The following is a 288,358-nucleotide window of genomic DNA, read 5'->3' as shown; positions in this document are numbered from 1 at the left end:
TAAACCTGAGCTGAAAATTACTTCAGCACAAACCCTTGTGTATGAGTACCATTTAAAAGAGTATCCATCTTGGCTTAAAAAATTCAGACAGTGTCTGTGTGCAAAACAGAGTTGAGTGGATTCCCAGCTACTACTGGCAGTAGAGAAACCCAGCTTCTGAATCACGGTCTGGTGTCATAGTAATCACTTGCAGGACCTGAGGGAGCATCCTGCCCTGACTCTGAGATGTATAAATGAAACACCTTGCCCAGTTCTCTTCTAGAAATGTCTGGCAAGGTCTGCACTGACCCAGGTAAATACATCTTTGGAGGGGTGGTTCAGTGCTAATCACCCTGACTGTCAGAAATTATTTTTATCTGTTAAATCCATGATGAGCTTCCCACCCCTAAATCTTGTTCTGCCCTCTTCTGCTTCATTAAAGAATCATCTGCTATCAGCAGACTTTTCCCCTTTGATTTCCTTTCAGATAAAACAGATTGATTGAGTATATTGAGTTTCCCACCACCAGGCATGTTTTGTGGATCATTCATTCATTGAGTCATGTAGCTCTTTTTAACTATTCTCCATTTTTCAACATCAGTTTTAAGTGGGAACACTGAATTTGGATATGCTACTGCATTTGTTCATGTCAAGTTACAATAGTTTGAGTGGTTTAACAATAAAATATCTGAATTTTCCCTATGTTCTTATTCAATCTAATCAAATAATGACCCAGCTGAAAGAATAAGAAGTTATTGCTATTTAATTTACTTATTTTTACTTATCAAAGAACCAACCTTCAGACACCCATATAATACGACTTATGAAGCAGATAACAAATCTGGCTTGATTTGTTCTGACTCAAAAAAAGTTCAAAATCTGTTGAGAAAAATATACATATGTAAATTAGTGTTTTAGTTTGCTTTGCAAGCCAGGAAAACTTGACTGGGGAGTTGAGAAGAACATAACAATAGCAAAAAACACACTACCTCTTTCTGTTGTTTTGTTTGTTTGTTTTGGCTGTACATCAAGTAAGTTTCTCTCTGTTTTCCATTTTCTGGAAGAAATAAGTGGTAGAACAATTCAGAATAGAGGGTGAGTTTAGTTTACCTGTGTGTGTTACCTATTACAAAGACTACAGACCGCAACTTTGATCTGTGTCTCTGTTAACTAGGTACACACTGTAGAAGGCAGCTGCAGAATGGAAAAATGACTTCTGCCTCTTTGAAGGACTGTACACCTGCTTCTGTTCAGTGCATTCGTTACATTTCTCCTCCTGTCTGTCTTTCCTAGAACATACCCCTCCTCGTAGCTGGTTCTCTTCCTCTGAGAGGTTAAAAGTAGCGCAAATCTATATGATCACCTAGTCCATCAGCTTGTCAGCTTAAATTGCTGCCTCCGGCAAATTTTCTCATGTTTTGTCTGTCTGGGGTCTCTCTTGTAGCTGAAGTATAGAGATGAACGCAAGACCCCAGAGAGCAACTTTTTCCCCTTTCGCTGACTTCAGAAAATTAATGTGTTCTGAACCAGAAAATGGATGTGTGGGTATGTATATATACATACATATGCATATCTATCTATCCATATATGACATTAAGGTTTCTTACATTTCTAGAAAAAAGAGAAGAGCCAAAGGCAGAGCAATTTTTAGAGATTTAATTAATAAAATGTATGCCTGACAGAAGTTCACAAAAACATCTGTTCTTTCACTTTGAGAAATGCCAAGTCTGCAGTATGAATGGCATCCTGGCCTGCTTCCAGCCTGGATAATTACATTCTTCTTACCTGTGACTGTTCCCTCCATGTCAGCTGGATGCAGCATTTCTTCCAACCTCCTCTACCAAATTATTCTGTGCTACTGTTGTGCATTCTTAAAAGCTGTCGTGTTCTGATCCAGAGATGGCTTTCAATCTACTCACAAGCAGTCCCTGTAGCTCTGGCAACTCGAAGGAGGATCCATCCTGATGCAGTGCCTCAGGTATAAAGGATGTAATAGTCAAATCTTTGCAGATGTTGAAAAAATGTGGAGGATGTGATGATATGACCACGTATAGTCAGCCATTCATTTGAGTTGGAAACTTAATTTTCACAGTTATTTGGGAGCAGTGGCTGTGCAAACACACAGTAAGGAGCATAAATGAAAGGACAGCACAAGGCTCACCCAAGAAGCATTGCCTCCAAATGGATCTCAGTGGCATGGCATATTGGCAGAAGCACTCTGCAGATTGGCGCTGGTTGTGGGTACACTTGTCACCTGCTAGGTTTTCCATCAAGCCTCCTCCAGTAGGAGAGGGGCAAGGCTGGGGTGGCAAGCAGAAGTCAAGAAGGGTTTTTCCAGGGCAGAAAGTCAACATCTGAGCATAAAAGGGTTTTTTTTTGTTGCAGTTGCTGAGAAGATTGAGGCTTGAAAAGGAAATGAACAAATAAAGGCACAAAAGACCTCAAATCTTCCTCATACCATTCTGTGTGTTCAGGGTCCTTTCTCCAGCAGGCTGGCTCAGCTCCTCATGGCGCTTAGTTTCCTGCACAACGCATGGACGTTACTGCCTCCAGAGCAGCATCAACAGCCCTTCCCAGTGGTGGTTTTGAGACACAGAGCATTGGAAATGAAGAAAAACCTTTCAAAAAGTACTGGATAGATAGTCCCTGGTCTTAGCTTTCAGCAGGTATTCTCATTTGTATACAGTAATTAGCATCAAAAATGTTTTTGGCAGCATTTCACCAATCTTTGGAAAATCACTTTATTCGCTTTGAGGAAAATACTCAGTGTCAGCTTAAAATGTATACGTGGAAAGGAACATTTCCAAAAGGATTTACCTTCAGAATCACCTGAAGCTCACTTTCCAAAATGAAACTCAACTTGAAATTACCAGGGGTCAAAGCCCCCAGCACAGCCAAGATTTCCAGCGACCCAAAGATTCCTGCTGGCTCCAAAAATGGTCTGTGGAAGCTTTGGGAGTGTTACTGGCTCCTGCTTTTAATGGCTTCTTTAGCAAGGTTATTTCAGAGCTGCAGGTTCTGGAAACCCTGCAATGCCCTCTGCCTGCTGCACAGACGCTCAGGCTTACTCCCACATCCAAGGCTTTGTTCCCATGACAGATGACAGCACAGAGCTTGAAGCTGGACAGGAAAGCTGCTTCTCATAGCCAACATTTTTCCATCTAGTTGGGTACTGCTGTGTTTTACATGCTGTGCAGCACACATCCTGTATGCACAAATGCCTTATGAAGAAGAACATGAAATCCATCACAGACTTGCTGAAAATTTGACATAGCTGCATTTTCTTAGACGACAACAAAAACAACAACAAAACCTACTTTGACAAAAAAAAAAATTGAACAAGTTTTCTTTGACTTTCTCTTTTCACAGGTCTGAGTCACAGCAGGCACTGAAAGAAAGGTGAGTCAGCTCATGTTAAAGCCTGGGCACCTGCAGCAAAGTCTGTAGGCTTGCCTGCTTTCTTCCACCAGAAATAGTAGAATATCACTAGGCTGTTTCAAAGTCTTTTCAGTTCTTTAAGCAGAAGCGGACAACTACATTTCTATGGCTTATAAAAATTTAAGAAGTGGATATATCAGTTCTTAAAGTAAGAATGCTAATCATGAAATTTATTTTTCCTGTGAGGTGGGGATATTAAAAAATTAATTATTCCAAAATTTTGTAACCAAGCATCAGGAGGAAAAAGCAATTAAACTTGGTACTTCTCTCACCGTAACATATTTCCATTACATTGTTGTTTGTTTTTTTCTATTACATACAATTAAAAAAGAAATGGAAATCTAGTGTTACTTCCTTCATAAATTTGCTTTCACAATGAATCAAGATGTAAAATAGATCACCTGTGTGGCTTCCCTTAGGTTCCAGCCTTCATATCCATAAACAAGAGTGAGGACAAAGTGGCTCCTAATCAGTCACTAAGCAAGGATTATTAATAGACAAACTGTGGGAAAGGTAAACTTTAGAACTTTAAACTTTAGTTTCATGCCTGAGGAAGGAGGGCACCTAGCAAACAGAAAGAAATCCAATTTCACAATGAAATGACAAGCTAATCACTTAATTTGATTTTTCCTGTCTACTGAAATTATGCATTCTTTTTCTGATGTATGTAAGTAGGACATGAAAGAGTAATTGGTTTTCTTTTTCTCTCTCTTTTTTTTTTTTAAGGGATTGTTTTCTATCTGAGAAATATGAAGAAAACAGTTCAAAGTTTTCAACCTGAGTTATCCAGTGAATGACCCAAATATTTAACTGATGTTGTCTCAATGAGAGTATGCTTAAAATATTGGTTATTTTCTGTGTATTCATATAAATTTGTGTGTTCTGCTTCCCACAGATGAATGAAACAGTACACAAGGTAGATGTGTAGAGACGCAGTGTCTTCTGCCTCTGTTCTGTGTGGTCTGCAAAGATTCCCATATCTGCATGTGTTATGTCAGCAGAGCTTCATCACAGCTGCTACCCAGATAGACTGCTGCTACCTATTTTGATGTTTCTGTTCAGAACTACAGTGGACATTGGAAATAGGTCCTGGACATCCCAAGATATCAAAAATGAGACTTAGATTCATCACCAAGATTCTCATCAAGTCTACAGATGTCACCAAGATAAATGGTACAGCTGACATTGTAGAAGGAAGGGATGCCATCCAGAGGGACCTGTCAAGTTTGAGAAATGGGCCCACCTAATGTGCTTCAATAAGACAAAATGCAAAGTGCTGCACCCAGGTCTAGAGAATCCCAGATGCACGTATAGAAGGAGAATCCCAGATAAATGAAGAACTCCTTGAGAGCAGCCCTGCAGAGAAGGACTTAGAGATCCTGGTAGATGAAAAACTGAACACAAGCCAGTAGTGTACGCTTGCAGCCCAGAAGGCCAGCAGTATCCCAGGCTGTATCAGAAGAGGGGTAGCCATCAGACAGAGGGAGATGAATGTCCCCCTCTGCTCTGCTCTTGTTAGGCCCCATCTGGAGAATTATGTTCAGGTCTAGGGCACCCAGTGCAGGAAAGATGTGGAGCTGTTGGAGCAGATCCAGAAGAGGGCCCCAAAGATGATCAGAGGGGTGGAACACCTGTCCTGTGAAGAAAGGCTGAGGCAGACAGGGTTGCTCAATCTGGAGAAGAAGAGGCTCCAGGGAGACCAGATAGTGACCTTCCAGTACGATTTTATCAGTAGGAGGGAAATTGACTTTTTACTTGGGTAGACAGTTCATAGGATAAGGGGGAACAGTTTTGAGCTATAAGAAGGGAGATTTAGATTAGGTGTTGAAGGAATTTTTTCACTGGGAAGGTGGTGAGGCACTGGCACAGCTGCCCAGAGAAGCTGTGGTGCTCCATCCCTGGAGGCACTCAAAGCCAGGTTGGATGGGGCCCTGGGCAACTTGAGCTGGTGGGGGGCAGCCTTGTCCATGGCAGGGGTTGGGGCTGGGTGGGCTTGGAGGTCCCTTCAAACCAAAGCCATTCTATGCTTCTGTGATAAACACAGTTCACTCTTTTAAAATCTCTCTGAGTCTTTTCTTTAGTAGTACTCTTTGTAGTAGGCCCTTAGTCACATTCCATCTCTATAGTGTTTGCTATATGTGTTTTTAATGGGAAAATCTTGCAGACAAACTCCTTTCTGGCTCTCTTCATTCACCACATACAAGAAAGATAAGAAAAATTCCCATATCCCCCACACACCTGTGTTCCAGGCAACCTTGGGATGCAGAGGAAGGGCAGAAGTAATGAGACAGAATTTTTTTTTTTCACTTTTGATATTCTGCTTTCCAACACACACTTCCTCCTCAAAATCTTTTGTAATTTGAATAAGGAAGAAGGAGAGTCAATGTGAATACACTTGAAATAAAAGCTTCTCGTGAAACACCTGAAGTAAGTGCGAAGGTACACAAAGTTTGTTTAGCTTGCAGCAGAGAAAGAACATTTGGAAATAGCCCTTCAAGACAGCAAACATTGCTTGGTTTACATTCTGCTTCCCTCCCTGTGTGCAAATGTATCCATTATAATGGCTTTTTTATTTGATACAAGGCTGCTCTAAAAGTTATATTGTTCCTCCTGTTCTATTATTCGTTATATATATGCTCCTCCTGTTATATTATTTTGGCCCACGATGTCAAAGGCAAATGTTGGTTGTATGGAAGTAGATGTCAAACCTTCCCACCAACGTACCGCATTGTTGCTGTGTGACAGATGGCAGCAGAGGGGCACTCTGACAGAGGGGCATCAGACATGGAAGTGCATATGAAGCTAAAGAAGAGTGTCATTTAATTCCTCCACGTGGAAAAAATTGCACCTACTGACATTCATCAATGCTTCCTGAATGTTTGTGGAGACCAAGAAATGGATGTTAGCACAATGAGGTGATGGGTGGTGCGTTTCAGTAGTGATATCAGTATGAAAGACAAACCACATTACAGATGGGCATGTACAGCTGTCACAGGTGAAATGAAGAGTGTTTCTAACAGCTCATCCACACAGATCAGCTAATGGTGGTGACTGCTGAAAAACAGTATTTTGTACTTGAGAACATCTCTGCCGAAGAGTATTATTGTATTGTTTGTATCTATTGCAGGTTCCATGGAAATAAATAAGAAGCATTACAATCAGAGCAACCTATGTACCTTCTCATCTACCCACCACTGGAGCCCAGAAATCTCTGTGAATGATTTGTGGAGGCCCTATGAAGTGGAAATAGAATCTCTCACGTGAAAGAAGTTAAGGTGAATTGGAATGGCTTGAATCTAGGTATTGCAAACACAACAGAGAGCATGTTCCAGTAATCCTGCACATAACTTTAAATAGCTCCCCCCCTTCCCCAAGCACATAAAACTTATAAAGGGAATATTTGTAGAGAAGTATTAATTCTGTGAATAACTGGATCATATTTCCTCACTGTTTGATGAACAAGGAGAAGCAACTGTTTTCTTCTAACAAACTAAGCAGGTCCTGCACAAAGCAGTGAGGATAGATGGGTACACCTGGATTGCAGGAAGTACTAAGACTGCTCAGGTATCAGAGATTACTTCTGCCGTAGTTAAAATATTTCATTTTGAAACATGTATTTGGGTCTCAAATCTTTATAGAGTTCTTTCCATATCTCTGTTCTTTCCTTTCTTCTCTTGCAAATGCCCTGTGTTTCTCCATTGAAGAACCTGCTCTTTTTGCATCTCAGCCTGACAAACAGTAGTGGCTTTTCCTAGGAGGCCAGCAAAAACCAAGGCCATAGAATCATAGAATGGTTTGAGTTGGAAGGGACATTTAAAAGCCAGCTAGTCCAACTCCCATCATGTACAGCTGAATCAGGTTGCTCAGAGCCCTTTCCAACCTAATTGTCTCCAGGACAGGGCATCCACCACCTCTCTGGGCAACCCCTTCCATCATCACAGTATTGCTATGACATATGGGTTTTATATCAAAATCACATTCAAGACAGACTCTCCAGTTACAGGGATGGGGAAGCTCAGAAATCTAAAAGGCAGTGAAGGCAGTGCCAAGTATTGGCACAGCCCAGTTGCGCTCCTCACTGCAGGGCTTGGTGACATCTGGGGCAGGGTGGAGGACAGGGTGGCCAGCACACAGGTTTTTGCCCACACATTTGTGTAGAATCCAAGCATGTGAGTCACAGCATCAAAGATCCTCTGTTCCTTTCCTGTTTAGATTATGTAATAACTTTGATGTTTTGCTGACAATATGAAATTACTACCCTTGCAGTTTCTAATCAAGCACACCATAGATCATACTATGAATGTTGAGACTAAGATACAATTTTCTCTTCGATCATTCATATTTCCCAGAATTTAAAGTTAATGCACATCATTTTCATCAACAGATTTTCCCCATTATTGCCGGTCTGTCAACAAACCATTTTGTAGAGATAGTAGACATTCGAAGAGCATGGAGCTGTGCCACCCTCTTTGAGTGAGGCTTTAATGCAAGATGCGTGCAAGATAAAAAGCATGTTTTTGTGGCAAAAATGATTATTAGATAATAATCATTACTCAAAACTCACCAAAGAGTGACTACTTGGGGGTGTCACTGTTTGTGGTTTTTGGTGTTACATCATGGCTGGGTCAGTGACCTTTTCAACTTCGCTGGGAATCCACTGAGAAACAGCTGTGGTGGTTTTTCTCTTGAAATGCAAAAAGGAAATTCCTTGCCTTAATGTCTAGCGTTGTTAGCATCACTGTAGTAAACTTCTTGGGGATTTTGTAGAATGCTTGGTGTTGTTTTTTAACTGTGAAATGCTGATTTGTTTGTCATTTATAGAGGTTACATCAGGGTGAGCCAACACAGTTTAGTCTTGAGTTACTTTGGTACTTGAGCTTATAAAAATGTTGCAGACCTTTAAAACCACAATGGGAAACAGATTACACAGAGACATATTTTAGTCCCAGATGCTAAAGAGGTTTGGGCAGAGGCAACCAGGCTCTGGATGCAGTGATTTTTTTGTTCTCATGCTAACTCTGATAAAACATTTGCTAAAGTCAATAACTGATATACAGGGGAAATACTTACTGTTTTCTGAGTAGTGAAGTTACAGTATATGCCAGAGACTGAGAAGTCAAAATGTATAATGGAAGAAATGTGAAATAGCAGCAAACTCTCCAGGGTGGGACTGGAGACATCCAGACAGGAATGATATGAGTGAACTTCTCGCAATAACATGCAATGTGCACATTTTCGTAATGTTCAGTTTCAGAGAGATTTGCTCTGGTGTAGTCTAAAGGCTTTTCACAATTTACTCCAATGACAGAAATATTTTACAGTTTGAAAAAGTTAGAATTTTTCAAATTAATTTCAAATTTCAAATAACCAAGACTTCTCTGAAATCAGTAATTTTTCTGGAGACGTGGATGGCAATATATAATTCGTCACAGGAAATAAAAAAGTCAAATCTGTTTTTTTCATCATTATCACACATGTACAAAATACTGCTTTCTCCCTGTTGCCTCCTGTCTGTACTAACTCTGAGGAGACAGAGGCAAAGGCTGGTGAGAATGGTCAGAGAATGGGGCAGCAGAGCGACGCTGGGAGCTGGAGTTGCTTTGGCATTGCCTCTTTCCTCACCTCCCAGACTAATTGAGAGAGCTGTAGAATGGGATGATTGCACTGTGCGGAGGGCAGAGCACTTCTCGTTTTGGCAAATCAGAATAAAAGGAGTCAGAGAAACCGTAGTCACCCTCCTCAGAAGGGAAGAAGCCCAGATGTACTTGTAAGACACCGATGATGGTCAGCCTCTCTTCCTCTCTCATCACCCTGCCTCTTGCATAGCACTATGTATGACTTCATCTTTTGTTTCTGCGTCTCCATCATTCTGTCCCTAAGTTTCTGCAGGGTCAGAACTGTTCTTTATACTATAAAACATGAAGTCCTTTAAATTTAATAAATATTTTCATATTCACAATAGTCTTTTCCAAAAGTTCTATGTGATGTTATTTCCAGAACCTAGAATTTCTCCCTGCTGAGGAACAGAGACTTCCTTCCTCTTCCCCATTTTGAGTTGGTGGGAAAATTCACCCTCATGATAAAACCAGTGCCAGTGCCTAAAACTCCACGGGCTGAAGCAGGATAAGTTCTGCCAATGTACTACAACTGCTTAACTTGTGCTTACTGTTGTTTCTCTTTCACTCTATCTTCAGGAAAAGAGGATTTCACGCAAAGTGAAATGTCTGTGGCACCAGCATGGGATCTTCTGTTAATTTGTACCATTTCAAAGAGAGTCTGCAATAGGCATAAAAATTCTGGTTTTCAAGAAACAAAAAGATCTTGCTATTAATAATCTTATTAAAAAGTGACTGAGTAATGGAGTAACATTTGGAAATTACATGGGCATAGACAAGATAGTCCAAGTGAAATATGTCTGTGAGGAACCTCTACTGGAGTAGAGAAAGATAGGTGGCTAAACTCAATGAGGCAAAGGCAAATTAAAGCATGCTGGAAGGAAAAATCAGAATGACATATTTTTTGGCTCCAAATTAATCAGAAGAAAAAAAAAAGTGTCACAGCAGACATCTTAGCCAAACCATCTGCTCTGTTTGCAGTAAAAGTGTTGGCAAACTATTAGAATGTATCAGGAAAAAGATATAAAACAATATGAAAATAATATAATTGTAAAACCAGTGGCATGTCCTCTCTGTTAATCCTTGGTCACTCAACTCAAAAATAATATCACAAAGATGTTAAGAGTCCAGAGAAACATACATGAAAAATGGTGTGAGGAATAGATATGATATAGATATGATATATGATATAGATATGATATATAAAAGACAAGATATAGTCTCTTATGTTAGGAAAGAATGAAAAATTTAGTGATGCTTAGATTAGAGAAGAAAAATAAATAAGAGCATGACAGAAGTATACAAAATAATTAAAGGTGTAATGAAGATGTCTGTTCCAACAAAATGAAAGCATGGAGACATGAAACTGAATTACAAGTTATTTAAAACCAATAAAACAATATGTTTATATAATGCATAATAGATTAGTTAGACATCTGCCGAAGCAATGGGAGCAGCTAGGAAAAGAAAAGAAATAGAAGAGAGTTTACATCTATGTTGTTTGAAACATAAACCAAATGACAGTGTTAAGGAGCAATTTTCTTCTACAGATGCACAATGCTCTTGATATCCTTTACAAACATTTTTTTCTGAGAGGAATTTTGGCACACTTTGAAGCAGGGTACCCTAATGAATAGAGCACATAACTTCCCCAAATGAAGGCAGGTGTGTCCACACCACATGCCATAGTGGGGAGTACTAAGATCTGTACCGTAGGTAAAGCAGCAAAAGCACTGGATGCAGCTGAGGCATCAAGGTACCTCCTGCTTAGCTCAATTACTAATAGGCTGTCCACACAGCAGACAGTGTATTCAGCCTCTCCGAGATGTTCAGCTCTGTAATGGCCTGCCACCCAACCAGACATCTAAAAACCTGGAGAAAATTGTCATTTCTGAATGGAAAAAGCAGTCAGGTCTGGAACAGCTGGATATATGGTAGCCTTATCTAGACTTGGCTGCATAGAGAGTTGTGTGGGCTGAGGAACTCTACTGAGAATAGACATCTGTGCAGGTGCATCCTCAGAGGTTTCAAAATGCGTAAGGACAAAAATTTCTTGCAGATGTAATGAAGCAAGAAATTGTTCAAGATCACTTTACCGTGTCCTTGTGTAAACTGCACACACTTGTTTATATTAAAAATGTAGAGTCATGTCTTGATGACGTGATGACAGAACAAGTTTTTTCAATAACTGGAAATGGTGTCTATCTTGCCTAACTCCAGACAGGAAGTTATACAGTGGCTTGTCATTCTTATCATCTCCTTTTCTGAGGTGTTGACCAGGACTGTTTGGAACTTTTTTTCCTGACAAAACGGTGTATTAGAAAGTGTTTCCATAAAACTTCTGTCTGGAAAGCTTATAAAGCACCAAATGAAATGCCTTCTATCTGCGTTCTCTAGGTTATAGTTATAGCCTGCAGGAGACTGAACTCAAGTCATTGTCTGAGATTTGGCATTTCACTCAAACTCCAGTCTGAATCAATGTCCCGTGCCCTGCACCTCCTGTGCTCCCAGTCACTTCTCATGCCACAGCTGAGACAGCTGAAATTTTCATTTCCATTTCAGTACGAAAATCGTATTTCAAAAATCACTAATTCTGGGGAAAAAAAATGAAAAAAATAAAAAAGGCAACAATAGTTCTCTGGGCACTTTATTATTATTGTGTTTCTCCCTTTGCATTTTACTTAATTTACCACTACCAAAAGTCAGCCTTTTACAAGAGAAATTTATCAGCCATTTCTTTAGGATCGTGGACAAGAAAACTGAGATGTGCCTGCATGTGGTAGTGGTGGTGCAGATATAGAATTTGCAAGGAACGCCAGGAGGTTTGAGGTTAGAGGAGACCTTTGGAGCTTACCTCCCTTTGGAGCATGACATCCCTGCTTGAGTAGGGCCACCTGGAACAGATTATCCAGAGTTGCATCTTATCAGGTTTTGATATCTCAAAAAAAAAAAATAAATGGAGACTCAATAACCTTTTTGGGAAACCTGTTCCAGTGTTTGACCATCTGTAATTTTTTTCTCTTGCATTGAAATGGAATTTCCTACCTCTTGTTCTGTCCTTGGGAAACTTTGAGAAGAGTCCTTTCCATCTTTTTTACTCTCTCCACCACATATTTGTTCAGCGTGATAAGATGCACACTGAGCCTTCTCTTCTCCCGAAAGAATAGTCTCAGCTCTCTTAGCCTCCTTTATCTCAGCCTAAGATCTCTGTCAGATCTTAGCGGTCTTTTGCTGTTCTTGCTTCCATACGTCCCTGTCATCCCGGTTCTGGGAAGCCCAGCATTGATGCACTGATTTCAGTTTTCTAGGTATGTCTTACTGATGCTGAAAAAGAGGGGAAAAATCATCTCCCTCAACCCAATGGCAAAATTTCTCCTAATGTGGCCCAGGATACTGTTGGTCTTCTTTCTTGCAATGGTGCATCAATGGCTGGTAGGCAACTTGTTCTCCACCAGGGCCTTTTCTACCAAGTTGTTTTCCAAATGTTCATCCCCCAGTATGTAAAGGTGAATGGGGTTGTTCTTCCCAAGCTGCAGGACTTTGAAATTCTAGTTGAACTTCACTAGGTTTCTGTCAGCACATTTTTTCAGTCTCTTGAGATCCCCCAATAAGGCACCATGACCCTCTGGTGCATCTGACCTCCTCTCAGTTTTGCTGTAACTGTACTAGTATCTGTGCTGCTTCTCAAAGACAGGGGATAGAGTTGAGAAGCTTTTGGTAGATTGATTAGGCAGGACAAGACAAGCCATACTACCCCACCAAACTAAGCCTTATCCCTCTGAATCTAAGGTTGAAATCCTGCTGATACTGAGATTAAAGATGATTTTACCACTAATTCCTTTTAAGCCAGGCTTTTACGTTTTCCTTTCAAAATGATACATGATTTTTGCATTCATCATGTGTATCTTAAACTCTTTTCTGTCTGGCTTTTGGAGAGGGGACTTTAATTCTTGAGAAAAATATGCTGGGTCAATTCTTTGTCAATGGGCAACCTCAACTGTAATATTGTTGAACTCAGTGGCTTTCTTCCAGGGTTTCACTTACCCATCTTTTTTCTTTCCATGGAAGATGTGAAGAATCGCTGTCATTCCTACTTAGGCTACCCATATATTTCCAGGATGCAGGTGAACTGTTTAATTGGAAACATCTTCTGCCTCCTAACAGCAAAAAATTTCCTGGCCTGAAAAAAGAGGTTTCTTCATCAATAACAAAGAAGAGAGTTATTTAATAAATGCCTGCTTTCATTTATTCCTTAATGAATTTGTTTAGATTGTTGTTCATAAATAATTTCCTACAAAGCTAAAAGAACACTGAATAAAAACTTTTCTCTGTGAAATTATTCTTAAAAATGCCTTGTTCTCTGCAGACTCCTTTAGCTATCAGATAATCAGGACAAAAGCTTTGTCTGAAATCAAAACGAAGGAGCTGGAGTTCTTACCTCTGTCACTCTCTCCCTCTCTCTGTCTACACACACAAAGAACAAAGTTTAATAGATAACATATGCTGTTAGCTGAGCCTTTGTTCCTGCCCCAGCAGAGTCAATGCACTGCCAAGTCTCACTGAGTTTCAGTGTGTCTCCCCACTTTTGGCTTGAGTTTCCTGCAATCTGAAGCAGTCTCACATAAAACTCAGAAGATTCACAGTATATCCAAATGGAAAATTTGAACCATCACTCAGAGAGCGCATTTTTCAAATCCTACTCCTTTCAGTGACCAAAACTTGGCACATTTGCCTGCAGTCTGATAAGAATGGATGAGAAATGATTGAGTCTACTCCATGTCTCCATACACAAACCTAAGCAATGATCTGCAGAAAGTGACATGTCTCACAAAAATAATAAGTAAGCTGTAAAATCCCTTTTTTTCTTTTTCATTACTGTTGTGTATTTAATTTTGCTTTGCTTTGTTTATTTGTTTGTTTTTAACAGTATTTCAGCACTGAAAACGTTAGACTTACTGTCAAGTCTAAGATATTAAAAAGGTGTCTAGTCTGTGGTCTTAGAAAGATCTTAGGTATGTGGAAAGATATAGTAGCTTTCCCTCAGTGGCTGAGTAATCTTTTAACCTGAATCCTCCAGTGGAATTTCCCAGGTGAAAAATTGTCTGTTTTTTTTTATACTTGGCCTGTTACCATTTGTTATTGTGTCTCTTTATTTCTCTCTCTCTCTCTCTCTCTCTCTTTTTTTTTTAATATCCTTTCATTCTTTGTGATTAATTGTAGAAGAACTATGCAGACTTTATACCTCTCAAAGAGGTTCAAATTGATTTTATCAGCTTACTGATAAAACTTCATGAAATACTGTGAAAATGTGTAGGTTGGAGATTACATCCTGGGATATTTTGGTCCTTAAAATCCTGAGAATTTACTTTTTATCTCTTCAGTCTGGAGGATAAGCATTTGTAACAGCATGGTGTGCTGATGAGCATTTTTTATATCTGATGTTTCCTACCTGGTGGAAAACAATGTTGTATGGTATGTATTGTTTGGCAACAGTATTTAATTCGTGCTGAGAAAGACTTTGCCTTGCATTTGATTAATGGAATATATTTGAAAAGCCTCCAATAAACCTTTATCTTTGTGAATTGTAGCTGGCACATCAACTGGGTGTGAACTTACACACAGACATGTCTAATGGCTTGGGAAATGCCTTGCTAGACTAGCAGAGTTCTGCAGTCTAATGAATTAAATACCCAAATGATCTTGAAATAATGCTAAGGAAACATAGTTGACAGAAGCTGAGAAAAGAAGAAAGGTTCAGGGTTGAGGTTGGCATTCCATCCCTAAGACATCATATTATTCTATGAAGAATAACAAAACTACAGATTCAATTAAAGAAAGTCATTTGTATTTATTTATTTTTGTATATCCTGGACTACTGCTCTCACAAGCTACGCTTTTACAAGACCAAAGTTATGAGTTACTTGAGTAGAAGGTAGAAAACAAATTAGCTGCTGAAGTCTGTATTCTGAGACCTTCAGCAGTGGACCTACTCATGGAGCGTTCACATGTGTCATGGGTGGTATATGCCAAGAAATTTTCAGGAGACACAAATAGAATACCCATGGGAGATAGGTGAGCTTGATTCTATGTATTAATTAGCATGGTTCATAATGTCCTGACCTGAGGTTCTCCCTCATCTCTTAGAAAAAGGTCTTAGGGAGCACAAGCAATTTCTGACATATTCATTTTATATGTCCCTGGTTAACATTCTCCTGTCCTCTTCTTTCATCCTTATGGACTGGATTACACCATGTGTCTTGGTTTCCCATCAGTCATATGTCTGTGTACATCACCAGAAAAGTAGAAGCAGCTGATATAATTAACAAGCTTTGAGCATGGATCACTGAGCAGACTTGCCTAAGTCCTAGTTAGATCCCTATCCAAACATCTCCCAAAATCAGAGCAGAGGCAGCAAGGTGGTAGCCTCAGTAAGTCAAGTTCGTTGTCTACGTGATCCAGAATGCTACCTGTATAAGATCCCTTCAGGTTGGCCTTCTCTGAACACCGGGTTTTGGGAGCAGTTTTATGTTGTGAGCTTTTCCTGTGGAGCAAGAATCAAAGCTTTAGTCTCTGATGGATAAAGTAAAGACCAGCTTTGTTACTGTGGCATAAGAATGATTCATTGCCTTTATGTCACAGCAAACACGTGTGGGGAAACATAATATATATCCCTATTCAGCCAGGATAATGGAGAGAATTAAATTGGTTGGCACTTGGATTAAAGCTCATTAGACTTGCATCTAACACTTGGCAACCAGAGATAACATCAGAAATGGGGTTTTCTTATACTGCTTTCTGCCTGTGTTGCTGTGATTGTTCATGTGTAATGAGATCACATCTTAGCAAAGAATGAGAAATAGCATTTTTGCCGGTTGTCAAGACCAATCTGAACAGAAAGTTTATTTAAACACATTTTTTTGCTATGAGCTCATATTAAATCTCAGCAAGTTTATCCATCTCTAATTTAGTTATATGGTCATTACATGGAAAATCCACTTCAGATAAAGCAAAACATTTTCATCCTCTAGTTGCACAAGTATCAGATCACAGCAATTAAATACAAATGTCAGATACCTACCATGCCACTGCAGGGTTAAATTATACATTTTCTGCACAAACAATGAGAAGTTCATTCAGTACAGCAAAGTAGTGCAAGTGACACTGCATCAACAGGATGAAGGAAGTGGACAAACCTACTGAATTAGCTGAGATTTGACTGCAGCTTTGACAGAGTGCCCCAAGTCTGGTAAATTTCTCTGATGATCCCTTTCTCTGGGTGGCCTTCACAGACTGCAAAAATAATAGCACAACACGGTAACTAATGTAAACTTCCTACATAGTGTTTGACTGTCCTAAGTCCATTGACCTTCAGCCCCTTCCGGTGGAGCCCCCGCCCATCTCCTATGAGAAGATGAAGTCAATGAGCCACACCTGCGACAGCATTTTAGACATCTAGCCTTTGCTTTCCACCCCTGAAACCAAAACATTCTCATTCACATAATTACTTCCCTCCTCTCCTGTGACAATCTTCCTGAAATTTGCTGATGACACCAAGCTGTGAGGTGCAGTTGACAGGATGCTTTCCAGAGAGACCTAGACAGGCTTGAGCAGTGGGTCCAGGTGAACCTCTTGAGGTTCAACAAAACCAAGTGCACCTTGGTTGAGGCAACCCATACTACCAATATAAGCTGGGGAATGAAAGGATTGAGTGCTGCCCTGCTGAAAAAGACCTGAGGGCACTGATAGATGGGAAACTAGATATGAGCCAGCAAGGTGCCCTTGCAGCCCAGGAGGCCTGGGCTGTGTCAAAAGACATATGGGCAGAAGGTTAGGAGAGGTGATCCTGACTCTGTACTCTGTGCTGGTGAGATCTCACCTGGAGCACTGCATCCAGGTGTGGAATCCTCAGTACAGAAGAGGGCCTCTTGGAATGTGTTCAGAGAAAGGCCACAAAAATGATCCAAGGGATGGAATCCCCCTCTAACGAGGACAGGCTGAGAGAGCTGGGACTGTTCAAACTGGACAAGAGAAGGCTCTTGAGAGACTTGATAGCAGCCTTTCAGAATGTAAAGGGGGGCTATAAGAAGGAGGGGAACAGACTTTAACAGGGTCTGTTGGAAAAGAATAAGGGGAAATGGTTTCAAAATAAAAGAGAGGAGATTTAGATTGGACATACAGAATAAGCTTTTTACAGTAAGGATGGTGAATCAGGGAAAACAGGTTGCCCAGAGGAGTAGTGGATGCCCTCTCCTTGGAGATTTTCAATGTGAGGCTGAATCAGGATCTGGGCAACCTGATCTATCTGCAGATGTCCATGATCATTACTGGAGAGTTAGACTGCATGACCCTTAAACGTCCCTTCCAGCTGTAAGGATTGTATAATTTCTCACAGTACTGCTTTCTCTTTTCACTGTGCTGCCAAAGACATATCTTTTATGCTGGCATCCATGGGACAGTTTCCTCACTGCTCTCTAGAAAGGTCTAATGTCCTAGCCGTGAAGAACTTCTAATGTGCAGCTCATCTTACCAGGTCTAACCCGGATTCTCTAGCCTGTTATTTCCACTCAGTCATATTGGCTACCTCCCTCCTTCCACAAAAGCCTCCACCCCCTCTTTCCTTGTCCCCACCAAAGCTGCTCCTGCAGCTTCCTCTTTCTGGCAGACTTAGCCTTTCTAAGGGACTGCAGAAAAACATTTTCCTGTGGCATACTCTTACAGGGCACCAAACATTCTTGCTCTTGTCACCTTTGTGTTTTCACTTCCCCATCTGGTCAGCTCAACTGTGACCTTCACTTGCTGTATCTAAGTTAGAAATACTCACCTGAGGAGACAGGCAACATTCTTCAAAGGAAATGCTAAGACAGACAAATTTAAAGCAAATCAAACTTTGTACTAACAGTGGATCAGAAAAGATCCACTCTTTTTAAATTACAAAATTAATATTGAATATTTTTTTCTGAAGAAAGTAAAAAAAAAACAACAAATGATATGTGACAGATATGGTCAGATAAGTGCTGCTATCTGGGTTCACCATGTGGATGTTTTGAACTCTAGTAAAGATGGGTCCTTGACAGTGCAGATACCAACCTACCATTAGTGAAATTAATATGAAACCAATTCTATTGCTACTTGTCTCTGTGAACCTGTTCAGGGGAAAACATAAACTGTTCCTTCAGACAGAAAGAATCATGAGCTGCAGTCTGTAGTTACAGTGGAAGCTGGTGTTCTCCATACACTTACTATAATCAAGGCCATCAGTCACTTTTCTAATGTATTCTTCCTGGCTCCAGCCATATCCACATCTACTACATCAATCAAAATCTGCCTTTTGTTTCCCTTTCACCCTCAGAGGCTTCAAGAAAACAAAACAAAAAAAAGCAGCCAAACCTAATAATTTGTAAGATGTATTGTTCATTCTGTATGATAAGATCATTCTAAGAGAGCAGCTCCAGTCTCCAGGCTGAAGACTTTAGAAAAGAGGTGTGCTGTAGCTGAGATCTTTCAAGATTCAGTCTATACGCTTTTTCCTTTAAACAGTTTCTGGTTCATTAATTTTATGTGAATGCATTTATCTGTGTGTGTACGTGCCACAGTAAAATCTCACATAGCAAAAGCAAGACACAGTCTATCCATGACATCACAGGGGCAGGGAAATCAGCTTAATCCTGTTTGTAGAAATGTAGGAATTTCTGCATTAAGTGCATGATCTCTCACCATCATCATAGTCGCTGTGCCTAAACTGCAGTTGTCGCTAACTTGACACAGAAAAACAGTATGGAAACCACGACAACCCCTTAGCAAGGAGCACATGAAGTCCTATGTTGTCATTGTGGCACCCCTGCCATGAAGACTGACTGTCTCATAGTGACTAGAATTCAGTGGATGAGGCATTAAAAGGGGTGTCATGAGCTGGAAGGTGGGCAGTCTTCCCACTGTAAGCAGACAAACAGAACCATGCAGCAAGGGGGAAAGCACACAGCCAATATGCTCTTTCCAGGCTCCTTCTTCTAACATCGGGCTTACCTGAATTGATCAACCCTCCAACATCCTACCTTACATAGAGGGCCACAAAGACCATGTCTGTTGTCTGCAGAATCACTGTCAGCACATCAACAGGCTCAGGCTTCTTAGAATCATTAGCAGTGTCTCACCCTTATCTCTGAAAGTTCCACACACTGTCAAGAATCTCTGCCTTTAACACTTGTGCCCTTAAATATTTGTGGCAACATAAAAATTGTAGTTCTATAATGCTACTCATTTTTAAAAAGCACATTTAAATAGTTTTGAGCCTTTCATTACATATATGAAAACTAGTTTTCCATTTCAGACCCTCATGCTTCTCAAAGCAGCCCTGCTACCATATGGAGTCTCTTCCTACCAGCCATTTTTGGGGTCTGACTATCTTCTGGGTGGCCATGGAAGAAATCATTTCTTCTTTGTACGAATTTTCTCTTCCATTAAGTCTGACTGATCCTAATAACCTGCTTCACTGTGGTTCCTCTTCATAGAGCACTGCAGAGATATAAAGAGCTATGGAAAAATTAAATACCACTGCCTTTCCACAAGCTGTATTTTTCAATTTCCATCAACAGGCCTGGTTTTCAAGGAGTTCTTAGAATGGAACTTAAAACTTTTAAAACGTCTTCAGATTATTTCTGTTTTTCTGCAGCACATACATTTTTTGCCATTAGCAGTAAGTTCTAAAACAGAGCTATCCACTTGTTGGTGGTTGGCAGGAGCTCAGCATTCCAATGTAAAGTGATCTTTTTTTGTCTGCCAATAATGCAATATTAACAAATTTGTCTTGATATTTATCTGTTGTTATGTCTGTTGTTAGACTGTACGAAGAAAACAAAACTTGGAACACTGTGGCAACCATTATTTTAAGATATCTGATATGGCACAGTAGACTTTCCTTCTGGAATTACCAGTTTTGAGGCAATACAAAACTGTACCATGTGAGAAGTTCCTTTGCGTATTTTCCATCACTGGCAATTTGTAGATGAACCTTCTTTCACAGTCTCAAGAGCTCAGGTTTTTTTCTGCTGTTTGGAAGCTTAGGTTTGTCATGTTACTTCTGCTAGGTTCAACACATAATGCAGAACTGGCTGAAGTAACTAGAAAGAAGTCCATATCACATCCAATATTTTAATATCTACGGTAGTCGTATTTGTTTTTGTCATTCTGGTACTTGCAATATCAAACCTCCATGTATCAGAGCTGGACAAAAACTGCTAAAAAATCAGTAGTTTATCAGACTTTATACTTAGCACTGAGAAATATCCCAGATAGAGATGTGAAAGGTCAGTAAAGACATAGTTTAGGATAAAATGAAACTCAGCCTTATATTTGCACAGAGCATGAACAACTCACTTGAGCTAAAGCTTCTGCTTTATTTTTTCAATTTTAAGTTAGATGACAAACTGTGTGTGTTTTAAAAATGCAAACTAGATATTATCACCCTGTAAAAATTAAGAAGCAAGACCTTATTCAAGAATTTCACTGTGAGGTATTTGTTTGGGTCATTTCACTACGGGTTATTTGCTTGGGTCAAGATGCACAGCCTCTCAGGACAACCAGAATGCAAAGAAAAGCACACGAAAAGAAAGGTAGACTGAACATCAATTTATTAGTTACGTCTTCATCAGATCAGTGGGCTGAAACTGAAAAGAAACAGTGATTTTCATCCAGATTAATGACTATTTTTATTGTAATACTGATGATCGACAGGAACTTGGTAATAGCTGTAACAGATGTGGCCTCTCTAATACTGCACATTGGAGTCCTCTTGCCTGAGAGGGAATAGTAATTATCCACTGTTTTTCAAAACCTCCAGTCTGCAATTGAGTTGTCACAGACTCCCAGACAGCGCTCCAGGCTCTGCAGATGGTACCAGCTGACACACTAGGGGCACATCATTGTGAGCATGTGTAAACCACATGATTTTGCCTGCTTTCCTTAGACCCTAATGTATGACAGTGTCTGAAAGATAGATGCCTTTCAGGAGGAAATACGGGCTTGATGAAGCTGCATATGATCAAGGAGAATGTTGAAGTGAGGACACATCTGAAAGAAATTGCTAGCGTGAGTTGCAGCAGGGAATGCTAGGCTTCTGCAACAAAATGCTTGTTTGCAGTCTGAAGAATCCGAATTGATTTTTATACAAGGTCCAAATCAATGCTATTGAAGGCCTTCTCTGTTTATTTTGAATGTTTCATCTACTGGATTTGCTGAAGAACATTTCTTAAGCTGAGGGTGAACGCATTAATAAATACATTTAGCAGCCCATTACAAATGATTTGTGTGCCAGAGGTATAATAGTTTTGTGCAGCTAATAAAAGGAAAACAATTGCAAATGTTCACTTAGAATTTGCAACATTTTGTTTTTAGATAATTCAGCTTAAGGCAATTGGTTTCCTAAGTCTGCCAGTAACATAAATCACAGCAAGAAGCAAGTAAAATTAAGTCAGCATAGTGATAAACAGGAGATACAATAAGTGTCATAGCATACAATCCTTCTAGAAAAAACATATTCAAATAAATTTATGATGGTTAGAAATTAACATTCACTTCTGAATCTCCGATAGCAGCTGTGCAGGGCTATATGAGGTGGAGATGAATCCAGAAATGATTTCTTAAAAGTGTGTTTCATCTTCCTTTCAATACGTGAACTGTTTGAAAGCCATATCAAATTCAGCCATTTTTAATAAATTATTCATGCTCTTCTCAGCAATCTTTTCTTCCTACACAAATATTGTAATAGCAGTTCACTAGAAAACAAAAACGATTATTTAGAGTGTGGAAATAAAACAAACCAAAACAAAACAAAAAAAGAAATATATATATATATATATTTAATAATCTCATTTTCTTATGTTGTCATCAAAGATACTCAGAGTTCAGACTCAGCCAGGGCATGGCATGGCAAATTACTTCATGAGGATGTGCAGGGAGGGAGCATCTACAAAGGAAGGCCATTCCACTGGCTGAGTGGGAGACTCAGAGCTCTCTAGGCTCTACCTGCCTATTTCTAGGATTTCTGTACAAATTACAACCTTGTACTGCGCATAAGCTGCATTAATACAGAGTTCTTGCAAGGGTCATGAGGTCCCACTGGGAAGTGTTATCCAGGCAAAAGGTTGTGTGTGACATAGGCCAGGTCCCATGTTTGGTCAAAAACTTATTTACAGAAATTTGGCTGTTGAATAAGTTCTAATTAGCATGTCAGTGTTGTTATGGTGCCTATATTATCAGCCCTACCAGGGTAGTGTACCTATTCACAGTTTGTGGGATGTTGAGACTGCTTTGGGGCTCCAGATGTCCTGCTTATCTGGGAGAAACCACCTTCCCTGGACAGAATGCTGGTTTGCTGAAGAGTCTGAACTAACTGCTGAAGGCTCTGAATTTAATGTCAGACATCATTTAAGGTTCCTTTCAATATAAACCATTCTATGATTCTTTGATTCTAGGGAAACCGTTGCTCAGATGACCACAGTGATTTAAATATATGACTGGCAGCTTCAGATTACTGGTTGTTTTGAGCTTTATTATTTGTATATGTTAATGTCCATTTCCTCTGCAGATACAGGCTGTTTGCCAAAGGTACTGATTACAAGCTATTAGGAGCAGACATGCCAACAGCTCATGAGCTCTCCATAAAGGAGATGGGCATCTGGAAAGAGCTGTGGAAATATCACATCTTTCACTTTTGACTGAAGAGTCAAATGCTTTGTAATCCCTGTCTTTTTTAGATTCAGCTGACTGACCACCTTGGGATGTAGTTGTTGTTTTGGTAATTTGGATTTTCTATTTGAGTCCAGACAGTGAATTGTGGGAGGCATCCATTCTGCAGTAGAGCACTCTTTGACTAAGGTCAATACATTGGGATGAATTTCAAAAAAGATTTGTTTTCCGTTTTTTACTCCCAATCTCAATCTCAATCTCAATTTGACTGAAGTTTCCCAAAGATCACTGAAATTTTTTTCATTTTTATGTACCTTAGTACTTAATGGTCATGACTAGTATGAAATTAGCTGATATTATTTCTCTATTGAAATAAGGATCAAGGTTTTTATAAGATTTGTAGCAGCACATCTAAGTCATTAGAGAAGTTTCCTGAATTTCAGATAGCTTTTCCTTTACCTTATTGCTCTCTGATCTTCCTAGTTTTAGTCACATCATTTACAGGTTTATTGAGCAAATAGTCCTTGTTATTCTTTTACATTTTCCAATTGTAGGTTGACCCAAGCTATGATAAGTTGAGTTAAAAAGGGTTGAACTGTTACCGGTTCCAAGGTGGTGAAGGCACTTTTTAAAACAAACAAAGAAACAACACAGTGATTGGCTCACTATAGTACAAAGCTAAAGCTGTGTGACTGTATCACTCTGAAATTTGATCACTGTCTATAGAGAACTCCAGATCTGAAATTTCTCTGCTTTATTGCTTGGTTTTACAAAACAAACAAAACCACCACCAATACCAACAGCAAGCATCAAAATCACAACTTTTCAAGTAGAATAAATATATATGTATATCTTCATGGATAGTACAAGGAGAATTCAAAGTGAAGGATGTCTGAGACCTTGATTTGAAGCTGCGCTGGGAATTTTCAGTAGTCAAAAGTGAATTACTCAAACTGATAGCAGGGTTTTGTCTCAGCCATGCTCTACATATGATAGATCACTGTGAGACTCTTAATGATCACAGATTCTCAAATCTCAGCTTTGGTCCTCATTGCAAGATCATCTCTTTCAAAAAAAAAAAAAAGAACAATTAACAATATTTTCCGTATGGAAAAAATGTAGCACTCTACTCCATATGTGTGCCCAGTTTATATCCTACTAAGAACATCATTTTTAAATGACTTTGCTTCTAGGCAAATCATTTATCCTTGTCTGTATGTCTGGATAATCCTGTCTTTCTACAAGTACCAAGATATGGCCTTGTTCTCATGGGGGCTTTGTCTTACCTGACATTTGCTGGAAATACAATACAGCAGAGACAAAGTGATTTAGGAGATTCCTGGAGTGTGTGGAAGTTAACTTCCTAACATAGCTGATAAGAGTCTATCAAGGGAGGAGCCCCACCAGACCTGCTCTTCACAAACAGAGAAGGAATGGTAGCAGGCGTAGTGGTTAGAAGCTGTCTTGAGCACCGTGACCATGAAATTATTGAGTTCTTAATTCTTGGTGAAGTCAGCAAAACTGCTACCTTGGACTTCTGGCAGGCAATCTTTGAAATATTTAGTACACTGGTTGGGAGAATCCCTTGAGAGTCAATCCTGAAGGGCAAAGGGATCCAGGAAGACAAAGCTTTCATCCAGAGGAAAATCTTAGAGGCACAGGCGCTGTAAGATGAACCAACAGGGAAGAAGCCTTGCATAGCTGAAGGAGAAACTTTTGCTGAGAGTGAAGGGGAAAAAAAATGTCTTTGGAAGAAGGAGAAGACACTCAAGAAGGATGCAATGATGTTGCTATAGATATGCAGAGAGAAAATTAGAAAGGTGAAAGCCCGGCATTGTTAAAGACAATTAAACAATGGCCGGCATTGTTAAAACAATTAAAAAATGCTTTTATAAATATATTAACAGCAACAGGAGGGCCAATAGGGATCTCCATCCTTTTTTGGATATGGCAGGAAACATTACCAAGGAGGATGAGAAAAAAGCTGAGGTTCTCAATGCCTTCTTTAATATTATCTTTATACTAGATCAGTTATCTACAGGCTATTCTGCCCCCAAACTGGAAGAGCAGGATGAAGTCCCCACACTTCAGAAAGAAGCCTGGTCTTCCACCTGTACTGTCACAAGCCTGTGGGATCAGATGGAATCCACAAAAGGGTGCTAAAAGGGCTGGCAGAGGTGATTGCCAAGCCACTTCCCACCACTTGTCAACGAGGTAAAGTCTCAGATGACTGGAGACTTGCTAATGTTGATACCCTCGTACAAGAAGGATCAGGAGGTGGATGCAGGAAACTACAGGCCTGTCAGCCTGACCTCAGTATCAGGGAAGATCATGGAGCAGATCCTCAGATCCTCTTGAGTGCCATCATATAATGTGCAGAACAACCAAGGGATCAGACCTAGCCAGCATGATTTCATGGAAGTCTGAGTCAACATCTGGTTGAACATGAGCTAGCAGTATGGCTGAGATGGCCAATGGCATCCTGGCGGTATCAGGAATAGTTTAGTTAGCGGAACTAGAAAGATGACTATCCCCCTGTACTGGGCACTCACTCAAGGTTAGTCTGCATCTCGAGTATTGTTCAGTTTTGAGCCCCTCGCTACAAGGAAGACATCATAGCTCTGAAGCATATCCAGAGAATAGCAACAAAACTTCTCAGGGTCTGGAGCACAAGTCTTATGAGGAGGAGCTGAGGAAACTGAGATGGTTTAGTTTGAAGGAGGCTAAGAGGAGACCTTATTAGTTTCTACAACTACTTGGAAGGATATGGTGGTGAGGTGGAGGTCAGCTTTTGCTCCCAGGTAATAGCAACAGGATGAGAGGTAATGGTCTCAAATTGCACCAGGGGAGGCTTAGGTTGGGTATTTGGAAAAATTTCATCTCAGAAAGAGTGGTGACACATTGGAACAGGGTGCCCAGGGATGTGGTGAAGTTGCCATCCTGAATGAAAAGGACTGATGTGGCATTGAGGGACATGGTTAGTGGGCATAGTGGTTATGGACTGATGGCTGGACTAGATAATCTTGGTCTTTTCCTGCCTTAATGATTGCAATTCTATCATTCTATAGAACTGTGACAACACACATACGTTACACTTTCCTGCAAAATATACCTGTTCCTTCACACTCAGACAACATGTTGAAATGCAGAAATATATGTAACAGCATAGTTATGTATTAAACTTGACTTTTCAGTTCCATTATTTATTCTCAGAGGTAGTCACAAAATAAATACATTGTAGCAAAGGATCCAAAGACTATGGTCCCAAATTTCAAGGTTTTGTTTGTTTGTTTGTTTGTTTTTTGCATTAGGAATAAATAGTGTAAGGCTGAACTCACTTGGCAGTACAGGTGTCAATTTAGTGCTTGTTTTTTTATTATTCTTTTTTTTCTTATTCCAGGTTCCACAATTGTAGGAACTGTTGAAATGAGCCTGAGATCATCACTCAAAATAGAATATGTTTCCCCAAAAACGCCTTGCTAGCAATGTAACATTTTCAAATAAGAAGCTTTTGCTCAGAAGGAAAAAGGATACTGAAAGAGTCAGTTCAGATATTGTATCTACCTCAGCGTAACTGAACAATGAAGAGGTCAGGATGTGAAGACATTTCAGCTAGCGTGATGCTTCAGAGAGATTTATGCACTTACTGCAGCATTTCAGTTCAGGACAACAACGGGCAATTCAACCCTCATGCAGTCCAGAGCTGCCAGACCCCGATTTCTTATACAGTCAGTGAGAAAAATAAGTCCTCATTAGGAAAATAGATTCTGCCACTCTGAAAAACAGAATGACTACATTTGGGGAACTTTATATCAATTTTCTTTAGGATTTCAGTGTTAAGCATGCAAGTAACCAAACTAATCCTGAAATGAATTTTCAGGAGGGACTTGTGCAAAATTCAAGTAAAGATCTCATGATTTGACTCACAATGCATAGAGAATGTGGTTTTTAAGCAAGAGTTATTATTTCTTCTAGTAAATTTCTTTTTCACTCTAATCCATGTTTTTGTTTTAAATGAGTAAATTTTCTGTCTCATGACAGAATGTCATTTTTTGGACTTCTGTAAGGCCTTTGACATGGTCCTCCTTAACATCCTTCTCTCCAAATTGGAAAGATATGGATTTGATGGGTGAAGTGTTTGATGGATGAGGAACTGGTTGTGAGATAGTACCCAGAAAGTGGTGGACAACCACTCAATGTCTAAATGGAAATCAGTGACAAGAGGTGCTCCTCCAAGGTCTGTACTGGAACCAGTGATCTTTTACATCTTTATCAACAGTGGTGTCAAGTGCAACCTCAGCAAGTTTGCAGATGAAGCCAGGTTGTGGGGTGCTATTCACATGTCCTGGGGATGGGATGTCATCCAGAGAGACCTAAACAGGCTTGAGCAGTGGGCCCAGGTGAGCTTCATGAGGTTCAACAAAGCCAAGTGTAATGCCCTGCACTTGGATCACAATAACTCCTGCCCCCAGTATAAGCTGGGGGATGTAAGGACAGAGAACAGCTCTGATGAAAAGGAAGTACTAATGGATGGGAAGTTGGATATGAGCCAGCAAAGTGCCTTCACGGCCCAGAAAGCCAAGTGTATCCTGGGCTGCATCAAAAGACACATGGCCAGCAGGCTGAGGGATGTGATCCTGCCTCTCTGCACTGGTGAGGCCTCACCTGGAGTATGGCATAAAGATGTGGAGTCCTCGGTAACAGAGAGACACAGATCTCTTGGAGCATGTCCAAGGAAAGGACACATAAACAATCCAAGAGATGGAACATCTCTCCTGTGAGGACAGGCTGAGAGAAGAGAAATCTCCAGGGAGACTTGATATCAGCCTTTCAGTGTCTAAAAGGGGGCTATTAGAAAGAAGGGGACAGACTCTCTATCAGGGTCTGTAGTGATAGTACATGGGGAAATGATTTCAAACTAAAAGAGGGGAGATTTAGGCCAAATATAAGAAAGAAGTGCTTTATAGTAAGAGTGGTGAGGCACTGGAACAGGTAGCCCAGAGAGATGGTTAATGTCCAGTCCCTGGAGACAGTCAGGGTCAGGCTGGATGGAGCTCTAAGCAATCTGATCCAGGTATAGATGTCCCTGTTGAACATGAGGGGAGTTGGACTAGATGACCATTAAAGGTTCTTTCCAATTCAAACAACTGTATGATTCTCTGACCTGCTGAGTGTTTTTAAGACATATGACACATGTTGAAGAGGAAGCCTAAGTACGTGCAAAATTTCTGGTTAGAAGTCCCTCACAATCAACCTTAGGATTTTACAAAAGTTTCATGTGGTGATGTAATGAGCCCACCTTGTATCTCATATTTGATAGCTTGCTACAAAAATATTAATGAGACTAGATAATTAGAAGAAATTTTTTTCTTGTTGTGTTTACATCATTTTTATTTAACCTAAGCTATACTTATGTCCAAATGAAAAAATAAAACCCTTCTTTAGGGTTGTTTTTACCCTCAGAGAAGTGTTTTAGCTAGTGTTCAATAAAGGAGGAAGGATCTTTCTTTTTTCAGTACACAGTATTCTCTCACAGGGAAATGCTTGCTCTTAAAGCTTACTTTGGCAGCCAGAGGAAAAGGAAGATTGGTGAGAGAGCAGCTGGGAAGCACAGAACAGGGACATAGTCATAGCTTCTCTTGTCTTAGGAGCAGAGAGAGTTCTTTTTTCTCATCTTACTTCACCAGCCAGCACTGCTGAAAGACAGCTAGCTTATGAAGCCTGAGAGGTTCTGCAGAAAACACAGATCCCACTTGAGCCCTTCATGCTGGCCATGAAAACCTTTGGGCTATTGAGATAGAAGGTTTATCTGCTTCCTCAAGCTTCTGTCCTCTGGGGAGATGACATGAATTTGCCTGGTAGGGGGAGGAAAATGGCCAGTGCATCGTGATTCCAGGTGCCTGTCCTAGGAGTATTCCCAGGATTACCTTGCCTTATTAAAACCCATTTAAAGGAATAGTTAATTTAGAATAGCCTGTTGGGCAGAACATACTAGAAATTGCAACTTTACATGAGTCTGGAGTACCTTGAAAGCTCACACAAGGACATGGGTGTAAGAAGAGACTGCATGAAGAAAGCACTAGCACTCCCAATTCTGACTGCTGGTGTGTGGGCTTTCATTCTGTAGTGGAAGGCAGATAATTGTAGATTGCTATTTTCAGTGGAAGAGAAGCCTTTTTCCCTCACATTTGAGAAGTGAGAGCCAGTACACCAGTAATTACAGTGGGTCATGAAGTAAATTTACATTCTAATTTGCCCTGCATTTATGAGCCTCCACTGTATTTTCACATCAGCTTTCTATAGCTCCGCTGTTTCAATTCCTGATAGTGTTTAAGTCTGTTTCCTATGGTAAATCCCTGCTGTTGTAGAGCTCCACTACTGTAGCCCTCAGCAGTCTCAGCTGGGACCCAGCTCCAGTGAAGCCAACAGAAGCCTTTCTGAGATCTTGGTGGGAACGGCCAACATCTGGAGTTGGTGATTTCCCATTTTCTGATCTTTCACTTTTTATAAGAAATTTCCTTTTCATCTTCTACAACTTTCTGGTATCGATTCCTTCCTGCTTTGCCCAGAAAAGAAAATCAAGAAACTCTGCTTTTCATGACAGAAAACCTTGGAGAAGCCATCTGCTGAACTTTGCAGATCAGAAAAGACTTTTTCACACCAACATGAGTGTTGAAACTAAAGCTCTGATTAGATAGCATCTAATCGTTTAGATGGTATCCAAGATCCAACTGCTGTTAGAAATATGACACTGTTCATCAGATTAATATAACATCAAAATACAAACAAGTAACTCTTTGAATAATTCTCGAGCACTGCCAGCTGAAATAGGGACCATATCACATTTTTATAATCTGCTACCAAACCTAACTTCCTGCTGTTGTTGAAGGTATTTTTTCAGGTAGCAAATAATATTTTACTTTCTAAAAGGCATTAAATAAGCAAAAAGTAATGGAAAAGGAAAGTCACAGGTGATCTGACCATTCCACATGGATCCAATTGCATCTAATCAGTTCTTTGGGGTTGAAATTGCTGAGTTATGGGCATTTGGTATGAGATGACTAACGTCCTCTAGGTAGACTCAACTTATGACCCTGGGGACAGAAATCTGTTAAAGTAAAATCTGACATTTTGCCCTAAAAGTGTAAAGGAGTTTTTGATAGTACGAATGCTTTTACTTGAAATGTTCTCAGCTTTCTCAGAACAGATGGGTCTCACTAAGAACAGAGGCCAAGTCAAGCTGCTGGTGTAACTCATCTTTTTGAGTGCACAGCCAGGTAACTTGTCTTCTTTTTTTCACTTGCTAAGTTTTCTGCTGGCCAGCATGTTTTTACAGTTGCTTGGTATGGCTGTGGAAGTTGGAGTGTCAAAGAATAACTCAGCCTCACAAGGCACTGTGTTTCATTAGTGTCTTCTTTAATTTACAGTCAATATCCTTTCAAACACATGAGATCCATCAGAAGTCAGACAGAAACCCAAGAAAGGCTTGGAGTCAAGTCATTGCTGAATTCAAAATTTCCCTCTCAGACTGTGTCCTCCCCTCCTGCATCTCCAGGAAGCTTGGAGAGGAGCATGTCCTCAGGGCCTTTTCTACCATGATCACAGCACAAGACAAGAAGTGATAAAAACTATGCTCCACTGAGTACATACCTCTCATAAACCTTCTTCCCACAGCACTGAATGCAACAGCATATAGTGCTGAGTGAAACTTAAAAGGTTTTCTTATACAACTTGAATGCATTTCTGATGTACAGCCAAATTTTAAGTATCCCCTGAGCAACGGAATAAGTTGGAAACTGTGTGTGTACAGTCTTACTTCTATAAGACTTGTACCTTCTGTTCCAAATGGAAACATCACGGTAGTATCTCTGTGATGCTGTGTCTGGGTTTACAATTTCAGCCACAGATGGTTTGAAGAAAAAGATAACTAAGATCTGTTAATTTTTTAACCCTTCTTCCTCCTGCTCCCTGCTTCAGAAGTCTTTTCTTGGACATTTGTGAAAGTCATCATTGTTTTTATCTTTATTCCAGCTATTTTATCCCTAGAGAACAGAATGATGTGCATAGGCTAGGCCTTCTTCTTGCCAGAGACTGTGCTCCACCTGCCATGACCACCACTGATCGTATCTCTGTGCTGCATGCCAGACATTCATACAAGACAAGCTATCTTCTACCTGCCTTTCAAATGCTTTCAGATGGCTTTGCTACACCTCATCTTTCTGACAGAACATTTTAGCAGATTTTCTTACGGTATTCCATTGCAGGGCTATAAATTTCTTGGGGCTGTTCATCCTGTGTATATTTGCACATCCTTGATTTACAAATGGCCTGAGCCCAGCTCCTGTTTCTGCAGCCCCCCATGGCAGCTGATCCTTCATGCACATCAGCCATTGCTCAGCATCACAGCCCACATTGGTAGGATTATCACGTGTCTGTTGCTTGCGCTGTGCCAACCAGTGAGCCCGGAGGCAGGGCTGATGCTTGACACCTGGCCAGCTTCTTCAAGGAGGAGAAAAGGAGGGAAGACATAGGTGATCACTCCACAAGCGCAGCTCCCAGCTCGCCCTGTGCAACCCAGGGAGAGTTGCTCAGATTCACCCTGGCTCCTCACCAAACATTTAGCATGTGTGGACTTGCGTAGAAGAGAGGTGGGCTTAAGTAACAAACACGTTACATTAGCCCTTCTCCAGTTTCTTTTTTAATAATATTCTTTCACATGGAAACTAAAAAGGAGCACAGACTGCAGGAAAACAGCAGCAAAGCGTAATCAATGCCAACCCTTTCTTCAGTATTCTCAGATTTCTTTATTTCACATCCTCCCCATAACTATTAAGTGCCCAGCCTCACCACTACCACTTTTCATATCGTACAGAGCAATTATGAACTTTTACAAGTACAGCTACAGTGTACATAAGACAGCTCAGAAGTACAGTTGGAAAAGAAATTTCCTTTATGCTGTGGAAGTATTAAATATTAATACCTTGGAAATATTCATAATGCACCTGTCGTCAAAGCAGTTCTGGGTTGACATCTCGTGAAAGCACTGAGCTGACTGTGATATTTCAACTTCCTTTGTCACTGAGTGCATGCAGAGTTGGCGATGCAGTCCAAAGTGTTCCCTTTGGTAACTGTTTGAGTACACAAGCTGTATCATTTGCATATACAAATTAGATGTTGGTCACAGCTCTGCACAACTAGACTCTGCTAACCCAAGTGCAGGGTTAATGTGGGCAAGAAGCACATACAGAAGTATGTATATGCATGGAGTCTGAGGGATGCTAGAAGCCTATCCTTACAGAGCACCTTCAGACTCGTGTTCACCCCTCCTATGGAGTTTGCTGATTGTTTTCAAAACAGGCTTACTCTTCTTCACCTGTTTTGTCTCTCAAATCTTAAACACTGGGGGAAGCTGATAGAAAGATGAACAATAAGATATCCTTAACAGTACAGATGAGAGTGAAAATGCCTAGCTGGTGAAGCTTTATGCCCTGTGATTGCTGTATGGTTAAGTCACACAGCAATTACTTGAATTAAAATAAACTTATATTGTCCCAGTGGGGGATTAGAGCAAATTGGGTTTTTACTCATTTATATCCTGATGATCTGGGCCACTTATTCCATACTGTATTTTTATTGTATTTACAGTACTATTGCTCTGAAATGTGCAGTTAATAACACAACTTCCTGTTTTAAATTCCATAGTAATTATTCTCCTGCCAGAAGTGAATTGCTTTTAATAGGATTGTGTCCCTTCTTGGCAATATGAGGTTATGGAGAATTCATTCCCATCCTTATTATTCATGTTTCGTATCAAGAGAGTACAAGCTCACAGGATGAAATTCAGGCTGATAAAGTCAGTGGCAGGCCTCCCAGGCATTCAGCAAAGCTGCGTTCCCATCAGGAGTTTTACATTCCCACCACACCCTTTTGCTTGTCAAGCTAATGAAGTATCTCCACTAATTGAACTGTAGAGGAAAGCTTAGTCTGTCTGAAGCCCTAAAACTAAGTCACATCATTTTTCCTCTAAGCAAATAGGTCTGGCTATATCCTTTGAATCTCACAGTCTCTCCTGCACTTTTAACCTCTGGCTGTGGATATGCAGCATCCATCAGGAGATGCTGCCCTCCAGGACAGCTCTGAAATGACCAACAACCCCCATCATCCACTGTCTAAACACACAGCAGGTGAACAGACCACCTCCTGAGCAACATGTGATGACACAGATCCAACAGCACAGACCTCACCATCACATTTTTTTCTCCTTTTTCCACTCTGCTCTTTTTCTGGGTTGTTCCTTTTTGACATGAGAGGAGAGCTTGTGGGTGTGATGTGGCAGCCATAATCATTTTTTTTCCCCAAGTTAAAATTCTTTATTTTCCTCACTGCTTTATTTTATTTTACTCTGCTTTTGTGTAAATATAGTCACTACCATGCATAATATAATACAAAATGCAAATGTTTTTCATTATAAAATGGAATAAACATAGAAAGACAAGTGCATACATGCCTGCATATATGAATGTGTGTGTATATATTTACAGATTTGTGTTTTTATATAATATAAGAGAGAATTTTATTTTCGTAGAAACCTACTATGGTAAGACTGTCATTTTTTGGCACAGCTGATGTACCTGTACAGCTGTGTTCTAATACATCTTGTGTTCACGTTCTAGACTGTGCTCTGGAAAGTATTTTGTGAAGTCAGTACCAGGGTACAACTTTTCCTACGGAATTTTTTCATACCCAGACCTTTAAAGCTTGACAATACCAAATCTGCAAGTAGATGATATCTTTCCTGTGACTATTTCTTTCCAGGAGGAAAAAGAAAAAAAAAAAAAAAGAAAAAAGAAAAAAGAAAAAAAAAGGGTATTTCTTGTGTATTTTTGATTGAGATATTTTGTGTTTAGAATTCATATGACATGCCGAGATGTGTTTTTCTACAGAGCCTACATAGCTCCTCCTTTATAGCTGATATTGTTGATCTAACAGCAAGGTATCTTCTGTTTGCCGCAGCTAATAATGGAGCAAACAAAACCCACTAATGGATAAACACTCTGTAGAATCTTAATAGATGAGGAGAAAATAACAGTAAGGTCAGGAAGGAAATGTTCAGTAGAAGTCAATATTGTGATTAGAGAGAGAGTTTAGAATTGTTACAGAAGAACAAAAATGTGATGCCAGTGTATAATGTGAGCCAGCCCATCCTAAAACACGATTGTTTCAGGAATGACCTCACCTGAAGTGAAAAGACAATGTTGGCCTTGAGGACCACTCACCACCTACACCATACAACATAGAAACTGCCACCCCAAGGCAACCAAGCATAAAGCTGCCACAAGCTGTGGCTCACCCGGTGTACTGTGAACTGGAAAATGAAGCCTCAAAACTCCAGTTCCCTCTGGAGATCCATAATTGTCTTGCCTTGGCCATGGGGAAATATGTGGAAACATTAGCAAATTGCCTGTCAAACCCACTGTCCTTCCTACCCTGAGCACAACAGAGCTAGTGGTGGCCCTGAAGAGCAGAAAAGACCACCACCGCTTCGTGAAGTTGTGTGGGGAAGGATGTGGTAAGGGCCCAGGCAAGGCTTAACTTGTTTACACTGAAGCCTTCAACATGCCACTTATTCCTGGACAACTGGATCAAAGCAAAGGACATTTTTATATATTTGTGTAGCCCCAACAGCATGTTAGGCACTTAATTTGTTCATCTTAGTCTGGTTCTTCGCTGTGATATTTCAGACAGGGATTCTCATTTATCACATTGATCCCACTCAGGGGCTGGAGCACAAGGTCAGCTATCATTGGCTCTGTCATGCTCAAAGGCTGCAGAGTGCTGGTAATAAAGACTGTTAGATGGGAGGGCCTCCTTTCCTGCTATTTGATGTAGAATAAGTGCAGATGAAAGATTTACAGTTTTAATTCAAATACAGGACTTGCCTTTGACAACTTAATTGTGTTTGCAGAGAAGTTCTGGACCCTTTCTCTTGCCAAGTCAGTGCAGGAAGGCCTCACATCTTGGATCTACCAGGAAGCCGTTCAGATTAAAGAAATAGCTAAAGGGACTCTGCATTAGTGCTGATAGAAGCAATAAACATTTGTGCTTGTAGTAAATATGTGCACATTGCTTAAGATAGTACATTTTCATACTTCAAGGGCAGAGAAGGTATGTGTTTTCCTCACTTTTTTCTGTGTCTATATTAGTCTCTATAAATAGAATTTTCCTCCTTTTTTTTTTTTTTTAATAGTACTCATTAAAATCAATTAATTGGCAGGTGAAATGAAAGCCTAGACTGAGTAAGATACTAAAACGAGGTACTCATTGCTTTAATAAAAATGTGATTATAAGTAACAAAGTATAGCTTAAGTGCTGTATTTTCTGCAAGAAGGATTGTTTAACATTTGTGTTGGAGCACTTCACAGTTATCAGAAAATGTTCCTTTGTACCTACTTAGTAGGAGCTAAACGTTAGAACAGCAAAGGGAATTGTCTACAAGTTGTGAATGACTGAAGACATCCGACAACCAGATTTCTCATGGATAGGTGTAGTTCTCAGGCTGATTGATCTCCTTGATCTTCAGCCCTGGCCTCTGCCAGGAGCTGCTGGCAGGGGCAGGCTGCAACACTGCAAAGACACAGGGAGAAAGATGATCCAGTTTTTGTTGGCAGATTACGGAGTAATTCAGGCTACCGGTACAGAAGCACCTAGCCTCTGTTCCTGCCTCTGGAAGAGGTGATTTATAGTCAGATGAGCACTGACAACACACCTTGCACTGCTCATCTTTTTGGAAATGGGTTCTGAAGAAGTGCCGCAGAGCCTCAGCTCCGTGATCTGCGCCTTCTGCTCTGATTGAAACATCCACCCCTTCATACAAATTGGTCCTTTTACAGCAAGGATAGTCAGTATGTCCAAAGTGATAATAAAAAATGCTTCCTCCTTTGTTACACTTGTTATGGAACAAAGATAGACTGCTTCCACTTATGTGGCACTCATTACGGAGCATCTGAGGGTTTTACAATCATTTCTGCAACTGTCCTAATAAAAGGAAATGAAGCATACAGGTGGCTGATGGTTTCCTGCTGAGATTATCCAGAAATCCCTAGCCAGGCATTTTTGTCAGTAGAGATCTGTATCTTCAAGCTCATAAAAGCCTTTAGATTATAGCTTTAGGCCTGAACACATGAGAAGCAGAATGAGGAATTTAACCCCAATCTCCCAGATTCATCATGTTTGCCACATGCACAGCGCAGGGTATGTAGTTTCCTTTCTCCAGAAAGAGGCAGAGGTGTTGAGAAGCTGAAGGCTGCCCGGAGTGGGATGCCTCCTCCTCCTGTCCCAGAAGTTCAAATGAAATTAAAGCCCTTGTAAGAGAGAACCTCTCTGGTCTTTTTTTTTTTCCTTTTTGTTGCCTGTTGAAATCTTATAGGAAGGGGAGGGAGCACATGGGATGAGGGTAATGACCTCCCAAGGCTCCCAGGTAAGCTGAAGAGCACCACAAGTGGTGGTGGATGTTCTGGGCCTGTAGGGCCAGCAGCAGTGGGTACCTTCCTGAGTTTAGCCAAAGTGACAAGAGAAGGCAAGCACTTTGCAGTGATGTAGATTAGGCTCTCCAAGAAGCATGTCAAACTTGTGCTCTCTGTTTTCATAAATTCTCCACATAACTCCCCCTATTCATACTATTTGTTACAAATAAATCTCATTATTTTAAACACATAGCGGAACCAACTTCTTGTTCTGTGTTAACACCCAGATTCAGACAGGACAAGAGGCCTTTCAACTGAGAAGTTTAGTCTTCACAGGCCATGGGTTAAGGCAATGCATTGTCTACCTTGTGCATGAAAAAGCAGCTCTTTATTTACAGATCTCCTTGCTCACTGTGATGTGGAGCCAAGGCCACCAGGCACTGTTTACATCAGGCAGAAACACTGGATCAGTGTTTGCATGTTTTTTAACAGAATGTTTGTATCATTTATACGTCCGTGGATCTTATTCACTTCCCAACAGAATCCAACCTTCCTGTGCTTTTCCTTAGTGCTGAGGAGTTTCTCACTGCTAGTGAGCTGACAGCACACACTAATGATACACATATGGTTATGGGATGTAGATTTATAAACAAGTGAGTTTAACAGCTCTCAATATCTCTGGATCTCACAGTGCAATTTAATGGTAGAGGGTGTTATATCACCAAGTGATGATGCTCCTGCACTGAAGAGCACCGCAGAAGCTAGGAGAACCTGCCCAAGAAGACTAGCTAGGTATTTAAAAATGATTCAAGTTGCTTCAGTGATAATATGTTGACAAAAGAGGTTTAATATCAACATAAAGCAGAGAATCATCTGTAGGAAAGAGGATTTCAGTGGTTTAGATAGTTTTCTGATTAGGCCAAATTATGCTTGGTTCCGTAAAAAAGGAGCGCTGGAATGGCAACTGTTCACCACCTTCAAAAATCTGAACAATTTTTCTCTTTATACTTGAAAGTAGATTTAGGAGCTTAGCATCAGACACCAAGCTTTGTAAATGTTGGCCCATAGTAATGACAGATTTTCCCAGCTGTATCTTAAATCCATTGCTTCTTGTTATAACCTCATTAAGTGAGAAGCATGATAGATATTCCTGTAGCACATCCCTTTATGTTTCTGCAGTCAGTTGTCATCTATCTGTTTTTCTCCACATCATTTACTGTATGTGTAACTCTCTCCTGAGCTATAGAGGAGGCCCCAGACAATTCCAGCACTGCAGATGTGTGATTTGGGCAGGACCAGTCCATTGCTGTTCCTCAGAAATAACCTTGCCTCAATGCTGGGGTGAAATGCTGCAGCAGGCCCTTCCTAATTAGCTGCGAGTACTGAAGGAATAAGTCTTTCCCAAGTGTTGTTCTTATACTGACAGACCCTTCTCCGTGGAAGATGGTGGGAAAGCCTCCACTGACCAGAATGGTATTGAACCAAATAATTCAAAGAGCTCTTTGGAGGGTAAATACAATTCCAGTTGATTGTTATGCATCCTGATTGCTTTTTAACAGGGTAAATTAGTCTGCACAGAGCTCTCAGCTGTCATGACAAGACCATTATCAGCTTCAAGCCAGTTAGCTCAGACTTTTTGCTCTCTCTTCCTTAAAGGCAATCTAGTTATCTTTTGAAAGGACACGCTCTCATACTCTTCTTGCCTGGTTTTTGCTCAAATACGTGCCTGAAAAATGCTTCAGCGTATTAACAAACACTCAAATCTGCTTAGCTGTTCCTTAATAACCAGAATATCTGGAACTGTGGTGTGGTTGCAAGCAGCAAGTAACAGTGGATGAAATGTTTCCATGTGGCCATTTTGGATATTTGATGGCACATATGAAGTGACCTGATAGCCCAGCTGAAGTGCCTCTACACCAAAGAACAAAGCATAGAAAATAAGCAAGAGGAGATGAAAATTATAATGGTTAGAAAATCATGACATAACTGCTATCACAGAAACAAAGTGGGACAAATCACACAACTGGAATACTGTGACTGAGGGCTACATACTTTTTAGAAGCGGGAGGCAAGGTAGGAGGCACAGGGGATTTGCACTCAATGTTAGAAGATAGAGTACAAAGAGCTGCCTCTGAGCAACTGTCAGGAACAGGTGGAAAGCCTGTAAGTTAAGATCATGGATAGAGCCAATAAATGACTTCTGGTGGTCCGTTGCACTACAGTCTGCCTGATCAAGGGAAGCCTGTTGATGAGGCCTTCTTGCTACAAGAAGCATCATGCTCAGAGTCTCTCATCCTGATAGGGGATTTCAAGCACCCAGATATCTACTGAAAAACAACATGGCAAGCTGCAAGTGATCCAGGAGAGTCCTGGAATGTGTTGCGGATAACTTCCTGGTTCAGGTATTCAACAGGCCTGGGTCAGACATTAGTGGACCTGGTGTTCACCAATACAGAGGACCTCATTAAAGCATTTAAGATTGGAAGCAGCCTGGGCTGCAGCAGCCATGCTGTGGTCAAGTTCGTGATCTTGAGGAATGTGGATCTGGCAGAGTGGAGTCAGGCAAACTGTTTAAGAAATTGTTGGATGAGATCCCCTGAGAAATTGTCCTTAGAAATTGTACTTCTTATGAGGAGAATGGAATGGAGTTAGCAGTTTTGTGAGGGCACGTTTTTGAGAGCACAAGAGCTCTCCATCCCCCAGCATAAGAAATCAAGCAGATGAGGCAAGAAACCAGCATGGCTGAGCAAGGGCATGCTGCTGGCTGAAGAGGGATAAGAAGAAAAATGACAATGGGAGCAGGATTGGGTGGACTGGGGAGAATATAGCGATACTATCCAGATGGGCAGGGATTGTATCAGGAAAGCCAAAGTGCAGACAGAACTGAACTTGACAATTGATGTGAAAAATAATAAGGATTTCTTTGGATACACTGGTCAGAAGAGACAGGCAAAGGAGAATGTTCCCCCCTGATACATGAGAAGGAACTACTGGCTTCAACAGACGTGGAGAAGATTGAGATAACTCAGTGAGTTCTTTGCCTCAGTCTTCACTAGCAATCAGGTTCCCCACACCTCCCATGTTCCTGAGACTTTGAGCAGGGATAAGAAGAGCAAAATCCTTCCACTGGAAGAGCAGGGGAAGTCCAAGGTCACCTCATGAGGCTGAATATGTACCAATCTATGAGGCCAGATGGCATGCATCTGAGGGTCCTGAAGGCTCTGGCCTTCAGTTGCCAAGCCGCTCACCAACATATTTGAAAAATCAGATAAGTCCCTGATGACTGGAAAAAGAGAAATATCACACACATTTTTAAGAAAGGGAGAAAGGAAAATCTGGGGGACTACGGGCTGGAGAGTCTCATGTCTGTGCCTGAGAAGATCATGGAGCAAATAGCTCTGGAAGATATGTTAAAACATATGTGAGATGAGGAGGCGATCCAAGACAGCCATTATGATTTCACCAAGAGCAGATTGTGCCTGACTAGTCTGGTGTCCTTCTGTGATTGAGTGACAACACTGGTAGGCAAAGGAAGGGCAGCTAATGTCGTCTATTTGCTTTTGTGCAAGGTGTTTAACAGGGTCTGATGCCATATCCCGACTTTTAAATTGGACAGACACGGATTTGAAGGCTGGACTGTTTGGTGGGTAAAGAGTTGATTGGATGGTCACAACCAGAAGGTTGATCAATGAAGGTGATCAATGGTTGCATGTTCAGATGGAGGCTGGTCATGAGTGGGGTCCCAAGGAATCTATCTTGGGACCAATACTCTTCAATATCTTCAATATCTGTCTTGGAGATGCGGAGGTTCCAGGGAGACCTCATTGTGGCTTTCCAGTACTCAATGGGAACTTATATACAGGAGGGGGACCAACTTTTTACGTGTCTGGTAGTAACAGAACAAGGGGGTATGGCTTTAAACTTCAAGAGTGGAAATTTAGGCTAGATTTTTGCAAGAAATTATTTACTCAGAAGGTGGTAATACACTGGAACAAATTGCCTGGAACTACTGTGGATGCCAATCCCTAGAGACATTCAAGGCTAGGTTGGATGGCACCCTGATCTGATGGATGGCAACCCTGCCCTTAACAGGGAGCTGGAACTGGATCTTTTAGGTCCTTCCTCATCCAAGACATTCTGTGATTAATGTGTGCAGGGTGTCACAGCACATCCAGCCTTGCATATCTTCCTGGACTTTCCACATCCTTTAAATCAGGATAGTCATTTGCAGTTTGTAAGTATAGAAAAAGATGCATCAGGTTACAGAATGAAAAGATGCAGCTATGTTGAATATAAGTCTACTGGATGATTTCTGAAACAAATCTGACTTTTATTTGTATGGTCAGCCTGCTTCTTTATTGGAGCTGTAGCAATTCTCACATCACTGAATACTATCATTTAAAATACAATTTTAATTCATATCACTCAAAAAGTTAAACAGTGAGTTGATTCAGTTCCTTCCAAAGAGGAAGTTCAAATCCACTGGGAAATCACAGGCAACATGTGCAAGCTCTTTTGTGTATGGAAAATGATGAGACATCCCAGAGCATCATTATTACTCACTACTTCCTGAAATCAGTTCCTCAAATCCCCTAGGCTCACAACCCAGTGGATTTATAATTTATCGAGAGATCCATGGGTTCTCAGACTATTCACCCAGCTTTGTGAGGAAGTGAGGGATTACTGGGAACAACACAAGAAGGTCAGCCAAGGTTCACATCTTGACTTAACTGTAAGTTGATGGTGACGTTTTCCAGATATTTACGGGGATTTCATCTTGGGAGATGATAATTTTATAGACACAGGGTGGAATTTCCTGAATCAGGTATTTCCAATGCCATGCACATCCTTTTAGGGTAGTGAACACCTTTTTCTAGGACATTTGAAACATGAGGAAATGGCACCGTGCAGTGTAGGTGAGAGAGGAGAGGTTTGAGACATGCCCTGTATCCCCAGCCACTCTGCATCTCCAGACATGACTCACATGTGCTGCTCAACCAGGAAGCTGTGGGGCTCCTTGAAAGAAAGAGTGACCAATGATTATGCAGAGTCAGTCCTGGGGTAAGAAAGCTCTGAACCTCAGCACGTTTTTTAAAAGAAGTGTGTGTCTCTGAGGCAGGCTGACACAAGGCCACTTGAAGCTCTGGAAAGCATCAGTAAGTGCCTTCTGTTGTGAGACGATGTCACTGTCAGCATTAAGGTTGATAGAAGCAGCAGTTCAGGCAGGAGGATGTCTAAAAAACAAATGGTGCACTTCTAACTCTAAATCTCCTATTGCTCTTTAAAATGCCAGATGGTCAGCTCATCCAGCAGTTATTGACAAAAGGATAGAGGTGTGGATATTTCTTCACAGATAAATACAAAAGAGCAGGTCTGGACTGTGGATGGTTTCCAGTCTGGATCAGTCACTGAACAACATGGGAACAATCCAGTTTTGCATGAGGGACGAAGGTGAGGACCAAAAGAGTGAGAGACCACTCAAGACCTTAAGTATGCTAGTAGTCTCCATTTTGAGGATGCAGTTTGACTGGGGTTTGGGGCAGATCAGTGGCCACAGTAGCTGCAGATGCTTAATTTCAGTGACATTGGAAACAATATTTGTTGAAAGATAGAAACAGTTCTCCTTTGAAAAATGCATCATTGCTGATTCCTACAGCTGCTCTCAAGTGTTTCCAAAAATGATAACCACTCTTGCCAGCCCTCATCTTTCTGTCATTATCTCTTACAGTTAATAGAAAAAAAATGTGGAGGCAGTTTTTCAGATTATTTTTGCTCTATCTTCCCCCAGGTCTGCACCTAAATATGATTTGTCTCTTTTATCTGTTGGTGAAGAGTAAATTCTCTGAGGAAATCCTACACATTTTTGGTACATGTGGCAGAATTCTGGAGCTCAGTCTCCATTAGCACTGTAAGATATACACTGCTTATGTATGCAGTGGCCTTTCAGATTATTGTGCTATCTATTGCAACATGTATTCATAGAGAAATCTCTGAAAACTAAATGTAAAATCTACTGAGTGACCAGTGGAAAGGAACATGCTTTTGTAGAAGATTTTTGTGGAAAAATGAAAGTTTTATACCAGACACAAACACTTTTGAGTCTTGCCTATAATATCGTGCAGCTAGCAATAGTCAAAGCACAGAGATTATCATTCATCACAGCGAGTGCCACTGTATATAAGATGAAATGCTGCTGTATGACACTAATGTGTGAGCTACCTTAAGCTGGACGTGCCTGCAGCAGGACTGCATTCTTTCTCTTTTTATGACATCTTTTTTTAATCTTCTCTTTTTTTCTTATTTTCACATGTATTTGGCAATCTAGTACCCAGCCAACTTCATAGATTCAATAAAAGGATCCAACAGTTTTTCTTTTTATTATAAACCTCTTGACACAAAGGGTTTGAATTATTCTGCCTGCTGTTGCTTTATTGTCATTTTGAGTGATCATGAAACTCAGTCGTTTTATCTCAACAAAGCTTGAACGTACTTTGCCAGGAATTGTCCTCTATGTGGAAGAGAGCACAAAGCCCACTGCCTGTAAACAAGATTTGTGCATCTGCAACTCAAAGACAGACTTGGAAAATATGTTCTCATAGGACTCTGCCCAGGGAGGTGAGCTCTGTTGCGAGTTTTGAAATTGATTTAAAGGCAGAAGTATAAATTTTAAAATGTGGATGAGGTATGTAAACAGTGAATAGGAGCAACCATGTTTCAGAAAAGAATAATAAGGGTAACAGGAGTTTGTATAGAAATGCCACTGGCTTAAGTTACAGTATCTTATTAACTAAATTTGTTCTGCTGAAACCTTTTAAAATCTGGAAATCACTATCGTAAATGCATTACCACAGTCAGGATGTAATTGTATAACTGCTAAAAGGTTTTGGACTTCTTTTCCTAACACTCTTTTCCTTTGGGGTAAAAATAAAAGTAGAAATGGCGTCTCTGCATCATTCCCTGATGAGTTATCTCTGCTAAGAAGGAGAGGTGCCTCCCTCCAGCCTTTCCACCCACATATATTGGCTGCCTGGATATTGGCTTTCTGTTTTCAGTGATATAAATGTCAGATGAAAGTATCGCTCTGAAAGGAACTGGCTGGATTATAGTGCTCATGCACAGATCTGTGACTCACTCCAATGCCCAATGCCTGCAAAGGCTGTGATAAGAAAGTGTGAATGATGTGCCTGTGTTACACACTCCATGATGCATTACTTCCTTTGCAGTATCTTCATCCCATCTTTTCTCTTGAATTAACTCAGTATTGTGTTATGCTATGAACAATCCTTAGATGGTTTGCAGAAGCAAAGTGCTATCATTTCAGTGTACAGTGCTTCTATGAAAGCAGAACTACTCCATTCTGCAGCATTTCTGCTTGTGAGCCTTTATATCCTGAGACATAGGCTCTATCAATGAGGATAAGGTAGGAATTTCTAAGGGAATTTATCAGCCTGGTGCTGAAACAGTATAAAGAATGGACATGTCTAGTTGGCAACCCTACCACAGCAGGTGGATTGAAACTAGATGATCTTTAAGGTCTTTTTCAACTGAAGCCATTCTATGTTCAAGGACTCTGTTTGTCAGATGGATTACACCCAGTAACACAAGAGCCTTTCACTGCAGGGCTCTGTAGAAGTGGAGGAGGATGGGAATCACCTAGACGCAATTAATTTATACCCATTTCTCCAGACGCAGACATCTACACCTGAGCTAGGACATATTAGGACATCTAACTGAGGTAATCTTATCTTCAGAGTCGGTGAAAATCTGGTGAATGAAACCAACGGAATCTCAATGCTTGGCACCTTGTCCCAAACTAGGTGCCTAAACTGAAGAGGGGTTTTATCAACTTCTCTAACTGCAGGAATATGATTAGCTAGGAGAATAGAGAGAGTTTAATAACAAATGAACCTGGTCATTTCCAGCCTTAATAATGGCAAAGAAGCAACACAAATATTAATGAAATAATGGCAATTCTGTGTGTGCCATCAGTCCTCGGGGACCAAAAATAGTGTTGCTGAGGCTTAAGCAACTTCACAGTTGAAGTCTGACAGAGTTGAGACTTGATTTAAATATATTTCCATACAAGCTTTACTGGTGCTTACAAGGGGTGTTCGTCAATTAGATGATTGGGTACGTACTTCTTTGCTTACCTTGTTGTGGAGGAACTTTGCACATAAACGCTTCCCTTGCTAGTTAGGGTTTTGCAAGCATTAACTAATGTCAATAATTTTTTTCCAAACTACTTTTGGCGTGGTTGCCACTATGTTTCATCATGAAAACAAGGCACTAGAGGAGATTCAATTGGTGATCAATTTTTAAAAAGGGGTTTATTTAATGTACTTTGCAGTTTGATCATGGCAAGAAATTCTTCCTTATTCATGAGTGTCTGTCTATGTGGGCTTTAGCTCTCTGCACTTAGCACAGCAAATATCTTTTATTTTTTTTAACTGACAGAGATCCTCCCATCTGGCAGTCAGGAAGACAGAATAAAAGGGTGTTTCCAACAAACACCAGTTTCAGCAAAAACCTTTTTTCTAAGTTTTCAACCAATTTTGGGTCTGCATCATAAAACAAAAGGACTGGGACAAGAAGTGAAGAGCTGTGCTGTGCAAACAGATTGCTGTTGATGTGTGTTCCACAGCTGGACTTACGGCTACATAAGCTTGTTCTGTTGCGATAAAATTTTAACATCTAGACTTCATGTGCCAGCTGATAAATGATGGGGACAAATTAAAAACAGTTTTGTTAGCACAAAAAAATACTCTGCAGCAGGAGTCTGTCAATTAGGTGCTAGCACAGAATGTTGTCATTATACAAGTGCCTTTTTGGCCATAAACGACTGTCCATCACCTCTACTAGAAGCCTGGGTCTTGAGGATTGCTAGTAGGAGGCTGATTTCAAAGTTCATTAGGATAAAACTTGGCAGACTTGGTTCTCAAGCCAGATGTGCATTTTTTATTTTCCCCCAAAATTGTATAAATCAGTTAAAGCACCTTTGATCTACAGCTCAGCAAACGACACACAGTTCTCCAAGTTTCATATGGAGGCTTTTATTCCAACCTTTGGGTTAACAATGATTTCCTTGAAGAAAAAAAAAAAGGCCTTGTAAGCAGCTAGCCCTTCAAGGTAGCTGTTTTGACTTCCCTTATTTCCCCCTTCCTCCTCCACAATATTGCTTGCAAATGGCAGATAACAAAAATACATGAACATGCCTGGTAGTCTTGTTGCCATACTTCAGTGCCAAATTGAAACCACGCCACTCCATAACAAACCTTGACCTGCAATGTAATTGCTCCATTTTTCATGGTTTCTCACCCTGTCTTGGTCATTTCAAATTGCAGTGACCTCCCACCCACTATCCCAGACAAGTTACCATCCAGGAGGCCAGCTTTTAAATGAAACAGGGTTTTAACTCCAAAATGGCATCGGGAATTTAACTGCTTCAAGATGTAGTGTGTATTGCTAACTAAAGCCTGGAGTGCTACCTAATATATGACATCCCAGTGGAAATGTCAGCAAATGCTACTGCAGTGCAGAAATAGCAAAAGCTGCCTACAGTAAAGGGAACGAGAGGGAAGATTATAGCTCTACTGGTGAGATTTGTTGCCAGAAGTTTTCACAATAAACATGTAATTAAAGCTGGATTTTCTTTAGTGAATAGTGTCTCAGATTTCTAGAGAATTTTGTAGATTGAACAACACAGACAGCAATACAATGAGAAAGAAAAGGCACTGGAGCGTTAAAATGCCTCTTTAGTGAAGAACTTCTTTTAAAACAGTAGTGCGCAAGCCTCAGTAGAGACAGTTTCATACTGATGTCTAAAAACACATATTTCCTACAGTCCCCCTGAAACTTTTGGAGGTCCCTCTTTGTGCTTAGACCTGGATTACAGCAAAGGTGCTCTAAGTGCTCTTCATAGCACCCTAATTCCTTCAGGTGCACAAGAGCATAATGTTTGCTTTCATGAGGGCTTAAGATATAATATCCATTTCTAGCTGACGCTGGTGCAAAATACACCTTGAAAATATAATTCTCCACCTTGGCTCTGCAGGCAGCCTGAAACAAGGGGTTGTGCCCTATAAGCCATCTGGGAGTCTTAATTGCAGGGGTATTTAACTCCATCAGCAAACCCATAACAGAAGGCATCTGTGGCTGAGGAAAAAGCTGGCTGGCCCAAAACACCATCTAAAGCAGACACCACATGTGCTCCACCAGGCTTAGCACATGCGAGATGTAAGGTCTGGCCTTCGTACACTGTGCACTGGCTGTTCCAAGAGGGGATCCATTCTCCTCAGAGCTGGTGGTGATTTCAGCTAACATTGCTAGCACCAGGGTGGCATCAGAGGGGACACCACTCCTGTGAGTGCTACCCTAAGGCAGAAGGGCATCATTCATGGGGAGAAGCACCTGTTATCCTAGCGGGGGGCTTTTGCTTTGCACATTGCCCCTTGATGAACGGCATTAATAAGGCAGGTGTTTTACCCAGCCCAGCCAGTGTTTTGTCCCACGAGAGGGGTAATCTGGGGATGCAGAAGAAGGATGCTCATGCAGTAAATCCTTTATTATGTAAGTAGGAAACATTTTTTTATGGGGGATAGGAGCAACACTTAAAAGCTGCAGAGCTAGACACTCCAGGGATCAGCTGTAAATGAAGGTTAAGCCTTGCGAAGGCCTCTACCTTGGCTTTTTTATTGGGACTGCTATTGTGACTGAGGCCTTGATGTTTTATTACCCTGGCCATATGGTTATGTGGTTTTGGAGAAGAGAGTTTGGCGAGGGGCAGGGAAAAGAGTGGAAGGAAGGGAGGTTGTTGTTATTACTGCGGCGGAACGACTACGTTCAACTTTCCCAGTCTGGTGTATTCTAACTAACAGCGTATGGACTCCAGTCCCACTGTTCTTTTTTACAGGGAAATCACATGGGAATTTTAAATCATTTAATCTAAACTTTGAAAGGGAAAAATAATAAAGTGATTAAGGACAATCTGAAGCTACTTGATAATGTGATGCTGAGGGGATGGAATGACCTTTCATTACTGTACTAGGATGAAAACTAGATGCTGAGTGCAGGGAAGAGGCAGATTTTTCTGATTTTTTTTTTTTTTTTTTTTGTACAGCAGCTGCTTATGTTCTTTCCATTATAAGAGCAACAGTCACACGGAGCAAGAGCTTCAATGCTTTCTGCAGAGATCCCCATTAGTTCTGAGCTGAAATCGAACCATGCTAATTTTAAAGTGCTGCAATATAGCCATTTTATTTCCTCCAGCTGTGAGTCTTGACTTTCAGTTTGAAAGAGGGGGCAGAAAGACAGGGCAAAAGAAGGGCTGGAAAAAATAAAACCACAGGAAGCCTGTCAATACCTGCTTTTGATATAGGAGACCCTGAGCAAGACTGAAATCACAAGAAGTGATTGAATTATTGTGCTGTCTCCCTCTGAAAATAAGTACAATCCTTCTTCTTTAAATATTTGAGATGCACAAATCAAGAATAATTTTCCACCTGTAATTCAAAGGATATTGAAAACATTGGGAGTGCCTGGAATATCCTAGCAGAGTGCATGCAACCCCGCCTACCATCCCACTTCTCATCAGCAATACCAGTGGGAAATCTTTTCAAAGGGGCAAAGGGGAATTGGGCACCTACCTCCTACTTAGGGCTTACATCCCCTCTGTGCCACTGGAAATCTCCCCTTAGATAAATAATCAATGAACTCTGAAGAATCCATTTCCATATGTGGAACTGGATTTATGATACTAGAAATTCTCTACAGCGGAAAAGTGCTGAATTTATGGCTCTTGTTTGGATTCTGTCATAACATCTTGCTTACTAAAATTCTGTTGGAGATTTCCCTAATAACTGATATAAAAGTTGAGATGAGGCAAATCATCATGGATCAACCAGCAGATGCCCACTGGTTTGCAGGCATTTGCTTTGGTGACATTTATGAAATGTTAGAGTAGTTGTGTATTGCCAAAGTGTCAGCCCACACTTTGCAAGATGTCTATGTGATTTCATCCTACAGAGACAAAAATCGTCTCTTTCTTTACATCTTTCATGAGATGTGGCACAAGCTGCAGCAAGGATTTAAAAGCCAAGAATTGCTTTATCTCTCTGTTCTTTGACCATCAAGAGTAAATTGAAGCATTTTAAAGTATTGTGATAAAATGTTATTGTTACCCACCCCGCTGTTTTTTGAAGAAGTGTATCTGAGTCGTGGCACATGTGCAGCTTAGGTAGCACATGAGATGCTTCACAGTTCAGAAGTGGCTGAGCATCAGCAGTAAAGTTGCCAAATTGTAGGGTGAGAGTTCTGGCATTGCCAGAGCTAGTACCTCCCAGCTGCTCTCTGCAGAGTAGCAAGAAATTGCAAACCTTTCTGGATGAGATAGCTCCTGGCAGTGACAGGAGGATCGTCTCACTGAAAGGAGAGAGAAGGGAAAATTGCCTCACTTTCTTGGGGCCAGAGCTATGGCATTTCTCCAAGACCTGAGCTTTTTTTTTTTTTTGGGAGGGGGGGGGTAGGGCTGTCAATGATTTAGCAGTGCCAAACTGCTAGCAACTAAATTCCTACAACCAACATTCCTACAACCGAAGCCTAGCTCTGGCAACTCAGTGCTTTAGTAGACAATATTAAGGTATATTAATATTAAGGTATTATCCTAGGTAAAAGCCTTTGTAGCAAGTGTGTGACTGACCCACTTCTGGTCTTCTGAAGTTGTTAAAACATGAAGAAGGCAAAAGGTGGGTTAGAACTGCCAACCAGCAAAGCACATACATGTGTTTGTGCTTTCGAACAGGAGAAACATCACTGCTTTCAAAGAGCAAGCACATCTCCATCAGCTAAGATACCCACTTGACTTACAATTTATTTTTATCATGAGCATTGTAGAAATGCTTGACGATCAGTCATAAAATTTGCTGTCTTGGTGAGACACTGAGCTTCATCACTTTTGCCATGTGAAGGCCCAGAAGGGGTCACAATACACATGCCTGCATTCCCTCCCTCTGAACACAGAGCTGGAGAGGGCCACAGTCAGAGCACAGCCCTGGGACATGCTGGGATATGGCCATTAAGGAGCCCACCAGTTTAGTGTAGCCTACAGGCAGGGGAGGAGATAAAAAGGTTTATGTGCTCTGGCCATTCCTCATATCAGAGCTACCACATGGCTGCTATGGAGGGTGGTGGCTCTAGACCAACACTACACAACTGAAAGTCCTATTCAGAGAGACACCAAACAAAGGTGTCACTACTTCCTCCAGAGACTGAAAACAGCCAAGCTTGCACTTGTATGAAGGGGGAAGTGTGCAACTGTAGCCTACAGCATGCCACTAGCAAGATGTAGCATCTACCCATTGCAATTAGGCTACCCTCTGGAGCTACGCTTTTTTTTTTTCTTTTTTTTTTAATTAAGAAAAAGACACAATGAGTATAGTTGGAGTCCTTATCTATTCCTTTCTCTGTAGTACATTGCACAGAAAAAGTTTTTTTTATATTTTGTCCTGGCTCCTAGGTGTTACAGAGATTCAGTGACTTCCAAATGCTTTAGATCAGATCTCTCTTGTAACCTTTTGGGGATATACCCCCTACTTGGGAAATTTGGCCAAGTGCAAAACTGACCATGTTGATGGTAATGCAGGCAGGACCAAAGCATGCGTGGGAAGCAGTTTGACACTGGCATAAGTCCAAAGCCAACTAGAAGGTAGAGGTCTTGGCTGCTAGTAGAGAAATGCTGGATACAAGAACTCAGTGTTCTACACATGCCTGTGTTAGCCAAGTTCTAAATTTCTGCCATACCAAATGCTTCGGGCCTTCAAGCCACCAGTGGAATATTTATGCCTGCATATTTAGTTGCTTCATGTTGCACCAAAAGACATGTCCTCCAAGGATGGCCCCTTCAATGCACCTGGGGACCATCAAGTTCCACAGCAGTCACCAGACCAAGGCTGTGTGACCCATCCTTAATTGGAAGTGTGAGACAGTTCTGGAGTACCTGAATTAGTGAAACTCAATTGTCATAGCAACCACTAATTATTCTAAAATAAGCCAAACTCATCCAATCAATAATTGATACTTCTTATCAACTTCAGAAGTGTTTTCTTTCAAATCTTCATTCCTCATGAGGCTGGAACAGTTCCTCATATCTCAAGGAAACAGATGGGGAAAACGTAAACCAAGATCTTTGAGACACATGGGGGAAGGTCAGGCTCAGACCCATGCATCTATTTTTTAATCCCTGTCATTGGCTGTGTTACAAAAAGAATTTTGAAGCAGAAATTTCCCTTTACTTTGATTAGTATTTCCACTTTAAAACCAATGACATAATGTATCCCTTGGGAAGGTAGCAATTTCTATGAATAAATGAAGACTTGGTTTCTGGATCTTGGAAACAGCATTAAGACGTGCTGAAATGCAAACCAGCTGTTTAAGAAGCTCCTTAGAGGCTTCTAAAAGACAGAAAAGGTTTGACAATTGATCTTCAAACAAAAGTGTTTAAGTTAAAAATTAAGTAACATTAACAAGACTTTGATGTCTTATTGTCTAAAATTAGACACTTTCTTAGCCCACTGATTTCTTCTGTTTTTCATTTTGTACCAGCTGGAAGCATTATTAACTTGCAGGAATCATCCCCAGTGTGTTAGCTAAACACCAGAGGGACAATAAGGCAGGGACTAATGCACAGGCATCACAAACAATGCAGTTCCTGATGAAGTCTTGTAAAAGGCAAGAAGCAGCTTTTGTTCTTCTGGTCTGCATGTATCTATGCAAGAGATCTTCGGGTTATGCCATCAGCCTGAAGCTGCCCTTCCAGATCAGTGAGCTTCTGGGGTTTAATCACTTCAAGTAAATGAGCTATTCTAGTTACCAACAAGGAAACAGTTGCCAATCATAGCAGAGAAGAAAGCAGACCTACTGCAGGGCATAAAATTAAATTTTCCAGGTAGTAGCACGTAATTGATACCACAATGTGACCTCTGCATAAAGCAGCCAATTTAGAGCCCTACAGAACAGCAGTTGGGGTAAGCTGGAGTCTGCGACCACCGACAAGTCTGCTCAGGGACAAAGCAGCTGTCTGCTTCACTGGCAGGTAGCTCTGTGGCTCTGCCCTGCATTGAGGGAGGCTCTCACCTGGTGCCGAGAGCATCCTAAGAATATTCTTATACAGACCCATTTTTAGTAGTTTAGCTGGGCTTGTTGGTGTATTTGTTAGATTGCTGTCTGGCAAAATCAGGCTACAGCAAATGTACACATAGAAATGACAAGGAACTGACAACTTTCCTGAACAGTGCCATACTGTTTGTGGAAAACAGAAAACAGAATTTTTTTTTTCCCCTCCAGGCTGCAAGCTAAAAAATTACTGAAAAACTTTTCTGAATAATCCCCTGAAGAAATAAGGCACAGCTCCTTCCAGGGGAACTCTGTACATCCCTTCTAAATCACCAAACTTTCAATGACAAAACACCACATGAAAATGATGATTTCCCTGTGGTGCAGACTCATCCTAGTGCTGTAACCAAAGGCTGACAAGCTTGACCACAGCACAGAGCTGTCCCAGCTATCCTGGGCAAGAGTGACAAACATTGATGGAGAGGGTTTGTCTCAGCTGCAGTTCAGTTGGCCTACAGCCCATCTCACCATCTCTACCACTCAAAGAGAGAGTCAAGAGTCACTAAGCCACCCAAATTGGCACGTTGGTTTAATGACCAAGGAGGTATTATCTTATTCTATGCACTGATGCTAACAGAAGGTTTTTCAAAGAACTTCAGATGAAAACCTAAAATCTCATCCACCGTCAATTAAATCAAGAGGGACTTTATCACCAGCACTATCCCACCCAGAATCAGGCTATAAAACCAAAATCAAACATAGGGGAAACTTTATAAAGTGACTGTCTTTCACACCTTACAAATTCCAACAGCTGCTGAAAAACACGTTCTCATGCCTAGGCTCCTGCAGGCCTTCCTATGGATTTTCTCCAGTACATTCTTCTTCATGATCTTAGTAGGACTACTTGTGTGCATAAAACCACACAGGAGACTATACAGTTCTTTGAATCCGTGCCTGGAACAAGACCAGCATCAATGGGGATCCTCACAAAGTATGCTTCTAGTACTGAATATCAAACTCTTTGCTGACATTTTTATTGCTGTACTGCAAGAGCAGTAATGCTGTCTCTCAGGCCACTGAAGTTTGAAGCTGTGCACTGAATGCAAACCTAATAGAGCCAAGAAATGCTGCAAATGCTATCAGCAGGAAGAAATTAGATCATATCATTTAGAAATGCTCCTTCAAAACCAGTTGTTTCCCAGATTATTTCTTCTTGTAAGTATGCATCTGTAATCAGACATGAAATTCTATCTATTTGATTAGAAATGCCTCCTGAGTTTGGACTTATTAGAATACAAAACCAAGTGCAGAAGCAGGAAGAGATTTAAAAAAAAAAAAAAAAAAAAAAAAAAAAAAAAAAAAAAAGCCAACCATACAATTAGATTTAGCTCTCTCAGCCATGTAATTTTATGATTGCAGAAAACTGGAAAATCACAGCTCTCCTATTCAATTTAGATTGCAATCAGATTCTAATTCAGATTTCAATTAATATTCTAATTTTAGAAAGAAAAATAAAGCCACAGTAGCAAGGGGAAAAATGAAATGCAGCAACTCTCTCATTTAAAGTGAGTCAAGTTTGTCAGGCTGTCTGGAGATCCCATGCTGTTCCTTACCACCTCTACATAAAAAGAAAGTGCAACCACATCAGACTTGCCTCTTTCTTTTTTTTTTTGCTTGGGTCACTACCTAATTTTTCCTAACTCTCTCTCATTTCACCTGCCCACAAACAAGACCAATAGCTGTCATAGACCTCTTTGACATGTGCGAGTAGCACCAATAAAGGAAAGATGACATTTGATTGTCTCATAGTCAAAGCTAGACCTCGTTCTCAACCAGCTGTCACTGAGTTGTATTGTACCATCAATATCAGGGATCTCTTGAGGGCCCCTGAGCCACTGGAAAAAAAAAAATTGTTGCTCCAGTTTAAGAATGAAATTACCTCCTGGCACAGGATGTGTGTGACATAGACCTTTGCTTCCACCCGGATGAACACAGTCCTTGTTTCCAATTCTGGATCCAAGCAAATCCTCTTCTTCTATTCACCTTCTCCTTCTGCAACAGCTCCCTGTGCTCTCCTTGCATCCTCTCACTCAGGGCCTTCTGCACCCACTATTCTGGCCCAAACCACATTGCAAGGTGCCCTACCCAAGTCCCTCAGCCCATGGAAAATGGCTACCAACAGCCATAAATATGGGTGCCTGGAAATGCTATGCAGCAGTGGGCATCACCAGCATCCAGATCAGAATGGCACACTGGAAATGCTGACCATCCACTGACCATCCTCCAGCCAGTGTGTCACTGCTCAAACACTTACCTTTGTCCTGCAGTCTGCATGATCAAGCAGGTATCTGCTTCTTGATTTCCAGACTGGCTGTGGTCTTCTGCTCCTTCAGAAAAGTTCAGTAGGCTATGAAAATCAACACATGCTGACAACGAATAATCAGGGTACAAAGAAGCAAGCATTTTCCCTCCTCTTAACTGTTTGAGGATCATAAGGAACATTTTGTGAAGCAATCTGATTGTGGAATGTTCTGTGGCAAGCTCGAGTGGGAATGATACTTGAAGAAACTTCTTGAAATTATAATCTGAAGAGCACCCAGGCCCGATAAGAATCTGAGATAAAAAGCATAGGACAGCTTTCAGATTATAGTTCAATCTTGTCAACACTGGGTCCTGAAGCGCTCCCAGGACTTGGCCTAGCTATTTGTAGTTGACCATTTGCAGAGACATTCATCATGGAGCAGGTAACTGCCCCCGAGACACCAGCAGCACAGAGAGGCAGAGCCAGGTGGTGCACCAGCAGTGGAGATGCCAGATCTGCTCAGATGGCAGCTCAGGTGAGGAGACAGCAATGGTCAAACCAGTAGAACCTGCCAAAAGCTAGAGCTTGTAATGTGATGAGTTCCAGGGCCACCACACTAGGGACATGGTGGGTAGTGAGTTGATGGTTGGACTAGATGGGCTTAGTGGAGTTTTCCAACCCTAATGATTTTGTGATTCTGCGATTCTGTGATTCTTTGAGTGAGCACCAGCCCATGCAGCTGGGCCTGCAGCACATTGTGCTGTGTGATGCTGCCTGGTGCTTGTCCTACCCTGTCCTGCTTCCCAAGCCTTGCCATCCGACATTTCACAGCATAGCTGTTCCCAATACCTGACACGTAGAAAACTTCTGCTGGCTTTTCTTTTCATCTCAGAGCCTCTCGCTGCTGAAGAAAAAAGAAGCTGCAAGCACTTTGCATCTTGAAGAAACAAATTAGGTTACAGGGCTGAGTGGGGGAGAACACAGCTTCACAGCTTCCTGCCCCTCCGTCCTCTCACCAGCACTTCTCTCTCTCGTTCCAGCTATTTCTTTTTTTCATGTGTCAGGCCACAATATTTCAGTGTTAATCCCTTTGTGGGGTAAGAACAGACAGCCTGTCTCCTGAACTTACTCATCATCAGCTAGATAACAACCTCATGAAGAGAAATTCAGCATACTTACTATTTTTGTCCTAATGAAGTCCTCTTTCAGTGATGCTAAGGCCAGCATGTCCTCAGCAGCCTTTGGTGGTCCTGACCTTCTCAAAGTGCTTTGTCTCAGAGATTGGCTGCTAGCCAGATGGCAGATGAGCTCCTGATGTAGCCATGCTGAGTCCTCATCACAGCAGCACAATAAGGAGTTCAAGAGCCAATCAATAAGACAGCTACCAAAATTAATGTTATGGGCGTCTCGTAGGGAACTTAATTAATTTTATGATAACATCTATGAACTGATAGTTGAGTGTCATTAGAAGACGACTTTGCCCTCAGAGCTTTTGGCAAAAGCAATTATCTAGCTGTGTGGAAATTGTTGTTCTGCCTACATCAAAAGTTGTGGCAAATAAAGAGTGAAGATATCGGCTTTTTGTAAGCAACAATATAGTCTGTGTGTGTTGCAACTCTACAATTATGCATGTGTAGCCACCCAAAGTTGACTGTTAATTTTTCGAGACCTTCCTCTGTTGTCTCTTCTCCATTGCTCTCAGCAACACTGGGCTGGTGGTATACATCCTAATGTGAGCTAAGAATTACATATTTTTAGCATTTCTGTATAAGGAAGGTTTTATTTAAGCAGTGCAAGAAATAAGTTTATGCTGCAATTACATCTGAAGTTAATATTCTATATGATGATTCTATGAGATGCTATTAACATTCATATATATTTTATTGTTTTTCCTTTATATGAGCAGTATGCATAAGTGCATGCTCCTCTATACCAACATAGTATTCTGTATTATCATGGGCTATCCTTAATGAAAAGAACCAAATCTTTGATCATCAAGGAGATTCATACTATTTTCCTACACACAATAAGCCTGGACTGAAATCAGAAATTCATGAATTTATAGCTTTAATCTTTTTGTATATCTCTCATTTAGATACAGATCAAGATGGGAGAATGTGTGAGACTTGCTGCTTCTCAAGAAGGCATCATTCTTGCAGATTCAGCAGTTTCCCTGGTGTTTTTGTTTTGGAATAAAATCTGACAGAGTAGATTTTGAAATTCCAACAGAATGAAGCCCAAGTCTAGTTCAGCCTCAGATCTTAGCTCTAAGCTACATCAGCCTCATGCATCCAAACACTGCCTTATGATGAAGAGAGACTAAAATGGTTTCCTTTCCTATGTTAGGAACAGACTTCTGTTGTGTTGTGACACAAATTTGTCTCTCCAATAACCTATTTCAGACATTTAGGGAGGTGATTGTGCCCCTCTGCTCTCGTGAGATCCCACCTGGTGTACTGCATCCAGTTCTGGGCCCCCAGTACAAGAAGGACACTGAGCTGTTGGAGCAGGTCCAGAGGAGGGCCACAAAGATGGTCAGAGGGCTGGAGCACCTCTCCTATGAGGACAAGCTAAGAGAGTTGGGGCTGTTCAGCCTGGAGAAGAGAAGGCTCTGGTGGGACACTATAGCAGCCATCCAGTACCTGAAGGGGTCCTATGGGAAAGCTGGGGAGGAACTTTTTGCAAGAGCTTGTAGTTACAGGACAAGGGAAAATAGCTTTAAACTGGAAGATGGTAGAATTACAGTAGATACTAGGAAGAAATTTCTTGCTGTGAGGGTGGTGTGACTGGAACAGGTTGTCCAGTAAGGCTGTGGATGCACAGTCAGTGTAAGCATTCAAGTCCAGACTGGATGGGGTTTTGAATAACCTGATGTAGACGGAGGTGTCCCTGCCTACAGCACGGAGGTTGGAACTAGGTGATTTTAGAAGTCCCTTCCAACTCAAACCATGGTATGATTCTATGATTCTGTGATTTTAGAATAGCATCTGAACCCATCTTTTTTGGACAAAATGTAGCAAATCATGATATTTGAACTGGGATCTTCCAATCAGAAAAGATTCAGTTGTCATCTGTGACACAAAAATAAATGGTTACTTTAGAAGAAAAAATGTAATGTTGTTCAAAAAAAAAAAAAAAAAAAAAAAAAAAAAACCAAATAAGACTATATCTATATTTATTAGAAATATAATTTGTTATTTGTCCATAAATTTTCACAGGGACATTTGGAAATAGAAAGGGGACAGATATAAATAGAACATAAGCTCGAATTCCTGGAATATTTTAATGAACACTGAAAGAACAGAAATCAGCAGGGCACCGTATGTAAAATTTCTGTTGTTCATCTGCTGAGAGTCTTGAAAGCAGCCTTTTTACAAAGAACCACTGTGCTATCTTAATTATCAATGTAGAAAAAGAGTAAAAGAAAGTTTCTGGCTACACCCACACTGATAGGAAATTCAAACGTTTTCAAACATATGAGCCACTGAGACTGGATTCATTGGGCTGAGGACTTTGTTTTGATGTGTGTGAGATGTGCCTGAGGCTGGAGGTAACTGTGTCAGGCAGATTGAAAAAGAAGGAGCAGGAGGAGGAGGGAGAGGATGAATAGAACACCAAAACATGCTTTTTCTGTGAATGCTTGGTGGGTGTTTCCATGCCCAGCACAGCACAGCTTGCTGCCTGCTGCATCGCTGCACAAGCTGCTTGCCCTTGGGCTTCAAGCAGAGTAGCTGGGACTTGCCCAGCAGGAAATTAGCATTTCCTGATGCCCTTTGGGCAGACCATGCTCACGGGGCTGGCATGAATTTTCCTCCTTCATAGTATTTGCCAGCTCCTTTCAGAGACTGACAGTGTAATTTTATTCTCTTTCCACATTTCCTCTGCTTGACACATGGTGTACCATCTCAAGTTGTTAATCATCACTGTAAATTCGCTCCGGCTTCCTCTGAGGCGTTTTCAGAAAGACTCCATATTTTTTTATCTAGCTGTATATTTATTCTTCTCAATCTCATTTACATTCAAGCACATACACACAGACACATCAATTTTACAATCACTGTTACCATCAGCTGAAGGTGAACTCTGGCAGCCAGACAAAGCACAGCCTATTTTGATCTGCCAGGCTTAAATGAGCAGAATCTAATGAACTAAAGGCAGTTACAACAAGATAACTTAAAAGATTGGGGAAAAAAAAAATAATCTTTTATGCATTGGGTAAGCTAAGATTATTAGGGACCAACACATTTGGAAAATGAAAATGTACAGAAATCCAATTTGCTCCTTGGAGTGAGGGGAGGGACTTGGGGGGGGGGGAGGGGGAAGGGAAGGCTGATTTCCCCATCAGTGAGCTACTCAGTCCACCTACTTACATTGAATACTTTGACTCGAGTATACAGTATTTCATCTTCTATAGCTGTTGTGTTTTTGATTGCAGATTTTCATGCTCTGCACTCTACTCTGGCTGGGTTGTACTTCACAGCCCAAGCAAATAGCAGTGAGCTTTTGTTTCTGAAACAAGACGTCTTTTCACTCAAAAGAGATTTCTGTCTTGGCTACTGCTGAACATTTTCTTTCGTTACTAACACTGCAACAACATATTCTTTTCTTCCTGAAATCTAATGACATCTGAAGAACGATTTCAGGTAATTTAGTGAGCCTAGGCTCACCATGACTCACTGCAAAGCCAGCAGGGATTAGCAGGAGGCTGCCTGTATGCTATGCAGGAGTGGTATCCTCAGGCAGCTGAGCCACTAAAGAGCCTCTGGATGAGGTGCAATCAGGACAACCCACACACCACTCTTGACACTAAATAACCAGTAGAGCTGACAGGGGACAAGAGCACTGTGCCCCTGAATGTGTCTCACCTGCACCTGTGCCTCGTTATTCACAGGAAATTTGGCAGAATGCTGAGCGGTGGGTGTGTGCTCTGGGCATGGTAGCTGTGGGGCCTAAAGAGGCTGCTCACTGCAGGAGGCAGCTGAGCTCCTCGCAGCAAAGGGGGCTTGCTGAACTGTGAAATAGGACTGACAAAACCACACAAAACAAAGCACCACTAGCACCTGCATGCTCCTTGTATGCACACCGCTGCAACGCTGCCGCATCATGTTTGCATCCAGAAAAGCATTGCTGCAAAGCACTGCACAACCAGAGCCTAACAGATCTGCTCCTTACTCTTTTGGTTCTCTGAATGTACGGATCAGTTCCTTCTACTATGTGGAGCTAATAAGCTCTTGACAGAGCTGTAACCAGGGAGCTTGTGTTTCTGTAACTAAGAAAGTAATACAACCCATATTGGCTCCAGGAAATTTTCTTCCACTGCACCCTTCTGATCACCCCTTTAGTCTTAGTGGGTCCTTTAGTCCCTTAGTGGGTCCTTTAGTCTTGAGAGAGTGGGGAAGGCCCCACAGGAACAATGATAAACCTAAAATTCAGGTAGAAACAGGCTCCTTTACCTCAGTTGCCCTTTTCCACCCTCAGCTGCCTCCGCCCTGCCCCAGCCTTACCCTGCAGTGCTGCGGACAGGCAGCCCTCGTTGCTCCCCAGCCTTCATACCTCCTTACCCACCTGGTGGCCGTCTTTCCCAAGCTCTTCAAAAGCAGAATCATACATGCCTTGCAATTTGGTTTGTATATGTCTTTAATCAAATCTTCCCGTTCTGCTGAACAAATCTCACACTTTCTGTGCTCTAGGGATTAGTTTGCTGTTCATTCCCACAGCTCTCTGAAGAGACAGGCTCTTTTTCAGGTCTGTGATATTGCTTTCATGGCTAATTTGCTTTCCTTTGTTAGAACAGGAATTTGACAAATACACCAACATTGCAAATCCTCTTCACCACATTCTTAAGGATTTCTGAGCTTCCAAAAAAATTAAACTGCTTCTCTCTCTTGCTCAATTTAACAAAGATTACAGATTGCCATATTATATTTTACATTGTGCTTCTGTAGGAATAGCTGCAGTAATATTACGTATAGGACACCCATAACTCTACAGTGCTGTAGTACTAGCCAAGGAATGAGTCTGGGGAAAATGAAAATGGGAGTATGCTTACCTACTTCTTGGTTTACCCTTCACAGTTTATAAAACACTTGGTGTCCAGACTACAGCTTCAACGGAAGTCGAGGGGCAGCTCTGCAGCCAACAAAAGCAGATGGAACTCAAACAGTTCCAGTCCTTTTAGTTGTCTGCTGTAGCTGAGGCCCACTAATAAGCTGGAAAGCACGGGCTTCCTTTGAAAGAGCAGAAAATCCTCTTGTCAAAGTGTTGCTCTGCACAGTGTTTTCCAGAACAAGGAAAAAAGGAAGATGTCTGAAAAGTCTGGCCAAACTGCTGACCTGGTAGATCTTGGTACCGTGGTTGTACTGCCTCTAAGGAAAGGTGACCAACTGTTGTTTGGGGGTTGGAATGAGTAGCCAGACATAGGAAAAAGTGGGGATCTCTTGAAGCAGCTTCAGAGTAATAGGGAGCTACACTCTCAGGCAAAACAGAAGAGGCATTTATACAGAGCAAACCTTCTGCTACAAGAAGAACTGGTGACTCTAGCTCCAGTAAGTGCGGAGTTCAGCAGTTGTTTCAGCTCCATGGCAAGAGGCAGAGATATAGCACACATTATGCCATCCCTCCCAAAACTTGTAACAAAAATCCCTTTTGTTTCATATTTTGCACAAATGTTTAGGAATCAGCAGTGTCCCTGAAAGCAGAGCTCTTTGGCCAAATCAGTTTTTCAGATAAGGGACCAAGAAACTGTCACAATATGGACATTTTTCTAGTACATACGCAATCTTTTAAGAATTCTTTATTCTCAAAAAAGGTTGCAAGTTTGTTCATTGTCATGGTGAGAGCTGGTGGTTGACAGAGCTAAGGAAAGGCCGACAAGGAAAGAAATGCAATAACAGACAAGAGATGCAGTAAGGATATAGAGTGTTCATATGGGATCCTAAACTACCCTGATACAAGCAAATGTCCACATATTTTTCAAACAACCTTCTCATCATGGCTCATACCCTCAAGTTTACGGGGGAAAGGACTCATCACCATCCCTGGGCTTTCATAGAGGACCCAAGCTTCCACAAGTTCCTGAGACATCAACTTGAGACATCATTCATTTTCTTTCCTGCTGTAAGAACATAGCCCTCAAGGTACTACTTCCATAGAAAAGCTAAAAGTCTACTGCTGAAGAAACAGCTTCCAACAGCTCGTGTATATAGGATCCATCTCTATTCCTAGCATCAAGCAACCCCACAGACACTTGGCAGCTCTTATTCATGGGCTGAAGTGCTGCTGAAACTGTGAACTTTCCAGGATTGTGTGGTGATGGGGTGGCCACCTGGAGTGGTGATGGGGTGGCAGCTTTTGCAGCCCTGTTCTGGCCATTTTCTTCCTGCCAAGGTGCAGATGCCAGCTGAGGTCTGGCACCTTGCTTTATTGTGTAAAGGCTGGAAAGACATTTCTCGATTAGCTCTAAATTAACTGCCTCTTGTCATTATGTGTTCCCTGAGGATGGGAGCAAGAGTGTGCTCAAAAAAGGTCGTTAGGCAGCCTGCATTGCATCCTCTCTGGGCACCTACCAGACTGTCCCTGCTGCTTCACATCCCCAGGTTTCAGGCCTTAATTAGGAACCCTCTGTGTGTCCAGTCTTCACAAGCACCATCTGGCACACCACAGAAAATATGCTCCATTTTCATCGCAAATCTTATGAAAGGTGTTGGTGTGCATGTGTGCGCGCGTGTTTAAAGTCAGGCACTGGTGGGGCAGAGGACCTCCAGAACTTTTCAAGAGCAGAAAAAATCTAAGGAGAAGATGAAACCTGTATCTAAGCTTGGTTTTGTTTTTAGAATATTTCAGTTTTATGCAAGCTTTTCATTGCCAGAACTTCTGCATGTGGACTGTGCTGCAGCATGCTGGAGCATGACTATGTTTATTACTTTCAAGATAAACTTGAGAAATATCAGACTCCTCTTTATATGTGTCCTTCCTTTTCAGTGCACATCACCAAGAAGTAGAATTTGGTTACCTCAAAGTTTACAGCCATGCAGAGGATTTTGATACACACTAGAGAGTGCCTCATTAAATGCAAATCCTTGCTGGAATTCTGCAATATCATTAAATCAGAAATGTCTGTAGTTTTTTTATAGTAATACACATGTCTTCCCGTCTTATCTACTATCTTAGTAGATTAAGCTGATGATAATTCTAAACACCCATCTGTAGCTGCTGAAACACAGTGCGAACAAACCTGTGAACAAAGAACCATACTGCCTGAAATCACAAAAGCTGATCAGAAGGTGGCTGGCTCTGGTCTTTGTGTCGTATCTTCCGTCTAAGTGAGAACAATGACGTTTTCTATGGCACATCTTGGACACACTACAGATGGGAAATGACAAAAAAAAATGCTTAGTATTTGTAATGTTTCCTTCTCTAATAGTCCACTACTGGGATGAGCTGTGATTGTTCCAACTCTGTATGCTGCACGCATCAGCAAGACAAGAACATACTGCATCTAGGGCTGCTGGGAGGCCATGCTTGACAGTGGTAAGCTGAGAGAAAGCAAGCACCATGATGGAAGAAAACACTCAGCAGACCTTTTTTCAGTGATGCAAATTACATGAGAAGAAAGTTTGGAGTTTAAACAACCGAATTTTTCAACAAGGGAAGCGTACGTTCAGCTATCAATGTAAAGAAAATATAAACATGAAAAATGAAGGTTAATGTGTCCGTGTCAACTGTGATTTTACTGGATGGATGCGGTTATAAAGGTTTATCAGAGTAAGTAGTACGTATGAGGAACAGTGGTAAAATGCAGACCTGGTTGGATTAGGTTTCTTAGTGCAGGAAGTAGTTTAAGAGGTGTCTCTTCTTGAAGTTTATATTGGGCCATTATCTCTGCATGGGGCTAAGATAGCTTTTGGACATGTCAGATTTCACAAAAAGTCGTAGGGGAGTCTTTCTGCCAGACCTTTTGTTTGGGACCTGCAGTGGGAGTGGAAGGCTTCAGGCTGAATGGTAAATGAACACCAGTTCCTCTCTCCCTCCCTTCTGCCTTTGCGTTCGAGCCCAATTTTTCCTAAAAACTGCAATAGCAGTGCTGTAATGGTGTATTTTATGCTGGAATTGCATGCTGAAATGTATTGTGCACAGTGGAGGATTTCATGATCATTAGCCTAATATATGCTAAAATATTTCAGATGTTCAATTCGGTTAGAATTTCGGATGCAAATTCAGCACTTATTCCATGGGAACCGTTAGCCTTACCCCTCGGGGGCTCACATCCCCAGATGATAAGAAATGCTGCATAACCTTCAGCACTGGAGAAATCGAAACACGCTGGGCCATTATTCCTTGCGGCTGCAAACAGGCAGGAAGGAGCTCTTCTTTTCCCATCCCTAATTTGCTTTCCCCGCATCCCCATGGGAGCGGCGGGGGGGTACAGCATCCGACCTTGAGAACGAACGGCAGCCCTTGACGTTATCTCCCGGTGGCGGCCGTCGGGGTGGCCATGGGGATGAAGGACTCGGGAGTGGATAGGAGGGTGGGTGGATGGGTGGATGAGTGGATGCCCGCCCACCCTCCTGCAAACCTAATTGCAGGCGCTGAACGCACCGGGAAATCCGTTTCCCGCTCCACTCGTGGAAACTCTCACGCTTTTGAACTCTCTGGACACAATTAAGGGTTCTGACATTACGGTTTCAATGGCCTTTTTCCTGGGGGTATTAGCATGTCGTCCTCTCAAGTTGAGCTGAGAGGACCTTTGTTAGCTGGTAACTGTTGCTTTGTTAATCTAATGAATGGTTCTTAAGGAAACAACAGAGAAAACGCTTATTAATGATGAAAGCTTCATCCATTATAAAGGTCCGTGCCTCCGAGGATATCAGGAAACGACGGAATGTAGAAGGAAAACTTCAGTCACCCGTCCCCATCAGTCTTAATCATTTGCGGTATCTCAAGTTTTGTCCGAGATTCGGGAGAAAGAAAAGGCCCACTTCTCACATGCCCACAGTAAAAAGCACGAACAGCATCGTGGTTATGGGAATTAAGATTTTTATCACTGAAATAACATTCACTGCTGTGTTTGGTGAGATTACTGCACCGTGAAAATAAATGCTGCAAGTGAAAAGTTGGCATAGAACTGGATTTTATGCCACCGATGCTCTGAGACAATGTATTAATTACTTTTTCTAAAGACCCAAAATGTGCTGATGTCATCTGATAAAAAAAAAGTTCCTTGTTTTATATTATATTTTATGTTTTATATTTTATATTTTATTTATTTTATTTTGAATCTAACCATTTTCTTAACAGTAGCAGCACTCATAGTGGTATTGCCCAGCCTAATAAAACAACCAAAATTAAACCTGTTCCTTCACCCTTTATCCTGGTATATAATTTTGCACAGGAATATCTGACTTATCACCTCCTAACATAATGAATCAGCTGCTTCTTTTTCATAGTCTGCTCTGCTCACTCTCAAGAGAAATGGGAAGCAAAGTGCTTGCTGTGCAGGGACCTCTTTCGGCTACAGCCGCAGAACAATTAACATTACCTCATTAGCTTTTGTCATTCCTTGAAAGCAGAAAAATCCAGATTTTCTTCTCTCCATCTGCTGTCATTATTCAGCACAGACTGCTGAGTGAGAAGCAGGTTGCCTTAATTTGAACAAAATCTTCATGGCAAAAAGGCAGAAATCCATGATTGCTAAAAAGAATGTCCAGACTAAACTGCTGCCCCCGACTAACTTGGAAGGCAGAATTCATTCATACACCACTAGTAAGACAAACGACTATTCAATTCTCTCCCTTCTTTCCATTTTTTTTTTTTTCTTTTTATTCTTTTTCTTTTTTTATGGTGCCATAAATGAAACTCTGGTGTAAAGCTGCATAAGAGACAAGGCACAGCTTGTGCCACAGATGGCTGGCAGGATGCACTGTGCTCCTCCTATTCCTGAATCCTGAGCAACAGAGCTTGTATGGGGAGAAGCAGAGGCAGACAGAGCTCGTAGCAATCCCAGATGAAAAACACAGATTATGACCCTGTCCATACTTGGGTCACATATTACACTGTACCAAGAACAGCCGAGTTTTCTGAACAGCATTGTCTGTCACAGCCAGGGTTGTGAGGGGAGATGCAGCCTGCCTATATGTTGGGCTAAGAAATGATTTGGTATCAGCCAGTGCCTACTGACAACGGCTGGAGATATAGTTTATGCCTGCACTGCACTGCGGGCTGGGAATATAGCACTTGGGTCCCTGCAGTGTGGGTGCTGATGCATCCAGGCAGCAGGAATGATATTTAACAGACACTGACTCAAACCTTTCAAGATACCCTTCTGTATGGGACTTTGGCTTTCACAGTCCTTCAGCACATTCAGCATCAGTGAGGTCACTGTGAATGAAACAATGGAGCATTACAGTATATTTTGCCCTCTGTCTCCACATTTCTTGAATTACACTGAATTCACTCCAAGTAAGGTATCACAGCACCGTGAGTTAGGAAAACACTCAGCATACGCATTCCTAGGTGAATTTATTATCAACACTTCCAATGGTCTCAGTGAAAGCTTCTACATCCTTAGCTAGACTTTTCCTGCAGAACATAATGGAAAATGGTAACCCTGCTCCTGAAATAAGGCGTTTCATTACCAGTGAAGTTAGTACCTTTCAGGAATTTGTGTGCAACTGGTCACAGATGGTTAAAGTAACCTGTGAGTGCACTGAAGTGCTCTTCACAGCAGGTGAGCACAGCAGCATCAGGAATGCCCCCAGACAGTAATGACAAATACATTGCTCTGGTTGTATGCTGTATGTATACATTATGCTCTTATGCCAGCTTCTCCTGAGTGGTGTCCTCTTTGGGATGCACAACTGTCCTCCAGCTTATGGCACATTGTTCCTAAAAAGTTTGCCCAAGAACTTCAGACCTGCATTTTTCTCCAGCAGATCTTTGAGCATGATCAATGTTAATTAAGACCTGGTTCAGTAAAACATAGAAATAATTGCTTAATTCAAAGAAAACATTTACTGCTGTTGTTTCTAAAGAGATGGGGCAAATGAACATCAGCCAAACTTGCATAGTGCAAGTGTGTGTTTGAACAGATAACAGAACCATTCTTTCAGAAAATATTTGGTTGTAATACAAACTCACTGAACGTGCAAATACAAAAGCATAAAATTATGATGGAAGGGAAGGGAAGGGAAGGGAAGGGAAGGGAAGGGAAGGGAAGGGAAGGGAAGGGAAGGGAAGGGAAGGGAAGGGAAGGGAAGGGAAGGGAAGGGAAGGGAAGGGAAGGGAAGGGAAGGGAAGGGAAGGGAAGGGAAGGGAAGGGAAGGGAAGGGAAGGGAAGGGAAGGGAAGGGAAGGGAAGGGAAGGGAAGGGAAGGAAGGGAAGGGAAGGGAAGGGAAGGGAAGGGAAGGGAAGGGAAGGGAAGGGAAGGGAAGGGAAGGGAAGGGAAGGGAAGGGGAGGGAAGGGGAGGGAAGGGAAGGGAAGGGAAGGGAAGGGGAGGGAAGGGGAGGGAAGGGAAGGGAAGGGGAGGGAAGGGGAGGGAAGGGGAGGGAAGGGGAGGGAAGGGGAGGGAAGGGAAGGGAAGAGGGAAGGGAAGGGAAGGGAAGGGAAGGGAAGGGAAGGGAAGGGAAGGGAAGGGAAGGGAAGGGAAGGGAAGGGAAGGGAAGGGAAGGGAAGGGAAGGGAAGGGAAGGGAAGGGAAGGGAAGGGAAGGGAAGGGAAGGGAAGGGAAGGGAAGGGAAGGGAAGGGAAGGGAAGGGAAGGGAAGGGAAGGAAGGGAAGGGAAGGGAAGGGAAGGGAAGGGAAGGGAAGGGAGGGGAGGGGAGGGGAGGGAAGGGAAGGGAAGGGAAGGGAAGGGAAGGGAAGGGAAGGGAAGGAAGGGAAGGGAAGGGAAGGGAAGGGAAGGGAAGGGAAGGGAAGGGAAGGGAAGGGAAGGGAAGGGAAGGGAAGGGAAGGGAAGGGAAGGGAAGGGAAGGGAAGGGAAGGGAAGGGAAGGGAAGGGAAGGGAAGGGAAGGGAAGGGAAGGGAAGGGAAGGGAAGGGAAGGGAAGGGAAGGGAAGGGAAGGGAAGGGAAGGGAAGGGAAGGGAAGGGAAGGGAAGGGAAGGGAAGGGAAGGGAAGGGAAGGGAAGGGAAGGGAAGGGAAGGGAAGGGAAGGGAAGGGAAGGGAAGGGAAGGGAAGGGAAGGGAAGGGAATCAAAGCTTTCACTCTTCCTCACCCTTTTCACCCCTACAGACTATTGAGAACTCCTCTATGACATTCTGGGTGTTTCCAATCCACAGTTTTCTGGATGTGGGCAGCACATTACACCAGTCTGTCAAGTCTTGAAGATTCCAGATTGTATGAGGAGATGAGGGTCAGTTTCACCAAACTAGCACAGCTCATTTATTTCTTTTACCCAGTGAAAAGAGAGCAAGGGTTCATCAGAAGCAGCAGCATCATTGTGCTGCATACAACAGAAGTAACACAATTAGTATGTCTGTCTGGAAGCTAGCTGGCTATTAGCAATTGCTACCAAAACCAGAATTCACATGGAGGTCATTGCAATTCAAGCAGCTATATAAGCCGACTTTTAAAAGGACAAGAATAAAGTAGCCTGAGTGTATTCCCTGGGGAACCTGGTGTTCAGCTGGGAGAGGTTTCAGCTTTGTTAACTGTCTCAGCACTGGCAAGTGTTTAAACTGGAATAATAAGGTTTAAATTCCCAGGGTCAACAGGCCAATGTGGAGCGTGTATTCTTAAAAGAAAAGCATGCGTTATAAAGCAATTAATAAAACTCAGACCCTAAGGTGGCATCTGTTCCATTTATTTCAAGAAAGGCAATGTAGCAGATCAGCAAATTGCCTTATTTCTTTGTTTGGGTCCATTTAAAAACATATCCAATTGTAAAAGAGTCCCCAGAGGACAACCATCAGGTACAGCAGTCATCTGTAATTCTCCAGGGTCCAACATTGTATAACAGACCATTTTAGCAAAACTGGAAAAGAAACTTGCTGTCTGAAGGTGGCAACTATATGTTGTCACTTTCAGGCACATTGCAAGATTTCATGCAGTGCAAATGTCTAAAAGAATCAAGAAATTACATGTTTGGGTTTGGTCTGATCTCCTATTGCTTTCCTTTTTCTTTCACTTTTAGTTAGAATAATCAGCTAGGTAAGCAGAGATGAAGATACTCATTGAAGATACCCATGGGACACCTCAGTCTGGCAAAAGCTGTAATTGTACGGGCATTAAGTTTATGTATCTTCTCTTACTGCATTTGAAAGATTAAACTCTGACTTGTTTTACTATGAGTTACACCCTAGCTTTCCCTACAACAACCTTTGGTCTGTTCATATAGATCGGTTGTAAGTCAGCAGTAGTTTTAAGTTACCACAGAACAAGTTTTGTCTTCTTACAAGTGCTGTAAATGCCACATAGCTTATATAAATCAAGCAAACTACTGGTCGTTGTCAGCATTTGGGCTTGGGCTGCTGCTCTCAGTATTCCAGGCTTTCACTATGTATTTCAGTCTCAAGGACTCAGCCAGCAGTTAAAATAAACAGCATTAACAAATGATTACAAATTTGTAATGGAAAGTAAAAAGAAAAATAAATATACATTTCTTATTTTAGAGAACTTTTGTTTAGGTTTCCCAGCACAGTCTAATACAGTGTGATCATTCGCATCACTCATTTCAGGCTCTTATGCAGATTTATCTATACTTCAGACTGTGCAAGTAAATTAACTACACACATTTGTAATCTAACCTCCCCACCAGAGCTTATGGAAGACATTAATAAGTGAGAAGACTGTATGTGGGATCTGGGAGTTTGTGCAAAGTGAAGACTGGTGGATATTTTCAAAAGTACCTATATGCTGCCTGTTGGAGTTGTTTTTAATGCAGATAAACTTAGGTTGCTCTGAAAGTAATACTTCCAATTTAGTTCCATAGAAACTGTATCAGATACAAGAATACAAGAACACTATTTGATAGGGCACACTCTCAGCTACAAAACACTGTTTTTCAGCATAATCACCACCTTTAGCTACGTGTTTTCACTAGCAGTGAACATGAACTTGCATGATACACACATAAAAATATACATGGCCATCAAGGTCATGGCTTGTCTTTGACATTGCTGTCACTGCTCAAACGTACCATCCTCTGCCTCACTGTACTCACATCCACTATTGATTTCCATAAACATTCAGCAATCCTTGCTGAATGTCAGTGGGTACAATTTTTTCGACAGGGAGGAATTCAGTGACACACCTTTGCTCCGCATGCACTTCCATTTTGTCATTGTGCCCCTCTGCTGCCATCTGTCACACAGCAATAACAAGTAACCAGATTTTGGTGGGAAGGTTCAACCTTTACTGCCGTATCACCAACACCCATCTCTGAAGCCATGGGCCTACACTGTAAGATAGGAAGTATAAGTTTCAGAGCAACCCTCATAGGTAGTTCTCTCCTGTTAACCTCACAGTAACAAAGTACCAGAATACTCCTCAAGTTTTGCAGCACTTCTTATGCTGACAAACACAGTGGAAGAGCTAAGTGTAAGAAACTCCACTTGAACTGCTATTGATGTAGATGTTGACCCTCGCTTCACAAGAACTGCATGAGATCCTTAATGAGGCACATAACTAAGTGGAAAATGCTAACCAAAAATTCTGTACAATAATTGATCTAATAACACTGCAGCAAAAGTGCATTGTGTTAGGGAACAAATACGCCTGAAAATACAAATCTATCACCTCCATTTTGAGTTATTCTCTAAAATATAACTAGAATCTAAACAATATAGGACTGTTCTTCAAAGCAGTCTTGAGTAGTAAAATACTCTTCCAGCAAAAGCGCTGTTCGGTGCCTTTAGACAGCACTTTTCCATGTTTATGCTTTGAAGATAATTTCTTCTACTCTTTGAAACTGGTCCACTTTGGGGATTACAATAATTCAGATGTGTGTGAGCCTGCTTGGAAGCTGCAGTATTTAACTACCAGTCATAACAGTCTTGCAGAAGGCTGAAATCAAATACCTAAACAGGAGAAAGAATTTTGATCACATTTTTGGGGGGTGAGATGAACTAAATCCAAAGTAAACAAGGAACATGCGTTTTCCATGGTTAACTGACTTCATGTCAGTAGTTAATTCCTTTGTTGAAGGCTAATCCTGCCAGGGATGTTAATAACTCATTGTCACTAGTTATTTCTTCTGAAAATTGCATACAGAAGGGTTAGCTTTGTTCAGCTGTTTTTAAAAAATTGCCTATCAGTTAAGCTCTGTGTGCATGAGAAACCTAAGAGTAGCCTCCTGTCATAAGGCATAAAATTATATTTCTTTTCTTTTGGGCAACCAATAATAGCTTATTGCTTTTCAGCAACCTTAAGCTAGAGTAGGAAGCCTGGAGCTGCCTCTGTGTTGTTCCATCACTAAATGTGCAGCACCTTCCTTGTCTACCAGGGCAGGAGGCTGGGATGCTGTTCAGATACAGCTGGGAGAGTAAAAGGTTTCTACCTTTCCTTTTTGCCATCTCAAGTAGAGTCACAAGGAGGTAAAGCGGAGGGTGTTGGCTTGACACAAAGAGCTATGGTTTTCATTGCTGTCTTCAAAGGAGGCAACACCTCGTCACCTGCTGTCTGTTTCACCTGCCAATTAGAGCTAAGACACCTTTGCTTTGATGTTCAAGGTTGGCCAGCAGCACAGCTTCTTCCTTGCGTTGCTAAATGGTATGAGGAAGCACTTAATTCAAAGCCAGCCAGTGTTTATTAATAGAACAAAGAAAAAACACACCCATGTCTCACTTCTTCACATACTTAAAGCTCACATGGCATTGCTGACCTGTAAGCTGGCTTTTTAGCAGTATCAGTCACCTGACTTTGGGGATAGGAAAATACCACTGCAGCTTGGAAACTGCTGCTTCTCGTGATCCTACCTCCTGACCTCAGGCAGCAACAGTGTCATTTCCAACACCATGAGGAAGAGGACCTCTCTTCACGAAGTGAAGAAGCCTCTGGTAGTTTGTCTTTGTGCATTTTCCAGCTGGAACTGCAGCTTCAGGGTTGCAATTTATTTAGCAGCACGAATCAGATCACATTATTCACCTCTTGTGAGCTGCTGGTTGCTCAGTGTTATCGTAGACTGGGCCAGTTAGGCACTCATTTGAGTATTCCAGTTGGCAATTAAAAGCAAAAATTTCCAGGTACATTACTAATACCACTTAATGGTTGGAATGTTATTTATACTGGCTTCAACAGAATAACTGTATTCAAACACAGAATTTTATGAAAAGCTGATGTCTTCCCGAATAGTATGTTCCTACATAAAAATAGGAGTTTGCACAATAATACTCCCACAGGATAGAACAACCACAGAATTACAGAATCAAAGGGGTTGAAGAGACTTCTAGATATCATCAAGTCCAACTCCCCTGCTAAAGCAGCTACCCTACAGCAGGTCACAGAGGTAGGCATCCAGCCAGGTCTTGAATATCTCCATAGACTCTACAACCTCTCTGGGCAACCTGTTCCAGTGCTCTGTCACTCTTACTGTAAAGAATTCCTCCATGTGTTAGTATGGAACACCCTACGTTCAAATTTTAGGCCATTCCTCCTTGTCCTACTGCCACACACCACTGAGAAGAACCTGACCCCATCCTTTTGCCTCCAACCACCCTTTAGATATTTATAACTATATATGTTTATGAGATCCCAGTGACATTACTCAGAATTAGATGAGGTTCTGAACTCTCTTTTACAAGTGCCCTTTCCACTACCTTCATCCAACAACCAAGGTAAAAAGTCTGGGAATGGTGTGGGTTTTTTATATTTAGAGACCAGCAGTGGTCAGGCTTTGGGGATTTTGGGGATACCAAAGCTTCAGCTATGTAAATCACCATGGATATACGTGCAAGAACAAAAATATTTCTATGTTCACCTTCTACTGAATATATGCACAAAAGTTAATCAATCCTGACTATAAATGATTAGCTGATGGCTGGGAAGACAAAGCATAAGGTAAATCTTTAGGTTCCATTCTCACTGTGACTACAACCTGATGATAGCAATTATCTAAGTTGCATCTGGGAGACAGAAGTGCCTTCTTTTGCTTTCTGGAATGAACCTTCCCCCGTGTGTTTTAACCTCTCCAGAAAAGTTCATGCTGGAATATTTACAACTTCAGCGTCACTAGCTTGCTCTAGTGTTAACGCGAGTGTTTCCAAAAACATGGACTTGAGGAAACTTATCTTATGTGGTCTACAATTGCTGTGAAAAAACCACAACTTGTGCAGTTTAAGTAACTAATACTGTTACTTGATGCTCTGAAACTTGTGCTGTCCTGTATCAATAGGAGCTTAGAGATACGACAGCCAACTGCTGTTGCCAGGATCATAAAGCAATAGGGAGAATAGGTTTCTTCTCTCTGCTCTGCTATTGGTCTGTGACAACATCTCCTAGGACGTGTTTAGTACAGGAAGCAAGTCTCATGCTAAGAATTTAGTGTGCTTTACATCTTAAAGCAGATACAGAAGGCTGGATACTTCTCAAAGTGAAAATTGCAACAGTGTCATTAGGAACAGGTGTTTATTGTTATCTCTACAGGTAACCATTGCAGATATCATTAAAATCCCATCTCTACGTGATGTGTGTAGAACATCCTCTGCTTAACACCTTCTCTTTTATCTCAAGCAGAAAAGTTGCTTGGATGGAGGATTTGACTTTTTAAAGTAATCCTGTTTATGAAAGTGCCAGTGTTGCCATCATTATTGCTTTCACTAACCAGAAGAACCCTTGATAGCAGAAAAACATATAGCTCTGAGATGCTCTGGGGACTTTGCAAGGAAACTGACAGAGAAGTAGGATGTGCTGTGACTTCCCTCTTGATGTGCAGACTGCATGTCAGAGGGTGAAAACATGGGGCAGGAGTGTTCTGACAGAGACCCTTCAGTGTCAACAAAATAAGCCCTTCAGCTGAAGGCAAAACCTTTCTCACTGGGCTCATGGCAAAGCAACTTTCTTGGCTTATACAAGTACAAAAATACCAAATAATGAAAGTTGAGATCTGCATTTGAATGTAACCATTCATTTAAGAACCATAGCTGGACTGTGGTATTTGTTTGCCTGTAAGGAAGGAGATGGGTACAGAGAGGCTGCCTGCCCCCTGTTGCTAAGGTCTTTCTTTTCTTCCATCTTGTTTGCTCTTTAAAAAAATCACATTTTGATCTTCTTCTGATGGATCATAAATTGCAGTGAGAGCTCTCCCAGTGGTCTAATATTTCAGGATGGAAACAGCAGGAGTAAATCAATACCTTCTCCTGCAACCATTTGCACAGTGCCATGCTTCAAGAAAATGAAACAAAATGACAACTAGCCCCTGTCATCTCTCCTCGTTACAAGCCCTGGAAGCCAGTGCCAAATCCAATACAACCCATCATTTTAATTCAGTGTCTCTCTGGACAAGAACTGTTGTGTCCTTATTCAGCTTTTTATAAACAAAGTCCCTGTCCAGCAAATAAGGAGAGATGTCAGCCCCACATCACAGCTCTGTCCCCATTGAAAGTCAGTGTTGTGCTGCACAAATGACTTGTGCTCAGCTCGCTCATGCACTGCAGTGCTTGCTCATTTAATACTCTCGCTTTTCACACGGTAGCCCCTCCAGCACTTCCACTGGCTGCTCGTAAGGCACTGGTGTAACAGCTGCAAGTGGCAGTAGTAGCAGGCATCAAGTGCAAAGAACAGTGGGGATAGCAGTTCTGTTTAGCAGTGAGAAAACAGAAGGTATGATTCAGAAAAAAAAAAAAAAGAAAGAAAAAAGAAAAAAGAAAAAAAAAAGATAAACAGCTTTTACTGTAATCACCTCAATCCTGCAGTGCACTTCTGAAACACCATAACAAGTCCCAGTGCAAAGAGATGCTTCAGCTGGAAGGACAGCAAAGCTGGGGGACAGAAAGGACATTTAGGAAGCTCCTTATGGTCAAGTAACTCTGGAAATGTGCTTTTTTGGCCTGAGCCCCATAGAGTCCTAGGATGATCTAAAGGATGATCTAATCTGAAGTGAGGTTGAGAGGAGCAGTGCTCCTAACAATTTTACCAGCATCTTGCAGGCAGAGTGCTCATCCCCTGCAGCATGTCAGTAGCAGTCATGGTTCTGCCCAGACTGAGGTGCAGCTGAGGAAGCCATTACCAGTGTTTGAGTTGGCCCTGCTTGCCTGAAGAGGCAGAGAGTCTCAGCGTTTTCTTGAGTTTCAGGAGAGAAGAAATGAGAAAAAATACGGCAGGCAGAGCAAAGCTCTCCCTTGAGTGTCCTGGATGTCAGATTTGACATGATGGCTAAGGAGAGGGACGAGCAGTCAGGAAGTGGGAATTCCCAGAGCAGAGTTACACAACGTCTGTAAAATATGCAACCTTGGTCTGAAGTGTTCTTGCCTCCCACACTGCATGTAGACAAGGGAAAATTGCCAGGAGCTGTCTGTGCTGGAGTAATCTGGCAGAGGATGCAAGACTGGATGCTGGAAAATGGGTACAGAGGCTTCTGACCATCCCACTAGTGCTGGTTTTCAAACAAGAAGTGCTGTTCCAACCTTCCCATGTCTAGCCCCCACTTTGCCCTTGTGGATTTGGTTCTCACTCACGTGAGAGTGTGCAATGCGTTTTTCTCCCTTCTGTCCCAATCCATGCATTAAGAAAATTTGAAAAGATTATCCTTGTTTTCACATGGCATTTCTTTGCTTGATACAGGTACTTTGGAACATATCCAGCATTTGGTCTGAAAGAAGGAAAGAAATGTATAGTAATGATGCTTTGCATTTCCATAAGCCCCTGTATTGATCACTTTCAAGGTGCCTCTGAGTGAGATTGAGAGATTTGCTGCTGCACATTCACTGTTCTGCCAAGCAGCATTATCCTGCTATCAGTGCTCTGCAGGCACACACCCTTGGCTCTTGTATGTCTGTTTCTGCTGAGCACCACCACTTCCTTCCCTCTGTATGGCTGGAGTCAAGCGTAATTATGCAAAGCAAAAATGTCAGCTCATGCAACACCAATCTCTGAAAAATGAAATCCCAATACTTGCCTCTTAGCAGTAAGAAGATCACAACTCCCTGGTGCTTGATTCTGATCTCACACTTGTTTTCCGCTAATGGGATTTCTTTGACTTCAAAGGAGAAGTGATATACAAGGGAGAGAGATCCTTGTATGGCCTCATGCATATAAACTGATCTCAGACAGTCACATACACACTCTAAAGATCCAACGGAGAAATAATCTCTCCAGGATTGTGCTCTTTCTCCTACTCCATGGCCGATATCTCACCAAATGCTTGTTAACAGCAATAAGTAAATATGAATCCTTCATTTCCCAGGGTCTGACATCGCATCAGCATCAATGGGATTAACCAGCTGGACCCAATCATGGCAACAAGCACCATGATGTCAGGTTTTTATCTTGCCCTCAAATGCTGTGAGCTCAGAGGGATGAAAATATGACAACAGAATTGTGTATAATGATGCTGCCACACACAAGGGAAAAATAATTGAACATATTTGTTATGTTTGAAAAGCAGCAGGGAAAATGACTAACAGTTTGTGTGGGGCAGTGTAGTACAGTCTAACATGTCTCCAGCTAGCATTTCTGAACAGGATTAAGACAAGTGGCATAAAAGCATCAGATTAAACAGTATGTGTACAATAAACTGCATGTAAATACTACGTACATCAAATACATGTAGATTGTATGGCATAGCAGGAAAGGAGTGAGAAATGGATGAAAGTGTAGAACAGCTATGCGGCTTTTAATTTCCCCTTTTCACTTTTTACACAATAGCAGCCCTCTAAGTATCTCATGTAGCCAAGATCATAAATCCAAAACATTAGTTACATTTTGTCAGACTTCCCCACTAGTCCAAATTATAGATAAACCCAAATTATATCACTTTCCCCGTTTTCCCACAGTGTTTCCTGGTGAGGGAAAGGAGAAAAAAAAAGCCCAACAACTTTCAACTACAATAGACTTTTCACTTTTTAAATGAGGTTTATGCTGGGAGATGTTACCTGCATGGAACTCAGCTTTCTAATGCTGCTGCAAATACAGCCTCCAGAACCACAGTGCACTGCAGACTCAACTCTCTGTGGAGTAATAATCACAGAATCATAGAATCATTAAGGTTGGAAAAGACCTTTAAGATCATCCAGTTCATCAACCCACCATCACCATGGTCACTAACCATGTCCCTCACTGCTGCATCCATACAGTTCTTGAAAACCTCCAGAGCCTCCAGCACCACCCTGGGCAGCTTCTGCCACCACTCTTTCTGTGAAGAATTTTTCCTGATATCCAATCAGGCACAGTAGGTTTTTACCCTAACAGACCTAGAAACCACAGAGAGCCTGTCAGACACTTCTGCAGAGTCTGCAGAAAGCATCTGTGGAATGCAAGTCCATGACAGCAGGCTAATAATTGTTGTACAGGTGTGGGCACCTTCACTGAAAAAAAAAAAAAAAAAGAAAAAAGAAAAAAAGAAAAAGAAAACAACTGGAATAACAGATATAAGCTGTGGTGTTTTTTTTTCATTTTGTGTGCATGCGTCTGGGAGTTGGGTTTTTCCTCCTAAGATAAAACAGTGTTCTGCACATTAGACAGAAAAAGAGGGTGAGGTTTTTTGTTTGTTTGCTCTTTCTTTCTGATAATAATATATGATGCATGTCAGAAATGAGTGCAGGTAGAGGATTACGAAGTGTTTGACTTTTGGTACACTCCTACCTGTTTTGATTATTATCAGTGTTTGGAAAGGTATATGAGACCTACCTGTCAGAGAGAGCATGAGCTATGATGGGAGTTCTGAGATTTTAGCTTTGCACTGGAGTGGCCCAAGTGATCAGAATTCTACCAGTCTAATGTTGAGATGTATTCAATGCTCTAAGAAGGAGAGATCCAGAGAGAATCATAGAATCTTGGAATGGCCTGGGCTGAAAAGAACCATAATGATCATCTAGTTTCAACCTCCCTGCTATATGCAGGGTCGTCAACCACCAGACCAGGCTACCCAGAGCCACATCCAGTCTGGCCTTGAACACCTCCAGGCATCCATAACTTCCTTGGGCAATCCTTTCCAGTATGTCACCACTCTCTGTTGAAAAAGTTCCTCCTATTATCTAATCTAAACCTGCCCTGTCCTAGTTTAAAACCACCCCCCCTTTTCCTATGACTATCCACCCTCGTAAACAGTTGTTCCCCCTCCTGTTTATATGTTCTCTTCAAATTTTGGAAGGCCACAATGAGGTTTCTCTGCAGCCTTCTCCAGGCTAAACAAGCCCAGTTCCCCCAACCTTTCTTCACAGGAGAGGTGCTCCAGCCCTCTGACCATCTTAGTGGCCCTCCTCTGGACCCGCTCCAAGAGCTCCATGTCCTTCTTGTGCTGGGGGCCCCAGGCGGGACACAGTACTGCAGATGGGCCCTCACAGGAGCCGAGGAGAGGGGGACAATCGCCTCCCTCTCCCTGCTGACCACCCCGGGGTAGATTTATTTACTGTTTTGTTTTGTTTTGTTTTCTTCCCCTCCATGCTCTATAATGTCAGTCAAAGTGAAGCAGCTTGTTCTCACGGCAGTATTTGCCAACCAATGCTCCTGTACCAGGCAGGTAATTGCTGAGACCTGTGTTTGTTCTCTGGTTTGCCTCTTACAATGATCCACTCAGCCTGCAGTAAGGTTGTTTTGTATTTTAGGGCTGGCAAAAGTGACAAGATGCAGGAAGGAAAGGATGAGGCGAATGCTGGAATTCATGCCTCCATTTGTTTAAATCCTGGCACACAGCAGTTATCCACGCAAATACTTAAAAGCAAATTAAGTATGAGCAGCTACACAGCACCAGGTAATACTGTATTACCACTAACTGTGTAATAGCACACTATCAGACCATATTAATCCTGGCTGGTGGGTGTCAGAAAGCCATTATGGTCTTTGTTATTATTAGTTTGTGTTTTATGACTTCACTCTTTACCATACAAAAATATACCTTAATGCACCTTAAAATACAAAATGCCCTCAGAGGCAACTGGTGTGTTTTGCTCATGCATCTACAGTCCCTGTGGCTCCCCAGTGCTCCTCTCCCATTCTCTGGTGTGTCTCAGATGTTCCTGCTGATGAGAATGAGATAGAGCTTAATGGTGGGGAAGGAGCGATAAGGATCTAACACTCTCAAAGTGTGTAATCTTGCTGTCCAATTCAGTGTGCTACAACTAAGCCAAACTTTGATATGATAATTAGCCTATGGCCCCTTTGTAGCCAGCTCTGCTTAACAAACTGGAGATTCTGAAGATTGCTGCAGTTCTCCCTCTCATTACAGCTGCCGCCTCTGAACACTAACATCTCCACAAGTAGGAGGACAGGGAGAGTCTGGGCATGCAGAGTTAAATCAATCCAAAGATTATTTGTATCACATTAAACTTTTCCTGTCATTTGCTTCATACAACAGAAGAGGCTCCCAGATGAGGTAATGTGCATGGAAGGCACTGATAATATATTATGACAGGTAAAGTAAATTAATTTGGAGGCTTCTCTAAACAGTGTGAGAACATTGGTTTTATTGCAGTTTCATCTGTGGAAAGATGGCAAAAATATATCTTTTCTTAGTAATTTAAGAGATTGTATTTTCTTCCAAAATGTGTTGATGAAAACTTCAGCTTCTTAGACAAGAGAGACTCCACTTGGCTGGACAGAATCCAGAGGAGCTTTAGCAAATTAAACCAGCTGAAACGATGGCCTGTAATACTGTGTTTACACCCTCAGCCCTGGAGAACATTTAAACAGGACAGATCCAAGTTTCTGCAGCCAGTGGAAAGACTAACATTAATTTCAGAGCTCAACTGAGCCACTAGCCAAACCAAGCTGATTCGTTTTAGACAAAACAGAGGTATATATGAAAACAAGTAAGTCTGATTTTTGGTTTTGAAGTGCAAGTTTCAGGAGGTGAGAGAACTTGTTAGTGAGACCACTCAGGCAAAAGTTACATGTAAAATGCTTCAGGTAAGGAAGACTTGGAATTTCTTTTAACTAAAAGTTTCAAGAAAATCTCTGCAATTCGAATTACAGGAGGAGGAAAAACCTGCAGGAAAGGGCTGCAGACCAAAATGGATGGAGAACAACATTATAAGTCTGACAAAGTATCTCTTTGGAAGGGAGGAAGGAGCTAATCAGCAAAGAAAACTTCATTTGGAGGCCAGGAAGCATAAGGTTGGAGTAAACATTGCCAAAAGTCAAACTGAGTTAGAAGTTTGGGGAGGAAATTAAATAGGAAACAATAAAGTTATTTAGCTATTGAAACACAAAGATTTTAAAGCAGAAAAGATTTTTTATATACAGGGAGGATTAGACCTAGCGTAGGTGTGTTAATACAGTGAAACTGTTTTGGTTTTCTGTAAGAATATTACAACCTAGAGAAAAGTGGGACAGATATGGGACGAGTGTCAGAAAACCGAAAATAACTCCTCTAAGGGAGTGGCAAGACTGAGATGTGGATGTGCTCAGCCAATGAGGAGCCGATCCCTCAGAGCAAGACTCCTCAAGACTTGGCAGAAACTCCAAGTAATTTTGTCAAATGGTGGGAAGGGATCCACATGACTTGGGAACAGTAAATGTAGTAACAACAATTAAGTGAGTGAACTTACATTGAAAGTCATGCTAGCCTGATGGACAAGGAAATTTTAAAGGAAAAGAATAAATAATGAGATGATAATCAACCAAAGCCTGGGGAAGGAACAGGCTTGTCCTGCCAGATAGAGGTTACCAGGTCAGCTGTACACCTTTCTTCTGTAAAAGAGCTGATTGCTTTATTGTGCAAAGCAGTCTGGACAATCAGCAAAGCGCTTGTGATATGGGCAATCATTAGTTCAAGTGGAAGAGAAAAAAGGGAAAAGCACACAAACGACTGCCAGAAACTAAGAAGTGCCCTTAATGGGAGATGACAGTGCGTTGTGCTGAAGAAGAACCCTGGGAACTGGGAAAAGGAGCCTGCTATAGCTGTTTCCATTAAGGTCTGTGACTGAAAAAGAAGCACGCACCAGTGGAATTTGCTAGCAGATCTAGGCAGAAGACTCCTTGGCACAGAAAGACATGGTACCATTAGAAAAAGATAACCTGCAAGCTTGGAGTAACATTAAGAGTGTGAAACAACACCAGTTTTCAAGTCCAGTTTTCATGTCCTCTGCAACAGGAGGACTCTGAGGATTCATCAGTCAGAAATGACAGAGAAAAAGCCAGAACTAGGAGTTTTATCTGCTTTCACGAGTTACAGTGAATGACCAGGGTGACACAGATGTACAAAATGCAGATGTGATCCTTGAATTTGTTTGGGAAAAGTACTACCAGTAGAAATAGGAAAGCGTTCACAGTTTTGTTCAACACACTAATCAGGGGTTTCAAATATTGAGAATTGGACCAGTAACTCACATTTGAGATAGAAACTGCCATATGAGAAAAGGTTAAGATGAAAATTCTCTTCCGTGTCAGGAGACCTGGAAAATCTAACTTAGCAAATGAAGAATGCTTGAAGTACTGACTTCTTGGCTGAGTAGACTGCATAACATAGTATAGTAGCATAGCATAGCATTTCACATAGTAGAATGCACTTTTGAGATTCAAAATCCCGAATATGTCCTCTAGGGATCAGTCCTCATTTTCTAATCCTAGTTTCATTAGATAGTTCTGGGAAGGCATGTAACTGAAAGTACCTATCTCCACCTTTGGTAAAGTATTCTTCTCTACCAGGTTTGGCCTTCCTTACCTGACAAACCCAAAGAAATATGAAGACATAAATTTAAGATTAATGTATGCAGTAAAAATGTATGCAGTAAATTAGAGAGATTGCCTTGAAATTTGCCATCATGCCTGGACTTAGGTACCTTAAATATCCCTCTGGATACATGTAACCAGAGGCCTGACTTAAGAAGGCTGAAAGTAGGATACATCATTCCTACTTCAAGGCCTGGATCCAAGAGTATGCATTCTCATTTTCAGAAATGGTGTTAGAGAGACTTCTGGGGTGCTTTTGATACAACAGTTTGACATTTAAAGGACTTGCCCAGACAATGAGTGAGGTGAGATCAACCTCTAAAGTTCAAATCTATATTTTCATTTGTCTCAAACAAGAGAGTGACCAAACCTCTAAGCTGTAGGTGTGCTTGAGATATGGGAACAGTGCACCTCTCTTGCTCAAGCCATGTGACTGAGCATCTGAGAACGGAGTACTTGTGAGACTACAGATGGATGAAAAGAAAGGAATGTTGCTTATTAACAGAGCTTGGCTGAGAGAAAGATAGGCAGGCAGAGCAGATAATATGAGTGTTGTTCCCTTAAGAAATTTGAATAAATATTCATAAAAGTGAAGTGTGCCCAGTCCTGACAACAGGAATGCTGACTGCTGTGTAACCTTTGTTAGAAACAGATTGTATTGCCTTAAAAACCTGGAAGAGAAATATGTGCATGCTTGTGCATAAGATCACAGGATGAAATGAGAATGGGTGCTGAATTCAAAGACACAGTTAAAAGGCACCTATGTATTGGGGAAGTGTAAGTGCCTGCAGCACCTCTGATATCAAGCACTTGGGTGGGCTTACTTGATTCAAGCCCTCAAAAATATTACCTAAATTGCATTAATGGCAAGTAAGGATTCAGTGTGGAATTCGTGTCACCTGATCAACGTGGGACACCTGGTGGAAGCCAGTTCTGCAACTACTCTCACAGTAAATGAAGGGATGATTCACCACTCCTATCTGGTAAATGCCTTTAGGTGTCTCTCTTCTGGTTACAGGAAGAGCTGGACAACTTGCTTACATGACACACCTTAATGAGAGCTAATACTGTGTGGGACAAATCCCTCCATGTAGAGGGAAGTGGAATAAAGATTCAAGTCACAGACATTTAGGCTCCTTTAGACTTCAGATACTTTTGAAGATTGTACCTGGCAGAAAGAAGGAAGGAGAATGAAGACCGGCTTGCCTGTGAGAGACTTCAGGCCAAACAGCTGTGGATCAAAGTGTTTAATAGCTCAGTTGGCAAAGATGATAGATTTTTGTACATTCAGCAAACCTAATCTCGGTATTTAACTTAGAGAATTTACAAGTTCTCCTGGTGCAGTTGGTGGGACTCATAACCTTTGTGATCAGAATAAGCCAACAGAACATACATGTGCCAATTAATTCAGATGTTGCTTTCCCTCCTTGCTCCTTTAAAATGACATGAAAGTAAAAGTAAACAATAGCTTTCAAGAATAAAAAATAGAGCTTTCCAATGACAGGAAATCTCCCAAATCAGAAATCCTACAGTAAGAAGTAATTCAGTCACTCTTATCTTCCTGCTTTCTCTGGAAAGTGTTTATCATCAACATGCAACAAGAACACAGGAATTATCATTGCCATTCTGTCTGCAGTCTTCATAGTGTCACAGAATAGAATAGGTTAGAAGTGGCTCTTAAAGATCATCTTGCCTCTTCTTGATTTCTCAATCTGATTTTTTTCATTAATGTTAATACTTCACTTTTCATTATCCTCCTATTGGGGAATGACTTGACACAACAGTTAGGAATGCCAGCTTGATGCAGGAGTTTGTTTACCACAAATGTACTCATTTTGCTGTTTGTGTTCCAGAACTCTGCATACATGGATAAACAAAGAAGATCCTGTATGTTTGGGAATAAATCAAATGCAAAGAAAGAAACAGGTAACCCAAGCTAACTCCTTGCTGCCAAATAGTTCTGAGTCCACTGAATACATCAGTAGGATAGGAACTGAAGCATGTTACCAAGAGAAATGCTTAGGTGGAGCACTTTGAGGAGATCATACCTAATCTGAGCACAGAGAACTGCTTTGACTGCTCCAGATCTGACAAAGGCAGTGTTCACAAAGGAAGGTACAGTAAAAATCAGTTGTCAGTGCATGTGGCATCTCTGCACTCAAATATCCCCATCAAGTAAGTCTATTGCTTATGCACACCACTCGTACAAGCTACTCATGGACATCCTCTACAACCTGCTTTGAGGTGGGTGAGATTGGGCAGCAAGCATGATTGATTTGGAGACCCTTTTTAAGGCAGTAGGTTGCTTTTCAGCTTGATTGAGAATGGTCCACCTCAAAATACTTCCTCGAGAATAGCAAATAAAGTTCAGCAACTCTTAAAGTAGAAACTCTGGCACCAGCTTCAAAGGCATTTGTGGGGAGAGTCTGAGTCAAAGCGCAAAGTGGGAAGAGGTTGGTCACAACCCTTCTTGTGTGGGCAGATGTATCTAGCATTGCACAGGTGCCATCAGAGAAGGAAGCAACTTCTTTCACCTCTTCTCCTTCAACTTTTCATCCCACCATACTTGCAGGGTTGCTTTAACCAGTGCTGTCTTGTGTTTCTGATTCTTGCGCAGGGGTGTAGCTCGTGCTCCAATGAACAATACTCTGAAACATCTTAGGTTAAGCTTAAAATACATTCCTTATCCAAAAAGGTCCCAGGATCCCAGGGCCATTGCAGTTTCACAAACACCTGACTATCCCAAGAAGGTTAATAAGTATTGGCTGCAGGGAGTCAAGATCTGTGAACGTTGTCTGGAAGTGCAAGTGTGACTCTCAGACCAAGAAGGTCATCGTGAGGAGGCAGCCACAGTTTTAGTGCTTCTCTGTCAACAACTGTGAATTAACTAGTGAAGCAGGGTTTTTGAATCTGGATCTAGATCTGCATCCACATTTTCACAAAATCCAGCACCATTGGAACTCGAGCTTTGCTTTCAGCTTACCTCTGGAAACCTTTGTCTTCATGTCTAAACTCAGTTTTGAAGCTATTCCACCATTTGTTCTTACTCATTTATGCAAACATATGCATACGCACATACAGATTTCCTTTCCACCTTTTTAAAAGAGCTTCCATCTTTTTATAACTAAAATTCTTGCTGAATGCTTACATCTCACATCCAAAAAGCAGGCAAACTGGTTATTTTTATGCCTATTTAGCACAGTTTCCTAAGGAAACAAGAAACCTTGAAGATTATTTTCTCTGGTGAAGGCAAAGTGCTCAGGGCTCCCATTCCAGCCCATAGCTGGTGTGTCTCACCTGGACAGCAGCACCCAGCTACTTGCAGGTAAGGACACAAGAATCATAAAATCATAAAATCATAGAATAGCCTGGGTTGAAAAGGACCATAAAGATCATCTAGTTTCAACCTCCCTGCTAGATGCAGGGTTGCCAACCACCAGAACAGGCTACTCAGAGCCACATCCAGCCTGGCCTTGAATGCCCTCAGGGATGGGGAATCCACAGCCTCCTTGTACAGCCTGTTCCAGTGCATCAGCACCCTCTGTGTGAAAAATGTCCTCCTTATATCTAACCTACCTCCCCCTCTTCTCAATTTAAGACAAACAGGCTTCTCTTCTCCAAGCTAAACAAGCCCAGTTCCCCCAACCTTTCTTCATAGGAGAGGTGCTCCAGCCCTCTGATCATCTTAGTGGCCCTCCTGTGGACCCACTCCAAGACTTCTATGTCTTTATTGTGCTGGAGACCCCAGGCCTGGATGCAGTACTGCAGATGGGGCTCACAGGAGCTGAGGAGAGGGGGACAATCACTTCCCTCTCCCTGCTGGCCACCCCTTTTTTAATGCAGCCCAGAACACAGTTGGCCTTCCGGGCTGCAAGCACACACTGCTGGCTCATGTCCTCTGGATGGCTTCCCTTCCCTCCAATGTATCAACTGTATCAGCTGTGCCACTCAGCTTGGTGTCATTCACAAACTTGCTGAGACTGCACTCAATGCCATTGTTTATGTTGCAGATGAAGATGTTGAAGAGCACCAGCCCCAAGACTGACCCCTGAGGGACACGCTTGTGACCGGCCTCCACCCTGACACAAAACCATTGATCACAACCCTTTGGCTGCAACCAGCCAGCCAATTCCTAATCCATCAAACAGTCTATCTTTCAAATCCATGCCTTTCCAATTTAGTGAGAAGAATGTGGTGAGGGACCATGTCAAAGGCCTAGCAAAAGTCCAGGTAGATTATATATATCACCCTTTTCCCATCCACCAAAGCCATCACTCCATCATAAAAGGCCACCAAATTGCCCACACAAGATCTATTCTTGGTGAAGTTATGCTGGCTGTCTCAAATCACCTCTTTATCTTGTGTGTGCCTTAACATAGCTTCTAGGAGGATCTGCTCCATGATCTTTCCAGGCACAAAAGTGAGACCCACCGGCCCATAGTCCTCCAGGTCTTCCTTTCTCCCTTTCTTAAAAATAGGAGTAATGTTTCCATTTTTTCAGTCACCAGGGACTTCATCAAACAGCCAGAAGGAAGAAGGAAGGTGGAAGGGAAGATGTGGGAGGCAGGGGAAGATGCAGGCACTTTTCTGGGGGCCTTAAGTGTGGGGCACTGGGCTGATGCTAATCTCACATACTGAAACTACACTTGAAAGTATGCCACATACTGAATTCAATAAGAAACATGCAACAACCCAGCTACACTGAATACAAATTAAATGGTATCTCACTCTCTTCAAAGAGTGTTGATGCACTTAAGCAGTTCCCAGACACTCATTGGTTTTAGCAAGGCAAACTCCCATTAATGTCAGCACTACTGGGAGTGGACCAAGAATGTACCACTTGGAAGTGATTTTTATTTTTCTGAATGAGGGACAATTTTGCTTTTTCTGCCTCTTCCTCATTGGTTGGATTCACATAAAAGTACCTGATTCCTGCGGCTAAGCATGTGATTAACTTGTATGCAAGCCATAAATCCCTCTCTTTTTGATATTTTTCTGCAGCTGAAGAATAGAAATATTTCTCACTAGTCCCTTGAATTCAGCTATTTATAAATGAAGGTAATGCAGGGATGTTTTTTGCCATTCTTTTGGAGTAGACAACAAGAGGGCATTGCTGACCAGTAAATCAGTTTCAGGTCAAGCCTTCTGCAAATTGTACAATGTTAGTAAGATAATGCAGTGTTAGTAAGGTAAATCTTTGTTTGCTTGTTCGTTTGTTTTGTGAGTGCATTCACACTTTCTCTTTGACAGATTCAAACTTCCACTGCTGCTGCCAGCAGTAAGCTCAGATACACACTTAAGCATCAGCTTTAATACAGATGCTCTGCATGCTCCAGCACCAAGTTATTCTATTTCCCATTTCCTGAATCCTGTATACATTTGCTCTTAGTGACCTGGAGTCAAGCTTCGGTCTGCTTTTTCTCTAGCAACATTCTTCTGTTGGACACACACAGCCCTTTCAGAGATCAGTGGAGGAGACCTCTCGTGGCCAGCTGCAGCATTTTCAGCAGGGAAGTGATAAATGCCAATGATGGGTGATGCTGCTAGGTGCTGAGCTGGCCCTCTTTGAAGAACGTGAGAAGGGAAGATGAAGTGATTTGATCATGATCACAAAGTCTATACAGTACAGTCCTCTATCTTCTTTCTCTCCACTCCACTAAAATTTCATTATTACTTTTGAAGTTCCATCATGTTGATTTTGTTGTCCATCTGGTCTGAACCAGTGGCAGTTATGTAACCTATATGACAACTTCTTTTATTCTTATACATAGTAGCAACTAAAATTCACTACCGTTTTTCCTATCTGTGTCCTCACATCAGGTCCCAGGCAGACCTCTTCCTGCAGCCTCTCAGGACAGCCAGAGCATACACATCTGTGGTCATTCCCATACATGTCACATCATGCCCATCAGAAGCAATCAGCATCAGAAATTAGATCTCAGCACAGCAACAGCCTCCTAAAAACAAACAGTAATTTGGGTATTTTTGGTAAATTTACTCTTTAGGAACTTAGGAATTGCTACGGGTCATTCTTATGGAAGTGTAAGAAGGTCAAATTGCCCAGCTCCTGATTCATGTTCTCCATGAGTCAGGTTCAGCCTCTCTGGGAGCCCAGTGTTGTCATTATAGCCTGGTCTGGACCCAGGTTGAAGGCAATGGGAAAAGTGCTGAAGGCACATGCTGCATTTTTGTTCTAACCTGCTAGACATATGAAGGCAAGTGAGATGATGTGGTTAATCTTTACCAGGGAATACTAGTGAGAGGATCCTGAGCTATCTAGCTGCCAGCTAACTGTATAATGGGCAATGGCCTGTACTTGAAGGGCTTCAAGAAAAGATGTAATCAGGCATTCGCTATCTTTCTTCTTTCCATTAAGTTCAAAGTACTACATAATCACTTCCATTTTCTTTCAGCAGTGATAAGGCTCAAGAATAAACCACAAAGCCTGAACTCTCAGTCAGCCTCCGTGTTTTATCCAGGATTTATCTCCAGCCATCATCAGGTGCTGTGTTTCTGCCTGACCCCATATGGAAACTGGCCTCCAAGGAGGGTCAGGCATTCACTTTCATGCTCCTCTGTGCTGAAATGCTTTTCTTGGCAAGATTAGATAAAGCAATTCCCTTTCATTTGGGGCCATCCCAAGTAGACTCTTCAGAAAAAAATAAAAATAAAAAGTCTACTTTAGACTAATTCTTTTTCTTATTTGCTGTAGGCTCATGGCTTGAGGCTATGGCCAGGCTATTTTTGCATTCACTGTGCCAGGAATAAAGCTAGTAATTTTCTCTGCCTGTGGGAAAAAAAACAGATTTTTATCTTAAAAGAGGTATTTAGAGGATACTGTCAAAGACTCTTCTCCTGACCACTACCTGGTCAGAATCTGCAGCACGGCTCTGTGCCAGACCTAGCACAGCGTGGTTTCTTCGCCCTGAAGCCTCAGGGGAGAGAATGAGAGGGCTGCCATTTTCTGCATCACCTGGAGCATGGACATAGGCTGTGACACTCCCATCAGACATCAGAGATGAGGGTTTGTGCCTCTGAAGGGGAAGTATGAAGCATTTTCCTTTCTGTGCTAACATCCTCAACACTTGGCTGTCACTGAGTCTGACATTTAAGAATGGGAATTACCCTTTTAGAAAGCTTCTACTGACATATGTGAAGTCTGGAGTACTACTGATATGCAGGGACTCATTTACACAGCGTTGCTTCCCCCTGCTCAGATGGTCCCTGGTTTCTCAGGGCCAGAGCTGCTGTGCCCCACAGCTCCTGCCCTGTACCTGCATAGGGCGTTTGCTCCTACCCATGACCCAAACAGGAGCTGGGGCTGAGCAGATGGGCACTGCAGCTTGTCTTATGTCCGGCCACTGGCCAAACAAGCACATGCTGGTGTACACAGTTCACTTCAGCTTAGCAGTAACGCTGCACTCCTAAGTGATGCTGCTCTCCTTTCCCTGCGCTGCAGTGGAGCTGCAGGGCCAAGCTCTGTTGTGAAACTTGTTGAACAGCAGGGCACAGCCATGGCTCCAGTGTGAAATCAATCATGCAGCAAACACCTCCAACATCTGTGCACACACACATGTACTTGCCTACACACGCAGGCACACACTTTTCCCTCAGTGCACATGCAGGTCCAATCCAGCAGACAGAGTACACCCCAGAAATGAAATCTCTCAGAGTATCCACAGATCAGCACCAACTGGGAGCTCTCTGGTGTATATCTGTGTGACAAGCTATGCAGCAAGGACACAGAGCTCATGTAATCTGCTTCAGACAGGTGAAATAAAACATAACCAGGAGGGCTGGTATCTTCACCCATTCTTAAGGTTATCAGACACCTCTCATTTTAAGACCGTGTTTGCAGTTCTTTATACGCCAAATGTTGACCATTTGTATTTGTTTTTATGCGTGCTAGATGTTTGCATCAAGTTTCTGTACTGCTGGTTTCTACAGATGGAGAAAAGAAAGAGCTCAGGCACTTTTGAACAGCAAGGTAGGAAAGACGTGTTGCTTTGATTTTCTTTGAAAAGCATTCCAGTGGCCTTTTCTATGAGCATCTCAGGGTGCCCTGGTACTTTGAGAAAGATTTGTCAAGCTGAATAAAACTGCTTCACTACCTGCACCTGCCTTCTGCCATCACGTGAAAACATTCCCAAATTTGTCCAGACCATTGGCTTAAAAATGATCTCTAGTAAGTGATTTTGTCAGCTGAAGATTTGGGAACTATTCAGACAGGACTTGTCCCCCCACATGCTACAACATGCGCATACCTGCAGAGCTCCTGCGTCATCTGTACCAGTCCATCACCTGAGCTGAGTGACCATGCCTAATGGAGGAGCAAAGAGAGTTCTTCCTTTTTCTGCCATGACCAAGGAGTGTAGATCAGAAAGCCCCCGACACTAGACAGAAGCCAAAAAACCTCCCTTCCATCTGTGCTATCTCCCATCATCCCATCTGGAACAAGAGGGACTAGGTGAGACCAAGGAACATGCTTCGGCTGATGCAGGAAGGAGGGTCTAGTGTCTACAGGGGAAAAAGAGAGCCCTATACATTAGGAGCCACAACATACATGATTGTGTTTCCAAGATCTCACCCAACTGCATTTTGAAAGTACCTTTTTTTTCCCATTGCACGGGTAGAAGTCTGCTGCATATTTCTCTGATGCTGAAGTTCTTCCTTTAAATTATGATCTGTAAGTTTTTGTGGGAAGTTTGTAACCGTTTGTTTTCATGCCGATCTATCCTTTAACTCAAAAAGTGGCTTTCTTACTTAAGTATTTTTTCTTGTCCATGTTTGTAGGCTGCTCCAGTCTTTGTAGGCTGGGCAAAGACAGAACTATGGGGAGGAACTCTAACCCTAACTCCAAGGCAGAGATGGGATAGGTGGTTCAGGGTGTAAGCCTTGCACTGCAAGCACTCACTGTTCCTCCTCTAACAGCTACTCAATAATCTCATATTTTTCTTAAGGGAGGAACATAACCTCAAATCAATGGACTTCATGTAACACCCTTAGCCAGAGCTTGCCAGCTAGGCAGCAATCATAATGTAGAGCAAACTTCAGGTACACAGTCACAATCTTTTTTTTTTTCAATATTATCCAGTGTGCAGAATAGGCCAAACTCAAGGATGAAACAAATGTTTTCCCTCAGAACAAAAGATCTGGGACACAAAAAACTCAGGCTATAAATACTCTACTATCCTGCATACTCAAAACTAAGTATCTAAACTTAGGGAAGACTTTTGATCCTGGTCAGTTTATGTTTCAGCTTGCCAGCTCTGAGACAGAAATAACTCTCACCATCATCCTGCAGAGCTAGGGGGAGGATATACTCATTATTTCTGTGAAACATTCAGGCTTCATAACAGTAAGTACCACAGAAAAGCCCATATAGCAGTTAATATCTTCATCCTCACAGCAGGATTTACAGGGATGAGTAATAAGTAAGATATAAAGCCTCATATTAAATAGCAAGGACAGAATAAAACAGTGAATAATTGCTCACTAAGGAAACTCTTCACTGTGTACTTACTGAGGTTTGGTTCCGTGGGTAAATTAATATCTGAGTTTCTTAAAATTAAATCATGCTGCATAAAACATAAACTCAACAGTAATGCACAGGAAATCTGCACTCTGGCATTTCCTATGTTTTGATTAATTGATACCATAAATTTGATAATGTGCTTTGACACAGCTTATTGTCTGTGCATGTGTTGTGATACAAATGGAGGAGAAAAGATAGCTGTGCTTTCATTGTGCCATTCACATTGCCTTACCCTCACTACTCTTTTATTATTCTAGAAAGCATTTCACATGGTTGATATGTAGCTCAGATTTCCAATACAATATCCTGGTTTTAGGCACTTGTCCCACAGAAAAAAATGTGACAGTGTCACAGGCTGCTTAGCAAAGCAGAGAGGAGAGCTGCAAAGCTGGAGGCTTTGCTGGAGTTATTAAGACTCTTTCTCATGAAAGTCACATCTGTTCAAAAGATATTTTTCAAATGCCTCAGAGGAGGATGGACTGTCAGAATTTGCATTCTGTCACTACTTGCTGGGCCAGCAACTTTCCCCACACTAACCCCCATCTCTGTCTGAGATGGGTTACTGGCAGTGGCACTGACATGTGTGCAACTCAGTTGTGAAATCACTCATTTGCCCCTTGCCTGATTACAGAACTGACTTCAGAAACTGCTTCTTAGAAAGCAGTGAGCACTGAAGGTAGCTGAGCTCTGTTCGCAGCCGACTCAGGTGTGGTGGCACCCAGCGGCCTTTGTGCCACCTCTGTGCAGTGTGGCTGCCCTTCTGGGCAGTGCTAGCGCAGGCAGGAGAAGGATCGGGGCATGGTCTGACCTGATGGCTGCTGGGATCTGCACTACCTGGGGGATGCCCAGTAGCTCTGTGGTGTCTCCTGAGAAGGTATTGCTCATCTGAAGAGAGCTGCTGCACTTCAAACAAAAATTAAAATGAACTGTGCAATTTGTTTTTCAATTAATCGAAACAAATTGCATCAGGCATCACGAAAGCCAGGAGTATAACACTTCATGCATATACGCACACACATATATATGTATATATTTGCTTAAATATGTCTGAGTGTGTATTTTATGTGCAGGAACATAAAAGCACTTGCGAGGGAGACAGCAAGCTGCCCACAGTCACACAGCCCCCTGAGGATGGTTCAACCCTGTCCTCAGGACTATCCTATTCAGTATCATGGGAAACCAGCTTGTTAACAGGACTGGCAACCCGCAGCTCCAGCCTCCCATGATAATTACATCGTGACTGTCTACTGCCTTGCAAAAGACTAGGAACTTGGGCAGCACACAAAGAGGAAAAGGCTCAGACTCTCAAGAGCACAGAAACTCAGGAGCAATGATGTGGACACAGTTGTCCGAGTACACAGCCCCAGCTCAGGTTTCCGAGACAATATCCGGCTTTTAATGTGCTGATGTCTCGAAATAAAGGTCCCAGGCAGTCTCCAAGTGTGATGGTATAGATTCAGTGTTATGTTTAAGGTCATTTTTAATATATGTTCTTTACAGTTGTTCTTTCCTTTTTTATTTTTTCTTCTGTGCTGGAATACATATTTCATGTGGTTCCTTTGTTGTAGTTCCAAATTTTATAGTTGTGGCTCTTTTTTAAAAAAAATTCTTTTTTTTTTTCTTCTTTTTTTTTTTCTTTCTTTTTTTTTTTTTTTTTTTTTTAATATTGGTGAACTTCCTGCTCTGTTGCTGCTTATTAAATTATTCTTTTCTATTTTTTTACAGGGTGACTTGCATGGTTTCCGCTATCTCTCTCTGGAGATCAGGGTTTCAATAAATATATTTCAAGCAGCTCTTACATTGTTTCTCCTTTCTTATTTCCTACCCAAGGGATTAAGAGAAACAGGCCTGGAAATCAAAGAACATTTCCAAAGAGATAAGTAAATGTGGGAAAGAGCTCATTTCCTCTGAATCAACAGCATCAGTTACTTACAACTCCCGCAAAGACCTCCAGGACCAAGACAGGAGATAAGGCAGTTATAGCTAACGTCACTCTTCCTTCTTTCTTTAGAACTTGTTGGCTGTGGGCACTTACTCAGGTTTTTCTGAGCTAGTTCTTTCAGGTCTCTCAATAATTTATGCTTCAACAGTGAAAACTGCCCCAATAGATTTACTAATGACACTTCAGCTTTGAAAGCGGAGATCGCAAACCCCTTCCAGTGATTTAATGCCATACTCCCAGCAGCTTTCAGAGACTTACATGGGCAATTATAACTGTCCAGCCTGGCTGACAGATCCCTGGGCAGGAAACAGAGCTCCCTTTTAGAGTTCAAAACTCCACCTGAGGGCTGCCAGTAATACACAGTAGGTTGCAGAGGCTTCTCCCAAGCCCTGCGTTATTACCGCCATCATGGTAAGAAGTGCTGTCTGCAGTCACCACTGAATGTATGCCATCTTCTTTTCATTCAGCCCCAGAAGCAGGTGAAGCCAATCCTGGCAGCTGCTGGTTCAGGTGACAGTGAGTGCCGTCACTGCAATGGAAAAGTTGTGAAGGAATAATTCTCTGCCCTCAGGTGTGTGTAAGAGGTATGAAGATATCTCATATGAAATAGGCCTCGTATGAGACCTCTGTGCTGCAGATTGCATGCAGTGTCCAATAAAATATGAAACATTTAATTAGAGTGAGTGTTTACTCTCATTTGCTCAGGACTCCAAGAGCTGTAGTAATTTGATGAAGGAAGATATGAAAAATGAAGTGTGAGAACTGTAATGCCTTCATGCAACACCTACAGGGGGGATAAAAGGGGGAAAAAAAACAACACTGCTACCTAAACAAGGGCACTGCAATTTTTTTTTTTTTTTAAACTGCAAGTCTTCACCCAAAATAAAGGCATCTCCTTTAAAAAGAGCATGACCAAGATACAACAAACAGCCCTGGTTACAGCTGTAGGCTTCTCTATGGATTTATTATTTTTTCAAGATTAGAATGAACTGACTGATAAAATCCAGTGGGATGTGATCTTTCTATTAATCAAAGTTATTTTTCACTTGAAAGTTTCCTATGGGACAACCTGATTGTGCATCTCTCTGTCAGCCCTGGACATGCCTTTACAGAATCAGAGTTAAAACAAATGCGTGAGAGTTACTTTCTTATCACAAAGACATTTTAAAACAGGCTTAAAGGAGAAAGAGCTGAACAAACCAAAATCACAGGTGCTATAGGGCTGTGGTTCATCTGTTTGGCTGTTGTGTGGAAGGGCTGACTCCCTAATCAGGGCTCTGAGAAGGGTATGTAAGTGGCACAGCAGAGGAGGCACTCACATTGCCACAGGAGGAGGGCCATGAAAGGAACTCTCAGAGGATGCTAGCACCACACTCACCCCTCTCCTTCAATGAGTTTTGCTTTGTGGTCTCCCCTCTATCTCAAGATAGCACTACTTGATGGCAGCCACTGAACAGCAGCAGTCTGCTTCTTCACACACAGCCCCTTGACTTGCTTATGGTAATCTACTGCTGGACAGGCAGTAGTATGGCAGGCCAGGAACACAAGCAGCTGCTTTGCTTATTTAGAAGTAGGATAGTGGTTCATGCTCCTTCAGGAAGCAGTTTTATAAGTAAGACTGGTAATGAGTCATCTATGCAAGGAACGATGCAGCTGTGGCAGGATGTACCAAGATGTCTTTAATGCCCAGCATCCAAATCCTAGGAGATTCAGCTGCTGTGTACCAAAGGGATGTGGATATCTGGATACCAATCTTTTAACGTGGGGACTCTGGTGTATGGCCAAAATTAGATATCTGTCCAGCAGTCCCCTACATTTTCTCTGTTCCTCAACTCCATTTCTGGCTCCTGATGCTCTCTTCTGAGTGTAAGCACATTCCCTCCAAAAAGGCTGTTCCTTCTGTCTTGCAAAACATGCTTGTGAGGTCTGTGATAAAGAGGAGCAAGCACAGATAAAGCAAGCCTTTGCAGAAACTGTAGACTCTGCGACATTCACTTAAAAAATAAAGCACAAGAGATCAGATGTCATTGGCAAAACAGCCCTAAGTCTACCCAGCCAGCTACTGTCTCCTCAGAGGTCCTTGGACCATCAGTCAGACATCTCCAATCCTGCATGACAGCCCAAGTCAGTTTTATTAGACTGAAAACAAGTAAGAAATGATCTGCTCATTCATATCAGGTATCTTTTTGATCTGTAGATAGAAATATGGCCTTTTTGAGCTCTGAAAAAGGCAAAGGGAAGGAATTCATCTTTATTCTTGATGTGAGGTGAGATATTTTTGCCCATAAGCCTGTGCCCAAATAATATTCCCTGTAGAAACCAGCCATTTTCAGGAATAATTTTGAGTCAAAAGTACATTGTCTCTTATGCAAATATAGATCAACAAATCTTCTTGCAGAGACTTTAATGCTGGATTTAGATACACACATTTCAAGTGCATTTATTTGTGCTATTGTAGCATTTGTAAGCTGCTTGATACTTGCTAGTCATGGGCTTTGCAGACCTAAATTTCCTCACCACAAGGAATGTACGTATCCAGACTATTTCCCCCCACTGCTCATCACACACCTAGGCAGACTTCCAGTGCTGGGAGACGCCGAGTTAGTCATGTGACACTGCTTGTGGCAATTAGGAAACAACTCATGCATCTGTTTTCTTGGCATCAGACAAAAAAATGGGCTCACACATCTGAAACCTGTCTCTTAGGAACATTAAAGGTGTGCTTATTGTTTAAACCTAACCACTGCTGTTGAGGCAGCTTTTGATGCTTCGCTCTCTTGGACTTCATGTACAGCTGTGTTATTCCTCTAGTGGAAGGAAGCCTCTCTCCCAGCACCAGTGCCTGCTCCTATTGAAGTCAGAGGAGAGCACGCCATTACCTTGGGCGAGTCTGAAAGGGTGTAAATCAGCATAACGTCTTTCTCCACTATGCTGGAGATGTGCCAGTTCAGGCTGGTTGCAGATCTGCCCTTACAGGTTCATACTTCATCTGCTCTGTGGTTTGCTGATTTCTCAGACTGGAAGTGTGAAGCTCGGAGGACACTCACAGAGGTGATGAGCACAGTCCTAGTGCTGCACAGCATGGCTACATTTACTTTGCAATGCTACACAAGCTGCAAGTTGCCGGACAGAAACTGATGTGATCTGGAAAAAAAAATAATCTGTAGGAACATGCCAGCCTTCTACTCTATCAGAAATAAGGACTTGTACTTCCCTTTCAAGCTCATCTACTCATGACATGCCAATGTTGGTAGACTTCAAAGTCTTCCCTTTTTTCTGCAAGGATCAGTAGTTTCTTAGCTCAGGGTGGGATGAGTAATCAAAGCTTTGCAAGCATGCCATAGAATTTACAAGGGGCATAATTCATATGGAAATAATATATATATTCACAGTTTTGCTCTGAGCTTCTTGTAGTGCAAGAGCAGTGAAAGAAGAGAATCAACATAAACCTCACCAATCTGATCTGTCATGTTTTACAGAGAGAAGCTGCTTGTCCCCAAAGTGTAAGTAACTCCATACATGATACAACCAGGTGAGGGAAATCAGATATGAGTACACTGCAATCATAACTGCTGGCCTAAGTGCTAAGAATGAAGGTCCAGTGGATGAATCAGGCTCTGCACCTGGCTCTGGACAACTTCCTGCTTGCTGCAGTAGCATTTGCGATGTATTTTAAAATACCTTGCAATAATCCATCAGAAGCTGGACACACAGTGTGCTGGCCACATTGTTCCCTCAACACAATGTTTGCTTTTTCTTCCCTTTCTCACTCCACTTCATTTCCCAGCCTTCCCTCAGAACTATCCCTGCTGTGAATACTGGCAGGAGAAGAAATGCTGCCCTTTCAGTAGCAATTTTTTCAACACATTTCCCCTATTCATGCCAGCCAAGATGATTCATTTTAGGAACCACCTTGTGCTGCTTATTCAGTAATCAATTGTGAGTAACAGAGAAACTTTTCAAACTTACTGGTTTGTTTTGTTTTGTTTTGTTTCTCTTAACAGAGGTATGTGTAGTGGCAACAATTGAATTACTTCTAACCAGCCTTAGTAAAACTAAATATGAGTATGGTACATGTAAAATTTCATGTCCCGTTCCCATACGTTGACATGTTGAAAAACATAACGTTCATCTTCTAAACTAACAATCAAACACGAACATTAAGCTTTTTGCCATGATGCCACATGAGGGATAAAACTAGGAACTAGATTTGAAGAATGCTTACCTACAAGGAGAGAAAATTCAGAAGAATGGAACAAGCAGGCATGCTGCAGAGAGATGTGTCAGAAAAGAAGATGGGGCCTGGCCAACACGTCCCAGCACATTTGACTCAGATTCTGGCATGCAGAGAACTGTCATTATGGATTTACCAGAGTGGTTCCTGGAGGAAGAGGCCTCTGAATTATCAAGGAACCTTCCCGAGGCTCTCACAGGATATCCCCCACTCAGGAATATCAAGAAAAAATATGCATCAAAAAAAAGCAGAAGAAATGCCCTGAAGGCCTGTGATGATTAGATTGCAGTTAAAATTGTCCAGGATTTCTGAGCCTTACAAGTTACATTGGTGAGGAAGGCAAACTGGTGCCAGGCTTTTTTACTAGGTTGCACTACTTGTGAGGCTTTGCCAGCCCTTGCTACAGTTACCAGAGATGATTCCAGCCTCAAGCAAAACACAGCCTAGTGTCCCAGTAATCAGGGGACCATGAACTAGTGAGATCATCCGTTTACACACAAACATGCATAGCCCCTGATCAGAGCCTCCCCTTCCGCCCTCAGTTGAGCTGGAATTGCCAAAAAGGACTTGTCTCCTCTGTGAGCTACTTCCCAATTCCTTGCAGCTAGGCTGCTGCAAAACACTCTGTGCACCCTCTTTCGAACATGAAGAATGCAGCTACAGCCATGAGGTTGCAAGGCAAAGAAACATTCAGGTGGCAAATCTGCAAAAGAGGGTTGTGAGATGGGACCAAATAGAAAAATTGTCCTTTTGCAGTCGTGGCTTAGGTTCTGGAGTGGGGCAATTGAGGCTTTCTTTTGTATCAGGTAACAATCTCATTGCTGAGAGAACATAGTCTGTTGTCCCAGACTGATTGTGTAGATGTTATATGGAGGCATGCTGCAGCTCTTTACTCCAGCAATTAATCATGTTCCCTAAATACTGTCGACAGAGGCTTGTTTCTCATTAAACCACCTGAAAGCAGACCTCCTGACTGTCCCAAGAGGAAAATAAAGAAGAAAGGTATTTGTTTCCAGACACAGTTCAAAGGCAACAAAGCTGAGAACTGCTGAAACAGAAACAATTACCATTAAATTTTTTTCTGCAGCCTGAATGAATTCCCCAAGCAAGATCCTACTGAGTGAGAGTTGCACAGCTGTCTGCTAAGATACTTGACTGCTCTTGCATGCTTTCCCCATGGAGTGACAGGAGGTAGCTTGAGGAATGGCAAATTAGTGAGACAAAAAGTTACTTTCAGCTCCAGAAATGTAGATGGGCATTCACAGCCAGAGCGTTGTGCCCATTCTTGGCTCCTCGGTACAAGAGAGGCATGAATATAACTGCAGAGAGCACAATGGAGGGCCACAAAGAAAATGAAGCATCTTTTCTATGGTGAGAGGCTGATAGAACTGGAACTGTTCAGCCTGGATGAGAGCAGTCTCTGAGCAATCTCATCAATGTCCATCAGCACTTGAGAGGAGGGTGCAGAGGATAGAGGCAGACTTATTTCAGTGGTGGTCAGTGTTAGGACAAGAGGCAATGGGCACAGACTGGAACAGAGGAGGTTCTTCTGGGATAACAGGAAACACATACCATAAGGATGCACTGACACAGGTTGACCGAGGACACTGTGGAGTCTCCTCCTTGGAGATGTTGAAGAGCCACCTGGACATGGCCCTGGGCACCCTGGTCTGGGTGTCTGCCTGAGTAGAGGCTGGGCAGATAGACTCAGAGGTCCCTGTCATCCTCAGCCATTCTGGGATTCTGGATAAATTCCTTGAGGTCAAAGATACAGTTGTAAGCATGATGCAAGTTACACCAGCAGATAAAGGTCCTACAGCAGCTCAGTGTACATTCTCACAAGAAGATACACAGGTGGTTAAACTTTGATTAAGACATAGATAAAAAGACAGACAGACAGACAGTGATGCACTTGAATCTTCCTGCCCCCTCACTGCCAGTACGACTGGTGGACCCAAAGCAATACAATTTGAATCAGCAAAATGGTGAACATCACAGCCAGAAGTGTCAGCCCTTGCAAGTAACAGGTTGAAACTCTTGCAGCTGGTGTACATACAGGAGGCTTGACATTTGCTGCAAGCCCGTTTTTTTTTTCTTTCTTTTTTCTTTTTTTTAAAATTATATTTATACATATTCCCTCCACACAGGTTAAAATGCACCTGATTTTGTGAAATGACAAAACTGCACTTCCTCGGTCTGAACTTTGAGTTCATTGTTTCCCAGAGTGTGTCTTATCTTGGTGCTTTCCTGAAAAATAACTGTAGTCTTCATGTCAAAGAGCTCAGTTGTATCCAGGCAGAAAGGAGGATCCTGAGATATGCATGCAGCAAGCATGTCCCGGAAGAATTTCTGGCTGTTAGCTATTTGTTGGCCTTGGCAACTCCATTACAGCTATCCTGGACCCTCAGTTTTCTGGTACATGGCATTTTTGGGTGGTCTTGTGTGGAGGCAGGAGTTGGACTTGATCACAGAATCACAGAGTGGCCTAGCTTGGAAGGGACATCAAGGATCATGAATCCTGCCCTCTATGCCCAGGAATATCATAGGTAGTATGATTTTCCAATTTTCCAATTTGTTCTCAGTCTGTCATATTGCTCATGATCTCTTCTTTGCTAGTATTTACAAATCAGCTATGTCTGCCCTTAAAGTCTGTCCTTACACCATCAGCCATGAATAAAGCAAAACCCAAACACCGGAGTTTTTGTCAGTATGTCCTTAACCCTTAGCAGCATTCCCCAAAGCTGAAGGTGCAGGCTGTGGCAGAAGGAATCTAAATTTTTCAGACAGAATATTAGTACTCAGCATGCAGGACTGGCATTCACTCTGAATGGATCCAGCTCTAGATCCAGCTCTCAGATTCTGCCTTTCTGCACCATAGCCAGAAGTGATGGCAAATACTCAGCACTCTTAAAGAAACATCCCATACACTGCCTGGATGCTCATCAAATAATGTGATATCAACCCCTCTTGCTAGCTCTGACTGGGAGACAATCTCACCAAGGCCAGTGAGGGAAACAGATGACCATAGAATGGTTTGAACTGGAAGGGACCTTCAAGATCATCTAGTGCCAACCCCCTGCTACAGGCAGGGAATCCTCCCACTAGACCAGGTTGTTCAAAGCCTTATCAGCCTGGCCTTGAATGCTTCCGGGGAGGAGGCATCCACATCACTCGGCAATTTTTCCAGTGCCTCACCACCCTCACAGTAAAGAATTTCGTCCTGATATCCAGTCTAAATCTACCCTCTTCCAGTTTCTAGTCATTTCGCCTCATCCTGTCACTGCATGCCCATACAAAATGTCCCTCCCCTGCTTTCCTGAAGGCCCTTTCAGGTACTGGAAGGCCATTATATGGTCTCTTGGACCCTTCTTCTCCACACTCTCATGGTCACCCTTGCAGACTACACACCATGTGGTGAGACAGTGGCTTTTCCTCCACTGGTGCTTCTGTCCCTGGTAAGTAAAGGAACAGCTGTGTGTGCCTGGTTGGTATCTTTCCCAAATGCTCCCAACAGTATTTGTTTTGAGTCCACTGAAGCCAATGCAGTTCTTCCCTTTTCTTTAACTGGCCTTAAAAAGCTTAAAAAAATTTTTTAAAGTAACCTTAAACTTGCACTTGAATCAGTGCAAGTGGAAGAATTTGAAATTAAATCCTTCACATTTAAAAAAATAATTATCAGGATTCAAATTATAAAAAAGAGATACAAATTACTTTGAGACTGTATCATACGTTTGTGTGCAAAAATACTTATTAAGATCACAGGTTTTCAGCAACAAATTGCATACAGCATTTTATTCTGTAGCTTTGATAAACTGACACAATGCAGACTGATGTTTATCATGCTTCAGATCCTCTATTGCCTCAGGTATTATTTCTAGACATCGTGTGAAGCCACGGCTTATGTTCTTCAGTCCAAGAAGAATATTTTAAACGAAAGTATTCCAACCCATCTTCTGAGCCCATTGCCTGCAGAAGATCAGCTACAATGAAGATGAAACAAAAATAACCCAGAGAAGCAAAATACTTTTTCAGTGTTGTGCCCAAAGTAACACAGTTTCATATCATCCTTTGCAGAGAACAATAACTGTGTAATAAAATCCAGGTAAAGAACAGTCACCACTAGAAATACTATCAGTGAAAAACAACTCTGAGTAATGTTGTAATATGGAATTTGAAAAAAGACTAGAAACTTTCTGTTCACAGTAATAAATTCTGTTATATGCCTTCCAAGTCAGAGCCTGAATGAAAGAGGTGGTAAAAAACAAATGATATGCCAAGACACCAGGAGAACAATACAGACAATAAAGCTTTTATAGTCTGGCAGACAGGATGGGCAGAATAGATGTGGTAGTAATTCCTATAAAATCAGTGGGTGAAATCTCTCTTTTGAAAGAGATCTCTAGAAGTGTTTGCTTCCCTCAAAGCAGGATTTTGTTCACATTAAATTAGCCTACTAGGGTTCTTGAATAGTTTGCCACTTAATCTCTGCACGTGTCCTGGCACACATCCTCCTTCCCATCTCATCATGTTGAAAAGCTTTTTCTTTAAACATAGTAGAAATTCCTCTTGCTGTTGTTTACATGTACTGCTCGCTTTCACTGTGGATGTCTAAGAGAAGTCTGGCTCCATCTTCTCTGCATCCCCTATCAGCCAGGTGAGGGCAGCAGAAAGATTCCAGTGCATCACTCTTTCTAGTGGACCAAACCATCCTGGTTGCTCTGTATTCTCCATGTATGACATCCTCTCCATGCTTCTGTGGGCTCCAAACTCCAGTTTCCTGATAACTTCTTGTACTGGTACTCCAAGATAGATCCACTATTCTTGATGTAGCCTCACAAGTACTCAGTGCAGGAAAATAATTGCTTCCTTTGACCTGCTAGCTGTGCTTCTGATAACTGAATTTGAAGCTCAACCTTCTGCACTGTAAGAGACTGCTGACACAGCTTCATCTGGTCCACTAGGGCCAGTGGCTATTTTCTAAGGTAAGCTAGATGCAAGACTTTACGTTTGTATTTGCTGTTGAACACTTGACCAATGTAGTTTAAAGAACTGCAAGAGAGACCACATTGAACACTTTGCTAAAGAAGTTATGTATGGAATCATAGAGTCATAGAATTGTTGGAAACAACCGGCAAAATCATCAAGTCCAACTGTGCTGCCATTCCACTGCCACCACAAGCACTAACCCATATCATGCAGCTCTTCATCCAGACACCTCTTGAACACTGCCAGGGATGGTGACTCCACCACCTCCCTGGGCAGCCATTCCAGTGCCTGACCACTCTCTGGGAAAAAAAGTTCTTCCTTATGCCTAACCTAAACCTCCTCTGGTACAACTTGTGGCCATTTTGTTTGTTGCCTGGGAGAAGAGGCCAAGCCTGTCCTCATCAAAACTTCCCTTGAGGAAGTTGTAGAGTGCAATGAGGTCTCCCCTGAGCCTCCTCTTCTCCAGACTGAACAATCCCAGCTCCTTCAGCTACTCCTCATAGGATTTGTGCTCCAGACCCCTCACCAGTTTCGTTGCCCTCCTCTGCACACACTCCAGGGCCTCAATGTCTTTCCTGTAGTGAGGAGCCCAAAACTGAACACAATACTCGAGCTGTGGTCTCACCAGTGCTGAGTAGAGGGGGACAATCACCTCCCTGCTCCTGCTGGCCACACTATTTCTAATGCAGGCCAGGATGCCATTGGCCCTCTTGGCCACCTGGGCACTCTGTCGACTCATGTTCAGCTGAGCATCAACCAACACCCCCAGGTTCCTTTCCTTTTCACAGTCATGTAGTTAAGTCCAGTTCTAAGTTGCTAGGAAAACAAATTCAGGCATTGATGCAGAACATGAGTTTCTGTTCTTGTCTTGTTTGACAAAGTTTTAGCAATAAACAGTCCCTGAGAGACTTTCGGCTTTTTTGACCTAGAAGATGCAAAACTCCTTAACAGTACCCAAGCTCTATTTCTTTAAGTTGGCTTGGATACCACAAACATCTTAGAAACATCTGTATGGCAATCACTACAGGTCATTTTCCCTGCCAAAGAGTTTAGCACATGCAGAGCTTGAGGTTTCCACAGCTGCATTTTGTGTAGCGTCCAAGCCAGTTGATTTATATCTAGGAGAAGGCTTTTAATGGTGTTGCTTTGTGCAGCCATAGTACAACATCTTCAGATATAAAAGGCGATTTCAAGACTAGTTTCAAATTTCAGTAAGGAAGACAGACAGCTAAGGGCATGTGGGAAGATAATTTAATGAAAAATCGTAGGAGAACTTTTGTGTGAATAATGTAAAAGCATAGTAACATTTTACTATGTGATTACTATTGGAAAGGAGAAATATCCCTGATGGAAAAGATGGCAAACAGCTGTAAGATTAGCCAACAACTTATAGATGCTTAGAATTAAGGAGTAGGGATGAGGCAGGAAGGTAGTTAGGCCTACCTAAAACTAAGAAAGTATCTAACTGAAATCTAGTAGATGTTAACCTAATACACATGCTCAGAAACTATACGTATAAGAAAAGTCTGATGTAGGATATTATGAAAGTATGCTCTGGGTGAAGCTATTTTACTTGTTTATAAAGAGAGTGTAAAGACAAGTCTACATGTACTTGAAGAAATGGTACAAGTTTCTTCTTTAATGCTATTGGACTGCGGTGGAGATTTGCAACCTGAATTTTCTCACAAAATCATGGACACTCCTGCTCAATGGTTCATTGAATGTATAACTGGCACGGTAGCTGAATCAATATCTGCACTCTATTTCAGACCTTTCTATTAAAAAGGTTTTCTGTGCTCAATTTAATTTTATCCATTTTATCAAATTCATTCATTCAATCGCGTTAATTTTTCATCTTTCTCTTAAAGATTTATTTCTTCATATTATGGATTAGATGGTGCTTTTCTTTCTGCAAAAAAGTTTTCTAAATCAAAGTGAGAACAAGCAAGCATCTCATTAGCAACAAGAATAACACAAATAAATCTAGACTCATTCAAAAAGCAAGCTGTAGTCTTTTCTAATTATTTCCATAACCCTAAGGAACCCACATTTCCCAGGAGAGTATCTGAGATAATCCTTGAATATTAAGAAATAAGGAGAAAGTGCAGCAGATTTAGCAGGCAAATTGGAAAGAGAAAGAGGATTGAGCACCTGGGAAAGAGACGTGCTTCAGCATTCATCAGACTGGCTGTTATTTCTCGCAGTTGGGAAAAAACATCCATCATTTTTCATTCCTCGGTCATACAGATGATTCAGAAAGTTTTACACTACAAATAATGCTGTTTAAAAAAATAAATTTTTCAAGTACCTGATTGTCATATGAGCAGCAGACTGGGGTATGAAATTTCGCCAAGAGTGCTTAGAAAATCATTTTTAAAATAGGATCCAGGAAATGAATTGTGCCATGGAAATATTTTATTTAATAGCTCTCAGCAAGTTAATGTATTTGCGCTTGCACTCTACTTTTGATGAAAATGCTTAATTTTGTCTAAATACTAGAATATGTAGTTTTGGTTGTTTGTTTTTTTTTTTAATTAAGAAAAGCTGGATACTTGTCCCTTATAACATGGAGCTCTGAGGCTTTCACAAAATTTCAACTGGAAACATTGCAAAGATTTTCCTTTCACTCTAGGCAGTGTGTGCAGTTCTGAGGAGGTGCCTGCTCTTTTTCAATGAGATGCACTTGGGAAACACTGTGAGCAATTTTTGCATTTCTTTTTCAATCAGCTGTGGTCCCAATCCAAGAAGGTATTCACCAGTCAGCCACAGCTACCCCAGAGCACAATACTGCCACTTCTAAAAGCTCGAACGATCATGCTCAGGTAACATTTTTTCTATTGCACAGCTTACTTTATTTTCTCCTCCATGCTTTTGAGTGAGGCTTCGAAAATTCCAGACAGTCCATCTCCCCACGCAGTGGCAGCAGGAGAACAGGAGTGGTGGTGGAAGAAACGATGACTACTGCTAGACCTAATCTCTGGATGAAGCCTCTTCTATGAGTGGCTTCTTCTTACTCCCGAGCAACAGACCCCGTGAAGCTCAGTGCATGTCCTGGAGCACCAGATGACTGGGCACTGTTCCCTCCCTGTTAGGCAAAGAGGAAAGAATTCAGTGTTGTCTTAGCGATCTCAGGTTCTATTATAGGCGTACAGCAAACCTCACTGAGTAAAGGGGGAGGGAGAAGGTTTGGGAGTGATTTTTTGGTACTTCTTTTGAGCTCAGCAGTACCCCATCGGCAGCAAGGAGCCCTAAACTTTACATTCATGTGCACTTGCATAAGCTTCCCTTCTCTCTTTGCATGCTTAAATTTATGTATACATATAAATGCCCCCAAAAGCTATGATACATCTGAGGTTTTTCAGCCAGCATTAAATGCTACTCTTTAATCTTGATCTATTTCACAGGTGAACAAGCTCTTCAGAATTCCTGGATTTTGTAGGAAGAGGAAGGGAAGCTTGTGTGTTTGATTTTGGCATTTTTATGTGAAATACGATGACCCAGATACATGCTGATTTTAACAGTCTCTTTTTTTTTTCATTATTTGTATTTTCAGCATGTAGAGGGCATCACTCTTTGTATATCAATAATTCATTTTACCCATAACATAAATTAAGGTGGTTTGCTTTCTTTTCCTTTGTTTTTCATTCATACACATGCAGGCACAGGCACACATGCATATTAATTACAAGTGGAAAGTGCAAATGACACTACATACTACACAGCATCTGCTCAATCCTTAATTAACCAACCTTCATGTGGTTCCCATGGCAACAATGCTTAACAGACTCCCCTGACTTAGAATATTCAATAGAAAATCTTACACTACATATTTTATTCAAATTGTGGCCATCAGATTACGTTTGTGTTAGCATTGTAGTGGCTGTGTTGATGGGAACAGAATGAGTCCTTGCTCTACTTGACCTCTCCACATATATTACCTCATTAAAATGTATAATAATGCTCAAGCTAAGTCACGTTAAGGCAGACTCGGTCTTTTTCAAAGGCTAGGCAGAAGCCCATTACCCCTTTTTTTGTTTGTCAATTTTCTCAAGCTTCAGAAAATGAGCAGGAATATTTTTCAACCCTGCTCTTGCAACAACCATCCTAAGGGCAATTATGAAATTCTCAACAGCAAAAAGGCATTTCCTTGGTGTATTTCCTATCTCTCTATTTCTCATTTCTTATCAGCAGTCTCCAAGCATATGTTTTAGCAAGGTATGTTCCCCATTATCCCAAGGGAATGTGGATTAACACTTGCTGTTATAGCTAATGAAAAAGCAATATATTTTGGTAACTCATTTAGCAAGGGAAGCCCTATTCTCATTTTTGGCCACATCCTCTGTGGCTTTCTTCTAGATGCACGTGTCTCTCTACACTGAATGATGCACTATGATGGTGTTGGACTGCTCCACTAGCTAGACTTCAAGACCTTTTTCTTGTCAAGAATGAAAAGCTACACCCCACAGGAGAAAAGTCCTGATTGCCACGGGCCAATTGTGACCCATTGACAACATGGCCCTTCCTGTACCCAGCACAGCACCCTGCAGCAGGCCATTTGGATGAAAACTCTTAGAAGAGAATCACAGAGGGAGGCAGGAGCCATCCCTGCTGTTTTCTACCCTGCTTATGCCCAGAAAGCTCTCTCCCCAGAGACAGGGATAGGACAGAGCCCTCTGAAGGCCAAGAAGCTCTGCTCCTTCGGGGACAGGCTCCACTGGTAGGCTGGGGCAGGGAGCTATATGGGGCCATAATCACATCCAACATTTTTTGTCCTGTAAGAACAGTCATGAATAGTATTGCCCCCATGTGGGAAAAACCAACCAACCAACCAATAATGGGATAACAGGGCAAGTGATTTGAGAAGGGTCCTGGGTAAAATGAGAAGAAGGAGGCAGGAGCAGGTGACTTCAGGCCATGACTGTACACTAGTGACAACTGGAAGGTAGGGCATGTTGGCTTGCAAAACCTCTCTGTCTTTGCATTTCATAAACTGCTGTATCTTTCCTCTGGGTATTAAATTACAAGTTTAAACACTGGCTGCATACGGACAGAGTTGAAAAGAATGATTTTGCTATTGTACGCAGAAAACTGTATTGCTCTCAAAGTATGTACAAATTAAACGTTACTCTGAGTTCAGGGATAATCTAATTATTGCTTCCTTTTGAAGTAAGAGAACAATATTTACTCAGTAAATTATGGACCTTTAAAGGTAATACTTTCTTTGAAGATTAAACAACACACATGTTGTCAGTTATTATAACCATATTTGACCCCTTTTGCTCTGTAAAAATAGAAATGAATTTTGAGCTTTCACACAGATGTTACATTTCAGAAGGCATTTCACTGCTTCATATCCCTATCAAATGCCTTTAATGAGTGACTGAGAGGGCAAAGTATCAGAAAATCTGCTTGTGTGATGTGTGCAGTGCACAGCTACTCTGCAGTTCACAAGAACTTCTCATTTTAGCATGGAGGGGACATCAGTGGCATGGAGAAACCATCCTCAACATTGGGGTTGGCAGCAGGTTGGGCTCATAAGTCAGCAAGTCTGCTCTTAGTGACAGGAGTCTAGGGTACATATGTCTTCTGGAAAGGATGCAGAGCATCCTAGTTTTGTGCTAGGGGCTGGTCACAGCATAAGGAAGGACCTAAGTGCAAAACCTGGCATCTCCAGGAGAGTTCAGCAGGTCCAGCAGGACCAGGCAGTGCAATATCATGCTTCACAGCTGTGGATCCTCAATGCATCCAGCCAATGCAAAGGCTGCCATAGACAGAGATGATCCTTCCTGCAGTGAATTCCTGAAGTGATTACATCAAGCTTAATTTTCAGCTCTGAATAGTGTAATTTCATGGAATTCCCATGTGGACTTTTTTCTTTACTAAATTCCTAAATAGTGTATAGAAGCTTGAAAAACATAGCATTGAAGTGGAACAGTTTGAGTCTTTCAAGTTCAGAATAAGTTCCAAATATCTGAAGGCCCTTGGATCTCTTTTATGTTCAGGCCCATCTTTGTAATTACCCAAGAATTGCTGACAGAAGTTATAGAAATAATAGGTTGGAAACTTCTGAGCAATGTTTAGGGAAATGTTTCTGCTTATCAGAAAGCAATCAGGAAATTAAGCGGTGAACACTAATCGAGTTACATTTAATTGAAATTATAGATGGAAGGACTGCATTCCGGGGAATTTCAGATGTTCTACGCTCCAAATTTCTCAGAACGAGGAAAATTTTGAGTGCTCAGGTTGCATGTTCAGAATATTTGAGAAGCATTTTGAAGCCTTGTCATCTCACAGGGCATTCGGTTGTAGGACTATGACGCAGTCCTGCCTGCAGGACAAGCAGGAGTGACTAAGCCTTTGCAAAGATGTTAAAATGTTTCTCCTCCTTTTGGTGGTTTCTCACAATGCTGTTATGTTGTCTTTGAAAGTTTTTCTCCTGATCTTTCTGAAGAATTATGCTATAAATAGAATGAAAACAGCTCGAGTCAGAATTAGAAATTGAGCCAGTGTGCAAACTGAGACTTCTAGTGAAACAGCTGAGGAGTCTTACCCTTCACTACTAATTACTTTCAACTGTGAAGTACCCTTCAGCAGCCAGCATTCAGCCTTGGGTACTGTGAGCGGTCTCCCAGTGCTGTTCCACCTTCTGCAACCTGCACACAACCAACTCAGCTCTAGGTAGGCACCACAGGGATGACAGCTAAATAGGTGGCTGGCCTGTGTGACTTAGAGGTTCCTCTGAGGTCCTGCTGCTCTCCTGTGTGTTAAAGCAGGGTTGAGTGTGGCACCGGTGATCCAAGCCTCAATGGCATCAAATAGCTTGTTCCTCTCTCAGCTAGGTTTTTGGATGCCAGCCTGCACTGTGTTGCTGCCAGACATGTGATAGCCATTAGGAAACAGATGAGAATGCCCCACAGATCACCTACAACCCATGCATGGATTGCCCATATGCAAAGTTAGCTTTCTGTACCACTTCACCTTATGGTAAAAAAACAATGCAATTCCAGAAGTAGAAAAGCACCTATCTTGTTCTCTGTCCTCAAGCTTTACATATATACTGAGGACTTAAAGAAACTGATCTTATCAGTTCAACTTCCAACAGAAACCTTGGGCAGCAGCTTGAAGTCAGTCAGATTTGTTTAAGATACAAGCCACAGCATTCAACAGGAGCAATGGCATTTCCAACTCATGACTTACCGATGAGAAATTTTATACATCTCTTGTCTAGATACAACGTGGAGGCTAGCTGACCCAGGACATCACCTCCATGGTGGGAAAGAGTCTCCAAACCATCTTGAAGAAGGAATAAACTATGTGCAAGACTTTTCTGTCTATAGAAAATCCAGAAGCACTCCCAGATCTCAAAGTAAATGACTGATTTGATGTATACTTCAAAGGAGGCCACACCTTAGCTTTGGAGCCTCTGAGTCCTTCCTTTGCCTGCGGCATTGCCACTGTCCAGCCTTCATTGAGATACAAGCTGTTTCAATATTACTTCAGAACGAAGCACTTGGAGATAATTTAATGAAGCCTGGGCAACCTTGTCAATCCACCAAGTGGCTGCACGCTGGTTTTAAATCAGACCACAGCTGGCACCTGCAACTCTGCAAGGAAAGCAACATCAGCAGAGCAGCAGTTTGACTCCCTCTGATGTTATCCATTTCACTGACAGCCAGAGCACCTCGCCTCGAAACCCCGCTCCTTGCACAAGTGAGACAACAATAACACATTGTCAATAGCATCAAAAGTGGCAGAGAGTCCCTAGAAGATGATAATGGATACCCTCCACTGCCTTTGTATCTAGATTGGGCTTGGATGAGGATATTTCATAGAATTTACTTTAGTTTATTCGCTTTGATTATTTTTTTCTAACTGGCCTATAATTAACTCTCAGCATTGCTAGGCCAACTGTGTGCAAGTAGAAAAGTTTCACTGCAGGTTGGATATTACATACTTCAGCCAGAAGTGACACTAATTTCACGTGTTTTTTGCATCTTTACCTGAATGTCCACCCAGGGCTGCTGATCCCAGGGTACTGTCAATCCACTCACCTAGGAGGGCTAGGGACAATCTGTCTTCAGCTCATGAGATACCTCATCCATGCAGAGCATACTGGTGAAAAATGGTAAGCATGGGTGACTGAAAGGTTCACACCTTTGCACAGCTCCTTTAGGCGTGATTTGGCAATGCTATAGAAAGCTGCTAAGAAGGTTTCCTTGAGTGTGATAAACATCCTCCAGAGGAGAAATTCTTTGTTTCAACTTGCACTGTTCACCGTCACTTTTGTAGATATCTGATTCTCACTCTGTCTGGCACTGGTTTTCAAAATATCTAATTCAACCATTCTCAGATTATCAAGCTCACAAACAATAAGCAGTTCAATAATTACTGATTGTTTTTCCCCAAGTGGAAAAGCTTGTTACATTATGGAGTTCATAAAACATCCCAGAGATAGGATATAGTCTTCCTGCATCCTCTGTTTCCAGAGTGTTTTTTTCATCTTCCTTTTCTTTCCTTTGTGATCTTTTGAGTCCCAACCTCAGAACTCAGTAGGAGCTGCAGATCTCTGTGAGGCTGAGTCCCTCTGTGTGAGGGATGGGGATGTCTTTAGTGGGGCCTGAGAGTGAGTTATCTGAAGAAGAGGTGGGAGCATCTATCTAGCTGAATGATAAGAAACGTTCCTGGGGAATTCTGGAGACAGCTACTGACTTGGCTTGAGCTGCCATCAACACTGCTGTAAATGTCTGTGAAAAATTTTGACATTCCCAATGACAGTATGGAGAATTTCACTGCTGTGGCCTACAGAATATGTTCAAGTTCCTCCGTGATCCTCTTAGTTTCTGGTAATCTCCTGATACAAAAAGCCAAGCTGCCTATTTTATGATGCATTTTTGCAGAACAATGGACAGTATTAATGATAATTACTTAGGTAACTGCTAGCAAGGATATGTTGTGAGGTTTTTCATTTAAATTGAAGAAATGAAATGGTCTAGTTTCATACCAGCCTACTAAAGGAAGCCTTTATGCAATCATTCAAGACACTGAATTTAAGCCATCCTTGTAGTTGCAACTCAGAACAGGGCAGAAAGTGAAACATGAAAACCTTGCTGAAGGCTAACATCTAGTTGTCATGACTAAGATTGCTAAGAATATTCACAGCTTCTTCTGTAGTGCTTCCACATTCAGGTCTTTGACAGGGAAAAAAAACAAACACAACCAATTACTTTGGCAAGAAAGTCTTGAGGGCTGCAATTCGGTAACAGAAAGAGCAGACATCCAATCTGTTACAGTATGCTGATGCCCCATAACCTATGCCATTTCTACCTCATACATAAAACAGGAATATTGACGACTCTTCTCTGGAAGGATTTGGGGCTGCAATTCTTTTCAAACAGAGTATTAATTAGAAGGTATCTGAGAAGTCATGTTATTTCCCCATTTGTCATCAAATGCATACGGAGAACTGCTTCATCAGCAACTTTCGCCTGCATTCACAATTCAATCACTGGCATTTCCAGGAAAGATACTGATCACAGCACAGCCTCGTGATTATTCTCTGAACAGACAACTCCACAAACATGGTTTTACTAACAGTACAGCACGTTACTACAGAATTTGCATCAACTTAACTGAGCTGCAGTGAAACATTTTGCTAGTTTTTTTATGGACAGCATACAAACCAATGCAGCCAGCAGGTCACAGTGAGCAAAATGATTAATGTTGCAAACATTAAGAGATTTTTTTTTTAGAATTCATCTTTATAAATAATCTTCGAGGAGTTTTGCTGAGAGCCTAATCTGTATTTATTTTGGACATTTGAAAATCACATCTGTGCATGGACTGGCTTATTGAAAAGTCTCTAAAACTGCAGCTGAGTTTACCCTAACACTCTAAACAACATCCAAGCACTTGCTCTATTCTGGCCTCATCTTGTAAGTAACTGAGTACACAAATCTAAAGCTGTTGATTCAGCTCGCTGTAAGCTTGAGACTTTTTGTTTACCATCTTACAAAAATTGACGAAGAAAGGTTTGTTGTGAACTTCAGTTAAAATCTAAAGCTATGAAATAAGGCAGCACTACTTGTATCCAGCAATACCAAGGAGAAAGTGCGGGACAAAGTCTAGACATATAGTGAAGAAAGCCCTCTTTGTTAAGGATGGAATAGCATTAACAAAAACAAAAGGAACAAACAGAAAGCCCAGTGTAGTGGAGATTTGCAGTAAAGCACTTGTTTCTTTAATTTCAACACAAAAATAAATGACTAAATTCAATTTTGAGCTTTCACAGTCAAGATGTCTTGACAAGCATATCAAAAAAGCAAGCACAATACGCAGTAAGAGTTAGAAAAAAATACAACAGGCCATGTGAATATACCCATTTCAAAGGAGAATAAAGAAGCCGAGGCGTAGAAAGTACTTCTGAATATATATTTCTATTTAGAAAAGAGTAGGAATCATTAATACATGACTGACAGTGACTGAAAGTGCAACCCCCTAAAATGATCGAGTCTCACTGGGGCTTCATTTAAATTCTGCAATGTATTAACAAATGCCTGAATAATGGACAGAGTTCAGGGGTTCATAATACATCTTGTTATAAAGAACACCTGCCGAGACCATACTGATCTGTAGTTTAAACATCTTATACAATTAAAATACCTAAATCTAGAAGCCACCTGTTTCCTTTGCCTTCCCCAAGTGCCTTAAGTTTTACTGTAAACACAGGTGAGCAAAATAAGATGCTGTCTGATATTAGGGGACTTGAGAAATTTGCACAACAGCTGAAGTCCCGGTCAGTGGCTTTTGAACTCCCAGCCCCCCAGTTAAAACTGATGAGAGAAGCAGAATCCTCTCTTTCTCTCTCTCTTTCCTTGCCACTTACAAGACAATTCCCACACTGGTTTGGGACAGCAGCTATCCATCCAGCAGCTTGGATTTGACAGCAACCAGCACCAGATGTTGCAGTAGAGGCATAATAAAAAGCAGAATGAGCAACTGTGGAGGAAACTTTTTAATTTTTCCCAAATTCCCAGCGGGGCAATGTGCTTATCCCAAGACATGCTGTATCCCAGGAACTGAGATACCTGTTCACAAATTTAGCAAAAGCTAAAAAAGCTGTCCAGACAGCAGCCCCATCTCCACTGATGATCAGTGAAGCGAGGCTGTGGTCTGCAAGATCTCTAACAAGAGGCTGTATTTCCCTTCTAATTTTAGTCTAGCTGTGAAACAGAAAGCACATAAAGCACCTTCTGAAATTCTACAATGGTGCTTTGCTGTTTTGTTTTGCTTTGTTTCTCATACATAGATACCAAAGCAGTGCAGGTGAGTAGGAGCCTTGAAGGCTGGAAACTGAAACTGAAAAATACACTTGCAGGCCCAATCTTTCCACAGTGAGACTGGCACACCAGTTAACAGCATCTGGGAACCAAGATCTATTCACAGGAAATGTCGGTTGCTCCACTGTTAGCCCAAGACATCAACCAACCACTATTCTGACAGCACAGGGAGAAACGACTCAGAAAGTACTGCTTTTGATGTTCTCAAATAGCACAACAGCCTTGGAAAAGAAGCCTCCATGAACAAGAAACCCTTGCTGACAAACATCTGCTATCCAAGCTTGTGCTCCTTGCAGATCTTGCACAATGCAAAGCTTTGCAGAAAGCCTTCAAATCTATACAAACAACCCAGCACTCCCCTGTGCCAAAAGCCACGAGCTAACCCAGAGCAGCACAGCTGTGCTCCTTCCATGTCACTGCAGGACATGCCTGCTCCTGGTTTTACCAGCGGAGGTGCCTGGAGTGCAGTTTTGGCAGCACTGCACCAACACAGGAAGTGGACAAGGGGATGTAAGTTTTTCCTCCTGTTTTCAAATTTCTTTGGAAGACCCAGCACTGAAACAGAGTTACAGTTTTGCAGAAAGGCGTGGAGCATTTATTAAATTCAGTGAAACTATACAGACATTTCTGAAAGACAAGAAGGTATAAAACAGGCCCCATTTCTTACTACCTAATGCTGATGATCCCATGAACCTGAACACAAGAAGCTAGCTGGCTTCCACACGGGAAAGCAACAGTTTCCAATGGGATCAATTAAACTGAAAGCCTACTATTTTGCCCAGAGAAGCTGTGGATGCCCTTTCTCTGGAAGCAGGTTAGACGGGGCCCTGGGCAACCTGATCTAGTGCAAGACCGCCCGGCCCATGGCAAGAGGGGTGGAAGTAGGTGGCTTGTAAGTTCCAACCCACATCATTCTATGATTCTGATTCTATGATTCTATGATTACATGGTTCTATAATTCTATTTATCCCCTATTTCTTCCTTTGAACAGTGGAGTTTCATCCGCTAAATTTTAATGCACATACTGAAATGAGTTATAACACAATAACAAACTGACATAACAGCATCTCTGCACAGAGCTTGGCAATAGTACCGAAACGGTGATAAGCTCTGGGACATGAACAAACACTTACTAGCAATTACACTGATACCATAAAAAACATCCCCTTCTAAGTAGTTGCAGAGCCAAGGGATAAGAAAAACAGCCCAATAATTAAGGATACATAGCGCATTTCAGAAGAGATTATAGTTATAACTCACTAGTTGCTGTCTTTTCACATAGTAACTCTATAGTTAGAAGGCTACTGATCCATACCCTGAATTCCCAAACAGTAGGCTCACCTCTCTTAGTTTGCCCTTTCCAATAGAAGTCTTCAGAGAAATGGAACAGTCACATTCATCGCCCTTGGTGGCATCTTTGTAATTCCAAAATGCTACATCTCCCTTGCTACCCACTGCTTCTTGCAAAGCATTTGAAATCACATCATAAATTAAAGATCATAAAAAAGGTTCCAAAATAACTTAATTGTTATATTTATCATTGGGAAAATTTTGCATTGGGTATTAAATACTATCCTTAAAGCCACTTGGTCATACAGAGAGTAACTACAAATATTTAGAAAACCAAACACAATTATATTTCCAAAGTGCTATTGAAATTAGACAGTGAGCCATCAGAGGTAAACAATGTTTTCCTCCCCTCCATCTCCACTTTCTGTATCCTGCAGGCTCTCAGGCTGGTGGTTCAGCAGCAGCGCTTCTACTCGTGGCGGCTGAATGGATCCATGGTTTGGACTGTCTGCCTGGGGACTCTGGATCTGTGATGCATTTAAATCTGTAAGAAACGAGAGGAGGACATGTGACAACACATCTTTTATGCCCATGCAACCACTAAGAGCAAATTTTGACTTTTTGATTAGCGATGTGCTAAAGCACCACCTCCAAGAAAGTCACATCTGTCCAGAAGGAAAAACACTCCTGTATTACTTAATTATATGAAAGACTGGTGAGAAATAGCATGCCCAAAACTACTGAAATCTGTTCAAGTCTTTCCATTGTCATGAAAGAGCTTGAATCCGTCTCACTATTTTTACAACAAACGACATTTACATCCTTACTTTGCCAACCAGAAGCACAATAGTGAAAATGTATACAGACTGTCAGAGTTGGGCTGGAGGGAAACACACTGTAGATAATCAGTACCCTTATTAGTAAGATAATCCAGTTATTAAACTAATATAGTTTCCATTATTACATAGAATTATGTTTGCAAGACTATTTTCTTATGGATGTGAAAGTTAGCAAAGTCCAGTTAAGAGACTGCTTGACTTGCACTTGCAGTCTGTAACAGACATGTAACTAGTCAGTTTCTTCCACCAATTTCATCTTTATTTCTTTGAGCAAACTACTTACTCTATTCTTGTCTCAGTTCTTTAGCTGTGGAAATATTAATTCTACCCAAGCACTACGAAATTATTTTACAGGACCTTTCATTTGTTATCTTCCCAATTTTCTCCTACAAATGCAGAGAATCAGGCACTTTTTTTTTTTTTTTCCTGCAGAGCTCTGAAGGCTTTTGCAATCATCTGTAAGTTACTCAAAAAACAAACAAACAAACTAACTAACTAACAAGTAAATAAACAACAACGACAAAAAACACCCACATGGTTGAATTCTCTCTCAGTGCCATTTCAGGACATCAGGAACTACATTATAGAAGTTAGTTCTTCTACAACTTTGTTTCTACAAATCAACATTTCCCATATGAACAAGATGCATGAGAAGGGAGCATATACCATCATATTTGGTATGAGAAAAGCTTGCGACAGACAAACTGCAATACTTGGCCCATTCTCATTAATACAGGACCAACCCAACCAACCTCTGCTACTACATAGGATTAAGGGCTTTGGAAAAACAACTCCACAGGAGGAAGCAGCATTCATGCAACAGCCATCACAGGTAACATCAGAAGCAAGCAAACCCAGCATTGGGTCCTTTGAGCCTTCTGTCACTCATGCAGAAACTAAAAAGACATTCTGTGCCCACCTCTGTCCTCATCCCTTCTCTCTTGTGTGCAAAGGAAATCTCTTATAAAGAAGATAATTGTTTTTCTTACTTACTGTCACTCTAAATGATCGTGATTTACAATGATACCTGCCCACAGCTGGTTCTTCCAAGATGCATGCAGCTTTCATCAGTCTCGTTTACTAAATTCATGGAAACATAAGTTTGCTGGCTAACTAAACTCAGGCTGCTCACTACCTCTGGGAATGTGGAGCAGTGCAAGTCAGCTGTGGGACAGTATATGAGAACAAACTGTTCTGCTGCACTGCCTTCAGTATGCTCTCCACTCTGATAACCTGAGAGCAAACAGCCTCCAGTACTTCACTCCAGTGCAAGCGGTACGTAGGCAGTACCTGCTGCTGAGATTGCAGGGCAGGTGCCAGGGCCAAGGTATTTATATATCATCAGTGGTTGGTCAGTACCAGGGTGACACAGAATGCAAGAAAATGCAGCCTAAATTCCCCTCTTTTTATTGTTTTACACTGGATTTAAGTGATTGAGTTTTAGTCTCTGCGAAAATCCACAGTAAGTTTTGATTGCAGGTGCACTACTCTGGATTTGCAGAATGTAATACAGGAGGACTGGACTCCCTTACTCAAACAGCTTAGCTTTGTTAGTTGACATCTGCACTTTTTTTTAATAGCCATATTAGAAAAAGATTACAATTTGCTGACTCAGATTCAAGAAACCAGAAATATCCTAACACCTGCTTGTCTTTATGCAAGCTGGATGCTTCAGTTTTATTTATTTAGTAAAAAGAGTGAAAGGTTCTCAATCTCTGAACGCTAGTACTGAAGGTAATTTTGCCCACATTAATATTCCTTTCAAGTCCTGTGAGTCTGTTCATCTTAACAAAGTTACATGCATAAAAATATCAGGCAGTAAGCATTTATGTGAAAGATCTTCTTCCAAAGTTTATGAAGTACATAATTGGAGAAGCCTAATTACAAATTTGAAGAAACCTAGAAAAGAAAAGAGAAACACCTTACACACAGTTTATTTTCTACCATCAAAACTAAACAGTAATTGCTTCACCAATTAAAGCAGTAGCTGTTTCCAAGCCATTTCTCATGAACTGGTACAATGCTAAACGGCAGAGCTAAGCAATGAAAACTGACAATGTTCTGGAAAAACAAATCACATGCAGTCACTGTTGGAATAAGTGATTTATTGGCAGTTTAGTTGCTTTTCTATTCTCTTATTATTTTTAAGCCCTTGCATTCTAAGAACCTGAACAACAGGAGAGTTTCAGATTGGATACCAGGAAAATGTTCTTCACCAGAAGGTGGTTGGGTGGAACACTGCCCTGGAATAGGCTCTCCAGGGCAGTGGTCACTGCACTGAGCTTGTCAGACTTTCTTAGATTCCCCTCCAGATATTCTGCAGGGGAATATGTCCATGATGCTGTGACTCCGTGATCCAGGGAATGACAGCCCAGACACCATCACAGTTGATACACACTTTGGTGAGGTGGAAAGGATCTGCTTTTCCAGCAAACGAGGGAAGGGAACAGTTTCAGATGCACCAGGCTCTTCCTCACCAAGGAACAGCATCCCCAGGCTGAAGCCTCATCCTGCTATGGGTGCCACACTGCAGGCTGCCTGGCAGGAGGCCATGCAGTCTGTCATGCAAGCAGAGAGAATGGCTTGTCAGTGATAAGCCACAGGTGAAGGGGCTGCTGGTGGTAAGGGACTGCCCAGAAACTCTGTGCTGGCAGTCAGAGTGGCACTGGGGAACCAAAGCCCGGCCTCTCTGCAGTGCTGTGATGGGCAGCCATGGCTTGGAGTGGATTTAGAGCTGGGCCAGTGAGGACCATCTGCCTTTGATGAGCCTCCTCTTCACTTCTTTTTTTTTTTTTTTTTTGCATAGCTCCAGCTCAATGAGGCCAGGTACCAGGCAACTGCAAACAAGACTTTATGACCATAAAGTATATTTTTAGACAACAAAAATAACAACACAAGCCTGTGAGGCAGCTTTCACATTATTTCCAGGGAGGACCTGAGTTCTCAGATCAGGGCCTGGTCTCCATTGCAGAGAACCAAAAGCTCCTGGCTTAAAACATGATCCAGGAAATGAGAAATGTGGCATTCTACTTGCTAATTGCCTTATCCTACCCTTCCTGTAACACCAAAAGACAGGATGACTGGCATAGCACAAACCACTTAGAGGTGAAAGACAAAGCAACGGAATTTGCACAAAGCTGAGATCAATAGTAATTTGCACAAAGCTGAGATCAATACATACCAAAACAAACACAGGGTCAAAGATTGGTGGTGGGAAGCCAAGTAAACACCTTATTAGTCACACTGATTCTCACCTTCTGTCTGTTGTCACAGGATGTAAGCATTTCCACATCAAATAAATGCCACAGATTTTCTCCTTCACCTCTCCCCCTTGGAGGACAAGAGCTCTGCAGGTAAGCCTGGAGTGCCCACAGTGAATGTTACAGGGAGGATGGGATGATGTTAACAAGGTGCTAGAAAATACTTCAGGCAGCAATCCCTGCTCAAGTGTCTGTGTTTTAAATAGAAAGCCCTTTCTCTTCCAGCTCTGACCCCAATTTTTCAGCATCACAGGATAAGTCACATTGCAAAGGATCTGAGAAAGTCTCTGGCCCGAACTGAGTCAGTTCTAAGGTCAGCATAGGTTGGAGGCTTCAGAGCTTTTCAAAAGAGAACAAAGGAAAAAAAAAAAAAAGAGGGAAAAAAAAAAAAGAAAGGAAAAAAGGGGAAGAGAAAAGGGAACTCATCACATGGACTATATTGCATAAACAGTAAGCGCACTGAGTGAATCTGTTATGACCTTCAGAGACCTGTGTCATATGTTGGCCCTCTTTAGAAAACAAACTGTCATTATACGAAGAAAGAGATGTGCCACTTTGAGCAACATGTTAGATTTTTAAATCAATTATTCATCTGTGGATAAAGAAAAAAAAAAAAAAAAAAACACAAAAAAACCAGAATAGAGTTACGTCTTGGTTTTACCATTTCTTTCTAATGACCAGTTTTTATACCAAGTTCATCTGGACTGACAGCTGACACATCAACTTAAGGCCAGAGCTATATGAAATGGCAGAGCTGCTGTATTTAATCCCCCACTCCCTCGGGCACTCATGCATAATGCAAAGCACAGGCAGACACCTAAAAAACAGTGCTAACTCCACCAGGACTGGGATATTCAACGGAATTCACGGGAAACAGGCTCCTATTTGCCATCACTGTTCAACAGCAAATGGCAGGCTAGCTCCTGTAAGCTCCTCTGGAAGTGTCCTTCAGCAACAATAGGGCAGCTCTTTGTAAGAATGCTCCCAGAGGTTTCCACCCTGATTCCTTTGCAAGAGCCGATTTTCCAGGGAACTCTAAATATCTCAGCCTCCTTCCCTTTCCTCCCAGCAAACAACACTGTGATCGGTTTTGATTACTTTTTTAGTGTGATGGATTTGTGATGAATTTCCCGCTGAACAACATGCGGCAACATGTTGTTAACCTGCAGGGACATCTCACCCCTTCACCACGGTGTGACCAAGACCCCAGCTCTCAGCAAACACCGGGAAAATATTCTGACCTTGAAGTTACCATGGAAAGAGGAGCCTAATTCATTCCTCAACTGAATAAGTAAGGCAGGAAATCAATCCGAGAATGTTAATGCCTCTATTTACTTGTAACCAATCCTAACAGGAAAAAGCAGTAACTGCGTTTCTCAGGCAAACAAGCACCTTCATGAATCAGAGGTCTTTTCACAAAAGGTAGATGACCAATTAGGCTTTACTGGATTCTAGATTAATTAGTCTCATCACCTTTTGGTGCATTATTTTGTTAGGAGACAGAGAACAAAAAGAATCCAAAGCCTCTGATGATAAAGGTCTGAACTGTAACTCTTCTTCATGTGGATTCCTTGGATTTTTGATACTACAAGAGAAGCCATTATTCCGCGTGTTCCTGTTCTTTGTTTAGCTCTTGGTGTGGTAAAACAATGGCATTTGCTTTTCTGGTTTTCTCTGATGCTTGTCCTATAGCCCCAGGTTTTGGGGCACGTGACAATTCAGCCCTCTTCTCTTATTACTGCTCAAAGCAGTATCTATAGCAAGGTTATATCAAAGAAAATATTTAAAAGCATCTCAGTCTCAGACACTATTAGTGATAACTTCTCTAACATCAAGTTCATATCATGCCATAGGTCAAAATTACTTAAGTTTTAACCTCCATACACAGCTATGTTATCAGCTGTGTTGGATTTAAAGCACACAGCTTCTAAACCATTCTTCGCATGCTATTTCTTTAATGCACATCAATAAGAGAGACTTAAAAATAGGTCTGACATGAAATTGTAACTTGTTTGTACATTAAATGCTCACAGTCCCACCTTGGCAGAACACACTGCCTGCCAGCTGTCTGCTTCTGCTTAATCTTAATTTATTTAGGTATGAATTCCCTATTAAACTGTCTTTGTGCTAAGCTTTGAAGCATTAGTTGGTCAATTACTGACGCACACATGGTCCAACAGGTATTTTGCTAACAACGAACACATGTTTTATTGATCTACTTCTTTTCCAGCTCATTAAACACAGCTGCACTCAAGTGATCAAGAGAGAATAACCATATAACCCTAAGAACACCCTTTCTACAGAGGATCACAAAGAATGGCACCAGCTGCCTGCACAGAGCTGCGGCTATGCTGGCATGGCCACAGTTTGCACCTCTGCAGAGGCAGAAATCCATCCAACTGATGACAAAAATGATTGCAACAGGTAAACACCTAGAGCCTCCTCCTTCAAGATTGTCATGCAGACATACCGGGTGATCTGCAGCGATCTCCTCTTGATCTGCATGACCCCATGATCTGCAGAAGACACGTGACCAGCAGCTGAAGCTACAATCTGCAGCCAGGAAGGTAAAAAGCTCCAACTTCTACAATCTGCAGCCAGGAAGGTAAAAAGCTCCAACTTGAATACTTGCTGGAGAATTGTTAGAGAAAGTTACAGACAGAAACAGTTTGACAGCAGATGAAACCAGCTCACCTCTCTTCCACCAGCTAGCAAATTCCCATGCTTTCCTTGCCAGCCCACACCAGTTTGCACCCCACGAGTAACACATTGCTATGAAGCTTCTTCTCCTTTCCTCCCAAAGACACAGCATTAGCACTGAGAAAAACAGCATCTCTGGCACAGGAATTCACTCCCTTTGAAGCAAGATGGGACATTTGCACATCAAAACTATTCTGTTGAGCTTTCTGTTACCACTGACAGGCATTACTGTGCTGATTAACCTCACTTCATATTTTATGGTGTTGTGTTTTGCTTTAAAAAAAAACAAAAAACCTTCAAGTTTGCTTTGAAATAAGCATTAAATCAAAGACCTTGGAAAACACGGTTTTGACTCTCGCTTTCGGCCACTTTCTCAGGTGCAACACAAAGAAACTGTGCTCTCAAATTCGGTAACATTTTCCTGAAGTAACAGGAGGGCACTGCTTCGTAACAGAAGCTGGAGGGAGAGGTCATTATAAAACACTCTGAAGCCTCCACCTAATCACCTTGGCTTTATATAACAGTTTCCTGACAACAAGCCAGCTCCATCTTTTTTTTACTTTTTTTTTTTTTTACTCTTTAAGGCTGACGATGTAAAAATTCTGAGTAAGTGGTGTGAGAATACTAAGCCAATATAGAGAGTTGCTGCAAAAGCAAAAATAAGGCAAAGCACTTGTTTCAAATCAATTATATGCTATCTGTTCCCTCTAATAGAGGCTCCTACTTAGTGATTAATACAGAAAAAATACAGGCATTGCTATGAGTGAGCATCTGACAGAAGCCTCTTAACAGATGGTCACGGAGATGCTTGGTCTCCACTGAGCTCAAAGGTCAGGGAAATGGTCGCTAATTTTTAAGCGCAATTCAATTCAGCCACTTTTATCTGTTCTTAATTGAGTTAGCAGGAAGTATACACACTGACATTTGTTTCTTGCAGTCAATTAATAAAAAAAAAAAAAAAGAGGAAAAATTGAACAGATGCACGTTCTAAAAGTTCTGCATTGTAAGCACGGGAAGTTTCAGGGCGTGATCAAACAATCAATGCCATCTTCAATTGTTCGCTCAGCACGCTGTGAACATCTAACTGCTGCAACAACAGTGCATAAAAGCTAAAGGGAAGACCATACATTAAAGCCAGAGTAAAGCACAATTGTCAAATAAGCATGTGCTTTCATTTCTCCAGCAAAGCACTTTTCTCACATAAAAAGAATATACTCATGTCCACTTGCCTTTCTTCTGCTTCTGCTTAGCACTGCAATGGACAGCTCTGGTTCCACCTGTACATCTCAATTCATCACCACCTCCTTCCACATTGTCTTTCCTACAAGTTTTTTTTTGTAGTTCTGCAGCATTATCCTGGGATACTGCTTTGGTCCGCTCCTTCCAGTGCTTTCCCATCCCCTCACTTCATGCTGCAGCTCTGCTCTGGTCTCATTCCAGCACTAATCAGGCTATTTCCCCATTGTAGGAAAAAGTGATGCTACATTTAAAAATACCTTCCTCCTTCAATTTGAGATTCAGGCTAAAATTTCCAACCCTACTGCTGTGCTGTAATGGCAAGCTCCTTTGCATGGAAGACAGCCTCTCTGCAGTTTTTGCTGCCAGCAACAACTATCATGTCATTCTCAAACTCAATTAAAAGAAAAAAAGCATCTTTCTTTTCATCCTTGCTCTGTCATATATTCTTTAACCAAGAATATATTCAACAACTTTTAAAGGTACGTGGGTTTCTTTGATTTTTGCATGACAGACCCTAAGCCAAATTGCATTTATTTTTATAGCATTCATGTTCTAGCACTAGATCACGCTTCCAGGGACAGACACCAAGGAATCTCAACAGGTTACTGCCAGAGATCTTCCTATTAGATTAAATTTAAAAACACCTTTCATAGCAGCATTAGATTCCTCCCTCCCTACTGCTCCACCAAAAATTTGCACCCAAAGGAGAATTTTCTGCAACATCTGGGGAAGCAGAACAAGATACTCCGTGAAATCTCCTCTAGCAATTTGGCCAATGCCAATGTAATTTATGTGGAAGGCAACTGAGTGCTCCTGTGATGAATGCCAGTAGAAGACAGACAGACAATCTTCCCCAGTTTCTCAATAAATATTTAACAGCAGATGCTGCTAAGGAGGTTTCATATTACTAAGGCTTCATTACTTCTACACACCATGCTACAGGCCATTTCCTGGAATATGTAAAGCACTATACTAAATAATTAAAATGAGATTGTCCTCTTCAAAATAAGCCAGACACAATTGGTGATTCAGCTACATGATTTTCCTGGGTGTGTTTGCATACTCACTATCTTGCAAAATTTTATCATTTATAAACAGCTTCTCACAGCCATTAGGATGGATTATTTATTCATACTTGTGCATCTACTTCAGGCTCTAACTGCAATACAAAAACATATACAAAACATTTTTAATGTACTAAAGCAGGACACCTAACCAGGCCTCCACACACAGATCATATTATCTATTGAAAACATGGACCTCCCAGGGAACCTTCTTGACATCAAACATCAATTAGCAAGGCTCTATTGTTTTGTGACTGCTCTTCCTCAGAGATCACCCTTTCCCCTGCAGAGGTTCTGTTGTACAGCCCTGAATGGCACCTGCCTGACTACAAAACAGAAAGAGCTGTCCTCAGCAAAGGACTCCCTCCACATGTTCTGCTTCAAAACTTGCTCCTTTCCCCCTCACAGGTTCTTGAAATCCAGATTCACTGGAGCAACCTTATTTAAGTAAAGAATAGATCTGTTTATAAGAGATGAGGGTCCAAATCATTCCAATCTCATTGATGCCAGTAATTCCACTGGTTTCAAAAAACACTGTGCTGAAATTGCTGGAACCACAACTAGGAGCAAATTGAGAAAAATCTGGCCATCATTCTGCTGCTGTTTATGAACTCTGCAGGCAAGGCATGCCTGAGTACACATATACACCAATGCCAGTGGTACCTCAAAAGACAGAATGGACAACCTCCACTCTATTTTCATTACCTTGAAGACATGGCACTATTTTAACCCTCCCTCCTAATGAATGAGTTATGAGCGAGAAGATGTTAAAAAGAATAAAATCTGACAGGCATTACAGAGGAAAATCTGTACTTAAATCAGCATACAGAATAAAAACAGAATATCATTAACTGACTTAATTAAAAGGTTATGCAATACCACTGCACTTACCGTGGTCACATTCAGAAATGGGAAGTGTTTAGAGATGAGAAAACTAGTAACATAAGTACAAAACCCTAATACTGCAGAGCTGAAAAGCATTACTTCAAATGCACTAATTGCAAATGCCATACAGTGACATACTTTTCACTTTAGTATCACACTGCCATGTGATTTAATCTCTTTTGCCATCTGCTTTAAACAAATGGCAGTGTTACTCCCAAGAGTTCCCCTGTGATTCATGTCCAGCAAGTATCCCACAGATACTGATATCTAATGGCACAGTACGAAACTCAGCATTCTATGGTACAAAGAGGAAACAAATTTCCCATTATCACTTGCAGCATTAAGGTCTTCCTCCTTCTGTTAAATCAAGGCGATTTAGAACCTGGGAGATATGGGTGCTGATGTTACTCAGTTACATATTCTTACATATTTCCATTGCATTTTATTCTAATAATAAAGTTGAGCACAAAGTGGGCTGTGTCCTCTGCTTACCTATGCAGCCACCCATGTTAACAGCAGAAAGAATAAGCTGTATACAAAAGGCAGTTTCTTAATATAGAATTAATTGGATGTTCCCAGATTTACATTTACTCAATTAAAAGACAGAAAGTTTAAAATAGATCAACACCACATCTGCACAGGAAGCTTTCTGAAAACTCATAGTCATGCCACTCTCTGCTTTTAAGAGTTTCCCTCTGTTTCTCAGGTTAAAGAACTGGGGGAATTCACTCTTTATGCATAGCAAAAAATAAAAAAGAGCCACCAATGCAAATGCTGTGAAATACAGTGGAAAAACAGTATCAAAATAGGCAAAAAACCCATCTTTCCATGCCACAGGCAATACAGGGCTGATATGCTTTTGGCTACAAAGGATGCTGTTGAAACACGAGACCAGTAAAACATGCACTGTGTAGAGTATAATTAGTTCAGAGAATGAGTGAATCAAATGTATTCAAAAGGAGCTCACACAGCAGTAAAATCACAGAAATTAACTGACAATGGTCACATACACAGAACTGTATGTTGTTGGATGATGTTTTTTGTAAAAGTCATTATTTAACAGGTTCCCACTGACTAAAGTCATCTTTTCAACAATGTCCTCAACATGGGAACCCACCAACCACCACCAGTGCTGGCAGTAATTGCTATGCTTATTTGAATAAGGCCCTAAGTTACTGTGCTCCAGCCCTTGCCAAAATCCTGTGCTGACTTGGAACAACGGGGAAGCAGCTTGTACATTTTCAGATGGCTTTTAACAATGCAGTACAAAGCATCTTGCATGAGATTTTTATCACACTTCCATCAGCTTTACATTATACAACTTCTGACATCAACTGAGACAACAAGGAAAGAACCAAGTCCATGCAGCACCACTCTCAGTTTCTCTGCTGCGAACACATTCACATATTTTTATACATCATTAGGCTATGACTGTGTCTAGGTAGCCAAAAATAACGTGTCATTCTAAACCTCAATTAAAATATTATCAATGGAAAATAAATTTCATCCAACGTTTTAAGAGCAGGTCCAATCAGACCATCAGAATTAGCACAATCTACCTTTAAGAACAGGAAAGGGATTTCCTGTAAAGGACAAAGATGATACTACACACTGTTTCTGGGACTTGTTTTTTTTCTATTAAGAATTAAATACTTTGCAACACTAGGAGACACTTTTTTCAATAAACAGTTTCTTTTTCTTCAGTCACCTTATTTCATTTTCTTGTGTGCATATATGCACAGATTTTCAAACAATACAATTGTAAATGTTGGGAAAAAAAACCTCCCATAATCAAGTTTCTGAGTGGTTTTCCAGACCTATTGCTTTTCAGCTATATTCCTGTAGATACAAGATCTGAATAATTAAAAAAAGAAGAAGAAGAAATGAAAGAAAGGCAATATTATTTACTACGATGTCATTCACTTCATTGCTTAAAAGAATTAAAATTGCACTGATTCCTGAAATCAAAGAGCTGAGTCCATAGGTGAATGTTTAGACACTGATTTCAGCTAGTTAACCTGACATGTCAATTAAATGCAAGATGTAATTTATTCAATTCTCAGTCTGATCTGACACAAAACCTATACTTCCCCAATTCCTAATTAGCCAAAGTACTTGTCTTCTTTCATGCAGATAATTTCATAACCATTAGTGTAAAGCATTAACACATTTTTCTTTCAATCACATTTTCCTCCTGTTGACTGACACACCTTTTCTAGTGAGTGTACTTGTGCCAGTTTCAGCTTTGTGGGAACTTGCCCCAAGGTCTTCAGTAAAGTTCACTCCCATACACATAAAGCAATCATACATAATCATGATGCTAGCTATGGAAAGACACATGTCTTACCTTAGAAAATATGAGCGGAAAATTATGCACTGGAGGAATGTAGTTATTTCCATTTAAACAGCATAGTATTTAACATACAGTTGAATGCATCACGATTAACTCCTCAACATGATGTTCAGGTGGTGTTTTTCATTAAATAATTTACAATTTTTTTGGCAGACCAGACTTCTTATACAATGCTTACTAATTCTACAGAAGTCAATCAAAATCAAGAAATTAAACTGGTGTTCTGAGCACAAAATTATTATACACAAGATCTGGATACGTATGTCACCTATACAATGCTATTTTCAGTAAGATATACTCAGTTGTTTTTTTTTTTTAATTCTATTTTAACTCCTTATTTAGGACTGATTTTGGAAAGATGACATATGATATGCATAGAGCTGGATGAAAAATGCAGAAAAGTAAAATGTCACATTTTATTGACATGAGAATGAGGAAAATTTCAACTAACTTTAAAATTCTGTTTTTTTCTTCATTGTGTCCTTACTGGTTTCCATTCACAGCAATCAGAGCTGACTTTATCCTGCAGAGGAGTCAGGAAGAAAAGCCACAAGCACTTCTTAAACTCTGCTAAACTCTCTGGGGAAAAAGCATGGCCAAAAAGCATCACACGGAATCTGCTTCCTAGTATGAAATGTTTACACTATTCAGCTTGATTCCTATTGCTTAGAAATGAGCAATTTACTTCACTTCCATGTACAGAGTTTGCTGGAGCTTCGGATGCCATCTGTCATTCAGGAGGAAGCTCAGCATTCTTCTCATTCCCTGCTCCCCATATGGCATCTCCAAATACATGACAGAAGCAAGCTCGAATCATGCAGACTCATGCATTGCATGACATACTTGTGATCCTCCAAGTCACAAATGTGACCGTGGAATGTGATCCCTTACAGGGCAGGTTCCCTTCTTTCCTGCTCTAGCGGCGCACCGGGGGCTTCACAACACAACCTGCACCACCAAGATGCCACAAGAATTTGCTGTGCTGCTTTGCCAATAGTGCTCTGTGACTCAGCGAAGGCAGTAGCTGCAGGTTTTACAGACCTGACTTTGCCAGAGAGATTTCTGCTAGCCTGCTGCTCCTCCCTCTCAGGCAGATGTGTAGCGAGCACTGCTCCCCAGGCTGCTGGGGCTACTACACTGGTGCCCAGTTACCAGAAGGGCATCTTTACACAGAGAAGCACCACCAGCTCATTTGAGAATCAGTGCAATTACACCGATGCAAGCCAGTTTAATTAAACTAGACACTCTCATGTGGGCTTAATGCAGAGAGCATCCTGGTTAGCTTGCATTTGAACACTTGCCAGTGCAAGCTAATCCACTTTTGGGAGGTTTAAACCCACATATGTGTTCTCTTTCAAATTTGGACTAGCTTAGCTAACCTGTTACTAAAAGGACAGCTTCATTGAAACTAGAACAAGTTTCACCACACTAATTATTTAAGCATTTTTAGAAATACTCATCTCTTTTACTAATCAGCTTTGTTTGCTGATTGTGGTGATGAGAATAGTCAGCTTTGAATACAAAATGCTTTTCTGGCAATCTGTATACTAAGAATGATATTATAGTAAGGCTGTGGTGGATGCCTGCTTAATTCTTTACAAGAAGTACTAAGGAGCAAGTTCTCTAACCAAGGACCTCCCAGTGTGTTTGACCTAAGAGTATTAGAACCACTGTTACCTGTGTTTGTTTTTAACTTCTGATCCTACTTAGTTCTGCTGTCCACTGATCTTTGCTGTGACCTAATTAGTGTGCAGCTTGCATGGAGACAGAAGTCATCCCACACTACCAGCTCAGAAAGATGGCGGCAAGTCAGCTACAGTCTTGATTTGCCATGTGCCACCTCAATCTCTTGGTTGTACAGGAAAAACCTACCAGATCATTTCAGCTATCACATCAAAAGCATACCACTGTCTTTAATGATTTCTAGATGCTAAGGTTTTTTTATGCCCTTTTCTACAGCTTTCATCATAATGAATGAAAAGGCCACATAAGATCAAAACTAGACTCAGTGTGACAGGAGAGAGAAACAGACTAGAGTTTCTCATTAACATAGTTTTAAGTCCAGGGAATTCAGGGAATTTTCAGTGCAATGCAATGCTAGGATAGCATAGCTTTATGCCAACAAAGAATAGGGATACATTTTTAGCAAAAGCTGTCTATATTTATTTGTGCTTTGTTCTACTGATTTCTCAGTTACGCTCAGCAAGAATGTAAAATGGCATGCAACTTTTTTAACAAAACTGATTACTCTCACTATTGCCAAGCTGCTTTCCTACCTGGGACTATTCTTTCTGCCCATACTATTAAAAATGGTATTAATTACCATTATTAAAAGCATCCTTGTTGCTTTTGCAGGAGAAAGACATCTGCTGTTGAGGGCCAGTCGGTTTCCACAGTTCGTTGGTCAACGCTGGTTGACAAGAAGTATCAGCCCTGAGGTCCACCTGATTTTCACAAGTCCTTGCCATATCCAAGTTTGAGATGTCCAGCCCATACACAACATCTTCATAAACAAGAGAAGAATCTGATCTGTTGAGGCCACTTAGAGACAGGCGTACTACAGCTTCATTTAAGTAGAACGCATTTTCACCACGTAAGCTATCCAACTGATCATGTCTCATTATCTGCAGAACGAAAAAAAAGAAAACAGTATTTTTATCTCTGTCCAGCACCAGAAGAACCCTTATACCAGGATACCTTCAGTTAACTGTCAGACAGAAATGAGGATTCATAACATATAGTGATTTCGTTTCCCAGAAGCTAATATCAAAAGATGTTGAATTCCCCATGCACTCAGGAACAAACAGCAGTAATTGGGTATACTTTGTCTTGGCCCCTCTCAAAACACAGCAATTCTCAGTAATGACGTTTGGCCATCCAAAATCAGCTAGGTAGCTGGCTCAGAGTGATGGCAAAAATAATGGGCTGGCTCTCAGCCTCCCTGCTCCAGCTCTGCTGCTGAGGTATTGGAAAATGCAGGACAGAAAAAAGCCCAGGGCATGAAGTGCATTCAGATCTCACAGTTTATTTGAAATTAAAATACATATGAGATAGTCTTACACATAACACAGTGTCACAAATGAAACAGTAGATTAAGAACTATTTTAAGCCTGTGGCTCTTTGACAATGAGAATTTCATTATTTTGCCTCTGTCTGTGACATTCCTGGCTATCCCTGCATCTGGCTGTCATCCTTCAACTTTCCCTCCTCAGAAGAGTTCAAAAGTCCCATTGATTAAAGCTGATGGGCAACTTCAGCTTGTATTTTATCATCCACTTCTTAAGCTTGGCCAAATAAGTCAAGGTTTTATCACATGTTATACTACTCCATGGTGCTTCATTGTTTGAGATGTGTGAGCAATACATAGAAAAGTAATGTTCACACCATAGTCACAAAAGCTGGATGAAAAGGAGGAGGTCAGAGGCCAATTTTTCACCTTCTCATTCAGGCACAAGCTTAGACACTGAATGGTCACTGCCTGAGATGGGTTAGCTGCCAGCTGAAGAAGTAGGGAGGTGATGACCTGAAGAAAGGTTCTACTATTTTTCTCATGAAAATGAAAACCTCAGGGAAAAAAAAGCTGCTTGAGTGAGCAGGCTTTGAATCCAGGTGACTTCTTTTGATTTTCAGGTGCTTTAGAGAACAGTAAAGGAAACAAGACTCTAAACACTGGAGCAAGAGCTTCCTTCATACACTGCAAGAAGAACTATTTTCAGTATGAAATGCTTAAGCAGCCTCAGAGCTGCTTTAAACTGCATCACCTATCAATGACCATCTCCAAGCAATTTCACTGTCCAGGTTGGAGCCACGTACCAAGGTAATTCCCTTAGGGGCTGCTTGTTTCAGGGGAGCAATATAGCTGATGCCAGGTCTGATAGATAAGGCTTCATGAGAACCAGGCTATTCCTACTCCTACAGTTTCTGCTCCTCACTGGGGACAGCACTGCTGTTCAGGAGCACGGAGAGTATCTGAAAACCTTCATTAAAAGTGTTTCATGCCTTAGGCTTTACAATAGTATGATTTCCTACAAAAAGCAAGAGGCATGATACATCTTGCCAGAAGGTGCAAACACTCTGGTAAAGCAGAATAAAACACAAACTTCCATCTCTTGAATTTAACACTCATCAGTTTGACTGTGGCTCCCACGGGGCTCCAAAGTCAAAAGCAAGCCTAGGGATATGCCTGAACCACACACTTCCTCATGGTGCTATCAGCCAACAGACACTCTGGCATGGCAGACCATTTGTCAGGGAACATTTCTACATCTTTGCAGCTAGGGATGTAGTGACAGGGAGAAAAACATACCTCATGGCTCCCTGTGGGCAGCAGCAGGTTGCTCTGGAGACCATGCTTCCAGTGCCAGAGGAGTTTCTTCTGCACTTTGATACTGTCTCTTTTTTTCTCCAACACTTTCTGTCCTTCCTGCAACCTCTCCAGGCTCTGTTGGAACTCCTGCAACTGCAGTGCAAGGCCCTGGCGGCTCTTCTCCAGCAGCTCCTCCTGGCAGCTGCAGGCCCGCTCCCGCTGCTCCAACAGGCCTGCCCTCACCTCCTGCTCTTGCTGCCACTGCTCGCATTCACGCAGCCAGCGCTGCTGCTCTTGTTGGAACTGCTGCTGGAGTTTGCTGATGTTTGCCATCTCATCCCTTTGTTTTTCTGAATTACGGTATTTTTCTGGTTCCAGGAAGAGGGGTATCCGAGAACTATGGCTACGACTGGTCTTCTCATTCTCTTGCAGGAGTAACCTATGGAGCTCTCTGTGGCTGTCCTGGATAGCTAATGCTGCCTAGATGCCACAATGAAACCAAACACAAATGTTTAAATATTAGCATCCGCTCATTTCTGTATTTTTGTTTAAAAACATTATATAAAAATGTTTCACCCTCATGCAGAGAACTCTGTGTTCATACCTATTCCAAGGCATGTTTCTAAAAGCATGCAAACATTTCACGCACATTTAATAAGGCTTCTGATTTGCAGCTGGTGTTATAATATATAATGTTTAGGCTACAGCTGCATGCCTCAGTTACAGTTGGGGTCCTGTTCTGTCAGATGATGTTAAGACACAGGAAAAACAATCTTTCATGGTTAAAGAGGGCATTAAAGCATTGGCCTAGGGAATGCAACACTCAGCAAAGTATTCCTAAGACAGATTTGGTGCATACAGAGAAAAGTGCACCGCTTCCTGTGCAGCTCACACAAGGCATAAGGGTCCCCTTGTAAATCTGCAGCAGTTTAGTCCTACTAACAACAGTTCTACAAACATCTTCCAAGACAGCCAGGTCGTCTTACTCCTTACATGCACCTGACCTTTGCTGCAGAAATTGGCAGTGTAGTCATGGTTTTGGTTCAAAGTTTCAGTAGCTTTTTTCACAACCAAGAGCACTATGTGTCATCCTTCACAAGGATGTTGTGACATGGCTTGCACTAAAGATTGTGACAGTATCCACTATAAAAATGAAATAAAACTGCTGGTATCTAAAAGAAAAGCAAGAAAAGCCTAGGCTTACTAATGTACTTAGTGCACAGTTGGTCTTTGAGAACTGACATGGAAAGCAGATGTTCCCAGAGAATTCCCTCAGCACCACTGCCCCAAGCCATCCACTCTAGCTTTATACAATGTGCAGTTCCCACTTTTGTTGGCTTTTCCTCAGTAACAGGCCTGCTAGTACTAGATCACTGCTTTGTGAACAGAGCAATGATAGGATTCTCTGCTTGATTCTCTGTACCCACACTGCCAGCATACACAACTTTTCATAGTCAAAACCATAAGGCATAATTCTGAGTCTACTTTATTGCCACCAGTATTAAGCCATCTATTTTTCAATTTTTACAAAACTCTTCCTGATTTACAAGGTTTTTTTTTGTTTTTTTTTTGTTTTTTTGCTTTTGATTTGCTTCCACTTAATTTCTAATCCACAAGTTCCTGGGATTGCTAGGAAGTATGCGAATATCAAGGTTTAAAAGTTAACCATATTGCAAAATAAACATTTTAAAATTGATATTCAAAATTGCACCAAAGGAAAAATAAGTTAAAATGTTCTAACTTGTCAGAAAGAGCCAAACACTTCTGACTAAGGCTCTGCAGAATAAAACAATAATGACTTGATGTTGAAATATCTATGAAGGTTGGTTGGTCACATAAGTGGCCTAGGTGTGGTTTATAAGTCACCACAATAATATTCTAAACAAAATACTTACACCTGTATCTATATCTAAATTTCAAAATCTGCACATGAAATGACATCAGTTCAATATGAGCTATCATTTTACTCCTTCCCTAGATGTTTGGACTGTACATACTTCCTCTCAGGGAGGAAAGTGATCTTCAAGCAAGCATTATTCAGTTCTCAAAGGAACAAAGCACTGACGTAGAGCAAAAATATATGGTAAGACATCTTGTACAACAGTCACTAGAGATAACATAACAACTAAAAGTAGTGCAAGATGAAAACAAGCCTTAAGAAGTAAATTACTAAAAGCAATTATTCTACAAAGTTGATTGTGAAGTAGTCACCTGTATGCTGTACAAGAGACGAGTTAGATTCTGGATTGCTTGTACAATCTAGAAAACAAAAGAAAAGGATTTTCAAAGTTTTGTTCACTCTTAACTAACTACACTCTGTCTGGGGTTTAAATAAACTCACCTCTGTCCCTGTAGATCCTGGGAAACTCATACTTCCTCCCTAAAATAAATACATGTTGCTTTAAAAACTAGTTCTTTACTTTGCAATTGTATCATCTAGGAATTTTTTTGTTTTACTAGTGGAGACATCCACACTGCTATATGCTGTGCTGAGTCAAACCTTTTTGTGAGTAGGTGAAAAAAGACAGAAGCAATAACCTAAGAAGACTAATAATTCATCAACACTGGAGTTTCCGTGCAAATCACTAGAGATCCTAAGCACAACTGTAAAAACAAAAATATTTCATCCACAATTTAAATCCTCTTGTGACTAAAGCTACACACAAAAAAAGACATTTCCATTCTCTCTTTGTTTACTTGACAATTTTGAAATACAGTAACCAGACTTCTGTATATTGAGCAGAATGGGTTTAGATTACATTTAGTATGATGAAAAAGCTCATGAATCTTCAGAAACCAAGGCATGAATACTGCAAGAAGCTGATGGCAGTAACATTAGTAGGTTACGGGGAGTGCCTTTGGTGTGCAGGGAGCTGAAAAAGGACTGCATACATGCTGTGCACTGGGAAACCTATCAGCATTAGGGCTGCTGTCCACTGCAGCTGGGCTTGCAGTGCACTCAGACACTTCACACTTTCCACCCCATCCTTTTTCTTAAGAAGCTTTTTTAATTTATGGGGTGAAGCCATCCATAATCCTTTCTGCACAAAAAACAGCTCCTCTGAGAAAGATAAGGTGAAACAGTGGAGAAATAAAACACAATCCTTTCTGAGGCTACACTGGAAAGACTTCCTGTATGATTTCTGTTACTTCTTTTTTTTCTTTTTTTTTTTTTAGGAGTGGAGGAGGGTTTGGAGAATATTTGATTTTTCTCTGATTCTCCCAAGTTCTCTTCTAAGCCCATTTCCCACCACAGAGCACAGCAGGCTGCTCCATTTCACTGCAATAACTGGAAATGAAAACAACAAAGTCCAAGCCCCAAAACACAGTGAAGATGTGGTTGAGGAAAGGAAACACCAGGTGCTACATTCCCTCCAGCCCTTTCATTCTCCATCACCTCCCTTCATGTTTCTGTACCCATACCTTCACCTCCTCCTCCACTTACTACTGCAGTAACGAACCAAACAATTTGCTCTGCCACCAGACAGAGGATATAATGGGGATACTATATAGTACTTGGACAGATACAAAGTAATTTGGCCCTCCTGCACTGGACTGCTAAGATGGGCAGCAGGCAGGGAAGAGGAGGAGTGTGAAGAAGCAAAAGGAGGAGAAGACGTGGGTGAAGAGAGGAAGACTGCATGAATGAAGACCCAAAAACTGAACAGAGGTGTGGGATCAACTCTACACTTTTTTTGTTTTCATAAAGCCTGTTTAATTTAACAGAGGATATGTACATAAGGATGAAAGGTTCAGCTAGCTTTGTCATGGCTAAGAGGCAGCAAGTGGCCAATTCAAGCACTTGTCGCGCTCTCCTAAAGGCAGCACCACTTGAGGACTGGACATAGTCTGGATATAGGCACGGGCATCCTGCTCTTGGTGTCTCTGCTTCAATGGAAGTTGGACCAGATGGACCCAGATGTTCCCGCCAACCTCAAGTACTTTACAATTATTACAATGGAAGTATGAGCAAAAGGAAGGTTTAACCAAGTCACCTAGTGATGTAACAGTATCACACCACTTCAGCAGTGTCCTTTAAGCCCAGGTAGGTCAGAATCAATGTATTCAGCTGTTTAACCTGTGCTGAATGCTAATACCACCTCTCTGCCCCTCTTCCCTCTTTGTTAAGAGCAATAACAAGCAGCAGAGATGTGCATATTCAAATCCTGGTGCAAGCTGCATATGTTCCTCAAGCAACCACCTGGAGACACAAGGCAAGAGCAGGAGGATGAGATGGGGACCACGTACTACTTCTACCCACTTGGCACCCAAGTATTGCGTGGGAAACGGTCTTCCTATTATATAATGCACCTAACCCCGGAGCTGGGGGCTTTCACTCTGGCTTTCTGGCTCTTTGCCCATGCAATCTGCCTAAGCCCAGTGCTGCCATCTCACAATCTCACAACACAAACAGCATCCGAAGGCAGGGGCTGGAGGACATCCCCTGCCTTTGAAAGACCTTTAGTGTTTTGTTTGCTCGCTCTGCCATCTCCTGGTCAGTCTAATTTTGACACGGTTAGATGTGATAAAACAGCTTCCCAAACAGTAGAGACCTGAAGAGTAAACTGGGATGGAAAAGCTTGCCTAAGACCCTGTAGATCCACTGATGCTCAAAACTAGCTTGAAAGTTAGATGAGGTTTTTCAAGGCCTTCTCCAGTCAAATCCCGGAAACCTCCAAAGATGGAGACTCCACACCCTCTCTGGGCAACTTGCCTCTGCTTGGTTACCCTTCCCTCATGGTGATTTTTTTCCTCACATACGGTCAGAATTTTCCTTGCTTCAGCTTGTAATCTTCGATACTCACCATGTTGCTATGCACCTCTGAGAAAAATGTGGAAAAATAGACAGACACTACTAGTGCTATGTATCTATCTCCTTTTCTTGCAAACTTTTCATTTCGTGTCCTCTCTCTTCATTTCTTCCCTTTACAGCTTTCGTGATTTTATCTAAGCCTTACACAATTATACTTCCATTTACTTTCACATTAACTCATGTCGCTCTTGCTCTAGCACTCCGTCCTGCTCCCTTAAATTTGCCATTTATAATTCTGCTCAGAACTGACTTTTGATTCTGCTTTTTCCTCAGATTTCTTTAAGAGCTATAGGACTTTGAAAAATGGGCAGTTTCTCTTCTGGTCTCTAATTGCTCTGTTTTATCTTAACTCAAAATTCTGAAGCAAGTTATACACTCATTCTCAGGATGAAGTTCTTCCAATGTATATGTCTTCCTTGCATTAACAGAGGTCTCTGTCATTGCATGAGACTTTCATCATCCTAAGAATAGGAGGAGGGAGTAGAGGGAATACTATCAGCTCCACAGGGATGGATGCATTGAATGATGACAGCAGAGAACCAGGATCTTAAGTGGCCCATAGAAAAGCATTATGGCTGCCACCACACTCATTGCTCTATAAGCCTGGTAGGAAAATTGTTCTGTGCTTGGATTTATTATGGTTTTTATGTTTTGTTTTTATTTAAATGTTTTTATAAATTCATTGTTAATTGCAGTGAATTCTCCTAAACTGAATTATCTGACTTTGATGAAATGTGCCTATCCTATGCTTCAGATTTTAGACTGATCTTCAGATATTCCATAAAAATCTGTACAGCTCTCATATTCCCAGTGCCCAGAGAGATAAGAGCAACATGAAAGAGAAATCAGTTACAATACCTTGTAGTCTACACTGGCATCAGAAATTTCCTTTTCAATAGGGCAAGCACTGAGATCAACTTCAGGTGATTCTTCAGCTTCCTTCATTTCTGCATCTAACATATAAGATCCCAAGAGGATGCAAGAAAAAGGTATCAAAGCATATTCTGACTGCAGAAACAAAGGGTACACTTTCCTACAGCTACTAACGGGATGCTGTAAATACCTAATGCTGAAGGATTCTAGGCTGGTGGAAGACAATATTCAAAGCCAGGATGGCACAAGTGGGACAATCTTATCTTAAAAATCATTAGTATTTCAATTATGAAATATTTCAAAATACAGCCATTTTAGTAAACATGCTCCACAAGTGTACAGGACTCCATTTGCCTTTTATTGCAGCAACATTATGTTGTACTTTATACAGCTGAAATAACCAGAATAGCAATCCCACTGACAAATTGGTTTTCATGCTTTGTGACAAAAATTGTCTGCCACAAAAAAGGCCTACACAGCAATATACATTTGCTGCACAGCTGAGCAACAAAGATTAGAAAACATAAATACTATGTATGAAGATTCACAAATCAGACTCAATAATGCTGATTGCAGACATATGTTATGGAAAAACTGCAATGGATACAGTTAGTTCACTTCAACGAAATTATATGACAATTTACTCAGAATGTTTGCCCAAAGACAATTTTTATTAAATAATTTTCTACTGATTCTGCCACAAACTGAGAAGACTTTCCAAAAAGAAATCCTGTATCAATTACTTTAGTAATCTGAACATGTAAAAACATCAAATTTTACTCACCACTAGGGAAAGATTCCAAGATTTCACTGGCACTAAGTCTGTGCTTCGAACTTAATTCCTCTGTACTTTCCTCTGATGATCTGTCCGTTTCATTCACTTGTGATGACGTGACAGCAAGGTGGAGACTTTCAACTAGGGAAGAAAATATGAACAGTTACTGAGACCCTGGAAATAGATACTTTATGCACATATCAATGACAATGAATTGTAGAATAGTTTAGTCTGGAAAGGAATATTCAGAGATTATACAGTCCAACCTTCAGGTCAACAAAACTGGGTCACTCAAAGTCCTGTACACACAAGCTTGTGGTATGCCCAAGAATGGCCATTTCACAACACTTCTGAGCAACATGCTCCAGTTTTTTACCACCCTCACAGTATATATTTTTCCCTTTATTTTATTGGAATTCTCCATGTTCCAACTTGTTTCCTAGTCCTACTGCCATGCACATCCAAGAAAAGTTCAGCTTCTCTGTTACAGCCCTTTCAGGTGGTTGAACTCCATCAAACCACCTTCTTTCAGAAGGGAGCTCTACCACCCCTTTTCAAAAACCATGTTCTCTGGACCCCTAATCATCTTGGTGCTCTTTGCTGAACATTTTCCAATAAGCCTTGTGCTCAGGAGTCCAGTGCTGGACACAACACTACTAATATTTCTCGCTATGGCTCAACAGAGGATGAACCATGTCCCTCAACTTGCTGGAAACACTTCTCCCATTAGGATGTTGGCTTCCTTTGCTTGCAAGCATACACTGCTGGCTTGTAGTCAACCTACTGTAGACTGGAACTCCCAGGTGCACTTCTGTAAAGCTGATCTACTCAGTATCCAGCCTATATCAATACACACACTACTCCATCACAGATGCAGACCTTTGCATCTGTCTTTGCCAGGCTTCTTGAGGCTTCAATCAGTTCATTTTCCCAACCTGTTGAAGTCTATCTTCAGTTGATTACTCCTCCAAGTTTGCAGTCAACCATGAATTTGCTGAGAGTTTACACAATTCAACTGTTACTTCATTAATAAATATGTTGTAATGATCTCAATATCTATCCCTTAGAGAATCCCTTAATAACACATTGCCAGCTGATCATAATCCTCTAAGACAAGAAATCCAGCCAATTTTCCAAGCAGTTATGCAGTCCTTATGTCATCAGTTCAGCTGCAAGGATATTACAGACTGCACAGGCAGTGTTGAAGGACTTATAGATGTCATGGCTGAAAAAATGTGATGCTCTTTTCTCATTATGAAAGCCACCAGGTTGCACAGATACTATTTGCCCTTGATGAATGCATGCTGGCTCTTCCCAATCACATCTTGCCCTTCATTTGTGCTTGGAAATGTTTTGAGTCTTTGCTTTACCATCTTCGCAGAGGTTCAGATGAGGATGACTGCTTTGTATAACCCTGCATTTCCCTGCATTTTCTCTCTTGAGGAACAGTGTGATGATGTTTGCATTCTTTAAGTCCTCAGGAGCCTCTCCTGATCACTATGACTTTTTGAAGATGATAGAAAGCAGTCTCAAAATGACATTGGGTAGTTCCCTGAACAACTTTGATTTATCCTGTCTTGCCCCATGGATTTGAGTGTATCCAGTATGCTTAAGTGCTCCCTAAATTTATCCCTCTGTACTGTGCTTTACTGTTAAGAGTCTACTGCTAGTTCAGGGAGTTGTATTATGGAAGTAATTCCCTATATATTGCTGTTAACTTGTTAATGTGAAATGAAAAGATAACAACAATAACTAGAATGAAAGAAAGTGAAAATTAAGAGTGGGTAGAATCAGGTGTGTCAGTACAGATTGCCACTTTAGATAAAATGACATCTGTAATTTTATCCCTGCCTTATATTCCTCACCCAAAGACGTCTATTCTATCAATAACATTGTTCTCTGAGTTCCAACCTTTCCTGTTTCTACTTGAAATGTGGTTATTTGCCCACAGCGCTCATGCTAGGTAACACTACAATCTTGCAATACCTCTCAAAGAGCATATGGCCTATGACGAATATGGCTCAGTTTATTAGGACACATTTCAACTGAGTTTAACAGGAATTTAGTTGAACTTCCAAATAGACAAGACACCCACAAATATTATTCCCTTCATTCCCTCAGAGGACTGCATTATAGACAGTGCAATGCTATCTGCCCTCTGATAGCGTGCAGAGAAATTTGGCTTCTAATTATGGCAAGCATTTCTTGCAAAAATCTGTTAAGATTGTCTGCAGTTCAGTTTGTATATAATCCCACAGGATTCTGATCTGTCATCAAATCAACAAACTGTGAAGATAAGGGAGCAGATGCTGTATCATGCTGTATCCAGTGATGTACTTCACAAGGCTGCATTGCAAGGTGACCAGTTATTGAAACATTTCTCAAATGAAATCTAACACCATGGTCCAGACTGTTTATAATAAGATGTTATTCACTAAATCTATCCCCACTAAACATATCTTACAATCTTCTTTGTGTTCTTTGCCAACCTTTGGCACAGCCACCTCTTGAGACTTGGAAGAACCGTTGCACAAGGTAACAGGGATATACCTTATTACCTTGAAATATCTGTTGTGTATGCCATTGTATGGCAGCTGAAGAGCCACCACTGCACACTCCTGCACAAACTCACCTTCTCTGAGTGCTGCTACCAGCAACGAAGCAGCCTGTGGAGTTTCTCCATAATCAGGTTTGACAAGGAGGTGAGGTTCTACATGAACATCTTCAAATCCACTCATATCTACTAGTTCTGCATAGATACGCAATTTGTCTTCCAAACAACTGCAGATTTGCTGGTCCTGGTTACTCAGTGATTCTGTCAACCAAAATTGAATACTGTATTAATATTTGTTATCCTGCAGGTAAAGCATATTCAAAATATTACTTCTAATCTTTACACCATGTACACATTGCTAACTTGAGCTAGGCAACATACTTGTTCAATGTCTTTTATAAGTGGCCAGGAATTGAATTCATTCATAGCCTGTCCTGATGAATGCTGGAGAAGACATTGGGTAGGTCACTGCCTTATACCAATGACGTGGCTTTGGCTGTACTCTGGCGCACTTCTGCTGAACTCACAATAAGCAACACTGGCAAAGCATTTGGCTCAGGGCAGCAGAAGACATGCTGATTCAGTGTGTCAGTGTCAAAGAAGAACATGTGCTCTCTGTAGAGGATGCCTTCCCCTGTGGCTTTCCCTAGGCAGGACGCTGAAACTTCTCTCCTCACAGCAGTAAAAAGATGTGGAAATTGTGCACAGGGAAGCCAAAGAAACAAAATTCAACTCTACATTTTAAAATAAAAATAAAAACAATAAAAGACGAAATGTGTCCTGGTTTCAGTCGATTTTCTTCCTTGTGTTGATTGTCTGTTTTGGCTTTAGGAGAAAAACAATGCTAAGAACACACCGATTTAGCTGAACTAGAGAACCAATCTGTATCCATTGTCCCTGTCCACAAGTAGAAACAATAGACATGAGAGTCAGTTCCTTCAGTGAAAGTCATTTTCCTCAGTAAGGAAGGAAGAAGAGGAAGACTACTCCATACCACAGCCATCACAAGAAGTGGAAGAAGAGGCAGAGCTTATAAATGAGTCAGTAACCACCTCACTACAGGTGAGCAGTGGATATGTGGAGATATGTAGAAAGATTTCAGCTGTCATCTAGGTGAAGCTGTTGTCACCTGGCTGTTCCAATGCTGGACAGCGGGACTGACAGCATCAATTGAGTCGGGCATGGAAGTGAGGCAGATGGGAAGGCGGAACTGCCAAGAAAGAAAAAACTTCCCCTTCCTGTGCCCTGGACATGAATCCTGTCAGACATTCCTAAAAGGATGATGTCTGCCAGTCAAGTGGACCACCATGTAAAGAGGTACCCAGTACCTGATAGAATTAGCTGTGCTGTAGGTGATGTGTAATGCTGACCTGAAAAATGTTCAATTATCTCAAAATCTGGATAGTGTCAAGTGCATACAATCCAGATGATATAAACATGTACAGAGTTCACCACCATTTTACTCACTGGCAGTAATTACCTGGAAAGATGGAGATGAGCAAATATGGATGAACTGGCTGACTAATTCCAGCAATACAAAGAAGGTCGCTCTCTCTGCATGGGTCTGTCTCAGCTGTGGAGAAATTGGTTCAGCAGCTTGAGGAGAAAGAAAGAAAGTTTTCTACTCCACTTGTACAAACCAGTGTATCTGCTATGAGAAGTCTTCCTCTGTTTGAGAGAAGGGATTTAGTAGATACACACCATGTGCTGTGTGACTATGAAGAGAATATGACGGAGCGAGTTAGAAAATCCACTTCAACCCAAGAGGCACAGGTATGTAAGCTGCAAGAGAAAACAATCTCTCTGTTTATTGGACAGTGCAGATTTGATGGCCTGGCACATCAGAACGACTGCAGTGAAAGGCACCAGTGGACACAGTGTACTGTACTTCAACGCCATCAAGTTATAAAGGGGTAGAATACATCTGTATTTTTGGAGTGACTGGGAGATGCCAAGAGCTATCTGTATTGGAGGCTGAAATGGGCCTAACTGAAAATGAGTGGCAAAAGCACCCCACTGCAACTGGCCCAGAAGCTCCGTGTATCCTTGGTATAGATCATCTCAAGAGAGGATACTTCAAGGACCAAAAAGGGTATTAATGGGCTTTTGGTATTGCTGCCCAGGGGATGGAGGACATTAAGCAGCTGTTTACACTGCTCAGCCTCTCAGAGGACTCCTGTTGTGAGGCTGCTAAGAGTAGAAGAACAGCAGATGCTGTTTGCTACCACAATAGTGTGCCAGTGGCAATATCACACCAACCAAAACTCCCTGATCGCCAGGGAGATCCATAAGCGGATTTGTCAATTGTAGAACAAAGGAGTAATCATCAAGACTTGATCAGATGATGCTACCAACTACAAAAAGGAAACACAAGCTTTTTTATGTGTTGATGGTTTTATGAGAGTTTATATTACTGATTACAGTTTGACTGCAACCCCTCTCTATCAAGTGACCCAGAAGAAGAGCCATTTCACACAGAGCCCTGAGCAACAAGAAAACATTGAACAAATAAGGAGATAGTTGCAGCAGCCCTTGGACCAGTCTGGTGCGGGACAAGATGTAAAATGTGCTCTATACTGTAGCCAGGAAGAATGGCTCCATCTGGATCCTCTGGAAGAAAGCACCAAAGGAGACTTAAGATTGATGCTAGGATTTTGGACCTGGAGACAGGCCTCAAAACTTGCAATATTCCAACTGAAAAAAATATACTGGCAGCATAGGAGGGGGTCTGAGCTGCTTCAGAAGTGGCAGATAGTGAAGCACAGGTACTCTTGCACCTGACTGCTTGTACTGGGCTGGATGTTCAAAGGGCAGTTTCACTCCATATGTCATACAGCTGATGCTACATGAAGTAAGCAGTCTGCACTGATCACACAATGAACTCCAACAGGAAACTTTAGTCACACAGGAATCATGGAAGCAATCATAGACAAAGATTTTGAAATACTGTGAGAGGAGGAGGGGACGAGTTGAAAAGGTTGTATGATAAAATACCAGAGAATTAGAAGAAATATGCCTTGTTTACTGATGGGTCTTGTATTGTGGGAAAACATGAAGATAGAAGGCTGCTGTACAAAGCCCTAGACAACAAGGTGCAGAAGCTATTGAAAGAGAAGGTGAATCAAGCCAGTTCACAAGAGTGAAGACCACACAGCTGGTTTTAGATATTGCTGAACGAGAAGTGGATTATGCTCTACTTTCATACTGACTCATGGATGGTAGGAAAATGTCCTATGGAAGCAGTGGAAACAGAACAATAGGCAGCACAGAGGCAACACCTTCTGGGCCACTGCACTTTGGAAAGATATTGCTGCCCAGGTAGAGAACACGATTGTAAAGGTATGTCACATAGACAGATGCCCAAGTACCCAGAAGCCATACCATTGAAGAACACTGAAACAACCAGCAAGTGGATCGGGCTGCTAGAACTGAAGGGGCTCAGGCAGATTTGGACTGGCAACATTAGGATGAATTATTTCTTGCTCCATGGGTCCATGGTATCTCAGGTCATCATGGAAGAGATGTAACATATATGTAGATTCAGGATCAAGGGGTGGAGTTCACCATGGACAATATAGCACAGGTTATCCATGCATGTGAAATGTGCTGCAATTAAAAAAGTCAAATCGAAATTCTTTTCTGGTAGAGAGAAATATGGCTGAAACATAAATATGAAGCTTGCCAGTTTGATTATATCACACTTCCACAAACCCTCTACAAGTGCCATGTGCTTACAGTGGAGGAAGCAAGCACTGGATGGCTGGAAACATATCCTGTGCCACATAGCTGACTGAAATGCTGTCCTGGACTTTATACATATGTGTATATATGCATAGACATAAAAATAATCACTAATTTCCTTTTCAGTCACGTTAAGTAGATTTATCTCAATCTACAAGTTCTACAATTTTCTTCCAATTCTCTTCTCCATCCTACTGGGAAGGGATGAAGTGAGCAAAAAGGCTGTATGGTGTTCATCTGCTTGCCAGGTTAAACCAAAAGAAAATGCCACAAACAAGTGAAGCCATATCGTTACTGAATATTTGAGGTATTTCCATGAACAGGAAACTATTTGACCTCAAGGATAATTTTATAATTTCAGTGTTTATTCTGAAAAATACATTTCATTTTTGTATTCAAAATAACGTAACAAAAATATGAATTATTTTAAAAAAGGCTGTGGACACTCCATCAAGGTCAGGTTGGCATTCAAGGTCAGGTTGGATGGGGACTTGGGCAGCTTGGTCTAGAGTACTAGATATGAAGGTTGGTGATCCTTCATGGAGCAGGGGAGTAGGAGCTTGATGATCCTCCAGGTCCCTACCAACCCAAGCCATTCTATGATTCTATGATGAAAAAATGATTCTCTTTCAGACAACTCACATAATACAATCAGACAACTATGGCTTTCTCTACTGACTCTGCTTATTAAGCCATTCTGACCCCATCAACCAATATATGCATGTTATTCATCCATCCTAACCTCTCAGGACATGGGAGCTCTTAGAGTGGCAAGTAAGGTACCGCACCTTGACATCTCTGAATTTTGCATGCTTTAGCCTCAGCGATACGTCTGTCCTCATCAAATTCACCCATTTTTCCTTCTTCTTGTTCCTCTGGACAACTGTTGAAATGAAGGAAGGACAGATAAAGTCATATATAAACATATACTGATTTTCAGTACAGTGTTGCATTCATTAGAAACTACAAAATAGTAACCAATTTTGGTACAGACTAGATCTGTGCCATTTGCCCACTTCTATATAAAGCAGAAACTGGGCATAAACAAGACTGAAGGATTCCTTTTTAATCCTGTAAGTCTTAGCATAAGGCTCACATCTGAAGAGCAATGTCTTCTTTGCCATACCTAATGGACAAATACCAAAGTAAGACTGGGGATTTACCCAGAATGGATGCATGGGCATTTGCAAGATTCAATAAAGCATCCAGTGCTAAAGGCAAACGTAAGGGAAGCTTAAAGTGACAGGTAAGGACATCTTGGAGGAGCAGGAAAGGTCTACTGGTTCATTGAGAAATTAGAAGCAACACAGTAAGTCTGATAGAATTGACGATGACGTCTTGGGGTCTCCGACATCTACAAAGAATGGAAAGCACACTGCCAAAAATATCCAAATGACCTCCTTTTCACTTTGGACTACCAAAGTGAAAACACAAGCCTTTTTCTCTACCTTTCCACTGCATCTTGAATATGCCTCATCCAGCTGTTACGCTCCTCTTTGGAGTTTGTATGAACTTCATACATCTCAGGTCCTGCAGATGAAGCACTAATCAAAAACATCCCCCTTTCTTCATTGGCTACTTCTCTTACAATGAGCTTCTGAAGAGAGATGACTGAAGGCTTCTGGTCCTGGGAAGAACAGTCACAATACACACAAAAATATATGTACCAATCATAAAATACTAAACTTTTAGAAGAAGGCAGTTTTTCAATTGGTTGAAGGAATTATCCATCAGAAGAGGGGTGGCCAGCAGGGACAGGGGAGAGATCGTCCCTCTCTACTCTGTTCTTGTGAGGCCACATCCGGAACACTGCATCCAGGCCTGGAGCCCCCAGTACAAGAAAGACAGAGAGCTGTTGGAGAGGGTCCAGAAGAGAGCCACAAAGATGATCAGGGAGCTGGAGCATCTCCCCTACGAAGGCAGGCTGAGGGAGCTGGGCTTGTTCAGCCTGGAGAAAAGAAGACCTCACTGCAGCCTTTCAGTACCTAAAGGGAGCCTACGAATAGGAAGGGAATCAACTCTTTGAAAGGGTAGATAACAGCAGGACAAGGGGAAATGGTTTTAAGTTGAGGGAGGGAAGATTTAAGTTGGATGTCAGGGGGAAATTCTTTACTATGAGAGTGGTGAGGTGCTGGAACAGGCTGCCCAGAGAGGTTGTGGATGCCCCATCCCTAGAGGTGTTCAAGGCCAGATTGGATGGGGCCCTGGGCAGCCTGGTCTAGTATTAAATGGGGAGGTTGGTGGTCCTGCCTGTGGTAGCGGGGTTGGAGTTTCATGATCCTTGAGGTCCCTTCCAACCTTGGCCATTCTGTGATTCCGTGAATTCTCATCCTAGTACACTCAGCCTATTTGTGTTCCCACCAAGTGAGAAGCCTGCAAGAGTTGACTATTCAGACATCTTATTTAACCATTTTGTTAAATACTTTATAGTACTCATGAATAACTAAAACACTGGGTATGTGCTAAAAACAAATACCAGACGCTTGGTGATACTGATTCACTGTGTTTATATAGCATTTATATAGTTTGGGAAGTTCAGTTTATGACCTTTAATGCATTTTATGTGCCACTACCACCACATTTACTACCACCACATTTGCAGTCAAAATTATTATTCTGTTTTGGTTTATTGTTATTGCTGGGTTTTTTTAGTTGTTGGTGTTTTGTTTTTGTTAAAATTTATTTTAGATAAGTGAAATAGCTTGCTCTGCTTCCTAGCTTCATAATCAGATGAGGCATGTCACTAAACCTCTGCTTGTTGTTTTCATCTTAACCTTCATATTAACCTTCCATATACTGGCATATTACTGTTCTGAACATATTAAAGTATTAAAGAAATTAAACAGTGTGAGAATAACGTGGAAAGGGATCTAACTGTTGAGTAGTACATAAATAAAAAAGTAACATATATTCACAGGTCTGACAATATACTTACAACAGCTGCAAAAACGTACTTCTGATCTTTTTCTTGTAAGAACAGCAGCATATCAGTTAGAAGCAGAGCTAGGGTATCTCAAAATGAGAAGAAAAAAAATTACATTTTTAATGAAAAATATTACTATTCTGCTTAATTGATTTATCTTTGAAAAAGAAGAAACCCCGATCAGTAAGTAACTCACAGAATCCTACAGTAAAGCCAAACAAGAAATACTTGGATTATCCTATGTATTGCACAAAGCAATGGCAAGCCATCATTTTGATCCTGCTGGGAAAGACCACACTTCCTGATATCCACCCTCCTGCAGCACAGTGCTAAAGCACTGGCCCACAGAAAGAAGAAACTCTCACTCAAACACCCTCGCAGCTTCTCCAAGCTTTCAAAAGTTAGCCTACTAACGAGCACCCTACACAAGTTTTGTTTCGTCCACATAGTAAAATATACTCGCAGTTGAACATTACAATAATGAAAACATTTATGGAGTAACAGTGAGCATATAGGCTTGTAAAGCCGTAAAACAAATATTAGCTAAGTTTCAAAAAAACAAATCCCAACATGTGAAAATTAGATTCTGGGCTTGAGTGTGAAAATTGGGCTCCAGCCAAATGTAGCTTCAGGATTTCTTTACCACTATCTATGTCCCAGTACCACTGCAGAACAGTGATGATGGTCAGTGCTGTGAACAGTACAAATGCACAATATAAGAACATGTGTAATGGGATGAAACTACAAACTGTAGAAAAGTGGACTAGAGGAGGAAATGCAACTGAGAGTAAAATGTAAAAGCACATTTTCCCAAGCTTTGTATGCAAGCTCGTTATTTTAAACATACAAGGTGTTCTCTATATATGGCAGCAGCTTCTAGAGCTACTCTTCTAGTTTCTAGTTATTAGTTGAATATTCTCAATATCGTTCCCTCAGAAATTTGTGTTTCCAGTGCAGTGTAGTAAAACACTTAAACCAAACAATCTCCATATGTTATCTGCAAAGGACTTCAGAACTAGGATGGAATACCTTTGAAACGACCAGTAGCTGTTTTCCAGTATACTAAACCTTCATGAAGAAGTATCCGCTCTTTCCCCATCAAGTCTTGCTTCCTAAAAATGTGTCCACTTTTCAGTTTTGTATATGTTTTGTTTTCAGTTCGGTTGAGAATTTCCATCAGTTTTTGTCTTTTCTCATATTCATTAACTTTCAAATCTACTGCTGCAATCATGTCCTTAATTAAACGAAGGGCTTTGCATAGGTCTTTATGTTCTTCTGATCCTTCTGTATGAAGCAAAACATAAACAATGTGATACTGACTGACATATTCAAGACAAGGTATTACTCATTACTTCTAGGAACTGATGAACATAATGTGAGGCTAAAATTGATAAATCTATAATTTTGCCTTGAACCTGGCAACGTTTGCTAGAGACATTGCAGGTATTTGCCTTTGATTTGCCTATAAAAGACAATAGACACCTCAGATTTATTCACTAGTCAAAACTATACATTCAGTATTTCTGACCTACTTATGAGCAGTTGAAATTCACTTGTTTTTTTTTAAATTTAAGTAAATCATATAGTATAGTACACTTCTGGTTAAGAGTTAAACTTAGAATAGGACTTCAAAGACAAAACATTTATATTTGGATATGAAGTTTTCTACAACACTAATTCATAGCCCATTTTAGGGGCAGTATCTGTAAGCTAATAGCATTTATAAAATGCTCTACAAAACTATTAATGCTTTGTTTGAAAAACTGAAATGTAATTTATGAAGCATTTGCCTAACCTCACAAGACACTTGACTGTAATTCATTTCAAAAAACATGCAGAACATGCCTGAATTATTGAACAGAGGATGTGAACTATCTTTCACTAAAACATGTTCTTCTGGACTTCTAGGCCTTACCTGGATGGAACCTTGGAGATTCATAACCATGACAAAGACTTCATATAGCAGACACACTGTTTGGGCAATATCTGCCAGAACAGTAGATATTTCATTGCTCTGGTTTGCACAGAACAATGAATTCCATCCTTTGAATAAATTGTAACATTACACATTCCTTTCACTAGAAATGTACCTCAATTTCAGACATGACACAACGCTCAGCTTTTATTCACCTTTTGTGTACTGCAATATCCTTTCAACTAGAACAGGGTATTTGGTGATTCGCTGAGTGACAAGCAGAATGCACTCAGGGATTCCTCGGCGGCGAGCCAACAAATTGCTGTTCCTCAGCTGCACAGACACAAATACATGCTATCAATAATAAATTCATATTAAAGCACCAACTGACTAATAACAAATATGATCTCAATGTGTTAGAATGAACTAAAATAAAATCTTGGGTCATGTGAACTATCCCCAAGTAATAGATGCTGCCCTGAGGGATGAGGTATGTTGTAACAGGAACATGCATGTAACATACTGGATGCCAAAGCTTTCAAAAACTTGAAAAGAAAAATTTATCAGCTTTCTCTTGAAAAAGGAAACTTGCCCTTTTTATTATATTAAAAATAAATTATAAACAAATAAATAAATAATATTAAAAATCCTGAATTTAAAGTAAAAATTACATAGTGATCATACTCTTGTGGAAACTTACTTTAATAAAATTCTGGAACTTCTTATTTTGTTGCAACTCTTTGAAGAGATTAACAGCTTCTTTCTGGTGGCTGCAAAATTCTCCATATATTTTCTTCATTTTAGTTGCATTTTCCTCTGAAAACTGAAGAAATTAATAGTTGAATTATGCTCAACAAAAAAGCATATACCTACAGACTGTAGTATGTGTAATATTTTATAATATGTATATAAATGTATAGTATTTTACATACATACAACCCCAGCAACTCATATGCTACTTGCTTCTCAGCTTCTCTGAATTTCACTATCAGGTCCTACCAATGCAGAATAAAAACAGGCTAGCCATTTTAGGAGCAAGAAGAGGAGAGCAAGCTGGACAAGTACGAGCATTACATTCTTGCCAATAAAGTAGACTAGTTACTGTAACATCACTTCACCTTTTTGCAAACACACTCCCTTTAAGGCTTATTCACATTCATCTGATCTCTTCAATTCCAGAGAGAGTACAGCTAGTATAAACAGAGCCATGACCCCTCCTCTCACAAACAGCAATCCTTGATATGCCATGCGCTGAGCACAGAAAACAGACTGTTTTTTTCTTGTTTTCATTATTCACTCTTCTGCTTAGTTGCTAACAAAGCGAATCCATTGCTTTTGTTTTTAGCAATCTGTGGTATTATGGGAGCAGCTTCCTACCAAGAACAGTATCTCAAGTTCATCACTTTGTCACCTGTACCATAAATGTAAGAGTTTGTTTCCAGTTCCTAACAATTACCTGTCAGCAAGGATTTTCTCTTATTGCTACTTCAGCCCGCAACATAAAGGGGCCAAACTTTGAATTTTATAAAGCAATCTTAGTCCTCTTCCCACCCAAAGAAGCTTTAAACTCTGTATGTTGTTTGAGAACCTTGAGTACATAAAGAATTAACAGAACTGATGCCTCTCTACCTGTTGCACAAGGATATCTCCGATTCTGCTTATTACAAAATTACGCTCACTCCCCTCCTCACACGATTCCTGCCGTCTCTCCCGCAACCTGCAAAAGAACTGCCTATGGATCTCCAGTAGCTCATCTAAGCAGGGGAATATTCTGTCCACTGTGCTGTGGTCCAGCTGTAGTTCTTCTTTCATTCCCTTCCTGAATATTTCAGACATAATGTAGAGGGTGTGAATGTGATGCACTTCTGTTTGCATCAGCTCTGCAGTATAAAAGAAAATAGTATATTAATCATTTTAAACATTATACAGTCATTATCACTTTTTCTGTATTAGCCTAAAACCTGTTAGATTATATCAGTCAGAAGTCTCAATTTATCTAGCTCGTAACTGTCCTGCACTGGGTGTACTGGGGTAGCCACTGCTTAAACTGGAGATGGGATGAGTTCCAGGGCAGGGTAGAAGTGTCTTAGGTAGTCAGCGTGTTCCAACTCTTCCTCAACTCTAGGAAACATTGTAATTTGTGGCAAAAAATGTTTTGCTCTCATTCTACCGGATATAAACTCATTCTACCAGATATAAAATAGGCCTGGTTCCCTCTATTTTTTACAATAAATTGTTTTACATGAAGCTTTGATATACTGACCAAAAATGACATCCTGCCTCTTCGCAACATCCTTTTCTTGCTTGTTACAGAACATTGGATCCACAACGAGACTCCATGATTCAGCCTCAAATTCCTGTGCATCTGAACTGATGTCAGTCCACTGAGACGAATCCACCTCAACTGTGGTAAAATGTACGTCTCATAAATAACAGCCAGAAACACATTAAGGGACATTTCTTTGACTGTCTATTGATTAAGTAAGGGGGACACATCATAGGGATGAACTTCAAACAACTTCTGCAAATGCTGACAGTGCTATTACAGAGGAAAAGCTTGCCAGATGTCAACAGCATTACCAAAGTGTTGAAATACTAATGTGACAGCAAGGGAAGAGAACAAACAAAAAAAATCTTAGATTAAATCCTTTTATCCTTCTTTGCTTGGAGAAATGATGTAGGTTAATGGTTTGCAGTGTGCACTGCTAATGGAAATGACCTGATGAGTGCAGAAATAAAGTATATTGCTTCTAAAAGGATGCCAAATATCTTTTCTCTATGATTTTCCAGTGGCAATACCATGCAAAAATATTCTAAAAGTTATTGAAGAGTTACTTTAATTGTACTTTTACTGTACCAAAAAAGTTATATTTTAAGACTGTTGTATCTGATTGTATCACTTTAATGAAGGCCCAGTTGTAACCAGTAAAAAAGATGTTCTACTTCTACTAGATGAAGTAGTTTCCTACATCAACTTACAAATTTTGTACTTTGCAATACAGGTTAAAAAAGGCAACACTTGTGCAATACTTCTCACCTTCCATCACAAAAGAATCCATTGAAGAATATGTCCCTAATGCCTGTAACATCTCTTCAGATCTTGACTTGGTCCTCCATGTGCTAGCCTCGGAGTCCTGCTCAGGAAATGGCATAGATCTTCTATGGCACAAAGGAAAGGAGAAAAAAGACATTTATTTAATTATTGCATTTTCCTAGAAATACTCAATAATGTATTTAGCATTTGGTAGCTGTCCTCTACCTTTCAAAACTGGCACCAGGGACACTTTTGGACAAGGAATGGGACTGCTGCAAGGCTTCCCTCCTCCCAGCAGATAGTCCTATAGGTACAGAGGAAGAAGGATGCACTGACAAAATCCCAGGCTGTGAAATGTCTCCAAATGACAAATCTGCGAAGCAAAGCATAAAGCAACATTTTGACAATGTACAGTATGTCATCAATAGCTTTACACTGTAAAATGTTAATCAATTTTCATATACACCTATGCCTGATAGCACAACTCTCCCTCCCCAACAGTAAAATCCATAATGCTTTACCACAGAATATAAACACAAGATCCTCAAGAAAGTGGAATAGCTCTGATGTGGATATGGAAGAAAACAATCCTCAACTATAAATACTCTCACATCACAATCTGAACCCAGGAACATCTCAGTACATATACATACGGTGAATATCATACTCAAAAGCACAAGACAGAAAAAAACGTCTACATTTGATTTCCACTCTCACAGAAAACAAAATTTAGTAAAATTCACCCTCCTTTAAGTAGGCGAGAAGATAACTGAATTTTTTCGTGAAATCCTGCTTATCTGTATCAGATGTGAGAAGCACAGTTATTTTTCCTGATGATATTGAAAACGAAATACAACCACAATGAAGGAATGTTTGTGTTGTCATTCCCCTTACTTCATAAAAGAGACTTAACTTATTCACACCATATTCACACACACTCTCTAATCTACTAAATACTTACTTCCTGTGCCAACTTGAGGTTTGTTTTTGCTATGGTACCTCTCCTGGGATTTCTGAAAAAGAATGATTTTATGAAACTACAATGAAATCATCTCTGACAACACACTCAACAGTCAAGTTAGTAATTCACTTCCATGCACTATCATATAAAAGAACCTCATGAAAAAGATCCTAAACTATGGTCCTAATTTCAACCAGTATCAAATAAACCTGACAAAGTACAACATTATTCGTACTGCAACACAAAATTGAACCTGTCTATTCTAAACAAAGTCACTGAGCTACTGCTTTCCGAATTTCTATATCAGTACTGCCACAAAGACTCCAAGAAAAGGAAATAATCTTCAGGGCCTTATATTCAAACATTCTTGAAGGATTTGTGGCAACATACTGCCTGATGGAGCTTCAGAATCAGAGGCAGAACCGATTCCCCTTCCAAGCTCTACTTTCCAAAACCTGTAGTGAAAGCTTGCCATAGTTACACATGTATTTTCCCTGAGATGGGTCAGTAAATATTTTCTGTAACTCATTCTCATTGAGAAGAGTCAGAAAGTGGCCCTTGTCTCCTCTTGAGAAATAGCTTACCAGTTCCAGTACTTAAACTGCCAATTCAGCTGTCTTAGTGTCCTCTACTCAGCCAGATATTTGTGCTAGGCTATAACATGACTAAAAGAAATATAACTAAAATAAATATAACCAAAATAAAAAAAAAATGTAGGGTTTTTTTTTGAGGGGCCCAAAACTGAAAACAGTACTCAAGATGCAGCATCACCAGCGCTGAGTACAGAGGAATGAGCACTTCTCTGCTCCTGACAGCTATATTATTTCTTATACAAGCCAGGATGCCATTGGCCTTCTTGGCCACCTGGGCACACTGCTAGCTCATGGTTAGCTGAGTGTCAACCAACACCCCCAGGTCCACTCAGTCTTCCAGCCACTCTGCTCCAAGCCTGTAGGATTACCTGGGGTTGTTGTGGCCAAAGTGCACTTCGATGGCCTGGCACTTGCTCCTTTTGAGCATCATACCATTGGCCTCAGCCCAAAAATGTAGACTACCCATATTCCTCTGCAAGGCCTTCCTACTTCCAGGCAGACTGACACTTTCTCCCAACTTGGTATCACGTGCAATCTTCCTAGAGGATGAGTACATCCTTCAGGATGTACTCAACGCCACCACCCAGGTCATTAATAAAGATACTGAACAAGATAGACCCCAGTATTAGACCCTGGGGAACACCACTTATGACTAGTCACCACTTGGATTTAACTCCATTTACCACCACTCTCTGGATCTGACTCACAAGCCAGTTCTTTACCCAGTAAAGATTGTACCTGTCCAAGGCACAGGCTGACAGCTTCTCCAGGAGAATACTGTGGGAGACAGTGTCAAAGGCTCTGCTGAAGCTTGCATTAACAGCTTCTTTCTCACCCACCAGGTGGATTAATCATAGAAGGAGATCTGGTTGGTCAAGCAGGACCTGCCTTTTATGCTGGCTGGGCCTGATCTCTCAGCTGTCCCACACATGCCATGCAATCTCACTCAAGATGATCTCTTCCATAACCTTCCCTGGCACCAAGGTCAGGCTGACAGACCTACAGCACCCCTGATCCTCCTTACAACCCTTCTTGTAGTTGAGAATCAAAGTGGCAAGCCTCCAATCTCTGGAACCAGGAATACTGCTACATGATGGAAAGCAACTTGGCAATCATCCCCACTAGCTTCCTCAGCTGAGCCTTTAAGTACCCTCAAGGCACACCATTACTCATCTTGTCCTTGTAATTTTTCAAAAATACAAGTAACTCTTCATACTCATTCCTTACCCTCTTCCAGAAATTCTTGTTCAAGCACAGTGCTTGATGATGCTCACAAAAAATTTTTCCATGCCCTTGTAATGCCTTGCATATAGACACTTGGTCTGAGGAAATTTCCTATACATTTTTTTCCCTTCACCATTTTTTCTATAACTCACAGAAAGCAAATCTAATAAGAATAGCGTGGTAGAGGAAGTTACCTTAGTGCACACAGGGACACAGTCCTTACAGTTCTTATGCACAATCACACTGCAATCTGAAAGAGAAGTAAATTTCAAAGCTTGATGCAGAACACGGGTCTCAGACTGCAGATGATGTTAACTCCGCAGTTTCACTACGCTTCCTCCTTCAGGCCCCTTTACTAAAATAGCCTGGATGTTGCTCCAAGCTACTGCCCCTGGATGGGAAGGAGCCTGTTGTACTGGGCTAGAAGATGCCCACTGTCCCTTCTGAAGCTGCCACCTGCTTTACCTCCCCACCCTCCCCTGCCCAACTCAGCCCATTACATAAAATAGGTACTTCCAAATCCAGGCAAGGCTTGTTTTAAAACAGAATGCTGAACCAGGATCTCCAAGCAGGTTTCAGAGCACTGCAAATTCATACATGAAAACCATTGACTACTTACAAGAGCACTGCAATGATTCTTTTCCTAGGAGGGCCTTTTCACAGGCCATACATGGCATAACTCCAGAGAAGGTTCCATTTATAAAATTATGCCTGTTCAGCTTCTCTTTGTCTTTGGTATCTTTATTTTTTGTCTTCATCCCCAATAGCACAAGCAGGAAAAAAGGGGGAGGGGGACAGGAAAAAGAGGGGGAGTATTAGGAAAGAAAATAAAGTGATTCAACCTTAAAAACACAACAGTGTTCTCTTTTTAAGAGCAAAACATTTTGAAACATTTATTTCCTGTACTGAAAGACCTAAAACAGTATACTATATTATTATATCTAACATCATTAATGGCATGGCTTACACTGACAGTTAGGCCAGCAAACTTTAGCAAGGAAGACTGGCAGTTATAAGCCTGCAAAAACAAAAGAGCCAGAAAACAAAATTTATGAAGTCTTACCGACTGGCCACACACAACCAAACAAGTGTCAATGTTTGCATCTCCTTGTGAAATCCATGCAAACTCATGCATATGCAATAAAAGCTATAAAATAAACTATTAATTAACAACATTAATGAATTTAATAATTTTTGCCTATTTTTACAGCACTTCTGTTGGTGTGAGTACACATTCCTCTGAGCATTTTTGGCATCATTATTTAGGAGACCACACAGACACACTCTTATGCATGGCTGCTGGACTGGACACACATATGCACAGCCAGCTCTGCCATGTTCAAAGGGATCACTGCAGCACCAGTTTGCCATCTTCACATCCACATATTTCATAATATCCTGGGACACAGGAGAATGCAACAGGCCAAATCCACCTCTAAAGCTGCTGATGCCATTCGTTAATGTACATTTCAGGTACCGCAAAATTAACCCACAAATGTTTTGATCTACATTTCACAGTAGATGTGCCTGGCTGTGAAGGCCTTGTATCTTTAATGTTAACTCTTTAATGTTAAGCAATACTTATTCATTCAAGAAGCCTTGTTAACATCAAATTAAGAAAATGGAACTGATTAAGTGCCAACGTAGAAGTTACAGAGCTGAGCACTTGCAGGAGCAATTGGAAGAACAAGACCATAACTTTTATTTAATAGGTAAAATTATTTGTTAAAAACAATTCAGATATTTCTACTTCAAGAAGGAGTCAAATCAGATTATTCATAATATGAAAAAATGGCAAACAGTAACCTTTGATGTAATTTGGCTAAAGCTACTGTTTAAAAGAAAAGCTGTTCTTCTAGTATGAATGCCCTTTCAGGACAGACATTCTGCATGTATTTTAAAATTAAAAGATAAAGATTGAAGTTCTCCTTATTCTGTGCTTTTGTAATAAACAATGATCTATCTTTATGTAAAAATTTAGATTCTCATCTACCAATCACACAATCATAGCATCATAAGTAATAAATAGTACATACATAAATCTCAAATTACCTTGTACTTATTCCGTGTGCTAGTCATTCTATTCATCAGAAAGCTGAAAGTTCGACTCACTTTGTATTTTTCAGACTCTGTTTTTGAAGGTACAATATACTTATCCCATTCTTCCTCCTGAATCCTAGAACACAGACCAGCAAGAACAACTCATCCCAATGGAAAAAAAGCAAAATCTGGATGGTGGTTGCCTAACATTTACAACTACAGTGTTCAATTCTGTTTTTTTTTTTATTTTCGTTGTTAAGAAGATTATAAATGCTTTTTATAAAAATAAATACTACTAAAGCACGGGAGGGGCTCTGGGCAAACTGACTAGGGAGGCAACACTTCCCATGGCAGGAGGGTTAAAAGCAGATGGTCTCTAAGGTCCCTTCCAACCCAAGCCATTCCATGACTGCACGTTAGACCACGTAGTACACAGACTGTGCGATGTGTTACTTGTCATGCCTATCAGTAAACAGTTCTTTGCTTTGCTTGAAGTAATTTGGCTGCCTCCTCAGATTGTTCCCACTGAGCAAATTCTGTGGCACTGTGGGACATGCACATCACAGTGAGCCCAGAAACAAGGAGCCAGGGGCTGAGCTCTGTACAGAACGTAGGCCTGTGCGTGCAGATGACCTGACAGGTGCCTGCTTCACTCATCAGGTGTGCACCTATATAGAGTGTTACTGGAGCTGGGACACACATGTACAACAAGCCCCTACCTTTTCTCTCGGGAGTGCTCGGGCAAGCTGTACGCTCGTTCTGCAAGACACAAGCAGTTAACCAACACTCACGTGAGGAAGTCATCATGCTCAGGGGAAACACTCAACCTTCATCAGATCATAAGCTTGTCATTAACCAATTGCAACATCACTTGAAAATTAGGGAAGCAAAAAAATAAATACGTTAGAGGCAGCTTTTCCTACACCATGTCCTACTGAGCCATGGTTAGCAGACAGAATTTGTCAGAACTGAAATGGACACCTGCAAATGCCAGTTTCTACAAACAGTCTGTTCTTAAGAACTAGAAAATTTATTTTGTTTTACTTGACAAGTCAGACTTGAACCATTTGTACTGCCATTTGTTTTTTAACTAATCTGTCATAATATATCTTAATTATATTCTTCTAACATTCACAAATGCAGCTTTATCTAGAGCCACTTTTTAAAATCCCCTTTTATACAGAAGAATATTACTAGCCTATATTCTGCAAAAACTGGGTGATATATTACAAGTTTACATCCTGGAAAGACTGACGAGATCTCATGAAGACACTTTTCAACAAAATGTCTAAAAAGCAATAAGTAGGTAATAGATGGAGATAGATCAGTATTCTGGGTTGCTTTGAAAAATTAGAGCCCCCTCTACTATTTCCATTCTGGAAGTCATTTACTTTTGCAGAGACTGCTTGGAAGTATTACAAAGGTACTGCCAAATCTAACTTGAAGCGTTAGACTGCGCCATGTTTAAAGTTAGACACAAACGTGAACGCACTGCACAAAGCCAGTTTGTCTTCAGGCAGACATACACTTCATGTTAGTTAGAGCTGGAACACTTATCAAAGAAGCCGTGAGACCAGAATAGCATTTCACTAAGCTGCCAAACAAAACCTGTGCAACAGGATGCTTCCTGAAAACACAAAGGCCACATGCCTGAGGGAGATGAAGACAGATTCATGCATAACAGCACCACAGGGTTGTCATCTTGGTACTTACTACAGGGGTGGAGCAGGGACACTGACTTAGAGAGTGAGAGAGCCTGAAGGAGGGACCGGCCACTGTTCATGGGAACACCATCTACAGAGCAGGGACAAATCCTTTACTGTTACAGCCTGCTGATATCTTCTCAAATAAAAGCAAGTATTGAAAAGTTTCCATCAAAAACAGACGGTTTCCCACGGCTTCCCACTTTTTCCTTGTACTCATTTTGAGAAAGGTCAGCCTTCTGCCACTGTGCTTTGGTGTTTACCTCACTACAGTGCAGGGTTTTTCTGTACTTTCCCAGCTGAGCCCTAAGCGAGACACCCCCAGCACTGGCAGCTGGGCAGAGGGATGGGGCAGGTTTCTAGAAAGCAGATGCCTGAAGGAATCCAGACACAGCTCTGCTACAGCCTGCAGAGGTCAGGGAGAGTTCTAGGCATTTGTGTCCCTCACTGCCAGCAGCTGGTGGTGCAGCACATGCCTGTTGTGCTGCACAGAGGACTGTTTCAAAAGCACGACAATGAGGTTTACACAATACATGGGAATGCCCAGCACAGATTGACTCAGGGGGAAAAGAGAAAAGAATGAAAGGGACATGAACTCAAGCCTGAATCAGGTTGGAGCAGGTAACGATGTCAGAATGAAATTTAATGGTCTATGACACCAAGAGTCCCTTTGGGAAGGAGGTCAAAAGAACTTGGTTTTAAGTCCAAGCACACATGTTGCAGAGTTTTGCTTATCAGTCATCTCATATTTCCATGACAGATTCTCCTTGTTTACTTCTTTGCTTCTACAGAGACTTCTCACTAACCTGCTGGATACAAACGATTGCAAACACATAGGTGAAGTGGTAAAATACAACGCAGCTACATGCTGCAGTAGATAATCCTCCTCACAAGACAATCTGAAGTTTTGAAGTTTTACTATGTATCTTAAAAAAAAACATGTTAGAAACAATACAGAAGAAATTACAGTAAAAGAAATTCGTTTTCTACAACATAGGAAGTGAAGTGATTGGAAGTGGACTGAGTCCACAGCACGTCCACCACTTTTAGACATTCTTCAGGGTCTAAGCGAAGCTGGGACCACCCATTCCCCCAAGGAATTTCTGCCCGTCCTTAGCATCCTTGCAGTCTCCACAGGGCACACAGCAGGTTAGGGTAAGGCTCTTAGGAAAAGAAGATTATTACTCTCGTCTGCATTACTTTTTATGACTAAGCACTCTCATTGTCACAAATCTTATGTCCTCCCAAGGATTAGCTTCTATGGGTGGTATGATGAAGCAGGACATGGCAGAAGAGCAATGGAATATGGTAGGGGTACCTAAGGGCAACTAACCCACTCTTCCACAGGCACCGGTGGATGGTTGGACTGGATGATCTTGAAGGTCTTTTCCAACCTTGGTGATTCTTGTGATTCTGTGATTCTATTATTCTGTGACTCTGTGATCTGCACTTTCACAGACTTTGGGCATGCAACTACCAGAAGGAGGGTAGGCCTCAGTAAAGAGGTCAGCACTGGGTTGAAGCACGTAAACATGAGATGGGGCTGCACATACTCAAACACAGAGTAGAGCTGGCACTGACCTTCACCTGAATCACCAACTGTGAAGTCCTGAGGAATGCGAGGTCTTCCCAATGAATCTTTGGGGGAGGAACAGGAGTAGGAGCGTGACCGAATTCCAGAGGGTGAGCATTCCTGCAAGAAATTGCAGCAGGTAAGAACCTGTATTGATTTGAAATTCTTCACCAGTAGAAACAAAATAAACACAAATAGAAGTGGCAGAATTTCTGGAAGAGACAGCTGATTTCATACATAACTTGCTTTTAGTAAAGCTTTAAATTTAAGTACAATTACCGAGTACTTCACTTGAATTCTTACACAGCCTGTCGTAATTTTGTCATGAAAAATTTTAGCATATTTCATGAAATAATTTTTGCTTTTAGGTCAGACTAAGAAAAAGCTTACATTTTCCTCCAGTTTCATGGCAAGAAGCATTCAGCTAATTTTGTGCACCATTATATCTGATGACAAAGTTATGTCCTCTTACTATGGAGGTCATTAATTCTTTGTGTTTGAATACTACAAGAACATTTCAAACAGGCTAACACCTTATCAGGGCAATTAGTGATAAGAAAACAGTTATCTTCTCTCTCTCTCTTCCTGCTGCTTTTTTTTGGACTGTACTTGAAAAGACATTCTGATTCCTAATTATGTCAGTGATATAGCTTGAAAGGAACTCGCCATGATTTTTCAATACATCATTTAAATTTCAAGAGGCTACTCCTAAACTGCTTACTGCCTTTGAAAGTAGCCCTAACAAAATCAACTGTTTGAGCAGGACTTTTTTCTTCCTTAATGTAATTATTTGCTGAAGTTCAGATAAAACTAAACTTTGGTGAGATGCTTGTCTAATAAAATATAAAAAATCCCTCTGAATATAAAATAACTGTGCATGCATGTCTGAAGTTCCCAGAAATGGCATCAGGGTCTAAAGAAAACAAAGCAGCCATAATATTTTGGAAATTATAATCAGGAGGAGAGATTTGCACTGTTCATTGTACAAAACTCAGCTGATTCTCCTGGCGTCTGGCAACTGCTTTAAAACAAGCAGCAGCAGATCGGTTTTATCCTGTTGCCTTTTCACATTACTGCAGCTGATTAAATATTTTCTAACTGTTTTTATTAGAAAATGCTGATTCACTAAACCTGATCTATTTCCTCTGAAACACTTCCAATAAATGATGTTTTTTTCCAAAGCTGAAGCAACTCTCCGATGGTCCATTCCATGGGCTGCTGTCAAGCCTGCCAACAACCAGGAACACCCCCACCCATGCTGCTCCCTAAACAGACTAGCACCTGTGACTTTCACCTGGGAAATGATTTTTCCCTTTAAGATGCAGATACTTCCTCATATATTTTCAGTGACTGACATAACAGGAAGACAACCCAAACCAAAACAGCATTGAATACCTTGGGCTGTGGACTGATAGATAAGGGTAGTGATTCTGTCCAGCTGATGCTCGCCTCACAAGCGTCTAATCCATCTCTGCTACAAGCCTTCACCTCCGGATGTTCAAAAAGAGGGTAGGGTATATTGGATCTGTCCGAAACACTTTCACTTCTGCTGTTTACTTCAAGGTCATCAAGACTTGAACTGAAGCAGACAACACAGTATTTAATTAATATATGCTCTAGGAATCAGTCTCAGTGCAACATGCAATACCTCCGTATGCCCTGCTAATAAGTGACAACCCAAGCTACCACCACACTGTCAAGTCATGCTCTGAGTGCCCTCTCACGTTTCCAGTCACCTGGTCATGAATCACAGCTTTTCATCCATCAGGATTCCCAGGTCCTTCTCTGCAAGGCTGCTCTCAAGGACTGCTCCTTCCAGTCTGTATAATGCCTTGGATTCCTCCGACCCAAGTGCAAAACCTGGCACTTTGTTATGTTGAACCTCATTAGGTTCACCTGGGCCCATCTTTCAAGCCTGCCTTTCAGTCCCTCTGAACGGCATCCCTTCCTTCCATTGTGTCAACTGCACCACTCAGCTTGGTGTCATCAGCAGACTTGCTGAGGGTGCACTCGATTCCATCATCAATGTCATTGATAAAGATGTTAAAGAGCACCGGTCCCAAGACAAGACTTCTGGGGGACATGGTACTCCGTCACCCTGCACAGGACTCACCTGTCCTGACCCTGTAGATCTGCAGTGCAGATGTTTACATTGCTGACCCCCTGTAGGACCCCACCACAGTCAGCCACCTCTGGGATAATGTTCAGACCCATGGCAGGCATCACTCTTAAAGGCGAGTGTTTTGTTTCACACCTCTCTACATACACAACACAGAGAACTTAGACAACTAATTCATATTTAATAGAAAGATAAGTACACACACATGGCTTTTCTCATTATATGTGCGCGCATGTGTGTTTATTTAAAATATATGATGTGGCAATTCACAGGAGTCTTCTACAGCTGTGAACAGATGGAGGATGGAAGAGGAAGTTAAAATGTATGAAGGAGAATATGAAATAGTTTATGAGGTTAATTTCAAGACCTATACTTTTAAAAACATAAAAACACATAGATATATACAGGTGATGAGACACTGAAACAGACTGCCCAGAGAAGCTGGGGATGCTCCATCTCTGCGTGTGTTCAAGGCCAGGTAAATGGGACTTCGATCAATCTGAGCTAGTGGGCAATGTCTCTGTCCATGGCAGCTGAAAAAGATTATCTTTAAGGTTCCTTCTAACACCAACCATTCTGTGATTTTATAAATGGGCTGAAAAAATCCCTAGCATCAGGGATCAACACATCAGATATCTAGAGATTTACTGAGTGGCAGAGGTTCTGGTAGAGAACAGGACCATAACGCTTTCCAGCGGCATCAGACTGTGACAAATCCTATGAGTCACAGTGAATGTGTACGTGAGTTCATGGTCTGTATGAATTAAATGACTGGTTGACTCCCTGCAATAACATTCCAGCCTTGCAACATAAAACTTTAAATAACGTGCAGTATTTGTAAATAGCCAGAGTTTCTACCAGGAATATTAGCACAATTCCTTCCCACACCACTACAATTCACTTTGTTAAAGACAAATCTACTAATACAAGTTCTGACATAAAAAGATGTTTGAAAGATCTGCTAGCCTGCCACATTACCTCAGACACTTCGAGGAAGTAGACACTGAAAATAGATACTAATATTCTCATTTTATGTGTAATACTTGATCACTTACAGTTGATTTATAAAGGTAAATCAAATCTCTCTGAAAACTCAAATAAGCTCATAAAGCTTATACAGACCTTAAAAAGTTGAAAATATTTTAAAAGTACAGAATAAAAAGTGTTTATTTCAGAGAGGCAGAAGAAGGTCATTTATAGCATTCTACGCATTACCATCATAGCTAGTTAAAAGAAAAGAGCTGGTGGGAAAGAAGCACTTTTAGCCTAAGATGTGTTGTGTTATCTGTGGAAAAACATTCCTCCTGGTAGGACTTTACAGTTACTTAAGGAAAGCAAAGTTTTGATACAGGACATGCTTTTGATTACTTTAATCAACAATGATGAACAGACATTACTGCTTCCTTTACAAGTGCTTTGATGTAAATGTAGTGCTCTAATTCCAGTTAGCCCAAATGCGCCTGGACAATAGGAGACAGTTCCCAATTTCTTCTGTGCAAGAAGAAACCAATTTCAGGTCTCTTCTACTCAGAAGAAGCCATAAAGCTTGTTTATTGTTGTTGTCATTTTCTTTCCCCACTCTCTTTTTCTTTTCCCTAGGGAATTAACTACTTGTTAACAACAAAAATAACAATTTCTCCTTCAAGACCCTCTCTGCCTTCCTAAAGACATTTAGTTCCTACCGTAATCTAAAGCCACCTAAGGGAGTGCCCTCAGAAATCTGCCTCAGCGTTTTATACCAGCAGAAGAGCAGAAAAAAAGTCTGAGCCTGCTGGAGACAGGAGCTGTACTGTGTATTCTATCTTCTGAGAAAAAAAAAGAAGTATATGTGATCAGCGCTGAGAAAGAAAATATATCCACAGAATTAGACAGATTTTGAAACATTTTCTTAACGGTAAATATAAATGCAGAAAAGTGGGGGTGAAATTGCAATTTCTGGCAAAAATGGCACAATGGAAGTTCTTACAGTAAAGAGCTGATTTTTGTTTTTTGAAGAATACATGCATAGAAAAAAAAAGATTTAAAAAAAAAGTATAAATTTGCATTAAAATTAATTTACTTAAGCATTCCCTTTTTTAAAAAAAAGAACTGTAGCTATCATACAAAAAAAGATCATTAAGTCAAATATCTGTGGTTGAAAATTGTAATTTTACTTTGATAAAAATATTTATTATCTCAGATTCTGCTTCACCCTTTGAAACAAAAGGTTATCAGAAATAATTCTAACTCTGGCTGTAATATCAGGTCAGTTCCACACCTTTTCTTTTTCATAACAGCATGAAGTTGGCTCTGCTCCTTAATAAACTCATTTGTCTTGAATGGAAGGTAAGAATCTGCTTCATGCAGATCAGAAGGTGAAACAGTAGGTCTTAAGCCTGCTTTTCCTTCATTTTTCACTGACATCCGATTTCCTTCATTTGGATCACATCTACACTGGTCATTCTCCTCAAGGGAATGAGATGAAGAGCTCTTTGCTACTGCGGCTGAGCTGGCGGGATTCAGACACATTTCACTGCTAATACTATCTCCATGAATGTAGTTCATTTTTAAATCTTCAGCCTGCAGAGAAAAAGCAAATGCTGGTAAAACACAGTAACAAGACGCATCATCAAAGAGCAAGGAACATATTATTTGAACATTACTCATTATTATATGATTTGCCTTTTTATCTATTACTTTTCACAGCATGTGAACTGAAAACGAGTTATATGGCTTAAGAATTATTAGACTTTGCATTACCTTTTCCATAATAGCAGCAGTAACAAATTAATATTTGCAAGTCTAATTGAATTCTCTCTCATATCTGTGACTTGGTTAAATATATCAAATCAAATTAATATTTGCAAGTCTAATTGAATTCTCTCTCATATCTGTGACTTGGTTAAATATATCAAATCAAATTTATAGTTTGTATTTAAAAAAAATCTTCAGGTCAAGCAAAAAATATTTATAACACATTAGTATGGGGAAAATTGTGTGATTTAATTGGAAAACTCAGCCTACACATTACGGCTTTTTTTTTTTTTCCCCAGCACTGGCCCTCCAAGCTTTGTAATAAATGTTACAACCTGGAGCAGAGGTTGTCCATGGAAAGAAGGGAAAGTAATCTTTCTTTTTTGTCATTAGCAGTTGCAAGCATAAAACATCCTTCTGCTTGCACAAAAACTAAGGAATGCACTTAGGAATCATGTTTACTCAGGTACAAGGATTGGGATTTAAACTCTGGTTAGAAATTACTAACTTTTTATTAAATATAGGTTGAAATCTTCTATCAACTCTATGGAATCAGCATCAGTCTTTTAGACACTACTACTGTCTAGTCAGATGCTGAATAATAATGATTTGTCACTCAGCCAGTGAAAATGACCTTCAAAAAGCACCCGGATACGCAAGCAAAAAGAAAGGAGTGAAGGAAGCCCTGGATTTTCAGACTGCTGCCTTCCTCCTCTCCAGCTCCACTTGAGATGTGTTTTCATCCTGATCATAACTATGTTTCTCATCATAAAATACAGAAGGAACTGCTGACATTTTTACAGCAGTCCATATTTCTACTCAGGTATTTCTGTGGTGCTGCACAAATGAGATGTGTGAAAGTAAATTTCTTCTCCTGGGGTTCATGCAGCTGCTCCTCCCTTCAAAGTTATTCCCTTTGGGCACTGTTCCCACTTCACAGCAGAGGGATTCCCTATGGCAGCTGCAGACAAGAGCAGCAGCTCTAGATGAGCAGCACTCAAAGGGAATATCACTCCAAACAGCAATTTAATGAGGTTGAATATGGCTATGCATTGAGCTGACAGAGGGCAATAAACCAAGCTGAAAGTCTCAAAGCAATACAGTCAGATAATATTTGCATTTCTGCTGCTCTCTCCTTACAGCAGAATATTGCTAAAACTAGGGGTCGTGCATAGGCATGAACAGACCTTGCTGTCTGCTCACTGCTAGGTCATTATTTTGTGAAACTCTCAGTAATGCTAAGTGTATTTTGAGTATGAAGTCCTCCAGCTGAAACTTCTATCTCAGCTGTAACAAAGACCTGGGCCTTCAGTGTATGCAGTACTTCTGTTTCAGGCAGATAAAGCTTTCTTCTAATATTTCAACCTTATCATTTCTTATTCCTACATTCAAGATTTTAACCAGAGAAAGTCCACAGAACATAACAAATACATCAGTTCAAACATCATGAAAGCCACAGCTGCATGCCATCAAAATGTTGCAGCTTTTTAACTGCACACAATGACTAAGGTTGGACTAGTCCCTCTTCCCCAAGTTATGATACTTAAATGTGATCACAGAGATGGATTTCAGGTGCAGTATGATGATCTACAACACAAATTGGTCTGGACACAATCTCCAGTGCTGCTGATGAATGAGAAGCACAAACCCTCGGTCAGGAGCACCAGAGGCACAATGTTCCTTATCAACCAAAGGACACTGACTTCACCTTTTCACCTTTACCTTGAAGTCCAAACATAAACTTACTTGGTCTACTAGCATGCAGTTTGCATAGACTTCATCACTTCCATTCAGCATAGTAGAAAGTCTAGCTGCAGCAAAGAAAGTAGGTGGAGTTTTCAGCTTCTTAAAAATATCAAGGGTAGAATGTCTCTGTGCTGAAAAAAAGAAAATGTGGAAAAAGGTAATTATTTCTCAAACCATTTTCTTCTCTTATTTATATATTGTCATAAAAAATGTAAAAGTCTAACTATTAATCACAAAATCTTAAAATTTGAGAAATATCTTCATCGCTTGTTGTGGTTTAACCTGACAGGTAGATCAGCACCACTCAGTCATTTACTCACACCCCACCACCCCACTGGGATAGGAAGGAAAATCAATAAGGAGGAAAAAAAAAAATATCAAAGGATGAGATAACAGACAGTTTAGTAGGATAAAAAAAGGAACGTAATAATACTAATGGAATGTACATAACAAGTAATGCACAACAGAATTGCTCAGCATCTGATGAATAGAAGCAAAGCCAGCCTCTAAACAGAAGCTGCTCCCCCAAGCAGTTTTATTGTTGAGTGTGATGCCACATGGTCAGCATGATCCCTGTGGTCAGTTTGGGTCAGAAGTCCAGGTTCCAACACCTCGCATCTCCTTGAGTCCCCCCATTGCTTGTCGGCAGAGCACTGTGAGAAGCTGAAAAGGGAATCCTTGATTGAGGCTGAATCACTGCTCAGCCTCAACTAAAATATCACTTTGTGATCAACATGTTCTCATTCCATATTCAAAACACAGCACCACATAAACTACTAGGAAGAAATATAATCCAGCCAAGAAAATGACAGGCCTCTCAAAAATGTGCAGTTTCTTAATTGCTTAACATTTGGTAAATGTTCCTATAATCCAATAGTTGGGAAAAAAAAAATCGTAAAAGTTACCATAGAATGATTAAATGATAAATTAAAAATAAGTGTTCCTGTAACTTGGCAAGTAAAACCTTCTATTTTCCGACTAAGCTAGAACTTTGTACATGTCTGTGGCTGCAGAATTTTAACTACAGTAAACAGAACAAGATTTATGGGTTGGAATGAGACTGGCTAACATACTAATTATCTAATTTCTGATATATTATAATGAACAGAACACAGGTAATCTGCAGTCAAGTAATGACTTTCCTTAGGCATTCTGCTTACTGGAAGCAGTAAAATAAAATACTACTCCTAAATCAGTAATGTACATAATGATTTCTAAAACAAAAAGCAAAAAAAAAAAGCAATAAAATTGTAAGAAGAATAAAAATAAAATGGTATCAATAATGCCTTTGCAGAATGACAGCCACCAATCAAGATTTGATCTCTGAACATGATGCTGAAATGTTAAGACATCATTTTAACAGCAGCAGGGGTTTGGAGTTCCCTTCAATCACCTACAATTTTGTGATTTTGTGATTAACAGACATTCAGGATTTAGTTTTCAGTAGTGTGCTCCTGACTGCAGATATTACAGAAAGCTGCATGAGCTGACTGTTTCATGGCTCTGAGCAGCAGCAAACCTAACTAAGTGCCACAGACATCATCAGTCTGTCCTGTGGGCACATTTCTCTTCACACTGCTTCTGATTATGAAGAGCATACGCTAATTTAGCACTTGAACCAGTAGCAAAGGCCTCCTAACATTTTCTGATTGTAGAAGGAGCAAAGCTTCACAAAGGGAAATCAATACAAGTCTAATTTTGTGAAAACACACTGCTAAAAAATAATTCAAGTTTTAACAATTTAACTTTTTTTACGTTAAGATGCTGTAAGTCAAGTATTTCCCTTGGAAGTGAACTGAGATTAGCATAAGAATAATGTGATAAAAAATAATTGTCATACTCTGCACAATAACCAAAAATCAAAACTCTCAAAAAACTTAATTCCAGCTTGACTGTTATTGAAAATTATGCAACAATTCCTTCTTAGTCTGCGTCAAGTACAATTTATTTTCTGCAAAGGTGGAAAGTAGAAGATTAGAAACTACATTTGCCAAGACCTGGTATATTTATCCCTTAAAAAAAAAAAAAAAGCTCAGACTGCTGCCAAAACCACAATTCTGTACCATAGCTTTTCTTTAATTTTAAGATCCTATCTCATAAAGCCCAAGAACAGTAAGCTCCATATTTATAGAAAACCAGAAATTCCCATTTAAAAATGGCCTACTATGAATTATTTGGTTTCTAGTATTGGCAAGCCTTATGGGATCTGATACCATTAAAAACATCCTTATACTTCTCATTTCTCCTCTTCCCTCCTTCAGGACTTCAAACATGATTTTAGTGACTGATATTTTGAGATGTGCTAGAGTTACAAACCATTTCCTTATGTCTGCCAAGATCTCAAAGCATTATATAATGCTTATATAATGTTTATAAACAGTATAAACTATTGTTATCTACAGCAGTTAAAATCAAATGGAAATGTGATTTAGCAAAGCAGGCAGCGCTTTCTTGTGACGAGCAAAGTTTTTTGAGTGCAGGTCTTAAACTATCAACCACTAAAGAAAAGCATGCCAGGCTCTACGTCCAACCTGAGCACCCACTGCTTTCTGGACAATGCTGCCTCAGTACCAGCCTGCTGGGCACAGATAGCAAAGGCCACAGTCAGCTTGGTGCTCAGCTGAAGAAGCATCCCCTGAATCAGCCCAGGACTAAAAACGCCACAGTGCAAACCCCAGGCAGCTCCTCTGGGGACAGCCTCCTGGCTCCATGCACAGTCCTTGCTTCCAGGGTCTCTGCAGCCAGCTAATGGACCATGCTGTGACTTACACATCTTGGGCCAGAAGCAACAAAAACCCCCTACCATGTTGTACTGGTGCTTATATAGCAGTTTTTAACACCGAATTTTGCACAACTTCCTATACTAGAGTAACAACCTGAGTAAGATTTTCTGCAGGAAGCTTGCTGCAAATACCATGATATATTAACCAGAATATGCTATCTTCAGTACTTCCAGTCAGTAATCTTTATGGATTATTGCTGTAGTATGACCTATACTTTTTGGGTGATGCACCAGTCAGTCCGCTGTTAAAGGTGAGATCTGCAAACAATCACTTTTGGGTTTGAAAAGTGAAATCACAGGGTTTGAAGTGAAAAGACAAAAGACAGAGGGCTACTTTGGGCTCCGTGACACAGTATGATCCCCTTGCACCTCCTTACCTGCACCTTCCTTGATTTCAAATATGCACGAAGAGCCAACTACATCACAGTAATTTTGTAACAGGAAAGGTATTTCAAAACTCTGTTGAATGCAGGGGACAGCATTATTAATTACACATTGACTCTGCTAGTAACTTATTTCTACTGGAAAGACCAGCTTCGTTTATAAATAAATGAAATTGTAGCAAAAGCCCACATCACACTCTGAATGCCTGCAACGCTGCTAACCAACTCCAGCCTACCTAAAGAGCAGGCATGAGTCACCAGTAATCTCTCAGGGACCACTACCTATCTTCCACCAATTTAAATGGCAGCAGGTAGTAGTACCCCATTGCACTAGGTGCCATTATCAATACCCAGCAAGGTTATGAGTAAATCTATTTTCAAAGGCAATGTCTCAGAAGCCTCCCGTACCCATTCAGTATGGTTACTCTCATTGCAGATGAAAACTCCAGTAAAGTGAATGGACAGGCAGATAAGACTTCGGCATCTCTTTGAACAGTGAATGTGTCCCAAAGAGTTCTAGCTCTGAATGGCAATGGACTTCAAGGAGTTTGGTAATGGACTTCAGGGTGATTGGTGAGGAAAACATATGACACAAAAGCATTCACTCCGCTGTTGGCTAGTGAAGAACCTAACAAGCACAGTGCCCTTCAAGTACTGGAAGGCTGCAATGAGATTTCTCCAGAGATTTCCTCTGAGCTAAACAAGCCCAATTCTCTCAACCTTTTTTCATCAAAGAGGTGTTCCAACCCTCTGGCCATCTTTGTGGCCTTCCTCTGGACCTGCTCCAGAGGACCCACATGCTTCCTGTACCAGCAACCCAGGCCTGGACGCAGTACTCCAGGGGCCTCACAAGAGCCGAGTAGAGGGAGATAATCAATTCCCTCTCCCTGCTGGCCATTCCTTTTTAATGCAACCCAGGATACTGTTGGGTTTCTGGGCTGCAAGAGTACACTGCTGGCTCACATCCAGCTTTTTTGTCCATCAGGACCCTCAGGTCCTTCTCAGCAGGGCTCCTCTCAATGAGTTCTTCTCCCAGTCTGTACACGTACCTGGGATTGCCTTGACCCAAGTACAAAATGTTGTACTTGGCTTGTTGTGAACCTCATTATATTTTGTACTTCACAACAATATTATAATATAATATTATAATTATATATATAATTATATTATTATATATATTTCATGATCCCACTTTTTAAGTCTGTCCTGGTCCCTCTAGATGGCATCTCTTCCTTCCACTGTGTCTACTGCACCACTGAGCATGGTGTCATCAGCAAACTTGCTGAGAGTACACTCAATCACATTGTCTATGTCATTGCTAAAGATGCTGAAGAGCACTGATCCCAAGGTGGACCCCTGCGGAATGCCATTTGTGATCCACTTCCACCTGGACTTAGAGCCAGTGACAACAACTACCTGGCTCACAACCCATGCAATCAATACTTAATTCACCTAATAGCCCAGCCTTCAAACCTGTATCTCTCCAATATAGATAACGATGTGGTCTGGAACCATGTTAATGGCACTGCATAAGTCCAGATAGACAACATCAGCTGCCCTTCCTTTGCCTACCCTCCATCCATCCCTCCACCATAGAAAGCCGAAGTTATTCAGCTGTCATCAGTTATTCAGCTGTACATTTTACCAGGCAAAAAAGTCATAAAAATTCATTAATTTTAGAAAACACATGATCACCACAGCAATAATTTAAAACAGGCTTTGAATTGGCATGCAAGGATGTATAGCCTTAAATGAACTGTTCTGGAAAACCACATGAACATAATACTGATTTTTCCCACAAAAATCCACACTCAGATTTTCAGAGAGAGCACACAGCAAAGAAGAAGCAAAGTACAGCAGTGTGACCAAGGTGAGAGCCAGGAAAGAAATTATGAATTCCCTCCTCTAGATACTGTGAATAGTTTTCAGACAGCTCATCGCATTTACCCCCAGCAATCCTAACACAGGTTAATGTGTAACTGGAAATAACAGTGCTATGGAGTCAGAAAATAAAAGCAGAAAACGCATGGGTCACACATGACTATGGAAATGCTCCTCTCGTTCCAGAGGTAGTCATATGAATTTGGGAAATAAAGTCCACAAATTCCTAGCTAGGCACTGACAGAAACAATAAGTACATCTGCAGATGTGATTTGATTATTTTCAACAAAGAATCCTCATTCTTAGCTTGGGAGTCTTAGCATGCATTCAGATAGTACAACTATTCCTAAGAGTAAAATAAAGCAAGTATGTAATAGCATTACACAGTGGGTAAAGCAAGGTACTTTGAGGTGCCAACGTCACAGAGTTGTCACAATGAATGTTCGTATGCCTCAATCTCTGGTGTGGAAACTCAGGCATTGTGTTTCCTATACAATTCATGGAGACACTCGGGGAGCTGTATGCTAGAAATTATATCCAAGATGTTCAAGATGTGCTCCTAATGTAGCCACTAAGAAACACAGAGGATAAAGGCACATATTAATCATTACCTCCGATCTTTGTCACTTAAACCTGGACTGGGAAAAAGCATCCCCATCCAACATAGGATACACAGCTTCAAACTCCCTCCCCGAAGCTGACAGTAAATGACTGAGTAAATAGGCAAAAATAAGTTGGTGTCTCATTTTATGTAACGCAGCAATGCATAAAGTACTTTTTCAAAATACAAGATGTTTACTTTCAGTTCCCATTTCAGCCTGAGAGAACTCAGCACATTATCTCCCAAATCTCAGAACAGTGGAATGGATTCATAAGGAACAGGCACTTTCTGCACCTCTGAGGTTGTTAAAGCCTGTCATTATGTTCTTCAAGTCATTATGTTCTGAGAAATTAAGGCTTACAGATACATCTGAGGGGAGGGGAGAAGAGATCCCTTTCACGACCATTTCAAATTAAGTAACAAATAATTGTAAGGGTATTTCAGCACGGAAGAAAGCTTAGATCTCAATCACTAAAGAGAAAGCCATGTTCATATTCTCTGCTGAGCTCAAGTAACCTTTAATCATACCCACACACAGTCTGAGCAGGAGGGAGAGAGCCTGCAATGTGGGAGGCAGATACCCAAGGTGGGCAACCAGCACCAGGAGTTCAAGGCAGGGGCTGCACCCCACAGTTGCCCCAAAAACCAGAAGGTATCCAAGCAAGGACAAAACCTGAAGTTGGGGTGAGAAACTAAAAACTGGAAAGCACAACGTTCTTCTTAGGACTTTCCCACTGGAGGTCTGCACAAATTTCCCATTTCTCAGGAGGAGCAACTCCAGACCATTCTGAGGGTTTAGGGGGTGAAGGTGAAACACCCAATACATGTATATAAGGAAGTCCTCAAGACTTGGAGTGGGGAGGAAGAATCTCACACTACCTCCAGCCAGCTCTATGTCTTGTTCGCTGAGATCAGAACTCCCTTCTACTCAAAGGAGACACAGCTCCATGCCCCACACAGCCATATGAAAACATGCCACACTCTGGGAAGGAAACTACCAACACATCCTTCCTAAGGCAAAGTGGGGACAGATCACAAGCCCGCCATCCCCTTGCAGAGGTGCTTCAGGTCCCACCCCATGGGCACTTGGGATTTCCACTCTCTAAGCACAAACTGGAATTTATCACTGACACACACTCCTGCACCCAGAGCATCTTCTCATTTCAGCAATCCCACACGGATACCCATCTGGGCACACGAAAGACATGTGTTGGTGTGCTACTAATAGGGGTAGGAACCAAGATATAACATAGAACATGTGAACAGAAGATGTGTATGCCACGCTATATAACAGGTAAGTACACAAAAATAGTAACACTAAGGTAAAATAAGGTGCTAAGGTAAAATAAAGAACAATCATAACCATGGGTGCACAGCTACAACATTTACAGATAAAACAAGTCCTCATGCAAGACACAAACACTGCACAACACGCAACCCTTTGCACCTTTATAAATTGTGTACAAATCCATGCACACCATAGAAATTCCTCTGCACTCGGGAAAAAAAACTGACTTCCCTATGAAGAAAAAGTCTGTAAATGCTGTACATTTTGTACATGTTTTTTGCTCTAAAAGATAAGGTCAAAGTCTGAGCCTGTGTAAACAACACCATTCTCTTGGCTCACTGACTTTAATGACACTGATGGATTTTGTTTCTCTTATTTGTTCTTTTCACTTTCTGAAGTTATTTTCCTTTCCTTCTCTGAAATACACACAAAAAAGCAATTTTACTGAAGGAATTATAAATTAACATTTTACTCCGTTCCTTCACTTCTAAACACAGGAAAAAATATCTGTCTTCATTAACACTTTCAGTGCTAATTCTTCCTTACATAAATTTGTTGCCCAGAGCCTTTCAACCTCCTTAAAACTGCCTGTATCGTATTGGCAACACTTAGAATGCTTAACTCATAGAAGCTTTTCTACCAAAGACAATAACTAATTGCACCAGGATTTTTGCAAAGAGGGTGACTGACCCTGAAATCTTTTTCTTCTACAGAAAGCAAGACTTTCATCTTCACCCTGATCAGATTTCTGTATATAATTAAAAAGGTTTCCTGTTAGCTGTTGAGACATATTTGAGTTACAAAATTCCCTTAAATGAAAACAACTGTAACTAGCAGAGCTATCTGCAGCTGCTACAACACCCTTCTGCAAACTGGAAGCATCAAACTGTTTAGTGAAAGCAACATATATAGTCCAAAGAAACTTTGAGAGAGTATAGAAATAAAAACAATTTTAATGAACTGTACAGAATTTGGAGGAAACACTTCTTACCTAACAAATTCCAGTATCATTATTTACAAAAGTGTTACAGTGAGGTAGACTTCTGATAAGAAGAAAATCTACCTCATTATAGCTGTTGATAGCCACCTGCACAAAACCAGAGGCTGAAAAACAGGCGGAATTTGAAAGCAGAAGTTATTTAAAAGAAGACAGTTTTTTCTACCTTGTTTAGATGCCCTTCTTCGAATCCGCATCTTAGGTAGGGAAGGCCAAGAGTAATTAAAAGGTGAATCAGAGTCTGAGTCCATTATTTTTGCTCAATAAGCAGCAAGCAGATTCTCAAAGTTGCACTCTGCTGTTCTCAATAGCAAGTCTAAGAGTGATGTAAAATAAAGGAACAGACAAAGAAGGATCAAATTGCCCACTAAACACAGGGGAGGGAGAAGCTGTAAATGTTTGCTCTCTTCAAGCGTCCAGGCATGTGGACAGATCAGGCTGCAAATATTAAGGCAGAAGCAAGGAGGCTAAAGTATGAGAGCTTTTTGAGTAGAGCTGTTGCATCGTGGTCCAGAGCTATTTGAGAGGTCATTGTGTGCCAATGAATCATTAACTCACCTTTCCATTTTGATGTAAATGAAAACAATAAGAGCTGAGTAAGGAATGAGAAAATATGTCTCAAAAGTAAACAAACCAGTGCAAGCTTTTTCAAAGCTTTGTTTCCACGTTAAATCGGGGATTTTCAAAAACTCTCAAACTGAAGATGGGCAAAATGCTGGAAGTGAAGGAGCCAAAGATTAACAGAAAGCTAAGAACTCTAATCTACGTGCTGGACCCCACATTACTGCAAGCAATGCCTCCCCTCACAGTGTTTATGACTTTGGCAGACCTTGGGATGCTGCAGCTGGAAAGCAGCAATAACCCACTCAAAAGCCTGTTGCTCCCATCTTTCTAGCTCAAATGAGTGTAAAGCTAAGTGCTATATAGAAAGATTACAGTGTCATTAGGGGAGTTCTCTTTCCAATAATATTTAGTCTGAATAGTATTTTCTGCTTTACACAATCACTGTGTTAGACTGTGAATCATAAGGATTTTGTAAAGCTGGCACCCTTACAGTGCTGGTCTCACCTCATAGCAATGCACAATACAGCTAGTGACTAATTTACAACAAATCCTCCATTCTTACAGTCTCCCTGAACAACTTGTAGGCAATTAGTATTCAGTAGGAACTCATTATCCCTTCCCCCAACATCTTTGCACTACACAAACTACATTTTTTAAATAGGCTCAAATGCACTATACAAGACCTAAAGCAAAAATAACATATCCAGTCTTTCTTAACCAGCTCCACTAAACATTTCCTTTAGTTACTGCACAATGCATGCGCTTTTGTGCTCCACATAAAAGAGGAGAGGGAATGTGAATCAACTTAAATATCAGTTTTTGGAAGATTATGACATTTGAGCTTGTTAACATTCCTTACTTCACTTCAATTATTTTTCAGGCTGCTGAGGTCTGCAGCCACTTTTTTTAGTATATTTCAAGTGATTCCACAATCCACACTGCAGTTGGAGATAACGTATGTGCTGAAAGAAGATCGTATGATTCAAATGCAAATTTAATTCAAAACCTATTATAAAAGTATCTGTCAGATTTTCAGGGACAAAATAATCATTACACAAACACTTTATATGAAGTACACAAATTGCACAAAGCACAGTTGAAACAGATCATTGTTCTGCCATTCCCTTAACTGAAGTCCTGCCAGCTTTGTTAGGCCTGGAAAGAATAATTTGCCCCAGACGCTCAAAGCCTTAGACTTTCACTTTAAAAATTAGACCCTCCCATAGACTTTGTTTGATTTATACATATAATTAACAGACCTAGGGAATCACAGCAGACAATCCATGACTGGGAATACATAGAGGATATAAATCCGTGTTTTGAGCATCCACTTTAATATATGTTGGCTCCCTGGAATACCAGCTTGGAGCTTTCCTGATGAGTCCCTAGGGTGCACGGGAATGTAGGGATGGATCTACTCCTTCACACCTGCACTCTGCAGCCTCTGCCTACCACCAGCTGCAGCCACACATTAAGAAAAAAGGGAAGGACACAGCATATTTGCTGGATAACTTGTTTGCTTAGAAAATGTCTTCCTGGCTACTTCATCACTAAGGATTTCCCCTGTCCACATCAGTTCTCCCTAACCAAGCTTGTTCATTCTTTCACCAGGCATGTTTAATGCCAACCCGAATAAAAACCTCAGTTCCAGACATGTACTCGGGGCAGCACTCTGTGTGAGAACTGGGATTTACATTCAAAGAGCACTGTATGCTTTACACTGGCTTTAAAATTCCTCACCTTTCAACTTTGGCAATCACTCTTATGTCCATGAAAAATGTTAACTTTTTCTCTACGCAGGCCAACTGTCTTTTTTCACTTACACAATCAAGAAAAATACATTTGTTCACTTCCACTGGCCTTTCTGCACTTCAAATTAGTCCAGGGAGGGATAAGCAGAACTGAACAAAACTCTCACCATTTGGAAATGCAGCTGATGTGTTTAATGGCATTAAAATATTTTACATGCCAAGGCATTTATTCTTCTGAATGGTCTCTGTTTGTTGCAATAAAGTTTCCACTGGCTATTCAGCTATGCCCTGCTTTTAAATTAGCAGCTTTACTTTAGAACTTCCTAACACGAATGAGTAATTGAGACCTGCTAAGTAATTTTTAAACATCAACCTTATTACATAACATGTGAAGAATCCAGCTGTTAAAGTTCTGCAGTGACAAAGACTTGATTACTTACTCCTGCTTCATATTCTCTCTTGAACAGGTCTTACATGCTTCTTATAATCTTCTGTGAATAGGATCTTATATGTGAATTTGTCAATGGCATTTTAAAAGTGCAGATAAACTATCAACATTAACCCCTATTTCTGAAGGGTTAATTGAATACCACTCACATTATGTGTGTTGTTGAGCCTCAAGAAAGATTTTTTTTTCCTGGCCCACAGAGTTCCTCTATGCAGTCATTAAAGACCTCACGATGCTTTTTGCCATAAAGAAGGGCTTTGCCTTATAGTCTACAGATAAAAATATTTTTCTTCCTATTCTTGCACTTTTGCGGGATGATCCAATCTATGTCTCACCTGCCACTCATCATTTCCAAAGTGGCAGCATTTCAGTGGTGGTATTTGCATGCAGCTGGCACAGAGATCTGGCAGCTTTCTAGATGGAAAATATTAACCTCATCATTCTTTAAAAATGTTTTCAATTATGTATACCAAGGTATAGATGGGAAGATAAAGAACAAATGCTTTTTGTGCACATTACCTAAGGCTAATGCTTTTGATAAATACTAATGTAACGTTCTAAATTCTTTCACCCAAAGCTAGCCAAAACACACCCGCATGATATAAATGTTTTTCAGAGACATTACAGTCTATTGCATATTGTCTGACCACTCCATCAGCTCACAGCAAGATGGAAGGAAGTACTGGAATGTCAGTACTACCCGCAGTTTGCATGGAACAGCACCCTGACTGCTTCAGAGCATGCAGAGCTTCATGGCACAGTACTGTGTGGCCTGTTCTGAAATACTGCTAAATCAGGCCCATGGCTAGAATTTCACTCCAGCAGGACAGACAGAGAAAACCCCTTTGAGTTAGGTTCCCCCTTTGCAGATGGAAAGCAGATCTGCATGTGATGGAGAACAGACCTACACTGTGTGGAAAGCAGAGCTATGCAGGGCTAACAAGTCCAGAAACAAATGCTGACCATCTCCAACCTTGATAGGGATAATAAGAATGGCTTGTACAGGCTTTGTCAGAAATCCACTGTCATCTGTTCTAGACATTATTCCCCAATATTAAAGAATGAAGTTGGTTTCCTTCAGCTTGATTCTGCCCCAGGACTAACATGGCCTGCAATCATTTTCAAAAACTGGAGAAGGCTCTAACAAGGAAAGATACCATACAAAGAGCTATGTGCTCCTCAATAGCAACTTGTACGATCAGCAGGCATGTGTGGCTTTACTACTGTCACTTCCATGACAACATCATCGCCACACATTACCATTCCACCTGGGCAAAACATTTTCACTGCCTGACAGGAGACTTCATTACTGTATTGAAAATTCAGCAGATGCAGATAAAAGTGACTGAAAGTATAACGCTACCAGCCAGATCCCATGCACTCCAACCAAAATGCTCTTTCCACCTGCCCAAAGCAATTACAGGGTGATTTTGCAGGTTGCTTTCAGCAACAGCATCACAGTTCAAACAGGCCAGCTTGTCACACAAGTTTTACCACCTTCCAAACACTTTGGTCTTCCATATGAAACTTTAGACTAGATCTGCTGGAAAACTTTGTCACATCTCTGTTGCTTCCCCCTCTCCCTTTCCCAAACCATCAATAAATACACTGGAAAACACAAAAACATTGTCGAGATCCTTAAGATCTTGACATATGGACTCCTCAGCTTGCTTTTTACTATTTTTCTTACTGTTTGGTGATTCATGCATTTAGTTTACAGAACTGTCTTTTTCAGTGTATTTACTTCCTTATTCTGTGCACAAGAAAAAGAGATCTGTGAAGGCTGGTCACAGGCAGTACAGCAGCTTGGAATACATATTTCTCAGCAGTAGATTCCAAAAGGTACAGGCAGGCATTCAGTGGCTACCATCACTGTCCAAAGTTTGATAGTATTTGATCAATCCCATCTCTGTCGTTAGCATGATGTTCAAGCTCCCTGTCCCATCTCACTTGTGAGTAGAATGGAGCCAGGAAGACCACAGGAGAGAAAGAGGGACCGGTGACCTTCCTGCACTGCAGACATCCCACTGCAATTACATTTCATGCTACAAGGGTAGTGGTTTCAAAAGAATGAAAAAGCATTAGTATTTAACATCTCAGAGTCTCTTCCTCTCATCACCAGTTTACAGAAAAGCATACCCCTGGTTGAAGGCAAACTCGTCAAAGCTGTTATAAGACTAAATGGTCCTGAACCCTCAGTCCCCTCATCTATCACTCGCATCTTTTCTGAGTGTTCTTCACTTTTCTATTCAAGCACCTAGTAACAAAACCTACCCAATACAGAGGTCCCTTTTCTGCAATGAGCATCTCCTACCAGTGATATGTCTATCATGACATCAGAAATATCAATGGAAAATAAAATAAATGTGGAACTATACATTTGGATTGATTTTTCATTGTCTTATTTCTTTCACTGTGCAATTTCTTGGACACTAGTATAAACCAACAGAGTAGGTTTACACAGTCCTTGCTTGGTTAGAGCAGAACTCTTGGCTTGCCTCTAAAAAGGTTGTTGTACATAGATACATAAGTTCACTGAAGGATTCAAGTCATGGCAGGCTACTGAAGAAGCAGAGCCAGTTTGCGTGCACTGCATTTAGGATTGCTTCAAGCTAGATTGCCAGTCAGAGCACTTTAATGCTCCATTGCATTTACTTCCACATGGACGAATAATTTTACTAACCCCAGACAGCACACACAGAAGCACAGAGTTATTAACCATCCAGACTGAAAGGAGAACATGCCATCTAAACTTACATCTTACTCATAAACTGTACACTAAAGATACACTTTTAATTAGTATGTGAACTATGAAATAAATTTTTATGATTGTTCTATATTTTTTTTTCTCTGACAGTAGGCTGACAGCCGCAACTAGAATAATCATGACAAGCACAACATTTTCCTGTTAAAAACACCATGCTTTTGATATTCAGTGAAAGCTGCATTGCTCTACAAAGACCTATTACCAATACTTATCTTTTGTTTGAAAAGCACTGTTCTTAAGTGGTGATAGTTAAATGTTGCTTCTTGGCTAAATTAAAGTAGCAATTAACCTTTAAAAATTTAAAATAACCAGGTTTGCAAAAACTATACTGCAAAATCTGTGGAGAACACCCAAGACACTGGGATGAAGAAGTGCTCACTCTACCCAGCTAAGGCAAAGCACCACCTCTACCCAACTCTGAGTCCAGTTCCAAAGAATCCCTGGACAAATACACTGCCTTTGTCCCAAAAGTTGCATGTCAGCCAGTACTGTACTGCTGCTATGGTTTCACAGTGCTCCTCAGAATCAGAGTTTTCTGAAGTCTAGCTCATGACTCACTCATGCTTTCTCCATTTTTTTTTAAACCAGTACCATTCACCTGATGTGGTTTAGGATAATGATTTCAGTGAAGGGTAACAAGCTCATTAATATACTTTCATGCGACAGCGGTCAGTATGCCCTGACTTGTGAAACAATCACTAATCAGTTCCAACAAAGCACATAAAGAGATACTTTGACTGAATGTTCTTCTTGTCCATATCTACTCACACCAAAAGGGCAGCTAGGATGTACAGTCAAATGTGGACAAAAAAGCCCATTGCTGTTTGTCTCACACCATGATGAAAAGGTCCCCTGAGTTTATTTGCAAAAATTTGAGAATTAAGGGCTAGAGTCAACAGAAATCTCCTCCTGGTTTCTGCTGCACGGAGCACTGCACAAGCCCAGGTAACACAGAGAATGCACATGACCATACATGAAAGCATACCAAAGTTTGAATTGGACCTTGCTCACAATGAAGTTTCGCCAGTGACTTGGTTGTTGAGTCTACAATTATGCTGGCAGGCTGTGCTGCCAAAAAGGTCAGTAAAGACTCGTTCCATTTAAATTCAGTTTTCCATGTTTCAGGAAAGATTTCAGTGGCAGAGCTGATTCTCAAGGAGGAAAAAAGTTGAAAGTGTGGTCATCTGTGCATTTTCAAGACTACAACTGTTCTCTTCAAAATGCATTTCTGGAATTTATTTCAAATTTGAAGATTTGAATTAGATATATCCCAGATTGTTTATTTGCATTAGCATGAAATGAGTCTGGGCAGAAGACAGGCGAAAGAGCTTATTTAAACATCAGGAAAAAAAAAAGCCTCTTTTTGAAGGATTATTTTGTTGAGCAAATTTGTTTTCGATTTTAGGCAGAGAGGACGAGTTCTGGGAAGCCAGACAGCACATGTTTGTAGTTTGTTCATTTTTCTTTCTGTCTTCCTTCTGAGGTTAACTTGAATTACAATGTCTCAGAAAGTCAAGAGTGGAGGAAACTCAAAGAAATAAGAGCAAGCTTGTTTCAACATTTAATGCTGCTTCTTCCAGATTTCTCCACAGCTTATTAATTAAGCTTACTTCAGGCTCACATCCCAGGAAGACTTTACTTCCCACAACTTCTGAAGTCTCAACTATTCAGCTATCTTCAGTGTTCAAGTTCAAACAAGCAGGAAAATGCTTTATCTACTGAAATAAACAAGAACCAACCACATCTTGCTGAAAGGTTGTTTCTGAAGGAGTACCAGCCCCAAGTTAAGCCTCTCTTCCCCAAGATACAAGGAACTATGCAAAGGTTTTTCACAGCGAAAAAAGCCCCACAAAGTCATTATAAGACAGATGCAGTACTAACTCTGCAGTTTTCTTCAGATAGCATTTTTCTTCACAACTTTCAAACCAACTACTTTTCCAGTAAGAATGAGTTTTATGTATAGAGTCTCCTTTTACTGCAAACCAATACTCCTGAATTTTTCAGCACATCTCCAATCAGTTTAATATTGCAGTGTCCTCATCTCATGCTAAAACCTAAAAGCAAATGATAAAAAGATAGAGAATCAAACAAGCAAATAAATAAAAAACAAAAACAGAACTGAAATATCTAACCTGAGTCAGTAGAACTAAGCATTTTGAAGACCTAATAAAAGCTGTATAAAAGCAGGGCTCCAGATAGAAAGGCTGCGATTTCTTTGTATTTATGAAAAACAAACTTTTAAGTCTTACGAATCATGGTAAGGAAATCTAATTTAAAAAAGAACAAAAAAGCAACATTAAAACCAGACTCTCTAAAGATTACAGTGCCGTCCTACTGGTTTCCACAGAGAAGAAGTTTGTTATGTTCTGTTCCTTAAACCGATCTGTGGTTAGACTGGGATTTCTGAGGAACCATGAAAATCAAAGGACAGATTCTACTAAAAATGTTTCGAAGCTGCCTGGCCACATACACAGAACTGCCAAAAACTTGGCATCGGTATTTCTATCTCCCAAAGTGAAAAACCTGGCTTGCTTGCAGAACTTTTTCACTTTTGCTAGCAGAGCAAACAGAATAGATTAGACAGACACCAGTAGGTCACTGACACTGTAACTGCAAGAGCAGGAAAAATATTTTGAAAAATTTTCCTGCCTTCCTGAAGTTATATTTTCTTGGAAGAAAAACTAGAAGCTTAGATTTTTCTTGTTGGAAAAAAGAAATCTTTGCAGCTTTGTAAATGGCAGTAAGAATATCCTCTTTCCAAACTAGCTATGAAAAACAGGAAGGAATTATAACTGTTTAAAAACACTTGCCCTGCTAACATCGTCACATGCCCAGTAGTAACAGCATTCAGCTGCCACCTCCTAGAGTCTATTCCAAAGTGAACAGGGCTGCTTACTCTTGAAGATGACAATGGTTGGCAGTAACACATATGCTTAACATTGAAAGAGAAAAAAACTTCTATTTTTCTTGCTTCCCTTTTTGTTTATTTCATTCACTCTCCCCAACTGGATATTGTTTCTCCTCTCTCAATCTTTCCAGTGTGTCTTCTTTGTGTCTTCTTTCACTGAAAAAAAGTGGTTTTTTTTCTTTTTTTTTTTTTCTTTCTTTTTTCCTTCTAAACACAAAACAGATCTCTAACAACTTCCAGTAGAAAGAGGGAAGAAGATTGGCAGGTGTGACACTGGCATTGAATTCAACAGTCTGTGTGTAATCCACTGTTCACCCTGCTCTAGCATCCTCTTGTGCTCACAGTTTGGTTCCATTCCCCCATCTGAGACATCATGTCACTTCCCATATGCAGCCTTCCTCCCCAGCACCCACCAACATGGAACCACTGAGTATACCTTCCACCTAGGATGACTGGAGCCTCTTGTGCAGCAAAGGCAAAGGGGAGCTATTATCAAAACTGAACTCTGAAACTTGAACATTGCCTGAGGCAGCCAAGTCCCAAACCAAAGATGAAGACAAGGAACAAGCTGGAACCCTATCAGTACCCTACCAACTTCTGCAAGCACCCCTGAGATATACCCCCAAAAGTTTGTTGGATGTTGGGAAAGGGCCACAGCAGTTATGCTTGAAAGGGAAAGGTGGGGAAGAAAATAGGCAGCAGGAACCAGGGAACCCTTCCTGGATCTTTGGAAAGGGCTTCTCAAACCATATGGGAAAAGCAGAGAGAAGCAGCAGACAAACTCACATTTATTCAAAGAGTGCTGGTGTTCTTGCTTTTAGAAGTCCTCTTTGATTTACACATCCAACTTCCCAGTAAGATTCCAGAGTTTGCTTGTTTCTATTCATTCTTCTTTACTCAGCCCCCTTAGCTGTTTTCCCGCTTCCTCTCCCCCACTGACAACCACTTCCATTTCGTTGCTTATTCCCCGCTGTGTGCCCTTCCTGACAAACATGCTGCCATTTAACAACAATGCCAAGCAAACAAGTTTTTAAATAGTAATTCAAAACAACCCGGAGTAATAAAACTATAAAATTTAGCAGTATGGTTATGTGAGTCAGGTTAAAGGATTATACAGTTTTTTATATTCAAACAAACCAATAAAAACAGCATTAGCCAACTTATACATTTTCGGTTGTCATCAAACCCTACTTCCACACACTTCTTTGTCCCTTCCTTCCTGCACCTTTTAGTGCACTCCTGGCAGCCCCTTTACTCTCCAGTTTGCACTCCAAACTCATCAGCTCTCACACACAGTGCAGACTGGAAGCCCTCCAGGTTCTGCTGATGTCAATAGCAAAATCTCACCATATGTCTATACTGTAAGCATTTCAGCCAAGCTCAGTACTCTGATAGAAGATAGGTGAGGAAAGCACAAGACATAGCCAGCAATGAGGCCCATGCTCCAGTCCTCATGTGAGATGAGCACATTTTCATCTATGCCAATTTACTTCTAAAACAAGGAGAACAGACTACTGAAGGTTCACCACATAAAAGTCAATCTCTTAAGTATACTAAAAGGTAATCAAAATTTAGAAAAAAAACACACAAAAAAACTGAAGATAGGTTCATTTTCAGATGGGAGGTACAACAGGTAAGCCTTCTGAGTTTAGTATAAACTGAGCATATGCTAAGGACAAAAGATCTACATGTACACATCCATACATAGAGATACATATGAACACATTCACCTACATATTTATAATTGAATTTCACACGTACATAAGAGACCTAAGTAATATATCAAATTTTAGACACGTAAATCTTGATCCAAGTTGTGTGCACATATTATTTTTTTCAACCAAAAGATCCTTTGAGAATCTACATTTCTCCACTCCTCACTAGCTGTACGAACCATGGCCAAAGGCTCTTGCTTGCTTTCTGCAGAGGACCCAGGATTTGCCTGCAGCTCCCATTCAAGCATCCAAGAGGAGAGTGAGAGCTGGTCTGATGCCAGAGGGCCTGGCTCCTGTTCCAGCTGTCACATCCCACCCTGTGCAAATGATGCCTTAGAAGGAAAAGGCATTTAAGGGTAAGAAAGAGATCTATCAGCTAAGATTTCAGGGTGGAGAATTTCTACTCTGCCAGATTTTCAGCTATCTTCTGCCCTCTCCAGATGGTGTAACTAGAGCTGAGACTGGAGCTGATGTGGCTTCAGATTAGTAAACCATAATCACTCCCCAATGGTTCCACTCCCTCCTATGCCGAGATCCAGTCCAACACTTTGGTCTTCTTTGATGAAAACTATTTGATCATATGGGCACTACCATCTCAAGCATATGCACTGTGTTTTTGTGCAAGACAAGGACTGCTATCCTGTGCTATTCACAAAATCACTGAAGGCAGGATAACCATGCAGGATAAACATTTTCACTGCTACAATGAATACCATTATGCAGCTCCCATATTCCTTCAATAGAAGAATAGACCAGCATGATGGACTTATGGACTTGATGCAGTACAGGCGTTCGACCTAACTACAATTAGAAAATATGAGAGCTAGATGATGATTTTAATGAGAGATTGTTAAAGTAACCCATGTTCTTACCTTACACGCCTCTTAGTTGATGCCAGCCCATTTGTAGCATATAATTTCTCCATTCATGCACACGAACACACAGCAACCCTTTGTTTTGCAGCCACTGGAGCCTGCAGGTGGGTAATCTGAAATGCCATCATTTGGGCTCAGCACAGGATCACAGGAAAGCCTCTGCCTGGCACAGCAGCTCCAGAGGTGGAGCTCAGGTCCTCATCTTTTTCCTCCCTGCTTTGCCTTGCACGAGATCCTGTATGCACCTCACCATTGGAGCTTATGACAAACTTGAAAACATTCAAGTTTCCATTGTGAGTTTCATTTCCTAAATACACAGTCTTAGTATGATAGAGCCCTTATGGCTCTACAATTTGCACTGTCTACACATTCCTACGTGCTTCATTTAATATACAGTCACATATGTTGACTATATTGGAGGTTATACTGAGGTTGAGGTCAGACTCTTCTCCCAGATAACTAGCCACAGATAAAGAAGTAATGGCCTCAAATTGCACTAGAGGAGGTTCAGGTTGAACATTAGGAAAAATTTCTCTTAACAAGCAATGAGGCACTGGCACAGGTTGTGCAGGGAGGAGGTGGAGTCAACATTCCTGGAGCCATTCAAGAGCTGTGGAGATGTGGCACTGAGGCACATGGTTAGTGGGCATGTTGGTGATGGGCTGACAGTTGACAGTGGACTAGATGATCTTAGAGGTCTTTCCCTACCCTAATGATTCCACAATTCTATTAGAAATAGTTTTCAAGACTGTAATTCATACAACAGTTAATACACTGCTGAAAAAATTCGAGGCTACCGTGATACTCTTGCATATGCTACATATGTACACTAGAAGCATACAGAGATAGAATTCATTTGGTCTTCTGCCAAGTTATGTTGCAATGTCAGTAACATTCAGACTTCTTAAAAACACCACCTTGCGTGTGTTCAGCATCACAGCACACATCCATAGCTCTCTGGAATTCAAAATGGTTAATTATTTCTTACCTACGTCTAACAGGACATTATCTTCAATTTCTTTACAAGGAACCACAGCACCATGGAAAGGCTAGAAAGAGAAAACATCAGCTAAATCTTTGAAGATGACTAGTTACATTTGCACTTAGTCGTAGGATGTGCTTCAGGCAGAATTCAGTTCAAGCACAGTCAAGCAGCAGTTATTTCATTTTATCCATTTTTAAAAAGGAACAGATACAGCATGCCGCTCCCAGACTAATGAAAATGAACTGTAGTGATGACCTTACGGGTTCAAATGCATCATCGAAGAAGAGACCAAACTACTTTCCACACAAACTCCAGATTTCAGCCTATTCTTCCCCTACAAAATTTAGCTGTACGTAGAGCAACCACTACAGCAGTCTGGAGGAAAAAGTCAGTTCTGAGACAGCTCCATCTTCAGTGCCTGAATTGCCTGTGCCTACAGAAGTATTATAGAGTAGAGTAAACTACAGCCCTTCTGCAAGCTCAAAATAAGAGACAATTGATAGAATACCAGAACTTTTTAATTCCTAGTAACACTTCTGAGCTGCCACAGTCTGCCTCAATGTATGTTATCTGCATAATCTCCAAAATGCATGCAAAATGCAGAGATGCCATTTTGAGATGATACAAGATAATACTAACAGCACTTGAATCCCAAAGAAATGGCCAAACTGCTTTAAACTGGCACTTCAAAAAATAACTACGGACATCATATTCAAAATCATGATGCAACAGAAGTGGCAGTTCAACATTTCCAAAGCTCAAATGTTACTGAAAAAAATCAATAGTCACTGAGCATGAAGAGATAGTACCTCTACCAGATTTTGCCAGATTTTGTTTGTCATTCTAATTTATTTTCATTGTGCTAATAATCAATATCCTGCTTTAAAAGGTGCTAAGAAAAACAAACAAACAAACAAACCAAATAATGCTGAGACAGATTTTCTGGTTTTAGAAAGAGACACATATAAGTTAAAAGCAGAATAAAAGATTCAAATACTGTTGATTAAGAAGAAAGATATTTCTCAAAAATGCAGTTTCTTCCCAAAAGCTGTTAGACGGCTCCATCTAAAAGGTAATGGGAACTGTCATTTTTCCTACAGCAAACATTTTTTCTCTGTTAAGGATTACGTTACCATAAGTGGATTGCTCTAGGTGCAGTAAGCCACTCCACCTCTGGTAGGAAGTATATGCTCACAGGAGACAGGTTTTGTCCCCACAGACTAACATAAGAGCTAGAAGGCACTAGGAATGACCATAAACACGAAATTTATGGTCCAAAAGTTGAGCATGCTTCTCTGGCCCAGCTTTCTGGCCCACAACCACAGAACAGAATCCTTCAAATGACAACCATTTACACATGCAGTATTCCCACAGAATAGGAATGGACAGGAAATGTTACCTGGCACACAGCAGTCATTTACTTATTAGCTCTGGGAGGTGCTCAGGCAAGCAGAGGTTGCTGTTCCTGAGCCTAAAGAGAACTTAGTTATTTGTATAAGGAGAAATCTGTACCTTCACATCATCCTGGGACAAGTCATCAGATGTCAAACTCACAGGACCTGTAAAAGCAAAGATTCTTGCCTTCAAGAGCAAGCAAATTCAGTTTGGGTTTGCTTTGGTTTCTGCTGCTGTTCTTTCTCCTTTTTTAAACAGGAATGGGACAACAACAAGCAAACAAACATGCAGGCAAGCCAGAACAATGGACTAGTGCAGCCCATGCATCCCCCCAAAGCAGCATTCCCGTGGGCAGCAGGCAGGCTAAGAGCACAACAAGTGCTATGTTATTGTCATGGGCCAGTTATGAACAAGCTATTGAAAACAAGGAGAGAGGCTAGGAAAACACTGTGACTTGTCAGTCAGCTGCTGATTAACCCCCATGGTGTTCAAAGAAACATTGGTTCTTGTGCTATGCCTTGCAACAGCTCTGAACAACACTTAAACTCTGCTTCTTTTCCTGAAAAGGTTTTCCATGTTTTCCAAAACAAGATTTCACATTTTAACACACACAAAGAAAGGGAAAAATAACTTCATTTCTGTCATTCTCTCTTTTACAGTTTCTTCTCAGAAACACACATACACAAAACCAGGATCACATTTAGCAAGTTTTGCCCAAACACAGAATCCAGTGCTACTGTGACACAGCAAAAAGGAATAATCTGGCTAAAGGAATGCAAATATGAACTCCAGCATCACCAGGCAACCAGGAACAGTATCATTTAATAAGTATATTTTTAGTAATAACAGCTAAAGCTATACTGGTAAACATTTCTTTTTATACTGAATCTTTTGAATTGAGGTTCAAGTCTGTTCTCAGCTACACAAATCCCTCTCAATCCTCTATCTCCAGGAAATCATTAAACAAACTATGACTCAGTAACCGATGCACAGTGGCTTAGGGGATCACCTTAAGGAATGCTATGCTTTTGGCTACATGCACCACTAGCAGCATGAAGCACTGCTTCTGCTGACTGTGTCAGGCTGTGGATGCCCCCTCACACAGGTAATGCTGTCTCCCTGTTTTAACTCCTTATTTGTTAGCTACTCATCATAATTGTTTTCTTCTCTGAGGTGTGCTAAAAAAACAGAAGTGGGAAAAGTAAAAATTCTTAATTGTCACATTGTGGCATAAAGGGTGGTGGCAGTAAGTGTTAGCACCCAAAGGAATGTGCAGTCTAGCACAAGTCAACAAATCAACTTCCTCTAATACACTGTCATCACAGACCACAGAATCACTGCTGTCATCAAACAAAGCATCCCACGTATCGTCTTTCTGTGAGAGAGAACAGACTATTCCTTTTCTAACTGTGATCAGAGACTTACTTTAAAGGCTTCACTGGTAGATGAGGAAAAAAGTTGCACTTTTAAAGCTCATTTCCGGAAAATTAGTTTTCTCAGATACTTATTTTTTTACAGCACTGACATGCCATCATTCTTATTATTGTTGTTATTGTTATCTGAAAAATAATAACTCTCAGAATAAAGTATGTTTCCTCTATAGCTATAGTTATTCAGCAGAAGATGGCTTAGGCCTCCAAATAACAGCATTCAGTCAAATTCCAGGGTCAGGAATCAAAAATAAAAAGCCCAAAGTGGACTTGTATTAACTGAACACCATCTACTTCACATTTTGTTCTTCATCCTAATGGATAATGTATCACTTATGTATTTTAATTTAATGAATTTGCTCTGGGAGATTCACTGCTTTAATTTGATTCGCATTACACAACAAGCAGTACACTGTTAGCAGTCTCTACAGGATGGAAGCTCGAGGCTTCTGATAGCATTGTATTTTGAAGGCTTATTGGTCTTGACTTCTGGCCCATCCTGAAATGACTAGCTATTGGAACAGTACTATAACAGAACCACTTGGAACAGCAGCAGTTTCGAAATCTGAGGGCTACCTGCTCATGACATTAATGCATCAAATAGTGTAGCAAGCTTAGCAGCCACTTTGCAAAGGAGCTCAATGACTGCAACTGAGAACATAAACGAAGTATATAAGAAGTACTCCATTAATGGTTTCTTATCATTTGTGCTTGTAGAGCCAGCAATATTAATTACATACAGAAAAAAAATCTATTTGGGTTGCTTGAACACTTGCCAGCGGAGAGCTAGAGAGCATAAACCACACTGTCACCAGTAACAATCATTAATGAACTTGCAATACCTGGATTTGGTGGTAAATAGTGAAAAAAGAAGGAAATAAATAAATAAATATGAAGGACTGGTTGATACAAAGATGGTAAACAAAGAAAATAGAAAACAGGAAATTCAGATAACTTTGCTGCCTGCTAAGGACTACTATTGTGTATGTGTAGACAATGCAGAGGGCAAAAGGTGCAAGTCTGATTGGCTTGTTACTGTTTTTTGACACTTCCAAGCCAGTTTCATACTAGTTTGTATGGTTTATTGTTTAGTATCCAAATGTGGCATACTTTTCTTGCCTAAAATGAGATTATCTTTTTTCCAAAGAAAACAAAAACCAGCTCTGGTCGATAAAGACACAGAACTATATAGCTACCATTGAAAATACAAATAGAAAAGTTTTCCACCATCTTTGTGGATCCTGATATAGCATGAAGAGGGTATGAGGATCCTCACAACCGGGAACTACAACAGGTTGCTCGCACAGGTGGCAGCTGTCCTGTCTCTGGCAACATTCAGGAAGGGCTCTGATGCACCGTAGATGTGATGCCCCTGTTCATTGCAGGGGAGTTGGACGAGATGATATTTAAAGGACCCCCCTAACGCAAACAATTCCATGAACTAGAATCCCCTTCACCTTTGGTGAAAACATCGAACCAATTATCACCTGAAAGTTGCACTGCCCAAACTGGTGCTACCTATGAAGTGCAGTGTGAAGATCATGCTGGATGGAGTATGGATCTCAGAAGAATATCCAGAGTCATGCGTGTCATCACAGTTATTCGTATACCTTATAGTAAAAGTGAGACACATACTTTGTATTGCATTGAGTTCAGCCACTCACTGAAAGCTACTAGCTGATGCTACCCAGAACTGTGGTCTAGCCTGCCTAATCCTGACAAGAGCTCATACAGGTACTTGTATCATTTCAGGACTGCATGCAATACAACCACTCAGCCAGGGCACAGCCTCTGATGGAGCTCGCTACTTCAGCAAGCCACTACATCCCAATGTATAATGCCAGCCACATAAGCAAACTTTCACTGATTCCTAACAGTCATACATAAATACCCCAGCTGTCATACTTCTGATGTTTAAGAATGGATTTTTGTTGTATTTCCTTTTTATCTGTAAAATGATCCTTGCTTTACGGTACACAAGGAAGCATTCCAGCAACTAAACAGCATTCTAATTGGAAAGTATAGTTTTGCATTCTTTATGCAGGCAAAATGCTAACGCTTATTTCAGTGTCTAAATGAAATAGGTAGAAATTTTGCCACATTAAGAAGTCTGGACTCAATCCCAAAACTAATCACACAAAACACTGCTGTTTTTTAACCCTGGCTTCAGTAACTAGATATACTTCACTGAAGTTCACAGGCTGCAGCGTTGATTCAGTTAAACACTGCCCTCTCCTGGAATCTACTGACATTTTTCTGGCTCTTGCAAAAAACTTTGTTCAGACCTTTCCAGTCACTACACATTCCATAACATTTTTTTAAAGAACAATTTCTATTCAGTATTGGAAAATCAATGCTTTGTAGGGAGTGTAAAGATTTGCACATCTCTCATCGTGCCTAACTTGTATGTTCCACTGTCACCTACTTACAGGTCTCTAATGTCATATGAAATGTGATCTTCCTGAATAGATGGTATATGAATTTGTGCCAACTTTCCAGAGCTTTTAGGGACTTTAACATTATGGAATAAGAAACTGTACCTTCTAGAGAGCTCATTGTGCTGCAGTGCATTTCTGGATCTTCCACTGGCTCAAGTTGGTTTGAATTGATACTCTATTAAAGAAAATGAAGATGATAGTAATTTTATTTCATGCCCTCAACATTTATGTTAAAACTCAGACACAAAATCAGATATATAAATATAGTGTAAGTAATATACTGCAATGACTGATAAGAGATTCCACAGGATACGTTAGCAGTTTCCCTCTCTCAAGAGGAAGAGGAAAATTATCCTCTGCTTACAGTATACGAGGGATATAACACTGGTACTTCAGTGTTCATAACTTCCTTCTCCATGAGAAAGACAGCAAAGCACTACATAGAGTGGCCCAGAAGCCACATGGTACCCCTACAGAGTGAGTGATTTTTACTGGTAGGAAACATACAGGCCCAGCACAACCAGCTTCATTGCAGGAGCTGCTCCTTCCTGGGCTGACACCTTGCTCAGGCACACACAGCAGACATCACTCCATGGGCAAGAAGGGTTCAGGTCCAGTCCCTGATTTTAGCAATTACATTCAATGAGTGTAAGAAATGGAGGTGGAGCAGAGTGAGCCTCCTTTCATGTAGTTAGTTCATCTCTGTTTTAGTGCTTATAGTCTTTCCCTTTTACAGACTGAACTATCTTAGAGCTGAATATTAAGAACTGAATCTGTCACCTGACAGAGCAGCAGAGAACAGCACGGTAATTAGACCACAAAACAGGAAGTCAGGGATGACACTGCTGAATTTTGCACCCAAAAAAATGAGGCTACAAATCCTACATCTCCCTCTGGGTGGGCTCAGTCATATTTTTCTCTGCTGCCATAAGTCTGATGGTTTGCAGGACTCTTTCCTACTCCTGCAGTTAGCAGGCAGAAATAAGCTATTGAAGTCAACTTTCCCTCAGGAAATCATTAAGCCTGGCAACAAAATTATTTTTCCGAATTTAAATTATCCTGCTCACTTAGGATGATCATCCTGGTTTGTCCTCTTTTTTTCCTTTTCTTTTTCTTTTTCTTTTTCTTTTTCTTTTTCTTTTTCTTTTCCTTTTTCTTTTAATCCTGACATCTTTCTCTAGCAAACTGATCCCTTCCACTGGCCATGTACAGCTCTGCTGGAGGCACAAGACAAACCCCACAGAGCTCACCTTCCCATTGCTTCCCTCTTTCAACCTTCTCTAATCCTTGAGTGCTCCTTGTAGCCTCCCTGACAGATGCTGCTACCTCCACAGGGTCAGCCTAGGGGAGTTTGCTCACCATATGAGCAATGTCACAGTCTTCATCATCTTCAGAATCTCCTTCTCCATACAGCCCAGCAGAATCACAAAACTTGAGAGTTTAAACTTTTTTGAATTACAGAGCCCCTGAAGGTTTCCAGTGAAGGCAAATCTCCTGCATGGGTGACTCAAGCTTACCATCAGCTTTCTTTGTTTTAAGTTTTTCATTGCTCAGACACATAAGGAATACTCAAGGGGCCAACAGGTACCTGCAACCAGGGGCTAAAAAGCTATGTTGGGGTTTTCTGGTGTGAAAATTTAGTGCTCCACGACACTCTAACTGGCACAAGTTTCCTCTGTTTAGTCCATGTCTTTTTCTCAGCCAAACCTAAAATAACAATGTGAGCATTTGTGCAGTCTTGAGACAAAACAAACTAGATAGACATTTATGGTCTGCTATAAGGAAGTTCAAAGATCCAGTAGAGCAATAAATTCCACCTCTATTTTGAAGTGTACTGGAACAAATCAAACTCCTGGCAGTACATATACAAGATTATGCAGAAGATATACACAAGACTATATTTCATGCAGTCTTTCAAGTCTTGATCCAAAAATGTAATGCGCTCCTACTTAAGAATTTGTGTTTATAACAAAATAAGACCCAGATCATCATAACTAAACTCTTCTACAGCAAAAGTACATAGTCTGTATTTTCTTGTTGCATATATACACTGGGCTTGGTATCTGATAAAAGCTCCCAAGCGTTACACCAGCACAAAGAAAAATGGAACTAAATTAAATCTTTCAAAGTATCAGGACAAGCAGAATGGCAATGTAATCAGAGAGATTTCAGGGGAAGATATTCACCAGAAAGTCTATAATGAACAAGAAACATCTTGGGGTGTAAAGTAGGCTTTGATAAAGGTCTCCACATCTCTCGTTCTCCAGCTCCATACACACAAAGAGCTGTATTTACTTGAATAGAAGCCTACAACAGTAATCCTTCATTACACTACCAGAAGTTAAAGAAGCAGCTCATACTAAGAGGCTATTCATGGAGAACAGCAAGGAATGACTGCCAACAGCCTGTGGCAGCCCTGGGCCAGGCTGTTCCTACCTCATGGAGCAGCGGCCTGTTCCAGAAATACTTCCTGAAGAGCCTCACATCTGACTCCAGTAAGTGCTTGGCCGTGTGGTCCAGCGTCAGTGTCAGAGCTGCTGACGAGCGCACAAAGCGCATGCAGGCCCCCTCGCTGATCTCCACCCTGGCAACATCAGGCGAGTGGCTGCCCTGGAAACTGGAATAAAATGCTTGTTGAGCCAGAGTAGATGCTCTGCATGCAGGTAGGGTGAGCACACAAGCATGGAATCCCTCCTGCAGCACAGCCAGCCAGCACCCCAGCATGTCCACGGCAGAAAACCTGACATATCCACTCAAAACACAGCTGGGCAAACAAATACCCACCAACAACTCCTCTCAGAACTAAAATGCAACTCAGTGTGGAAAAAAACAGTGACTGCCCTAAAAGTGCTGGTTAGTCACCAGTAAAAGAAGTTGGTAAGAGTAAGCAGTGACAATACCTACCTCTCCTCATTTCTGTAAGTTAGTAATAGCACCTCTTCCTGTTACTGTTGCCATATATAGCAGTAGGACATGACTGGCAGCTAGGTTTTGTTATCCCACCGCTGACAAAAAACAGAAAGTGTCTCAAGGGAACATGGCATTGTTCGGATGTTACAAACAATTCCTATCAAGATGTACTCCACCAGTGCGTTAAGTGTTTTGGTTGTTTTCAGACAAGTTGAAGTCTACATGTGCGGAACTCTAATATTAACTCTATGCTGTATGGAACTGGGGCTGAAAGATACACATTCAAAAAAAAAAAACATATATATATAGCCTTGTTCTGGCCTGTTTCTGTGTATTTGCAGAGAAAATCAACAGGGAGAAGGGCTCCTGGCACTGAACATGCACACCATGAAGCTGTAAAGGTCCATGCAGGGCAGACGGAACTTGCCTGAAAGCACTTGCCCTTTAGTCTTTTGTCAGCCATGCAGCCCTCTGGCAAAAGCAGTCATTGCTGCATTGGTCATCAACTCTCTCTCACTAATTCCATCTCAAGACACACACAGGTAACAAAGTCTCTTCTACAAAGAGTTTTGTAAAATTCATGTCTCTGTACCTGCAAGCTTTTCAGTGCACATTTCAAGGTATGCCTTTACAGGTAAGCAGCAGGTAAGCAGTCAGCTGCAACAACTCTGAGAGAGGTACCTGATGGTCCTCTGTCATATCATGCAGACCAGGGTGGAAACAGCTCTCACAGCCTCCAGGACCCCCTCCTGTCATCAACTACAGTCTAGTTATTCAAAAGTTTGAGCTCTACCAGTAAACCCCTCAGGGCTTTGCATCTCTTAAAATTTACTTAGAACTTGAACTTTATTATTTAGTTGCATTTTCAAAGCTCAGACAGCACAAAGGAATGACTCTGCTTCCCTTTTGAAAGACTCCTGTTTGACTTAGCTGGCTGTGTCAGCATACAAGCTGTGACATTATCACAGAGCTAGGTATCTCAAAAGACCAATGTTTCTTTTTTTCTTTCTTATTATTTTTTATATTTCATGATACACTCTTTAAAAATGTCAGGCTCAAATTCAGCAAATATGTCCTTTTTTCAGAAGAAGGAATATAATGTACAATCATTCTGGAGCCCCCAATACAAGAAGGACATGGAGCTGCTGGAGCAGGTCCAGAGGAGAGCCACAAAGATTATCAAAGGGCTGCAGCACCTCCCCTAAAAGGACAGGCTGAGAGAGTTGGGGCTATTCAGCCTAAAGAGGAGAAGGCTCTGGGAGGACAGCGTAGTGGCCTGCCAAGACCTGAAGGGGCCCACAGGAAAGCTGGGAAGGCACTTTTATAAGGACAGATAGCGATAGGATGAGGGGAAATGGCTCTAAACTGGAAGAGGGAAGATGTAGCCTAGATATTAGGAAGAAATTCCTTACTGTCAGTGAGACACTGGAACAGGTTGCCCAGCAAGGCTGTGGGTGCCCCATCCCTGGAAACACTCAAGGTCAGGCTGAATGGAGCAACCTGGAATGGTGGGAGGTGTCCCTGCTTACACCAGGTGTTGGAACTAGGTGATCTTAAAGGTTCCTTCCAACACAAACCATTCTATGATTCTATGATTCTGTACATTGCTTCATTTTGTTAGTTTTACACTGGTAAAAGAAATAACTCTAAACACACTGTGGGAATCACTCACAGAAAGACAACAGTTTTACAACAACCTCTGGACAACTGTTCTATAGAAAGCCCAGGAACATGGATATGTGTTGCTTAATAATTTCCTTTTATCTGTTTATGAAATGCTAGAATAAAAAGTCTTCCAGCTGTACTTTAATGTTAGATGCCATTTATGAGTCAGCTTGAAAGGAAAAAACTAATAATCCCTAACTGGATGATGACAGTGGTTTAAAATCACACAGGTGTATATTTTGATACTAACGCTATTAATGCACTTGCAAATGTGCAAAAGGATATACATCAAAAACTTGCTTTACTTGTAAATAAAATTTTACCATTTAAAATAAACGACAAAAAGCAACAGAAACTAACACAAAATTGGCAAGACTTTTGAGAAAAACAGTACTTATATTTCTTAAGAGATGAGAGATGAGGAGCATAACAAGAGCAAGTGTGAAGTCTTGCACCTGGGGAGGAATAACTGCATGCATCAGTACAGGTTAGGGGATGACCTGCTGGAGATGAACTCTGCGGAGAAGGACCTGGGGTCCTGACGGACAACAGGCTGGCCATGAGCCAGCAATGTGCCCTTGTGGCCAAGAAGGCCTGTGGTATCCTGGGGTGCATTATAAAGAGCACAGCTAGCAGGTCGAGGTCCTCCCTCTCTATTCCGGCCTGGTGAGACCACATTTAGAATACTGTGTCCAGTTCTGGGCTCCCTAGTTCAAAAAAGACAGGGCTCTCCTAGAAGGAGTCTAGCAGAGGGCCACAAAGATGATTTAGGGCATGGAGTACCTCCCAAATGAGTAATACGGGTCTGTTCAGACTGGAGAAAAGAAGACTGCAGGGGGATCTGATTAATGTTTATAAATATCGAAAGGGCAGTGGGAGGCAAACGGATGAGGCCAGGCTCTTCAGAGATGCGTAATAATATGACACAGAGAAATGGCCTAAAACTTGAACATACACAGTTCCCTATAACATGAGGAAGAACATCTTTATGGTAAGGGTGGAGTGCTGGAGCACGTTGTCCAGAGAGGCTGTGGAGTCTCCTTTCATGGAGATATTCAAGGCATCTGGATTCCTTCAGAGGGACCTCGACAGGCTGGAGGGCTGGGCTCGGGTGAACCTAATGAGGTTCAACACGGCAAAGTGCAAGGTTTTGCATTTGGGCCAGAAGAACTCCAGGCACCCGTACAGGCTGGGAGGAGTGGTCCTTGAGAGCAGCTCGGCAGAGAAGGACCTGGGGGTCCTGATGGACGAGAGACTTAACATGAGCCAGCAGTGCGCTCTGGCAGCTCGGAAGGCAAATGGGATCCTGGGCTCCATCAGGAGAGGGGTGGTCAGCAGGGACAGGGAGGTGATCGTCCCTCTCTACTCGGCTCTTGTGAGGCCCCATCTGGAGTACTGTGTCCAGGTGTGGAGCCCTCAGTACAAGAAAGACATAGAGATCTTGGAAAGGGTCCAGAGGAGGGCGACTAAGATGATCAGGGGGCTGGAGCACCTCCCCTATGAGGACAGGCTGAGGGAATTGGGCTTGTTCAGCCTGGAGAAGAGAAGGCTGCGGGGTGACCTCATTGCAGCCTATCAATACCTGAAGGGAACCTACACCCAGGAGGGGAGTAAACTCTTCAAAAGGGCTGACAACAGCAGGACTAGGGGAAATGGATCCAAGTTGAAGGAGGGAAGATTTAGATTGGATGTTAGGGGGAAGTTCTTTACAAGGAGAGTGGTTAGGCCCTGGAACGGGTTGCCCAGGGAGGTTGTGGATGCCCCGTCCTCGGACGTGTTCAAGGCCAGGTTGGACGGGGTCCTGGGCAACCTGATCTGAATGTGTACGTTTGGTGGCCCTGCTAGGCAGGGGGGTTGGAACTACATGATCCTTGAGGTCCCTTCCAACCCGGGTGATTCTGTGATTCTGTGATTCCTGTGCAACCTATTGAAGGGTACCTGCTTCAGCAAGTGACTTGGATTTGATGATCTCTTAAGGTCCCTTCCAACCTCTGTGATTCTGTGAAATTGCAAATTGTTATACTTACTTTGAGAAGACTTCAACTAATTTGGAGTGCCCGTTTTGCTCAGCCAAGTCTAATGGTGTTGCTCCATCCTCATTAGGTAGTGCTAATGCCAATATCCCTCCAGGCTGACCCACTAAGAACTCAGAAAGTTTAACCAAGCCCAATTTCATTGCAAGATGGAGAAGAGTTTCTTTGTGCATAGGCTCTGAAAAACACAATAAACAAATAAAATAATCACTACCAAACTAGCATTTTGTTGGCTAGGAAGCATCAAATGAAACTCTTTTATTCTGAAGCAGTAGCTCAGCTCAGGTTCAGACCTCTGAAAGCAGTTAGGCCAAATCCATCTTTTACTGAAAATAATAGGGGTAGGTACTTAGCTGTGTCTACAGAGTTAAAGTGAGATATACAAACACCACCTATGTCCAGGAGGTAAAGAAAACATTTTGAATTATACGACTCCAGTATTTCTCTCTTTCTTTGTATATAATAAAGCATTCAGCAATGTCCTCATATATACGACAGAGGATGGCTGAGGCTATTTTCTAGCTACTTTGTTCTGCCTCAGCAGCATAGCTAAGTATTTGAATGGGTATGAACACACAATAGTTCTTGCACCTCTTCTCAGAAATGCAGCCATAGCTGCCAATTTTTCCTCTTTCAACACAAAATCATCAAGCACAACAGAGCTGAAACTTAAAATAAAGCAGAAGAAAACATGGATTAAATCTTGAGATGCTGGTTCTCCATCACTCAAGCCTTTCCCCTGCCTTTATGCAAAGTAAGGTCTATTTGTCTACACATATTTTCAAACACAAAGCCTTTGCATTTGAAGGGCAATAAAAGAAACTTAGCTTAAGTGGTACCCAACTTGTTCCTTACATTGACGTTTTTGTAGGAAGCTAAATGTAAGGGTAAAGTATTTAAATATTTAAGAGCAGTTAATCTACTCTTCTCAGAACTGAAACTTAGTAGGATTCCACTAACGATATTCCACTGAAAGCTATCACCCCAATTCAATAGATTTTCTACCCTGTTACCCAAACTGTTAAGCATATGTTATTCAAAATTCTATGTTTCGTTGATGAAGGGAATACGAAGTTCCCAAAGCACATATAAGTATGTATGATGATCTGTGGAATTAATACAGTCAAAAACAATTTCAGTGTGCCATCACATTTTCTCTGAATCAGTGTCTACAGAATAAAGCTCTTATTCTGAGCAAAGGTGTTGTGAAGTTACATACAAAAATAGTGGCTCACTGCTGATTCCCATTCAGTGTAAGTACTCACTAAAAGTATCATGAGCATTTCTTTTATATAATGATCAAAAGCAAGCTTGAGGAGTTCTCAAGAGGTCTCTAGTCCATTCCCTGCCCTAAGGCAGGATCAGGTCAACCTATTCACCTCTGTGAATTATGTTTGTCTCATCTGTTCTAAGACCTCCTGGTGACAAGAGGATTTCATAACCTCTGTAAGTAAACCACACAAGGCTAATTTACCCTCACAATTATGAAGATGTGAAATGCCTACCCTACCTAACTGCCTCAGAATAAGCCTGCTGCTTCTTGCCCCATCCATTATGGGCCCCACTCTAGTCTTCTGCAGCTTCCTTTTACATAACTGAAGGCTGTGGTCATGTATCAACTGAGATACTTCCTTTCCAGACATCTTAATTGGAGAACTGCCTTCTGCAAAGCTGGATCTTTGCAAACGTCCTCTCAGAGCTGGGAGCTCATTAACCTCTTTTGATAAAGCTGGCATTATAGTACTTACATATGTTCTAAGTGAAATGGCATATATATCATATATACTTCAAAGTTTTCAAGAACATGCTACCTTTTACTTCACTGAATCCAACTCAACCATTTGTAGAACTGCTTTGATAAACCGGGCTATATCTGTTCATATATTTGTGGATAAGACAGTACGTTGCTGATTTGGCCCCAAGCATTGAAAATCTTTAACACTGGGCTGAAATACATTATAGATGCACTTTGCAGTAGCCACACTTTAAGATACACAAAGGAAATTTTCAGTATATCAAATCCAGCCTCTTCTCCTTACACTTATGTAATTTTGTGCTAGCTAGGCTTTCAAACCCTCTGACTTCTTTCAATCCACTTTGTCTAGCAGACTCAGCATGAACAGGGTTATGTTTGCAGGAAGGGAAAGTAAGTGACGTGCCAGAAGAAAGAAAAAGCAGGGTGAAAGGGTTCCTCAAAAGAGCAGCAGTGAAGAACTTGTCTGTATCTGTTTATCTTCAGTGCAGACGAGCTCAAGAAAGCCAGGACAAGCTGACATTAGAAACAACATTCCTTCTCCTTTCTGTATTGGGGAAAAGGTTTCTTGCTTCATTCTTCAGCACCGCTACTTACTCAACCCAATGATAGCATCCCCTCTGCAGCCTATCCAGGGCAGCAAACCATGGCTACTACAGATGGCCCCTGCCAGCACAGACTCCAGGCCTGCATACAGAGCTGTACTGGGCTATAGGCTTTGGGCTAGGCTTACAGGTCTAATGGTTGCAAGCATTAGCCAGCTGATGCTGGCTGAGAATCCAGGGTAAGATCTAGGACATATACATCTAAAAATGAATCAGCTGATCCTGTGGGGTCTGGGAGACTCAACAAAGACACAAGAAGAGGGGGCCTCAGAGAAGAAATTCACAGAAACCCACACAATGATGTGACTCCAGATTTGAAGCCCAACAGAGTGCTGCTACCCATCAAACTCCTTGGTCTGCCTGGATCTGAGACCTTCTTCTACAGAGGACCATCTAAAAGAGCATGCCTCAGGCTTCTCAGAAAGATCTGCAGGCCGTGGAAACAAACAGTGATAGCAATAGCAGACCCCAGTACCTTCCAGCTTCCACCTTGGCAAGATGAGATTTGGACCTACATTTTCACAATTCTTCAGATCACTTCTCCAATGGGAGCCTGTCCACTTTCTTACAGAGTAATTAAAAATGAGCCCCTGAGCAGGAGGAAATCTGAGGGGTTCACGACAGAAGACCAGGAAAGCAACCTGAGTAACACAGAGCACAGCTGGAAGTCAGGCACCAGCACACCCCCAGCTAGCACACATACACCAAGGAGTTGTGGTTTAGATGCACAGGAAATGTTGTGGTCTAATACACTGCCCCCAAGCAAATATTACACATTTCCAGGTTAAAATTTTCATTGAAGTATGGGTTTTTGGAATTGCTCCTTGCTCTTAAGCACTTGAATTCTGACAAAGTCCCATTTTTAACCTCTAATAGGTTCTTTGGATGTTTCTGCTTAGACTCTTTTTTCTATGCAAGCAGTCATTGCACGCAAATATTTTAACAGGTATTAAGCACACTAAGCATCTGTTTATATACTGACCACACCCTAACCCTCAGATTGAAAATAAAAGGGCAAATTTTACCCTAAAGTCCATTACATGATTAAAACTTTGGTCTCGGGCCACTGAATTTCAATGTATTTATAATATTGTAAATAAGTATAAGTAAGGATGAACAGATGGTCAGATGAAAGGAGGGAAGGAAGGAAGGTAGGAAGGAAGGAAAGAAGAAAGGAAGGAAGGAAAAGTAAAACAACAACAGAACACAGATAAGATGTGGTAAGGGGTAAGACAAGAGTAGGATTTTTCTGCTTGGCAAAAAAGGAGCCCTTGGAAAGAATTCCACCATTAGGAATAGCCTCCCCTATGCTTTGACAACGCAGTAAGTAAAGTTACACTTTTGGAGGCCAAATCCTAAAAATGACATAGTATGAGAAAGTCTGTCACAAAAGAATATAGGCTTAAAAATAACTTAAATAATAGCTATTGATCTCTATTGCCTTATAATCTACAGTAACATCTTCTATGACCTCACCACAAACATTCTCTTAACTAATTTTTATCTGTCCTACCTAATAATCTATATATGTAGCATTAGCTTAAATTTGCTCATGGCCAGCTTAAAAGCATGTTGTATCAGACCCAGCATGGCAGCTCACACAGTTGTTTTCACCTCTCATGTACGTAGCTGGAAACAGCACTTGAGGAAACATCCCTCTGCTGCCTGCAACTCTACAGGCTGTAGAGTTGTTTGCTGTACTCCTCTCCTCACTACTCCCACCTTGCTTGCCTACAAGCAAGCAGAGCATTGATGATCTACACTGATTATTACTAGCTTTAGAATACCTAAATCTGAAATACAAATTTTAAAGTCTTCAGGACAAAGATAAATTACTTCCTTCAATACAAGGAAAACATTTTTCACCACAATGATGGCCAAACACTAGGACAGGCTGCCCAAGGTGGTTACAGACTCTCCATCTTTCTGAGGTACTCAAAACGTGAGCCTGAGCAACCTGATCCAACTCTGATTTTAGCCATGAGCAGAGGAGAGGAACAGATCACATCCAGTGACCCTTTGCATCCAACTTCTGCTGTGATTCTTCTCCATGACTCACAATATCAAGCAGGGGAAGAAAGGGAGGGAGAGGAAAAAGAAAAGACTTGATGATTGGTAATAAGTTTTCTTAGCTAGATCAGCCTAAAAAGTAAAGATTTTCCACTACAAGAAGTGAATCTGAAACAACTTTTTTTAATGGTGCTTTCTTATAATAATATATATATATATTTAAGAACAGTTTCCTTTTTCTCTTACTTCTCTTCTTCTGGTTCATCAGTGTGAAGCAACAAATGGTGTTTTCCTGTATTTTTTCATTTTCATTTACACTTCCCTTAAGGAAGACTCTAAATGTGGCAAAATGGCAATACAAACAAAGCAATAAAAAAACACCACATCAAGAAACAAAAAATAAAGATGTGGTGAAAAACAAGTACAATAATTCACTGAACTGCATTCAGTGGCAGAAAAGGGAAGAAAACCAAGAAAACAATGAAAACATAAGATTTCTTCAATAAATTCATATTGAAATGGTTATAAAGTGTCATTTTCCATCAAGACACAAAAACAGCTATGAATAACATTTGAAAGATGCACTGCTGGCTGATTCATACAGTGTTAGATACCAAAGGCAAGTGATTCTGTAAAGGATATGCACTATCAGGATGCTGTTGGATGCATCGCATCCCAGACCTCCAGCCAAAACACTCTGTTTGAGTTAAACAGAGCTGAGCCAAACACAATCTGTTTTAAGCATTAAATAAATGTCTTTGTTCTTCTTTGCAGCTGAATCCCTTCCTATGTCCAAAACGATAAACCAAAAACAAATATTTCTCTCTGACAGAAATGACTAGGCCCTTTCTGGGCTATGTATCTCATTCATTCCTGGAAGGAGACTAAAAACTCAAGACTTGAGACGTGAAAAGCAGAGAGAGACATCAAAATCAGCTGACGAATTCCAGTTTTTCCAGGCTTCATTCTTTTATGCATTACTCTTCATTTTTTTTCATTTTCCATTTGAGGTATGAGATTGTTTATAAGAACATGTTCAGCAACACCCCACTGCTGCAGAAGCACAGGTATGCGCTTAACATGGCGAGCATTTCAATGAATGATGTCAGGGCTGAGGTGGCAGCTCCCTTTCCACTTACCTGGAACATCACATTTTTCCTTTGTCCTCCCCATTCCTCACATCATCATTTGCCCTCCATATAGTACCTTCATCAATCAAACAGTTGGACTCAATGATCATATGTGTAAGTTCCTTCTAGCTGAAATTATTCTCATCTGCACCAACATCCTTTGATCTACCTGAGATAAAGCCTGCTAGACAGGGCCAAGGAAATGGGTCACCACAGCCAGTCATATCTTCTGCCCTGTGTCTGGCTGAACCAGACCAGCAACCACCAAGCTGGCATCAACTCTACAGAGGGAAAGAAGAGATGATGGAAGGTGACTTTAGGGTGCCTTTATCAGCTGTCCCGTCACAAGAGGCTCCCATCACCAGCCCCACATGGTAAAGGCACAGCATAGCACAATCACCTACACCTGCAGATGAAGCTTCAGTTTACCAGTGCTCACTTTACTATCACTCTGCATGTCACCATCTCCTCCGTGTCATCAATCCTTTCCCTGAAAAGCTCCTTCATGGTCAGGACCTCTCTGCAGACCAGGTAGCCACAGACCAGGAGACTAGGATATGTGAATGCCAGGAATCAACAGGTTCAAGCATGCTTACCAGCATCCTGCCTCGTGCCCACACTCTTGAACAGCAGCAGGACTGGTGACACCTCTCTGCCAGCCAGTACCTGTGCTAACTTCCCCATCTATCTGCCCTACACTATTTCTAATGGGAAAAACTCCTGCAGGGAATGTTTCTCTAATGCTGAAAGCTGGCTGAGCAATACAAATATTTATATATATTCCCTCACAAGTCTCACCAACTCTATAAATTTTTTTCAGCTGTTCCCAGTATTTTCCTTTTGTCATGGAGGACAACAGACATTTTATGCCTCTCTTCCTTTTTTTCTTTTTCCCCACAGGAAAATAAAAGTTGAAATACACAACTGAAGAAAATATACAGTCAATTGTCTTTAATTTTGACAAAAAATAAGACATACACTAGCCATGCAGTGTAGCAGGACCATGTTTAGCAGTAAGCAGGAACAATAACAGGATTTACATAGAAAGAGGCTGGCGGAGGAAATCGAAAATGCCAAAAATGCAACAGAACACAGAACAGTGTTCCTGAAAGGCAAACTATGAAGCAGCAAGGTTGGATGCTTCAGGTCATTCTGTAAAACATACTCCTAGAAAATAATGACCACTCATTTATGAAATAAAATGAAAATTGTTCATAAAAAAAGGATCAAACAAGTATAGACATTGTTCCCTTCCCTATGAGCCACAATTAATTTTCACAATTCAGAGTGTAATTTTATTGCTTCCACTAAGCCCGAAACCTAAATGAGCACACTTCCTCAAAAAAAGTAAATAGTGACAAAGCTGGCAGCACGCTTGTGCTTAACTACCACCACAGTTAGGTCACCCAGACAACTGAACCTGGCCTCACAGCAGTGCCCTTAAAGCAAATCGAGAACCTCAGCCGCTGCAGGTTCTGTGCCCCTGCACACCCACACCCCCCAAAAATAGTCAGGGGATAAAAGCCTGAGTGTACCAAGGACATAACATTTGCAGAGAAGATGCTGTGCCCATGCCTGATGGATTGTAGGGGCTGCCAGTTCAGAAAAATGGCCCTCATCTGACCCTGCTGTGGGAGGCAAAGAGATACTCTCCAAAGTTCACTCTGAAGCATTTTTTCTCATCTCGATGGAACACTCCATCTTATTCTTTTTTCTTTCATAAATATTAAAAAAATTGGAAGATTCTCAATTTTTGACCTGCAACATGTTATTTGACTTAACTCTGACCATCTTCATAAATGGAGTAATCCAACCTTCTGAAAGAAAATAGCCTTTACGAAGGTGCCAATAGCAAATAAGTAGCTTCTCCCTCCCTCTCCTCCCTTCTCCCTCTCCCCTTTCCTCAAACCCACCAAGGAGTGCCCAAGCACACACCGCAATCAGTTCCTCAGTTTCTCTGGCAGCACGCTGTCTGTGGGCAGGTGTAGGACTGTCAGATCCACTTCCACGAGCAGGTAGCTCCTGACACCACTGTCAAACAGGCACTTGTGACGAGCCAGAATGAACAGGAAGTTCATGCTCTCGTTTCCTTTGTCAAACTTTAAATAATGTGGATAACAAGTCTTGACCTGTGCAATGGCACTGAATTCCTGAATTATTTGCGATGCCCTCCAGACAATTCAGTCTCTTTGTACCTGGTCCTTCTTATGCCTTATAAAGGGAACACAATCACTTTTTCCAGATACCAAAACTCTTATGAATAAATTATTCTTCTATCTTTCCATACATCTCTAAATCCTCATAAAAATGAAAGAGGTCCAAAAACACCAGATGGTACAACAATTTCCTCAGTGCGTCATTCAGAAGTAATTTTTTGTAATATAAATAGCCCAGTATCTTTGAAAACTGAAAGAATCAACAGCAATTCAGTCTCATGGGCACAAGATCTGAGCCAGTGATGGGCTGTACCACCCAAAATCTATTAGAATATCGATTCTGAAAGGAATATCCAGACATCATCAGGTGCCAAGACACTATGGAACGCTCAGGGCAAGGAGTTGTAGGGGCACCTGCTACTCTTCAGCATTCACAGGGCTTGCTCAGCCACATGCAACCCATGGCTTTGGGACAAAAACACTGGGACAGGGACAGTGAGGATGTGCAATGTGAATCAGTGCTTCTAAGGCTCAGGTTAAAGAGAATTTGGCTATGAGACAAAGGAAAAGTATGCTTTCAGAAAATAAAGGATTCAGGAGATGACAAAAGCTTACACAGACCAAAAAAAGATGAACTCAATGACCAAACAGAGAAAATACTAATTATTTGTAAAGATCTATGCAGAGATTTTTGAAGTAAAATGCTGAATAATCAATTACTGTAGGTGAGATGCCCTCCTACCAAGCTGTCCGTGTGCACACTGAGGCAGCATCTTGTTCTATCTCTGTGCAGGGCCATAATCAGATATTTGTGCTACCCAGGCCACTCTTTCAAGAAATACATTTTAAGAACCCTTCAGAAACATGGCCCAAAAGGCCAAGAGTTAAGACTTATTTTCCCTGGGTCTGGAAGACTCTCCACCAGCTACCAGCATTACCACAGACACAGCAAACTCATCCCAAAGGCCAGGATCCTTTTTGTCCTGGTTCAGCCTCAGTCTTCTCTGTTGTACCAACATAATCCTACCACCGTACATTTACTGTGCTGCACAAATCCTGACCAAAGATCCCTGCTTCATTTATCAGCAATGGGTAAGGTATGAATGTCAACGTGACCCCTCAGTTAAACACACACTCCTCCAAGAGAGGCTGGAATGACCACTGAGTCAGCATGCTTTTAAAAAACTAGCATAACCAAATGCTCAAAAATCATGCATCTGTGTATCAGTTGCCCTAGCAGAGCCTAGTACTGCCTAGTACTGGCTGCACACCAGACCTACAATACCTCCCACAGAAACTTCTCAGGTAAGCAGCTGGCTTTGCCTGAACATCTCTGATTAGCTGTGGTATCCTGATGATACTTCTTGGCCAGACTACAGCTCATTTTGACAAAAAGCTTAGCAAAGTATGTGAAAAACTATATCTGATTTCTTCAGGCTTTCAATCAAGGTCTTCATTGCTCCAATAGTCACTCCAGCCATTGAGCAATATGAACAAATATTTACTACACACCAAAATGAAACAAGTGAAGTCAATGTCTAGCCCATACTTGAGTGAGGCACTGTATTTGTTTTTATATCTCTTGAAAGAACTGTTTACAGCAGACAGACAAAACCCACTCTTCTCCTGAGGAAGATAGCAGCAGATTTCAAGCTACCTGTCATTAAGAATTAGGAAGATTTAAGACAGGAAAAAATACCTCACCGAAAGAAATGGGCTAAGCATTGTGTTTTTTAGTTCCCAAAAGCTTGCATCAATCTCTCTTTTGGTTTGGCTCATATGGAAACTGCCTGTCCTCCAACTTCCAGCAGTTAAAAGTACTTAAAGGAAAACAGCCAAAAGTACCAAATTTTCAATGAAAAACATGTGTAGCCATCAAGTTTAACACTGTTTCCAACCCCAGCTATAAATCAGCTCAGTCTGCAAAAAAAATTATACTCTTCAGCAAAATCTAACTGCAGCCTTAAGTCTGCAACGAAACATAAAACTGGGCAAATTTCACCTGATTTTGTTACAGTACCCTAACGTAAGGTTTTGTTTATATTTTCCTTCCATTTCCTATTAAAAAAAAAAAAAGCCACAAAATTTGTTAAATGATACTCTGCCTCAAAATGATCAAAGTTGCAAAATAAAGAGTAGAAGCTGACAGAACTGTGATAAACAGTACCTTTGCTTTACATATCCAAAGACCTATAGCAACACATAATTCTGTTTTTGGGATGTATACTTTGTCTCCTTTTTGTTTACACAATTAAAACATATCATTTGATAAGAATATTACTGCAATTCTTGTTCATGTTTTTAAAACTGACAGCATTTAAATCTTGTAAAGGTGATGTCTATTCATAAAAAGAATTTCTTCTTTTGACAGTAAGTCAAGGTACAAAAATCTTCTAAAGAAACTGAGTTACAATATCCAGTTACAATATCTTTTCAAATTTCTGGGCACAAACCAAATCTCTGACTACTGCTCTCATACTTAATATTTTATCATCAGAACCACAAAATAAACCAGAAGGTCTGGGAACCTCTGCAGCAAGCCATCACTAGAAGCCTTCCAACTCTATAATAAATAAAATATTACCTCCTTCATAGCAGCTTCCGAGGATGCTCCACGTTGATGGCAATTCTTCGTGAGCAATGGCCATCGTCAAATCAGTATCCAGGGACTGCAGATCTTTTACTGTTAGCCCAAATTTATCCAGTAGCATCTTGTGACTTGTGGCACTGACATATTCTGTGTGACTGACCAGAAAACGAGACAACTTGCAAGACAAGTTCTCCCTGTAAGTGACAGGACAGCTGCCGAGGGCCACAGGTGAGGATCCCCTTGCATACATTAACACAGAGACAGAAACTGCTTCCTGGCATCCATGGCCTGAAATCGCAACATAAAGTAATCATTAAAACTGTTACTGTTTAGGAAATACATTAATTTTTCCTCCTTTTCAGTTCTCTATGATGGAGGATCAACAACAATTTCATTCTTCCCTTCATCTACTTGTTTTAGGGCATCCACCAAACATTTTTTTGTGATCAGCTTGGATCTGAACAGCCAGATTCCCTGATTTTACTGACAGTTCATTGCAAAGACAGTTTTTCTAGGTGGAGGTTCTTCATCACAGCAGAATATGAGTTGATGTGACCAGAGGGAAATGCCACAAACAAAAACAGGAAAATTTCTGGTTAAGAATTATGAAAAACAAGATATCAATAAAATATATCACTTGTAGCCCGCAACACAAACGCTAAGGAATTATCTATTTATGAATACCCATTTTGTACTCACCCAGCATTTCCATGTGGGCCAAAATCTAGGTGCTTTTAACAAATGCATGGTTTGTACCGTAAACAGGCTTGATTAAATGCTGTATCAACTGTCTAACTTACAACCAGGATCCTCAAAGCCCAAGGGAGTCTCCCATTCAAAAATCTTACGTACCACACACGTCTTTCCTCCTTCTCTGCCATCTCATCAGGAACAGATATCACATATCTACAAGCAGTGCACACTGTACACACAGCTCCCATTGGAGAGCTAACCATGAGGTACTATGTGTGTAAACCTAGACATCACAAAACAGGCCCTCAGAACTCAAAGTACTTAGGCAATCCATTAGCTGCAGAAGCCAACACATGCTTACCACATCTGCAACTGTTTCTGAAGTGCCGTGCGTTCTCTTATGTTTAATTTGGCCGGTATAAAACACCAACTACACTAAGGATATACTTTAACCTCCTCATTTTCATCTGCTGATGGCTTCTGTTGAGAGCAGGCAGCAGATTAAGCACTGTCTGTTGCCTCCTGTTTTTATTTCTACCTGAGAAGTAATTATGCAGCAGTGCCATTTCAGGACTTTCAAAAAAATGGCTTTGCTACCCTGTGAGCACCTAGCACTGCATTTTCCATCAGATAACATTTACTATTTACCAGCTCAAGCAGCCACCACCTATCTGTGGCAACGTTTCCTTTTTGTATTAGTTACTAACCAGTATGCCAGTTACTTTCACAGTCTGAATCTTCCTTAGAAAACAAGGACAAACAACAAGCAGAACCTACTATGTAAGTACACCACATTTATAGCCACCTTCTCCCACAGACAGGATACAAAGCAAGTAGTAAAGACAATAGCCGGGGTTTAAACCACACCAGCAAGGGGGACAATGCCAAGGCAGACCTGGCTGTGAGGGAACCCACATCACCCTCTCACAGCAAGGCACCCCTGGGTAATTCTCCCCATGGCTCCACATAGGTTCGAGAACACTGGGCAGCTGCCAGGTGAGCCCTGCAAGCCAGGCTGACTGCTGCCACAGTCAGACTGCTGCCAGAATAAAGTGCAGACTTCTGCAGTGATGGCAAATGGCAAGAGGCAAACCATAAGCTGGATTTGTTGGATAGAATTAAGTAAATCAGGCTAAAAATTATGCCATGCCTGAAAACGTACTTTCATGTACACCCAACCGTCTTTGCTCCCTTCTTTGCCTGACACTGTGTCAGTGCAGACAACTATGAATGGCATCACCACCTATGGCCAGTCAAACACAGCCTGCATCCAGCGGGCCATCACTCAATTCCTACACTCTCTATAAAGCCACACAACACAGTTACTCAAAAAATCCAGTTGTACCCAGCTTTAGAAGGGGGCTGGGGTGTTGCTAAGACATGAAACACAAATAGCACTCACCTGGAACAAGGGACTGAAGAGCATTGTCACCAATACGCTCAGCAAACATTATGTGCCTCTTCATGGATCCATCATAAACAAAGTAAAACTCAGCATCTTCCGGGAGGTAAATGCCTTTGTCAAATTTTGCACTTATAGTCACCTGCCCCTGAAAAATGAATAAGCTTTCATAAACATCCAGGAACTTTCCCACCTCCAACAAATTCATGAACATGTTCTTCTCTCGCAATCTTATCACAACCTTTTCAGCAGTACTACACAGAACCTCCAGTTTTTTACTTCCACTTTGAAAGCAGCACTGTTTTTATGCCTGTACAAGCAAAGGTGATGTAAAAATTTGCCTTTAAACAATCTTTCACCTAATTCCTTTCATCTTGATCTATGCAAATATATGTGAATCTTAATTAAAAATACCTGAGATCAAGCAAGTCAATGAATCTGAGTATTTTACTATTTACAAAAGCACTCGTGTTAAAAAAAAGAATTAAAATCAGGAGTGCTTTAAATACTTTAGACTTCAATTACAAAACAATAGTACTGATGTAATTCTACCAATGGTAGTTCCCAGATATCTGCCCAAGTGTGTTTTTCGATATTTTGTTTTCTTTATAGTAAATAGAGCAACCAGCCAAGAAAAACCTGCCATACAATGGCTTCAAAAAAGAACAAAAAAAAGCAGGAAAAGGATCTGAGAAGCACCAAACAATAAGAGGTGTCTGACATGTCTACAGGAGGAAATTCAGATGAAGCCGTATTTCCTCAAGGCAGAGGACCGCTTGCTCCAACACTGCTCCTCACCACCACGATTGCTCTGTAACTGTCTGAACCGGAGTTTTTTGGAAAACGTAATGCAGAAGAATATTTCACCCTTTTATTCTCCCAAATGATGCTTATGCCACCCCTACACTATGCAGTTACCACAGAATGAGCTCTATCGCCTGCAAAGAGCAGCATGCCAGAAGCCAGCATCAAAGCACTCTGTGGCACCATAGAAATTTCCGCGGCTGAAAGGAACAGTTACAGCCAACTGCTCTGACAGGCACGAGGCTCCTTCCCATGTTCATCATACAACAAATGAGTCTCTTTGTTCAAACATGCTGAATAACTTCTCATGGCTTTGGAAGAAGCACTCAGCTGTTTCATCATCCCCATAGCCACCAGCATCCTGCAGTAGTGCACAGTATTTCCCATGGTCTGCATGCTCACCTCTCCACAGGGAGACCATGGTGTCCCCTGAAACACCTCATCTTCGACCACATTTCCTAAGGATTCTGCATTGTCACTCCAAACAACACCAATCCTGATTTTTCTTTTTTTTCCTTTCCATTACAAATGAGTGTACGGGGCTGAAGTGGCAGAAATGACTTTCAGTCACACAAAATCTTCCTTAAATAAGACTGTTCTTGCAAGGTTAGATGCGTACCATTTTCAGAGCTGAATGTTGAGAGCAAACATGCCTGTCATCTCAGAATCTGACATGTATCTCTTTTCAGCCTGAACTGCTACTATAACTGGCCAAGCATTTTCTCCTAACTGTTTTTGGTTTTTAAGCTGTTATACTTAGAATTGCTTCTCTTACTTCTACTAATATTTGTAATTTACCATCCTTTTTAAAAATCATTATCATCTTTTTATGTTAGTTGCAATCAGCCTTTTTTATCAGTTGAATAATACCATGGATGGATACAATAGGAATACAGAAACAGAGTAAATCCCAAACATAGCTCGGATTGGGCTGCACCAAGGATTACTCCAGTATGAGCTCTGTTGTGAGCAGCCTGGTGCACAGGAGCACACTGCTTTCTTCCACATGGAACATCACTTACAGACCACATCTGTACCACTTGCACAACTACAAAGCCAGCCAGTCAGCTGTCACACAACAAATGCAAGAAACAAGGGAAATATTCTGTGGCAGCATTTCTAATTTTATGAGTCTATTCTTTAAATTTAAAAAAAAAAAAATCAAGCTCAAATTGTAGCTGTTGTTTTACACTGATCCTTGAAATAAAAATGTCAGTTTAGACTCAATGAAGAGAGAGGAATGCTTAAGAAACACTAATCCCTTTGCTTACTGTTTACAGTTTCACTACTCCTTATCTTATGAAGTGTGGAGTTAAAAAATATAGGGAATAAGGCAGAAAGCTCATGAGGATACAAAAACGTTTTTTTCGTAATCCATACCTTACAACTCTCCAGAATAAGAAGTTACTAATAATTAAAGGAAAGATTTTAGGGAAAAAAGGCAAAAATGAATTTTCCAAATGAAATGGAAAAAGCCATGTGATTCAAAAACAGGATTAAACCATCTACTACCAGACAGATCTCAAAGACAAAATTAAGTTACTTTCATAGTGAAATACTAGGCTGCATAATTCTTGATGCTGGATCACTTATTTTGCAAAATACAAGTTCCTGTCATCTTCAACAGCACTTCCAATTTGCCATCACACCCATCCTATTTTTAGACATCCTCATATCAAAATGGTTAATTTCAGAGCCTTTGTTTTTCCTGCCCCCTTTAAACATTCCTGTTTCACTTTCCTGTTTAGGCCACTGTGTTTTTTTCTCTAGTTTCAAAATCTCTCTTTTATTCTCACCTTGGTACGTTTACATCTCCCCTTCTTACCCTCTCGTAGCCTCCCACTGCTGTGCAAAGCACTCATCCCTCCATGCTCTGTCCCATGTCAGCCCTCTTCATCCTCCCCTCTGAACTTCAGCCTTCAAAAGGAAGCTAATGTCACATTTAAACCTTAATACTAAAGCACCTCTTCCTTTACTTCAGTCTTCCTTTAATTTAGAATTATATCTACTTAATGGTGGGTTTGAGTATAAAGCGTTAGTTCGGTTAATGGCATGAGTTGACCTATGGACTGCAGTGGAAATGGAACCCATAGAATTGAAGGCAACAAGAAGAACTTCGTACTACGTTTGATCAACTCCTTTCCTATCTTTAAAAACTCTACTAAATATTTTACTGCAATTATTTTACTGTTAATATAATGATTCCAGATGTTGTATGTATAGCAGACAGTCTATATCCTTGCATATTCACACACAATAAAGAAAGGACTGCAATGCACCTAGACAGTAATACATGTGCTTGACAGAGAGGACTACAGCCACAGTACATATGCAGTGCTGGTACAATTGTGTCTATTTCACAGATTGTTATCACTTTCTGAATCCACATTCCTCCAGATTTTCCTGCCAGACGTTCAGTAGTGATAACACATGATAACAAGGGTATCACCAAACGTTAATAACACTGAATTTTGAAAACATTTTTATGGCTGCTATAAGAGATGTATCACTTCTTTACCAAGCCAGCCAATAAACAAATAAGAAATGAATTAAACAATCCTTGCTCATGCCTGGTTTGTCAACACAATGCTGGGGCAGATTCTCCCCATAACAAATTTTCAGGGACACGAATAATTGGGTGTTTTTTTGCCTTTTTGTTTGTTTGTTTGTTTGATTGTTTTCTTTTGTTTTAGTATATGTTAAGGCATTGTCTAATAACAAGTAAATCCTCTTGGTCTGGCTACAGAGGAGGGCCACTAAGATGATAAGAGGGCTGGAGCACCTCTCCTATGAAGAAAGGTTGAAGGAACTGTGCTTGTTTAGCTTGGAGAAGAGAAGGCTCCAGGGCCTTCCAGTACTTGAGGGGAGCGTATAAAGAGGAGGGGAATGGCTGATGATGAGGGTCGCAGTGCTAGGACAAGGGGGAATGGTCTTAAACTGAGACAGGGCAGGTTTTGGTTAGATATCAAAAGGAAGCTTTTCACACAGAGGGTGGTGATGCACAGGTTGCCCAAGGAGGTTGTGGATGCCCCCTCCCTGGAAGCATTCAAGGCCAGGCCGGATGTGGCTCTGGGCAGCCTGGTCTGGTGGTTGACGATCCCGCACACAGCAGGGGGGTTGAAACTACATGATCATTGAGGTCCTTTTCAACGCAGGCAATTCTATGATCCTAGGACGGTATGGATATGTGCAGTTGGAAGGGTCCCCCAAGGATCAGCAAGTCCAACCCCTCACTCCGCAGAGGACCACCTAAATCAGACAGTCCTTCATCTGCAGCATCTCGGGGCCGTGCCCACTGCCCATTGGGGCCGCACAGCGCAGAGCAGAGCGGGACGGCCGCTTCCCTCGCCTGCCAGTGCTGGGCCTGACGCACCCCAGGGCACGGTTGACCCTTCTGAGTGCCAGGCGCACGGCTGCCTCAGATGCAATTTGCCGTCAAACCAGATCCCTTTTGGCCAGGCTGCGCTCCAGAACTTCACCCCTGATGTCTGCACACAGAGCCAGGGCACCGCATCCCAGGAGCAGAACCCAGCGCTCGCCCTTCTTTGTACAGATGGGAACCACCCTCATTTTGTCCAGATCTCAAGGCAAGGCCTCTTTATCCTCAAGGAGGTCAAAACTGCTCCCAGCTTAGCATCATCCACAAACTCATTGATACAGCTAACAGATCTTTATTGGAATCAACAGTAAAAACAATATAGAGAAATGGCCTGGAAATGGAGCCCCTCAGAATTCCAGCGGTGACACATAGGGCAACTGTCAGGACAAAGTCACCCAATTCTCCAGTGCAGCCATGGTATAATTCTCAAGGGACATTCTAAGGCATACATAGCCAAGGCTTTATGATGCCATGAGCCACCACCTTAACAAAAGCTCTAAATACGGGATACCTGACAACAGAACACCAGCTGTGATGCAACCAGCCAGCCAATAAAGGCAGGCAGGCAGGGGACACAACTCCAGCCAGCCAGCCAAGGCAGGAAGGCTGGGGCCACGACTCCAGCCAGCCAGCCAAGGCAGGCAGGCAGGGGCCAAGACTCCAGCCAGCCAGCCAAGGCAGGCAGGCAGGGGCCACGACTCCAGCCAGCCAGCCAAGGCAGGCAGGCAGGGGCCATGACTCCAGCCAGCCAGCCAAGGCAGGCAGGCAGGGGCCATGACTCCAGCCAGCCAGCCAAGGCAGGCAGGCAGGGGCCAAGACTCCAGCCAGCCAGCCAAGGCAGGCAGGCAGGAGCCAAGACTCCAGCCAGCCAGCCAGCCAAGGCAGGCAGGCAAGGGCCAGGACTCCAGCCAGCCAGCCAAGGCAGGCAGGCAGGGGCCACGACTCCAGCCAGCCAGCCAAGGCAGGCAGGCAGGGGACACGACTCCAGCCAGCCAGCCAAGGCAGGCAGGCAGGGGCCACGACTCCAGACAGCCAGCCAAAGCAAGCAGGCAGGGGCCACGACTCCAGACAGCCAGCCAAGGTAGGCAGGCAGGGGCCACGACTCCAGCCAGCCAGCCAAGGCAGGCAGGCAGGGGACACGACTCCAGCCAGCCAGCCAAGGCAGGCAGGCAGGGGCCATGACTCCAGCCAGCCAGCCAGCCAAGGCAGGCAGGCAGGGGCCATGACTCTAGCCAGCCAGCCAAGGCAGGCAGGCAGGGGCCACGACTCCAGCCAGCCAGCCAGGGCAGGCAGGCAGAGGACACGACTCTAGCCAGCCAGCCAAGGCAGGCAGGCAGGGGCCACGACTCCAGCCAGCCAGCCAAGGCAGGCAGGCAGAGGACACGACTCCAGCCAGCCAGCCAAGGCAGGCAGGCAGGGGCCATGACTCCAGACAGCCAGCCAAGGCAGGCAGGCAGGGGACACGACTCCAGCCAGCCAACCAGCCAAGGCAGGCAGGCAGGGGACACGACTCCAGCCAGCCAGCCAAGGTAGGCAGGCAGGGGCCACGACTCCAGCCAGCCAGCCAGCCAAGGCAGGCAGGCAGGGGACATGACTCCAGCCAGCCAGCCAAGGCAGGCAGGCAGGGGCCATGACTCCAGCCAGCCAGCCAAGGCAGGCAGGCAGGGGACACGACTCCAGCCAGCCAGCCAGCCAAGGCAGGCAGACTGAGGCCACGACTCCAGCCAGCCAGCCAAGGCAGGCAGGCAGGGGCCATGACTCCAGCCAGCCAGCCAAGGCAGGCAGGCAGGGGACACAACTCCAGCCAGCCAGCCAAGGCAGGCAGGCAGGGGCCACAACTCCAGCCAGCCAGCCAAGGCAGGCAGGCAGGGGACACGACTCCAGCCAGCCAGCCAGCCAAGGCAGGCAGGCAGGGGCCACGACTCCAGCCAGCCAGCCAAGGCAGGCAGGCAGGGGACACGACTCCAGCCAGCCAGCCAAGGCAGGCAGGCAGGGGCCATGACTCCAGCCAGCCAGCCAAGGCAGGCAGGCAGGGGACACGACTCCAGCCAGCCAGCCAGCCAAGGCAGGCAGACTGGGGCCACGACTCCAGCCAGCCAGCCAAGGCAGGCAGGCAGGGGCCAAGACTCCAGCCAGCCAGCCAAGGCAGGCAGGCAGGGGCCATGACTCCAGCCAGCCAGCCAAGGCAGGCAGGCAGGGGACACAACTCCAGCCAGCCAGCCAAGGCAGGCAGGCAGGGGACACGACTCCAGACAGCCAGCCAGCCAAGGCAGGCAGGCAGGGGCCATGACTCCAGCCAGCCAGCCAAGGCAAGGCAGGCAGGGGCCAAGACTCCAGCCAGCCAGCCAAGGCAGGCAGGCAGGGGCCACGACTCCAGACAGCCAGCCAAGGCAAGCAGGCAGGGGCCACGACTCCAGACAGCCAGCCAAGGTAGGCAGGCAGGGGCCACGACTCCAGCCAGCCAGCCAGCCAAGGCAGGAAGGCAGGGGCCATGACTCCAGCCAGCCAGCCAAGGCAGGCAGGCAGGCAGGGGCCAAGACTCCAGCCAGCCAGCCAAGGCAGGCAGGCAGGGGCCATGACTCCAGCCAGCCAGCCAAGGCAGGCAGGCAGGGGCCATGACTCCAGCCAGCCAGCCAAGGCAGGCAGGCAGGGGCCATGACTCCAGCCAGCCAGCCAAGGCAGGCAGGCAGGGGCCACGACTCCAGCCAGCCAGCCAAGGCAGGCAGGCAGGGGACACGACTCCAGCCAGCCAGCCAAGGCAGGCAGGCAGGGGCCACGACTCCAGCCAGCCAGCCAAGGCAGGCAGGCAGAGGACACGACTCCAGCCAGCCAGCCAAGGCAAGCAGGCAGGGGCCACGACTCCAGACAGCCAGCCAAGGTAGGCAGGCAGGGGCCACGACTCCAGCCAGCCAGCCAAGGCAGGCAGGCAGGGGCCATGACTCCAGCCAGCCAGCCAAGGCAGGCAGGCAGGGGCCACGACTCCAGCCAGCCAGCCAAGGCAAGCAGGCAGGGGCCATGACTCCAGACAGCCAGCCAAGGCAGGCAGGCAGGGGCCACGACTCCAGCCAGCCAGCCAAGGCAGGCAGGCAGGGGCCATGACTCCAGCCAGCCAGCCAAGGCAGGCAGGCAGGCAGGGGCCAAGACTCCAGCCAGCCAGCCAAGGCAGGCAGGCAGGGGACACGACTCCAGCCAGCCAGCCAAGGCAGGCAGGTAGGGGCCATGACTCCAGCCAGCCAGCCAAGGCAGGCAGGCAGGGGCCACGACTCCAGCCATCCAGCCAAGGCAAGCAGGCAGGGGCCACGACTCCAGACAGCCAGTCAAGGTAGGCAGGCAGGGGCCACGACTCCAGCCAGCCAGCCAAGGCAGGCAGGCAGGGGCCATGACTCCAGCCAGCCAGCCAAGGCAGGCAGGCAGGCAGGGGCCAAGACTCCAGCCAGCCAGCCAAGGCAGGCAGGCAGGGGCCATGACTCCAGCCAGCCAGCCAAGGCAGGCAGGCAGGGGCCATGACTCCAGCCAGCCAGCCAAGGCAGGCAGGCAGGGGCCACGACTCCAGCCAGCCAGCCAAGGCAGGCAGGCAGGGGCCACGACTCCAGCCAGCCAGCCAAGGCAGGCAGGCAGGGGACACGACTCCAGCCAGCCAGCCAGCCAAGGCAGGCAGGCAGGGGCCACGACTCCAGCCAGCCAGCCAAGGCAGGCAGGCAGAGGACACGACTCCAGCCAGCCAGCCAAGGCAAGCAGGCAGGGGCCACGACTCCAGACAGCCAGCCAAGGTAGGCAGGCAGGGGCCACGACTCCAGCCAGCCAGCCAAGGCAGGCAGGCAGGGGCCATGACTCCAGCCAGCCAGCCAAGGCAGGCAGGCAGGGGCCACGACTCCAGCCATCCAGCCAAGGCAAGCAGGCAGGGGCCACGACTCCAGACAGCCAGCCAAGGTAGGCAGGCAGGGGCCACGACTCCAGCCAGCCAGCCAAGGCAGGCAGGCAGGGGCCATGACTCCAGCCAGCCAGCCAAGGCAGGCAGGCAGGCAGGGGCCAAGACTCCAGCCAGCCAGCCAAGGCAGGCAGGCAGGGGCCACGACTCCAGCCAGCCAGCCAAGGCAGGCAGGTAGGGGCCATGACTCCAGCCAGCCAGCCAAGGCAGGCAGGCAGGGGCCACGACTCCAGCCATCCAGCCAAGGCAAGCAGGCAGGGGCCACGACTCCAGACAGCCAGTCAAGGTAGGCAGGCAGGGGCCACGACTCCAGCCAGCCAGCCAAGGCAGGCAGGCAGGGGCCATGACTCCAGACAGCCAGCCAAGGCAGGCAGGCAGGCAGGGGCCAAGACTCCAGCCAGCCAGCCAAGGCAGGCAGGCAGGGGCCATGACTCCAGCCAGCCAGCCAAGGCAGGCAGGCAGGGGCCACGACTCCAGCCAGCCAGCCAAGGCAGGCAGGTAGGGGCCATGACTCCAGCCAGCCAGCCAAGGCAGGCAGGCAGGGGCCATGACTCCAGCCAGCCAGCCAAGGCAGGCAGACAGGGGACACGATTCCAGCCAGCCAGCCAAGGCAGGCAGGCAGGGGACACGACTCCAGCCATCGAACAACTGTCGTCAGGAAGTGGCTGTGATGCCAGCCAGGATTCAGAATAATAAAATAAACAGAGAGAACTGTTATGAATTAAACAATCCTTGGTCATGTCCGATTTTCCAGACCATGCAGGGGCTGTTTCTCCTAACAAATTTTCAGAGACACGACTAATTGGGTGGTTTTTGTCTTTTTTTGTTTGTTTGTTTTTGTTTTGTTTTGTTTTGGTATATGTTAAGGCACTGTCTAATAACAAGTCAACTTCTTGGAGTGGGTCCAGAGGAAGGCCACTAAGATGATCAGAGGGCTGGAGCACCTCTCCTATGAAGAAAGGTTGAAGGAACTGTGCTTGTTTAGCTTGGAAAAGAGAAGGCTCCAGGGCCTTCCAGTACTTGAGGGGAGCGTATAAAGAGGAGGGGAATGGATGATGATGAGGGTCACAGTGCTAGGACAAGGGGGAATGGTCTTAAACTGAGACAGGGCAGGTTTCAGTTAGATATTAAAAGGAAGCTTTTCACACAGAGGGTGGTGATGCACAGGTTGCCCAAGGAGGTTGTGGATGCCCCCTCCCTGGAAGCATTCAAGGCCAGGCCGGATGTGGCTCTGGGCAGCCTGGTCTGGTGGTTGACGATCCCGCACACAGCAGGGGGGTTGAAACTACATGATCATTGAGGTCCTTTTCAACGCAGGCAATTCTATGATCCTAGGACGGTATGGATATGTGCAGTTGGAAGGGTCCCCCAAGGATCAGCAAGTCCAACCCCTCACTCCGCAGAGGACCACCTAAATCAGACAGTCCTTCATCTGCAGCATCTCGGGGCCGTGCCCACTGCCCATTGGGGCAGCCCATTCCATGCCCACCGCTCTCTGGTGCAGGCCCTTTCCCTGACCCCCAGCCGCCCCTGGGGCCCCCTGCCACAGCTCCATGCCGTTCCCTCGGGCCCTGTCGCTGTCACCAGGCAGCACAGCTCAGCGCTGCCCTCCGCTCCCTGTCAGGAGCTGCAGCCGCCATGAGGGCTGCCTTCAACCTGCTCTGCTCTGGGCTGAGCACAGCCACGGTGCTCAGCTGCTCCTCAAACACTGTGCCCTCAGATCCTCCTCCATCTCTGGAGCCCTCCTTTGGACACTCTCTCCTCGCATCCTATGGAGTGGCACCCCAACCTGCACCCAGCGCTGCAGGCCAAGGCAATGTAGGCAGACAGGGGCCATGGGTCCAGCCAGCCAGCCAAGGCAGGCAGACAGGGGCCACAGCTCCAGTCAACCAGGCAAGGCAGGCAGGCAGGGGCCACGACTCCAGCCAGCCAGCCAAGGCAGGCAGGCAGGGGCCATGGATCCAGCCAGCCTGCCAAGGTCATCAGGAAGGGCCCGTGACACCAGCCAGGAGGCAAAATAATAAAATAAACACATAAGAAATGAATTAAACAATCCTTGGTCATGCCTGGTTTGTCAATACGATGCTGGGGCAGATTGTCGCCGTAACAAATTTTCAGAATTTAAAAATAATAAATAAATTAAAAAAAAAACTGTCCTTGGTCATGGCTGTTTTCTCTTGACAATGCTATGCACGATTTTTTAAGTTTATATAGTGCTGAATCTGTCAGTTTTGACTTCTAGGGAAAGTAAATTTACATACAGGCAGCACTTCTACTGAGATCCTGCCAGTTATTTTACTTACATTTATACCCTATACAAGTACCTATGCTTTACTTATACACCACACTGAATCAGGAGATTTCTCAATTAACATCTAGGCTGGTAACAGCCAAGAACTTCAGAGCCACATTAACACCTCTGACTGCAGAAAGCTTACACAAAAGTCCCTAGAGATTCTTGTCAATCAATTCTTGTTAACCACCTGGTTTGCTGCATGGACCTCCTATTAAATAATTAAAAAAAAAAAAAAAAAAAAAAAAAAAAACCTGATAAACTTTAGGTCCTTGTCATTTTCTTTAAAGAGCATGGGAGAATCCCTTTGTGCATAAACGAAGAGTTTTGCCACTTGTGTAATGATAGCGAAGACTATTATTCTGGGTTCCTTAAGTGAAAAACAAAGCAGCATTCTGCAAATTTTGCAGGCCCTGTGCACAGGACAGGTTCAAGGAGCTGTAGTAGCAGCTGCAAGGGCATTTACAGAGATGACAGTCATACTTCAAATGCGTTTAAGCTGTGAGCAGTTGAGTGGCAGGTTTGATATCTCTGGGGACTGTGAAGAGAAGTATACTTTTCATAATCACTCAAAGTGCTGCCCTGATAGTGACACCAAGAAGATAAGGAAGGTGTGTGATTGATTTTAATGGGATTTACAGCTGCAAGCCACCAAATAGGTTTTTTGGATGCATATTTTTATTTGGTTTCTCCAGGGTGCTTAACAGTCAACAGAGACAGGCTCTGCCCTTGTTCTGCACAAAGACTCTGTGGAGGGACTGGGTAAACATCCCAGCAAGGCATCCAGCATAAGGGAGAGGAGAATGTAGGTACCTTGAGACAGAGGCATGGCAGCACCCAGGTCAAGCGGCACAGGCAACAGAGAGATGGTGATGTCTGATCCCTGCTGCACATCACCATGCTTTCTTAATCCGCCCTTTACCCAAGTAGAGATTCTTCCTTTCCAAATTCATTTAGACAATATCTCTTTCTTCACTAGCAACCAGCTCTAGCAAAGCTGGTAGAACGCAAAACTACATCTCCAGTGGTCTGCCAGGCCCAGCCCATCATGTTAGACAATGCTGAACATTTAACAACTGAACCGTATTCTTCTATACACAGCATGCGTAAATCTATGTTCCCAGCAGTCTTTTACCATAGAAATAATTACTTCCATTCTGAGATATACTTAGTATACATACTCATGTCTTTATGAACTATTATAAGCAACATAATAGCTTAGGAAATCGTGTATGAACACAGTGCTTTCAAGAATATTATCTGTAAATACAAAAGGACAAGCAGACCTCACAGTTACATGCATTAAGGAAAATATTTATGCAAAGAGGTATAAAAAGGCTCTTTTTCTTTTTTTCCAAAAAATGCAAGTCCCAGCATCTTAAAAGTGAATGCGAGTCACCATCTGTTGCCTGCAGTAAGGGGAAACTGTTGTCCAACTTAAACAGTTGTAAGACAAGACCTCACAGTGATGCACCAAACATAAGGTCATGAGATAATGTAATTTATAACACTACAACATGAAAGATGTGAGAATCTAAGTCACTGACAGCCTCATTTTCACACACTTTTCAAGACTGGGTGGTCTGCTTTGTTGTATCTGAACATAAATGCATTGCAACATTTATTCAGTGCTCAAAAGGCTCACTTCATAAAATCTTGCTACTTGGTCAATTTTTAAAATATACAGGTCAATTTTTTAAATATATTTTACTGTGCTTAGGTAAGAGGAGGGGCATGATAGTTTCCCAGAGCAGCCACTGAGACTCAATGATCTTTGTAATAAAGCTTAGCTGCAACAACCAATACTTGAAGGGACCATATAAACAGGAGGGGGAACAGCTGTTAATGTAAGTGGATAATGATAGGACAAGAGGGAAAGGTTTCAAACTAAGACAGGGGAGGTTTAGGTTAGATATTAGGAGGAAAATTTTCACACAGGGTGGTGAAGCACTGGAACGAGTTGCCCAAGGAGGCTGTGGATGCCCCATCCCTGGGGCCAGGCTGGATGTGGCTCTGGGCAGCCTGCTCTGGGGGTTGAAAATAGATGATCATTGTGGTCCTTTTCAACTCAGTCCATTCTATGATTTTGTGACGATGCTAAGATGACAAAGCAGCAATAGAGAAACTGTTAACACAACAGCGGTTGTTTAACACAAAAGAAATTACCTAAGTCATAAATCACACGGACAAAGTAGTAAGTGTGCCTTTCCTAATGTTCAGTGGTATTTCTGTAACATTCACCAGGCAGTTCTTGTAGCCAGACTGCAGTAAATATGACTGACTTATTGAAGAAAGTCTAAGGCCTATTTTAAAGCAGTGCAATAAAATTCAAGGCTACAGAGGAAGAGCAAAGTGAAAATAAAATGGGAGATAAAGGCCAAATGTTTCTTTGTAGGCATTATATATATTTATCTAATATATATATCTAATAACATAGTAAACAAAAGAAAAATCATTTCTCCCAGTTGAACTATTGAGAATAAGGAGCAACAGAAATAATTCATTTGTTTTATATCTATAACAACACTTGCAACTCCACATATAGTGTAGACACAGCACGCAATGGTACAGTAATATTCAAAACAGTGTTACACATTGCCCAGAAGTATACATGTAGGCATTTGTATTCAAATTAAATATGCACATAATGGTGCTTTGAGAGAGCCAGATCCTCTACTGATATACAATGGGAAAATTTCACCACCACCATGAGAACCTCACTCATTCCCAGCAGAAGAAAGTCACTCTTCTGCATTTGTGTGTGTGAACAGGAAGTTCTCGAAACAACTGGACCTTTACGCACCAAGATTTGTAAGCTCTTTCTCAACATGAGGTAGCTTTGTGAGAAGTGCAGAGAAAGTATTTGCACAGAAACCTCTGGGCACAGCAGAAGGCTCTGCCCCAGCTGCAGTCAGGGCAGGACAGCAGGAGGGAGTCCTGCTGACTGCTCTTAGCTCTTGCCAGAAAAGCGACAAAAAAGGGGCTGACTGAGGTCTCTGACTGCAGTCTGTAGGATGCTTCTAGCAAGGTCCCAGCACAACCCTGAGAACAAAAGCCCTAACAGAGAAATTCCTTAATGATGAGCAACACACCTACCTCTTTTAATATGGAATATCAACTAGTTCACTTGGCCAAATAAACTGCAAAAAATAAAGCATTCAGTTATGTCCTAACAGATGACAGAAGTTTGTTCCTCCAAGACAAAAAATGGAAGGTCAGGGGAGGACCAGTACTACTGGAGATATTTCCCTAACAAAGGTTTTGTCTCACCTGTCATTCAAGATCCCTGCAGGCCCTCACCCCATGCACACTCCTGGGAACTTCTTCCGACCAAGGCAGCTCCCGCTTGGTCTCTACCTGCTCCACAGCTGGCAGTACTTCAGCTTTTCAAGGAGCTAAAATGCCTGGTCTCACAAGTCCTTGGTCTTGTACACAGTTAACAGGGCGAAATGTAATGGCCAGGGACTTGCCAGAGGGCTGCACTAAATAATTCAGCGCAGTCTCTGCTTCTGTACCAGTGTTTTCACACGCAAGTTGATCTCTAACAGAGGTTAATGCCCCTTAGGCTGGATGCTTTTTATTTATTTTGAATAGGAGAGGAGGTAAAGGGTAGTGTTTTGTTCAGTCAGGTTTTAATAGGAGATCAAGCCTTAGACTACATGGCTTTTCAAACTCATTGCAATGCTCCTCCTTTAATTACAAACTGGAGTACATCGGCTGTCTTGGAAGTCTCTGAACTTGCAGGAAAAGGCATCCTCCTATAGCTGGTGCTACAAAATTAGTCACACCTTCTGCCTCCTCCCAAGTTCACGTGTAAGCTTCAATTCCACTAAAAAGAACAAATGTGATAGCAAGTTATGTCATTTATCTGTCTGCACATCTCTACGCTGTTCTGCACAGCTGAATGATCTCTCACATTTTCCACAGAAAAGAAGCATTTTTTTAGACATATGGGGGCAATTAATTCAATTCATGTAAAAAACCCAGGTGCTCCTCAGTTCCTTATTTTCTGCGACATTATCTCATTACAACAAAATGCTCTCCTCAGCCTCTCCATTTCTGTCAGATACTCCTGTTTGCATTAATTTCAACCCTGCTGCAAAGCGCTATCTCAAACAAAGATGTCAAAAACAAATGTACTAAAAGCCTGCATTTCAACAAGATTGAAAGAGAAGCTGAGCACAATATGCATTATGCCATGCAGCGAGGATGCAGGCATAAATGCGTAAGGCTGGCATGCAGATATCTCCTAAGACTTCCATGGTATGCTGCTGCACTATTCTATAAAGTGATGATAGGGGAAAGTATCAGTATGAGGTTACTGAGCTCATAAAAGAAGATCAAGAGGCACATAAATATACTATAAATCAAATGATGATCCACTGCAGAACTATATTCTAGTGCCAAACTGAGAAGTTCAGACCCTTTATATCATCACAAGTAAGCTGATGGTTTCCCCTATGGCTTGGCTGCTGGAACTCAAAATTCAGCCAAAAGTAAGAAAGCCCCCAAATGAATGCAAACAGTAAAAATGAACAGAATGAGACAAAAGAAAAAGCATCCACCAATTTTTCCTTCAGTGTAGCTTAGTGAGCGATAAGCTGCTTTTTTCAGTCTATTTAAAGGCAAGCCTGAAAGGACAGTAATCTCTCATTTAAATGCAGTTGGCAGCAAGACCATTTGCAAGTCACCATGCATCAAGCCACATCAATAACAGGCACAGTCACACAATCTCATTGTCGTGTAATGAGAGCACAGAATACACAGTTTACACTGGCTTTGTGCTTTCTATGCCCACTGTATGTCAGCAGCAGCAGGAACACAGACAACACCTGATGTGACTGCTGGCACAGAGCTAACCCACACATGTTTAAACAATCTGAACCAGCAGAGCAAGTTCATACCAAATCAGCACTTTGCATCATACGGCCAAGATTTTTTTTAACCTGTCACTAGCAACCTTACAGTTGTGTTTAGTGCAACATCACAACCAAACAGGTAAAGTGAAGAAAAGTCTTCAGCTTCCAATACAGCAAAGTAAACAGTATATACATCATCATCTGGAAACAGCTGGATACAAATAAAAATAGGCTGTATGCCTTTACTGGAAGGACAAAAAAAGAGAAAGAGAACCAAAAAAAAAAAAAAAAAAAGCTTTTCCAGAATTACATTCACATTACACATTAACATTCTTACTGATTTGTCTTGAAAATACCATTCAGTATTTTGCTCTCACTGACTACACACTTTATGTTGGTGTATAAAAACACATGCAGAAATTAAGAAGCCTGGGAATGAACTTTTTACATACAGAGGTCAGAAAAGTTCCACAACAAGGCACATTAAAAAAGAAATTAACTCTCATTCTGACATGCATCCATTAATTAAAAGAAAGGAGTCACCTCGTTCATTGACATTTAAAATAAATCCTAAAGAGGGGCTGCAAGTAAAAAGAGTACAGGCTTTTCAGCAGGGTCTGTCGTGACAGGACAGGGGGAAATGGTTTCAAACTGAAGGATGAAAGATTTAGACTGAATCTGAGGAAGAAGGTTTTTACAAGGGTGGTGAAGAAGTGGCACAGAGAGGTGATGGATGCCCCATCCCTGCAGTCACTCATGGTAAGGCTGGACAGGGCTCTCAACTACCTGAATTAGCTGTAAGCCTCCCTGTTCGCTGCAGGAGAGATGGACTAGATGGCCTTTAAGGGTGCCTTCCAATGCATATGATTCTATGATTTTATGACTAACATAAGTTAAAATATAAAAATACAGACACATAAAATTCAAAGTAAACAAATATTCTCATGTCTTGTTTGAACATTAGTATTCTACTCTTGCTGACACTGTATGAGCATGTATTTGTACTCTACCACAGAATGGCCTGGGTTGGAAGGGACCTCAAGGATCACGAATCTCCAGCCCCCTGCCACATGCAGGGCCACCAACCTCCCCATTTTAATGCTAGACCAGGCTGCCCAGGGCCCCATCCAATCTGGCCTTGAACACCTCTAGGGATGGGGCATCCACAATCTCACTGTTCCAGCACCTCACCACCCTCATAGTAAATAACTTCACCCCTGATGTCCAACCTAAATCTTCCCTCCCTCAACTTAAAACCATTTCCCTTTGTCCTGCTGTTATCTATCCGTTCAAAGAGTTGACTCACCTCCTTTATGGCTTTTTATGGCTTTTTATGGCTGTCAGGTTTATGGCTCCCTTTAGGTACTGAAAGACTGTAATGAGGTCACCCCACAGCTTTCTCTTCTCCAGGCTGAACAAGCCAAGCTCCCTCAGCATGTCTTCGTAGGAGAGGTGCTTCAGCCCCCTGATCATCTTTGTGGCTCTCCTCTGGACCCTTTCCAACAGCTCTCCGTTTTTCTTGTATTGCAGGCTCCAGACCTGGACACATTACTCCAGATGGGGCCTCACAAGAGCAGAGTAGAGAGGGAAAATCATGTCCCTGTCCCTGCTGGCCACCCCTCTTATGATGGAACCCAGGATACCATTTGCTTTCCATGCTGCAAGAGCACACTGCTGGCTCATGTTAAGCTTTTCATCCATCAGGACTACCAGGTCCTTCTCTGCAGGGCTGCTCTCAAGGACTGCTCCTTCCAGTCTATGTAAAGGCCTGGGATTCCTCTGGTGCAAATGCAAAACCTTGTACTTTGCTCTGTTGAACTTCATTAGGTTCACCCAGGCCCACCTTTCACGTCCATTAAGGCCCCTCTGAACGGCATCCCTTCCTTCCATTGTGTCAACTGCACCACTCAGCTTGGTGTCATCAGCAGACTTGCTGAGGGTGCATTCAATTCTGTCATCAATGTCATTGATAAAGATGTTAAAGAGCACCGGTCCCAAGATCCCTGGGGGACGCCACTCGTTACCAGCCTCCACCTGGACATAGAATCATTAATCACTATCCTCTCTTTGTGGCCTTTCAACCAATTTCTCATCCATCAAGTAGTCCTCCCATCAAATCCACGTCCCTCCAACTTGGAGATAAGAATGTGGTTGGGAACCACGTCACAAGCCTTGCTCAAATACAGGTAAATTACATCGGTCACCTTCCCCTTGTCCACCGATGCCACCACTCCATCATAGAAGGCCACCAGACTGGTTAAGCATGACCTTCCCCTGGGGAAGCCGTGCTGGCTGTGTTGGATCACACGCTCATTCCTCATGTGATCAAGCATGTTGTCCAGGAGGATCCGCTCCATGATCTTACCAGGCACAGAGGTGAGACTCACCAGCCTGTAGTTCCTTAGGTCCTCCTTGCTCCCTTTCTTGTAAATGGGAGTGATGTGACCCTTCCTCCAGTCATCCAGGACCTCACCTGACAGCCACGAATTTCCAAATATGATGGAGAGCAGCTCGGCAACCACCTCAGCCAGCTCCTTCAGAACCCTGGGATGCATGCCATCCAGCCCCATAGATCTGTACACATTCCGTCTCATGAGGCAATCTCAGACTTGCTCTTCCCTTACAGTGAGGGGGGGATTTACCACCCCAGGCCCCACCAAGAGCTTTAGGGATGCAGGACTCAGGGATGTGAGAAATGCTAGAATCCTGGCTGCCACTGAAGACCGAGGCAAAGAACTCATTCAGTACCTCAGCCTTCTCTTCATCTGCTGAAGCCAGTTCTCCTTTCACATTAACCAGAGGAGGTACATCATTCTGGCCTGTCTCTTCTGGCCAATGTACCTGTAGAATATCTTCATATTATTTTTCACATCCCTCACCAAGTTCAGTCCACTTGCGCCTTGGTTTTCCCAACCCCACATCTGCGAATCCAGACAGCATCCCTGTATTCTTCCCAGGTGACACACCCTTATTTCCAGAGCTTGCATGCACCTTTCTTTGCCCTCAGTATGCCCAGCAGGTCCTTGCCGAGCCTTGCTGGTCTCCTACCTCCTCTGCCTGCTTTCTTATTCAGAGGGACAGAGAGCTCTTGCACTCTCAGAAAGGCATCCGAAAAGAGTAGCCAACTCTCCTCAGCATCTTTGTCATCATCTAAGGCTTTCACATAGAGGAAAAAATAGAGGGAAAAAAATACACTCTGGGTGCAAAAAAAGACTCCTGAGTGCTGATGAACATGCTTTAAAATGCCCACTATATTCTTCTACATATTTTAAAATAGACCCCATTGTTTCACGTGCATTTCATGAGTCCTTCTGTGGCAGCAGCTACACTTTGAAGCAGAGACCAACCTCTGTGCACGTCGTTTTGTGTGCACTCCAACCAAGTTGCCCACAGAAGACCTGACAGTCCTACACGGGTCAAACCACAAAGCACTCAGTGACTCAAGTCAGTGCTGGACCAGGCCAGCAAACACAGCCCTGTGCACAAGCAAACACATGCTGGTAGCCCAACATTTAAATTTTAAACTACACTTCTCCATTGTATTACAAAGTCACTATCTAGTAGGACAGTGATTTCAGGCTGGCTGAATGCAGAGCGTGTCCCAGATACAGCCAACAATGCTGCAGCAGAAAACCTTTCTGTTCCCACAGAAAAGAAAGCACAGGACAACAAGGTGGGCAGAAGCTGGCTTCTTTCCCCACATTCCTGGCCAGAAAAGACTGAGCATATTGCAAAGCAGAAAAACCAAAATGCTATATTCCACTCAGGGAAGCTACTCCCTTCCAACCCTCCTTCCCACTCAGCTCTTCTAAGTTCAGCTTGGAAGCACAGGGAAGGCAGAGTCTGGCAAAACAGACCATCAGTTGCTTACTTCAGGAGCAATGCTACAGGCCCTGCAGCCACCTTCTACTTCCACAGAGGATTCCCAGACCAGTTTGAACTTCATGTCAATCACATTTAGAAAACAGAACACACTGCTGAATTACATCTGTTAATTTGTTTCCATGTTCTCACACAGATGAAACCCATGCATTTGTAAAGATAATGCTTACGGTTCATCTGTCCCTCTGGCTGTAGTTAGATATTCAATTACTGTATGTTAGAAAACTATTTGAAATTTTGTTCTGCCAAACAAGATGATTCACAACTTTTTAACTGCCTTACTAAGTGTTTTTAAATTCCCTCTGCTTAAGTACTTCTGATCATTTTCTAGCAGAAGATATATGCGCTCAAATTATTCCTAGACAAACTACCAGAGTACAAATAAAACCTTGTTTATTTTATTGCTTTTTGCATGGAGCTCAGTGCAAAGCTGAAAAATTTCAGATGTGTTCAGGGTTGTGTGAACGTTGGAATGCGCTTTACCATTGCCTTCAACTAGGGCAACATTATCCAACACCCAGCACTTTGGAAAAATCTCAATTTTGAGGTAAAACCAGCAGAGACAAACAGAAGCTCCTGAGAGAATATAAAAATAATCCAATTCCTAGATCTACATTAAAACCCTCTTTTCAAACTGTACTATCAACTACTCTGCTTTGTAACCATTCTTTGACTCCTAACCTAAAACTTTGGTCTTTAATTTATTCTTCTGTACAACAGGCATTCATGTTTTGAATCTGGCCCAGAAGTATTTTATGTTAAGTACACAATATGAAAATCTGTAATTACTTTTCCCCTACACACTACTGCTGTGCAGACGGTACTGGTGTTACTTTCACAAAAACCAGCTAGGGGGTGAAAGGCAGGGTGAATACCAGCTTCTGGCTGAAGAGAGCTTCCCTTCTTAGTTCCTTGGCCAGTCCCTGCTGGCTTCCATCTTTTCTTAATGGATTATGAAATGAACTTATTTGTAAACTAAAACCTTTCCTAATTAATTCTGTCTCACCATGATTCCTTCCCTCACAAACTCAGGTCATTAATTTGTTGTACGTAAGCTTTTGCTTTGAAGAACCTTAAAATCTAGCCCAGGAATTCAACATTGCTGTTCTCTGAGCCCCAAGGATATGAAGTGAGCCCCTTACTTCACTTTATCTTCTCTGTTCTGTATTTAGATACCTTCAACTGCCAGGGTGCCTGTGAATAAGCAGCTGTGATTTCAGTTGAGCCCCAGGTTATCCTTGAGGAATAAAAACACTGCAGATGAACGGTAAAGATGCTAACATACCAGGCTGTAGGCCAAGTATTTGCAGAAACATTCCTAGAAGGAAGATGTACCCTACAAAAAAGGCATCGTAAGATCAAAAGAGCTTTAAAATTGTGATGTAATATTAAGGAAATAAAACAGCATGGATCCAAGAGCTAATCAAATGAGGTAGGCTGCAGTCAGATGTACCTTTGTAGGGATGGGCTACAAGTATTTACATGTGATAAAAGAGCAGCCAGCCTCTGTCTTGCCCACAACAGCATTTAAATTCCAGTTTTGCACTCATCTCTGAAAGCAGTCAAGCTCCTGGTCAGCAGTTAATGCAGGGAAATTTTGTGAGCCAAGCAAGCCACATGGCCATCTCCTCTTCCTCAGAGCACACACCCAGCTGGAAGACCAGTCAAAGCCACCATACTCACTTCTGCATCCTTGCTGCCACCAAGATCTGGGTACCTACCTCTCCCCCGTGGGACCACCCACAGAGGACAGAGCTGGAAGCACAGCTCCTTAGGACCTCTCTTATGGTCAGCTGTCCAGAGAGCTCTGCCAAGCCATGGTCTAAAGCAGCTACTTGATGTGCCCCTGTCTCTCTCCACCCAAAGCAGCTGAGCTTGTGTCTTTTGTACCTTACATGAGAAGGGTTGCACCTGAGCTATGATATGCCACAAGCAATTTGCATTAGAAGCAGTTTTCACTTGTCAAAACAAAGCAAACCACCACACATGATAATGCTCTTCCTACAAGCATACTTAACTTCTGAAGGCTAAAAGCTGAAAGCTACACGGAAAAAATGCTGCCTCATCCGAGCACTAAGTGAGGGTCTGAGAAACCTGGACAAGAGTATATGCTTCACCATACTTGTGTTGGCTTTTAACCACTTGGCTGCACTTGCTTTTACAAAGGAGGTCTGAAGTGATGAACTTAAACATTTCTTGACCACAAAAGGGCATTGTGAGGAACTACACCGTGTGCACTGCAAAGATCATCAGGCACTGACATTATGGCGTTAATAGAAAACACAGGCTTCTAAAACAGAAGGAATTAAAGAGGTGTCACACCACCCAGAGCAAATCTCCAATCCGAAGAAGAAAAGAGCAGGACAAGCAGAGAACAGGTTGGACTATGTGAACTCTAAAGACAAGGAAAAACACTAAAGACAAAAGCATCAGGGTGGAAAGAAACTCTAGAAAGCTTCACACAGTTGGCAGTCTGAAGCACAGGCCAGGCAATGAGAAACACTGACACACTCTAAGGTGAGACGTCTGAAGGCACTAATTTGCTCTGTAGCTTCAAGTAGTTTAGTGCTAATTCCTAACCTCGGCTATCCCTGATCCACCCAGAGGAAAACCCTAAGACTCTCAACATCTGTAAGAGTGTTTTAATCTACCAGTGAATATATAAACACTCCTCTCTCTTGCAACCTGCACTTCATTGAAGAATCTCTAACAGAGTGAAAACAAAACCTCAGCCTGAAACAAGTACAATGCAGCACTGAGGGGTGCCCGCACTGCGAAGTAAACTATGTTATCTGGGGCTCTATTAGCCAAAATACTGCCAACATGTAACAGAAGTGATTCCTACCCCTCTATTCAAGCACTGGTGATTCCAGTGGTGAAGCCACAGTACGTACTTGGAGTGCTGTGTCCAGTTCTGGGCTCCCAAGTACAAGAGAGACACGGACATACTGGAGAGAGTCCAATAGAGGGGCAGCAAGATGATGAAGGGATTGGAGCATCTTTGCTATGATGACAGGCTGACTATTCAGCTGAGAGAAGAGGAGGTTCCGGGGGAACTCATCAAAGTGTATAAATACCTGACAGGAGAATGCAAAGTGGATGGCACCTGCCCAGTGCCAGGACAAGAGGGAAAGGGCACAAACTGGAACACAGGAGGTTCACACTGAACATCAGGCAGCACTTCTATGCTGCATCGGTGACTGAACCCTGGCACAGGCTGCCCAGAGGCTGTGGGGTCTCCTCCCTGGAGAACTGCCTGGATGAGGCCCTCAGCACCCTGCTCTGGGTGTCCCTGCTTGGGCAGGGGTTGGGCCAGAGGGACACAGTGGCCCGACAGCCTCAGCCACTCTGGGATTTTGAATCAGTTGGAGGGACAAACTGGGTACAGCAGAATATAAGGGAAGTGAACTATGCTTTACCCTCATGCTCTTTTAATTGACTCCAGAGGCCGTGGCAAGAGCACTAGATATCTTAGGACCCAAGTTAATTCTGGGAACTAGGAAACAAGGGACAGTACAGAGCCAAATGGAAGTTTTATCTTCTTGAGACTCACAGCTGGGAGAGCATGCCTCTGCTTCTTCCTGCAGTATTAACGTCCAAATACTCCTCTGAAAACAGAATTGAAACACAATCTCCAGAAACTCCTTGGGAGATGAGGCCCCTTTGCGTCCACAGGGAACTGATGTGACTACCCTACAAAACTCTCCATCTCTTTATTTGCCTCTGTTGCTCCCCAGGGAAACATTTATCAAGCTTTTAGTAAAAAGTAATTTACAAACTCTTCCAGAGTCCCACAGTCTGCTTACCCCATGGCAGCAAAACATTTATTTGCCAATGTCAAAGATCAGTGCTGATGATCAGCAACACTTCTTTAGAAAAAATAAACATAGTAGTAATGTTAACAGTCACCTACCATTAAATAAGAAGGAAAGATTTTCCACTGAAGAGATTTGTGTTTATACAAGAGCAAATCACTTTCAACAGCAGCAACAACCACATTTAATGTCTGTCATATCTGAAAAGTATTTCATCAAATACTTTTATAGTTCACAGATATCCTTTCTGCCATTCATAACGAAGTTAGCAGCTGCCTGAAGGCAATTCAGTCTTACTTTACATACTCTGTTTACTATGCTGTAAAATGAAGAGACTGAACTTGCTGTTGCCTTTGCAGACTGAACTGGACAAACATAATTTTAAACTTAAGTTTTACTTCTCAAAGCAACATATTAGCTTTGAAAGAAGAGATGTCAGTATCAGTTTCTGCTTGGCTAATCAACCCTGGAAATTAGATGGGTTTATGAAGAGTAATTTTCTGATGTATTTACCAGTGTTTTGCTGCCTAGAAGCCGGAAGCAGGCTCCTCAAATTAACTGAAAAACATGTGCTTGAAATATTTAATTTTCTGTTCCACTACCATTTGTTTTTTAAATCATGACATTCATGTGTGCTTCAATTAGATTTGAACTGTATTGCTGCCACAAAAATTATATATAAGAAAAGGTGTATCAAAATAATGCATTTTTGAACTGGAGTAATTTCATAGAGTATTTTTAAATTATATTACCCCAAAAAATCATATTATTCAGCAAAGCCCTTGAGCTTTTTGAATACATTCAGTCTTACACAACAAAAAAAAAACAGACAGTCATCACTCAGATGACCAGATCACACAAAATGTTAGATGCACAAGAAATTCAGCACTGACAAGGTGTAACAGTATGAAGTACTAACCCTGTTGTTATCCAAGGAAGATATCCGACTAATCTGGTTCAGATCTCTATGACAAAATCATAGTGAACTTTACCCATTAGCATCATATTCCCAAATTATTTTTCCCATCAAAATTTGTCATTAAAACCTTGCACACAACTGACATCACATGAGCAGGTCTCACAAGTCTCCCTCCCACCTTTACAGATGCTGCACTCAATTTTCTTCAGCTTGAGGTTCCCACTCCCAAATGGCCAAACACAATGCAAATTCTTCAGGGTGAATTAGCAAACTCTGTTCTTTCAGTACTGCAGGGTACAAAGCATTTGCATTGCTTCACTTCCATCCTTATCACAGTAAGCAGTTAGTTGTTTGATTTCTATCTTTCATCTTATACTACCCTTTTCATCAACCTCAACTAGTACCTTAAAGATTCATGGAACTGTTTGAGTTGGAAGGGACCCTTAAAGGCCATCTAGTCCAACTCGATGGAGTTGGACTGTGACAGGGACACCTGCAGTTAGATCAGGTGCTCAGAGCCTCATTCATCCTGACCTTGAATGTCTCCAGGGATAGGGCATCCACCACTCAGCAACCTGTTCCACTGCCTCACTTTTGCACTACTATCCTACACACGGATATTCACGTACCCCTGCTATCATCCTCATTGAAAACCAAGGCAGATCAAGCAAAAAAAAGATAAATTTTAGTTTATTCGTAATAGTCATTAAGTTGCCCAAGTTTCAATCCTCATCGTGCTATCTCAGTAAAATACATTTAACTACTGCACTTCCTCACATCTTTTAACACCTGCTTTTGAACTCTTCTGAGTTCACTTGTTACATCCAATCACTTCACATTCCACAGGAAAAAAAAATCCTTTTTATTACCAATTTCAACCTATGAGACTTTTTTTTTCCATATATAATTTTCTGCTTTGAGGAAATTGAAAGAACAGTAATTTGAAATTTTATAGGGGAAAAAGCATCTGTAAGTTGTAAGCTGTAACCAGAGAGTGTTATTCTTCACAGACAGTAAGTTTCTGCAAACTGCAATTGAGAACACTGAAGAAGGAAAAAATTATCCAAGAGGGACAATAATTTTATCCCAAAGAATGTATCTGCAGTATTGAAAACCACCATACCCTCACATGCTCACTTTTGACAGCAATGTTTAGCAGCCTAAGGTCGCAGACAGCCAGAAAGTGGTTTTTGGTTTCTTTTGCTATTTAGAATGAGCCAAGGAAAATGCCCCACAGGACAGATGTTGCAGTACTTACATAAAGGGGAACTTCAGTGCAGCTTAGCTCCATTGTCGCAGCACCTAGAAAAAGAATAAATCAGTGGAATTATTACACACCAAATCAGGAGGCATCAACACCACTGAATCCCATTTACTGCTGTGAACTACGCTGACGTCTTTCCAGAGCTACTGAAAGAAAGCACATGGCAAGCTCTGCTCAGTGCCCTGCTGCCATGGGCTCCCCAGCAGGATGAAAGGCCAGAGGGATGAAGCTGGAGGAGGAGGCAGTGTGCTGCTTACATGATGGGCATAGCATACAGAACAGGTCACAGATGGCTGATCCTGACAGTGGAGACATTCCTAGTGCCAGCAAGCGAAGAGCAGGGGATTACAGCACTCCTTATCTCCAGAGGTAAAGACAGGAATTGAAAAGCTACAGCTTTTTCCTACAGCTGTAGCAGCCTTTTACTCTACACCAGCAACTGGGACAGGTATTTCAGTAGCTTCGCAACAGATATCCCCAAAGCAGGTTCCCTTTAATACCCCAAAGAGCAAAATACTGATGTGTTTTCAAACTTGCTACACCTTCAGCATTCATATCTTATGCACAGCATTCCTAGCAAAAAAAGAAAAGTGTACCAGAAGCAACTCCATGTCTCTAAAACAGCAAGGTTGGCCCAGCAACTACACACAAGTCTTCTTCTACTCACTGAAACAGGTCCCAAGAAGCTCCTGTTTCACTCAAGAGGAGGCTGCCTCCACTCAGATGTGGCCTTGTTTTCACAGCTGAACAGTTTCTAAGAACAGCAAGGCTCAGGGCTGTGCAGTGCGCTGCTGGTTTGCACATAGGTATGGCCTACTCTGAGCCAGGTATTTCAGAAGTTCCCTTCAGACATGCTGCAAAAATTAAATAGTTTTAAAAGAGATGTGCTTGGCCACAAACATTCAGCCACCAGAAGAAAAATTATATATATATGAAAAAGGAGGAGAAAGAGGAAGAAAAAGAAACTGTAATATAGCAAGAAAAAGGGTCTCAACAAACCCCAGCTAGCAGCGAGCTGCAAACAGAGGGGCTCTTATGTTCGGCAGCAGCAGGAGGAACCCTGCAGCTGACTCCAGTGTCTCACTTTAACAGGCACAGACAAAGCTCAGCAGTTTCCAGCACCAGTATCCTGAATGCAGCCTTAGGAAGCACAGCTCTGTTTGCATAGAGGGAAACACAGCTACAAGTGAAACTAAGAAACCATAGCACTATGGCTGCAAGGAGTGTTTTAAGGTGGACCTTTTCTCAAGCGTCATGTTACAGAGCTGATGAGCCTTTCTGACTACCATCCCAGACCTGTCACCAACTCAAAATCACTGCGACACATGGATTACACAGCGAGAGAGCATCATTTAAGGGCAGGATGAAGTGGGAGATATGCCAGCCAGCTGTGTGTGCACCACTGCTCCATCATGCTGCATAATCAGTGTAATAAATATCAGTGTTTTTAATATAAGCCATCTTATAAAGATGCAAAAGAACCAGTAAAGATCCACACAAAATCAGTCTGCTCTCCTCCCACTCTTCAGAGTGCCAGCTGTTCAGAAAAGGTTTTACACAAGTACCTCATATCTTTCCTCCGCTGGGGGCTTGCTGTAACTTGGTGTGGTTACTGGAAGTGGCTGGGAGGGGCAGGAAGAAGAAGAGGATGCACGTAGGGAGGAAATATTCAGCTCTGGCTATGGAGCTGCTCTTCGTTTCCGTTTCCATACAATCCGTTTCAGAGAGAGGAGCTGAATGGGACTTTGTGCACCCTGCCTGTACAGTGAAGGGCTGCTCAGCTCCCCCTGTACCACTTTCACAAGCTGTTCCAGGGTGCTGAGGAGGAGCCTGAACCTGAGCAGCAGGCTCAGACTCCAAGTCAAACTGGAAACAGTGGATATACACTCTTGTACAGCAAACAACCTGACCTGTTCCTAGCTGACAGGCAGGTCCAATTTCAGGCACTGCACACAGATGTCAGCCTCACATCTACTGCAGCAGAAGCAGGATTCATCCAAACAAAGAACAATACCTTGTCAGCTTCCAAGTTGATTCCAATTAACAGTAAATTTAATGAAAGCATTTATTGTGGAGAGCATTTCATCCCACTAGAAGTATGCAAGACAGAACAAAAGATCTGGAAAATAAAATTAACGACCTTTTATTTTATTTTATTTTTTTAAATCTACAGCTTCTCTGTTAGTCTAGCGTCAAATGCTATTTCTGATCTCCTGACAAGCTCAGGGTTGTTGTGATGGGTATCAGCAAGTTTTGTGGTTTTATCTGTTTGCTTTCCCAAAAATGCATAAATAATCCCTCCCACGATTTTCCAATATTTTCTTTATTAGCTGCTAATTGCCGGACTCTCATATATCACACAGTTAATTTCAGTATTATAGATCATGGTATTCCCAGTTATCAAGACATATTGGAAAGTCCGGAAGAAAAAAGTACCTGACATTTCTATTTTCCATCTGCATTGCGACTTAACTGTACTTTAATGGTAGAGACTCTCATCATCAAATTGCTCACTCTTTTTTTCTTTCTTTTACACATCGAAGAAATTACATATGGAAAAGTGTTATCTAAGCCTCAGTGGAAAGGCATTTCTGCTGGCTGAAAAGGTGACCCTTCAGCCACCACCATTACTGCTATTCGGCTGTCCTGGCACCTACTGTGTACCATAATCAGTTTTTTCCTAAACAGAAGATGACACTTCTTGATCCCACAGCAACATATTTTCCCACTCGGAATTTCATCATCTTCTTTCCCCTTCAAAGAAAGCATCTAACTGGAAAAAGTACAGAGAAGGTGAAGACTGGGCTCAGGCCTTACTGCTGCCCTGTGGTCCAGCTCTGGTATGGACCTCACTGCACTATGGGCTCAGCTGCTGCTGTGAAAAAACCCTGTGGTTTGTGCAAGCATAGAGAAATGCTGCAAAGCATAAGCAGCAGTTTGCACTCCACAATTCTCTTCCATATAACACTTATCACAGAATCACAGGATCACAGAATGGCTTGGGTTGGAAAAGACCTTAAAACTCACCCAGTCCCAACCCCCTGCCATGGGCAGGGCTGCCACCTACCAGATCAGGCTGCCCAGGGCCACATCCAAAATGGCTTTCAACACCTACAGGGGCTAGGAGTTCAAAGATAGCAAATCATCTTCTCATCAACTGGAGCAACACAAAAGACACAGAGTCCACTGGAAGACAGTCAGAAATTCCTTGGGGCTCATCTGTAATGCCTGACAATCCAGCATTGTCTTCTAGGCAAAACATGCAACTGTACTGAGTCTGGCAGCACAAGCATTGTAAGAGAGCTTCCATCCATCTCTCTTCCATTGGATGTCCATCACACATCACCAGTGCAGTCCATAAGAGCCTGATGGTGTATCATCCCCCAAGACAGCCTCTAAGATGAATACAAACTATAGTACATGTGTTTATACATCTCACAGCTTAATACTTTTGGATACTCAGGTATGGTGCTCAAGAAGCTAGCCAGTTCCATTAATAATGTTCATTCACACTGCTTCCTCTCAAGAAATACAGCAATCAAACCAATCCAATGTATTTTCAGATTTATAGGTTCCTTCTGAGTTATGTTATGCATCTGTATACCTCAAGGCTCACCCGCTGCTTCCTAAGGACCAGCAAATGTACTGCTGCACAGAGATCAGATCTGATTTAGTACAGAATGTTCTCTTATGTGCAGATCCTTGCTCCGGGCCTGATTAAAAGGCCCTGGAAGATTTAAACAAAAGGAAAAAAGTAGAGAGCTTAACTGTACCCATACTAAACGCTACATTCCAAAATACAGAGATTTGCACCTTTGCAGCCAAGTTTTCTGGCCTGGATCTTACACTTAGCATTCTTGAAAATCTATAGCATGATGGGGGCAGGGAGGGGACAAAGCAAAGCCCTCAGCCAGCACTTTGCAAGCACTTTTACTTCCTTCTAACAGTATTCAAATTGACAAGTAAAAGAAACTCTCACCCACTAAATTTTTAATGAAGCTGCTTGCAGTAGTGTTGATTACTTCACCAAACATTAGTTGCTCTTGAAACAAATGAACGGAAGAAATGCAATTAAATACCTTTCTTAACAGCTCCCTTTCCAACTATTTGGGACTTTTAAAAATCTTAAATCTTCCAAAACCATCACCTGGCTCATGGCTATCATACTGCCCTTTCTTTTTTTTTTTTCTTTTTTTTTTAAACCATATTTTCCATTAGCACAGAAAACATATTAAGATTCTCTGCAGAAGCTCACATTTTTCTTCAACTGTTAAAAGTTTGAGTTTTACAATAGGAACATCTCCATTAACGTGCCTCTCTGAGGTTGGCAAAATGTACTCTTTATGCATTCTTCTATTAACTCCTCAATGCAGCATTTTTATTTTAGCTAAAGCCAAAACAGAGCGCCAGGTTTTAGAAACCCGAGAAGCCTTAGATAATTTGTCTTAAACAAAAAGAAAAACAAAGGTACTTATAGGGCCTCTAAAACAAACTAGAATCTGTTTGATACCACTGCCAGGTATCTCTCACCTCCCTCTAATGCCAATCTTGACAGAGAAAATTGCGTTTTTAAAAGACTTTTTTTAATGGTTTAGGAATTTACCACTCCTTTCTGTGCTGTGAAGCCGTAATGCTCGAAAGGAAAAAGGAACTCATTAAAGGATTTATACAGGGTAGATGCACCGCTCACTGGGAAGGGAGCAACGAAGTCAACCAGAAATGTGGGCTTTACACATGCATTCAAACATGTTCCAGTGCTATTGGTGATGCATCATCACCGCTCAGCCCCAACCATCACCGCAGTGCTGCAACTAAGGAAAAGAGCTCGGGGACATATGGTGTGTACAACGATACCTCTGTAATTTCCACTCCACATTCATCAGCAGCCAGAATTAGTGCCCGGAGAGCAGTGTTTATTTAAATCAGGAGCAGCCAAAGTACATCTCAGCTTGCTCTGTAGAGACAAGACTGTCTCGGTTTCTGATTATTCCAAGGGCGGCAGCAGAGCAGAATTAAGGCAATTTGGGTGACCTTCACGCATTCAGCTACTTGGAGCACTCTGTAACACTAAACACTGCCAGACTGTTTAGATGTATTTGCTGGAAACTGCACACTTCTCTCCCCCTTGTTCAAACTGAAAATTGAAAGTGAAAGAGAGCACTGTCTGAAATTTTAATGGGTTTATTCAAATTCACAACTCTTCAGTAACTCATTCCCTCCTACAAAGCTTGCCTGTAGAAAAGTCTTCTTTAATATTTCAAAGTGTGTGAGCTTGAAGCTGCAGCAGATGAGTTCCACTCCTCCTCCAGTATCAGCTGTGCATTAACCAGAAGCACAACATGCTGAATCTGATTCAGCTGGGGCTCCTACTCCTGAGCACAGCCACGCAAGAGATGATGCACAGAACTGCCATGGTTCAGCTCTCTGTTCACTGACTCTTTTCCAGCCAAATGTACCCCATGTATTGTCACACAGCCTCCTCTCAAACTGCCACCACACTAGCGGAGCTCCCCAACGTACCATTTCCTCTACTTAGATCACATTGTAAGCAGTGTGTGAGCAACTCTGCTAGTGAAACTGCATCCCATTATTATGCTGCTGACTGTGCAAGGCACGACAAACTCCACCGTTGTTAAGAAATATATTCTTTGAAACGAAAAGTCATGAGAAATCACTCTGATATTTACGGAAGCAGCTACCAGTCAGAAGAGTGACAGAGGAAAGGGACAGCCCCCTGCCCAGTACTGCACATTAACAGCATCCATCGTGATGATGCTGAGCCTGAAAGACACACAGCTTAGCTGTCCGTGGGGCGTTAATCAAAAATCTGTAACTTCTGAAGAATTTCGCTGACAGCTTTGAGGAAAATTGCAGGAAGTATCCCTGAGAGGTGACAAGATGCTGCAGATGCAGTGATCCTCAAGCTAACAGAGAAACTCAGCGGAGAAACTCAGGCACAAACTTCCACTGTGACACACCAGCACTCTGCTGTTCTGGGCAGTGTGAGCACTTGGAGCACACAGAAGGGACACATAGTGCACACACCTGCCCGAAGTTTACCATATTCCCCGTCTGTAAACTGTGCTGTATGCCCAACGCAAGGCTGTGCAGAGCAGGCTTTCAGCTGGCAGAGCCAACGATTCAAACTGGATCCTCTGAGTCACTGTGTTACTCATAGGCCATCCTTCCTATGTCCTGGTACAAATTCTTGTTTGTGTTATGGAGATCGGAAGCATGGTAAGCCATTTCACACACCATCTCTTTCCCAAGCTGCCCCACAAAGCAACTATTCTTGGGGGAACAATAGGAACTTCTCCTGAATAACAGCAGCAGCTTCAGACTGAGAAAAAGAATACTCCCGTGTGACATTACATAGCCAGATCTTGGCAGAAAAGTCCAATTTAGACATCAACTGAGAGGGCCAGAGGAGTATCGCAGCAGATATTACTTACATTAGATCTTTCTTCATTGCATTCAGAATTCAAATCCTGCTTTAGAAAAACTCCAAACTACACGAGTCTTTTCATTCAATTTCCTTGTGTGAGCTTTCACACTAAATTCTCAGAACACAGATCATTTTCCAGCTAGGTGGGAAAATTCCTTATACTCAAACGCCTCCTGAAATCATACTTCTTCAAAGCACAGTAGAAAGAAAATTACAAAAGAGAAAAGAAATAATATATGTCATCTGTTAGCTTCTTATCACATCTGTGTGTCTCGCTATGCCTGAGAACTACATTCTGCATCACATCAAATGCAGAGGCAGGAGCAAGTCAGAAAAATGAAGGCTTTCACTGTCTTTTTTTCAGAGTAAAAACACGTCCCAGTTTGAAAGCTTGCCTAGCTCCAAGCTGCACACAAAACAGTGCCATGGAACAAAACGGTACAAAGAAGCACTCCCGATCTGCTGCTTGGAACTGCACCGCTAAAAAAACTTCTCTTTTACATCCTTCAACTGAAACAATTTTAAACACCTTTTGGCTCAGAAAGGCTAATGCTTGTAAAACGAGGTGCCTTGTTAGAGATGAGAAGTGAGACTACTGCAAAATAAGCAACAAACAGAGACATAGGTAGAGTTATAGTTCTCTACACATAAAATCATGTATCTATAGGTACATATGTACACAGTTATATGTGCACGCTTTGCCGCCCCACTGCAGGACTCCAGAAGCCAAACGGCCGCAGCTTTCCAACGACGCGGCCGCCAACAGAGCCCCGCAGCAGCACAGCACAGCACAGCACAGCCCCGCCGGGCCGGGCCGGGCCGGCTGCCGCCGTGAAGCAGGTGCCGCGGTGCGCTTACCTGCCGAGCCGCCCCGAGCCGCGCCTTACCCGCGGGGCGAGCGAACGAAGCGGCGCTGCCGCGACCCCGCGCACGGCGGCCGTTGCCCCTCCGGCACGGGTCGGCCGCGGGAGGCAGCCCGCCCCCGATCGCGGGAGGGCGGCGGCACCGCGGGGCGCCCCGCGCGGCCCCGGGCGGCTCTCGAAGCGTTGCGCTGCCCTCTCCCGGCCGCGCCGCGCGGGGACGGCGCGGCAGCAGCTCAGCCCTGCATCGCCGCTTGGGGAGTCGGGGGGTCGGGGGGGACGCCGCGTCGGGGACGGGACCGACGGGGCTGTTCAGCTGCTGCGCTTCCTTTAGCTGTTCTCAATTACATGATGGTGACTCCCAAGCCCATTCGGACAGCTTATTTCATGAGCAAAGACAGTGGAGGAGTGGAGATGTAGTGTCGGGTATGGGATGCGGAGATGGTTTGTGTCCTGCTTGTTGTAGATAGACACTATACTTTCTGACAATGTGTGAGGATGAAAACAAGGTTGATGCACAGGTAGACAGTGATAGGACAAGAGGAAATGGATTTAAACTGAAGGAGATGTAGGTTAGATTTCAGGGGGAAGTTTTCCACTGAGGGGACGGTGAGGTGTTGGCACAGCTACCCAGAAAAGCAGTGGATGCAGCATTCCTGGAGGCATTCAAGGCCAGATTAATGGGGCCCTGGGCAGCCTGAGCTGGCAGGTGGCAACCAGAGCGCAGCAGAGGGCTCTGCCTTATGGTCCCTTCCAACCCACACCGTTCTATGGTTCTTTGATTCAAGTGCTGTAAGCAGTGCACGAGATAATTATGCTTGACTTAGAAGCATCATATGTAAGAGAGTGTAGCTCTATATTTCTTCAGTACGTTAAGTATCTGGGAAAGGAAGGGAAACAAAGGCAACCAGAAGAAAACACAAGGATCTGTCCAGTACAGAACTAGAGCTTAGCTAACTTCTAATTTTTGCCTTATTGAGCTATGTTACTGGTTAAAATGAACTTGGCCAATAACTCCAAAGAGTTATTCAAATCCTCTGGGAGCATCAGCTGAGATGAAAGCACACTCCTGGCATGCTTGTTTCTTGTTTCCTGTATTCTCCTTTCCCATACCCACAGCAATAACTGCAGGTCCTGACCTCTGAACTCTCTATGACCCAAAGTAGCAATGTGAGCACAAATAAAAAGAAAACAAAAACAAAAACAAAAGAAGTAAAACAATGCAAAACATGAGCAGAGATGAAAAGGAAAAGCTTTTAAAAAAGAAGAAACAATTAAAAATAAACAAACAAACATGGTATGCTGTTCTTCAGAGGTAGGAAACAAGGCCTTCCAACAGGGGCTGGATTGAATACTAGGAAAAGCCAACAGCAAACATTGGTCCCCAGTTTCCCCAAGTTCCCCAAGATGTTCTAAGTATGGAGAGAAAAGACATTCCTTCCCTAAGGGTTTAAAGAGAAAGTGAGGTCGGACACACAGAGTGACTCCTGCTTCTCTGCACTGGGTGAAGCAATGACACACCCCACACACACACACCTCCACCAGTTCCCCCAGATGGGTGTCTCCATTGGATTCGTTTCCCTTTAAGGCACTTACATAGGAGTAGCAGGTACGTTAAACTGACAACACAAACTGGTATTTTAAATATGTATATATGTATATATATGCATATACACACACAGCAGCAGCACAATTTGGGCTGACATTTTCCTTACTGAACACTGGAAGGCCCACATGCCATGTATCCATCTAATTGAAAAGTTGCATCTGAGTGGTCAAAGCTCCAGACTCAAGTTTCATAATAAAAAAAAATCAAGCTTCTCAGTTTTTGTTTTCCTTTGATTCCTTAATGCAGTTATACTCCTAGCACTTGCTTTCCCCCAGCTAAATGTGTGATCATTTCACAAGCATTTCTTGAAAGAATGTGTCATGGCTGCTATAAAAAACTATGCAGATGCAGATTAAAATCAAAATTTAGTACCCTTTTAAAACATATTGTTCTAAACATCTCTTCATTTTTAAGGGTGATGGTTAAAAAAATGTAAGAGATTGAATACAAGGCTATCGTTTCTTTAGCATTGCCTTTCAAGTGTAAAATGCGTGAGATCATCCCCAAAAATGTGATCTGCAGCTAGAAAATTTGTGTTTTAAACAGCAAAATGTAATATCTGTTAAGATCTGGTGTTGCTGTTTTCTTATAAAATCTCTGACTTCTTCATTTTGCAGTTTTTCACTGAAGTGGGTTACAGACTCCAACCAAGGAATGTTAGTAAATGGTGGACAACTATGGTGGGCATCCTGAAAGCATCCCTGCTCAGTTTCACAACCATAACCTTCACACAATTCGAGTTCAAGTATGCGTACAAATCTAAATCAAGAATTTGGCAAGATTTGCTTATGTTACGCAAGAATTGTTAGGGCCACTGAGAGCTTTTTGTGTTTAGATGCAGAGACATGAAACAGCCTGGAGACTAATGATTTTGCTTTGCTGGCAATAGCAGTGAGAGATTTGCCATCCGGACGGACTGCAGGACAAGGAGGTCACCTCCACAAAACAAGGCCAAGGAACAGTTTTGGCTCACAGAGGTGAGTTTTTCCTCGTACTGCTCAAAATTTTAGCCTTTATTCTGCTCAAAATTTTTCCTGACGTAGTCCAGCCTTGTTTGGTGTTGCCAAACCCACGAGGTTTCAAATCTAAAACAAAAAATGTCTGGGAGAAGGTTGGATGATCAGAAAGTGCAGAGAAATCTATTCTCTCTCATAACCTCAGATTTTAGGTGTGCAATCTTGATAACAGCTTTAAGCACGTGATCTGAGTTGTCTCAGCTCACTATTCCCCCCACTCCCCCTCAGCCCTAGTTTACAGCCCTCCCAATGAGCCCCGCTGCCTTTTCCCCAGGGACTCTCCTACCCCTTTGAGAAAGGCAAACTCCATGTGGTGCCCTCAAACCTGGTACCATGTAGGCTAATTGGCTGTCAAAAAAATCAAAGTTATGGTGACAGCACCAGCCACAAAGCTAGGTATTTAACAATAAGATCCTTTGCTTTGTTTCTGTGTCCTCATCCAAGGCAAGGAGGGTTTTCATGTGCAGCTTCAAGCACAGACTTGTCTCCATCAATTAATCTTACACATCATATAATCATAGAATCATTCAGGTTGGAAAAGACCTTAAAGATCATCCAACCACAACCTAACCATACTACTCTAACAACCCTCTGCTAAATCATGTCCCTGAGCACCACATCCAAACGCTTTTTAAACACATCCGGGGATGGTGACTCAACCACCTCCCCGGGGAGCCCATTCCAGTGCTTAACAACCCTCTCTGTAAAGGATTAATCAATCCTTCAACCAGCCAAGGATTTACAGGTGTGTTACCCTGTTGTGTTTTATTCTTATTATCCCTTTGCTCTAAACTAAGTAAAGATGAACTCGCTTCTTTTACTTGGTGTCTGTGTCCTCTCATACTGACTTTGTCCACTGGCAAAACAGCGTTGCTTTTCAGCAGTGACAACGACAGTGGTCACCTCCTCTGGTGCAGATTTTTATGAGTGCAGCATGCAGGCTCTTATTCATGGCTGTTAGAAATGCATAGCTAACAGTGGTGATTATGTTGAAAAATAGGGTTTTGTAGCTGAGAATTTGCTCTATCAAATAGTGTTATTGTGTTCTTTGTAGATTTTTTAGTTTCCAGGGAAATAAACAGGAGGCATTAGTTTCAGAGCAACCTATGTATATCTCATGATTATTCAGATTTGAACAACTTGAGTAATTCAATTTAGTAAACTAGCAGCACATACTTTGAAGCACATCTGTTGAAAAAGAAAGGTTTTAACCTTCAGGAAGGCTGAATACTTGAATAGCTCAGCTATTTATTGTAAGTGTCACTACTCAGCACAGGCATCCAGGGAAGAGAGATCAGTGGCTTTTCTGAGAAATGCTTAGTGTTAAGCCTTGGTAAGAGCAACCAACCAACCAGCTCATTCTCCTTTTATCTCCTGCAATTCAGCTGACAAAAGATAGGAAGGTGCAAAATTTACTCTTCTTTTTGAAAACCAATCTATTTCTGGTTATACAGGTATCAAGAAGCATTTTTTTTCTGGCAATTGTCCACATTAAATGGGAGGGAAAGTTATCATGTTTCCTGCTTTCCCCTTTCAAATAACCAGATGAAAAGAAGTAAAAGATGCTATCTGTCTAAAATTTGCTACTCCGGGAAAAAAAAAAGTTAACTATACTTCAAAGCCAAATCAATTCTCAGATGACCTGCAAGTCTAGGAAAACGCTGTCCTCAAGAAATACCCACCTTTCCATACAGGCAGAACTCCTTTTCTAAACAGGAAAACTCATCTAACACTCTTTCCAACTCAATGAACAATTAGTTGTTCTAAACATTTCAGTGAATGACATTTAATCTTCATGCTTCAAAATGTTAGATTCTGTGTTATAAGGTAATGCACTGCTGGGAAAGTAATCGCATTGAAAACCTTAGGTTCACATTTAGGACAAAAATACTCCTGATTGGTGCACCATCAGTGCATTTTATTAAACATCAGCTAACAGAAACCACTGCAAAAAATGCCACCTGAAATAATTTTCTGTCTTCTTTGAAGTTTTACCTTAATATCAAAATTAAGGTAATAACATAAAAACGGTTTCATTGTTGGTGGGAATAACGCCTTATTTTGGCTCCTCTGTAACTTAACAGCATAGGTAACAAAAACTTGTTTCAAAACTTGAAAAAAATCTTACTAAATGAAAAAAATTCCATATTTTTAGTAACAGACAAGAGCAGGATCACAAACAACAGACAGGTTTCACAAGCAGATTAGGTTTCACCTGAACAAATACATCAGAGGGATAGTAAATTCCCAGCAGAATTCATTATACAGTTTGGTACTTTTACTGAAATAGCAGAAAATGGTTGGCCAGCGAGGCAATAACCTACAAAAATTCATTTTAGTAGCATTCTTAGAAATTAAAGTCTGAAATAGCACTTTTTTTTTTTTTTTTATTTTTTCCACCTTTTGAACAGATTTCTTTTTGTAGATTGCACCTCACACCATAGCCAGTTCCCTTGGTATAACCAATTGCAAACCACACAATAAAACAAACTAGTGAAAAAAATCAAACTAACCTGCTAACTTAATGTAACTTCCTCCTGCACACATGATGTCTTATGTCTTCAAAATACTACTAGTAAATCCCAGTAGCCAGGAATATTTATTGGTCAAAGATGAACAATCTTCTACTAGGTTACACCACTAACTACCTTTTGCTGTCAGACATGACATAAACTCCTTTTGAAGGAAATTCATATTGAATAAATTTGTTTTGCACTTTGTGTTCCTTTAGATGCAAGATTTTTCTTCAAATTTAAAATTCAAAAATGTCCATTTCTTCTATTGCACTAAAAAAAAAAAAAAAAAAAAGACTACATGTACTCTTTTGTTTGCTACTTTCTTTGTTTCGTATGAATTTCTGGAAGTTTGATGTGGAGTCAAAGCAGTAAGAAAAAACACAATACAATCAAGTATTATCAAACACACTCTTGGTTTTTATTCCTTGGTCTTCCAAGTACCTGAGGTGTCAGATTAATCTTAAATAAGAATGATTACATGTTCAAATTACACAAATCCGAATTATTTTCTGGTGAATAAAAAGTAAAAATGCTCTTTCAATTGAACAATGATTTAGTACTGGATGCACAAAGCATGCTTTAGAAGTTAAATAGGTTTGGAATGAAATTTTAAAATCCTGTTGTTCGAAAAATATTACATGGAAAATCTTGAACAAGTTCTTCTTCCTATCTTAAGTATCTCAGCCTTTCCAAAATTGCACCCAGGAAGCAAGAACTTCAGCAGACAGTCCAAATAGTTTTTTTGACTTCTTGTTGTGTCAGATGACATTCAGATACTTATGTCCCGGTCCAGAGTCTTTGTAAGGCCATTATTTTCGTTCTCTTCCAGGTAAGTAGCTTTTTTTTCAGTCAAAGTAGCAAATAGTGCATCCATCATTCCTAAAACTTCTAACAGTTCCTCTTGATAGTCAATTTCTCTTCCTATGGCTTCCTGAAGCCTCAAGAACTGTTTATCAACAAGCGCTGACTGTCCAACCACAGGCTGATAGATGTCTGTAAAGAGAAGAGTATTTAGGACCCCTCTATCTAGTAAAAACATAAAAACTACTGGCTACTTAAACAGACATTTAAGGAATTTGGCACCAGCCCAATACCATGTGCAAATAAGACAACTTTGCTGATGTTGTGAAAACAGCATAAATTATTGATGCATACTCACATAAAGTACAAACTAACAGAAAAAGAAGTTTTTGCTATCTCAAATGCTATTTTTATTTCACCTGTAGTCACTTGTACTACGCAAGTATGGAAACATGAAGAATCAAAAAAATTGGGAGATTATGAGAAGCTTCCTATATAATGCAAATTAGGTACTGACTGTGGTCAAAGTTATCCAGCAAAATTTCTTTTCGGGTCATTTTCTTGCCACTGAGTTTATACTTATACACAAGCTTGTAAAAGTTTAGTTTCTTAAAAGCATAACACTTTTCATCTTATATTCAAGCTGGCTGTTGGGCTCTCTTTTTGTGCTGTACTTTTGTACTTACCAGTGATCATCTCTGCAACAGTTATCAGTACTGGAGTAAACCTAGGTTCAATTACACGCCTGTAAAATTAGAACACATCCATATTTTTGTTTTTGTAAAAAGCAAGTTAGAAGCAGTTTTATCATGCTGGCATGCAGACACATTTTTCCCCTTGATGAGAACTCACAGAACTGCCCTCAGGGATACGAGTCAAAAGAGTTACATATGGCATGTAAGCTTCAATTTTCACAAGGGCACTGTGGCTTCAAGGAATGGCAAAAGCCTCAGGTAGATGAAGACGTGAGTTGCATTGAGGAAATGGAAAATAAAGGACTGTGGACAAAATGTCTGCCAAAGGAGCAAGGTAATCTCTCTTTATGGCTCTCCTAGCATCAGCAAAATCATTTTATGCTAATACAAACTATTTCAGTGCTGCAGCTGAAACCCCAGACCTTCACTTTAGAAAGCAGAACGTAATTGAGATTGCAAGTAGAGTTCCAATCATGATGTCCCCTATGGCCTCTGTGGCAAAGGCCATTAAGAAATACAAGTCTCAAGATGTCAGAGAGAACTTAAGGCAAAATAGTACCTTGTCACAAAGGTAAGGAGGAGACTAATTTGCTTCTCATCTCGGCCTGCAAGCGCGCTCCTTAATGTTCCTCTGCGATTTAGTTCCTGCATAACTGCAACCGTAACTTCAGGAGTATAAAGCCTAATGTGTGGCTGGACATACATAGGAAGAGTTTAGTACCAAAGCAGCTTCTGTGTACAGTAAACAGGGGTTGGTATCAACTTGCAAAAAAATGAAAAAAAACATACAAGGAACCCAGACAGATTTGATTCCATGCTAGTCATACATTGAAGTTAGCTTGAGATACAGAAAAATCTACTATAGATGACAACATACAGATTTGCTGAGACAAAAAAATTAAAAAGCCTTACTTCCAGTACAGCATCCAGGGCCTTGGATGACTGAAAGCTCTTAAGCAGCTTGTCATATTTTTTCAAAATACATCTTACAGGCTTACTGATGTAGAAATCCTCCTGGAATTGAAAGACAAGTTCTGAATAATACACATGCACCTATACAATTAGATAGCATAACACAAACATATTACTACAGACAAGCTTCAATGTCTTTGTATCTCCCCGCCCTTCAACTTAACATACGAAACGAGAAATTTTGATTGCTTCAGTAAACATTTGCTCACTACATCCTACCTGTTTTGGCATATAATTTCTTCCTTTCACATAAGTTCTATATGCTGGCTGTCTCTTCTTCTGAGACTTTTCTTTGCTTTCTTCAGGTTTTCTGTGTTTCACATTCAGCACCCCATTGGTCATGCCTACAATTATAGTTTCATCTTCAGGCTAAAATGTAAAAATCACAGAGTTAAGAACCTCATGTTTTATCTGATGATACATGTCTTACTGTTGTGGCAATTAGGTCACGGACTCTGCTGCATTTGCACAGCGAAATCCTTTATTATCTGCATCTATGGACTTTTATACCTATACTAGCTTGACCTGGTAATTTTCCACTATTCTTTGCACCCCAAAGCTGCATATGCAGAGCAAGCAGTTCACAGTCATGTTGGAAATAAACAGTTACAATTCCCTGACAATTGTTGCTAAAGTGTAGGTTCTTTCTCCCCTGTATTCTGGACATGTCCTTAGTTCTCAGCCTTGTCTTCTCACATTGTTTATTTTCCTCAGCAGCCTCTGCCCTTAATAGTCTTGTATTCCCACATACTATCATGTAGATTTCTCAGTTTCTATGCTTAACAATAAAGCTCTAGTCACAATATTATAAGATTACCTAGTTGGAAAGTACCTCTATCAGATCCTACAGTCAAACTCTCTATTCGTAACAGGACCTGCCTCAAAGCTATAATCCTAAGCAATATTAGACATTATTAAGCCTCTAATAAACACCTACAGAGATAGCAACTGACTAGTTAAGCAAGGCTCAAATTTGTTCTAATATCCTTCTTACTTAGGCCTCAAGCAGTGCATCATTTCTAACAGTTTATCTCAAATGGCATGCAGCTTGCCTTGGCTATTACAGACTATACGAACATGTGAACAGTGTCTGTGAGAAAGCTCCTGTAAAGCAGCAGAATTCCCAGAAACAAGTGAAAATTGTTCAAAATATCAGTCATTGGTGCATGTTCTACCTACACACCAAAGGTTTCATTTATTGATGACAAGGGTTATAACTTTCAATGACGCATTAGAGAAAAACTCTTATTTTACATATAAAAAGGTGGGTTCTGACCTTTTAGTACAAAAACATTAAACATGTTCAGCTGAATGCTGGACAGCTGTGATAACATAAAGTAAATAAGAAATTGGGAAGTACTACTAAGAAATAAAAAAATAAGAAGGCTGATATGGCACTAAATAAATTCATGGCATGTCCAAATCTTAAATCCTATGCATATCATATTCTCAGATAGCAGCAGCAAATTTAGAATAGAAGAATCAAAAAACCCTAAGGAAAATAAGAAGTTGGGTCTGACTTAAGGTAGAACTCTACTCCTTAGTAAGGAATTTAGTGAAGGTTAAAACTTTGTACAAGGAGAGGCTGAATAGGCTTATGTAAGAGAAATTATTTGAGTTACACAGAAACTGCATTCTAACCAGCAAATTTTTCATCTAAAAATGTCCATGGAATTTGGGAGAACATTGGGAGATTTATCATACAGTTTTCTTGCTTTCAGTTTTACATAAGCATCTGCTAATGGCTATAGCTGAAAGCAGAATCTAGGACAGACCAACTTTTGGTTTGACCTAACAGAATCAGTTCTATGTTCTCATTCGATCTTATGATTTCCAGGTGTCAACCAGAAACAAAAAATTATGTCTCAAAATATACATACACAGCCACACAAATGCCAAACCACGAGTACTGCACGTGTTTTGCAGCTGCAGCACCAGTCCAAAGCACATGCATTTTGTGGTTGTGTGAAACATACACCCCGTGACAGTCTTCATTCAAAACCCAATTAACTCCAGTTCTCTGAGGAAGAACAAGGTGGGAAATACATGAAGGAAGATCTCTTGACCTCCACAGCTTGTTTACCCTCAGTTTCAGAAAAGCAGGACAATAAAGTAGCAAAGACAGTAAACAATCTTCACTGTCTCTTTTACATAGCTTCCAGAGGCTACATCATGATAAGGCTGATCTAGAAAGCGGTGCCCACCTTCACAATTTTTTGGTTATCCATCAACACTCAAATGCTGCAGAGAAATAAATATCTTTGTTTTCCTTTTCCAAAAGGAAAATACATGTGCCTCAGCAAATGCATTTGTTTATGCTCATCCCCCAGGCCTTTTCCTTTTCCTCAGATGAACCAGGGAGGTGGTGGAGTCTCCTTCTCTGGAGATGTTCAGGACCTGCCTGGATGCCTACCTGTGCGACCTGCTGTAGGGAACCTGCTTTGGCAGGGGGTTGGACTCGATGATCTCTGGAGCTCCCTTCCAACCCCTACAATTCTGTGATTCTGTGAACTTGTATGACAGATTCATCCTATTCTAAATATTTCAAACAACATTTTAACTACTTTTTCAATTTATCATCCCTGTAGAAGAAATACATGAGTCCTGAAAAGCAAACAATGAGTAACACTCTCCTGAAAAATCAGAAGGACTTCCTTACAGACTTCCTCTATGCTACATACAGTTCCTGGTAAACACAAAATTTTGTACAGATCTCATCAAGTAACACCTGGGATATTAACCTATTATATTTAATACCCTTTCATGCAATCTTACTCAGAAGAAATACATTCACTGATCCTAGTTCTCAAGTACAGTGTTATTGTGAAACACCTAAGAGCAATGAAAGCAAAATGAAACCACTTCAGTAACTTAGCTGTTATCAATAATTAAACAGTTTCTGAAGCACTTACCGACAGTGCAAGACTAAGGATGGATGTTGCATAGTTGAAGCTGTGGACTACTTTGTAGGAAGTTGTACTGTAGATCTTCACATGCCTGCATAAAGTAGTGATGATTAAAAAATTTGTTTTTAAGGCTTTACTGATGAAAATTCTGTTTTTACATTCTCACCTTTTAGGTAATCATTTCAGAAGACTGAATACATAAACAAAGCTTTTTTCCCATTACCTGGAAGCATCTTAGCTTTTACCTCTTCTGCAGTGACAGAAAGTCTCAAAAAAAAAATAAAATAAAATCCAGAAAAGATAAGAAAGTTTTATCTTTACGCCAAAAGATGAAAACAACACAAGGACAGAAAAACAAACTGAAGGCAGATGTAGCTGCAATCCGACTTCAGTAATGTTTATTACAAAACATTAGGACAGCATTTCCTCCAAACTGTTCTTAAGCTTTAAATGGAGGATTTATTGACAATTTCTGGAAGTAAGTTCATGCATATTCTTGCATCCTGCTGCCCTTTAGTGATTTGACTGACGGTGAGAAGAAATTCACAAGTTGGGAAAAAACAATGATCCTGAAACAAGTATGAGCTCTGCTGTTAGGAGCACTGTATGACAAATATCTACATGGCTGGTGTGATCCTTCACACCTCATGCTTCACGACTGATGGCTTGAGGAAACCCACTGCACTCCCTGCTGTAGTTCCTGGAGAAGCAAGCTAACAGACCACTGTCATTTCAGACCACTTCATATTTCTGATATGTCAGGGACAACCAGTTGAGTATCTGAAATCAGCAATAGAATTTAAAAAACAAAAACAAAAAAACAGCCTTACAAAGAAGAACACAAGGCACCTCTGCACCACCTTGAGTACACTCCTACTGACAATCTCATTTCAAGGGAGACACAATATATGTTTTTAAACAAATTACACCCCTAAAAGCTAAAAGGGTTTAAGCTTAAACATGTACACAGCTTCAGGCTGATGTAGAATTCCTTCCAAAGGAAAAAAAAAGTCTAAAACATTTAAATCACAAAAAAGTCACAAAACATACTAACCTGTCCAGGGATCCTGACAGTAACCTTTGTCCAGAGCTGTTCAGGCACAAGCAAGTTACGGTCTTATGATGATTTTTAAGTGAAACTAGTAATTGTCCACCCTTCAGTACATCCCAGACTTTGACATATCGACCTCCTATGAGAAAGAAGAACACAGAAGAGCTGGGCGGACACACAGAAATTTATGCTTGTCTGAAGTTTTCACACAGTGATACAGTGCCACCTTTGCAGCACAGAGGTTTCTGCACCTACTCACCCTCCCAGTCTGTTCCTGACTACCTTCTGGGACAAGACATGTTACTGTCTGCCTTTTTTTTTTTTTTTTTTTTTTTTTAAGGTCATTCTGCAGACATAACTGAATGATTCAACATACTCTCTACAAAAAGGATTTATATGCCACTGGATCATAAGACCCCTCATGCAACAGCAAGAAGAGAATAAAAGTACCTGCAGACACTAGAAGACCTCCAGAAGGGAAGAGAAGCACACTCTCCACAGGATGGCCATGTTCTATCGTCATGACACTGCTCTTTGTTCGTGCATCAAATACCTTCACAGTGTGATCATAGGAACCTGAAACAACACCATAGCTGGTTTCAGTTACATAATTTCAATTACTTCAGGAACTAAAACAGCCACATGCTACAATTTAAAGGAGTTCCTGCCAAATGGAAACAGCTTTAAACCATGTACATAAAAATTCTAGTGGTTCACTCAAGTTAATATACCAGAAAAACTGCTGAAACCTAGCACCTTGTGACCTCTAAAGTCAGAAAAATCTAGATTTTTTCGTACTACTTTAATTTACAGTTTCAGTACAAATTAATGAAAAGTTGCTGGTATGAAAACCAAAAGCATCTGATTTTAAATACTTCTCATACGACTTTGTCATTTCTGAGTCTGCAAGTTTTAAGGTGTACAAACCACAGTGGAACTAGTGTTATTCTGAAACATCACAAAACACCAGATTCAGTGAAAGCACACATTCACAGCTTTTCTTAAACTTTCAAAAGCAAGTCAGAACGGTCCCATTAACCTTAGCAGGGTATAACAAGATGTTTAACAGTTACAGTTCCCCTACAAACATCAATATTTGGCTTGAAAAGCAAGCAAAAGAAAAACAACACATTAGGCCCCGAGCTGGAAAACACATTCTTCACGTTTAAAATAAAATAAACATGATGCTACTGTTATGTATTAAAAGCTTCCTGCGTTTAAATTCTGTTCTAGCCAGAAGAAACATATATGAAAAAAGAAAACCAAACCTGTTATAAAGACATCTCCATTCAGTTTACTTGCACAGCCACATCTCACATAGTCAGTATGCTCACTGTAGGACACTATTTCTGCAGCACTCGGAATATCCCACAGCCTCGAGGAATAATCATCACCACCAGAAAATATTCGGTACTTATCAGACAGGAAGCCCACCACGTGAACAGCTCTAGAAACCAAAGTCCAGAACATCCAAAGTTAAAATATTCTGTCATTTCCATAACACTGCATCAAAAGCTTGTTAAAGGAAGGCATTCTCTCTAGCCTGGAAGCACAAAACATTTGCTACTGGAAGCTACAGACCCTCACTTCAGAAGTTAAGAACAGTTTAGGTTTTATAGTTTCAGTCAGGAAAGGATCTTTCGTCTTGGATCACAGCAGATGCACATGAAAAGTTTTAGAGGACTACCGTCTGCTTGCTCAAGAGATGTAAATCCTATATTTGTTACTTAGAGGCCTGTGAGCTAGCTTAATCCTTTAGACCACATTTACAATATTGAGCTTTAAGTAAGACAAGGTTGGACACTTCGTGGCCCTTAAAATCACTACTGGAATTACTAATATAACAACAGAGAATGATTTCAACAAATAAAACAGGTTAACCTAACTATAATAAAATTTATGATACCTAAGAGTCACAACATAAAGTAATACCTTATCTAAAAGCAGAGAGCTCAAATGGAAATACAGTCTCAAGTGCTCTGTGGGTACTCTCCTGAGGGAGGATGATTGTTGCTTTCCATAAAGATAAGTCACTCACAGGTCTTGAAAGGGTAGCAATTTGTCAAATCAAAGTATTACCACTCTTTTCTATCTGGAACATTGGAACTCCTCTTCCAAATTTTTCCCCACCCAGATGTGTTGGTTTTTGTTTTTTTTTTTTTGCTGTTTTGTTTTTAAGTGAAAAAGGTGCATTTTTTATAACTGTTCCTCCTAGCAACAAATAAAATTTGTCTGTCGGCACATGCAGGCATGAGACTACATCTATGCAACACATTAACAGACATCTCCCTGAATTAGAGTACATACTTATTCTTCCATGTACTCAAGTCATACTTAGAATGAAAAACAATGCTGTCACTGCAATTCATAACTTGATTTTAAAATCTATTTTTTGGTAATACGTGCAACAGTTGCAAGCATCTGATTAATAGTACTCAGATTTTTAGCAACGTGCAAAGCAGACGTATGTAAACACACAAAATAAATTTATACATGCAAAGAGCAAGACTTACTTTGTATGACCATCAAATTGTCTCAGGGGTGCCCTTCCACTAATATCAAAGAGGCGAATGCTGCCTTCCTCGCTGCCAGCAACAAGCAATTTTCCATCATCCCTGTATGTGGCACAATAGGCGGCATCTTTGAAGCGAGAAAATGTCTTAATTGGTTCCTGAGAATAGCGTCCATAAATGTGGACCTAGCAAAACAAGAAGACATTATCTTCACACAAGGGGCATCGGTTGAAAAGAAGCAACATAGCAACCTTACAGACAGCCACTCACCCTCGAGGACGCTGTGACAGCGTAGTTATACGGAGGAACTGGAGAGAAGTCTATTTTATTTATTGCACCAAACTCCTTAATCTGAACAGGTGTCTAAAAGAGTCAAAATAAAGACAATTAAATACACATCGGCACACCATCAAAAATGACAACAGTGTAAAGAAATCTCTTCTTGCCGCTGAGCTTAAAATGCAATTGGGAACAAAATTATCTCTGAAGCACCATCCTATTTTTCCCTAGGCTGTTTCTGCTCTCGTGCTCTTCACACATTATAACCGATCCATTAATTACACACTTTGTCTGAAAGGGAAAAAAAAAAGAGTTCTATTCACTCCCAGTACTCCGCTTATTCCAACAGAAGCAGTAAGAAATACTTTAGGACAGCCAGGACTCCCGCAGCCCAGCCCGTGATACAGACTGCCCCAGCCGCGCAAGGAGGCGCCGAGTTCCCTTACGCCACGAGCGCGGCCCGGCCAGCACGCGGGGCAGGTGGAGCCAGCTGCAGCCCCGCGCTGACGGAACGCGACCGGCGCTGCCCCAGCTCCAGGGCCCTTCCCACCTTGTACCCCCTCCAGTACAGCGTGTCTTGCGTGATCTTCTCCCCGAGCTTCGGCACCGCCGGGATCGCGACGGGTTTGTAGGATGCCATGACTGAGCAGAAGGAGGAGCCGGGAGGTCTCCGAGCGTAAGGCCGAGGTGCTGCGGAGGAGCGATGCGCGCCGGGAGATGTGGGACGCGCCGGGAGATGTAGGGCGCGCCGCCTCACAGCGCAAGGAGCAGGCCGCGCCGCGCCGCCATGCCTAGCCTCGCAACGCCTCGCGGACAGGCAGCACTTCGGCGGGAGACTGCGTCATCGGCGGGCGCCGCCACCTGGCCAATCGCAACGCTGTGAGGCGGAAGTGACGTCTTATCCCCACCCAATGAGGCGGAAGTGATGCCTCACCGCCTTGGGGGCGGTAAGACGCCGCTTTCTCCTCATCGCGGGAGGCTGCGCGGGGAGCACGGCCTCGGCCTTGCTGGGGTCCTGTCGCAGCTTTCCTCGAGGCCTTCCTCCGGCTGCTTCCCTGCCGAAAGGGGCCCGTCGTCTCCTGGGGCGTGCGCTGGGGCGCCCTTGTTTCTGTACGGTTCGCTTCGGTGGTGTATCGTGAAGGAGCAGAGTCGTTTGTGTTCTCCTTCAGGTCTAGCGCTGAGAAGAAAAAACCTGGTTCACCGCTCGACGCCTTTCTTTGCTTAGGGTGAGTAAGGGTGGATGCGTTTTGTTCTTTGCCCTTTTTGTCTTGTTTTTGTTACAGACAGACTGACATCTAAATCCAGCTGGAACATCCACTTGGTCAAAAGCTCTTGGGTGTAGTAACGTTGGGATTTCTAAACGATTTAACTACCTAAAGCAAAGATAAATCTAAGCGATGCGCGCACAATGTATTTTTGTGTGTCACTTCACCAGTATCTTATCTGTGTTTGACTGCAGGTAGGATCTCCTTGGAGCTTGGCTGACCAGGGCTGCTTTTGGCTGGAAACCATGAGGAAATACTTTCCATAAAAGTGTCACGCAACCAAAGCCATGGCATCTTCAGCTAACTTAGACACTGGGGCCCAGCTAATTGTGGAAGAGTGTACCACTAGTTACAGCCTTCCACCCATGCCAGACATCAAGGTGGAGCACCAGCTTGACTCCAGCACAGAGGAGGGCCCATCCCAGAGTGTGGCCATGGGCATGAAGTTCATTTTACCCAATAGATTTGATATGAACGTCTGCTCACGATTTGTGAAGTCTCTGAATGAGGAGGACAGTAAAAATATTCAAGACCAAGTTAACTCTGACCTGGAAGTGGCATCTGTCCTGTTTAAAGGTTGAACTTTTATGGTAGAAGTTGTTATGTCCAGACTGTCTCATCATGCTCTGTTTTTTAAAAAGCCTGTGCCATGTATGTGTGTTAATCAGTAATAGTTTCTAAGGTATTTTTTGCTAGCATTTTTTTTATAAGCTTGATGGTTTATTACTGTATAATTCATTTCCCCCAGGATTTTTTATGTCGCACTTTTAGCTTTGTTGGTTTGGTTTTTTAATCAAAAAAGTTGAAGAAGTAACAGCACAAAAAGCTTTTAATTCATAAAGAGCTGATGCGGATTTTAAAAACAAGGTTATTTCTGGTAGCAAGATGAAAGTCTAAGATGAGCTATACCATGTTGAATGTATATGTCTTTAGAAAACCTTACTTTTATCTTTCCACTATTACAATGACAGAGTAACGTCAGTCATGCAGTTGACTTTGTCATACCCATACAGCTGTATAAAGCTTGTAGTCACTGCAGTGATCATCTTGCTGATTCAGTTTGAAAGTGAATGCTTCTGCTGTTCTATAAATTGTTCCCTGCAGCTGTTCTCTAACCACTTCTGTCCAGCTTCATAAGAATTGATCTGTGCTCTTTAACGACAGAGCGTATTGATGAGAAAAATAATTTTTAAGAATTCTGTTTACCCTTAAAAAGTGTGCTTTTTTTCAGTGTTTGATTCAGTATTCTGGACTCTGAGTAGTTTGTCATGTCATTATGTTTAATTTTACACTTTTTCTATAACGAATACACAGACCTATTATGGGTTTCCATGATTTCACTGTGTTTAAAGGCCCTGAATGCTTTCTAGTGGAGCTGCAGACTTGTACGAGAAATTTAGACCCATCAGAAGTAGGGTTGTTTTTCTTAGATAACAACTGTGAATCTTTTAAAAATAGTCCTGCAGATCCAGGGTCAAAAATCACTTAATTTGATAACTTCTGCTGCAGCTGCTTGGCAAACAAAGTGGAATTTTGAATGTATCCTGTTACCCTATTCTTACTGGCTCTCTTATGAAATTTGTACTTGGATTTATGACCACAAGGTTCTCCATACAGTGAATTCTGTGTGCATGTCGATTAGTTTCCTGTCACTAATTACTAATTATAAAGAGTTTAACCCTTTAATAATTGGCTTCACAGCCACTTTTGTTGCATTTTCTCTAAGCTAGTTTGGAATATATCTATTCCTCATGGATAAACACTTATAAGACATCAGTAATGCAGATATTTTATCTGACAGGAGTGGAAGAAGTCTTGGTGAAGACTCTTAGTTGCTACAATATTCGCATTGTATTCTTTGCACTGGAGAGTGCTAGTGAGTGTACTGAATGCCAAGGAGTACCTGATAAATCCATGCCAGATATGTTGGAGATCTAGGCAGAGAGTTTCCTCACTTAGACAGCAAATTGTCTCTGGTGACATGCCATACTTAAATGTGGGATACTAGCACTGTTTTATGTTTTATATTGAAAACAGCTCTTTGTTCAACGCACATAGTACACAGTAGAAAAAGCACATGCTACATAGATCATGTAGTGTGTGTTTGAAAGATCTTACTGTGTTGGTGCTTTCTAACTTGATCAGAATCTGTGGCTTTGATTTAATTCTCTTCCTGGTACTAAAATTATGTCTGTTTTCTCTAATGCAGCTGAATGCAACATCCGTACTTCTCCTTCACCTGGTATCCAAGTAAGACATGTTTATACTCCATCAACTACTAAGCATTTCTCACCAATAAAACAGTCAACTACCCTAACTAACAAACATAGGGGAAACGAAGTCTCTACAACACCTCTGCTTGTAAACTGTAAGTATCCTTCTGCCCTTCAGCTAATAATTCTGTTGTGAACTGCAAGTTCACTCGGCTTGCCGAGTTTTTTCCTTTTTTGTTTTTTCCCACTTTAATAGACTTTAGTGTAGGAAGAAAACATTGTTTGATGTCACAGTGTTCCAGCCTGTTTTGAGTGCATAACTGAAGTGCTTTTTCCAGAAAATGGTCCAGTTCTTGATTTGAAAAGCAGAGACAGTGATTTTTCCGATCCTCTTGGAGCTTTAAGCTTTTGTGCCTGATTTTCAGATTATTTTCAGATTATTTATTTTATTTAATTATTTTCAGAACTTATGAAGCTTAATTGCTTCAGACTGCTGCAAACATCATAGTTATCATGCATCTTGAAAATCAAGAAGACACTATTATTCAAGGGTTTTTTTAATGCTTAGTTTCAGGCTTTTTCTCTATAGCCAACTTCTTTAAGATTTACTTTACCTCTTATGAACTACTGTCTTTTTAAATTACTTTTAAATCTTCATTGTGCATCCTTAAACTGAGTAAGGCCCAATTTAAATAAATTGGGAAAAGTAGATCTTGACATAGACCTCAGCCTGGCTAAAACAGGTAGTCTGTCAGAAAAAGAAATCAAGATTTCATGCACTGATCAGAGAGGAAAAAAAAAAAAAAAGACATGGTATATTTACATATTATGTAATTGTTAGCTGATTTTCTTATTGTGTAGACCTGAGATCATTTATTGTGTATATTTCTTCCTGAGCATCTTTCAGATTTGCCCCAGGTTGTGATTGTCAGAACCATGCCCTTGTGCAGTATTTACTATGGGATCAAAGAGTTCTCTTTCATAACTCCTTAAAGAGTTCTGCTGTCTTTATGGCTTGGCACTTTTGATTAAAAACAAAAAAACTCACCACTTTATTCTTCCTTGGTAGGTGTCATGTTGTACGGAGTTCTGTAATGTCTGCTCTGTCCCACCTGGTAGCGAATAAGAGTCATGTTTGGGTTTTCCAGATATTTTGTGGTCTCTTCACACAATAAATGTCATTTGTAAATTAAACAATCGTAAAATATCAAAATAAGTTTGTTTCAATTTGATAAATGTTCTTAATATGCTCTGGGGTTGCTGACCAAAAATGGGAAAGGGTAGCACATTGCCTTCTGAGAAGTCAATGTAAAGAACCTTTTACCATAATTTCTACATTAATTAAAAAACTATGGAAACTTATGAAATTCTTTGGAAAGGTCTCACATTTTATGATAATGATTCAGAGTAAAAGGTGATATATATCTACAGTGTCATGACTGGACTCTGTATAGTTCAAGCCAATGGATGTTCTATGCCCACCTCCAAACATCAGAATGAAAACTGATGTCTGTATCACCTCTTCTTGCTTTCTTTTCTGCAGCTTTATCAGTTCACCAGCTGGCTGCTCAGGGAGAAATGTTGTATCTGGCCACACGTATTGAACAGGGTGAGTCTGAGGAAAAGTTAAATACCTCCCTCTTTATCTCGTGCACTTATATCCTGCTACACTCAGCTTTTTCTCAGAAGATGCATTAAAGAGATCTCCAAATCTGATACTATTGAGAGTCCCTTCCAACTTTTGACTTTCGAGATACCTGTTCTTTGCAGGTGAACTGTTGTTTTCTATGACTCTCGTTTCACTCAGTGCTTTGATTTGCATTTAAAATGAAACATTAACATTGATGGAAGTTGAGAAATCTGTTATTTTCCTTGCTTCCGGTACCGTGGGTGATCTGTAAACTTTTAAGAGAATGTTAGTTCTATCAAAAGAGGTGCAGTTGGCTTGGTTTTCTTGATTTGTGTTGTTGTTATTTATCATTTAAATGCATACTGTTAATTGAAGCTTTCTGATTCTATTTAATTGATCAACAGTAGGGAACTGTATGTTGGGAATTTAAGCTATGGATCAAGCTTGCTATATAAGAGCACTCATTCCAAGTTGTACTGTATTCTTCAGCATGATAGTTGTGTCTGTAGTACATACAGAAAATTTCAACCTTTATATCTGTATTACATTGAATTGAGTATTGTTCACAACGTATGTTTACTCTGTTATTCATTACCAGGCTTGTTTTCAGTCCTTCTGTTAAAACTTTCACAGAAAGCAAGAAGTGAATATCTGAGTGTGTTTACCTTCTCAGTGTGTTGTCTATCTGGAGGTCAAATTGTTTTTTGAATTGTTAGTAATCAATAAAAATGCTTATTGTGGTGCTACAGTAAGAATGAAAATTTAAAGGATTTAAATCCAACTAATTCAAATGGCTACTTAAGAAGCTTCTTTACTTTTCAAACAGGACTTCTCTCCAAATACGAAACCCATATTAGAGGCAACTTAAAATTTTTTTCTGAGTAAAAACAGAGCTGGGTTTATAGAACCTAAAAACAAAAACTCAGCTACTAAATTTTACTTTAGTCTTTTTTTTTTTTTTCCCCTTGGACAAGGATATTTTCATCACCACTGTTATAGAAATTTATTTTTAAAGTTAAAATTTGAGTGACTTTAGAACATGCTCCTACCTCAGTTCATTCACAATGGGTATGACTAAGCATTCATTCTACCATATATTATGAAAGGGATTAATAAGTGGTATATTTTGCTTTGAACAGAAAATGTAATCAATCATAAGGATGAAGAAGGATTTACCCCTCTGATGTGGGCTGCAGCTCATGGGCAGATAGCAGTGGTGGAATTTCTCCTCCAGAATGTAAGGAAAAAGAGCACACTTCATTTTAAATTTCTTGATTTACTTTGTAGTTTATTTTCCCAAAGTTTTGTCAGTTTCGCTATATATTTAAAACTTGTAAAGTTCTCTGTAAAATCTCACTTCAAAACAAATTGGTTAGCTTTCTTTCTTTTTTTTTTTTTTCCTTTTTTTTTTCCCCATTACTTCAGGGTGCGGATCCTCAGATTTTGGGGAAAGGGCGAGAAAGTGCCCTCTCACTGGCTTGCAGCAAAGGGTACACAGATATTGTGAAAATGCTGCTCGACTGTGGAGTTGATGTCAATGAGTATGACTGGGTAAGTCTCTAGCTTGAATTTACGTCAGTGTATGCCTGGTCAGAACTTTGAAGCAGAGCATTGGCTTGGATTTTAAAACTGTTCTCCCAAACTTACACAGGATGTTCTTTGATAACATAAAAGTTGGTGCTGCTAATTCTGACTTACTGGTAAAAAAGAAAATGAAACTAATGCTGAGTCTGATTAGAGGTGTGAGAGTATAATGTCACTGTTAGCTGAAAAAAGGTGGAAGTTTTAGAGAACTAAAACTGATAACCTGATTTTTGTGTAAAACTCATGAAGTCTTGTTCTGGTATCATAGAATGGCCTGGGTTGAAAAGGACTCAAAGATCATCTAGTTTCAGCCTCCCTGCTGTGGGCAGGGTTGCAGCCACTAGACCAGACTGCCCAGAGCCACATCCAGCCTGGCCCTAAATGCATCCAGGGATGAATGTGTGATATATGGAACTATACTGGTATGCTAAGGACTTAAAATTCCAGGCCACTCAATTGCTAAGTGTCTAAGGCTCTTTACTGCTTTTGCAGAATGGAGGTACGCCTCTACTGTATGCAGTGCATGGGAACCATGTGAAATGTGTAAAAATTCTTCTTGGTAAGCAGCCTATCCAAAATGAATTACTGACTGGATGTGTTACCAGTTCTTACTGTCAAAAATCTGACTTGGTTTTCTTTTCGTGTTTTGCATAGAAAGTGGTGCTGATCCAACTATCGAAACAGATGCTGGCTATAATTCCATGGATTTGGCTGTAGCCTTGGGCTATCGGAGTGGTAGGTATTGCAAATGTACATTCCTTAATTTTTGGTTTTGCTGCTCCTTGCTCATGCAGCTGCAGTAGTGGCCTAATAGAGTTTTATCAGTTAGAAAGCTGAAAGAAAATCCCTATTCTCAAAGCCTTAACACACCTAAATATATCAGCATAAAATTAGTACTTTTCCTTATTGCTTCAGAAAGCCAAGTCCCTGATGAGAGAAAATGGCACTAGTGTGAATCTACATCTGTGGGCATGTATAAGGGAGTGTGTAGGTCCGTTGCAGTCATAATCCAGTCAGGGAGAGATGAGCTGCTCCCCAGCCATGTGCAAGGACTGTGAGTTGTACTGGGCAATAATAACAGTGCATCCAGCCCTTCCAAACCACTCAACCCAGTGCAGCGTTTCATTGGAGTGTGATGCAGTTGGCAAAACTTCTTGCTTGTACTAGCTCTGGTTTGCCTTGAAGGCAGACATAAAGAATGAAGAGATTAATGAAGTAGGCTACCCTATTTGGCTCTGGAAGACAAAGAGGCAAAGATTGGATTCTTCACAGATTTATTTTTTTTTCCCCTCGTGATGCCTTCAGTTTGAAAGCTGTGAAGTACCTGTTGTTACACAATCTGGAACTGAATCTAAAATAAGCCAGAACTGCACACGTTGCTCTTCCAAACAGAGTCCTAATACACATGTGGGGGCCAGTAACTTCAGAGGTATTTAGATGTAGGGCTCCTTCAAGATTTCAATCTCAAAATGCTTAAGAGATATAGTTTCTAATAAGCCATTTATACATTTTGAGATTTGCTTGGCATATGTTTTTCATATTCAAACCAGAGAACAGATCATCATCCCCATCTGCCTTCAAACTATCTATGTCGTTTTTGATGATATGAGGTGCTTCTTTTCTGAAGGAATGTAAACTGCCTTCTCAGAGTGAATTAATTCCTGCCTGTCAGTATCTGCCAGAAAAAACAGTACAGACCTTAAAGACTTGAAAAAACATTGAACCCTGATTAACCCAAATCATTTCTTGGCTTTAGTTCAACAGGTTATTGAGTCTCATTTATTAAAGCTACTTCAAAGTATCAAGGAATAACAGCTGGTTCTTTCGTGGCTGTCAGTTGTCGTCTTCGAGGTTTTGACTCCATTTTAGCCCCGTAATCACTGAAAAGAGGTGTTTGTTTTGTAAGTTTACCTCAGTTCAGCTATTTACTGGTTTTACTTAAGCCAGGCATGTCCAACCTGTGGCCTGCCCCCTGCCCCAGACCATCATGTCAGTGGCTCTGTCAAACAGTATTACTGTGCTCTATGTATCGGTTGTAATCTCCCAGAAAATAAATAGGATACATTACTTTTGAAACAGTCTACGTATTTGCATCCCAAAATAATTCTTATTCACCCAGTTTGACCCAGACAAACCAACAGGTTGGACACGCATGACTTAAGCTTTTAAATATGCTTTCTCTTTCATAGAAAAATGTGATGTCATCCTTTTCTTAAATGTATTTATATAACCTTGAAAGAAAAGGTCTGTTCTCAAGCATGAAAAACTGAATAAAATCTGTTTTCACCCTGTAAGTGTTCACGTAGTGCACTGGACAGCACAGTGCCAAGAGTTCTCCTTGTTCCTGTCATTGATCCATATTCACAGGAAGATGATTGTTTAGATATTGAGGTATGTCACCATAGAAAAAAGACTTTTTTACTTTTAGTAGTATCCAAATGTGTGCCATGTGTGATTGTTCTCAAGATCTTCAGCTATTATTATTGTGTCAACTATTGTCTTTGTATGATTTTTTTAAGAAGTTAATAAATTTAATGACCTTGGTGGTAGTTTTGATTCCTGGGGGATTTATTTTCATATCCTGCCTTCTTGTATTCATGGAACAGCTGGACCGAAGTGTTCTTCATATTAACTTCCCTGGTATAAGGAAGTCCAAGTGCAGAATATTTAGCTCCTAAGTATCCTCCCTGCACTGGCTGAGCAGAAGATATCAACAGTGTGGGTAAAGAAGCCAGAACCTACTGCAGTCCAGCTGCCTTCAGCTGATGTGTGGCACTTTCCTTATCCTGATGTAGCTGCTTGAGCTAGAACAAACAGCATTATGGATTTGAACAGTTGAAAAAGTAGGTAATGTTAAATGATTTCCTGAGACCCCACACTTAGAACTACGCTAGAGGGATGAATGCCTTCTATTTTTACACATATAATGAAAAAAAATTTTTAAACAGACTTCAGAAGTTTGTTTTCCAAGCACTTAGTAATTGTGTCCACTAGAGGTCTGTCACCTGTACGCACGAATGCACCTCTGAGCCCCTCCTTTCTCTCTCAGTCAATTGGTAATAAATCAGATTTAAAATTTGACTTCCAGAAGCAGCTCAAAAAAACATCAGTGGATCCAGGTAATTTACTAACTGTATTTCTGGCATTGTTTAATTTTTCTATTTGAAACTCATTCCATACACAAATGGAAACCATACTATTTACAGCACTGTGATCCCAAGCAAAGTACTGGAAGGCAGAGGATCATCAAGCTAGGTTCTTTGGGACTAAACTCCCCCAAAAAAATATTCCAAGTGCTGGCTTTGTTATTTCAACACATTCCCTAGGGGCCAGTATTGGAGCCAATCCTGATCAGTATCTTGACAATTTGGATGAGGGAATGGAGTGCATCCCCACTATGTCACTTCCACTAAGCTGAGCGGAAGCGTCAATCTGCCTGAGAGTAGGAAGGCCCTACAAAGGGATCTGCAATGATGGGCTGAAGCCAACAGAATGAAGTTAAGACCAAGTGTTGCACAAACTCTTCCCGTGGAAGATTTTTTTCTGGGGGGGAGAGGGGGGGAGGGAGCACACAAGTCCACAAGTCTTACAGAGAGTGGGTGAAGAAACAGAGGAGAAGATTCAGAGGAGACATTATTGCTCTCTACAGTGACCCAGTTGTGGTTGTGGCGAGGTGGAGGTCGGTCTCTTCTCCCAGGTTACATTGGTAGAACAGTGACAGACTTAACAGCCTTAAATTGCATCTGTGGAGATTCGGGTTGGACATTAGGGAAAATTCTCTGAAGGAGAAACAAGGTACTGGAACAGGCTGCCCAGAGAGGTGGTGGAGTCAGCATCCATGGAGGTGTGTAAGGAAAGGGTAGCTTTGTACTCAGGGACATGGCTTGGCATCTGTGGCAGGTGGATGGTTGGACAGGAGGGTCTTAGAGGCCTTTTCCAACCTTGATGATTTTATGATGACTGAATATACAGTAGGAGAAAACGTAGGGAAAACAACGTGGATTAATTCGTGGCCTAGCTTCTCTTCGTAGTGAGACTTGTATGGTGTACACAAGATGTATATGAGGTCAGAATTAACCTCTGAATTGTGTTTTTTTTTGTGAGAGCCAATCAGGAGGTCCATTTATTTCCTAAAGCTGAAATTTAAAATGTAAAGAAACATTTAAAGAAAATTTTGAAGCAAGAAAATGCAACTGGTGGTGGAAGTGTTGGTGAAACCTCTGCTACACGTGTACTCTTCCCTTTTCTATGTAGGGTTGGTAGCAGTTCTATCGTATTATGCTTCAAAGTATGATTTAACCAAATTAAATCTGATGTGGTTTGAAAGCAAAGAGAAAGATTGTTTCGTAATTGAAATCTAGAAGGAAAAAAAAATTAATAGGTTGCTCTGAAAGCAACATGTCCACAGAACTACAACAAAGAGAACAGTAACACTATCACGCAGTAAATTCTCAGCTATAAAACACTACTTTTTAACTAGTCACCACCATGAGCTATGCATTTTCATCAGTGACAAACAAGAGGCTCCATACTGTGCTCACAAAAATGTGCACCAGTGGAGGCGACCACTGTCACTGTCATCACACACCACCCACATCTCACTGTGCTCCCATCCACTGTTTGATCTCCAGAAACATTCACTAAGTGTCAATGAATGTCAGTGGGTGCCAGTTTTTCTGCATGGGAGAATTCAATTCTGCACCTTTGCTTCGGACACCAACATAATAAAATAGGAGGCATTACTTTTGGAGCAGCCTTGCCATACCAGTAATTCTAAAATAATATGAAGTGGCAGTTACTGCAAAGTTGCGTGTTGGAAACACTGAGATTTAATGGTCTGTGTAAAAATAAACGTTGAACTTCCATATTTGTTGAGATGATAAAATGCAAACTATTTCTTATAGTATCATAACTCAGCCTATTTCTAAGACATCCTTTGTAAAATCGTGGTATTTAGTACTTAAGTATCCGTAAGGAATAAAACTTCCTTCTTCATCATTTGTGTTAAGCGAAAGTAGTTGTTCTAGATGATGAACATTCAATACCTGCTTGGTATTTTGCCTTAACCTTCAGTCCACATTGAGTTTATATGAAATAGATTGACTAATAGTTATCTATTACTTGAAAATGTATCCTAGAAATTTTTTTTTTCCACATAAGATGGAAAAATAGAGGAATGTGGATTAAGATAGTAAAATATAAATTTTTCTTGCCTACTTTTTTTTTCCTGTAGAATTTCAAGCATTGATATCAGACAATCTCTAAGCATCCCACAGAAAATGGTTGCAAGGGTGAAAGTGGTTGTCCCTTCAAAAGATCTTTTCCTGCATTAAGAGCCCTTTCCATAACATAACATTGTTCTGCTAAAGAAGTGAACATCGAAGTGAACTTTCCTGTGGCCTTTGTGAGGATCTTATGGGGAACAACTGACAGTATTTCATAACCAGATTTTGAAGTATCAGCCTGCTGGTTCTCAGTGAGCAGTTGCCACAGCTGCTGGTACAGAGAGAGGACATGAGGAGTTACCTTGGAACCACCGGAAGCCTTGGGTCTGGGTGCTGCACAGCATTTCCTCGCTGCAGCATGCCACAATACCTGAGGAACTAGGAACTTCTGAGATCAAAATTTGTTTCTCTGCAAGCCTCTTGCTCAAACTCATTCCCCAAGGTAATTTCTTATGGGAGTATTAAAATATTTACATTTGAAAGTGAATGATAGCGAGCTGCATTTCAAATTACTGACAAACAAGTTGTCTTTTCTGATTAAGGAAATTATTTTTTGCAACATTCAGCGTGCAGTATGTGACCACTGAGCTAAAGAACTGTGCCTCCCAAAGCAGATTCCCTAACACAGTTTGATGTAGAAATAATAGCCAAATACTTCAGAGCTGCATAAAGTCCTTGTCTCATTCACTCACATGATGTTGCAGGTTACTGTGGTCTGCTTCACAGAGAGTGTATGCAACAGATGAACTTCAGCCTGCAATGCAGTGGGCAGGATGCTTATCACAATCAACATTCATTTACAGCTGCTTCTGTCTGAAGTAGATTGGAAACCATACAGTGAAGGCAGACCACCTTTATCTGTCTGGCAGAGAAGTAAGTGAGAGCCAAAGAAGAAAGCATTTCAGTTAGAGCTACAAATGGGAATTTCTCCCGCCAAGGAGAAAACAGAACTTTACACATTAGAGCTCAGGGAAACTGCTTTCTCACAAACAATAGTCAAGACCGATACTGAAGAACAACCAACAAAGACAGACAGCAAAGAACATAAGCAAATTGTTCATGTTTGATTAAAAGAAGCCAAGATTATATCTCTAAGGTGATTTATAAAGGAACACAAATTTAGATCTACACATCTCCATCCACGCAGCTGAGTACTACGCCAGCATTAATATTTGCATGTGAATTTGATGAGCGCTTTGTAATGCTCCTCCTTGCCTGCCCTGTTTTTCTCCAAGACCAGTCGCCAGTTCCACACTGTTGCTCTTTGTTCACCTTGCTCCCTGTATTCCCCACTCAAAGTTCTGAGACGATCATTGCAGAAAGCTGCAACCTTCTGCCAGACCTTCCCAGAGCGAGGCCTCATCACTCTTCTTCCTCCCATAGGTTCTCCCTTGGTTTAAAATGTCATCAGCATCTCACGCTGTCCTCACGTCCCTAGAGAGCTGGTGGTCACAGTGAGGAGCCAAGGGCAGGACAGGATGGACCTTGTCACAGTGATCACCTGCTCTGGGCCCAGGGACAAACACTGCCTGTGATAGAGGGTCTCTGTGTCACCTTCCTTCAGGTAGAACACAGCAAGTGGTACCAAGAGGATGCTCCTGCAGAAGGACACACTCCTGCTACCTGGCACTAAATGCAGAGTCATTACTTCAAACTCTTCAGCAAAACAGCATTCTGTCCAGGGAAGGTTGTTGCTCCCAGATAAGCAGGACATCTGAAGTTTCAAAGCACAGTTTCAACATTCCACAAGCCATGAGGAGGCACACTGTCTCCTGCTAGGGCTAGGCACCATAACAGTGCTGACATGCTAATTAGAACTTATTCAGCAGACATACATATTTGGGAAGGAGAAATTCTATTTGTAATCACTGTAATGGAATTAAGTTTGTGGTGCATTTTGCAAGAGGAAGCTGAGCATGAGAGGCATTCCAGCATAGATTTTCCTGGGCACTGTGGACCATATTTTTTTCCTTAAGAACAATGGTATAAATCACTGCAGTGCAGACAGGGCTGTCATTAGGCAGATCATCATTAGCATTGTTACAGCCATTCTGTTCACATGCACCTCCCACTGTGCATCACACATGCTTTCAGGAAGTACACAGTTCTGTCTGGCAATGAAAGTACAACAGGGTGAAGGAGATACCTGGTCACCAGGAGCTCTGAAGATCAGAGAAGGTGTGCGGGGTTAGATCTAGGAACAATGTCTGAATAGATTTTTCTGATGAGGCTGATCTGTCACCAGATAAAGCCAGCAGTTCTTAAAGCATGCAGCACAGCAGAGCACATCTCTGTGTTTTCAGCAGATGCAGTCTGATGGAGCCAGCCATGCACACAAACATCAGCACACTGGGGAAGTTCTCAGAATACAACAGAAAGAGAGATGTAAACTGCATGGCAACAAGGTGAGCTATGACTGGGGCTGCGCTGCATAGTTCATCCTTTGTTCATCCTTTCCATGCAAGCAGCAGCCACGTAATCCCAAAATAATCCCTTAAAAACACAATGGATTGAATATCCTGACTTGCAATGTGGGTAATATCGCTTTGATTCGTGTGCTCTTTTTCTTTCTTTTTAAAGCACTTAAACCAAAACATGGCAAATGCAGCTTTATGACTCTTCAGCATTTGTTTCATAAAGAGCAAATACGGCTAACAGTCCAGTGCCATTTTCACACAAATCACAGTATGTGATCAGATATTTAGAAGTACTTCAGGAGGACTCATCAACACTTCTGAATTGCCATCAATAAGAGAACTCTGGATGTTGTTGTAAGCAAGTTGACATGCCAACCCTTAGCCAGGCTTCTAGAACAGCTGAAAAATGGGCAAGGTCTGGCTAAACTCTATAAATGCCTGCATCCTGAATTCGTCCCCATCTGGATGCACCTAGACTGTCTTCAGCATTATAACCTACAGACTCAAAAAACAGTTGCTTCCAAAAATACACAATAAAATCAGCTTGCTTTACTTTCCTCTGCGTTACAAGACCTATCATGAATACTGGGTAAGATCATAGGACAAGCAATGTTGCCATTGTTTACAAAAAGGATTTTGTTAAGAAGCTTTGTTTGCCTACTCACATAGAAGAAAACATACACTTGTGTTTCTCTACATTAGTAGCTATATTTTGGAGGCTCAAATTTCCCTTGGAGTTAAACTTAGAGCCTGCTGATACAGTCTGTCAAACACATTGTATTTCCTAAAAGACAGGTAAAAACAATTGCATGCTTTGAAACAAATGACAGTGCTTTCTTTTCTAGATACAAACATTTAAAACGTGCTAAAATGTGAGAGGCATATAACGTAGCAGTAGAGGGCCTGTTCTATGAACACAAGAAGGCTGACACATTTCAATGACATCCCATCCATTCTGCAGCTGCTGACAAAGGTCAGTTTGGATGCAAGTGGGGATGCGTGCAGGGCTGCACCTCAGCAAACGTGGATTTTGCATGGTAGAAGAGGATGACTCAGTGGGCCCTAAAACCTCCAAGCTACACTCTGACTTCTACCAACAGTAAAAAAAATAAAATTCTTGAAGATCATCACTCCCAGGCAGAAATTACTGGAGCATGAAATGCTGCAAATGTGCATGAGTATTGTTTATCCAAACGCTGCCCCCAACATACGCTGAAGGCTAATGCTGGGTGCTTGAGCTGGCTGTGCTGGTTTCCCTCTACCCATGATCTTCCCTAAATCACAGAGCTGCACCTGATTCCTAACACAAGTGCTGCAATTCATCCACAGGGGCAAATCAATTTTCACATTAATTGTTTCTTGCTGCTCTGGATGCCAGCTGTCCCAGGGACAGAAACTTGTAACAGACACCTCAAACCGATGTGCCTGCCACTCCACTGCCACAGCTGTGCAGTTCTCATTTATTCTCATGTTTGACTTAACACAGTCCTTGCGTTCACATTGCCTTTGCAGAACCATATGCTGTCTCTCACCACATTTTTTATGTAAGACTCAAACCCAGCAGGGACTGAGGAATCCCAAAGTTACAGAACAAAATGTCAAAGGACTGATCACTACAGATGAAAACAAAAGAAGAAAGAAAACTGCACAACTGATAAGAAGTGATTAAGATGTAGCTGATCATAATACATCTTGTAAAAAAAATTCCCACCCACTCAGAAGTGGCTCTGAGAAGGCATCACTGCTTTTAACTCTTGCAGAGACAGCAACTCCTGAGATAGAAAGCAGATTTTAATTCAACACAGAAGGAAGATCTTAATTCATCGCATGTATTGCCAGCACCACTGTACAGTGACTGCCAGGTGCACTGAACAAGCACATAACACCACCAGAGCCAAGACAACATGCTAATTTCACAGAGCTAACACTGCTTTGGGCCCATACTACCATTCACATTACCTTTGTCCCACACAGCCCCAAGCTGCTAGGAGTGCATGAAGCCCTCCTGGACCTCAGTTATGTCCTTAAAGGTTGCAGTCTTGCCTGTACATATTAAAAAGGAGCTCAGTGGAGCTCAGTGCAAAGCAGCAGCCAACAAAACGCTGAAGAGTATCCAGCCTTTCCAACTGCCTGATGGAAATAACAGCAAAGAAATATAGCAGCACTAGCCACAGCCCCTGGAGCTAGGCTTAAATCTGTGACTTCAAACAATTTGAATTTCTGCATTTAAAAGCATTAAGAAAAGCAGGTGCAAACATTTGCCACAAGTTGCACGCTGCTTTTTCAGCAGGACTCTGCTCAGATAGACATAGATGAAATTGTTCAAATTCCTGCTTCAGCCCACCAGACATTACCTCAGGTGCAGCACCACGAACTGCATGGTTCTATCAGAGAAAATAAAACTCAACTTCAGGCATCTCCTAAGAATTCATAGAGCCAGTACCTAAGAAAACCCACATTACTCATACTTCAATCAACAGAAATGCAGAATTGGGGGTTCAAGTGCAACAGATACTTCCACCGTCTGTTAGTATCTTCCAAGCACAGAAAACCCCTGAGTAAGAAAAGCATTGCAGATATTAGTTACTGGATATGTGAAGCAAAGGCATTACGTGTCGCATGATTAGTGATTAATGCTTACATTGCTAACTGCCTATGATTTTTTTCAGATCCATTAGTAACTCAAAAGGCTAGGTTGTAATCCTCCTGCAAAGGCATTACTAATACCTGTTTTTGTTAGAATGGCTTATCATTGCCAACTTACCTTTACTGCAGTGGAGAGGAAATGTACAAACTTTACCTGTGAAGCCTGTCTCAACAAAAAGAGACAGATTCTAGGAACACAGTACCGTATTACATACGCTCTCTTTCTCCTTTGGAGTAACTTTTCTTTACTATCATCCATGCATGAAGTGACAAAAAGTACAATATTAACAGAGCAATTAATACTTGCGTGATGAGGGTAATAACGGCTTTTGTACCAAGAAAGATAACTAGAGTACAGAGGAATAGTCATACTCTTGGCTCTCAGAGCTTCTGCATACAGCCATTTTTCATGCAGAGTTCTTACATTTCTGGAGGTCAGTTCACAGTCAAACTAACCACGACGCTCCCACATGCTACGATCATCTTAGGAATGCAAGATTGGCTCAGCTGCACTGTTGGCTCCTCGTCTGTAAGGAGACTTCATCTCAGAGCTCAGTTTGCTGTGTGGTAGGATCACATCAAACAGAAATCCTTTTCAGCAACCCACAAACTGTTTGATGAAAATGAACTAGCTTAGGAAAATCAAGAGCCGCATTCCACACGTTTCTACAAGCCCATGACATGTTAAGAGTGCTTCTCAATGCTTCAAAGAATCTCAAGAATCTCTCTTCTTGACACATGCAACAATCGCCAATTACTAAAGGCTGCAACCTAGCCACTGTCATTACAAACCTCGCTCTGTACCGTGCCTTTTCTACCTGCGTTGAATCATCAACTCTCTTGTCTTACAAAATATTGGAATCCACCCTTACAAATGGGATGTTTGGCCATTTCCATGTTCTAGCTTCTCAAGGACAGCTTTTTTCCCCCAGCCTTGAAAAATATTAGCCTCCGCCCTTAACACACATACTTACTACCAGCCCAGGTTCAATCACATCATTTTCCTTGACTACCACAGCACATACTGCATCCACCCAAGTATTCCAGTGTTTCTTCAAAGTCTTTAAGGCACGAGTTTAATGATTATGAAGACATTTCTAAATATCCACTGAAAAAATTGATGAAGAATTTTGTTAGATTCATTACTGCACCAAAACCAGTTGTCATTAAGTTGAATAGGGCAGAATCTGAATACTCTCTTAGGAAAATTTAAATAAACCATTTTCAACAGTGACCCAAAACCAAAGGCCTGCATTTCTGTTGTCCAAAATATTTGTAACAGCAATATGAAGCTGTTTTTCTTGAGGAAGTATATACATGAATCCCTAATAGCAATTAGTGACAGATGAGAAAGACTTTAACCAAAAAGTCCTTGCTGAGAGGAAATAATGACAGTGCCATACAAAGCAGAGTATTTAAGTGTTAGAAACAAAGACTGCTATTACGAAAAGAATGAATTCCATTTAGAATCTTCTATAATCAAGAACACACTCTGAACAAATCTTGATCCTTGCTCACAATCTCAAGATACACCAGTATTTCCTGGCTGGAAATGTACCTTCCACAAATGCATCGTATAACTGCTTATTGCCTGATTTGTATTATTTTGCATGTCAGAGTTGTTGTTTCACCAAGCTCTGTGTTTTTTGTTTTAAAACCACATGTATCAGATAGTAGGGAAAAGGTAACACAGTCTAGAATATCAGAACAAGCCACTAAGTTACTGCACAAGACAAGACTTGGTATGAAATATTTCAGAATCATGGGCTGCAGTGGTTCAATAGAGTATTTCTGAATTACAGACATGGCTCATTTACTGATTTAACAAAAACAATCATAACCACCACAACAGAAAGTTTTTCATCTTTCGTGGGGTTGTTAGGTTAGGGTCACCACATCCATTTCAACACTCATTTGCAAAGTGTAGTTTTTCCACCTTCTTGTCAGAACTCAGTGAACTTTCTTACTTGAATAAATTTGAAACAAACAAACAAAAAAATAGTTTACTGACAAAGAACTTGCAAACTGAGACAAATGAACTGAAATTGTTACTGTAAATTCTTCCACCTGATGTCAGTGGTTACACTCACATCCAGCTCCTTGAAATCACAGGAGCTGCCTGGCTTGGAACAAGTTCCTTCACTCTTTCCCAATAGCTCACTTACATCATATCAAACATGCCTAGCAGGTCAGACGCATCCCCACCCTTCCCTGAGTACAATGCAAACCTCATATTATGGTTATCTCCTGTCCAAAGTTTTGCCATGGATTTCTTTCTTCGCAGGACAGGATGAATTTGCACTTCAGCAGTATTTGCACTAAAGAGACAACCTCATAAGAGCACTCAACCACCAGCCCTGCATACAAAGCTTAGGTTTTATTATGGAAGCTGTCTGACCTATAATCGGCAGCAAAGACTCACAAATCTAAACAGCTCACTCTAGGAGCACCATATAGACAAAAGTCACACTGGAACTTAGAAGTTTTCCTTGTATCCAAGAAACCAGTTCTCTTTCTCTCAAACACACAAAAACAACGTAAAGAACATATCCCCAGACATCATTATTAGTCTATTATTATAGAACACATCCCAAACATCATTTGCTAAACATAAACTTAAGAATGATAATCAATTCTATAAAGGCTTTTTGCTCCTTCCAGTATCTCACAGCCCTACGTAATTGACTTGCATAAATAAGTGAAATGAAAATACTAGGTGTCCTACTCGGCTAGCATAATTGTCTCAGCAGCTGATATGCTGCTCTGTTTTGAATTTAGTATAAAAATAACCAAAGTTATTAAAGTTATTAAAACACCAAAGTTTTAATTGTTACTGAGTAGTTCTCACAAAAACCAACTTTTCAGCTTCTCACACAGCCCTGCTTGCAAGGGGCTGCGAGACAAAGAGCCTTGAGCAGACAGAACCAGGACAGATGACCTAGACTGGTCAAAGAGTATTACATACTATCCATGCAGTATCCCAAGGAATAATAAAACTGCAGGAGTTAGTCAGAGCGAAGGGAGGAAGCAACTGGCTAGGCGGTGAGCAAATGCACCACAAATTTCATGTTTTTATATACATACATATTCCATTTTTCCCCCTTCTCACTTTCCAATCCCAACACGGGAGGGGAACAACAGCTGCATGGTGCTTAGCTGCCTGCTAGGTTAAACTGCAACACCGAGACAGTAGCATACAAGCATCGTTAGGTAGCTGTACTCTGGAAAAACCTGTTAAAAACTCCCTGAAGACAAAGCATAGAATCTGAGTACCCCCAACATGCCAATGTTAACTGCTTGCCACCAAACTAAAACACCAGGAAGTGTTTCAAAAATACATACATTTCTTAAATTCAGTAAATTATTAAGCAACTGAAAGTCAGTGCACGTACTCTGAGATATAAGCACTGGAGATTCACATTTTAAACCCAAAATGCTCACTTGTGCAGAGAATTTTTTTTCTTAAAGCTAGTTTTGTTGCTGCAAAAGGAAAACGCTCTGCAGAAAAGCAAGATTTCTTATAGTTGCTTAATACTTACAACCAATATTTCTTCTGCTTTTTCTGACAAAAAGCCACACTAGAAACTCTACTATATAGATTTTTTATTGTATGTCAAAGTTCATTAAAGATAAGGTTTTGCTTGTATACAAGTTACTCAAAAATTGTGTCTAGGAAGAAATTTATTAGCAATTTATTTCAAAGCAGAGGTTTGTTCAACCAGGCCACCAAAACAATATAGTGTACAAGCAATAACTAGAAGGAGCTGCAGGTTCAATAAATTTCCAAATGTTACAGATCCCAAGATCTTAGAAGAAAAAAAAAAAAAAAGCAGTCACAATATAAAATAGCAGCTCCATGTAGCTTTTTCAAGTTTTAAGTTTATTCAGAAAGTAACATTTATTTCAGTTTGCTTCGTTCTTTGAAGCTTCATCAAAGTTTTCAACAAGATCTAGAAAAAGAAAGACAACAAAATGTGAATTGGACCTACTTCTGTTTTGCCAAATATATTTTTCTGAAGTTCTACTTCATATCAAGTGCTTAAGACATTAAAAAAAAGCCTTACAAAACACAGACTGAATAACATGTAAGAGCTTTCAGAATTCACCTTCCTCGTTTAAAGAAATAAGTTTTAGGTGGTTCATTATAAACCAGAATTCTAACATAACACAGCTTTCCTATAACCATACCTAAGCAAAGTGATACTGAAAATGCAGTTTCTTCCCAGCCCTTTTACTGAGGGTTAAACAGTGATCCTAGTCATAGCATTTCTGTCCTGTCTAAGAGTAACAGCTATTTCAAATCAATTATTCAATTAATCTACTATGGCATCTGAAAACAATGAAATAATCTGCCTGGAGCAACTGCACAACGGTCAATGATCAGTCTAGGACAAGGACTCTCATTCTCCTTGGCCAAATCTTATGCTACATATGCCATCTCTAAGCAAAATTCAATTCCTCTTTCTCAGGTTTCATGTTTGTTCTTACCTGGAACTTCATCATCATCGTCTTCACCAGTAGCAAGAGGTGCTTTTCCATCCACAGCTGCAAAAGCAAGTATTTCAAAAGCATTATTTCAGCTCACACATGTACTCTGACAAATTTGTGGTTTTTTTGTAAGCATTATCTAAGAATCCAAGCTAAGCTGCAGCGCTCTGCAAAAACTTCCTGCCAAATAAAAAAATCTAAAACTAGTCAAGCAGTTCCCATTGCCCATATATTATATAAAGTTCACTAGTCAATATCTTGTATCTAGATACCACGTGCTTTGCATGATAGCAGTGTTCTGCCAGTTTCTCTTGAAAGTATCTTTGTTTACAGAGTAATCTGTGGCTCTCAAAGTTCATCTTTTTTAAAACACCATTAACTCACAAGGAAAAATACGTATCTGAATCCTTACGATCCTAGACATTCCAGAAAAAAAAAAATACTGCAAACCTGTGGAACACTGAGCAGACAATTAGAGACATTAAGAGATACTGCTGTTCTCTGAAGAATTCAGAGGAACAGTGAATCAGATGCACAATTTTACACCTAATAGGCCAAGGCAACAATGTGTTCTGGCCCACATCTCTATCAATACAGACTTAACCTCTATTATATTTGCCAGAGCTACTGTGATTTAACTATGCTCATCTCCACAGATCAGCAAGCATAGGTGAAACTGCAGTAGTACTGGAACAGGCTACCCAGATGTTGCAGAGTCTCCTTCTCTGGAGATATTCAAAATCTGTCCAGGTAGTTTGCTGTGCAACAAACTGCAGGGAACCTTCTTTAGCAGGGAGCTGAACTAGGTGAACTCCAGAGGTCTCTTCCAACCCCCACATTCTGTGATAATGCTAAGAATAGGTACCTAAGGTCCCTAGGTGCCTGTGCCACTGCTTTTACTGCTATTCTTGGCTGTACTACCTAGGTTAAGCTGCACAAAACTTTAATACTTCCATTTATTCTAATTAATCCTTCTGATTTCAAGAAAAGCATTAAGGAAAGGACATTTACATCAGTTGCCTGAAATCACTTTACACTGATATCCAGCGAAGCAGATGAGTACTTGAAATTTGGTCAGAAATAGCTTGTGACAAGGACAGTGCTAATTCTTTTGTTTCTAACAGCAGAAAGCTGACACAGCTTGAGAGCATCTCAAGTGCTGAATATGACATTTTAATATTATTTTCTCATAAACTGTCTTCACATTCACTCAACTCCGAGACCAGACTAAATTTACTTTAACACCTGCAAATGCAGTCATTGCAGACAGTTCGCTCTTTGATGTCAGGTTTCCAAACCTGCAGACAATACCAAAACCTAGTTTTGTGCAACTGCTTTGGCATTCACCCAAAGTAAAAACAACCGTTTAACAAGTCATGCAAAGCAAGCGCTTTAAAAACAGGCTTCTCTAGTATTAAAACTGTGCAATTTAGCTTATTCAGAATAAATCCATCTCGTTATGAGACTCAAGCTTCAAGCTTTCCCTTTTCTAAGCCCCACCACTAACAGACAGAAGATAAAAATGTTAGGAAGAAGGAAATTGAGCTCCACAGGGAAATAAGCAGTTTACTTCCTCCCAAAAACTAGTCATAGCAGGATTTTTTATCTGGGAAACTGACCTAACGAATGCAAAGACAACCCCTTTTTCCTTGCGGCAAAGCACAGAAAGAAGAAACATAACAAGTTCACTACTGCCTGAAACTGCACACATTATAAGCTTTCTTCATTTCCTCCCTTTAGCATGTTCTCTACTTTGTAAGCAGTGGAATTAACATTCTTCTTTGAGAAGCAGGAAGACTATACGAGCAGAAAATGAGGAACATTCTCAGAGTCAGCAAGCCTGTCCTCCCCTAACAATTTCCAAACATTCAAACCTAAAATTTATGTAATTTAATGTTCATACCAGTTCTACATTCTACTATATACACAGGAATTAGAACATCTTTTCTTCCAAGTAGCGTGATTTTTGCAAGCCCATGCAAAAAGTATCCTTACCACATCCACGAGGGTACAAAGCAGAAGCAAGATATCTGTACCCGAGCCTCTCCACCCCACACCACCACCATTCAATTCATCACAATAAAAACACCTGAAGTTTATCTGTCTAAATCCTAATTCTTACCAATGATCTATCTGGCTTTAAAGAACTATGTATGTGAAAATATGGTAGCCACGCATGGAAGTAAACCATCATAAAATCAAGTCTGGCTACAACAGCCTAGACCTAGACCAGCTATGACTCTGCTTTATTTTGGTTGTGCTCTTCACTGGAATTGACCTATAAATAAGAGCTCAGAGCTCTGTTTCTTTTTGCCATAATACGCCTGCAGACAGAGTGCACTAAACTTCACTGCAGCTATACAAATAAGTCCATGTTAGCTGCCAGCATCAAATGCATTAAAGTTTCAACTTACGTTGCTTGGGTAAGGCTTCTGCCAATCTCCTCAGGCTGGTCAGACTGTCAGCTCCAAGCTGATTTAAGATACTAGGAAGCATTTCTGTCAGCTGCTTTGTTTCAGCATGGCCAGTGATAGTGAAAGTGTTAGCAGCCAGAGATGCCTGAACTTTAGGATTATTGAAGTGAATAACTGTTCCTTGGTTGGTAAACATATTTACCTGCAAGATAATAAATAATTCAAGTAGTTTAGCACTTTTTTTTTGTTTTGTTTAGCAGGAAAACAGCTGTAGTTCCTAAAACTCAAGACTTACTGATTTACAGACAAGTATAATTTAGCAGAATTCTAACACTGATATATTTTACATATAGAAGAGTACTTCCTCCTTTGAAACAGTTACCTCTTCAATGCCAGAAATATTGTTGACTCCAAGTTTCTTTAAAGAAAACTGAAGTTTCTTATCATCTGCTGTGGCTGTTCTATGGACAACCTTCTTCTTCCTGCGGGCAGTACCCTTTGGAAAAAAAAAAAAAAGAGAAGTTACAAATCAATATTTAAATAGTTTTTCACAAACTCTAATCCTAATTCATATAAATACTCTGGTCACGTATAAATCAAAGTAATACACAAAGTTCAATTCTTGAGTTACAGCACATGCTTTTCCAACTGCGTTACTGCCAGCTTTGAATGCTTGTGAGAAATGTGAGATTTTAGGAAGCAGTTCACCAGAGACACTGTACTTCACAACTCTGACTGGAGATTTTCCACTATCCCACTTAAAGAAAAACTGCATACTTACCTTTGTTGTCTTTGGTATAACACCAAAGGCTGAGTACAGCCTTCAGTAATTTTTAAAGCTTATGAATTCTTCTTTAGTTCGCTATTCTGAAGTTGTAGACAAATTCTGATAATGAAGTCAGAAACCATAGTTATCTGTATCATTAATAAATGAGAGCACCCCAAAACTGTTTTATTCCAAAGCAACGCCCTCATCTGATAGGCCAACCCATGCATTAAAGAACACACTCTGTCAAAATATTTGCAGATACATTTAAAAATACATATTTTCACATGGTATTTCAGAGTACCTCAGTTCAGAAAGCAAAAACAAGGTTTAGATCCCTAGAAACACGGAGCTGTAATAAGGGACAATTACTTCCATGGAGAAGTCTATATGAAGATACCTACACCTACGAGAAAGGATGCGTCATTCCATACTTCCTTGCACCATAAGACCTGACACAGAATGAACAAGGGTGTGTGAAATTGCATCCCCTTTTCATACTAATCCAAGAAGAAAATGTGTTGCAGCTTCGCTGTATAAATCAATTCCTGCATTTCTTTTTGAAAGAAATGGCTGAAGTTAGAAACCTGGCTGATGCTAATACTTCTAGCATAATCCAATTACAAATAATAAAAGACAACAACAGATAAAAATTTATGTGAAAATACAGCTTTGAAGAACACAGTTCAAGAGTTTGGTCATTTGTCTAGAAAGCCTGATCTTCATTCTCTGCTCCCATCAATCTGGAACAAAAAGCAACGTGAGAAATGGTTTCATTTTAGTACCTTAACTAACCTGTAACTGAGATACAGTTACAGGATAAGATAAGGCCTGTATTACATTTCTCTGGACAAAAGACATTTCAGTCAATCTTAAAATATTATGCCTACAATGAAAAGCTATGCAGGAACATGCTGCCCACACACTTTTATGTGCATTAAGTACAGACATCAAACTTCAGACAATCCGATCATTTAAATTAAAAGCTGTTGCTTTCGTCTCCACAGATTTAAGCTTCTACAGGTCTTCACTAAGCAAACTCTGCCATGATCATGCCAAGACACGTTGTCCACGTACCTCTACCACCTGTATATTAGACAAGAACGGGTACAGCAACCCTCAATTCACTACATTCAAATACACAGTCACCTACCAGGCCTCTAAAACGGTTTGGAGTAAGTGGCATTCAGCCACAGTGATACCACACACAACAGCTATAAGTTTCATACAAGGGATCACAGTACATTTCAGTGATTTTGCAAGTCTACAGCTGTGCAGCGTGGTTAAAGCCTGCCAGCAGAGGCAATGCGCAGCCCTTTCTAACAAGAACTTACTTTTCCCTTTGCCTCCTCCACACCCACAGTAATCAGCCACCTCCGCTCACATTGCAATTTTGTTGTGATGAGTTCCAGTAACCAATTCCAGTCGTAAACCAAAACAAAAACCCGGCTCACACCTTCAAATTATTTCACAGACCCGTCTGAACAACGAATGACAACATCACCAGCACATCCTAAGCTCCACACGACGTTTCTGCGGAACGACCAGACCACAGACAGTGAAGAGCTGTAAGCTGCAAGCACACTCTTCAGCCACCGACGCCGAACGCGTCCGCGGCCAGCACACACACACCCCAGCGACGGACGCGCCGTCAACAACACAGCAACTCTCCAGTAACCCACGCGAAGCACACGCAGAGCCACTCAGCCCGCAGATCCCCTTTTCATCCCGACTTCAGACCGCCCGATCTTCGGCAGACGCCAAACAAAGCCCCGTGGAATCCTCCGTTGTGAGCCGCGCCGAGCAAACCCCCTCCCCGCAGCAGCAGGGCTGTGCCAGCCCCGGCCGTGCCCTGCCCTGCCCCCCCAGCGCCAGCCCGGCGCGGCACCCACCTTGCCGCCGATGCGCACTTGGGCTTGGAGCTTGGCGAGCTTCTCCTGGTTCATGATGGTCTCTTTCATCTACGGGAGCAACGAGAGGACGGTGAAGCGGGGCTCACCGCAGGCTCCGCCGCCGTGTCGGGGAGAGGGGTCAACCCGCCCCGTCCTCCCTGCCTTCGGCCAGCCAGCCCGCTACCCGCAGCAGGAGGGCAGCCCCCCGCGCAGCTCCCGACCGCCCCCCTTTACCTTCCCGGAGCGGGCGTAGCGCTGTCGGAGCGGCGGGATCGGAGCGGGCGGGGCGCGGGTTCGGGCACAGCACGCGGCCGGGAGCGAGATGGCGGCCGGAAGGGAGGCACTCCGCGCCGAGCTGCGCATGCGCCGCTGCCGCATCCATCGGCCCCGGCAGGGGGCGCCCTAACTCGTGGCGGGGCCGGGAGGGTGAGCGGCGGGGCGGGCTCCGTCCCCTCCGCCCACAGAGCGGGGCCGCGGCCGGGGGACTGCGGCCACAGCACGGAGCGTGAGAGAGGTGCTGGACGGGCGCTGCACGAACAACTTATTGACCTGCTGTGATGTAACTGCACCGATGGACGAGGGAAGAGCACTGATATTGTCTGTCTGGACTTCAGTAAGGCTTTTGGTACAATCCTCCATAATATCCTTCTCTCCACATTGGAAAGGTGTGGATTTGATGGGTGGTTGTTCGATGGACAAGGAAGTGGTTGCAAGACTGTGCCCAGAGATTGGTGGTCAATGGCACAACGGCCAGATGGAGGTCAGTGACAAGTGGTGTCCCTCAGGGGTCTGTACTGGGTGTGATGCACCCAAACATCTTCATCAGTGACATTGACAGGGGGATCGAGCGCACCCTTGGCTAGTTTGCTGAGGACACCGAGCTGTGGGGTGCACATGGCGCGCCTGAGAGACAGGACACTGTCCAGGCAGACCCAGACAGGCTTAGCAGAGGGCCTTGGAAGACCTCTTGAAGTTTAACAAAGCCAAATGCAAGGTCTTGCTCCTGGGTCCTGGCAACCTCGACTACAAACTGAGGGATGTAAGAACGGAGCACAGCTCTGATGAAAAGGACTTCCAGCTACTGGTGGATGGAAACTGGAGATGAGCCAGCAATGTGCTGTCACAGCCAGAAAGTCAACTGTGTCCTGGGCTGCATCAAAAGAAGCATGGACAGCAGGGCAAAGAAGGTGATCCTGCACCTCTGCTCTGCGCTGGTGAGGCCTCACCTGGAGTACTGCATACAGATGTGGAGTCCTCAGTGCAGGAGAGACATGGGCTTGTTGGAGTGTGTCCAGAAGGGCCGCAAAAGTGATCCAAGAGATGGAACACCTCTCCTACAAAGATGGGCTAAGAGAGCTGGGGCTGTTCAGCATTCACAAGAGAAGGCTCCAAGGTGAACCTTAAGGAGCCTTTCAGTACCTAAAGGAGGACTGTAAGAAGGAAGGGGACAGACTCTTCAGCAGGACCTGTTGAAGTAGGAAAAGAAGAAGTGATCTCAAACTAGAAGAGGGGAGATTGAGGCTGAGTATAATGAAAAAGTTTTTTACAGTAAGGGTAATGAAGCACTGAAGAATATTGCCCAGAGAGGTGATAGATGTCCTGTGCCTGTAGCATTCTAGGTCATGGCTCTGAGCATCCTGATCTATCTGTAGGTGTTCCTATTCAGTGCAGGGAAGTTGAACTTGATGACCTTTAAAGATCTCTTCCAACTGAAACATTTCTATGATTCTTTGAAAATGTTTAAATGTCATACTTTCAGACCTGTTTATGTATGTTTATCTCCTATGACCATGTCTTTATTTCGGCCTGCCACACTTCTCTCTGGGCTTGCTGTGGTCCCTTTGGGTTGGGGCCCACCTGGCATTCATCTGGCTCTGAGGACAATCCCCATGTTTCCCACAATCTGTACAGTGTAACCCAGTACTGAGTCCAGCATCTCACTTTGTGTTTTAATGTCTCTTATATGAGTTATGCTCTGGAATATCCTCAGTAAACTATTCCCTTTCTTCTTCTTTCTATCAGACAGTATTAAGAATATCCTTCTATGTTCCTTAATGTAAGACTTCCATGTTACTAATTCCCATTGTGAGTCCATATCCAGGCTCCAAATGTGTGTGCAGACTTAATTTGCTCTGATGATCTCTCCTTGCTGTTTCAGAGCTGGGTATTGATTTGGAAATAAGTTGCCAAGCACAGAAGACTTTTTTTGTTGTCAAAGAGTAAAATTCTTGCTTCTGTAACTATAGCAGGTATATCCAACACACATCCCACTTGCTGAATGAGGCCCAGCCTGGCCCATCCTGCAGCTCTTCCCTTTCCTGCACCATCATGGTGGCAGCTCTGCCCTGCTAAGTGGCCCAGCCTTCATCATTCAACAGCAACCAAACTTCAGCGAGCAGTTGGAACAATCTGGGCTGAAAATGGGCCATGGGGAGGACAAAGTGCAGTGGTAACTCAGGGTAAGCAAATAATCTTATGCGTTATGATACACTGGGTAAACACAGTTCTGCTAACAGAGGAAAATATGCAGTCGTGCTTTCCATTTTGATAAAGGGATTTGATAATATCTTTCATGATTGCACCAAACCCCTCTCCCCCCTTCCCCTTTCCTTTTAAATGTATTTACAACTCCTTTTTTAGATGACATAAATATATTACCTGAGAATTGTCAAGTGCAACGTATAGAGTTGCAATCAGCAAAAAAAATTGATCATGTCTCTTCATCAGACTTCTATAAGCATTATCTTAGCAAAGAGAGATATCCCTTGCTTCACGGTGATGCCTTATTCATGTCATCACTTTTTGGTAATACATACATTTGTGAACAACTGTTTTCATAGATGGAGTCCAGAAAGTAAAATTTCATCAAAAATCTCAGACAAATAGCTTGAGAACTCACAGAGAAGTGCAAGTACTTCCATCAAGCCAGCCTGATGAATTAGTTTCACAAAAACATGATCAAATATCCCTTCAGTCTTATGGTTTTGCTGCCCTCCCTTTTATGTTTTAATCAAATATATACATATATATGTATGTCTGCATACATGAATATGTATATAAAGTTTCCTTGCTTATATGCATTAACTATATCATACATATTTTATATGCCAACTGGGACAATTCCTCTTCTCTTACTGTGGCCCAGGCTAGCCAGAGGTTTGGATGCCAGTGCCCTAATGAGAATAAATGAAGAACCCTCTTCCACTCCATCTAGTGGTGGTAAGGGGTGACAAAGCTGTGCTGTTCCGAAGGCGCTGCTGGCGTGCAAACAGTACCTCCCATAAGGCTTCTATCGCTTCTGAAAATTACAGGAAAGTGAGACAGCTGTGGAGAAGGAATACAGAAATTCGTTGCAGGATATCTATGACATTGGAACAGCAAAACTTCTCTTTTCTAAGAGAAGAATGAGAAAAAGACCATATTACCAGATCTGAACAAGCAAACCCTCGAGCTGATTCAGAAGGAAAGGGAAAAACTGAACTCAGGAGGAGTGGGAATTGGGGAGAAATTTCAGGAGGACAGAGTTCATTCTGAAAGGAAAAGAAAGGTTATGAATTGATTGCAAGATGACATTGACAGTTACCTGCAGCAAAAAAGGAATGTTGCCCAGATAGAAAAAAAATAGGGAAAGAAAAGTAACTGCAGGAAGATTGAAAGTAAAAGCAACAAATATTTCACCTTCAGATTTATCACAGCCAGCCGTCAGTATGTAAGAGGGATTTCAGAATTACCAGGGCAACTGATGATTACAAACATGCAGAATGTACTTATGGGCTGACTTACTGAAGTGAAAATGGATCACAGAAAGATTGTTCCAAGATAGAAGCTGCAGAAAACGCAGCCCCAGCTGTCAGCCTAGGATTAACTGGAATGGAGGTATGATCTCACGGTCCCCTATGAGAGATTTGGAAGACAAATTATGCCTAAAACCACATCACTGGGTCATATCAGGAATCAACTGAAGCAGTTCAAGAACTGAATTTGAGAAATTCTTTTAGATTTGGTTACATTTCCTGGAGCAAACAGCAGACCTTCAGAAAATAAGCTTTACATCAGAGAATAAGTATTTTAGAAGGCTAAAATAGCACTGGCTTGTTTTCTCCATTCCTATTTGTGTAATTGCCTAATGGGAAACATAAACTTAAGCCTAGATTTACTTGTACTCGAACAACTTCTGTGGAGGGCAAAACAGATACAAAACCAATAGTACTGAAACAAAGCATGAGCTCGGGGAGCACATTATGAGTTCTCAAAAAGGGATGAAACTTAGAATCTCAAAATCATCAAAGAGTATCAATTACTAAATAAATGTTCACTAGCTGCACAGAAGCATAGGAATGGAAAAAGTGAGTTAAATGGTTGGACCTGAAAATCATCTCCTGATTTGTGTGCAAGATGAAAGGCAAAAGAATGGCAAAAGCTCCTGTCACAGTGCCAGAGGGAAACTTGTCCAGGAAGATGTGGCCAGTGCTTTGTAAATTATAACAGGGTATACTGAGAAGAGGTGTTAATTTAGTATCATGTTCTGGAAATTAATCTCACACTGTAGCCATAAGTAATAAGGCTGGAATGAAGTAATATTTGTTCTGATTGCCAGTGAACACAAAGAGCACATATTAAGTGTATTTTCCGACAGTAAAGGGAATCCATCTGACATTCCGTGTCTCTTTAGAATGTGTTTGTTCAAAAGAATGCTCTGCTCAGCACTCAGGAGGGCCAAAGTACGTGGCATGTCAGCAGTATTACGAGAGAGATGGATCAAAAATAAACCATCTCCAAAAGCCCTGATATCGTTCATGAATTAGGAGCTCACAAGTTTTGTACAGATACTAAAGGTATGAACACTGAACGGGGAGCCCAGGAAATCTGAACTTAAGGGCAGCACTGTTTCCATCTCAGGTACTGCGATGCTGTATCAAGTGCTGTTGATTTGTATGGAGAAATCCGTAACGAACTTCATTGTCTAGGAAGAGCATTTACTGGATGCTTACAGTTGGTGTTAAACAGACTGGCAAAGGCTTGCCTAGAAAAGGTTTCATCTTGCTGGAGCATAGAAAACAGCCAGAAGTCACTATATTCCTCACTGGCTGTATGTGGAATAAACAGAACCTTATGTTTATGCACAGGTGACAGAGAATTGAGCAGATGGATCCTGCACACATCCTGTATGCAGAATTTGAGGGAATTCTTTCATATAAGGCACAGAAGAGCTTTGACCCTCTGTAAG

The 288,358-nt window shown here is 41.6% G+C and overlaps 4 protein-coding genes and 3 long non-coding RNA genes across 20 annotated transcripts in view; 3 read left to right on the top strand and 4 right to left on the bottom strand.

The window, feature by feature from the left end:
- The window catches only part of LOC128089700 (uncharacterized), a 5,689-nt gene extending 2,113 nt beyond the window's left edge, over positions 1–3,576 (bottom strand). The window contains exons 1-3 of the long non-coding RNA XR_008210650.1: positions 1,765–3,576; positions 969–1,036; positions 777–858 (exon numbers count right to left, since the gene is read on the bottom strand). This is a non-coding gene — a long non-coding RNA (uncharacterized LOC128089700). The remainder of the gene's footprint in view (positions 1–776; positions 859–968; positions 1,037–1,764) is intronic.
- A 99,970-nt stretch (positions 3,577–103,546) lies between these two features.
- Positions 103,547–242,334, bottom strand: ARHGEF28 (Rho guanine nucleotide exchange factor 28). Of its 10 annotated transcripts, none has more exons than XM_052701258.1 (37): positions 242,232–242,333; positions 234,923–234,966; positions 209,786–209,933; positions 207,685–207,978; positions 197,441–197,624; positions 193,275–193,455; positions 190,941–191,013; positions 187,088–187,134; positions 185,579–185,639; positions 165,631–165,761; positions 163,409–163,710; positions 160,428–160,611; positions 159,041–159,152; positions 157,470–157,550; positions 156,476–156,515; positions 155,769–155,892; positions 154,336–154,468; positions 153,911–153,966; positions 151,900–151,951; positions 151,164–151,311; positions 150,942–151,063; positions 150,168–150,308; positions 149,534–149,784; positions 148,605–148,727; positions 148,120–148,237; positions 147,019–147,273; positions 146,002–146,078; positions 144,515–144,693; positions 143,855–143,949; positions 139,404–139,586; positions 136,781–136,912; positions 135,982–136,076; positions 132,652–132,690; positions 132,522–132,569; positions 130,311–130,790; positions 128,328–128,628; positions 103,547–114,208 (listed from the first exon to the last, which is right to left on the bottom strand). In XM_052701258.1, the coding sequence occupies exons 2-37, from the start codon at positions 234,953–234,955 to the stop codon at positions 114,048–114,050; spliced, it is 5,184 nt and encodes a 1,727-aa protein (XP_052557218.1). In that variant the 5' UTR covers positions 234,956–234,966; positions 242,232–242,333; the 3' UTR covers positions 103,547–114,047. The 10 variants fall into 10 exon arrangements, with proteins under 10 accessions (XP_052557218.1, XP_052557220.1, XP_052557219.1 ...); XM_052701260.1 differs by having other exon boundaries at positions 150,942–151,060; XM_052701259.1 differs by lacking the exon at positions 242,232–242,333 and adding an exon at positions 236,943–237,012.
- On the top strand, positions 215,757–218,419 carry LOC128089650 (uncharacterized). Its single transcript, XR_008210634.1, has 3 exons — positions 215,757–216,398; positions 217,291–218,070; positions 218,315–218,419. It is a non-coding gene; the product is annotated as an uncharacterized LOC128089650 (long non-coding RNA).
- A 5,434-nt stretch (positions 242,335–247,768) lies between the features above and the next one.
- Positions 247,769–257,424, bottom strand: UTP15 (UTP15 small subunit processome component). The gene is made up of 12 exons (XM_052701277.1): positions 257,142–257,424; positions 256,583–256,675; positions 256,313–256,497; positions 255,068–255,246; positions 254,250–254,375; positions 253,803–253,938; positions 252,755–252,839; positions 250,062–250,211; positions 249,783–249,884; positions 249,430–249,563; positions 248,862–248,920; positions 247,769–248,367 (listed from the first exon to the last, which is right to left on the bottom strand). The coding sequence occupies exons 1-12, from the start codon at positions 257,229–257,231 to the stop codon at positions 248,144–248,146; spliced, it is 1,563 nt and encodes a 520-aa protein (XP_052557237.1). The 5' UTR covers positions 257,232–257,424; the 3' UTR covers positions 247,769–248,143.
- Positions 257,425–257,506: 82 nt separating this feature from the next.
- On the top strand, positions 257,507–265,832 carry ANKRA2 (ankyrin repeat family A member 2). Of its 3 annotated transcripts, XM_052701281.1 has the most exons (9): positions 257,508–257,817; positions 258,051–258,432; positions 260,066–260,224; positions 261,613–261,678; positions 262,839–262,936; positions 263,125–263,250; positions 263,776–263,842; positions 263,938–264,018; positions 265,040–265,832. In XM_052701281.1, the coding sequence occupies exons 2-9, from the start codon at positions 258,144–258,146 to the stop codon at positions 265,093–265,095; spliced, it is 942 nt and encodes a 313-aa protein (XP_052557241.1). In that variant the 5' UTR covers positions 257,508–257,817; positions 258,051–258,143; the 3' UTR covers positions 265,096–265,832. The 3 variants fall into 3 exon arrangements, with proteins under 3 accessions (XP_052557242.1, XP_052557243.1, XP_052557241.1); XM_052701282.1 differs by lacking the exon at positions 263,125–263,250 and having other exon boundaries at positions 257,507–257,817; XM_052701283.1 differs by lacking the exon at positions 263,776–263,842 and having other exon boundaries at positions 257,507–257,817.
- Positions 265,833–277,430: 11,598 nt separating this feature from the next.
- On the bottom strand, positions 277,431–283,524 carry BTF3 (basic transcription factor 3). The gene is made up of 6 exons (XM_052701287.1): positions 283,366–283,524; positions 283,132–283,200; positions 280,856–280,969; positions 280,474–280,675; positions 278,060–278,116; positions 277,431–277,521 (listed from the first exon to the last, which is right to left on the bottom strand). The coding sequence occupies exons 1-6, from the start codon at positions 283,507–283,509 to the stop codon at positions 277,475–277,477; spliced, it is 633 nt and encodes a 210-aa protein (XP_052557247.1). The 5' UTR covers positions 283,510–283,524; the 3' UTR covers positions 277,431–277,474.
- Positions 283,525–283,539: 15 nt separating this feature from the next.
- LOC128089649 (uncharacterized) overlaps positions 283,540–288,358 on the top strand; it is an 8,880-nt gene continuing 4,061 nt past the window's right edge. For 2 of the 3 annotated variants that reach the window (XR_008210632.1, XR_008210633.1), the window contains exons 1-3: positions 283,540–284,524; positions 285,381–285,590; positions 288,258–288,358. The exon at positions 288,258–288,358 is cut by the window's right edge and continues 249 nt beyond it. This is a non-coding gene — a long non-coding RNA (uncharacterized LOC128089649). The remainder of the gene's footprint in view (positions 284,525–285,380; positions 285,591–288,257) is intronic. The other variant, XR_008210631.1, reaches the window with a different exon arrangement.

Source organism: Tympanuchus pallidicinctus, unplaced genomic scaffold (assembly GCF_026119805.1).
Source record: "Tympanuchus pallidicinctus isolate F22 unplaced genomic scaffold, pur_lepc_1.0 scaffold4, whole genome shotgun sequence".
Lineage (NCBI taxonomy): Eukaryota > Metazoa > Chordata > Aves > Galliformes > Phasianidae > Tympanuchus > Tympanuchus pallidicinctus.
Note: the sequence above shows the minus strand (reverse complement) of the source record. Positions and strands in the feature narration are given on the sequence as shown.

Excerpts from the sequence above, each read along its gene's own strand:
- ANKRA2 (XM_052701281.1), top strand. The coding sequence starts at position 258,144 with ATGGCATCTTCAGCTAACTTAGACACTGGGGCCCAGCTAATTGTGGAA. Across the intron at positions 260,225-261,612 it reads AACACCTCTGCTTGTAAACT|CTTTATCAGTTCACCAGCTG; the intron begins GTAAGTATCCTT and ends TCTTTTCTGCAG. Across the intron at positions 261,679-262,838 it reads GGCCACACGTATTGAACAGG|AAAATGTAATCAATCATAAG; the intron begins GTGAGTCTGAGG and ends TGCTTTGAACAG.
- UTP15 (XM_052701277.1), bottom strand. The coding sequence starts at position 257,231 with ATGGCATCCTACAAACCCGTCGCGATCCCGGCGGTGCCGAAGCTCGGG. Across the intron at positions 253,939-254,249 it reads AGGTCTTCTAGTGTCTGCAG|GAGGTCGATATGTCAAAGTC; the intron begins GTACTTTTATTC and ends TCTTTCTCATAG. Across the intron at positions 248,921-249,429 it reads CTCCTTACCTTTGTGACAAG|GCGTGTAATTGAACCTAGGT; the intron begins GTACTATTTTGC and ends CTAATTTTACAG.
- BTF3 (XM_052701287.1), bottom strand. The coding sequence starts at position 283,509 with ATGCGGCAGCGGCGCATGCGCAGCTCGGCGCGGAGTGCCTCCCTTCCG. Across the intron at positions 280,970-283,131 it reads AAGTGCGCATCGGCGGCAAG|GGTACTGCCCGCAGGAAGAA; the intron begins GTGGGTGCCGCG and ends TTTTTTCCAAAG. Across the intron at positions 280,676-280,855 it reads ATATTTCTGGCATTGAAGAG|GTAAATATGTTTACCAACCA; the intron begins GTAACTGTTTCA and ends ATTATCTTGCAG.
- ARHGEF28 (XM_052701258.1), bottom strand. The coding sequence starts at position 234,955 with ATGGAGCTAAGCTGCACTGAAGTTCCCCTTTAT. Across the intron at positions 155,893-156,475 it reads GAGCACTCCCGAGAGAAAAG|GATTCAGGAGGAAGAATGGG; the intron begins GTAGGGGCTTGT and ends TCTGTGTTCTAG. Across the intron at positions 130,791-132,521 it reads GTCTCTTGTACAGCATACAG|GCAGCATTAGCTATCCAGGA; the intron begins GTGACTACTTCA and ends TGTGGCATCTAG.